This window comes from Salvelinus namaycush, chromosome 3, assembly GCF_016432855.1.
Source record: "Salvelinus namaycush isolate Seneca chromosome 3, SaNama_1.0, whole genome shotgun sequence".
NCBI classification, from domain to species: Eukaryota; Metazoa; Chordata; class Actinopteri; order Salmoniformes; family Salmonidae; genus Salvelinus; species Salvelinus namaycush.
In genome coordinates, this window is record NC_052309.1 from 78,858,850 (window position 1) to 79,089,062 (window position 230,213).

At 44.3% G+C, this 230,213-nt stretch overlaps 14 protein-coding genes and 1 pseudogene across 36 annotated transcripts; 10 read left to right on the forward strand and 5 right to left on the reverse strand.

Annotated features, from left to right (window-relative positions):
• Window positions 1-19,561: 19,561 nt before the first annotated feature.
• On the forward strand, window positions 19,562-24,767 carry LOC120039534 (RNA polymerase I-specific transcription initiation factor RRN3-like). Of its 2 annotated transcripts, XM_038984948.1 has the most exons (17): window positions 19,562-19,978; window positions 20,103-20,159; window positions 20,258-20,347; window positions 20,446-20,575; window positions 20,660-20,719; window positions 21,247-21,310; window positions 21,439-21,508; window positions 21,597-21,695; window positions 21,803-21,898; window positions 22,009-22,138; window positions 22,262-22,392; window positions 22,499-22,629; window positions 22,793-22,977; window positions 23,153-23,261; window positions 23,402-23,554; window positions 23,695-23,773; window positions 23,884-24,767. In XM_038984948.1, exons 1-17 carry the CDS (start codon window positions 19,883-19,885, stop codon window positions 24,034-24,036), a joined length of 1,833 nt encoding a protein of 610 aa, XP_038840876.1. In that variant the 5' UTR covers window positions 19,562-19,882; the 3' UTR covers window positions 24,037-24,767. The 2 variants fall into 2 exon arrangements, with proteins under 2 accessions (XP_038840876.1, XP_038840882.1); XM_038984954.1 differs by lacking the exon at window positions 20,103-20,159.
• Window positions 24,337-27,761, reverse strand: LOC120039552 (tripartite motif-containing protein 35-like). The gene is made up of 6 exons (XM_038984966.1): window positions 27,711-27,761; window positions 27,111-27,546; window positions 25,848-26,081; window positions 25,708-25,730; window positions 25,486-25,604; window positions 24,337-25,346 (listed from the first exon to the last, which is right to left on the reverse strand). Exons 2-6 carry the CDS (start codon window positions 27,513-27,515, stop codon window positions 25,291-25,293), a joined length of 837 nt encoding a protein of 278 aa, XP_038840894.1. The 5' UTR covers window positions 27,516-27,546; window positions 27,711-27,761; the 3' UTR covers window positions 24,337-25,290.
• A 2,353-nt stretch (window positions 27,762-30,114) lies between these two features.
• Window positions 30,115-33,047, forward strand: LOC120039561 (tubulin beta-4B chain-like). The gene is made up of 4 exons (XM_038984978.1): window positions 30,115-30,278; window positions 30,974-31,082; window positions 31,469-31,579; window positions 31,680-33,047. Exons 1-4 carry the CDS (start codon window positions 30,222-30,224, stop codon window positions 32,735-32,737), a joined length of 1,335 nt encoding a protein of 444 aa, XP_038840906.1. The 5' UTR covers window positions 30,115-30,221; the 3' UTR covers window positions 32,738-33,047.
• A 4,199-nt stretch (window positions 33,048-37,246) lies between these two features.
• LOC120039569 (tubulin beta-4B chain-like) lies at window positions 37,247-39,901 on the forward strand. 9 transcript variants are annotated; one of them, XM_038985002.1, is made up of 5 exons: window positions 37,247-37,318; window positions 38,010-38,118; window positions 38,315-38,425; window positions 38,534-39,142; window positions 39,488-39,901. In XM_038985002.1, the coding sequence occupies exons 1-5, from the start codon at window positions 37,262-37,264 to the stop codon at window positions 39,589-39,591; spliced, it is 990 nt and encodes a 329-aa protein (XP_038840930.1). In that variant the 5' UTR covers window positions 37,247-37,261; the 3' UTR covers window positions 39,592-39,901. The 9 variants fall into 9 exon arrangements, with proteins under 9 accessions (XP_038840930.1, XP_038840942.1, XP_038840952.1 ...); XM_038985014.1 differs by having other exon boundaries at window positions 38,534-38,882; window positions 39,357-39,901; XM_038985024.1 differs by having other exon boundaries at window positions 38,534-38,850; window positions 39,352-39,901.
• Window positions 39,902-44,195: 4,294 nt separating this feature from the next.
• Window positions 44,196-46,601, forward strand: LOC120039631 (tubulin beta-4B chain-like). Of its 9 annotated transcripts, none has more exons than XM_038985059.1 (5): window positions 44,196-44,252; window positions 44,944-45,052; window positions 45,249-45,359; window positions 45,468-46,076; window positions 46,422-46,601. In XM_038985059.1, exons 1-5 carry the CDS (start codon window positions 44,196-44,198, stop codon window positions 46,523-46,525), a joined length of 990 nt encoding a protein of 329 aa, XP_038840987.1. In that variant the 3' UTR covers window positions 46,526-46,601. The 9 variants fall into 9 exon arrangements, with proteins under 9 accessions (XP_038840987.1, XP_038841000.1, XP_038841020.1 ...); XM_038985072.1 differs by having other exon boundaries at window positions 45,468-45,816; window positions 46,291-46,601; XM_038985092.1 differs by having other exon boundaries at window positions 45,468-45,608; window positions 46,308-46,601.
• Window positions 46,602-47,583: 982 nt separating this feature from the next.
• On the reverse strand, window positions 47,584-52,231 carry LOC120039690 (protein crumbs homolog 3-like). Its single transcript, XM_038985105.1, has 4 exons — window positions 51,888-52,231; window positions 50,876-51,102; window positions 49,082-49,125; window positions 47,584-48,967 (listed from the first exon to the last, which is right to left on the reverse strand). The coding sequence occupies exons 2-4, from the start codon at window positions 50,973-50,975 to the stop codon at window positions 48,758-48,760; spliced, it is 354 nt and encodes a 117-aa protein (XP_038841033.1). The 5' UTR covers window positions 50,976-51,102; window positions 51,888-52,231; the 3' UTR covers window positions 47,584-48,757.
• A 1,181-nt stretch (window positions 52,232-53,412) lies between these two features.
• Window positions 53,413-56,733, forward strand: LOC120039702 (histone chaperone asf1b-B-like). The gene is made up of 4 exons (XM_038985114.1): window positions 53,413-53,924; window positions 54,691-54,806; window positions 55,236-55,412; window positions 55,907-56,733. The coding sequence occupies exons 1-4, from the start codon at window positions 53,816-53,818 to the stop codon at window positions 56,096-56,098; spliced, it is 594 nt and encodes a 197-aa protein (XP_038841042.1). The 5' UTR covers window positions 53,413-53,815; the 3' UTR covers window positions 56,099-56,733.
• A 1,220-nt stretch (window positions 56,734-57,953) lies between these two features.
• Window positions 57,954-77,405, forward strand: LOC120039714 (cAMP-dependent protein kinase catalytic subunit alpha). Of its 2 annotated transcripts, none has more exons than XM_038985131.1 (10): window positions 57,954-58,583; window positions 67,832-67,893; window positions 68,433-68,561; window positions 68,847-68,945; window positions 70,336-70,418; window positions 70,580-70,706; window positions 71,762-71,857; window positions 72,138-72,260; window positions 73,678-73,842; window positions 74,166-77,405. In XM_038985131.1, the coding sequence occupies exons 1-10, from the start codon at window positions 58,538-58,540 to the stop codon at window positions 74,289-74,291; spliced, it is 1,056 nt and encodes a 351-aa protein (XP_038841059.1). In that variant the 5' UTR covers window positions 57,954-58,537; the 3' UTR covers window positions 74,292-77,405. The 2 variants fall into 2 exon arrangements, with proteins under 2 accessions (XP_038841059.1, XP_038841053.1); XM_038985125.1 differs by lacking the exon at window positions 57,954-58,583 and adding an exon at window positions 65,662-66,049.
• A 644-nt stretch (window positions 77,406-78,049) lies between these two features.
• LOC120039732 (atherin-like) lies at window positions 78,050-84,937 on the forward strand. The gene is made up of 6 exons (XM_038985136.1): window positions 78,050-78,487; window positions 80,592-80,943; window positions 81,540-81,731; window positions 81,863-81,947; window positions 82,547-82,661; window positions 83,298-84,937. The coding sequence occupies exons 1-6, from the start codon at window positions 78,134-78,136 to the stop codon at window positions 83,445-83,447; spliced, it is 1,248 nt and encodes a 415-aa protein (XP_038841064.1). The 5' UTR covers window positions 78,050-78,133; the 3' UTR covers window positions 83,448-84,937.
• Window positions 84,938-85,048: 111 nt separating this feature from the next.
• LOC120044634 (very-long-chain enoyl-CoA reductase-like) lies at window positions 85,049-91,257 on the reverse strand. Its single transcript, XM_038989307.1, has 11 exons — window positions 91,054-91,257; window positions 90,118-90,169; window positions 89,273-89,317; window positions 89,008-89,111; window positions 87,990-88,105; window positions 87,609-87,714; window positions 87,310-87,382; window positions 86,887-86,930; window positions 86,429-86,486; window positions 86,033-86,121; window positions 85,049-85,610 (listed from the first exon to the last, which is right to left on the reverse strand). Exons 1-11 carry the CDS (start codon window positions 91,213-91,215, stop codon window positions 85,437-85,439), a joined length of 1,023 nt encoding a protein of 340 aa, XP_038845235.1. The 5' UTR covers window positions 91,216-91,257; the 3' UTR covers window positions 85,049-85,436.
• Window positions 91,258-95,464: 4,207 nt separating this feature from the next.
• On the forward strand, window positions 95,465-101,699 carry LOC120039746 (dnaJ homolog subfamily B member 1-like). Of its 3 annotated transcripts, none has more exons than XM_038985140.1 (3): window positions 95,465-96,023; window positions 96,643-97,250; window positions 101,120-101,699. In XM_038985140.1, the coding sequence occupies exons 1-3, from the start codon at window positions 95,813-95,815 to the stop codon at window positions 101,348-101,350; spliced, it is 1,050 nt and encodes a 349-aa protein (XP_038841068.1). In that variant the 5' UTR covers window positions 95,465-95,812; the 3' UTR covers window positions 101,351-101,699. The 3 variants fall into 3 exon arrangements, with proteins under 3 accessions (XP_038841068.1, XP_038841074.1, XP_038841078.1); XM_038985146.1 differs by lacking the exon at window positions 95,465-96,023 and adding an exon at window positions 96,336-96,464; XM_038985150.1 differs by lacking the exon at window positions 95,465-96,023 and adding an exon at window positions 96,495-96,519.
• Window positions 101,700-104,859: 3,160 nt separating this feature from the next.
• Window positions 104,860-111,962, forward strand: LOC120039773 (PDZ domain-containing protein GIPC1-like). 3 transcript variants are annotated; one of them, XM_038985170.1, is made up of 7 exons: window positions 104,860-106,938; window positions 108,013-108,334; window positions 108,420-108,605; window positions 108,895-109,075; window positions 109,297-109,409; window positions 109,498-109,579; window positions 110,062-111,962. In XM_038985170.1, exons 2-7 carry the CDS (start codon window positions 108,035-108,037, stop codon window positions 110,211-110,213), a joined length of 1,014 nt encoding a protein of 337 aa, XP_038841098.1. In that variant the 5' UTR covers window positions 104,860-106,938; window positions 108,013-108,034; the 3' UTR covers window positions 110,214-111,962. The 3 variants fall into 3 exon arrangements, with proteins under 3 accessions (XP_038841098.1, XP_038841091.1, XP_038841086.1); XM_038985163.1 differs by lacking the exon at window positions 104,860-106,938 and adding an exon at window positions 107,002-107,574 and having other exon boundaries at window positions 107,933-108,334; XM_038985158.1 differs by lacking the exon at window positions 104,860-106,938 and adding an exon at window positions 107,002-107,574.
• A 12,546-nt stretch (window positions 111,963-124,508) lies between these two features.
• On the forward strand, window positions 124,509-127,962 carry LOC120044635 (tripartite motif-containing protein 35-like). The gene is made up of 6 exons (XM_038989308.1): window positions 124,509-125,042; window positions 125,784-125,879; window positions 126,341-126,571; window positions 126,654-126,676; window positions 126,765-126,883; window positions 127,080-127,962. The coding sequence occupies exons 1-6, from the start codon at window positions 124,509-124,511 to the stop codon at window positions 127,637-127,639; spliced, it is 1,563 nt and encodes a 520-aa protein (XP_038845236.1). The 3' UTR covers window positions 127,640-127,962.
• A 164-nt stretch (window positions 127,963-128,126) lies between these two features.
• Window positions 128,127-131,538, reverse strand: LOC120044051 (annotated as a pseudogene).
• A 3,433-nt stretch (window positions 131,539-134,971) lies between these two features.
• LOC120044052 (potassium channel subfamily T member 2) lies at window positions 134,972-227,012 on the reverse strand. Its single transcript, XM_038988642.1, has 29 exons — window positions 226,924-227,012; window positions 195,741-195,820; window positions 195,158-195,260; window positions 193,751-193,807; window positions 192,186-192,234; window positions 191,799-191,858; window positions 185,348-185,422; window positions 184,940-185,023; window positions 184,319-184,413; window positions 183,210-183,390; window positions 167,197-167,361; window positions 166,432-166,568; window positions 165,638-165,701; window positions 165,204-165,312; window positions 147,653-147,761; window positions 146,670-146,822; window positions 146,173-146,429; window positions 144,831-145,164; window positions 144,574-144,679; window positions 144,257-144,429; window positions 141,299-141,370; window positions 140,005-140,139; window positions 139,738-139,849; window positions 136,917-137,018; window positions 136,716-136,799; window positions 136,193-136,321; window positions 135,653-135,998; window positions 135,351-135,435; window positions 134,972-135,089 (listed from the first exon to the last, which is right to left on the reverse strand). Exons 1-29 carry the CDS (start codon window positions 227,010-227,012, stop codon window positions 134,972-134,974), a joined length of 3,663 nt encoding a protein of 1,220 aa, XP_038844570.1.
• Between the last annotated feature and the right edge of the window lie 3,201 nt (window positions 227,013-230,213).

Sequence of the window (230,213 nt, forward strand, 5' to 3'; positions counted from 1 at the left end):
TCGGTTTCGACTCTCCGCCTTTGTTCATAGCCATGTGAATTAGGGGTTCTGAGGGTGCTGCAACACCCCCTGAAAATCTGAAGAAAAAAATTACAACAATAATGTAGTGCACTAGGCCTTTAATAGTCCTGTATTAGCAGACCGATATATCCATCTGCAGCGCCAGCAATGACAAAAATATTTGTCTAGCCCCCCCCCACGTCGACAAAAACTACTTACCGCAGCTATACCTTTGTTTGAATGTGCCTATTCCAAATTGTCAATAGAGCATCATCCCAGGCCATAGAGCATCTATCTCTCTGCTACTGCACGGCAAGCGGTACCAGTGCACCAAGTCTGGAACCAACAGGACCCTGAACAGCTTCTACCCCCAAGCCATAAGACTGCTAAACAGCTAATCAAATGGCTACCCGGACTACCTCCCGAGTGGGGCAGCGGTCTAAGGCACTGCATCTCAGTGCTAGAGGTGTCACCACAGACTCTGGTTCGATCCCGGGCTGTATCACAATTGGCCGTGATCGGAAGTCTCATAGGGCGGCACACAATTGGCCCAGCGTCATCCGGGTTAGGGGAGGGTTTGGTAGGCCATCATTGTTAAATTTTACTGACTTGCCTAGTTAAATAAAAAAAAGACCTGTTTTGACTCTTTTTTGCACTAACTCTCCTGCACTGACTCTATGCACACACACTGGACTCTACCCATAAAATTATACTGACACCCCAACACACACATACACCCACACACTTTCACACTCACCACATATGCTGCTGTTACTGTCTATTATCTATCCTGTTGCCTAGTCACTTTACACCTACTGTACCTATATGTACATACTGTAGCTACCTCAGTTACCTTGTACCCCTGCACATTGACTCAGTACTGGTACTTCTTGTATATAGCCAAGTTATTGTTACTCGTTATTGTTATTATTAATTCACTGTATTCATTCCTTGTGTCATTATTTCTATTTGCGTTGTTGGAAAATGACCCGTAGGTAAGCATTTCAATGTTGTTTATGAAGAATGTGTCAAATAAACTTTGATTTGATGGGAGTGGCAAACAGCTTGGATACACTCCACCTTCTTTCAGCCTCTTACTGACAAGAAGTTCCACAGGATTTATTACCGAAGGGGAGGTGAAAGCGTGGTAGGGACTAATAATAAAAGGTACTATCTTGTCCCTTAAGGTGAACTATTGGCTGTTGAGGTCACACTGCAAACTCACAATTATGTAGGGGAGAGTTGGGTAAGTTGAGCCATTTTTTACATTCAGCATCACTATGTCAAGAGAAATATACTATTCTTTCTAACAAAGACACTGTATCTACATTAATTTTTGATGTTGTGTATCCCTGGAAATAAGAGCAATTCATGTAAACATAACAGTTTTGAAAACATAGCTTGTCAAAAGTAGTCTCTTGAAAAAAAATGACCCCAGGTATGGGGTAAGTTGAGCATAGAGAAAGGGTAAGTTGAGCCACCTTGGGGTAAGTGGGTGATGGTGTTCTGTGACAGTGGGTGATGGTGCTGGTCGGTCAAAGTTTAACTAATGGATTGGGGGTGTGATATATTTTATATCTTAAATGCATGCCTACATTCATATGTAGATCTCTGTTCAATATCACTTATCCTTCCATTTCTTGACCAGTTGTCCGGGACAGGGATGTTGTTTTGATGTGCCAATTTGTAGGCAAGTTCTCTCCATAAAACTGGTCTGCGACATTCTTGACATGTTTAGCAAGCTCAGACTCCATGTCATCAGATAAGACCGTGTGTGCCTCTGCTACTCTATCATAGCCCTCCTTCACACAGGTACGTGGTCCTTTTCTTTTTTGTCAATGTACCATTCAGTCTATTTTTTTCCATCTCTTGCTGCTGCTGAATGGACTTCTTCTCTTCTCTCAATTCCTTGGGGGGCTAAACGCACTGGTTTTGCATTTGTATACACTAGGCATGACGATGTCTGCTCTTTAACAATAGTTTAAATGCATGATACATTGCATAAAACTGACAATTTTATAATTTGTATGGTCTATGGTGGCCATTGGCTGAACTTACCCAATGGATATTGGCTCAACTTACGCCAAGGCAAACATATTGAATATATTAGCCCATACATGATAGGTTTAGGATCTCACTTTGTAGCTTATAGACCCCAACTGATTTACAAAAAAAAATCTACTTTGGTTTAGATACAAGCATCATTAAACCTTTAACACAATGAATTTATTTAACTATGAAAATCAGTTTTTTGGACCCAACTTGCTCACAAATTTTCCCATGTTGTTTCTTCCTTCACAGACTCCATGGAATGATTTCATATTTGGTGTATGGACGGTTTCCCAGAAACAAGGGGTGGCTCAACTAACTATTTGTGTCAACTTACCCCACTCTCTCCTATAACTAATGGTACAGTGGGCATACCTTACAGGGTACCACTACAGTGACAAGCATTTGTACCCCTTTAAGTACAATGCCCAACCTTTTTTTCTGAGACTGTGGGATACTGTAAGTGTTAAGTAAACAAACTGTAGACTAATCTAACTGGTAGAACATGACTAGCAATAGCTGCTGAAAGGGGATTGGCATTCAATTCAGAACTCATATCCCATTAACACACACCCTAGTACCTGTCATAGCATGCTCAGTGCATATAGAAGTTATACTGTACCGGAAGTGCATTAAGATGGCTAGTCTCTCTCTCTCAAACTTTTAGATCTTGTTATGATGAGAAATCAGGCCTGGGCTAGAAAAACGGACTCTGGCTGATTGGCAGCTTTTCATGCAATTGAGAAAGAGATGTACTACCTCAATCAAGAAAGCTAAATCTAGCTTCTTCCTAAATTCTATCTCCGACTCCACTGGTGGTCTGTTAGAATTTGGGAAACAGTAAATGCACTGAAGCGTGGAAATTCCTCTCCTTCCCTTCTTAAGCAAGTTTTGTCAAACTCTAGCATCATAACTGAGAAAAATAAATAAGAATTGATGTTTTTAATCAGTTCCGTCAACTTCTAGTTAATCTTTGCTTTCGTTACAACAGCTTTGGACTTGTGATGTGCTAGACACCTTGTGCAAGATTGATGTAAAAAATAAACATGTAAAAGCCACAGCGCCTGATTTGCTTGATCCTTTTTTGCTGCAGCTTTCTGCTGATGTGATTGCAGAATCTTTAACACTCCATTTTAACCTAACAATTATTTCTGGTATCACCAGGGTCTGGATTATCACCCCATTTCAAATTATCTTGCCTAGCAGCAAAACTTATAGAATCCTTTGTAAATATTCAACTTAGATCCTTTTTAACTACGAAATACAGTACCTTCGGAAAGTATCAGACTCCTTGACTTTTTCCACATTGTTACGTTAGCCTTATTCTAAAATTGATTGCATTTAAAAAAATCCCCAGCAGTCTACACAATACCCCATTATGACAGTGAAAACAAGCTTTTAGAAAAAATGTGCTAATTTATTAAAAATAAAAAAACAAATACCTTATTTACATAGGTATTCAGACCCTTTGCTATGACACTCGAAATTGAGCTCAGGTGCATCCCGTTTCCATTGATCATCCTTGAGATGTTTCAATAACTCGATTGGACACGACTTGGAAAGACACACACCTATCTATATAAGGTCCCACATTTGACAGTGCATGTTAGGACAAAAACCAAACCATGAGGTCGAAGGAATTGTCTGTAGAGTGTCGAGATAGGATTGTGTCGAGGCACAGATCTGGGGAAGGGTACCAATAAAATTCTGCAGCATTGAAATCCGCAAGAACACAGTGGCCTCCATCTTTCTTAAATAGAAGAAGTTTAGAACCACCAAGACTCTTCCTAGAACTGCCCCCCGGCCAAACTGAGCAATCGGGGGAGAAGGGCCTTGGTCAAGGAGGTAACCAAGAACCTAATGGTTACCCTGACAGAGCTCCAAAATGTTCTCTGTGGAGATGGGAGAACCTTCCAGAAGGACAACCATCTCTGCAGCACTCCACCAATAAAGGCCTTTATGGTAGAGTGGCCAGACGGAAGCCACTCCTCAGTAAAAGGCACATGACAGCCCGCTTGGAGTTTGCCAAAAGCCACCTAAGGATTCTCAGACCATGATAAACAAGATTCTCTGGTCTGATGAAACCAATATTGAACTCTTTGGCCTGAATGCCAAGTGTCACATCTGGAGGAAACCTGGCACCATCCATACGGTTAAGCATGGTGGTGGCAGCATCATGCTGTGGGTATGTTTTTCAGCGGCAGGGACTGGGGTACTAGTCAGGATCGAGGCAAAAATGAATGGAGCAAAGTACAGAGAAATCCTTGATGAAAACCTGCTCCAGAGTGCTCAGGACCTCAGACTGGGGCGAAGGTTCACCTTCCAACAGGACAATGTCCCTAAGCACACAGCCAAGACAATGCAGGAGTGGCTTCGGGACAAATCTCTGAATGTCTTTGAGCGGCCCAGCCAGAGCCCGGACTTGAACCCGATCGAACATCTCTGGAGAGACCTGAAAATAGCTGTGCAACGATGCTCCCCATCCAACCTGTGTTCTTAATGGTTTGGATAATAAGAAACACTGTGTCCATGTTTATTGACCTGTCTAATGATGGCTTCAACACTGTGGATCACTCATTACTTATTCAGAGGCTTTCATCAATTGGACTTGACCAGTAGCTGGTTTGAAAATAATTTAAAAGGACAGAATACAGTGTATATTTACTGATGGAGTTAAATCAGGTTGTTTAGACATAACAAAGGGTGTCCACAGTATCCTTGGTACAAATATTTTCATTATTTGTTTAAAAAAAATAAAAATAAAAATACTTTCACCTGTATGCATATTGACACTGTGGTATATAATATTGTCACCACAGCTGACAAGGCTCTGTCAGAGCTTAAATCTGCCTTTATCGCCTGTAGAAAGCCTTGGTTGAACTGAAATGAATTCTTAATGCTGGTTAAACCATGTATATGTTATTTTCCAAATCACGTAAAAATGTATCTGATGATTTATGTATATGTTTTTGGATGGAGCCCTCATTGTGTCCCCGCTTATAAATGTCTGCCACTGGATTGAAGCCATTGGATGCAGTTTATCAAAGTGCATTGCGTTTTATTAAGGGCGATAGGTTCAGTACACATCATTGCATTTTGTATCAGAAAGTAGGCTGACCCTCCTTGAAGTCTCAGAGCGAAGCATTGCGCTCTTTTTGTCTATAAAGCCCTCTTGCATATGCTTCCGCCATACCTTACCTCATTGCTAACCTTCAGACTTATAAGTTACCAAACCCGGACTCAGGAATGGCTAAACCTTGAGATTCCTTCAATATCCTTCACTCTCCTTCCAGACTGTACGTTTGTTTATCCCATGTGTAACTCTGTGTTGTTGTTTGTGTCGCACTGCTTTGCTTTATCCTGGCCAGGTCGCAGTTGTAAATGAGAACTTGTTCTCAACTGGCCTACCTGGTTAAATAAAGGTGGAATAAAAATTAATTTAAAAAATCCACAAATGTAGGTTAATCTGCTTTTACTTTTCTTGCGCCTCTCATGTGGAATGATCTCCAAACATCCTTAAAGTTAGTCCTTCTAGTGCAATTCAGGCGGATGTTACAGGGGGGTTTTACTGAAGAATGTGTTTGTTTCATGATTGTATTTAGGTTTTCGTGTTTTGAGTTTGCTTTTCCATGTGTATATACTGTAGATATGTACAGTATAGTGTAATCGTTTGATGTTTTCATGCTGGGCTCATCTGGGAAAGAGAGCGCAGTTTCAGCATGACTCCCTGCTTAAATAAAGGTCAAATAAAATGAACACACACACCCTCTCTCTATACAAATATTGACTGTCCACTCAAGCACCACTATTCAACAGAGTACATAAGAGAGAGGAAAATGAGTGGACAAGATTAAAGGTATCACTAGACAAGAGAAATACCTTCCTCTCTCAATAGGCAGGTTTCCAATGACCCAGGTTTATTCAACAAAAGCAATGTCGCAAAAATAACTTGTGACACGTGTAATTGAAAGGGAAACGTGTAATGGAAAGGGAAACTAAATAGGAGAAAGGTCCACAAAATGTTTATTTGTTTGACAGGAACTTTCTTTGTAGCGACAAATGATGGAAAAGTGTTTCTCTAATAAATAACGAATTATATAACACACTTATGTTTAAAATGCTCATAAAAGTGCAGTAAATGTGTGTACACAAAACAAGCTGCTCAGTTACTACTCTAACCAGCAGGAGCTCCGGGTGCCCAGGCTGTGCGCCCAGTGCTTCGATTGTTTTGTCAGCTATAGACTATGAGGGGGGACTGAAAAGTAAATGGACATCCTGGGGTGCTGAAATGTGCGCTCAGTTCTTCTGGATCTGCCATGTCAGGTAGTCAACTAATAGCGCTAGAGAAAATTGTACTTTAATTTTTATTTTAAAAATCATAAAAAGTAATTGGGAGCCTGCTGGATGGGATCTGGGACTTGATAAACTGGACAGCCACATCCAACAACAGTCGAATAACAGTCAGAGGGATACACTAGCTAGAATCTTCTCACGGACCAGGTAAGACAAAAATGCATGGCTCTGTGAATTCCCAATTCGCAACACCGTATTTTGTTTCAGATGCTAGGTAGTGGACAGGGTGTGTTCACTAAATCATTGTAATTGACATAGGCTACATTTCCATTTTTCATATTTTAGGTGTTTTGTTAGTTCTCCTCGAAATGGTCAAATAATTTAAGCATAGATTCTTAACTTTTTTCTAATTTGGCAAACAGAAACTAGGGGACATAGTAACTTGGCCAAAAATAATGGCACCGATTGGCCTACAGGGGTCGCTGTTATAAGTGGTCTCACAAACCCTCATATCTGTTGCCCCGTTTGACCTAGAGGCTTTAAACTTTGTATGTAGGCTGTTTCCGCATGCTGAATACATTTGTCACAAGGACCCATAAGGTCCGTCAGGATAGATTTTCCTCCATCTTGGACATTTTGGAAAACGTATTCTGAACCAAATAATATCAAATTTGACAGTTTGATAAAAGCTAAAGGGATTGGTCAAATCTATCAGTCCCAAGACCCAAGCAAAGAAAATATTATAATTCTGACCTTCATTTACCTGCATATCCAGACCTTATATTTTGCCTCAAAATGAACTGGACTGTTTTACATTTTCTTTTCAGGACAACCAGGGCTACACATAGAACACAAAACAATTTGACAAACAGTTGCAATCATGAGTTTTATTGACAAATGTAAAAAAATAAAAATAAAATAAAAAAAAAAGGTCCACCAAAGCAAAAACCTGATAAAAATGAATTTATTTGAATGCTGTAGTACAAAAATTGTTTCTTCAGTGAGAAATGAATATCCAACTAGTCAGTGACAACTGTGTGGAGGTTGTGACAGCAACTACGTGAGTTTATTAATGTATTATAGACACTATGTCCTGGGATTTCCTATGATAGTCTATGTCGAAGAACCCCTTACCTTCTAACAACTATTGTGTAGCTTGTGAGCGTCATAGAAAAAAACATGTTACACGTGTTCATGAGAGCCTCAGAGCAAAACATGTTACACGTGTTCATGAAAGCCTCAGAGCAAAACATGTTACACGTGTTCATGAGAGCCTCAGAGCAAAACATGTTACACGTGTTCATGAGAGCCTCAGAGCAAAACATGTTACACATGTTCATGAGAGCCTCAGAGCAAAACATGTTACACATGTTCATGAGAGCCTCAGAGCAAAACATGTTACACGTGTTCATGAGAGCCTCAGAGTAAAACATGTTACACGTGTTCATGAGAGCCTCAGCTTTTTCATAGATAGCTACAAACTATTAAAAGCGCAAACCATTCTTACTCTACAGGCGTTTTTGTAAAAAAAGACCCGGCTCAGGGCCCCTTCTGGGTCCGCCCTTGTCTCACAATAACTGCTCTAGCTCAGCCCCTTTCAATAACACATAATGGTTGTTACCAACTGATGTAGAATAAATAGACAAATCCAAATGGTACAACCCAGAAATATGTAGCTTAAACACACAATGTTTAAAAGGGGTTAGAAGCCCAAAATCACGCAGGCCTTAAGAGATGGCTGAGTTATCGATAAATCAGGAAGTCCAATTTTACAATTTTATATGCTTGGCATTGATATCATAAAAAAGGAGGAAGCTTAAGAATTCACTTTTTTGACTACGAAACACTAATGTTTAAAATAATCATAAAAAATCTTCTTCTCTTGGACTAAGAGTCAGATTCACTCCAAATGTGTTAGACTCATCACAATAGTTCCTTAAGAGTTTGAAAAAATAACATTGATGCATTCAAAGATGACCACACTATACCAGTAGATGCTTATTAGCACATATGCTAATATGCAAAAAATACTTCTCATGAACTATAGGACTAAATGGCACCAAATTTGGAATGTAGTCCCTTGGTACGTCTTAACTTAGTTTGAGAAAAGCTAAGGGATTGTCCATTTTAAACCACTGTAAATCCACTCCACAGTGGCCTATCAACTTGTGTTATCACTATTATGGCCAGTACCTAAGATGAGCCACACTGAATTTGCTATTGACATAAAAAGAAACTAGTAACTACTAAATCATTATATATGTAACGCTAATACTCAAAATCATCTGCAATCATCATCTTCTCATGAACCATATGTCAGATTCACTCCAGATTTTGTATTTAGACTATTACATCAGTCTAATGGTTTTGAGAAGAAAAAGGTGTTGCTCCATTCAAATATGGCCACATTGTACCTATCTGCATGTTAGCACATATGCTAATGCAAAAAAAACATACATTTTCTTCTCATGAATGATAAATCATATTAACTCCCGATTTGGTATATAGACTCAATGAATTTGAGAATGATTAGTTGCTGCATTTAAAGTGGGCCACGCTACACCACTAGATGACACCATATGACACCAGGGATATAAGAACTGAACCGAACGACATGGGGCCATATGGTGTCATCTAGTGGTGTAGCGTGGCCCACTTTAAATGCAAACTGTGGATGGAAACGTGGTCTTTGTCTCTATTTGCTCGCTCTTGAACAGAGTTTTGTCCAGTCTTATCTCTCCCTTGTTTCTATTTCTCGGGAACAATGAATGGAATGCATAGTACTACCATACCAGCATGTGGGCTATCATGCCTCATCTTTTGTGACTGACACAAATTGTGTAATTTAAATTCTCAAGTTTAGTTTATGAGAGGCTGCATACATATACAGAACTTATGGGCCAATTGTCACACAGAGTTTTGCTTTTTCACTCCTTTCAAATAGGGTTAGAAAAACCTTTCAGCTTTTGTATGTCAAGAGACCAGAGGGCACTAAAAGTCATGTTTTTTTAATAAACTACTTTGTTTGTGAGACAGTTGGCAGCAGCTGTACAACTTAAATTAGTCGTATGTCCAACCTCTCGTCCTATCAGTTCATGCATGAAAAAGATGGACTAGCCTGCCCTGGTGATTCGAGACGCGCGTGTCACAACAACGCAGACATTATCCCGTCATTGCCACTCAAAAAACGGTTAAACGTCGACAAAGAAATGCAATAAAGTCATACAGAACCTTGTTAGAAGGTATGAACAAAACAGCAAGCCTACAGTAGTATGCCTTGCCTACATTGATGAGTAAGTAACTGTCACAAGGATTGAGAATTCAGCTATTCTTGTCTCCCTGTCACCACATAAGAGTAATGTGCCATTTACGATCAATTTGCGGTTGTGCAGATTTATTTAAAAAATATTTGCCAATAGCTTTATACTATAGAGCCTTGAGGTGGTAGATTTTTGCCAATGAATGTAAAGCTACTGACATTGATGAATGTAGAGCTACTGGCATTGATGAATGTAGAGCTACTGGCATTGATGAATGTAGGCTATATCAAGAATAGGGTACAACAGGTTAGGTGGAACTGTAAGATTAAGTTACAAGTTTCCTGGTTCTGTAAGCACTTTAGCCTACTGAATTTCAGCAACAGAAAAGAGAGCAATTAGTTAAATAAAGAAAAAACACGAAACGGAGAGGAATGACATAGGCTACCTCAATTTTACATCTAAATTCCATCTAAATTGATTTTTCTTTTGCGATAAACATTATTTATTCTATAATAAAAGTCAGTTAATACTATACTTTCTACATTCAGTGAAATATTTAACACAGAAACAGAAAACACTTTCTGCATATGCTGTAGTAGGCTACCATTCACACACGATTTTGGCTTGCCAATACCCAAAGAAGAAGAAAAAGAACACCTTATGGCACAACCGGGACTGAAGACAGACATTTTTATGCATTTTGTATTATATTTCGCATTTGTATTACATAGCCTATGTGATATGTGGTTGGGATACAACTGTGATATGTGGTTGTCTCACCTAGCTATCTTAAGAAGAATGCACTAGCTGTTGGTCGCTCTGGATGGGAGCGTCTGCTGAATGACTAAATTATAAATGTACACATCATGACCAAAAGTATGTGGACACCTGCTCGTCAAACGTCTCATTCCAAAGGCATGTACTTTCATTTAACTAGGCAAGTCAGTTAAGTACAAATTCTAATTTACAATGATGGCCTACCAAAAGGTCTCCTGTGGGACAGTTGGCAGCAGCTGTACAACTTAAATTAGTCGTATGTCCAACGAAAAAGATGGACTAGCCTGCCCTGGTGATTCGGACGCGCGTGTCACAACAACGCAGACATTATCCCGTCATTGCCACTCAAAAAACGGTTAAACGGCGACAAAGAAATGCAATAAAGTCATACAGAACCTTGTTAGAAGGTATGAACAAAACAGCAAGCCTACAGTAGTATGCCTTGCCTACATTGATGAGTAAGTAACTGTCACAATAATTGAGAATTCAGCTATTCTTGTCTCCCTGTCACCACATAAGAATAATGTGCCATTTACGATCAATTTGCGGTTGTGCAGATTTATTTAAAAAATAATAAAAAATAATAATAAAAAATGAATACAATATAAATATAGGACAAAACACACATCACAACAAGAGAGACAACACAACATTACGTAAAGAGAAACCTAAGACAGCAACATAGCAAGGCAGCAACACATGACAACACAACATGGTACAAACATTATTGGGCTTGTGTGGCCTACCACTTCGTAGCTGAGCAGTTGTTACCCCTAGACATTTCCACTTCACAATAACAGCAATTACAGTTAAACTGGGCAGCTCTGGCAAGGCAGACATTTTACGAACTGACTTGTTGGAAAGGTGCAGCATTGACAGTCACCGAGCTCTTCAGTAAAGCCATTCTACTGCCAATGTGTCTAGGGAGATTTTATACACCTGGCTGAAATAGCCGAATCCACTCATTTGAAGAGGTGTCCACATACTGTTGTATATATAGTGTATATTTATGTATATTTTGTATTTGATATGTTGTTTTGTTCACTTTTTGGACCCCAGGAAGAGTACCGCTGCCTCAAACGCAGCTAATTGGGGATAAAATAATGCTAAAAAGACACGGGCTATTTAATGTACGAAATTGCGTGACACGTGTTAGAATAGTAAACCAAACCTGATCTTTGTCGGCTCTTCTTCTTCCCGTTCTCCCTTCATGCTCTTTATCCGTCATTGCGCACTCTTGCCCCCTCCCTCTCGCCTCTTCTCCGGTCATGTCTAGATGGATTACAGTTTTTGTCAAATTGACGTCAAAAGTAGTTTTTTGTGCATTTTAGCTAAACCTAACCCTTCTCCTAAATGCTATGAAAAGTCAATTTTTACAAAAGCTGTATCCCTCCTAGACAAAACCCTCTTCTCCGGCAAGGGGCTAAAACAAATCTCGAATAGGTCCGACGCCAGGACAGTAACAGTTAAAACCTAATTTTTTAATTTGAAGTTGACTGCTGGAATTGCACGGCATATAGAGCTAGCGCTGCGCTCCCCCACAACCACGGAGCTTCCTAAATAAATTTACAGAGCTCGATGTAGCTGTGTGCATGTAGGCCTATATAGCCAAGCCCACGACAGGTATGTTACAGACACGGTGTAGAGATGGGATGATATAGAGCAGGGGAGTGGGAGGAGACCAAATGGTAAATTAATATTTAGGAAGGCCACCATTCTAAAACCAACTGAATCACTCTACAAACAAACCACAGGAGGCTGCAGAGGGGAGAACGGCTCATAATAATGACCAGAATGGAGCAAATGGAATGGCATCATACACCTGGAAATCATGTGTTTGACGTATTTGATAGCATTCCACTATCACCGCTCCAGTCATTAACACGAGCCAGTGCCACCAACCTCCTGTGGCAAAATATGTTGATAATGAAGTTTCACATGACCCTCCCCTTGTACTGTACAATAAATTGCACCCCCCCCCCCCCCCCCCCCACACATATAATATGTTTACGATCACAAATAACAATAACTAGCGACCCTGCTTATAAACGTGCATTTCGACTTTGCCACTTCAGCATGCTTTTGTGGCACAGTCGATGTCACGCAGGGCTACCGGCCAGAAGGTGGAGGTTTCGCCGACCTCCATGGGCGAGCTCACTGTCGCTGCCTGTTTCATTACACTACGATGTATTACACCACGACACTACGGCTGCAGACAATGATCAGCTAGGGGGACGACACTACGGCTGCAGACAATGATCAGCTAGGGGGAAATCAGATTTTCAACATTTTGATGCCATATTATTGTAATTTTTTTATTTAAACTTTTTTTAACTAGGCAAGTCAGTTAAGAACAAATTCTTATTTACAATGACGGCCTATTTTTTTATTATATAAAATATATGCAACACATTTTCCCCCAACAACTTTCTGTGACAATGCACCACACAACCAATAAACAAAGCATACAGACTTCGGCCACTTCAGTATCGTGGTTTGCTTTTTCAACACCACAATAAATAGACAATGTCAATTTCGACAAACAGAAAGTACTTCCTCCCCTACCTTGTAGGCCTACGCAGTATCGAATCCTTGCCTTGGCAATCTTTGAATGTTATTACACTTTTTGTTTTGTTTGTCTCTTTCCATTGGATTGATTGATAATTGTGTCAGGTAAAAAAAAAATACTGTATACAGTATACACAAAGTACAAAGATTGTTGTGACGGGGATTGCACAATAAAGTCGGGAACGTATTTCCATTGTGGTCCCGGCTTTTTTTGTACATAAATACATATATAATTACATAGATACAGACAAATTACATCGGTACAGACAAAATTGTCTGGCATGTAGTTTATTCTTGACATATTTGGGGCTGCTGGTGAACCATAATCTTCAGGCATAATCAAAGTGACACTGGACCAACACATTAGCCAGTCTTTACCTACCAGGAAGAATGATGATCTGCAACAGACAGCGCGTCTCAGTATCAAAAGTAAAAATACATCCAGACTGGCCTGCTACGGTGCCTTTCGAGACCTTATAAACGGTCTAGAGTAGACAGACAACTGATCCAAATGGAATGAAACATTCAAACCACAGGCCTTTGTCACCGTTGCAGCCTAGACTAGAATCTTGTACTCGCTTGAAAACAATAATGCAATTACAGGTAACCTGAAACTGGGCGAAACAGGTAACCCTAATCGAGTCTTGTATTATTCCACGTCCTTGTTCAAGGCATAGACCAAATTGCACAGTTCTAATCAATCTTGTATCTATACAATTTCAAGCCAACCCCATGGCCATTTCATATAGAGGGTTACCTACTGATCATAGCATGTTTGTGTTAGACTCTCTGAATTCCCACAGCTGTGGTCTTGGACTGATTCATGTAAATGTCAGAAGTTTGATTTCGAAAATGGATCTTATTGAAATTCTGGCTTCTCAAACTAACTCTGACATTTTGTTAATTACTGAGACTTGGTTAAAAAAGTATGTGCCAGGCTCTGATATGTCTCTAAATGGATATAATGTTTAAAGATCTGACAGTGCTGGCAGAAGTGGAGGTGTCTCCAAATTCATGAAGAACAACTTGAATGTTGCTATGTGTATTACCACCTCTGTCCCCAAGCAATTTGAATGGATTGTCCTAAATGTGAGCCTTTGTAATAATGCCCAACTAATGTTAGTGGGAGTTTATTGCCCTCCCTTGGCCCTCCCAATTGCTCTTAGCAAATTATCTGACTTGCTAACTATTCTCATTCTGAATTCTGAATTTTGCGTGATCTTAACCTGGGTTGCTTGATGTCAGTATCAGATTGACTGACATATATTTGTACTGACCTAAATTTAACTCAACTGGTAACTAAATCAGCTTGCCCCAACTTAAAACACCCTGAGAAATCTACTATTTTGGATATCATTCTGAAAGTATAGAGCTAATGGAATCTTTGCTAACAAGCTCAGTGACCATTGTCCCATTGCCTGCATTAGCGATACTAAGCTACCTAAATTATGTAGACGCATTATTACAAAGAGACATTTTAGAACTTTCAATTAACAACATTTCCTGTATGACTTGGGGTAGCATGATTGGGAGAGTGTGTCCTCTATCTCTGACTCGGATCAGGCCCTTAAACGTTTTACCTCTCTGTTTAACTCTGTTGTAGATAAGAATCCCCCACATAAGAGATGAAGGGTAAAGGACATATGTAACCCATAGTTCACGCATGAATTGTCAGAAATATTTAATGAAAGTCAATCTAAGGCTAGATTGACTGATTCTTCCTGTGACTGGCAGTCCTTCAGACATTTGAGAAATAGATGTCTTACTCTGGTTAGATAAGCAAAGTCAATATACTTTTTGAATTGTGTATCTGAGTGTGGTGGAAATCCAGGTAAATTCTGGAAAGTGGTCAAATCTTTGAGAAAAAAATCCACCCCCTCATTACCCCAGCAGGTTATGACAGCCTCTGGAGCCATTTGGAAAGAAGTAGAGGGTGCTCAACCAATGTGAGTTGAGGTGCAACCTAAAAATGTGTAATTGGAAAGGAAAAGGCGCAAGGCTCACACCATTAAAAATTCCTACTTTTATTAAGCAAGTTTAAAAGATTTACGTTTTCGGCCTTCAATGGCATTTTTCAGAATAATCACAAAGGGAATGGACAAGTTTATATGGGGCAGACAATTAGGGAGAAAACTTTTAAACTGGTGGCGTTAATGAGAGATGGTGTGGTAGACCGTACAGGTTGATACTCAGGGTGTGGGGTACTGTGGTCAATGTCTCCACCTAGTGATGGACTACAGAAGTGGAACCAGTAAAAAAACTATTGGAAAACTGGGCAAGCTTTTTTTCAACTGCAGTAGGTGTAATTGATATACAACCTTTACTATATAATACATGTTCAATATGTTGGGTATTGGAATATAAACAGGGCTAAGCAAAACTAGGGATAGTACAAATAGGGGGGGGGGGGGGGGGGGGTGTTGTCACTTGACAAACAAAAACTAAACCTATGATCCATCTCCAGGTTAAGACCTCTGGGGACTAAAGTATCTAAGGAATGGATCCAGAACATCTCTCTGGAACTTTGGTGTTTGTCAACATCGCACTGCATTTGTTTTTGCTGACTTGTTCAATTCCAAAGTAAAAGAACTCACTAAGTGTCCTCACTCTTTGAAATGGAGGGCCACTGGGCTGTTGGGGTCAGCAGTCAAAAGGCACTTCAGTGCTCATACATTCTAGTGCAGGGATCATCAACTAGATTCAGCCGCTTGCTGTTTTTTCTTGAGCGGAAGGTCGGTGGGCCGGAACAAAATCACAAATAATTTGTGGATTGAAAATTGCCTGCAAGACGCCCAAACAGATATAATGTTTGACTAGAACATAATAATTTTAAACCTTGTTTACATTTGAGAATACTTGGGAACAGATTTCTTAAATTAAAATCACTTGGAGCTGATTTCCTGGTGTTGCCCCCCAAAATAAGAGTTATGTGATTTGATATAATTTTTTCTGTGGCCAATGACCTTGAGCCTTCTTGGATGGGCACTTCGAATGTAACTTTATGGCAGGACCCAAGGGGCTTGAATTTTCTATCTTTACCCGTAGATTTGGCGGTGACGTAGTGTCCCCATGAGTGACAAAACACTGAGCCAATCACAGAGCAACTAGAGAACACTACCAACCCCTACGCTCAGTATTTTTTGCTGGCTGCCCCACCACAGAAAGCACTGAGCTAGGATGAAACACCTGCATTTTGGAGTTGCTTTACTCAAGAAAGCAAAAAAGAGACCAAGTGTAACCAAGAGGAGACCAAAACGCAGCGTGGTAAGTGTTCATTTTAATATAATAAATAAACTGAACACTGAAACAACAAAAAACAACAAAGAGAGTGAACGAAAGCGAAACAGTCCTGTCTGGTGTAGACACAAAACAGCAAACAACTACCCACAAACACAGGTGGGAAAAAAGGCTACCTAAGTATGATTCTCAATCAGAGACAACGATAGACAACTGCCTCTGATTGAGAACCACACCCGGCCAAACACAAAGAAATAGAAAACATAGAAATAAAGAAACTAGAATGCCCACCCTAGTCACACCCTGGCCAAACCAAAATAGAGAATAAAAGCCTCTCTATGGCCAGGGCGTGACAGACTGATCATGTCATCATCAGACTTTTAAAATCTTAGCTAGCAAGCTAGGAGTCATCATCATGAATCAAGTCGACAATCTACTGGCAAATCCTTTTCAATCCTTATCATATGAAATTGTAGATAAACCGTATCTGTGCTCATCGGCCATTGGACATGTAAATTACACAAAAAATTGGAAATCACAAATTCAACAATGAGTGGTTTGGAAGGAATCAGTGGCGAACTGCAAGCATTGCAAATAAATCACTAGCCTGCTATTCAGTGGAGTGGGTGTGTGGTCCAAGTTTTCCCAGCTTAAAACACTCAACATTGGCCATGCTCTCAATCCAGCATGACTTCTGCTGCGCTCAAAACAACTGGAAACTTGGAACTGGAAAATCTCAAATTTCAGTGAGTTCAAGACAACTGTGAACTCGGAAAAAAGGACCTCCGACTGGGAAAATAAGTTTTGAACAATCATCCAACTCGGAATTGCAAGTCGGGAACTGGGGCCTCTTTCTAGAGCGCTGACCTGAAGATCACTGATGTCAACGTGATTCAACCTTGTTTTTTCAGAGTTCCCAGTTGTCTTGAAAGAACCATAAATCCAAAGAATGCCGGACTTTGATGACAAAGTTTGCCCAAGAAGGACCGCCGTGAGCACAGCACAACAAGGTGAGTCCAAAAACGTCTTGTATGCTGCTGCATAAATGATGTAATATGCTAGGGAGATATGTATACTGTAGCTAAGAAAGTAATACTAAGTGTATGTTGTGTAGTAAGCTGTTAATAGCCCATGTGCCTCACCCTAATAATTTGGTCCCTTTTCCCCTCATAATTTAGCCTACTGTTCTGACTTGGTGTACATGTAGCCTATAGCCTGTTTTAGCAAAATGTCGTAATTGAATATTGTAAGAGTTTTCGTTGTCTGCTTATATGCCCCCTTTATTTATCCTACAGTTCTGACTTGGTGTACAGGGAGAATACTGTAAGAAAGGTCCATGTTCTGAATTCTGTTGCTGTACATTTCAAAAGTGCTGAGCAAATAGTTATATTGTCTACGTCCATCCTACCTCGTTCATGAATGTCTTAATCAAATTACGGATTGCCTCTTATTCGCTCGTCATCCACTTATGCCATAGTTTGTACATCTAAATTGTCAGTAGAAACCACATTTGTTTAAGCAAGTCAGCCATATCAGCTATGTTGTTTTTAAAAGGCAGTAAATTAGGCTGAATTAACTGTTTTGCTGCCAGACAAGGCTCCGCTGATAGCCAGGTGTAGCAGTGGTAAGGTGTTGGGACTGCTTTTGGGACAGCTTTATGTAGGCCCTAACAGTTTGTGGGCACCATTTGTAACCGTTATAGTGCAATTCATGTATTGTTTATTGTTGTGTTGTGTAGTGGCTTTGCTGGGATGGATCTAAAAATATATATGTTTAGTTTGCCCCACCAACATTTACATGCTAAAATCGCCACTGCACTGGACACAAACTGGTTGAATCACTGTTGATTCAAAGTCATCACATTGCATTTTTTGTTGTTGAAATTATTCAACCAGTTTGTGCCTAATGGGCACAACATTTTCAATGACCGAAATGCAATACTGCGTGTACAGGTATGTCTGAGTGGATGTGTAGGGCTTTGAGTGGATGAGTAGTGTTGAGATATAGCGACTGATAGTATTGAGTAGATATTTAGTAAATCAGTGGGAATAAATGTGCCTAAAGCCAATGCGTTGCATTGTAGATCTATTTTGTTTTATTTAACTAGGCAAGTCAGTTAAGAACAAATTCTTATTTACAATGACGGCCTACACCGTCCAAACCTGGACGAAGCTGGGCCAATTGTGCACCAATCACTGTTACTGCTGCTTCAGCTCAGCCAGCATCTGGTTTGGTCTCATGCCCCAACTTGGTCTCAGGGCATTTCGTAATATTCTGTATGTAAATCTGAAACACTCCATTTAGTATGATATGTTTAATATGGTATGTATTCATTTGTGGATGTCCATGTTATGTTATATGTTTATTTGTTATGAATTTGCAAAACACACTGTATGTTACGAATTTGCAAAACGCAGTATATGTTACAAATTCTAGCTAGGTGGCTAACCTTATGGTTAGGGAAGGGTTCGCTAAAAGAGTTAAGGTTAGGGTTAGGGGAAGAATTAGTTAACATGCTAAGCAGTTGCATAGCTAAAAAGTAGTAAGTAGTTGAAAATTTGCTCATTTAGCTAAAATGCTCAAGTTATCCCTAATGAGATTTGAACTGGTAGACTTTCATGTTATATGCCTACCCATCCACCCCGACCAACACCCTAATTTTATAACCATAATAATAACCATCTGTCTTATGTAACCATACCAAATAAAACACATAATTATACTTTGATAGTTCCCGAATTTACGTTTACTATGTTATGTCTGGTCTATGAGACCAGGCTACATGCCCGGGTTGAACCCATGCGCCATGTGGGGAGCCTGCTGGATGAACTGTTGGAAGAGACACACACTCAGAGCAGGACAAGTACATCATGAATGTTCATGATTTCACCACGTCTTGAATTGAGGTAAGCGCTGTCAATTATTGCATTACTGCTTGAAAAAACATTCCCTGCAATTTTATGTAACATTTATTTAACTAGGCAAGTCAGTTAAGAACAAATTCTTATTTACAATGACGGCCTACCCCAGGCCAATTGGGCGCAGCCCTATGGGACTCCCAATCACGGCCGGATGTGATTCAGCCTGGATTCGAACCAGGGACTGTAGTGACGCCTTAGACAGCTGCGCCACTCGGGAGCCCAAATGCAGTGCCCAATGTTATAATCCCTCCCCATGAATTTAGAGTGCAGTATTAGAGTCGGATTGATAACGCTCAATCCAGATAGGCAGCGACATGTTCTGATGGAACTGTTCTATCAAATATGCCTATGCTCCGCCACGGTAGGTAGCAGTAATGCACCATAGAAGACCATGGCGCTAGTACAGGAAGAAGAATCTACCATTCATTTCCGTAAATAAAATCGGTCACCATTTTCTCTTCCTGTTGTGAAGTTAGCGGCATGGCGAAGGCACGTTTCATTGTATCACGATCGAAACAGTATTTTGCGTTACAAATAGAATTGTAGCTATCTGAACACTTTAATTTGATTGGTAAGACTGAAGCCGTTCAAATACGTTTCTGTAAACGCATTACCATCAAACTAATGGTAGCTAGCACATTTATAGCAAGCTGTTCTAACTGTATTGTGTTGTCATGCTTTATGGTTCACAATACTTGCTTACCACTCTGTATCTCAATCAATTGACTCGCGCGCTATTGTTGCCATCATTCCCTCCCCCGCGCTTGTGTGTAAAGCATGGAGATTGAGGGGAGAGATTTCATGAACACTCCCCCCTTGAAGACGGTGCGGTTTGGAGGCAATGTTGTTGCCACGTTAGCGAAATTCAAACAGGTGAGATTTCCAATCCAGTGAAGCCAAACATGGATGCCTTAGACACTTATGTAATTCATCTGGAATGTAGTTATAACCTGGTATACATATGACAGTATTTGCTGCTGGTTGGTTGTTTTTCAAGGGAGACACCAGTGACTATGAGTTGTTGAAACATCAGCTGGCAGATCCAGATATCAAGGTAAATGAGCACGACTAGCAGTTATGCTACATGCACAGTGTAACAAGGACGTTTCCAGAGGTCTTAATGATAATAGAATGTCTTCCTTTTTTTGACAGGATGCCCAAATCATCAACTGGCTGCAGGAGTTCCGGAATTGTGTGACACAACTCAGCAAAGACCATGAGCAGCTGATCTATGTGGCTCTGGTGAGGATGGAACACTTGAATCAAGAGATGGACAGTACTGCCCAGGCCAGGAACAGTTTTCTAATGCTGTATCTACCCCTTGTGTCTCTGTGTACCAGAGGCTGCCGTGGCTGGGTCGAAGCCCTGCCGTAGTGGAGGAGTATCTGGCCTTCCTCAGTAACCTGGTATCTGCTCAGACGGTCTACCTCCGGGCCTGCCTCAAGATGGTGGTCTCCAACTTCATACCCAGTGAGTTCCTGTCTGTTTGCGTGGACATTCTGATAACTCAATATGGCTACTTTGAAGACGTATTGTTTTTGCCTTCCTTTCCAGAGAGAGTGAAGATCTGTGAGGGAGGAGTGGACATCTCTGACTCGGATGATGATGATGAAAGTAGGTGTTACTGTTTCATTATGGTTTGCAATGGAAAACCAAGATTGTTCAACGGACGGTCCCTGAAATGTTTCATTGAAATACACACTGCAGTAAATTCATAGTGACCTGAGAATGCGGTTGGTAAAAGGCTGCTCCAATCGTTCTTTTAGGGAAACTAGGCACACTTCTAAAGTCCTTGAAGAGTGAGGATGATAAGGGAGGTGAGGTGTAGATAAGATAATGCATGGAGACTCTAGCACTGGTGACCTTCACTGCAGGAGTCCCACCCCTTATGGTTCCTGATTTGTCAGGCTGACAGACCTCTTCATAAATCTGTTTTACTTCAATGTTACAATTTGTTTTTACTTCAAATGTTACAGAATCAACGTTCCATTACAATATAAAGGTTCCATTACAATATAAAGGGTATAATGACACCCAGTTCACAAATCCAACTTGTTCAACGTTGATGTTAGTTCAAAACGGCAAGTCGTTTTTTCATTTATGCACAGTTTTAACCCTTTCTCTTCTTTCTTGATTTGAAGACCTTCCAAGAAGTTTTGACCAGTGTCATCAGGCCCTGCAGCTGATTGGCAGATATGTCCCATCGTAAGTAGCCATAAGACAATCCTACAACATGTTGCTGGGTCATTTTCAGACCCAGGTCTGACCTTGGGAATTGTTGACCCCCAATGCAAACTGGTAACAAAATGTTTTTTTCGTCCTTCTCATTTCAGCACCAGCCGTTTCCTGGTGCCCATTCTGATTGAAAACTTTCCCTTTGTGCAGAAATCTTCCAGAACCCTGGTAAGCAGTGGCTACGGTGGATAGCCTCATGTTTGTTTTTTTAATTGTCAGATTGTTGTACAGTATGGTTGTCTTTCTCTCTTCCCAGGAGTGTTATGTCCATAACCTTCTGCGGGTGGCGGTGTACATCCCCTCTCTACGACGAGACGTCCTGGAACTCATCATCAGTAGGATGCTCAAACTGGACGTAAGTGTGTTTGTTAAGCCACAGTTGCTCCTGTGTGTGTGTTTTGGCTTTCCAGTTCTTCACTGAGAAATGTGTTTTTTGTGTGCTAACACTGTGTTGTGTTCCAGGTGAGTGCTCCTCGGGGAGAGATAGAGGAGGTGGAGGAGAACGCTGTGCAGCAGGAGATGAAAGGAGAGCAGGAAGAGGAGGGCCTCTTTGACATGGTGACTGACTAGATCTGCTATGTTTTACATACAACAGTCACTGATGTGATAGTTCTCCATTTTGCGACTAATGTGGTGTGACGTTTCCCTCATCTCTCTCTATCACACAGGATGAGGATGTGTGTTCAGTGAAGTCCAGTCCAGCAGGGACCAATGTGATGGTCCACCCTGTCGCTGAGAGACTGGACACTCTCATGGTTGTGCTGCTGGCCTTCATCAAGGACATGTGCCACGTCAACGGTGAGCACAGGGTCTTCACACACACACTCACTAGACATATGACAAGAAAGTGCTTACTCTACTCCCTTTCTCTCTCATCTTCCACCCCTCCATCTCTCTCCCCCTCTACTCTCTCTCTGGCAGGTTGTCTGGATGTGGAGCGGACTAAGGATCTATACAAGGACCTGGTGTGTGTGTTTGATAAACTTATCCTACCTACACACGCCTCCTGTCACGTCCAATACGCCCTCTTCTACCTCTGCAGCTTCAGACTGGTCAGTACTCGCAACAGTGTGCATCCGTGCGGCTTTATAGGAGTGGCATTTTATAGAACGGTTGAGTGGGTAACTCGATTGATTGGCTGTGTGTTTGACCACTCAGGCTCTGGCAGAGGCGTTTCTGGAACACCTGTGGAGGTTACTGCAGAGCCTGTCTCACCCGGCAGTACTGCGCCAATCTGCCGCTGGCTATATGGGTAGCTTCCTGGCCCGTGCCAACTTCCTGCCCGTCGCGTGAGTCACACCCTCTGTCCTCTTTAAATATTCAAAAGTGTACTTTTGCTCTTCAGAAAGGGCTCCTTAGAGCATGTCGGGGTGTGGTTGGTTCTACGCAGCATACTCTTTGGTCCCTCCTAACTCCCTAACTAAGATTCTCTGACTGTTCTCCGTCCTGCAGTACGGTGCGTGCGTGTCTGGACCTGCTGGTCCCCTGGCTCCACCTATACATAGCCAGCCAGGACTCCGGCTCCCGGGCCTACTGTGACATCACGCTACACGGGCCCTTCTACAACGCCTGCCAGGCTGTCTTCTACACACTCATCTTCAGACACAGGAGCATCCTGGAGGGCGACATGAAGAAAGGTAGGGGATTACACATGCGTGTAAAACGCACACTTACACAGATACAATAAAAAAAAATATCAGTTGGTTTGTGTGTATATATATCTCTTTATCTCACTGGGCTGGCAATCTGTGTGGGGGGGGGCTCTCTACCAGTTTCCAGTATTATATAACTGTATGTCTGTTTTCCTCCCAGGGCTGGCGTACCTGCAGGGTCTGAACCTAGAGAGGATAGTGATGTGTCAGCTCAACCCTCTGAAGGTCTGCCTGCCTGCCGTCACCAACATGTTTGCTGCCATCACCAGGTACAGTGGTACACCAACCAACCACCCTTTTAGCCAGTCACACATCAATTACACTCTGCTACAGCACTGTGTTAGTTTCTGTCTGCTTCTAAAAATGTGAAGTGGTTGTTTGACCCAGACCTGTATCCATCCATCCACAGAAAGTACCAGTTGGTGTTCTGCTACACCATCATCGAGAGGAACAACCGCCATGTTCTCCCCGTGGTCCGCAGCTCCGTGGGGGGCGACTGTGTGTCCACCAACACCAACCCCCTGGACAGTTTCTTCCCCTTCGACCCCTACATGCTCAAGAGGTAACCCATGAACCCTTCCCAGGGACCACTTATCAGTAGGCACAAAACAGGAGAAATTGGTTGGAAATGGCAATAGTACAACCTGAACTCTAAGAAGAGAGTTAATTTTCCATTTCTGATCATGTTTTTCTTCTCTCCAGGTCAAGTAAACTCATCGAGCCCCTCTACCAGGTGTGGGAGGAGCCAGCAGACACCATCACCACCAAGAGAGTCAGACAGGTAAAACACAGACAGTCTTGTATTCTCTCAGGCACACACATGATTGGATGCTGTGTGTCTCCCTATTGGTTGTTTTTGTGGTTTGATTGGCTGTTTTCTCTCTGTCTCAGTGCTCGGATGCAGATGAGGATGACTTCCTGCGAGGGGAGACGCCGGAGACAAAGGGGGTGATGGGTATGACCCCTGGCTCGTATGAGTCACACCTCCACAGCCCCAGCAGTGTGGGCTCACCGCCCATCTCCTTCCTACAGAGACCCTTCTGACACCCCTGTATTTAACATGGACTCATACACAACCCCCTGAAAAAATTGACTATTCCACAGCCCTGAGCGCCTTCATACAGACACCCAGCTTTAACATTTTCAAATGGAATATTAAATGATCTTACCATAGACCGTTCTGATTTTGACCCCCTGCTGTTTAAAATGGACGGGTCCATCCTTCCCTTTCATCACTGAAGAGAAGTATCAGTCGGAACCATCTACAATCACCACCCCATCAAGAACCTACTCCAGGACGCAAAAGATTATGAACACGTAGTGTACAATGCGTGGCTAGAGCTAATCATTTTATAATGTTATAGCAGTTAACATGTTATAACTGGTTAATAGTGAATAAGTTCATTTAACTCTACTATGGAAAGAAAATGTATTTGTTTTATCTAGGATGGGAAAAAATCGTAAGATTGTTCTCGGCGAAGGTAACTGTATTTACAAAAACATTCTGGCACTTTCAATAGTGCATTGATTTTGGTTGTCTCTGATCTACAATTTGTGTCAAGGTCTGAACACATTTTTATGATTTATGTAATTTTACAGATTGTAAACATGTTTCCTTATTGAAATTCTTCTTAACCAGAACAGATACTATTAAGGAAGGTCACCTGCAGTAGATGAAAAAGGAAACATTTCTGTAAACTTGTATGTATGGAGTATCAATTACATAGTTGACATACACTACCCTGTAAATAAAAGTGAAACTATTTGTGAGTTGACAGAAATTAGTCAGGAACTGTACAAGGATGTCCTGCCCCACTCTGTTGCCCTGTAACACACGTCCTCTCAGGTAGGATTCTCAGTGGGTGTTTGCTTTGCGTATAAAAATACAGAAACACTTTCTCTGTGAACTTGTGTGAGAAAGAGTAAAGGGGTGTATCGTCATCAGCAGGGTCAAAGAAAGACACTTGGCCCTTGTCCCAGTCCAGCTGCACTCTGACCCTCTTGAGTTTCTCTGTGACTGTCATGGCTGTTGGTGGTGAGGTCATTGCTCTGTACTCCCTGTCTCGCAGACACATGGTCCAAAACACGTTCTCCGGCCGGGCCTGGACCTCCACATTCCTGGTGACAGACGTACAGGCCACGCCCAGAATCCAGTCATTGTTACATCCTGTATCCACTACCCAGCAGTGGCTTCCTGAGCTAAGCCCGGTCATGCCCAGGACCTCTGCACTCATGTGGAAGCGCTCAGGGTTGTCAGGGAGACGGTGGGGCTGGCTGGTGTACTGAAGGGACGTGAGGTCATGTGACCAGGAAGAGGCAGGGGTGGGCTGTGTTTGGGTCCAAGGTCACAGGAGCTGAAGAGGAGGAAATGGGCCAGAGACAGGAAAATGGTTTGGGTCATTCACCACTGTTTTAGCTTCTCTCCGCCAGGTTAAAATGCTGTGGGAGTTAACCTTATCTCCTCATCTCTGTTAACCATTGAAATTGACTTACTGTTTTCAACATGCAGAAGCATTTTCTTCCAGACTCTGTACTTGAGGTTACAGAGGTGCTTGGCCACATCAATCAGCGCCCCTGAAATCCTCTCTGGACCCTGCCCTGTGCACTGGGCTCTGAAATGACAAAATAATACAATTGTCCTGTTCATTATTCCAAAGCAGAGAGGGAGGAAAAAATAGAATGTTAGACAGAGAGAGGTGGGGGATTTCAACATACCTCTCTATAGTGGCTTTAAAATTCTGAAAAACAAAGAAAGTGTAATATTGTGGCTGAATAAAAAAATGTATCCCATCCTCTCCTCAAAAATGATTATTCTGGCTTTATTTAATTTGTGTGTAAATTGTGCCAGTACAAACCCGGAGCAATGTCATGTCTTCAGCATCTGTTATCTCCTGTGTTATGACTGTTATAGTCTCTTTGAGGTATAGCATCCCTGCTGCAGCCTTTGTCACCGTACTGTTCATCAGCCCTATCTTCTCCTCTTCCTCCTCCTTCAGAGCAGCTAGCCTCGCTGCCTCTTCATCATACAGGAACTGGTGGAGTTCCACAAACAGATCCTTTATCTGCCTCTCTGTCTCCAGGGCCTGATTCTGAGGGGCAGTTAGAGCACAACTTGATGTTCATTTTAATGAAAAGGAAACTGAGATGACATCTGTGGAGATTACCTTAATGGGCTCGAGCATCTCTTCAGAGGTTCCCTTCAGTCTAATGAGGGAGTCCAGAGTATCCTGTAAGGTTTTCAGTGCTACGTTGAGCTCATCCTAGAAGTCAGAGGGTCTTCTAACATGAGGTTTTTTATGAAAGCAGCAAGCTGTAACTCGATTAAATGTCTAGATTTAATTATGTCAAATAAATTAACAATAGGTTCAATGCCAGGTGTGTCGCTTGACTAAAATAACCCTTTCAATACCTGAGATAATTTACTATGTTTAAAGATGTTTTACTCTGCAAACACACTGTATGTCCATCAACACCACTCACTGATGTAACGTTCGTCGTCTGGAGGAGAAGAAGAGGAACAAGATGCAGCGTGGTAAGTGTCCATAATGTTTTAATAATAAAACTGAACACTGAAACAAAACAATAAACCGACAAACAAACAGTCCTGAAAGGTGAAACACAAAAACACTAAACAGGAAATAACCACCCACAAAACACAACAGAAAACAGGCTACCTAAATATGGTTCCCAATCAGAGACAATGACTAACACCTGCCTCTGATTGAGAACCATATCAGGCCAAACGAGAAAACCAACATAGAAACACAAAACATAGATAACCCACCCAACTCACGTCCTGACCAACTAAAACAAAGAAATAACACAAGAACTAGGGTCAGAACATGACAACTGATATACAACCAGCAGATCAGATATTATCCCATAGGAATGCAGATATAATACTTTACACACTTTGGAATTTCTCTGCTATATTTCTCTGCTAATACTGTACATTCGCATATACTGTCAGGATAGACCTGATTAACAGCATTCTACTGCCAGGGGCCACAGGCTCCTTACATGAGAAAATGGCAACGTTAACTATGAAAAAAGACATTGCCAAATTATTTCATGCATATACATACTAGAGTCATTTCAATTATTATTCAGTCTCTCACCTTGCAATCCTGTGCTGCCTTCTCTGTGGGTACGCAGTCATGGTTCTTGTGTATTTTCGAGGCTTGGCACACTACACAGACAGGCTGCTTGTCCACCAGACAGAAGAATCTGAGTCTCTCTCCATGTAGACTACAAAGCACACTGTTCCCCTCCGCTGAGCTCTGAATCCTGCCCTGTTGCAAAGCTTCACAGAGGTTCTTCAGAGCCAGGTTGGAGGGAGGGGTGCGCTTGGAAGCTCTTCTCCTGCAGACAGGGCACTGTCTGAGGGCTGAGGTGTTCCAGTAGCATTGTAGGCAGGTCTTACAAAAGCTGTGGCTACATGGTAGGAGGACAGGGTCCCTGAAGATCTCACAGCACACAGGACAGGAGAGATCCTCCTCTGGGAGACAGACACTGGATGACATGTATGTCTTCACCTGATCAGGTACCGGGAGTCTGTGAAGAAGATATCCTCTGGGTTAAACAATACTACATTCCCATGTCAAGCATATAAACGTGGAGATTATTTACTTTGTCTTTCAGAAATCACCTCCCTTTTGATTTTCAAAACAGATAGTCAAAGTGCCTATTCTTCTATTGTTCTTGTTGTAATGCCAGACCTTAAAAGTGCAGGCTGTTTTCTTGTCTGTTGAGTTGTGTTTGTGTGTGACTCCAGAGACACACAGTACTGCGTGACAGACAGCAACGTGAAACAGGAAGTCGAGCCCTATTGGTCACATGTGGAATAGCTGCAAACTGGTTTAGCCTAGAACCTGTTACATGTTTTGAATAGCAACATTGTTAAAGGTTGTGGATAGAGATACACAATCAATAACTTTAAAAGCCTTTAAAAGACTGAAAAGTGAAAGATGACTGTCAAGATATATCTCATGAAGCAGGAAGAAAATATGATCAACCAAAATTATTGGTAAAATCATCATAAATAAAATTGGCCTCACATTACATTGTGTTCCTAAAACATATGTATTTACATGGTTAAAACAAAGGCAGGTACAATGTAGGCCTAACGTAAATGCCATACACATCATTACACATTGTATACAACTGTTATACCTGTTTGTACCTTGCACTATATTAATAATTTGCAAATAAAACTTACAATGGGGATAACTGTGTAATCTAAAGCAATAATTATATGCCAGTGCTTTTGACACCAATGAATGCTCATATAGAGCAAAGCTTCAAAAGGTATTCCGTAGGCCTAATCTTCCCCTTCCACAACCTCAATGGCAAACCAAGTTTCTTCCCCAAAAGCCTGTGCAGTTTCATTGCATTTACCAAGGGGATGAAGAGGGGTTCACAGGGGGAGAAAGGGGTTTGGAGGGGCTAGCCTGTGTTTCCCTTGAAAACTCAAGGTTTCAGCATATTGGTTAAAAACAAATCAACCTTTGCAACAAATCCACCTCCAGTGTGGTATTTTAAATATTTGTTATTGTTGCTTGGTGTCAATATCAAATCAAATCAAACTTGATTTGTCACATGCGCCGAATACAACAAGTGTAGACCTTACCGTGAAATGCTTACTTACAAGCCCTTAACCAACAGTGCAGTTCAAGAAGAGTTAAGAAAATATTTACCAAGTAGACTAAAATAAAAAGTAATAATAAAAAGTAACACAAGTGACTATGCATAGATAATAAACAGTGAGTAGCAGCAGTGTAAAAAAGGGAGGGGGGGGGGGGGGGGGGTCAATGTAAATTGTCCGGTGGCGATTTTATTAATTGTTCAGCAGTCTTATGGCTTGGGGGTAGAAGCTGTTGCGGAGCCTTTTGGTCCTAGACTTGGCACTTCGGGACCGCTTGCTGTGCGGTATCAGAGAAAACATTCTATAACTTGGGTGACTGGAGTCTCTGACAATTTTATGGGCTTTCCTCTGACCGCCTATTATATACAGTAGGTCCTGGAAGTTTGGCCCCAGTGATGTACTGGGCCATTCGCACTACCCTCTGTAGCGCCTTACGGTCAGATGCCGAGCAGTTGACATACCAGGCGGTGATGCAACCGGTCAGGATGCTCTTGATGGTGCAGCTGTAGAACCTTTTGAGGATCTGGGGACCCATGCCAAATCTTTCTAGTCTCCTGAGGGGGAAAAGGTTTTGTCGTGCCCTCTTCACGACTGTCTTGGTATGTTTGGACCATGATAGTTTGTTGGTGATGTGGACACCAAGGAAATTGAAACTCTCAACATCAGTCCACAGTGTGTGGTTTGTAGCTTGTGTATCACTACATGTGATTGTGACCACTTTATATTATTGGGGAAAATCTATGAACATTCATTAGTGGCTTGATGACAATGATAATTTCAGGCTACTCACAAGAGATTTTATTGTAGGATGCATGCAGCTATCACTACACCACTCAGGGACTATAGTCGTGTAACTACGCATCTCTGGAACACTCATTCATCTCTGGAACAATCTCTTCATTCAAAGACTCAATCATGGACACTCTTACTGACAGTTGTGGCTGCTTTGTGTGATGTATTGTTGTCTCTACCTTCTTGACTTTTGTGCTGTTGACTGTGTCCAATAATGTTTCTACCATGTTGTTGTTATGTTGTGTTGCTATCATGCTGTTTTGTCATGAGTCGCTGCCTTGCTATGTTGTTGTCTTAGGTCTCACTTTATGTAGTGTTGTGTTGTCTCTCTTGTTGTGATGTGTGTTTTGCCCTGTATTTATATTGTATTTATTATTATTATTTATTATTATGACTGTTATTATTATTTATTTTTTATCCCAGGCCCCGTCCTCGCAGGAGGCCTTTTGCCTTTTGGTAGATCGTCATTGTAAACAATAATTTGTTCTTAACTGACTTGCCTAGTTAAATAAAGGTTAAATAAAATAAAATAAATAAAATGGCGAAATCCAAATCACAGCATCCTATCCGCTCTCTCCACGAGCCTAGGATGATGTATCCCCCTTTTTACTCCCGTCTTTCGTTACCATGGGGATGACGTCAGGTTGCACCACCGATTCGGCCCAGTAGTAGCAGAAGAGGCGGGTCCATGAGACAGTTAGCTGGGTAAGAAGACAAAGAGAGTCCTCCAAGCTCAGTACCTTCTCGTTCAACCGTCGAAATCTCACAGCTAACGCCCTTCCTTCCATCCAAAATGCGCGAAATAGTGCATCTGCAAGCCGGACAGTGCGGAAACCAGATTGGAGCCAAGGTATTACTCTTCTCTTGTTTGTATATCAATAAAATAGATTGCTTCATTTGGGGATTGCATGCGACCTAGATAAACCTCTCGTTCTCTCTGCGTAGTGCGTAGCTAAATTAAGAATGGCCGCTTGTAATCCACCCATAAGACTGCATCCTCGATAGGCTAAAATAAGCCTATAGGCTACCATGGACGAAAAATGCATGATCATTCCATGCACAAGATAAACTACATTTTAATCGATGTTGCATACGATATGACATGTCCTGATTTTTTTAATAGATTTTTTTTCTTTTTCCGCTGAATCATTCTCAATGGTTGTTTGGGGTCCTTGTAATATGGGCGTTGAAGGGAAAGATATGGTAGCCTACTAGAATAACTCCGTCCTCCCTCTTATGACATTACATATTCAACCTGATTTAATATTTCGGTCTAAATGGCATTTTAATGCTTAATTTGAAGCATTTAGACGATAACATAATTATGTAAAGGGAATATTTAATGCAAGTCATGCTATTTGTGTTGCTCTTGAAAAGGTAAATGTCCATGCAACAGAAAATACACATTGCATTATCTATTTATTTATATTCTAACTTGCGTTTTAAATGGATGCTTCTGTGTATTGCTATTGACTTGCATCTCATCCCCCTGTACGCTCGCTCGCTCGCTCTCTCTCATTCTCTCTCTTTCTCTCACTGTCTCAGTTCTGGGAGGTGATCAGTGATGAGCATGGCATCGACCCAACTGGCACCTACCATGGAGACAGCGACCTGCAGCTAGACAGGATCAATGTGTACTACAATGAGGCCTCAGGTACAGTATGCACATTATATAGCATTGCATACATAAACCACAATGTCTCCAATTATTTAAACATGCACAATTAAATAAACTGCTGTTTTAATTAGGAAAAATGAACTGACTACACTTAAACAAACAAATAATACATACATAAAACATGTACAGCAATAATAGTTTCAGTATGCCCAACATTTCCCTATTCTTATTTTATGTACATGTTCTTATTCATTCCTTTACACTTGTGTAGTTGTTGTGAAATTGTTAGATTGCTTGTTAGATATTACTACATGGTCGGAACTAGAAGCACAAGCATTTCGCTACACTCGCATTAACATCTGCTAACCATGTGTATGTGACAAATAACATTTGATTTCATTTTGATTCATTTCATTTTTCAGGTGGGAAGTATGTCCCCCGTGCCATTCTGGTGGATCTGGAGCCGGGCACCATGGACTCTGTCAGGTCTGGCCCCTTCGGACAGATCTTCAGGCCAGACAACTTTGTCTTTGGTGAGTGGTTGGTGTGTTGAGTGCAGATATGAGATTTGGTGGTAGGCTACTTCTAAAATCTTGTCCAGGAAATAAAGGGTTATGACACTTCTGTCTGCAGGCCAGAGTGGAGCTGGAAACAACTGGGCCAAGGGCCACTACACAGAGGGAGCAGAGCTGGTAGACTCTGTCATGGATGTAGTGAGGAAGGAGGCAGAGAGCTGTGACTGCCTCCAGGGCTTCCAGCTCACCCACTCCCTGGGTGGGGGTACTGGCTCTGGCATGGGCACCCTGCTCATCAGCAAGATCCGCGAGGAGTACCCTGACCGCATCATGAACACCTTCAGCGTGGTGCCCTCTCCTAAAGTGTCCGACACAGTGGTGGAGCCCTACAACGCCACCCTCTCTGTGCATCAGCTGGTGGAGAACACAGATGAGACCTTCTGCATCGACAACGAAGCCCTCTACGACATCTGCTTCCGCACTCTCAAGCTCACCACACCCACCTATGGAGACCTCAACCATCTGGTGTCAGCCACCATGAGTGGAGTGACCACCTGCCTTCGTTTCCCTGGCCAGCTCAACGCCGACCTCCGCAAACTGGCTGTCAACATGGTGCCCTTCCCCCGCCTGCACTTCTTCATGCCCGGCTTCGCCCCCCTCACCAGCAGGGGGAGCCAGCAGTACCGCGCCCTGTCCGTGCCTGAGCTCACCCAGCAGATGTTCGACTCCAAGAACATGATGGCGGCCTGTGACCCTCGTCACGGCCGTTACCTCACCGTGGCCGCCATCTTCCGTGGCCGCATGTCCATGAAGGAGGTGGACGAGCAGATGCTCAACGTCCAGAACAAGAACAGCAGCTACTTTGTGGAATGGATCCCCAACAACGTGAAGACAGCTGTCTGCGACATCCCACCCCGTGGCCTCAAGATGTCTGCCACCTTCATCGGCAACAGCACAGCCATCCAGGAGCTGTTCAAGCGTATCTCTGAGCAGTTCACTGCCATGTTCCGTCGTAAGGCCTTCCTTCACTGGTACACCGGAGAGGGTATGGATGAGATGGAGTTCACTGAGGCTGAGAGCAACATGAATGACCTGGTGTCTGAGTACCAGCAGTACCAAGATGCCACCGCTGAGGAGGGCGAGTTTGAAGAGGAGGGAGAAGAGGAAGCCGCCTAAACCATTCAGTCACTCAACTACCAAACAGTCTATCACTCCCCTCCGTCCTGTCCCCAAAACACAATTTGATTGATTTAAGTTAATGTTAAAGAAAAGGAAACTCAGATTTGTGATAATTAAATTAATGTGCTCAAGCATCTCTTCAGCAGTTCCCTTCAGTCTAATTAGTATCCTGTAAGGTTTTCAGTGCTCATCCTAGAAGTCAGGATATTCTAACATGAGGTTTCTTATGAAAGCAGTAAGCTGTAACTCGATCACTGGATGTCTAAATTGAATTATGTGAATAAATTAATGATGTGTTCCAATGCTAGGTGTGTTGCTTTACTTAAATAACCCTTTCAATACCTGAGATAATTTTCTATGTTTACAAATATTTTTTTTCTTTCTGTAAAAACATTCTCAGTCCATCATTTGACCTGCTGGTTGTACATCAGTAAGTGGCACTGACGTACAACCAGCAGGTCAGATATCCCATAGGAATGCAGATAGAATACTTTGGACCATGGTAGGTAAATTATGGTGCATTGGGGAAATGTTGTGTGTGGGTAAAGAACTGCTGTATTTCGAATGGTGCTGTAATTCCTTTCCACAGAATACAGTACCATACTGTATTTTTGGAGGTCCAAAAACGTTTTGTTTATGGCTCATTAATATATTTTGAGGCGTACCTTGTAAGAGACTATTTTTTTCACCTGTTCGTGAGAATGCTGTACCAATCTAACTCCTATGTGGTTACAGTGCCACATCAATTAAAAATATATAGGGGATAGATAAGTGGTAGCAAGTCTTTAACCTTTAATGTTTGAGCATTTTGCCATTTCCCTTTGGCCTGTTTTGCCCTGTAGTCGCTGCCGGTTTGGAAGCCTTTGTTGAGGCCTCTAAAAGTGCAAGTGATACAAAACACCAAATATTCATTGATATGCTGTAATGTATTTTACATTTTTTTAATTTCACCTTTATTTAACCAGGTAGGCCAGTTGAGAACAAGTTCTCATTTACAACTGCGACCTGGCCAAGATAAATCAAAGCAGTGCGACACAAACAACAACACAGAGTTACACACGGAATAAACAAACATACAGTCAATAATACAATAGAAAAAGTCTATATACAGTGTGTGCAAATGAGGTAAGATTAGGGAGGTAAGGCAATAAATAGGCCGTAGTGGCGAAATAATTACAATTTAGCAAATAAACACTGGAATGGTAGGGTGTGCAGAATATGAATGTGCAAGTAGAAATACTGGGGTGCAAAGGAGCAAAATAACAATATGGGGATGAGGTAGTTGGATGGGCTATGTACAGGTGCAATGATCTGTAAGCTGATGCTTAAAGTTGGTGAGGGAGATATGTGTGGGGGTGACCAGTGAAATATACCTGCTGGCGCGCGTGCTACGGGTGGGTGCTGCTATGGTGACAAGTGAGCTGATATAAGGCGGGGCTTTACCTAGCAAAGACTTAGATGACCTGGAGCCAGTGGGTTTGGCGACGAATATGAAGGGAGGGCCAGCCAACAAGGGCATACAGGTCGCAGTGGTGGGTAGTATATGGGGCTTTGATAGACTGCATCCAATTTGCTGAGTAGAGTGTTGGAGGCTATTTTGTAAATGACATCTCCAAAGTCAAGGGTCGGTAGGATAGTCAGTTTTACGAGGGTATGTTTGGCAGCATGAGTGAAGGATGCTTTGTTGCGAAATAGGAAGCCGATTCTAGATTTCATTTTGGATTGAAGATGCTTAATATGAGTCTGGAAGGAGAGTTTACAGTCTAACCAGACACCTAGGTATTTGTAGTTGTCCACATATTCTAAGTCAGAACCGTCCAGAGTAGTGATGCTAGGCGGGCGGGCAGCGATCGGTTGAAGAGCATGCATTTAGTTTTACTTGCATTTAAGAGCAGTTGGAGGCCACGGAAGGAGAGTTGTATTGCATTGAAGCTCGTCTGGAGGTTAGTTAACAGTGTCCAAAGAAGGGCCAGAAGTATACAGAATGGTGTCGTCTGGGTAGAGGTGGATCAGAGAATCACCAGCCGCAAGAGCGACATCATTGATGTATACACAAAAAAGAGCCTTCCCGAGAATTGAACCCTGTGGCACCCCCATAGAGACTGCCAGAGGTCCGAACAACAGGCCCTCCGATTTGACACACTGAACTCTATCTGAGAAGTAGTTGGTGAACCAGGCGAGGCAGTCATTTGAGAAACCAAGGCTGTTGAGTCTGCCGATAAAAATGCGGTGATTGACAGAGTCGAAAGCCTTGGCCAGGTCGATGAATACGGCTGCACAGTATTGTCTTTTGTCGATGGCGGTTATGATATCGTTTAGAACCTTGAGCGTGGCTGAGGTGCACCCATGACCAGCTCGGAAACCAGATTGCATAGCAGAGAACGTACGATGGGATTCGAAATGGTCGGTGATCTGTTTGTTAACTTGGCTTCGAAGACCTTAGAAAGGCAGGGTAGGATAGATATAGGTCTGTAACAGTTTGGGTCTAGAGTGTCCCCCTTTGAAGAGGGGGATGACCGCGGAAGCTTTCCAATCTTTGGGGATCTCAGACGATACAAAAGAAAGGTATTACCTAGCAGCCAACCTGCTTGCACCAATCTCATGTAATTACAGTAAAATACTGTGAAATACAAACACAATCTCCCCTCAGTAAATGTCATTAATGAATTATGATTACAGTAGCATTTACTTTTTTAGAGTATAATACACTAAATTCTATGGTGTTGTACCATGTGTCAATACACAGTACTTATTTTGACACTGTATTTAAATTGCAGTAGTTCTACTACAATATGAAATACATTAACTTACCCCTAGCTGCCTGTAAATTACTGTGAATGTTACAGCAACACCTTTACAGTGTACACAACATCAATGCCAAACCAGGTTTCTTCCTGTGAAGCCTGTGTAAATTGTTGGATTTACATAATGGGAGGGGGCTTCACAGGAGGGACTACCTGTTTGATCACACCGGCAGGGTGTTTCTCTTGACCACAGTCGGTTTCAGAATATTGATTTAATAATAGCCTACTACCATCCGCCTCAATCTACAGTATGGTATTTTAAATATGTATTTTTTTGGTTGGTGCCAATATATCTGTCACGTTCCTGACCTGTTTTCTCTTGTTTTGTATGTGTTTAGTTGGTCAGGGCGTGAGTTGGGATGGGCAGTCTGTGTTGTTTGTTCTATGTGGGAGTGTGTTGGTTAATTAGCCTTATATGGTTCTCAATCAGGGACAGGTGTTATTCATTTCCTCTGATTGAGAATCATATATAGGTAGGCTGTTTTACACTGTTAGTTTGTGGGTGATTGTCTTCCGTGTCTGTGTATGTTGCGCCACACGGGACTGTTTTCGGTATGTTTGTTCGTTCGGTTTTTGTGTAGTCTGTTTTCCCGGTTCGTGCGTTCTTCGTGTTACATGTAAGTTCTTACGTTCAGGTCAGTCTACATCGTTTATTGTTTTGTTAGTTAGTCAAGTATAGTTTGTTTTCGTCTTGTTTAAATAAATATCATGTCATATCACAACGCTGCGCCTTGGTCGAATCACTACTCTCCTCTTCGTATGAAGAGGAGGAGGAACACCGTTACAATATCATTAGTCCACAGTGTGTGGTTTGTATCTTGTGCTTCACCACTCGTGATTGTGACCACTGTGTTACTGGGGAAAATCTCTTGTGTACATCATTAGTGGGTTGATGACAATGATACCTTCAGCTCACTTACGAGAGTCTATTTTACTGTAGGATGCCTGCAGCTATCACTACACCACTCAGTCAGTAGGGTCGGGTGACTGCGCATCACTACACCACTCAGTCAGTAGGGTCGGGTGACTGCACATCACTACACCACTCAGTCAGTAGGGTCGGGTGACTGCGCATCACTACACCACTCAGTCAGTAGGGTCGGGTGACTGCGCATCACTACACCACTCAGTCAGTAGGGTCGGGTGACTGCCCATCACTACACCACTCAGTCAGTAGGGTCGGGTGACTGCGCATCACTACACCACTCGGTTAGTAGGGTCGGGTGACTGCGCATCTCTACACCACTCGGTTAGTAGGGTCGGGTGACTGCGCATCTCTACACCACTCGGTTAGTAGGGTCGGGTGACTGCGCATCTCTACACCACTCGGTTAGTAGGGTCGGGTGACTGCGCATCTCTACACCACTCAGTCAGTAGGGTCGGGTGACTGCGCATCTCTACACCACTCAGTCAGTAGGGTCGGGTGACTGCGCATCTCTACACCACTCAGTCAGTAGGGTCGGGTGACTGGCATCACTGGAACACTCATTGATGAATACTTCCAAATAACAGCATCCTATCCGCTCTCTCCACGAGCTTAGGATCCCTCTCCTCCGGTCTTTGGTTACCATGGGGATGACGCCCACCGATTCGGCCCAGTAGTTGAAGGAGAGGCGGGCCCATCAAGCAGTCAGTTGAGGAAGAAGAGAAGAAGCGTCCTCCGGGCCAAATCTCGACTGCGGTCTCCTCACTGCCAACGCCCGTCCATCCATCCATAATGCGAGAAATAGTGCATCTGCAAGCCGGCCAGTGCGGGAACCAGATCGGAGCCAAGGTATCATTGTTGACTCCTTTGTATTTTACCAAGAAAATAGATTGCTTCATGTGAATGATTGCAGGCGAGCTAGATAAGCCTCTTTTTGAAGAAATGAAGAAAGACCGCTGATAATCCACCCATAAGACTTGTAGAGAAAGCTGGTGCAGGACTGTGTGCATTATCGATTGGCTATAATATAACATGCATGAATAATGCATGGTCATTCCGTGCACAAAATAAATATGTGTATAAGAGAAATAGGCTAAACAATAGCTATATCCGATTAATATCAGTTTGAATCACTGTTGCATATGAAATGGGCAGATTTGTTATTGTTGCTGCTGACTCATTCCCAATGGTTATTTGGGGTCCCTAAATGGACCTGCGGTGGAAGGGAGAGAGAACGGTACGAGAATACCTTCCTCTCCTCTCTTTTATGACACAATATATTCAACCTGATTAATATTTAGATCGAAATGGAATTTTAATGCTTAATTTAAATCATTTAGAGGCTTACATAATTATGTAAAGGGAATATTTAATGCAAGTCATGCTATTTGTGTTTCTCACAAAAAGGTAAATGTCCATTCAACAGAAAAGACATTGAATTATATCTATTTATATTGTATATTCTAACTTGCATTTTAAATGGATGCTTCTGTGTATTGCTATTGACGTGCATCTCAACTCCTCTCTCTCGCTGTCTCAGTTCTGGGAGGTGATCAGTGATGAGCATGGCATCGACCCGACTGGCACCTACCATGGAGACAGCGACCTGCAGCTAGACAGGATCAATGTGTACTACAATGAGGCCTCAGGTACAGTATGCACATTATATAGCATTGCATACATAAACCACAATGTCTCCAATTATTTAAACATGCACAATTAAATAAACTGCTGTTTTAATTAGGAAAAATGAACTGACTACACTTATACAAACAAATAATACATACATAAAACATGTACAGCAATAATAGTTTCAGTATGCCCAGTATTTATTTTCTTTTTCAGGTGGGAAGTATGTCCCCCGTGCTATCCTGGTGGATCTGGAGCCGGGCACCATGGACTCTGTCAGGTCTGGCCCCTTTGGACAGATTTTCAGGCCAGACAACTTTGTCTTCGGTGAGTGGTTGGTTTGATAGTCAGTGGAAATATGAGATTTGGTGGTAGACTACTAATGTAATCTTGTCCCGTCAGTGAAGTAGTGGTTTATGATACTCTTGTCTGCAGGCCAGAGTGGAGCTGGAAACAACTGGGCCAAGGGCCACTACACAGAGGGAGCAGAGCTGGTAGACTCTGTCATGGATGTAGTGAGGAAGGAGGCAGAGAGCTGTGACTGCCTCCAGGGCTTCCAGCTCACCCACTCCCTGGGTGGGGGTACTGGCTCTGGCATGGGCACCCTGCTCATCAGCAAGATCCGCGAGGAGTACCCTGACCGCATCATGAACACCTTCAGCGTGGTGCCCTCTCCTAAAGTGTCCGACACAGTGGTGGAGCCCTACAACGCCACCCTCTCTGTGCATCAGCTGGTGGAGAACACAGATGAGACCTTCTGCATCGACAACGAAGCCCTCTACGACATCTGCTTCCGCACTCTCAAGCTCACCACACCCACCTATGGAGACCTCAACCATCTGGTGTCAGCCACCATGAGTGGAGTGACCACCTGCCTTCGTTTCCCTGGCCAGCTCAACGCCGACCTCCGCAAACTGGCTGTCAACATGGTGCCCTTCCCCCGCCTGCACTTCTTCATGCCTGGCTTCGCCCCCCTCACCAGCAGGGGGAGCCAGCAGTACCGCGCCCTGTCCGTGCCTGAGCTCACCCAGCAGATGTTCGACTCCAAGAACATGATGGCGGCCTGTGACCCTCGTCACGGCCGTTACCTCACCGTGGCCGCCATCTTCCGTGGCCGCATGTCCATGAAGGAGGTGGACGAGCAGATGCTCAACGTCCAGAACAAGAACAGCAGCTACTTTGTGGAATGGATCCCCAACAACGTGAAGACAGCTGTCTGCGACATCCCACCCCGTGGCCTCAAGATGTCTGCCACCTTCATCGGCAACAGCACAGCCATCCAGGAGCTGTTCAAGCGTATCTCTGAGCAGTTCACTGCCATGTTCCGTCGTAAGGCCTTCCTTCACTGGTACACCGGAGAGGGTATGGATGAGATGGAGTTCACTGAGGCTGAGAGCAACATGAATGACCTGGTGTCTGAGTACCAGCAGTACCAAGATGCCACCGCTGAGGAGGGCGAGTTTGAAGAGGAGGGAGAAGAGGAAGCCGCCTAAACCATTCAGTCACTCAACTACCAAACAGTCTATCACTCCCCTCCGTCCTGTCCCCAAAACACAATTTGATTGATTTAAGTTAATGTTAAAGAAAAGGAAACTCAGATTTGTGATAATTAAATTAATGTGCTCAAGCATCTCTTCAGCAGTTCCCTTCAGTCTAATTAGTATCCTGTAAGGTTTTCAGTGCTCATCCTAGAAGTCAGGATATTCTAACATGAGGTTTCTTATGAAAGCAGTAAGCTGTAACTCGATCACTGGATGTCTAAATTGAATTATGTGAATAAATTAATGATGTGTTCCAATGCTAGGTGTGTTGCTTTACTTAAATAACCCTTTCAATACCTGAGATAATTTTCTATGTTTACAAATATTTTTTTTCTTTCTGTAAAAACATTCTCAGTCCATCATTTGACCTGCTGGTTGTACATCAGTAAGTGGCACTGACGTACAACCAGCAGGTCAGATATCCCATAGGAATGCAGATAGAATACTTTGGACCATGGTAGGTAAATTATGGTGCATTGGGGAAATGTTGTGTGTGGGTAAAGAACTGCTGTATTTCGAATGGTGCTGTAATTCCTTTCCACAGAATACAGTACCATACTGTATTTTTGGAGGTCCAAAAACGTTTTGTTTATGGCTCATTAATATATTTTGAGGCGTACCTTGTAAGAGACTATTTTTTTCACCTGTTCGTGAGAATGCTGTACCAATCTAACTCCTATGTGGTTACAGTGCCACATCAATTAAAAATATATAGGGGATAGATAAGTGGTAGCAAGTCTTTAACCTTTAATGTTTGAGCATTTTGCCATTTCCCTTTGGCCTGTTTTGCCCTGTAGTCGCTGCCGGTTTGGAAGCCTTTGTTGAGGCCTCTAAAAGTGCAAGTGATACAAAACACCAAATATTCATTGATATGCTGTAATGTATTTTACATTTTTTTAATTTCACCTTTATTTAACCAGGTAGGCCAGTTGAGAACAAGTTCTCATTTACAACTGCGACCTGGCCAAGATAAATCAAAGCAGTGCGACACAAACAACAACACAGAGTTACACACGGAATAAACAAACATACAGTCAATAATACAATAGAAAAAGTCTATATACAGTGTGTGCAAATGAGGTAAGATTAGGGAGGTAAGGCAATAAATAGGCCGTAGTGGCGAAATAATTACAATTTAGCAAATAAACACTGGAATGGTAGGGTGTGCAGAATATGAATGTGCAAGTAGAAATACTGGGGTGCAAAGGAGCAAAATAACAATATGGGGATGAGGTAGTTGGATGGGCTATGTACAGGTGCAATGATCTGTAAGCTGATGCTTAAAGTTGGTGAGGGAGATATGTGTGGGGGTGACCAGTGAAATATACCTGCTGGCGCGCGTGCTACGGGTGGGTGCTGCTATGGTGACAAGTGAGCTGATATAAGGCGGGGCTTTACCTAGCAAAGACTTAGATGACCTGGAGCCAGTGGGTTTGGCGACGAATATGAAGGGAGGGCCAGCCAACAAGGGCATACAGGTCGCAGTGGTGGGTAGTATATGGGGCTTTGATAGACTGCATCCAATTTGCTGAGTAGAGTGTTGGAGGCTATTTTGTAAATGACATCTCCAAAGTCAAGGGTCGGTAGGATAGTCAGTTTTACGAGGGTATGTTTGGCAGCATGAGTGAAGGATGCTTTGTTGCGAAATAGGAAGCCGATTCTAGATTTCATTTTGGATTGAAGATGCTTAATATGAGTCTGGAAGGAGAGTTTACAGTCTAACCAGACACCTAGGTATTTGTAGTTGTCCACATATTCTAAGTCAGAACCGTCCAGAGTAGTGATGCTAGGCGGGCGGGCAGCGATCGGTTGAAGAGCATGCATTTAGTTTTACTTGCATTTAAGAGCAGTTGGAGGCCACGGAAGGAGAGTTGTATTGCATTGAAGCTCGTCTGGAGGTTAGTTAACAGTGTCCAAAGAAGGGCCAGAAGTATACAGAATGGTGTCGTCTGGGTAGAGGTGGATCAGAGAATCACCAGCCGCAAGAGCGACATCATTGATGTATACACAAAAAAGAGCCTTCCCGAGAATTGAACCCTGTGGCACCCCCATAGAGACTGCCAGAGGTCCGAACAACAGGCCCTCCGATTTGACACACTGAACTCTATCTGAGAAGTAGTTGGTGAACCAGGCGAGGCAGTCATTTGAGAAACCAAGGCTGTTGAGTCTGCCGATAAAAATGCGGTGATTGACAGAGTCGAAAGCCTTGGCCAGGTCGATGAATACGGCTGCACAGTATTGTCTTTTGTCGATGGCGGTTATGATATCGTTTAGAACCTTGAGCGTGGCTGAGGTGCACCCATGACCAGCTCGGAAACCAGATTGCATAGCAGAGAACGTACGATGGGATTCGAAATGGTCGGTGATCTGTTTGTTAACTTGGCTTCGAAGACCTTAGAAAGGCAGGGTAGGATAGATATAGGTCTGTAACAGTTTGGGTCTAGAGTGTCCCCCTTTGAAGAGGGGGATGACCGCGGAAGCTTTCCAATCTTTGGGGATCTCAGACGATACAAAAGAAAGGTATTACCTAGCAGCCAACCTGCTTGCACCAATCTCATGTAATTACAGTAAAATACTGTGAAATACAAACACAATCTCCCCTCAGTAAATGTCATTAATGAATTATGATTACAGTAGCATTTACTTTTTTAGAGTATAATACACTAAATTCTATGGTGTTGTACCATGTGTCAATACACAGTACTTATTTTGACACTGTATTTAAATTGCAGTAGTTCTACTACAATATGAAATACATTAACTTACCCCTAGCTGCCTGTAAATTACTGTGAATGTTACAGCAACACCTTTACAGTGTACACAACATCAATGCCAAACCAGGTTTCTTCCTGTGAAGCCTGTGTAAATTGTTGGATTTACATAATGGGAGGGGGCTTCACAGGAGGGACTACCTGTTTGATCACACCGGCAGGGTGTTTCTCTTGACCACAGTCGGTTTCAGAATATTGATTTAATAATAGCCTACTACCATCCGCCTCAATCTACAGTATGGTATTTTAAATATGTATTTTTTTGGTTGGTGCCAATATATCTGTCACGTTCCTGACCTGTTTTCTCTTGTTTTGTATGTGTTTAGTTGGTCAGGGCGTGAGTTGGGATGGGCAGTCTGTGTTGTTTGTTCTATGTGGGAGTGTGTTGGTTAATTAGCCTTATATGGTTCTCAATCAGGGACAGGTGTTATTCATTTCCTCTGATTGAGAATCATATATAGGTAGGCTGTTTTACACTGTTAGTTTGTGGGTGATTGTCTTCCGTGTCTGTGTATGTTGCGCCACACGGGACTGTTTTCGGTATGTTTGTTCGTTCGGTTTTTGTGTAGTCTGTTTTCCCGGTTCGTGCGTTCTTCGTGTTACATGTAAGTTCTTACGTTCAGGTCAGTCTACATCGTTTATTGTTTTGTTAGTTAGTCAAGTATAGTTTGTTTTCGTCTTGTTTAAATAAATATCATGTCATATCACAACGCTGCGCCTTGGTCGAATCACTACTCTCCTCTTCGTATGAAGAGGAGGAGGAACACCGTTACAATATCATTAGTCCACAGTGTGTGGTTTGTATCTTGTGCTTCACCACTCGTGATTGTGACCACTGTGTTACTGGGGAAAATCTCTTGTGTACATCATTAGTGGGTTGATGACAATGATACCTTCAGCTCACTTACGAGAGTCTATTTTACTGTAGGATGCCTGCAGCTATCACTACACCACTCAGTCAGTAGGGTCGGGTGACTGCGCATCACTACACCACTCAGTCAGTAGGGTCGGGTGACTGCACATCACTACACCACTCAGTCAGTAGGGTCGGGTGACTGCGCATCACTACACCACTCAGTCAGTAGGGTCGGGTGACTGCGCATCACTACACCACTCAGTCAGTAGGGTCGGGTGACTGCGCATCACTACACCACTCAGTCAGTAGGGTCGGGTGACTGCCCATCACTACACCACTCAGTCAGTAGGGTCGGGTGACTGCGCATCACTACACCACTCGGTTAGTAGGGTCGGGTGACTGCGCATCACTACACCACTCGGTTAGTAGGGTCGGGTGACTGCGCATCTCTACACCACTCGGTTAGTAGGGTCGGGTGACTGCGCATCTCTACACCACTCGGTTAGTAGGGTCGGGTGACTGCGCATCTCTACACCACTCAGTTAGTAGGGTCGGGTGACTGCGCATCACTACACCACTCAGTTAGTAGGGTCGGGTGACTGCGCATCTCTACACCACTCAGTCAGTAGGGTCGGGTGACTGCGCATCTCTACACCACTCAGTCAGTAGGGTCGGGTGACTGGCATCACTGGAACACTCATTGATGAATACTTCCAAATAACAGCATCCTATCCGCTCTCTCCACGAGCTTAGGATCCCTCTCCTCCGGTCTTTGGTTACCATGGGGATGACGCCCACCGATTCGGCCCAGTAGTTGAAGGAGAGGCGGGCCCATCAAGCAGTCAGTTGAGGAAGAAGAGGAGAAGCGTCCTCCGGGCCAAATCTCGACTGCGGTCTCCTCACTGCCAACGCCCGTCCATCCATCCATAATGCGAGAAATAGTGCATCTGCAAGCCGGCCAGTGCGGGAACCAGATCGGAGCCAAGGTATCATTGTTGACTCCTTTGTATTTTACCAAGAAAATAGATTGCTTCATGTGAATGATTGCAGGCGAGCTAGATAAGCCTCTTTTTGAAGAAATGAAGAAAGACCGCTGATAATCCACCCATAAGACTTGTAGAGAAAGCTGGTGCAGGACTGTGTGCATTATCGATTGGCTATAATATAACATGCATGAATAATGCATGGTCATTCCGTGCACAAAATAAATATGTGTATAAGAGAAATAGGCTAAACAATAGCTATATCCGATTAATATCAGTTTGAATCACTGTTGCATATGAAATGGGCAGATTTGTTATTGTTGCTGCTGACTCATTCCCAATGGTTATTTGGGGTCCCTAAATGGACCTGCGGTGGAAGGGAGAGAGAACGGTACGAGAATACCTTCCTCTCCTCTCTTTTATGACACAATATATTCAACCTGATTAATATTTAGATCGAAATGGAATTTTAATGCTTAATTTAAATCATTTAGAGGCTTACATAATTATGTAAAGGGAATATTTAATGCAAGTCATGCTATTTGTGTTTCTCACAAAAAGGTAAATGTCCATTCAACAGAAAAGACATTGAATTATATCTATTTATATTGTATATTCTAACTTGCATTTTAAATGGATGCTTCTGTGTATTGCTATTGACGTGCATCTCAACTCCTCTCTCTCGCTGTCTCAGTTCTGGGAGGTGATCAGTGATGAGCATGGCATCGACCCGACTGGCACCTACCATGGAGACAGCGACCTGCAGCTAGACAGGATCAATGTGTACTACAATGAGGCCTCAGGTACAGTATGCACATTATATAGCATTGCATACATAAACCACAATGTCTCCAATTATTTAAACATGCACAATTAAATAAACTGCTGTTTTAATTAGGAAAAATGAACTGACTACACTTATACAAACAAATAATACATACATAAAACATGTACAGCAATAATAGTTTCAGTATGCCCAGTATTTATTTTCTTTTTCAGGTGGGAAGTATGTCCCCCGTGCTATCCTGGTGGATCTGGAGCCGGGCACCATGGACTCTGTCAGGTCTGGCCCCTTTGGACAGATTTTCAGGCCAGACAACTTTGTCTTCGGTGAGTGGTTGGTTTGATAGTCAGTGGAAATATGAGATTTGGTGGTAGACTACTAATGTAATCTTGTCCCGTCAGTGAAGTAGTGGTTTATGATACTCTTGTCTGCAGGCCAGAGTGGAGCTGGAAACAACTGGGCCAAGGGCCACTACACAGAGGGAGCAGAGCTGGTAGACTCTGTCATGGATGTAGTGAGGAAGGAGGCAGAGAGCTGTGACTGCCTCCAGGGCTTCCAGCTCACCCACTCCCTGGGTGGGGGTACTGGCTCTGGCATGGGCACCCTGCTCATCAGCAAGATCCGCGAGGAGTACCCTGACCGCATCATGAACACCTTCAGCGTGGTGCCCTCTCCTAAAGTGTCCGACACAGTGGTGGAGCCCTACAACGCCACCCTCTCTGTGCATCAGCTGGTGGAGAACACAGATGAGACCTTCTGCATCGACAACGAAGCCCTCTACGACATCTGCTTCCGCACTCTCAAGCTCACCACACCCACCTATGGAGACCTCAACCATCTGGTGTCAGCCACCATGAGTGGAGTGACCACCTGCCTTCGTTTCCCTGGCCAGCTCAACGCCGACCTCCGCAAACTGGCTGTCAACATGGTGCCCTTCCCCCGCCTGCACTTCTTCATGCCTGGCTTCGCCCCCCTCACCAGCAGGGGGAGCCAGCAGTACCGCGCCCTGTCCGTGCCTGAGCTCACCCAGCAGATGTTCGACTCCAAGAACATGATGGCGGCCTGTGACCCTCGTCACGGCCGTTACCTCACCGTGGCCGCCATCTTCCGTGGCCGCATGTCCATGAAGGAGGTGGACGAGCAGATGCTCAACGTCCAGAACAAGAACAGCAGCTACTTTGTGGAATGGATCCCCAACAACGTGAAGACAGCTGTCTGCGACATCCCACCCCGTGGCCTCAAGATGTCTGCCACCTTCATCGGCAACAGCACAGCCATCCAGGAGCTGTTCAAGCGTATCTCTGAGCAGTTCACTGCCATGTTCCGTCGTAAGGCCTTCCTTCACTGGTACACCGGAGAGGGTATGGATGAGATGGAGTTCACTGAGGCTGAGAGCAACATGAATGACCTGGTGTCTGAGTACCAGCAGTACCAAGATGCCACCGCTGAGGAGGGCGAGTTTGAAGAGGAGGGAGAAGAGGAAGCCGCCTAAACCATTCAGTCACTCAACTACCAAACAGTCTATCACTCCCCTCCGTCCTGTCCCCAACTCCATCCCTTCATCCTTACCATCTGCTTTCTCTCAAGAAGGCAGATGTTCCTAAATGAATTTAATGTTTTTCCACATTAGACAGTGATCTTACCAGATCGTAGTAAACTTTTGACATTATTTTGTTGTTGTATGTTGGAAATCCACTGAATTGTTTCCATTTTCCTACATTCATCTCATCATTGCTTTGCGGAATTAAAAGCAAGTGATTTTAAAGTTCAAATTAAATTGGTACTTACTCTTATGTTTTTATTGTTTTTATTTGATGGGTGTTACAAATAATTAATATGGTCTTATATAGACTTGATTACTGTACAACATGACATTTAAATGACACACTGGGTTGAAGTCAGCATGTACAATTACAGTATGTTCACATACTGTAAGTTATCTGAATTTGAAGCCATGAGCCCAAAATGTCAAAGGTAAAAGCAGATTTACAAACCAGAAAAAGCCAACCACAGTTGGAAACTGGGTTTGTGAGGGAGCATTAACTATAGGCTGAAGACAAACTGCACTGCCCACTATGGGTTCATGCCAATGAGTTAGTAGCAATAAACTCTTTATTGGAATGCATTCCTAGAACGTAACAACAGGCAAAATGAGACTGACGTATAGTGACTGTTAAAGACAGAAAGACTTGGCCGCATTGTTTTCAGCAGTCATCACTTCCCAGCTCCTGCAGTCAGTTGCCGCTGGCTAATAATTCTGACTGAAGCTATTTTGTCAATCACAGCTTCACCGAAAGCTGACTAGTAAGGTCTGCATGCTGAGCAAGTGCGTTATTTCTCATACACTTCACACTCACCATTTTAGGGATGTCTGATACATGATGTCAGCTGATACGATGCTCTGTCTTCTGCTTTTCCCCTCTCGTTAATTCCTCATAGAAGTCTGGTTGTGTTTTCACAAGAGAGAGAGAGACAGAAGCAAGTCTTGACATCATCTGATCAAAGTCCAGCACTGATTATGCAAAGAAAATCTACTGAGGTGGCCAATTCTAAAAATGACTATTAGTATTTATTTAACATGTAGGCTACAATAGATAAATATGTCATGACATTGTGTAACAACTCAACATGATGAGAATTGAATCCCATCATAGGCTTTGCAACATACAAACAGCGTACTGGTAAGAACACACATAGAATATATGATCTAATGTAGTATCACATTTCAGCCAATGTTAAATTAATGTAACAATTCTGAAATACTACAATACAATTATTCAAATGTAAACAATCATTCATTTTGTGCTTAAATATGATTAATAATGACATAATTATTTGTTCTGCACACAGTATCCGCAAACAGCGAATATCCCACTGGGAGAAATGTTTTCTAGATAATATTAGCTTACAGTGTCAATATCTGTAAAGCTGGATACAGGACTGATTCAGTAGTGAGACATGTATTGAGGTAAGTAATCAGTGTAAAAATCTAGACAATGAAATGCTTTTCTGACAATCAATAGTGGTTAAACAAATATTATTGCACGCTATACATTTAAGTAATCTATAAGGAATTTATACAAACATTTACATTACATTACAATATCATTTTTTGCATGTATCAAGGTAGCACAGGTAACAGCAGTCTGCTTACGATTTTAGCAGATAGACTGTATCCAGTCTTTTAGTAGCTGTTGAGAGTGCCAAATTGCCTAGACAGAGGACTGAAATACTCAGACTGAAATGTATTTACCAAAGACGAGTATGAGCGGGGACTGAATACTGGTCTTCTTCCATCTAGTGCAGGTGATGGTTTGTTTCCTCTTCCAGTATGACCATTTGAATGATTGTGTACATGTCTATCCCATTCAAATATGCCAGTGCTATTAAATAACACATCATAGAGAAAGCAGTCAGAGCCTCATGGACCTCAGTTCTAGTTACAGGCTGTGGTATTTGTAGTAGCTATCCCTACGTCTGTGTCCGGGTTCTGTACTAGCACTAGTCCATGTGCTTGCAGTACGTACAGTACACAGTGCCTGGGCCCTCCTCTTCCAGGGCTAGGTGCTGTGTACCTCTCGTCCCATCCTGTATCTGTCAACGTTGTGTCATGACCCTCTAATATCTAGGTAATCATCAGCTCTTTAGGTGGAGCTTCTACAGTCATCAGGATTTTGCTGTTGCTTGGATGTACAGGACAGGTGTTGAGAGACTTCTGAGAGGCTCAGATGAGTCTCTCCTCCTTGGGCAGTTTGAGTGCGTCTGGTGTCTCAACACTGCTGGCCCCCGTCTGCTCCTCAGCACTGGGCCGGTACGTCCCCTCCGTCTGCCTCTTCTTCCTCACCACGCAGAAAAGCCACACTAGCACAGCAGATGCTATGGCCAGCAGCCCCAGTATAACAGTCGGGGCCACAATAGCTGCAATGTTGGGTCCCTAGATGCAGAACAACACAGGGGTAAAAGTCATTCTCACAAATAAAGCTCTGGATACTTCTGGTTTAAGTACCTCTAACAAAAACAGAGATAAAGATAGCAGCAGTTTACTCACTGTGGCAGTTGTGTTAGAGGGTAGACTATTAGTTGTGTTGTCCCCTGTAGAAAACATTAAAGATTACCACTCAGGTCATTGTAATAGTTTGCTACAAGAATACAAATAGACCCTCTCTTTGATCAATGTAGCATAACACAATAGGTTTGAACAATGTGTAAAAACAGGTCATTTTAAAATGACACAATGTATACCAAGTGCAGGTGATAGAAATGACACGTGTGGTGCTCTGAGGCAACAACCTACATGTCCACACATGACCACATACCAGAACAACATGCAAATGTAAAAGCATGTATATGAGTATTGTTTGTATTATTTTTTAGTTGTCTTGTTTGTATATTGTTGTATTTTCAATTTGTGACTATCAGTGTTTTGTTACTTTTCATGTTTTGTGTTTTTTGTGGACCCCAGGAAGAGTAGCTGCAGCTTCTGCAAAAGCTAATGGGGATCATAATAAACAAATAAGCAAAAGTTTTAACACATCAAGTTACTTAAATACAGTTAAGAGTAATTTATTTACAGCCTAGGGGGAGGGGGAAACAAAACAGAAAGGTGGAAGTTGATGTCATTTTTAGATTGATAGATTGACAACATAATAGCCTATTGCAATGCGATGGGATTACTGAGTTCCTCAAGTCCAGTGCTTTTTTTCAGGCACTTTCTCCATGACAAGCCATGTGATTACTCTGTGACATCCCGCACAGTAACTACTTGAATGTAGGAGAGGGGGAGGAGAGGACTTGGAATGCGGCCTTTGCCCGTGGTCAGTGAAGCTCAGCCCCTGAACAGTTTTACTAGTTGAAGTATCCGGAAAAGCACTATTATATTTTGGTTACCATGTCAGTGCGGTGTCAAAGTGATTATTGACTATTAATTCACAGTAGATGTCTTGCTTAGAAAACTTCAACGCCCATTTAGGGATGTCAAACTAAGTTAATGATTGGCTAATGCAAATAGTAAAACAGTAAACTTCCCCAGGGGCAAAAGTACACCTTGATAACAAAATACAAGGGTAGGTTATTTGGGGGAGGGGCACAACTTTTGCTCAAAATGAGACACCGAAAAACCTCCTGTAGCAGTGACAGCCTGATACGTTTATTGTAGCAAACTAACTACAGTTGACATTACAGCTTGGAGGTGTCTGCATTGGAGTGCAGCCATTGTTCAGTGTTGTCCCATTACCAGAAAAGCAGAAGAGCACTCAGAACAACCAATAAGGGCTGCTTCATCTATTGTTTCTTGCTGGGTAATATACAGCTATAATGCATTGTGAAAACGTTCTATAAGTACATACAACCCCCTTATAACGTCTTACTATCATCTGATAATGATCCTGACTAACAGTTCAGTGCACTGACGAATAGCAGTGTAAAATATAACATATAAGGGCTCATACGTACTTTATAACAAGTAATAAAGCATTATAAATACGAGCATTATGTATTACCATACGTCTATCAGAGAAATCACATGTCCGCATTAAGAAAAGTGGGTGTACCAGAGCTTTTCATTCCAATGGTTCCTACCCAAATCTCTCACGCATTACGAAATATTTGTATAACCTGTTGGCATGTTACTGCATGCTTTAGTTTTTATTGAGTAATGCCTAGAATTGTGTGCAACCTGCTTTTGTGCATATCGTTCAGTCGTACAAGCAGTCGTACAGTAGATTGTTTGTCTGTGGTCAGAGACAATCCTGTGTGGTGGGGATGGGGTTATTTCACAAGAAGGATGGGGGGGGGGGGGGGGGGGGGGGGGGGGGGGGATTGTAGAGGCAGTGACATGACTCACCCACAACCCTGGAAGGATTACTCCCCAAGACCAGGAGTAGGACACTCCCAGCCAGGAGACCAGGCCAGACCGCGATGTCTGGGAGCAGTGTCATCTCCATTCAAACCAATGGGTTCTAAAGAGGGTAGACCATCAGCAAGGGGACACCTGGACATCAGGTCGGGGTCATTTAATCAGGAGTAGTGCTCAGCAGCACAAGCACACCGGCGTCAGTCTCCAGGGCCGCTCTAGAGAGATGAAGGTGGTGTTAAAGAAAAAAAGAACAGTTCATAAGGAGCTACACTGAGCCTGAGTCTCTATTGATACCCCAATGTTATTGAGTCTGGTTCATAAAGTGACAAAATGTAAGAGAAGATGAAATCATAACAGCTTTCTATACTTCATTCTGCATAGAATCATTGTAAGTATCAGGAGAAACAATTATCCCATAACATGACAATACAATAGAACATAATGAATCAAGTTATTATAAACATTTCAGACTGTCAGAAACTGTCCAAGCGGAAATTGATAGGGCTGCAGGTAGTCTAGCGGTTACGAGTGTTGGGCCAGTAACTGAAAGGTCGCTGGTTAGAATCCCTGAGCCGACTAGATAAAAAATCTGACAATGTCCCCTTAAGCAAGGTACTTAACCCTAATGGCTCCTGGAAGGTCGAAACATGACCACCCCTGTTTAAGGTTGGCTGATTTAGTAAAACTAGTGGTATATGTGAACAATTGCACCTGTTCAGGGAGGTGGGGAGGGAGGGCATTGAGATAACAAATTACAATTCATAAATCATATTCTTAGTAAATGTTGTGAAAGGAGCATCCTATCGAAATAAAAGTAAAGCCTTATAAAAGTATTGTAAAGTATAGGATTTATAGTGCCCCATAATTCATTTACAATACTTCCAAGCCATTTTATGTAAAGAGAAACAGCACTCCTGCTCCACAACAAATTAGTCGATCTAACAATACAAGAAGTATAGAATTGTATTATAGACAGACCTGTATAGAACATTATACACACCTTTTCACCGAATAATGTTGATATCCGTTTTAGGCAACCGGGATCAATCCAAATCCTTGCGGAAAAAAAACAACGTCTCGTTTCCGCCGCCTCACCTAAACGAGTGAGTGGGTGAACCGAAACTGGATCATATGTCAGGACGTGTTTATGATTAAACTTCTCCCAAAAATGTCTGAAAAATAATCTGCAAACTAAACCCGATCGCACAGCCGTTTTACTGTCTGAATGGGTTTATTTTGATATATATCACCGTAGACTACCTGTATAGGTTTAACTATGTAAAACTGTTTTTTAATTCCCTCTTCACGTCGCCCCTATGGTCACATGGTTCACTTCAGTCTCGTGTTACAGTACCTGAGCCCAGTATCAACCTGTGGCACAGGAGACAGATACCCTTTGTATGATGAGGCACCAGACTAGTGGACAAAAATCCACCTGCTCAATGGAGCCTACTTCCTCCCATTGCTTATGCTCTCTCACTCATTATGGATCCTTTACTATTAGAGTTCTATGGGACCCTTTCTCAAGTTCTACACTGTTCTATTGATGTGTGTCTGAAGCCTTGAAAGTGTTCATCTACCTTTTTTTCCATCTGCAAAATAAATATAAAAGGCTGTGGAATATGTTCAGGCCCAATGAGTAAACACTGAACATTTTGAGAAACTTTGGGCTGCATTTTTTTAATCCTGTAATTTAAGGGACACATGTTTCATGTGAGTGCATGGTGAGAATTTGTTTGCAGTTTTAGGACCTCTAGTGGAGAGCAATTATATTTTTCTAGCTGACCCTATCCTCAAAGCAAGATAAAAAAAATCCTGAAATACCATAAACACAGCTAATCATGGTCCCTTAATCCTTGCCTAATCGCAGTTTCATCTAGGCCTATGCCAGAATGTGACTGAAGACTGGCATAGAAAACACAATCTGATCAATGTATGATTCTATTTCCATGTTTGTATTTGGTGTGGTTGATTGTCAACCCATAACCACCCCAATATTGTATGTTATGTAGGCCTACATTCTGCAGTCTGCAAAAAGCACTGATTAGTCACATCATTATGTGTGCAGAAAGTATTTCTGCCACATAGGTCCTTCGGTTAATGGTCTCCCATGTATTGACGCACACAACATAAACTTGAAGTATGCATCATCAATTGCTAGAGCCCTACACATATACACAAATCCACTGAAACACACACAAATGTGGTGTAGACATTATGGGACCAAAAATGAAAGTCTTGGGACTTTCCTCTTCACTCCAGACTGGAATGTAGACATGTTTCCATCTAAAAGAGTGGCTGAATTTGGTACAGTGGTTGTGTTTGTTTGCTTTGGCCAAAGCAGTGGGGTACATGGGGGGGGGGGTCGTGTCAATTGAATTTCTACCTGAAACGTTTGTAATTGCACGCGTCTTGTGGCGTTGTTCGAGCACTACGTACTTGTTGCTTGCCAATCATAGCTTTACTGTTGTTCTACCCAGCGAATCATCGTTTAGAACAGAAAAACCACCCGCCCCATTTCCTTCGACATTTTGGTGGCTTTGTGAAATTTACTGGCGGGTGGTTTTTGAAATAGTTGTTTTGAACAAAACTAGTCAGAGGAATATTCCAGATAACAGTAAATACTTAAAAATTAATGGCACTCTCTTTAAAAAATACAATTTCTGTTGAAATGATTGGCTCATATAGCAGGCTATCATAACAATAAGATATGACCTAGTCATTTCAAAATTACACTAAAGCGTAGCTGTCAACCTGCGAAATCAGATGCAACAACCGAATTTCTTCAGTGATATAATTTATCTTTGTGTACGCTGCGTGAGAACATTGCTTGCTAGTTGCTACATTGTTGAGGCCTGAAACCTTCCCCGGGAAAATTTGCTAGCCACTCAGCCAGCGTGTCTGTCACTCGCAGCAGGAACCGCAATAATGGCGAAGGTTCAAGTACTAAATGTCGCTGTCCTCGATAACCCGAGTCGATTCGGAAACCCATTTCAATTCGAAATAACATTTGAGTGCATGGAAGACTTGCCAGAAGGTAAGTGTTGTGCTCACCTGTCGAATAATTACTTTGTTTATTCTCATCTGACGATTTATGGCTAGCTTGCGTTAGCTCGCTAGCTAAATCTCAGACGATATATGGCAAATTTGCTAACGTTACCTCGCTAGCTAAATTGCCAGTTTGAACATGACGTAGTTAGCCTAGTTTTAGAATCTCGCTAGTTAGCTAGCTCTGAGATTATCAACTAGGCTAGCTACTTCATGTTCAAACTGGCAATTTAGCTAGCGAGGTAACGTTAGCAAACTTGCCATAAATCGTCAGATGAGAATGAACAAAGTAATTATTCGACAGGTGGCAAACAATGGTTAATGAATCCCTTATGTCTACTGAACAAAGAGGTGGCTCTTTAAAACATATATATATATAAAACACATTGTACTTTGTGATATTGCTTAGCTACACGATGGCGTTAGTTGATATTGCTAGTTAGTTGGCTACTTTGCCTATAGCTGGCAAGCTTAGCCAGAATGGTGTCCAACTTTTGTTTGTATTTGGTTGGCGGCGGCGGGGAATTCTGACGGAGGTAACTAACGTTAACTTATAGAACACGCATTGACATGTCCACTTGCCTTTTGCGTTATCTACCCAAACAATCAAATCGTTTGACATGTGTCATTGATAACAGCATTCTGACCAAAGCAGTCTTCACAGTCCAGCGATTTCCTTGTTTTCTCCAAAGTTTCGAACTGAGTTTGTGGGTCCGGAAGAAAGTGATTTGATTTTATACTTTTTTGTGTTGCAGATCTTGAGTGGAAGATCATATATGTGGGTTCAGCAGAGAGTGAAGAGTATGACCAGACCCTTGACTCTGTTCTGGTTGGCCCAGTACCAGCCGGGAGGCACATGTTTGTGTTCCAGGTGAGTTTTTTTTAATTTATAGATGGCGGTAACTAACAATGTTATTTCAGCAGTACTCTGGCTGCAGCTTTCCTTGCCCCTCTTCATTTCTCTTTCTCTCCCAGTGGACCTGCTCTGACTTGGCCAAGGCCAGGCCACTGGTACTTTTAAGATATAATTTACATAACAATGGCCAACTGTGAACATGGGTTAACACCTTCACAAAGCAACTGATTTGATGATGCAGAGGTTGTTGATTCTGTCCTTAGTGACTGACCTAGCGATGGAAACCGTTCCCAAAAAATAACACTGATCTTATAACATAATCACTAGTGACACACTGGTGCTGTATTGGAGAAACCAGATATAGAAACTACACCCTCCCTCTTACCCCGCTCTTCTCCTGCCTTCCTCCTTGCACCTCATCTACTGTATGTTCTCCGTCAACAGGCGGATGCCCCAAACACGGGTCTGATTCCAGAAAGTGATGCTGTCGGTGTAACTGTGGCGCTAATCACCTGTACATACCGCGGACAGGAGTTCATTCGTATCGGGTACTACGTCAACAACGAATACACCGACCCTGAGCTGCGGGAAAACCCACCCATAAAACCTGACTATGGACAGGTAAAGGAGGACACTCAATGGGTGTGCTTGACTGTTTCCTTCCAGGAAGATGTTCAAGTTTTATTAGTCGTATGTACAGGAAACATAAGGTATACACTGTCCAACGAAATGCTTACTTGCACTCTACTTGTTCCCTCCCATTTGCCCTTGTTCACTACCATTCACAGATCTGACAGGACTGTTACATTAATATTGAGTAAACTAGGTGGAGCTATTGCTTACACCTACCAATTTTTATCAGATCTATGAAGGGGAATGAATGATGGCAGAGGAGAGGGGACAACTTTTTGGAATTAAATTAAACCTTTGTGTTGTGGAAGGGCGAAATATCCATTATTACATTGGTCTTAAAGTGCAAACTCGGCTCACTCATCAGGGGCACGTGTGCCACAGTACTGCTCAGGCTTTAGTATAATGTAAAAATGGAACATGTCTTATTGCCAATATAAGTACATTACTGGATCATTTCCCCCTTAATGCTGTTTGTCTTCCAGCTCCAGAGAAATATTTTGGCTTCAAACCCACGTGTAACAAGATTCCATATCAACTGGGAAGGGTGTGCAGAAAGGATGGAAGACTCAGAGAATGTGGATCCTGCCCCCAACTCTATGCTGCCCCCATCTTGCCTCCCGGGCAAGGCCCCACCCATAGGGTTGCTACCTGACAACTCTATGGACTGCTTGTAGAGGGAAACATACATATACACATAATTTTTGATCAACCCAGGCACTATAAGCAGAAGAATGGACATGGACATTCTGACTTGGATGTACAGCCAGCTTTGCCTTACAGCTCCCTTATTTCCCAGAAACTGTCAACAACACACTCCCACCTTGGACTACAGTGTCTTGCAACCAAGACAATCTTTCTGGAGTAATCTTTATTATCTATTGGAAGTTTTTCACTTTCATGTTTATAACATGGTGAAAAAAAGTTGTAAAACTAATTCATCCCTTCATTTTTAATACTATCAACAGGGCGACAGCTGAAGTATCCAAGTTTCCATAGATGGTTAGCAGCTAATTGGCAGAAATACTGATTCACACCAACTAGTCAGCTGTTAATTATGTGATGTAAATACCAACAGAGGCTATGACACTAGTGAAGCAAAATGGAGGAAGAAATGACTCAAGTTGCAGGAAGGAAAATAATGGTGGTATTTTATTGTACTTTCTGAGCCATTGTGTTTCAGTGGTTATGGTCCTTATAGCATTTGAGTTACACTTTTCCCTGTTGGTGTTTTGGGATACTTTTGGATGGGTGGGGTGGGGTGGTGGGGGGTGCTAATAATGGTATGTACATATGTTTATTTTCCTGTGTGCCATTTTGTTTTTGAAATAAATATCTTTTTGTTATGTGATGCGTGTGATTGTCCCTGACGAGCTTTGAGACGTGATGAAAATGGCAGATGTTGGAACTCTAGGAGAATCACCTTTTTTCAACTATGAAGGGTTTTTCATTGAAAATAATGGGTGGGGCTTCCTCGACTTTTTGTTACATTCATAAGTATCTGTAGTGTGCTCACCTATAGTGCACATTTTGAAATTGATAGCCTGGCTTGCTTGTTGCAATGCAATTTGAATTACAGCTGTGTTCAAGACAAAATTGTGAAAATGTTAACATGCAAATCTCCCCTTTTCACTGAATCATGTTCTCTTGTCATTAACTTCAGAGTTCACTGAATGTAATTGTAACCTTTAGTGAACGGTTTGCTGAAAAAACATACATGTATGGACGCTTGCAATTATTGACAGCTATGAAATGTATGACTCATTTTCTGCATAGGAGATAATGGCAAAAGCGGTATGTGAATGTGGGCTGTCTGGTGGTAAAATCTGATATCTAGGACGATTCGTGCAATATGAAATATTAGAACTAAATGACACTGGTTTCCTTACAAGTCATACTAACAACATTTACATTTTTGTCAAATTTAGCTGTTTTAAGATGCATGTAATTCGCTCTGGATAAAAGCGTCGATCTGCTAAATTACTCATTATAAATGTACATTTACCGATATAACTTGGAATGTATCAAGTGGTTTACTCCGAGATAATCCATATTTATTTTAGATATTCTGAAAATGTAGTCTCCGCGTGCGTTACATTCTAACCAACTTTCTAAAAATAGCCCGTCTTGACGTCACACAGCCAATCACGGATTATTCGGGCGGGAGGGGTCGGTATAGGGCCAGTTTGCTACAGGCCTTGCATTTCGATAATACTTTATTATGCACGAATAAGACGAACTTTTGGAAGAGGTGAATCATACCTGTATTTCTCGACCATTGAGTTAACCAAAATCAGCAAGGAAAAACTAACCATTTGGCAAACTAGAGGAAAATAATAGATGCCGTTATTAGCTGGTCTGAGAAGGCGGGCTAAAAAAAGACAATTTGACAGATACCAATAGACAAATCACAACATCACAACGATTAGATTTACTGATGCATATCCAATCAACAGTTGTCTCGTACTGTCTGTCACATAAGTATTGGCCAATGAGATATATTCAGGGGGTGGATCTCTGAAGCAAGAGTTCGTCTCTGTAGTCTGAGGATTAATGGAGGGCTGTTGATTTTGGCAAGTAAGCCACAGCTGATCGGATCTGAAACCTGAGAAATCATCGGAACTGAGCTCAAGGAAAGGGAGGGGCTGCTATCGATTTGCAATAATAATTACTTGGAAAAGTGAATATATAAGGTTTTTGTGTCGGAATACATTGGAAAGTCAAGGGCCTTTAGTGGGGTCTGCAAGTGACATAGATAGATAGGAAGGTGACGATAGCTAGCGAGCCAGCAAGGCGCGCCGAACCGGTTCGACGTTCTTGATTGTACCAGGGAGAACTAGGCAACATTCGCTACCGAAATAGAGGAAAACCGGCTAGCTAGCTAGGTCGTTGGCTAGCCATTGGCTGGCCAGCTAGCTAGCCTGTGCAGCTAGCTAGTTTACCCCCAACCCCAGATAAAGGGAAAGTAGTAGCGGAGTACAATTGACACCTCGCTGTTGGCTAGTTAGCCATGATAACAGCCAGCTAGTAGCCAGCTTCCTCAAATACAGAACTCAAAAGGCTCGTGAAAACTCAAAAGTAACCCAGATCCAAGGGATCCCTATCGGCCTGCAATCATGGGCAACGCGCCCACCGCCAAGAAGGGCAACGAGATGGAAAGTGGTGAGTTTACTTTGCTTCCTACTAGTGACTTAGTAGTACTAGCTGCTTGACAACTAATAGTAACTAAGGTTTGTTACATGTCTGCATTTCTACACAGGAGGGATGAAAGTAATATACAATATGCATTCAAGATCCTCTTGTGACCTAGTCATTACATGTATGTATTCTTTCCAATCTCCAGCCTTGTAAGCTTGTATGGTAAATTGTACGCGCCCCAGACCCTCCTCTTCACTTTGGCCTCTTGTTGATAAGATTGTGCGCTTATATGATTATATAGCTATTGACAAAGGTAAAGCCTTTATCTTGAATTTCCAAAAGGTTAGTCTGGTTGTAGCCAGGAAACCCCCCAAAACCAGACGGGCAACTTGACACACGCCCATGTCAGCCAATTACCACTACACATATCTACCTACTGCACCCTATTTTCACAACAAATGCTAGGCCTAGGCTTCCACCTGTCATACCTGGGGGTCATGTACAACAGTTGATAGTTATCTGCAGGACTGTCAATACTGAGTTTGATGTGAAACTCCAACTGAATTGACTACTACACTGCTTTTTCACCTGTATGTTTGGTAGTACTGCATCTTTATCTAGGCCAGGGATGGGAAACTTTGATGGGGGTGGGGGCCACAACAAATTTGAACTCATTTGGGGCCGCAGTTGCTTGAGGGTCTGCGTAACTACATCGATACCCACACTTGCAGTCAGAGGCCTAGGCTCCAAAGAATGCCTTTTGGGGGCCCTAAGCTAAAGCCTTTTGGGGCCCTAAGCTAAATTTAAGTTATAAGAGTTAATTTCCTGGAGTTCTACACATTTTGTCATGGGACGTATAGAAACTGTTGCAGGTTTACAGGTAATTTCCAACAGTACTACACATTTTGCCATAAGGTCGAGAGAAATGTTTTTAATGTATGACTGAGTGACTAACAAAATCGATGGGGCCACTCCGGTCGGTAATTCAACCTTGATTACAACAAGTTTAGATAGTTTACCGCTAACTTACCAACCTAAAAAATGTTAGCTGACATAAGAAAAACTGCTGATGAACAACCACATTTTGCAATTGCACCTTGTGTATTCTACTATTGTGCTAAAGGCTAGAGTTGCGGCTTTCAAGGAGCGGGACACTAATCCGGACGTTTATGCGATATCCCGCTATGACCTCTGACGAGGTATCAAACAGGCAAAGCGTCAATACAGGACTAAGATCAAATAATACTATGCCAGCTCTGATGCTCGTCGGATGTGGCAGGGCTTGCAAACTATCACAGATTACAAAGGGTAACTCAGCCACAAGTTGCCCAGTGACACGAGCCTACCAGACCAGCTAAATGCTTCGAGGCAAACACCATTGAAACATGCATGAGAGCACCAGCAGTTCTGGATGACTGTGTGATCTCGCTCTCTGTAATACCGTCTGTAATACCGTCATAGTCTCTGTGCCCGAGAACGCCAAGGTAATCTGTCTAAATGACTATCGCCCCGTAGCACTCACATCTGTAGCCATGAAATGCTTTGAATGGCTTGGCGCACAGCAACACCATCATCCCAGACACCCTGGACCCACTCCAGTTCGCATACTTCCCCAACAGATCCACAGATAACGCAATCTCTATTGCTCTTCACACTGCCCTTTCCCGCCTGGACAAGAGGAACACACCTATGCTTTTCATTGACTACAGCTCATTGTTGAACATCATAGTGCCTTCCAAGCTCATCACTAAGCGCTGGAACCTGGAACTGAACAAGTCCATCGTCAACTGGATCCTGGACTTCCTGATAGACCGCTCCCAGATGGTGAGGTTAGGCAACAACACAGCCACCACACAAACCCTCTACATGGGGGCCCCTCGGTGGTGCGTGCTTACTCCCATCCCGTACTCCCTGTTCACCCACGACTGCGTGGCCGTGCATGACTCCCAACATCTTCATTACGTTTTCTGATGAGACAATGGTGGTAGGCCTGATCGCAGTCAACGATGAGACCGCCTTTAGCGAGGTCAGTGGCCTGGCAGTGTGGTTCCAGGACAACAGCCTCTTCCTTAGCGCCAGAAAAACAAAGGAGCTGATTGTGGACCACAGGAAACGAAGGGCCGAACACTTCCACATCGACCTGGCTGTAGTGGAGCAGGCCAAGCGCTTCAAGTTCCTGGTGTCCACGTCACTAAGGAATTAACATGGTCCACACACACCAACACTGTTAAGAACGCACAACAAAGCCTCTTCCCCCTACAGGAGGCAGAAAAGGTTTGGCATGCGCCCTCAGATCCTAAAAAAGGAGTGGGTTAAATGCCTTGTTCAGGGGCAGAACGACAGATTTTTACCTTGTCAGCTCGAGGATTCGATCTAGCAACCTTTCGGTTACTGGCCCAGCACTCTAACCACAAGGCTACCTGGCTACTTTACCCCTACCTATACATTGACTCGGCTATATACACGGGGTACCAATACCGAGTTATCCTTACTCACTGTATTTATTCTTTGTTATTATTTTATCTATATTTTTCACTGCATTGTTGGGAAGGGCCTGTAAGTAAGCGTTTCACTGTTAAGGCACCAGCACGCTTCTGTTCGGCTGGCGCCTAGCCGAACGAGGATGCTTGCATATTCCCTGAAGACCTTTGCTTGAAAAATGAGAAATGTGGCAATAGTACTATTTGTCCTTTTTGAGACGCCGTAGCCAATATACACTTTCTCAATTATAATTATCTAAGATAATTTCAAGAATTCTGTCAAATGTTGATGTTTTTGCAGAAGATCTTAGTCATCTAACTAAGATGTTTGGTGCAGTGTTTTTGTAATAAAAAAAATTGCATGAAAAAGGAGTTCTTTCGTTGAATGAAAAATACTGTATTGAAGAGTCCTTACTGTTGATTAATCACCGATGGACGGGGCTCTGAACTCTGCTTGCTTCCAGAAAAAATGTTGTGGGCCCGAACAGCCGGGAAAAACCTTCTCCGAAGTCCAAAAACAATGTCGTCATAATATATGCACAAACTCTTCCGAACTGTTTCAGCTGGGAAGCATGCAGACACCTTTAGTCTACACCGTTTGTTTACGAAGCATGTGACAAATAACATTTTGATTCTAACGCTCAAAAGTAAGTTCAGACCCTGTCTGAGTCCCCCCTCCCCAAAATATTATATATTATTAAAAAATTGTTTGGGGGAAATTGATCACAGGCTGCCAGTTGCCCTTCCCTGATCTAGGCCAATCGGTGCCAATACAGAGGCACACCTGTCAGGTAGCAGGGGGAAGATCCTCTACTTTCAGTGTAAATCGCTATGAATAGGACTTAAACACACTGCAGATGTCCGTTTTGGATGCAGGTTTTCAGGAGAAATAGTCAGCCTAGTTTGGAATAGAGGACAGAATAGTCCTTGTTATGGTCTTCTTTTTTGGGATTTCAGTGTTTATCCCTGCCCCAGCCTATACAACTTTAAGAAGCCAAACTTTGCCAGATGTCTGACTGTTTATATAATGGATGTTACTCGGGGGAACCCCAATGTAAACACAGTAGTGGTCATCAGCCTTGAATCCCACACTGTACTTGACTGAAGGAGAGAGGAGGGTGTGGTGGGACACTGAAGGCACAGGGGCGGGGTCATATGATGCGGGTGGTGTGATCCTCTCCAGGCTGAACCGTGATGCTGAGGAGTCTCTTGAACATCATGTGATGAACAGCATTTAGAACAAGAACACTCTGTGTGCTGTCCTGCCCATCTCTGGGTCGCGACTCCCTCTCAAGCTGCTCTGCGCAGCTTTTAGTCGGTGCCATCCATTTGTTTCCCCGCTGCTTCCCTTTTCCTCCCTGGCTAGGGTCTTATCTGTTCCACTGTCTCTCTGCTTCTCTATAAGTGGTGACTGTCTCCCCCCTCATTGATATCCTGGTCTTTTAATCCTCTGTAAATTAAATGTTCAGTATCGCTATGGAAATGAACCACCTTCTCTAATAGAGCTTTTCCATGGAGGGTGAATGCAATGCAGCATCCCATCCAAACTCCATTAAATGTATTTCTGTTTACAAGTAGAGGAGTGGCAGTCCCGGAGCAGGTTTGGAAAAACAGTGTTGTGTAGGCAATGCATCCATAACACTAGCTGTTACATTGGCAGGCACTTGGTTGGAACGGGTATCTGTGAAATGAGCCTCGGCTGCTTGTAGAGCATACATGTGAAGAGTGGACCAGCCTGGTAGCATTAACTCTTGTCTTTGGGTCTGTGTCCCACTGAAACGAGGCCGCCCAGAGATCACAGCTTCACCGCCTCTCAGTTGTCTAAGCACACAGCGTTGTTTTTAAATGGTATTGATGTAGTATTAATGGAGGGATTAGCGGAGAGCTGCACACTGCTAAGATCTGACCCCTGGGCGGGGGCAGAGGAGGTCCCAGGGCCGTCAGAGGTTTGTCCACATGCCACGCTTGACATCCTTATCTGCCTGGATGGCCTCGCTATTGGCCCGCCCTGATCCCCAGAGACAGGTGCAGACCGGGGGTTCAGACGCTTGCGCCCACCACGGCAGGGCAGCTATTTTCAACTAGACAACCAGAGGATAAGGACAACATGCAGCCCGCTCTGAGAGACGAGACTATAGAGGACAGTGAGGCTTAAGGTCCGGTTCAGGTGGACCCTGTCTCTCAGCCCGGCCTGCCCTCTCTTCCCTGATAGACGGACAGAGCGGAGGCGTTGCTGTGGAGAGCTGTGCCAGGGCCCACAGGAAGGAGCAGGGTGGACAGTGTATGAGGTCAGGCAGGAAGTGGAGGAGCCTTTGGACTCATTGCTGCACAGTGTCAGGCTTTGTCTCTACCTTCATAACATGGCAGGACAGCTTCAAGTCTAGTCAGATATCCAACCTCCTATACAGAATCCTCCAAGGGTCGGTGGTGCTCCACTTGTCTCGAAGTTCAGGGCTCCTCTCTGAAGGACACCTTTTCCTTGCTAGTTGCTACAGGTCCTAGGCCGGTGCCATGTCGGTGCTGCACAGGCTGGCGGGGAGGCTGTTCCAGCGCGCTGGGCCCTGTCTGGGAAACACCAGCGGTGGGGAGGGCAGACACTGCCAGCCACAGGAGGAGCCAGAGGCCCACTGCTGGAGTGAGTGACTGACTGAACTGAACTGACTTGACTGGAGCAAGGGGGCGGAGCCTGTTCCCACGACACCCACAAGGGAGGGGAGTGATTGGTTGGTGTGGCTTGAGGGGGGCAGGTTCTCACAAAAATGCTAAACCAACTCAAATTCAGAAGTGTGGACATTTTGCTGATTCTCACTTGTAAAAAGGCAATTTTGGGGTTAGAATTAGGTTTAGGGAAAATAGTATTTTGAATGGGAATCTATTTTTTTTGTCCCCAAAAAGTCATCACATGTATAGTAAGACATAGCTGTGTGTGTTGGGCAGGATGACTATGCTTTGGTCCAGGTTTTATGAAAGTAGACTTGATTTGATTAGCTTTGGTTTTTGGCTAGGTTTGTTGTTTTGGACTGATGTTGTGTGGCCCACACACACACAAAGCTCTTTTTGATTCAGCACCTCATGTTTGTTCTGTTGCCTGGTGTCGGCTGCGTCACAAAGTTACAGGGAAGCCTTTGTCTGTCTCCCAGGAAACCTGTCAGTGTGTCTGTCCAGCGGGGTTCCCTCTATATGGGCTCTGGGCCACGTGTCTGTCTCGGGGACAAGATGTCTGACTCTCACCCTAGCTTCCTTCAATCTGGGTTTGCATATCTGAACATGTCATTCCATCGTTGTCTACAGTCCCTCTGTGTGGGTACTGCTCAGTAATTAGTCCCTCTCTATATGACATGCATTTGGCCCTGTGACGCTACACTGTCAATGTGGAGCTTTCACTGTGGCTATAAATGTGTGTGGCTGGCGGGGTGGTTTACACTGGCTTGCATAACAGGGCCAGGCTGATATTTGTATAGCACAGCACTTCTTGACTCTCTTTTTAAAGGCACTTTGTTCTTCTGGGCATGCTCAGATACTCTTGTAAGAATGCCCAGTCACTCTCACCTCTAGTAACTCCAAGTGCTGACTGAACCTAAGTACCTGACAGTACAGTGGCCAGAGAAGCAAACCACGAGGACTGTAAGGACTGAGGTCTGAAGTGGCTGGGTTGTGGACCTATCACTTATTTCCTCTGGACTCTCTCACACCCAACAGATGTCTCTCTGCATCCTCGCTCTCTTTCGCTTCCTCTCTCTCACTATATATATATATTCCCCCCCCCCCCCCCCCCCAACAGTGTGGCTTTCTGTATCACCCCCCTCCCCCACGTCTATGTGCAGCTCCACTCGTCCACTGTCTCTAATGCGTTGCCTGCGGGCTGTGTGCTCTATAAATGAGGTCTGATGTGGTTTGGCGGGCTCCAGAGTGAAATATCGGTCAGCGCGCCCCAATCTAACCCCCTGTGCCTGCGTCACAGGGTCCCAGCCAAGCCCAGGGGAGAGATGGGATTGATCGGGACATCGATCCTGGACGCAGGGGCACAGTGGTGTGTGAGTTGCATTGGGCACTAGAGGGGATGTGTTTTAGCTGTGGTTGGTTTGTGACTGCTGTGGTTGGTTTGTGACTGCTGTGGTTGGTTTGTGACTGCTGTGGTTGGTTTGTGACTGCTGTGGTTTTTCTTTAGAAAAGCTCCTCTTTGGAAACATCTGAAATGGTTTCACACTGTCCTGCTGTGGCATCTCACCTGGGTACTTAGGAGGTTTTCCTGATCACATGATCTGAGCAGGGAAAACCCTTGGTCTACTGATGGGTTGTGTTGATGAGAGTAATATTGATGGGGCCAGGAATTCAGGTTGATCTCCTGGTTTGATAGAGCAGAGGACTGTCATGACTTTTTTTTTTCCATAGGAGAATTCCCCTCTGGGCTTCATAAATATAACCCCTGGCTGTGGTGATGCCCCTCCCCCTGGTGACCAGGCCCCTCTGTTGATCTGTGTGTTTACAGGATAAGGAGCAGGAGGTAGAACTGTGTGTGTTTACAGGATAGGGAGCAGGAGGTAGAACTGTGTGCAGAATAAATATAGATACAAACGGAGCACAGGTCCAATTGATCTATGTGAGTTGTTGTAACGAGAGCACAGCACTGTGGGCTTTGTTTGGCTCTGGACTTCCAGGGGCTCTGGCTGCTGAGTGAGCTCTGCTCTATGCCAGGACACGACAGACAGATGAAACTGGAAAGTGAATGTAGAAGGTGAGAGAAGAAACCAAGGAGGTTGAAGGTTGTCTGGGTTTCTGGACGTGAACGTAGTGGGAGAAGGAGCGATGAGCCAACCACTGTGAGGAGGAACGAGGAAGAAGAGGCACGTCGCGGCGTAGAAGTGACAGGGCTGATGTCAGGCTCAGACAGCCACAGGAAGAGCTCCAGGAGGCATGGTAGCAGGAAGAGGGAGTCTGGGTCCACCTCTGTCTCCGGGGCTGCAGAGGCTGCGGTTGCAGCACCAGAGATGCCCATAGGGATCCCTGATGGTAAGGGAGGGTGGCAGTGGAGAGGCAGTCTAGGACTAGGAATCATCTTCCACCCATCAGATGGTATTCGTGGCAGCCAAGCCTCGCAAACAAAAAGGCTGGACTAGATCAAGTCACACCAACAATGGCCCAAGTGGAATTGACTGTTGAGCTGTTTGATAGCTAGATGTAACTTCCCTCCTTAGTTCTGGCTGTAGGCCTACAGTATGGAAGGGGTGTCTTCTATGGTAGACTCTGTTGGGGTTTACTTAGCTGGGAATAAAGGAACAAAGTGACTGGGTAATGTATTCTCCCAGGAGACTAGTCTGCTTTTCTTCTCAATGGCTCTGGCATGGGAGCAACATGGTTGTAGTGATGTTTATATGAACTTTGGTCAGTGCTGCTCTCTGGCCTTCCTCTTCTGTTGGAGTTGTTCTCCAGAGAGAGCTGTTATAGAGCTGCTAGAGGGGTGGGGAGGTGTGTGTTTATAGCCCCTTTGTGAATGGAGAAAAGCAGAACCACTGAGGAGATATTAGTGTTGATCACAAGGGTTTGTATGGCTTTGAGGTTTTGACTTAGTGATGCTACCGAGGTTTTGTATAATTTCATCCAGTAGTTTTGAAAGTTGTTCTCACGAGCCAAAATGGTTCCCCAACAATTGTGTACAATGTCATCCATTTTGTATGATATGTTACGAATTCCATTTCTTACAATATATTACAAATTAAGTGTTTTTACTATGAAAGGGACAAGCACGTAGCTCACCAGAACAAAAATGTTTATGGAATGTAAGGATTGCGTGGCTTTCTCCAGATGAGATGGTGTATTAGGCTATCCAAGTATGAGCCATAAATTGACACAGAAGATTTGAGATCTGTTTAATCTTTTAATTTAAAGGGAATTGCATACTGGTTTAAGAGGGTGACAGATGTAAATGTTCAGCTTTCCTCTGACAAACCCATCGATTTACTGTAGTGTACATATTCTCCTCCCCTCCCCTCAGCCCTCTGTCTCCTATAGTAGTATTAATAGTACTGCTTACTAGTAGCAGCCTGCCAGCCATTGTCCCCAGTGTTGAGTGGTACTGGTGCTAACTTAATAGTAGCAGCAAGCCAGTGTCCTCAGTGTTGAGGCATAGATAGATATGAGCAGGGATTAATGAGGAAGGGCTGGTATCTACATGTTCCCACAAAGCACACAGTGATCAGCCCAATAAAGATGAGAAGAGATGTGCTGCACTTCTGCATGTGATGCCGTGTCTGTGTGCATGCGTGCGTTAGAGCTAGAGTGTGCGACTGTATAAAGGTTATGATAAGTCACTTTGGAGTGGATAAAATCTCACCCACATACACTGGCACAGAGACAGTAATGCGTTCACACAGAATACATTCACATAGACTGCCTGTATTGATTGGCTCTCTGCTCCCGTTCTGACATGGCTGGAGGAGGAAGTATTAGATAACATGAGCTCAGTCAATTTGGCTTCAACATCAGTGGAAATAAGCCCTGTCTGTGTGGCCAGAGTGAGGGAGATGGACAGCCTTGGGCTAGGCTACACGTAGGATGTACTTGTGCCACAGGTAAGGTACACACAAGACTCATTCTAACACGCTCAAGTTCATCTCCTAAATATCACAATTTAGCCTTACAGAGAAGTCTTATTATTATAGCGCTGGTCAGTGGTTCTAGACGTGAACCTCTGCTGAACTCTCTCACAACATCCTCGTTCTCATCTAAATGTGTCTGGAATCAGTGTGTCATGAAGTAGGGTAGGTGCTAAACCATCTGTTTGCTCTGTTACAGTGAAGGAGTTTCTTGCCAAAGCCAAAGAGGATTTCCTCAAGAAATGGGAGAATCCAGCACAGGTGAGTTAGGGAAGTGTGGGAATGAATGACAGGCCTGCACACGCTCAGAAAGACCCCAGCATACCAGCCCAGTGTCAGTCACGCCTGGATGAGAGAAGGGAAGTGGGCCCTCTGCTGGCTCTAACTAGAATCACATTTGTTGGAACGTTTCATTTTTTTTAATGCTTTGGGGCATACACAATAAATGAGCCTGGTCTACATAGAATGACATCTTTACTGATTATGTGCAGCATTTAGCATAACACTTTCCCTCCTTTTTCTTTTAGCTTAACACAAGTTTAATTTGCTATTGTAAGAATGACTCATACCTTTGCTGCAATATGTGTGGCACTGGCAGGACTAACAGTTGCCTGACGCATTGCACTTTTTGAATGCCTCAGAATCCGTATCATATCCTGCTTTTGCTGTTTTTGACAGGACAGTTTGATGGGTAGTTTGAGTCCAGTGTTGCTACTCGACCTGACTCTGGCACCCTGATAGGCATTCTGGCGGGTGTTGGGCTTGTTTCCCTGTTCTAACTGACATGCTCTCCTCTCCAGAACACTGCGGCCTTGGATGGCTTTGACCGTCTGAAGACCCTGGGCACGGGCTCGTTTGGTCGAGTCATGCTGGTCAAGCACAAAGAGTCGGGCCAGCATTTTGCCATGAAGATACTTGACAAACAGAAGGTATGGTAATGTGGTCTAGGGAGTCAGTTGTACATTGTATGGTTTTCAGAGCTGGGTTTGATTTCATTCAAATTCAGTTAGTGAATTGACTCCAAGTCCTCTTTTACAGTGCATGTAGATATTTTTCTATTAATAAATACACATTTATATTAATCTCATGAGTTGATTTATGTGAAATGGAATTGACCCCCTCAACCCTGGTGCTGTTACTGTCTCTCAGCCCATTAGTCAGAGATGTAGGGGGCTCTCCTTGCTTAACAAGGTGTCCTGCTTTGTTCCCCTCAGGTGGTGAAGCTGAAGCAGATAGAACACACGCTGAATGAGAAACGCATCCTGCAGGCCGTCAGCTTCCCCTTCCTGGTGCGGTTGGAGCACTCTTTCAAGGTACTGCTGGACGCGTGTGTGGGTGCATGCGTTCGTGTGTGTCAGGGTTTCCGTTAGCCGGTAATAGCCAGCTTTTGGATGTATTTTATTTTTTATATATTAAAGGTGAGAAAAAATATTGGCACTGTTTAATGGCCTGTGAGGAAAAAAATACCTTTTGCAAATGATTTTTTTTCTTAGCCTATTCAATGATGGATGTACCAGTTGATGTGAATACGTTTGACCGATGATTATCGGTATGTGTTAATTTGCATCATTTTGTGGAATTAAATTGGCACGTGTGTGTGTATATTCATTATGTCTCATCACACACCGATACAGAACCTTTGAGAGGAAAATCTGTCAGACAGCGCTTTTATAAGCCCAATCATTGCGCAATAATTCTAAATTGTGTGTTAAAAATAGTTAATGGGCCATGATTAAAAATAGCTAATATTTTTGTTCCTCAACTGGTAATTGAAGTGTGCTTCCTGTTCACCATTCAAATGCATGGAAGGCAGGCTTCATCAGCGTGTTTAAATTGTAGTTTGCATTTTGAGAACCTGTAGCTATTTTAATATTTGAAATGTTTTAATACATATTATGAGGCATGATTCTGTCTATAGAGAAATAAATTAATACAATCATTCAAATGAGGCTACTAAAGCATGAATTGGCCACAGAGGAACATTAGCTTCCCCTAGCTTTAAAAACATAAAATAAGTTGTGGATTGTTTTAAATTGAATTGCCCATAGTCGGAAGGAAAGGCAGCGTGTGCAATTTGGGTTGCCACTGTCATTGAAAAGCCATGCATCCACAGCCATGCATCCACAGCCATGCATCCAACTGTCTTTTTTTGTGAACATTTGACTGTTATATTATTAGCCTAAATTATGACTATCCAATATGCTCATCACATTACAAATAGTAGGCTATCTTACATAAGTCTGCAAATGCGAAGATGCATGGAATGCTTTATTATAAAGGTGCAATTTTTTATGGTGAATATGTGCTTCCCCAAAGTTTAAACTCACGCTCCGCCTGTGCATAGGCTAGTGATTTTACTATTTGTTACTGGTCTTGTTGGCAGAGGAAAATTACATGTGGACAGTTAATTTAACATCTTCAAAGTGTGCGTAAGGACACCTCATTGCATCCTGGACTTGCATGTTCTGTTATGATTCATTACCATAATCTAAATGTGATTTCTGTCATTCTGAGCACTGTGGGTGGACCCCCTGATCAGGTTATGCTCCCAATGCAAATGTGTCTGGTCAATTTTAAATGCGGTCAAATGTCCGGCGCCACATTTTCATAACGGGAACCCTGGTGTGTGTGAACATACTTCCAAGTTTGTGTGTGAAGGTGAGGTTCACAACTCAACTGTGTGAAATATTTCTCTCTCTCTAGGACAACACTAACCTGTATATGGTGATGGAGTATGTCCCTGGTGGTGAGATGTTCTCACATTTAAGGAGAATTGGCAGGTTCAGGTGAGTCTGTTTACCTGTCTCCCACTGTTGGAAATATAACCAAATAGCTACAGTAGTTAACCCTCCCCATTTTCCATAGACCATGACTCCATAACAGCCTCCTAGTTAATATATTGTTGTGTCCACGTTACCCTCTGACCTCTCGCTCTCTCTGCCTGCAGTGAGCCCCACGCCCGCTTCTACGCCGCCCAAATTGTTCTGACCTTTGAATACCTTCACTCACTGGACCTTATCTACCGAGACCTGAAACCAGAGAACCTGCTCATTGACAACCAGGGATACATACAGGTGAGAACACACATGTAGTCAAATGGCTAGCTAGCTATACAGGTAGGACTGATGCAGGACAAGCATGGGTGGTACATACTCACATGAAATGCATTATACATGCCCTGATTTTGTAAATGCTCTTAAGTAAATAAACCGTAGTACACAATGTAATTTAAATTAGGCCAAACTGAATGATAAGGAGGTTGATTTAATTTAAAAAGACAATAGTTTTATGATGAGTTGATGCCTATTTATCAGAAGCAAATCATTTAACTGCGCGCCTTGCTGGTTGATACCATTCTCTTTTACGTTTTACTTTGTAAAAGATGCCGTTATGGGACTGATTTATTTACTAGAACTCTATTACTAATGTATTTTAAGGGAAACGAAAACACGCTACGTGTTGCACTAGGCCTTTAGAAAAATGCCAAACAAATCCTTGACTCTATCCAAGGAAGCAAACGATGCCAACCCACTGAATGAATGACAAATCAATGGAATGGGTGAGAATTGTGCAAGTTACTTCACAATCTAATTTAAATGAGGCCTAACTGAATGATAAGGGTGAAGAAGTTGATTTTAATCTAGAACAACAATAGTGTAATGAGTTTGTTAAGCTTATTTATCAGCATTGACGCCCATGTTAATAATTTGACTGTGCCTTGCAGGTTGATACAATTCTCTTACATTTTATTTTGTGCTTATTGTTTGCTACACCTTGTGGGTTGATATGCATCTAATACATATGCTAAAGGGAACGCACGGCAACGTTCTCTAGCGGCTGCTGGTAGGCTGAAAGGCCAGGCGGTTCAAGTGTTAAAGGGATCACATGCTAGCTGATACCATAGACTTCCAGTGATTATGCTAAAGCTAGTTAGGATTGGCTCGCAAAACTACCTCTAACTTCCTTCATACTGGACACAGAAACATAAAAATGGTATCCACAAGTTCATCTGAATCTGGGAAAGTAGATAAAGGGCATCATTGCCAAAATCCTGGAATTATAACTTTAAGCGAATGTCAGAACTGAACTGTTGATTGTCATTGCTGAGACACCTCTGTGTTCCTCCCAGGTAACAGATTTTGGTTTTGCAAAGCGAGTGAAGGGCCGGACCTGGACGCTGTGTGGCACTCCGGAGTACCTGGCCCCCGAAATCATCCTTAGCAAAGTGAGTGGTCACCACCAAACCCCCAGCCTGCCGTCACACCTCGTATCCATAACAACACTGGGGTTTTTACCACAACATAGGGATCATCACCATGACGCAGCAAAGATTGTCACTACAGCCACTCACAAACAACTCTGACCATGATTACAACCGCTGACTAGAGAAGAGCCTATGTATGACATGTTCCATTCTTCCTTTTTGTGCTTAGTTGTGCCTCTTTCCCTGGGACTCTAACACTCCTCTTTCTCTCTACCCCCCCCCCCCCCCCCCCCCACTTCAGGGTTATAATAAGGCGGTGGACTGGTGGGCTCTGGGCGTGCTGATTTATGAGATGGCTGCTGGCTATCCTCCCTTCTTCGCTGACCAGCCCATTCAGATCTATGAGAAGATTGTATCGGGGAAGGTGAGTACAGAGTACATCGGACAGAAACCCAGATTACACTCTTCCTTTAAGGTCTGCTTTCAGTACCAGTCAGATAATGCAGTTCATTGTCACTTACCTCCAAACTAATTAGCTGTCTGTAGCTAGGTTTCCATCCAATTTGAAACAGATTTTCATGTGAGTATTCTAAAATATGCATAAAACAATATGCACATTTTCCCACCAGAGATGTTTCTATCAAATAGACTTGTGGTGAATAAAAGGCTGTGTGTGATGACGTACTGCACATAGTAACTTTTGAGGTCAATTCCCATGTACCGAAATGGAAAAAAACATGTTAAATGGGTTTCCATCAAAATGATCAACTCTACTGATGGTTTTGTCACAAACTGTTGTGTTTATATAGCGAATGTGTCCACTCTGGTCTGGGCATGTGCGATCTAGACAACAGGTCGCAGATACAGTGCAGGTAGGCTACCTACATTATGAGATTATTATGGATAAGGGCAATATTATTTGGGGGTCAAACGGCAGCCAAGCATCGATCATCATGTCACCAGAATAAGACCCTCAATATTTTATAGGAAAGGAGCATCAAGCTCATCACCTTCTACTTTCACCACCCTGTGAAGTTCATAACTTATTTAATCTTCAGCTTAATAACCTGCATGCTTTTCCGAGTCGAAGTGAGAGGACCACAACATATCATTGCGTGACTCCAAGTTTACTTCAGTATGATGGTCATTATATCAATATTTGCGCATAAAGGCGTTTCCACTGCCATTTCACATTCATTTTAGAGACCCAAAAAGATCCCACCATGTCGAACGAACAAATTGTCTGTTTGCATCTATAAAATTGTACCAGCATTTCCTGTTTCCATCATCCCGGTTGTGACTTTTATTTTTCATGTGTCAGGTAATTAATCTGCATTAAATGGTTGGATGGAAACCGTGTTATTGTCCTCCTGTGCCTTTCCTGCTTTTGTTGCTATATTCACATTAGCATTACTCTCTTCTGACCCCTGACCTTGGTGTCTTCATACATACACAACACTTTGTTAGACTGAGTTCTAGCTCACTTCTCCTGACCTGTGTTCCATGCCCCTCTACATAGATCATCATGACTCCACAGCCCCACTGTAAATATATTGTGGTGTCCACATGACCCACTGACCTCTCTCTGCAGTGAGCCACATACCTGTTCAAGAAGTTTCTCATAAGCTGTTCCTAGATCTGAGCCTATCTAGCCCCAATCTTAACCTTAATCATTAGGGGGGAAAGGCTAAACAGGCCCTGTCAGAGTCTATGGGCAATCTCTGATCTTCTGTAACTGAGTCATATTTGTTAGGGGAAATTAACATTTCTGTAACGGATTACTTTAGATAGTTCCTTTCTGTTTTCTACTGAACACAACCTTGACGTGTCTCTGTCCCCAGGTGCGCTTTCCCTCCCACTTCAGCTCGGACCTGAAGGACCTGCTGAGGAACCTGCTCCAGGTGGACCTGACCAAGCGCTTCGGCAACCTGCGCAACGGAGTCAACGACATCAAGGGCCACAAGTGGTTCGCCACCACTGACTGGATTGCCATTTACCAGAGGAAGGTGAGAAGGCCTGCTTCCATGGCTCTTCTATTGTTCTCTGTATAGCCACTGGAGAGAGGCAGGTTTGGTTGCGACAGATTGGTTTGGTGAAAGGGAGGGATGGCTTAAGGGGTATGATTCAGAGCTAATGCCATTTGGCTTGGTCTTGATTGGAGACATGTTACACATGAATTACTCACATAGTCTTACAGAGTTGGAATGTGGTCCACTTGACTAATAACATGTCTGTGACCAGTGACTGTCAAACTGCATATGTCAGAAACTGAGGAGGAATGACACTGAAAGCTACAGAAGCAAGAATCTGAGTATTCTCTCTGTTTCAGGTGGAGGCACCGTTTATTCCCAAGTGCAAAGGCCCCGGTGACACCAGCAACTTTGACGACTATGAGGAAGAGGAAATCCGAGTCTCCTTCACAGAGAAATGTGGCAAGGAGTTTGCCGAGTTCTAGGCCCAACCAGGAGTAGCGGAAAGAGCCAGGGATGTAGAGCGAAAAGGCGGGAACAGAAGGAAATGGGAGGAGAGGTGATAAGCTGGACTGCTAACTTGCATTTTGTAATTACGACATCAACAATGTAACAACCCCACCCCCCAAATGAAGAGCGAGTGAAAAAGAACGAGAGAAAAGACCTGAAAGAGCCAGCAGTGTTGCCTTTTCTGATTGTTTCTCACCTTGTTACTTATCCATGTCCTGTTTTCCCTCTTGTGTTTATGGCAAGGGTAGAAGGGGCAGGGGCTAACCACCTCTCTTCAGTTGGTTTGTCTCTTGGCAGAGGTGTAGCGACACATTTTGAGTCATTGCAGGCAGGTTGAGGCATTGATGTTCTGGTACTGAATCTAGGCTCCTCCTGAGTGGGTCCTCTTTACAAGCTTCTCAATGAATGAGGGCATCTCATTGTTGTTTTGTAATTGTCCACCCACTCCTATCTTGTTACCCCAATCCCCCCCCCCCCCCCCCCCCCCCCCCCCTCTGTCTCTCCATCCTGACTCTGTCCAAGCAATACCAAGTCCAACAGACGTGCCTATCATAATGCCAACTGGTTGCAAAACCGTGTCGAAAGCATTGGTGCAGAGCTTTGGCTATTGGTGGCATCAGCCCTTGTGCCCTTTCTAGTTGAAAGCTTGACACTCTCTGCACACGCCTTCTGTCCGCTCGTTGTGGCATGATTATTGGTTTCAGAGGATGCTCTCATCGCTTGCAGTTCAAGCAGTGCTGACCACTTTTTGATCAGAGAAACAATGATTTATCTCTTTTCATTTAGGTCTTACTACCTTTTTTTTCGGGACCTGTGAAATTGTGTACATGAGCATTTCTAATGTTAATTAAGTCTGTCTTTTCCTCTTCAACTGAATTTATTAGAGCATTTTAAAACCCTTTGAGGATCATTGTGTCCTCAAGTCAATCTGTGCTTGTGTGTTAGTATTGCAGGGTGGGTTAAAAAGCAGTGACTAACATAATGATCACACACTCTTCTCTGACTAGTGTTTATTTAACTCATAGCACATTTATACATGTATGTTGATATATTATAGAAAAACGTGAATATCCATCTTTTTTCCAAAATTCTCTTAGCTGTGAAACCGAAATGAAGATTTCAGAAATAAACAAACAAGTATGAATTCTGCCAAATTCGCAAAAGTAAGGACATTGCTTACGCAGACATGTTTGTCAGTTAACTATGAAGGTGGTGGTTTTTAATGCGCAGGAAAAAGTAGCAAAATGATGCATGTTATTTTTGTACAATATCACTTTTAAAAGAAAAGATGTGAAAGGACGTAAAGCTCTGGTCGTGGTGAGGTATCTGAAATTGTTCAAACTGACTCTCACCTGCCCCTTTTGTAGGATGGATCAAGGCCTGCTTTTTATCTGCCAGAAATCATGTTGTCATTTCGTTCAGTTAGATGTGAACGGTTAATGCTGATTTAATCATGTTAATTCACCAGCTCTGTTCAACCTGCTGCTGGCCTGTTTACTTCTACATCCCCTGAAATCATCATCTTCAAATGGACACTCACAATGTATGACTGTTGGAAGTCAGGATGTAAATTTGTCAAATTGTTATAAATTTCTCATGAAAAGGAAAATAATCTGATTTATGGATTTTGAAAAGCTATCCTGTGATTATTTTATTTGCAATGTCATATTTTTAGATGCAAGACAATCGCAGCCCAAATCTCACCAATGGCTGGTTTGTAGACAGGTGTGATGATGCAACACATTGACATGGTTTAGTTGATTTTCAACAAGGTTTTGTTTTCCCACAAGCTTTTATTTAGGGTAATAAGGTTATATTAATTTCCTATGTAAACACTAAATGTTGTGATTCGGACCCCCACCAGCCTTCATTAGGCACCACACCTTGTGCACCTCTTGCAAATGCATTTCTTGTGTTGAATAATATACAGTATTTATCCTTCAATCAGTTTTGTCATTAAGTCTATTGTAGTATGGCTTATTTCTACCGAATGTTCACAATCAAATTTTTGAAAATGATTCTTTGGCCGTCCTAGAGGTTGCAGCTGAATGTCTGGAGCGGTCTGGTAAGAAGGCTACTTTACAGAAGAAAATAAACGTATCGAGTGGAGATACAGACTTCCAAACTTGTGCTCTATGAAGAAATGTTATGTATTTTAAATCACGGTTCTTGCATGTGACGAAAAACAACAAATGCAAGATGTCCAAGACCTATGACATGTTTTAATGACTATTTGAGATTTGCATCCATTCATATACCACAACCAACTGATACTTTCATTGTTTTGCATCCCTCTGGTCTTTCTAAGCATCATTAGTAGTAAGGGAGGGTCAGTGCCAGCTACAGGTATTCAGTCAACTTCCACTGCCTTGCTAGGACCCTTTGAAGCACACACCACTTCTCGAATCATGTCTATATTTAAAATGTTTTTTTTTATTTTTTTTAAGAAATGTGATAATGAAAGCCTAAGTTGTGACTAAAGTTGGTCAATTGGTGTTCAGAAAAAGATTTTTAACATTTGGTCCTGCAAACATTTAAGGTTTTGTGCTGGAAAAGTCACTCAGTAATTAGAGGCGGGATAAGCTCCATGAACCACTGATGTGACAGCTTTTAAAAATGTAATTTGGCTTTCCTGACCCATGACCTCATGTCTATGAAATGTTTGTTCCTGTTTCTACTGACCGCCTCCCACTCCCCCGGCATCATTATAACCCTATCATCAGCTTTTCTGTGTTCATCTTTTCACTCTGTTTGATTGCCTTTGTTAGCATTCTAGTTTTACATACTCTTCATATTGAACGTCTCCATTTTTTTACATCATGGAGAAAACGTTGCTTTAATTTTCATATTTTCTAAGTGTATTTTCAACAAACATTTGAATCTTTTTCCTTCCCGATTTGGGTACGGTGATGGTGTAGTCTATTGTACCCCCCGGGAAACAATACTGTATATCTGCCTTTGACAGTCTTATCTTACCTTCTGGAGAACTTGACGGATACCCTTAGGACACAAAGAGTATGTTTAAAAAAATAAAGTAATATTTTGCAACATGTATCATTCCAATAAAGTTTTACTTGTTAAAATGAAAATTGTATGAGTACATTTTGTAGATTATACAGACTGTGTGTGTATGTTGGCAGAAAATGTATTGCTGTTTGTACAGTACATCTGGTTGTTTGTAGGAACATCTTGGTGGAGGGGATGCCATGATGAACAAATAATGCAAGGAGCTGATTTCAACCTGTGTGTGTGCCTACACCTCCTATACAAATATGTATGTCAATCTGTCTATTCCTCAGGGGCCTTCCAGATGAGTGTTCAGCCTCTGGCCATCTATCCAGAAAATGTCAGATGGGATGAGGATGAAGCAGAATAGCTTCACTGATAAGATGGCTCCTGGCTATGTGTCTGGACTGGAGCCAGCTACCGCCATGGTAATAACAGCAGGTCCTCATCCATCTGCATCGTGTAGGCCTACAGTGCTATCACACCCTGGGGAAAATGTGGGCTTATCCTTCCAGACTCACCCATTGTATATTATATGAAACGTATATATTTATTATAAGTATTAAATGTTTTGTTTTTAAAGTGATGATAAATGAACACTTTGGCGCCTCGTTAGGACTAACTTCGAAATACCACCTTAAATATCTCCTGTAGAATCAAGCTCTATCTCCAGTGGGTCACCTTAAAAGCGCACAACAACGCAAGCGTACAGCGAGGTTTCAATTTTTTCTCTAAAGCCGGACTCGGGCCGTGGATCGCAACAAGGTTGACGCACTGAGGCAAAAACGAACGAACGACCCCAACCAGGAGAATGTCTGAACCCATGTACCGCGATTGGATTTTGGACACTATTGACTCACTGCGGTCGCGAAAAGCCAGACCAGACCTTGAAAGAATTTGTCGAATGGTCCGGAGACGACATGGATCAGCGCCAGAACAAACCAGCGAGGAACTCGAGAAACTGATCCAAGAGCAAACAGTCTTGAAAGTTAACTACAAGGGCTCGATTTCCTATCGAAATGCAGCCAAAGTAGTCAGAAGAAGCAGGAAAAAGGATGATCACACGACCAAAAGAACTGCGGTGGAAGAAGCTAACCACTCCGATTTGAGCAACGGGGACAGCGCACTCGGTCCCATTGACCAGGATGAGACGGAGCATTTGGAGGTAACGCAAGGCAGCCTGTTTCAGTGACCCCGTGCCGTGACACACCGTCCATCTTCCCCAGAGAAGATAACAGACCCACGTCCTCACTATTATAATGAGTAGGCAGGCATATGGTGTAGCTGGGGAAATGGTGTTGTAGAGCGGGATTCTCTATTCAGGGAGGGGTGGCGTGATGAATGCAAGTGCACCGAAACAAACTGCCGCAGACGGGGAGCGGCTGTAGCTACCTCGCGCGACCGAGGTGGAAAAAATAGCCTACCAATAACAATGGAAGCTGCGCTTGCAATAATACAAAAAAGAGGTTGTGCGTAGAAGTGAGTTTGTCCGGGCGCTGTTTGCTCTACAGCTTTAATCGACAAAAAAAACTTGCACGATTGCCAGAATTGGCAACAACCACAGCCTAAAGCCGAAGGCTCTTTTCAAGCCCAAACTCAGCTTTTCAGTGAAGGGGGGGCCGAAGCTAAAGTCATACCTCGGATGTGCGTGACCGAATGGGGGACAGTGTGCTCGGGTTATTTCACTAAGGGGGTGACGGTCGATGTATTCATAAGTAACACGCCGCTAGATATGAAGCCACGTTATTTAATGGGTTTCACGAGCGTCTGTCGCAGGGAAAAATGACCCAAAGTCAAAGTAGCCCCACTGAAGGTATTGCTGCTATAGAGGGAGCTTCGTGGTTTGAATTGGTCACATCCGACTAGATTCGGGAGCGCTCTATCTGACTGAAGTGGGAAGTCTTTCGTGCGACTCCTCCATTGCGCACTTTTGTATTAAAATGGGAGAAAAGGGTGACGTTGTCCACGCTCTGTTCTTGTAGCGTATTATATATCCACAAGAAAAAGTAGCAGATTGCGTCAAGTATTATCCTTTGTGCCAATATATCTAATTTAAACTATTATTGACATCCAAATAGCATATTCTGCATATCCCAATAATGGATCTCATGATTAACCGTCAAAATATTTGTATGGTAGTTAGGCCTATTCTTCAATAAAATAACTTTAATGTCTGACTCAAGCGCCTCTGAGGTGCGGGGCGGGCTCTGCTGAGTTGAGCGCTCGTACTCGCGCCTCCGCTAGTTGTAGCTTTAGACACGCACACAGGCTGAAGAAGCTAATTTCTGCGTTTATATACAGTCATCGACGACAAAGCGAGTGCCACAAACCGTGTGCATATGTGAATAACACTTATAAACTTATATATGGCCCATATTAAGCTATATTGTAATGAATAAATGTGGTTGGAATACCGAACACAATGTGGGCGAATAGCGCAGCTGTAGTTCCGAACAGAGTGAACATCCTGTGTGCTCTACGGGGACAAGGCCTCCAATGGCAATTATTGTCGACAGCGGTCATATGAAGACTGGTTATTGCGACATCTGTATGAGCGTGGGTTTATGTCATGTCTCCTATAATCAGGAGTCGACTCGCGCTAATGCACACTATGTGCGCTGAAACACATTTTCAACCCGCTGATTACAGTTTATGGCACGCTCGTGAGTTTCTCCTTTCAGGTGTAGGCCTAGTTGTGTTCAAAATCGGCCAATGAATGAATGTTTGTCTGACTGCTGCTCTAGCGAAAGGTCAGAAGAAAATGTGTAGGTATCATGGCTCAGTTTACATGATATTCAGTTTAAATGAAATAATTTCTCTCTCTCCAATAGTTCCCTTCCCCCTCCCTTGCCTGAGTAGGCTCTGTTGCTTCTTCTGCTGTACTTCTCACTACCAGCAGAGCTGTTGTTGTCCTAGTTGATCTAAACGGGTCAATAATTAAGGATGTAGACTAGCCTATAGCTATTGTGCTGTCAATCAGATTGACACTCCCACTGTATTGTTAATTTATGAAAAATGATCTGAATTAATATTCTCTGTGGGTATTGAGAATATCAATTGTCCTTCTGTTACTCTCAAGCATGTTATTAGTACATTAGGCACCTGACTAATGTCACTGATGTAGTAACCAACTGATCTTTCTTTTTCACAATATAAAGTGGGGTGGATCATTTTGGGGGAGTATGATTAGAATGTTTTCACACACACACAAAAAGCTCAACAGATGGGGAATCTTTTCAAATTCTTATGTTGCAATGCTTGTGTTCCAGAATGAGGTGCCAGTGTCAATGGAGACAGACAGCACCATGGAAGAGGAGGAAGAACAGGAGGGGGCTGATGAAGATGGCCATGAGGGCTCCTCTCCCTCTCCTGGGGGTGAGGATGCTGTGCAGGGGGGGTCTGGTGCTGCCCACCCCTACTCTGCCCCCTGCTCCCCCAGCAGCTCTCGCCCTGGCCACAGCCCTGTGTCTGACCGCCCCTCTACCTGCAAGACCAGTAAGAGGTCCAGCCCTCTGTCCCCCTCTAGTCCCCTGGCCCTCAGGCAGAATGACTGTGTGTGTGACTCTGCCTTCTGCCCTGCTGACCATGGACCCTCAGGGATGCAGAGAAACACAGGAACTGGTTAGTATGCTGTGTTAACAGATCATACTATGTGTATAAGTGTAGCCGATGTGGAATGGCTAGCTAGTTAGCTGTACAGCCCAGTGGTGACATCACCCGCTCTGAGACCTAGAAGTAGCCTAGTTGTTTCCTTTGCTCTGCACTGACCATGGTGTCTGTGGAGCAATGGGTAACAGCTTTGTGAGTGCGTTGTGGTGTTGGGAACAGAAGATTGCTGGTTCAAGCTCAGTGAGGGACAGACATAATCTATCATGTTACACATGTTTTGGAGAAAACATTAACATATAATTGTGCTTGCCGTAGTATCTTAATGGTGGGTAGAGACCGTGTTTTAGGAGTAGGTTTGCATTGTATTGACTAGCAATGAGTTACAGTATAGTGAGTGAGTAAGCATCCAATGCCAGGAGACAGTTTCAAGCTGATGTGTGTGTTTATGCCTATGTATGACTGGGCATCTCTCGCTCTCTCTCCCCCCTCTCCCCTGCCCCTCTCTTTCTTTCTTTCTTTCTTTCTCTCTCCCCCTCTTTTTCTTTCTCTCCTCTTTCTCTCGCCCCCTCTTTCTCTCCCCTCCCCCCCCTTCTCTTTCTCTCCTTCAGGGGCTTTAAAGACGATAGTACAGCCATCGGGGACCTGTCCATGGGTTCAGAAGAGCTTGGTGAAGAGAGAGGATGGGGTGAGGATGGAGGAGAGTGGCCTCACTTCAGACCAACTGGTTCCTGACTGTGTGGATGAGACCATGAAGGGTTCTGACAGACAGCCCAAGACGTTGTCTTTTCCCTCTGACGACTGTGGGTTTTCTCCTTTATTCTATGTCCGTCTCTCATATTAGTTTCTCATATTTCTATTTGCATCGTGTTCCCAGTGAGGATGTTTAGGATATCAGAGACACTGTGTTTACCGGCCACTGTATCTATTACAGGTGTTAAATACAAGAAGGGGATGGACGTTGCCTCTTACGTGATGGCTCAAGACGATGTCAAGAACGATGTGAAAAACAGAGAAATGTGAGTCTCTTAATGTATTTGACACCAGCTTGTACCCAGGGGACACTCACTGCATCCTTGATAGAGCTTTGGTGCACTAAGTTCCTTATTACATGTTAGTTACACTGTTGTTAGCCCTCACACCCCAAAATACACCCCCCACCCAGCTACATACATTTTTTTCTATTTAACCTTTGTTTAACTAGGCATGTCAGTTAAGAACAAATTCTTATTTACAATGACGGCCTAGGAACAGTGGGTTAAATGCCTTGTTCAGGGACAGAATGACAGATTTTTACCTTGTCAGCTCGGGGATTCGATCAAGCAACCTTTCGGTTACTGGCCCAATGCTCTTAACCACTAGGCTACCTGCCGCCCCATATACCTATCCCTTATCCCTCAACCACCACACCTTAAGTATACCTTTTCCTCCCCTCCTCCGCCATTAACTCACTTCAATGTAGACATCATACAGACATAACCAATGTGCATCCATATCTCCAAGGGACACAAACAGCCTCAAATAGCACCTTCAAACGAAACAGCGTCAACAAAAGGACACATTTCTTATATTTTGTCTGCAGTGTCTCACGCTATCTCCCCCATCCTCTACCCCACAGCTCTGTGAAGAAGGAGACGCTGAGGCAGAACTTATTACTGTGGAGCGTGGCGGAAGTGGCCACCTACATCTCTGCTGCAGGCTTTCCAGAGCAGGCTGTAGCTTTCAGAACACAGGTCAGTGCAGTCCCTCAAACTGCCACATGGGGGTGGTATCTGTAAACTCAGAAAACCGCTCAGACAGAGTCCCTGTCCAGAGACGGCCTCTAGCTAGCCAGAGACAGCCCCCAGGCACTCCTGGAGATGTGAAAGTGTTGGGTATATTATAATCAATATGGTGAACAGTCCATGTAGCCTATCAGTAGGCAAGGTGAAGATTTGACCTTATTACATTACAGTGCCACCTATCCAATTCTTCTGTTTGACGTGAAGTTCCTATGGGCTAGTGCAGTGACACTAATGGCAGCCTGTGGGATGTCCACACAGACCCGTGGCCCCCGACCTCCTGTTGATTTCTAAAAGTGTCCATCTTGTAAAATTTATTTGAGTATCCCTGGGCTGGTGGTTGTTTCTTGACCTGGGTAAATGGCTTGGGCAAATAATAAGTTAAATGATATGAAAGCATACATGAAATATATACATGACATGTGCATTGCTTTCATTAAAATATATGAAAGTGCTCATCCATAAACCAAAGCAACAGATCCTGTACCCCCTAGACTAGGAGGCATTTGCTTTGATGTAACTAGTTCACACCCCAATCCACATGTAGATGTTAGTTCAATCACTCCATCTGTTCTCCGCCCGCAACAGGAAATTGATGGAAAGTCCCTGCTCCTGATGCAGCGCAGTGACGTGTTAACTGGCCTGTCCATCAGACTTGGGCCCGCCCTAAAGATCTACGAGCGCCATGTGAAGGTGCTGCAGAGGACCCACTTCCTGGATGAGGAGGATGATCTCTGACCACGGTTGGGGGGAACAGAACAACACACTCCTCTGAGGAGCAGATGTATTCATACAGTATACACACATACTGTGTTCACTGGATCTCTAGAACCTTCTGTAACCGTTCAAGGAGGTGTGGGGAAAAGGACACTGTGGTCGTGACTTGGGCCTTGACAGTGATTATCAACATGTGTACGTGGGCTTCCATTCCACCTCTCTGTGGTACTGCTGTCACCTGACCCATTCTGGTGGTATTGCTTTTATAGGATCCCTCTCTAAACTCATACAGGAATGTTAGGATCCTGCCTAAGGACGCTATAGAAGTCAAGTGGAGGTCTGCCTGTTCTGTAAGTGGAGGTCTGCCTGTTCTGTAAGGGGAGGGCTGCCTGTTCTGTAAGGGGAGGGCTGCCTGTTCTGTAAGGGGAGGGCTGCCTGTTCTGTAATGGGCGGGTCAGTGAGTGCAGCCAGTGAGAAAGACCTTCTCTGGATTCCTCACACTCTACACTTGGCTACCACTGGAGCCTACTTTAAAAGACTGGTTTCTGTGCTCCCTGAGTCAGTTCCACAACAAAATAATAACATGTATACTTGGAATATCTGTTCCAGCAAATATGGTTCTTGCATTTCTTCATTGTTTACTCAGACAGTATTTTTTTTTAAAGACGTCATATGATACCCTCCATTTATCTAGAAACTCAACTTTGTTTTTCTTTTATGATGACAATGTGAACTGATTTAATTTGAGAATGTACAATATGAATTTGTTGATTCATCAAGGTCAGTGATGTTGTCAATCTCTCATTATACCAGCAAAGGAAATGGAGCTTAGTCTCCAGATGTTCTCATGGCTTCACCAGTACTGACCTAGGTTTTATTACTGTTGTTATCTGTTTCACAAACATTTTGAAATAGCAATATGTAGTACCTGCTAAACTAAGGCAACATAATATGTTATTTGTATGGTTGTCCTCTGCATTCCTCTTCCCTTCATTTATGTTCACGTCATTTCTAAACATTTTAGATTAATCTAATTTAATCTACTGTGGATGAACCTAGATTTCATCTACAAAATGAAAACCGTATGAAGCAGAATTCTAGATGAAATGGGCTGGCAGACCAGATGTGACCAATGTTTCTGCCTGCTTCAGCTTGAGGAGAGAGAAACAACTGAATTCTGTTCTTCTTCTTTTAAAGGGAAAATTAACCAACCCAAAAATTAACTTCTAGAACTTTAGGAAGTGTCATTGTAGCACTAATACGTTTTCTTTGTTTACAACCTCAACACAGCAACATACAATTCCCCACGACATGGTAGACATCTTGATCAAATTCAACATTGTTGTTATCTGAGAGGATTACAATGAGGTCTCTTAATTTTGCCTTGTGGCTTCTGCTTTTGAAACAACGTCACATTCCATATTTCCATCTGTTACGTGTTTGATGTCACACTGTTAATTGCTATGTTGGCCCTGTTTCCAGTGGGGAAAATAAAGTTATTGTCTTTTCCACTCTCTTGTAGTGTGATATTTATTATCTCTTTGTATATAATAAGCGGTAAGACGAATATGTCAATGGGTTAGTGTTACTGGCTGAAACCCAACCATCACACAGTGTGAATGCTGTTAGATTAAATTTACTTGAAACAATGACACGTTCAATCTTGACTCAAACGACAAGCTATAACATGCAACAAATAATACAAAACCAAACAGAACAGTTTAGTCGACAGTTAAGTCACCACTTTAGTAAAACACGTGTATTTTTTTCCATTAATTTGTGCCTCCACACATTGACATGTACAGTAGATACCGGTAGTACACATTACATCAGATTAAGACTCCTCTGCATTTAAGTCATCAAAAGGGGTTTTCAACTCCCCAAAACCAGTCACAGTGTAGTTGAACTATTCCAACGACTCCTTCCAACCTACCCAGTCAGAAGCACCAGCTGTATACTGCAGTGGGGCTGAAAGGGGTGAAGTTATGTGTGGAACCAGCCCCTCTCTGACTAAAGGATGAAGGGCAGTATAGGGGAGCGCAGGGTGGGGTAGTCACGGAACTCCTTGCGGTAGTTTCGGTGCTTTCCCCTGGCCCACACCGTCATCAGGACAAAGCCTACGATGGTGAAGAAAGCCACCGGCAAGCACTGGGTCATCACTGTGAAGCCCATCCACGACCCCAGCTGCAGAGGACCAGACACACTGTTACACACTCCTACATATTATACATGTAGTACCACAGGAGGCTGGTGAGAGGAGGACGGATTAAAATAATGTCTGGAATGGACTAAATTGAATGGTATCAAACACAAGGAAACCATGTGTTGATCTGTTTGATACGTTCCATTTATTCCGTTCCAGCCATTACTATGAGCATGTCCTCCCCAATTAAGGTGGCACCAGCCACCTGTGTGCAGTACACACCAACTCATCACTGTAGTACTGTTACATCTCTTGATACGTATTGGCCAGAAGGTGGCAGCATCACTATATCTCCAAACCCCAGGAGGGGAAGTGAAACACTGCATTTCAAAGTGTTTCCAGTCTAAAACGTGCAAATACAAATATTTCAATCAACTCACCATTCTTTACTAGAAAGCCTCACCTCGTATGTATAGTTTGGACAAGACACCAACGCGAAGATCCAGGTGAATGGATTCTTAGTTGGGTGTGGGATCTTCTTGACCTTCGAACCTGGGATAATATGAGAAAGAATGTAGAAAAAGAGGGTAACATGGGGGCTCCTGTAAAGCAGTGCTCGTCAATTAATCAGTCAATCAAATGTATTTATTAAAGCTCCTTTCACATCATCAGTTGTCACAAAGTATACAAATACCTAGCCTAAAACCCCAAAGAGCAAGCAATGCAGAAGCACAGTGGCTAGGAAAAACTCCCTAGAAAGGAAGGAACCTAGGAACCTTGTGTGCTAACTTTCAAAGTACATATCTGATAATGGACTGCACTGCATGAATAAGATAAGCAAGAGCCTATAGGAGCTCACCTGGACATTTGAGGTTGCGTAGAGTGATGTTGATGGAGAAGTTGCCGACCTGACAGAACTGTGAGGATGAGGAAAACGTAATAATATGACAAAGGGCTCAATCAGCCACAACTCTAACCAAAAACAAAAGAAAACCTGGTGACATTTCCTGGTGAAACTTTACATTAAGTTGCTCTTATACTTACTTAATAACAATGTGATAACTCTAGTAACGCCATTAAGATATTATTGTTACTCTGCTGGGAATTCCGATCTAAATTGCACTGATGTTAATGACGTTATTATTGTGTAACCTCATCCCCAGACTGAACGTGTCAGGTGGTGAGACTATTATTTGTGCCTAATGGGCCTACTGTGTAGCCTCAACTCCACTACAAAGAAACAACTCAATTACTATATTACAACATTAGGTATTAAACTAAATATATTCTTCATTACACTAACTAAAGCATACTTACTAAGAATATAATGAGTGCTGTCTTCACTTGCTGTTGCCCATAGTCTGTAAACACACAAGCAGGTGTGATGTATCATGGGAAAGGACATTGAAAGTCATTAGGGATTATGGAACGATCCATCTGCATTCTGTAACATTCTGGCAACCAGCAGACAGAGTAGAGATGACCATCTGTATTCTGTAACATCCTGGTAACCAGCAGACAGAGTAGAGATAACCATCTGTATTCTGTAACATTCTGGCAACCAGCAGACAGAGTAGAGATAACCATCTGTATTCTGTAACATCCTGGCTACCAGCAGACAGAGTAGAGATGACCATCTGTATTCTGTAACTTCCTGGCAACCAGCAGACAGAGTAGAGATGAGTGTGCATTAGATGGGTTAAATGTGAGTGACATCACCTCAGGGTAGACAGGACTTACAGGGCGGTGTATAGAGGGGGTGGTTGATGTAGTAGGCCATCCATGCTGCGAAACACCAGTAATAACTGCAGTTCTGGAAAAGAAGCAAGACCAGTTTTTGTACAAGTCATCAGAATAATAACACATTAATTAGAAAATCTGTTTACCCCTGAGAATAAGTTTAAAAACTATGTCACATGAAAGTAAACCATTAAATAAAAGGGAATAAAGTACTGCTATTATCAGATATCATTGGATCAAACTGGATCACAGATCCTCTTTAGAATCAGATTGGAGATTCCCTTATTCAATCTTCTCACCTTGAAGATGTTTCTCAGTGGCATGGTACCATGGGAGATTCGGTGGATGAACAGCGTCTCAAGGATTCTCTTCACATAGTGGAAGGAGTGACACATGCAGGCCAAACTGCAGCAGGAGGGGAAAAGTGATCATAGTATAGATTACGTCTTATTATCATCACATATTTGGCTTTGATTACTACATCATTCACTCACTGGTCTCTATGACAGTCCGAGATGGCTGTCATGCTTCTCTGATGCAGCACACACATTATCTTCACTGTCAACACCATCACCGGTCAACCAGACCTAATTATGTCACTGTAATCATCACTTAGAGAGTGTGAGGTACAGTGACAGAGATAGAATAGATCCTTGAAAATGCAGTAATTTGACACTCACTGTACAACCCAGTGCTTGCTGCTGCTAAAGTCATACTTTGGGGCATAGATGAAAGGCAGGCGGAAGTAGAACATCAAGTAGATGAGCAGTGGTCCGTAACACTCTGATAGGAAGACCTGAGAAGGGGGGAAGACATAAAGGTGAGACATGTAGGTGCTGATTGGCTCGGTAGGTTGTACTAGCTTCATATTGCGTTCTGATTGACTGGATGGAAGTTTTATTATATTGCTTTTACCTATCCGATCATGTCAGATCTACCGGAGTGCCAAGGGAGGAGGGAAAGTAGATGATTTGTAATTGAGCATTAGAGAAAACAAGTGAGCATGTAACACAAGCATTCCCCTAGAGATATGGCAGCTTAGCTGACAGTCAGTTTGTGATGAAACAGATCTCTGAATCAACACCTCTGGCATGGGTCCAGGCCCAGCACGAGTGACTGATCGCTACTGTTGATCTCAGGCTGCAAGGAGTACACTGGACCCCGCTACCCCCCAACACTGGCATCACCCTATTCCACTGGGGGTTCAGAGACAGGTGGATGAGGGGTGAGAGGATTGAGGATATGGAGCGTGGTTAAAGCATGTGGTTGGTTGTGGAGAATGGTTGAGGAGGCTGTGGCAATGGAGGGTGAAAAGGAGGTCAGGTGGATAAACACCTGTGGGGGAAATAGGGCCATGAGATTATGTGTCCTAGGACAGAGGATACAGGAGCTAGGAGGTGATAGAAAACCGAACCAGAGGACAGTGAATCTATCTGTCAGTGTGGGTGTATATTTATATGCAAGGCTATAGTTGATTAATTGAGGGAGTGTGGCTGTGTATATTTAAATGCAGTATAGACATGCCAAGATATGCAGTATAATGTGTGTGTGTGTGCGTGCGTTTGTGTGTGTGTGACTGTGCGCATGAGTGCATTCGTGTGTGTGTGCACTTGTGGGTGATTGAGTGTGTGTGTTTGTGGGCATGCAAATGTGCGTGCGTGCATTAACACGTGTGTGTGTGTGTTTGCATGTGCTTACAGTGCCCCAGGCGATCTGGGCCCCCAGGTCAGAGAAGTAGAAGCTGGCCGTGGTTCCAACAGGAAGTGTCTGCAAGACGTCCTCATCCTTCAGACACTTACCCTCTGTGGAGCAAGACAGAGCACAATGCTGTAGTCAGCCATGACATTGTGGACCATTTCACAGAAGATAAGACCTTTATACGGTTTTGGTATAGCAATTTCTAGCACTCATTTGAGTCTGTGTAGGTAGTTGAGGCATCATGCATGGGAGGTGTGGGGCTTACTAGGATCCAGGCGTAAGGACTGTCTGGCTGGGTACCACTGGGGATCTGACAAGAAGACAGAAGTTAATTAAGCTTATAATAGCCTCCATTTCAAGGCTTCCTTCCAGTAGCCGAATGATTAACGAGACTTGGAAAGATGGCATTGCGAGACTAACCTCATAATTATCATGACATATTGTATATGGATCATACATATCTACACTCTTAGAAAAAAGCATTCCAGAAGGGTTCTTCGGCTGTCCCCATAGGAGAAACCTTTTGGGTTTCATCCATGTAGAACCCTCTGTGGAAAGGGTTCTACATGGAACCAAAACGGTTCTACTTGGAACCAAAAGAGTTCTACCTGGAACTAACCGGGGTTCTTCAAATAGGTTCTAGAAAGCACCTTTTGTTCTAAGAGTGCAGAGCAGGGATGGACAACTGTCCCCCCCTTTTGAAGGCCCTCGGGAACAATTTTCCTCTCTGCCCCATGACAAAATGAGTAGAATTGCATGAAATGAATTATTCAATTGCAAAATCTTCTCTCTGCCACATGAAAAAATGTGTATAATACTTGCTTTAAAACTGCAACATTTCCATTACGCCCCATGGCAAATTGTGTAGAATTGTACAAAATGATCTCTAAAACTTAAATATATTCTCTCCGCTGTCAAGAGCAACCTCTTGATGAGTTCAGATTCTTTGTGGCACCCACCCCCCTCAAAGTTGCCCATCCCCGGTGTAGAGTAGATCATGTTACAAAAATGTTTTACATTTCATGTTGTTACATCACTGACTGAAAGTTGATCTGGATAAGAGCGTCCGCTAAATGACTACATTTTAACTGGACTTTGTCATATACTCACTTGATTTGTGGAACAAAGCCTTAATATCCAAAATAGTAGAAGTTGGCTCAACCTGTTCAGAAAGACAATCAATCATAGGCAAACATACTGCTAGTGCTACTGCCATGGGTCTAATAAATGTATCCCAGATAGATTTATTGACTAAAGTTTGATATTTGTTTTCAAGTTGTGAAATTAGTACCATACCACATACTGTACATATGTTATAACACGAACATATTTATTCCCACTGCTAAGACAGCCAAGGCAAATTAAAGAAGCCTACAGTTACAGGAAACTATATCTGTTTTCATAATAAATATCTTGAAGAAATTGTGAGACTATGATGCAGCATTTCAACTGTAATTAATTATCATTGCAACACAAATGTTCACATTCATAAAAGCCACTAAACACATGGTGCTTGCTGTTGGCTTCAAGACACCCACTGGCTTCAGGACACTGAGCTGACACATAACTCATAACTCGCCCAGAAGATTCCTATAAGATCAGGGGGAATTTTCACCTCCTAACTGCAACACAACCTCTGTAGAATCAGCCATAGCGTCTGTGAACTGTAAATTAGCCGGCTGTCCGGTCAAAGGGATGACTCTGTAACTTCTTGAGCTAAAGCAAACAAGTGTCCTCTGACTTCAGACAGTACTATTGATTTTACTAGAACTGTAATTAGACCTCAACTGATGATTTCAAACTTTGAAATGTAATTTTGCTCAGTGTACCGTATCAAATACAATACTGAACGTGCACAGTGACTGATGAGACACAGTGACACAGCCAGCCACACACGCGCTCGCGCGCATGCACACACACACACACACACACACACACACACACACACACACACACACACACACACACACACACACACACACACACACACACACACACACACACACACACACACACACACACACACACACACACACACACACTCACTTTGTCCAAGAGTAGTAGCTTCTCCTTTGTCTTGGCATCCACGATTTCTACCTCAAAGTAAACAATCCTTTTGGCCTTTTTGGGTGGTTTAGGTCTTGGTCTTGGGGCTGAACTTTTCTTTTCTTGCCCAGTTGCCTTCGCCTCTAAAGCCAGTGTATCCATGACCCCTTTTGAACTATGACCTCAATGTGCCTCCACACTAAAATGAGGTCCCTCCAATGGTTTGCAAAAACCTAGTTAGTGTTCTCTACTTGTATCAGATTAGAAGCTGTAGTCTAAGACTGCTATGTCCTCTGCGACGGTTTTTCTTACTATCTGTACCCTCCAAATAGCCTTCCAGAATGGGAAACGACTATGTCACCGTAAACAGCCTTTTCCTGTGTGAGGGTGTGAGAAAGAGGTAAAGAAATCAAGAGGGTGGGAGAGAGAGAGAGAGAGAGAGAGAGAGAGAGAGAGAGGTTGCCTGTGAGATGTTCGTAAAATGAGAGGGGGTTAAATGTCAGTAACCCACCACCTCCTCACCTGAAGAGAGGCCTTCCACCAGTTACCGGACCCCCTCCACACCCACAAACGTACTGAAGGCGAAACCCGAGACGCCCAAGACATAATCCGTAGCGCGCACGTCGCAAGGCTAAATATAAGAAGCCCGATTTGCTCTGCTCTGTTCTGCAGTAGCTCAGTAACCTTGGTCAGCCACACACAACCCTACTCAGAAACAGATCCCTCTCTGCTCTCAGAAGAGACACATCTCTGCTGAGCTCTGCTCCTCACTCCGTCACACTGTCTCACACCGACCCTCCTATAGGCCTTATCCATGTGGATGAGGGACAGCCAGGCCTCTGCATACCGACACTTACCCCTCCCCCAGGCCACCTGTGCCATTTTTTTTCTACCACTCTGACCTCGAGAACAAACAAAAACAAACACATGTTTATTTTAGAGTGTGTGTATTCTCCCAATACCATGAACAAACATTAAGGCCTAATACTGTCCTGTCATTTTCCAATGGAGTGAGAGCTTTCAGCTGTAGTGCTCTCAGAGCTGTGAGGTGCTAGCTGTCAGTTGGGGGGCTTGGAGATGTTGCCCAAGATATCCTTCAGACAGGGATCATGTCCTTCATATTTGACTAAAAGGAGCATCTCAACACACACAGGCAGCAGATCTGTGTTCTATATTTACAATCAGGTTAGACCACCCAGCAACGCACGTCAGACAGGAGCACAAAGTGGTACAAGAACACAGTAAGCTTTTCTGATGTATATGCATGAATTAAGATGTTGTAACATATTAGCTGAGTAGCTCAGCAGTCTAAGGAACTGCATCTCAGTGCTAGAGGCATCACTACAGACCCTGGTTCGATTCCAGGCTGTATCACAACCGGCCATGATTGTGAGTCCCATAGTGTGGCGCACAATTGGCTCAGCATTGTCCGGGTTAGGGTTTGGCCGTGGTAGGCTGTAAATAAGAATTTGTTCTTAACTGACTTGCTTAGTTAAATAAAGGTTTAAAATATACACTGCTCAAAAAAATAAAGGGAACACTTAAACAACACAATGTAACTCCAAGTCAATCACACTTCTGTGAAATCCAACTGTCCACTTAGGAAGCAACACTGATTGACAATAAATTTCACATGCTGTTGTGCAAATGGAATAAACAAAAGGTGGAAATTATAGGCAATTAGCAAGACACCCCCAATAAAGGAGTGGTTCTGCAGGTGGTGACCACAGACCACTTATCAGTTCCTATGCTTCCTGGCTGATGTTTTGGTCACTTTTGAATGCTGGCGGTGCTTTCACTCTAGTGGTAGCATGAGACGGAGTCTACAACCCACACAAGTGGCTCAGGTAGTGCAGCTCATCCAGGATGGCACATCAATGCGAGCTGTGGCAAGAAGGTTTGCTGTGTCTGTCAGCGTAGTGTCCAGAGCATGGAGGCGCTACCAGGAGACAGGCCAGTACATCAGGAGACGTGGAGGAGGCCGTAGGAGGGCAACAACCCAGCAGCAGGACCGCTACCTCTGCCTTTGTGCAAGGAGGTGCACTGCCAGAGCCCTGCAAAATGACCTCCAGCAGGTCACAAATGTGCATGTGTCTGCTCAAACGGTCAGAAACAGACTCCATGAGGGTGGTATGAGGGCCCGACGTCCACAGGTGGGGGTTGTGCTTACAGCCCAACACCGTGCAGGACGTTTGGCATTTGCCAGAGAACACCAAGATTGGCAAATTCGCCACTGGCGCCCTGTGCTCTTCACAGATGAAAGCAGGTTCACACTGAGCACATGAGCACATGTGACAGACGTGACAGAGTCTGGAGACGCCGTGGAGAACGTTCTGCTGCCTGCAACATCCTCCAGCATGACCGGTTTGGCGGTGGGTCAGTCATGGTGTGGGGTGGCATTTCTTTGGGGGGCCGCACAGCCCTCCATGTGCTCGCCAGAGGTAGCCTGACTGCCATTAGGTACCGAGATGAGATCCTCAGACCCCTTGTGAGACCATATGCTGGTGCGGTTGGCCCTGGGTTCCTCCTAATGCAAGACAATGCTAGACCTCATGTGGCTGGAGTGTGTCAGCAGTTCCTGCAAGAGGAAGGCATTGATGCTATGGACTGGCCCGCCCGTTCCCCAGACCTGAATCCTATTGAGCACATCTGGGACATCATGTCTCGCTCCATCCACCAACGCCACGTTGCACCACAGACTGTCCAGGAGTTGGCGGATGCTTTAGTCCAGGTCTGGGAGGAGATCCCTCAGGAGACCATCCGCCACCTCATCAGGAGCATGCCCAGGCGTTGTAGGGAGGTCATACAGGCACGTGGAGGCCAGACACACTACTGAGCCTCATTTTGACTTGTTTTAAGGCCATACATCAAAGTTGGATCAGCCTGTAGTGTGGTTTTCCACTTTAATTTTGAGTGTGACTCCAAATCCAGACCTCCATGGGTTGATAAATTTGATTTCCATTGATCATTTTTGTGTGATTTTGTTGTCAGCACATTCAACTATGTAAAGAAAAAAGTATTTAATAAGAATATTTCATTAATTCAGATCTAGAATGTGTTATTTTAGTGTTCTAAAATAATTTTTGAGCAGTGTATATATTTTTTAAATCTGCTGTCATGTTAACAATGATTTGTTCAAAGGAGATTGCTGATTTTGTTGATTATGTGCAGAAAAGCAGTCTCTGTGTTGGAGTGGACAGGAGTTGGAAAACCTGGACAGGAGTTGGAAAAGTTGTCCTATCATGTTGCCGCCAGCAAATTCAATTTATTTAAACAAATGGCTCTCTCATAATCTCAATTTAACATCATGTTCAAGTTTTTTTTTTTGGACGTTGTGATTAGCAACAGATGTTATTGTACGGTGGGCTCGTATTATTAGCCTGGAATCCAAACTGATACTGGAGCATATCAGGTTATCATGCTATGGGACTCTCCAGTGAAGCGTGAGAATAATGTTACAGTTTCCGTGATTTAAGAAGCTGCAATGCTGCCCCTCTGTGGTAGTCAGCATTATTATCACTTTACTTTGCAAGTTATCTCTTCTTTATTTTTCAAGAAGTCCTGACATGTAGTAATTTTAAAGCCAATATCTTTCCATATCATGAGAGATATGTAGGATATGTAAGATAAGTAATTAGGCGTAGCAAGAGGAACACTATTATATGATTCTACCGTGTGGCCATTTGATATGCAACATATCAATAGTCTTGTCACAATATGCATTCATATTATTTTAGCTAATTAAATAATTTATAAAGCTTTGGCACAGATACCCACAATGTGATGAAATGATTATCTACATCAGTGATGGGCAACTTTAATTGGGGTGGGGTCCACAAAAAATATGAACTCATCATGAGGGTCTGCAGTGGCTCGCGGGTCTGTGTACCTACATCGTAACCCACACATGCAGTCAGAGTCGGCCCTACCCTTTTACACGATACAATTGCAATCAGTGGGTCAGGCGGCGCCCTATTGTCCGATTCATATCGCGTGATTTCTGATGATTGTTCTCGTTTATATCGACTGATTGGTTCTGTATGGGGTGACCCTTTTGGGGGCACTAAGCAAAATTTGGTTGGGCCGCTAGTTGTCCATCCCTGAACATGCAGTTTATCCCTTCTTATATGTGCAAGCAACTGCTGCCAGGGAGTGGGGCGTAAATCGTAGTTCTTGATTTTGACAGGGTTAGTGATATTCGGAATCCTTGGGACGTTCCTACCCTAAACCCCAACGCCAAGCATAACCCGTTGTCACGCCTGGTTCTCGACGAGGCTACCCTAACCCGAATTTTAATCATTCATACATGTCAACTTCAATGGGATAGGGACGTCCCAAAGATCTTGAAAGCACAGACCATTTTGAAAGCATGACGTAGAAAGGGGCGGAGATTTCAGTCAATGTGGAAATGCGATAGTCACAGCAGTATCAGCACCAGTAGTTCTGGAAGTTTCTTACATGGTGGCTAGCTAGCGACATGGTGAAAAGCGTATTTTGAGTAGCCACGATATCTCAGCTCATAAATTGGTTTATTCAGCAGAGAGTGGGATATATTTATGTAACTCCATAGTTTAATAGCTCAAACAAAATCGTGGAGGGTCGGATTTGTAACTAGCTTGCAGCTGTCAACCGGTTAAGTAGCTAGCCAGCTTCAAACACTAAATTTCAGTGTGGTTGGTTGACAGCCTTTGATATAAGATTAACTGGTGAATTGACGATGCTTTTTTGAATATCAAGCGTTACTTGACAGATACTTGTAATGGGTAAAGACTATTATAAAGTGTTGGGTATACAGAAAGGCGCCTCTGAGGACGAGATAAAGAAGGCGTATCGAAAGCAGGCCCTGCGATATCACCCTGATAAAAACAAGTCCACTGGAGCTGAGGATAAATTCAAAGAGATCGCCGAGGCCTATGATGTCCTCAGCGACGCAAAGAAAAAGGATATATATGACCGATATGGAGAAGAAGGTAACGCATCAACTTTTGGTTCCACACAGTGTGGTGCACCATTGTAATCTAAACTGTTTTGCGCAATCGACGTTGTCAGGTTTGCCAACTATGTAACGTTACTAGCTGTATCAGCCGTGGCCGTTGTTTTTGACAACTTCTAGCTAACGTTATTATTTAAATGTTACTGTTTGTGTTTTTCTTTGAGTGTAGCCCTAGAAACTATTGTAGTTATTACATTGTAAGCAACTGAGCGCCGGAAACAGTCAGAGGCACTACAATTCTCTCGAGAACTTGCTGGAACTTTCCTGCTTATTCTGAGTTCAAACTGTCAGTGGGGCTAGTTTGTTAACATCACAACGTTAATTCCTTCCTTCTGTCACGTCCGCTCATGGTCTGTAACACATTGCAGAACACCTTTTCAGAAACACTGCTCTGTCACAGTGACCCCTGAAAACACAGGTGGAAATGTAACATGCTTAATCATTAGCTTTAGCATTATTTATTTAGAGAGATGGTATGTCTGGAAGTGTTGAAAGTGTGTTGTGAATAAGTGATTCAAAGGGATTTAAAATAAACATTTTGATGTTTGTTCTTGTGTTCTAAAATAGCAATTTTGATGTTGTGTTCACTCTTACAGGCCTGAAGGGGCACACAGCCAGCGGGGGTGGTGGTCCCAATGGCCCCAACAACTACAACTACACCTTCCATGGAGATCCTCACGCCATGTTTACAGAGTTTTTTGGTGGCCGCAGCCCATTCGACCAGTTCTTCGCACGCAACGGGGACGATGACATGGACACTGATGACCCCTTTGCTGCATTTGGTATGGGAGGGATGGGGGGTATGCCGGGTGGAATGGGAGGGTTCCACCAACACCAGAGGTCCTTCAAATCCCGACCAGGGGGTCCCCACGGGGGCCGTGAGAAGAAGAAAGATTCTCCGGTGGTGCACGAGCTGAAGGTGAGCCTGGAGGAGGTGTTCTCCGGCTGCACCAAGAAGATGAAGATCTCCAGGAAGCGGCTGAACCCGGACGGCTGCAGCATGCGCAGTGAGGACAAGATCCTGACAGTGGACATCAAGCGAGGCTGGAAGGAAGGGACCAAGATCACCTTCCCCAGGGAGGGAGATGAGACGCCCACTAACATTCCTGCTGACGTGGTGTTTGTGGTCAAAGACAAACCCCATCCTGTGTTCCGCCGGGATGGCTCCGATATCATCTACCCTGCTAGAGTGTCCCTCAGAGATGTGAGTGCTTGGTCTTTGTGATTTCTTAAACATTGTGTCAGTCATAAACGTAACCCACTAAACTCTTTCACTTGTATTCTCTGTAATCATGGTAATGATATTTCTCTGCTGCTCTCAGGTAGGGTTGGGCGAAATGACCTAAAAATCATATGTCGATTTGTTTTGTAACTTATGGGCGATTCACAATATATATTAAAAATATATTTTTCTCTAAATAAGCTTTGTTGCACCATGTAAAGGTCAGTACACTGCATTTCAAACATTTTAAACAGTCATGAATAATCTAATGAATTCATGGCTTGTAAGATTATACCAAGGCTAAATGTAAGCCTTCCACAACCCACTAATAATTATATTATAGCAGTTTAACTTGCTTTTTTGCAATAATCACTGATCTGGCTTTTAAGTCTGTCTGTATGAAAATGCCCTTTTTGTAATTTTTTTTTACCAGAACCATACACAATGCACATCCACTAATAATGAGTAGTTAGCTAATCTTTATATTTAAAGTCTAGCCATCTTGAATCTATTTGCTTGCTAACAAGTTCGAACAGTTTAACTGTTATGAACACACTCTCCTACTGTTTGAACAAAATGCTAGCCTGTCCACTTTGTGGCCAACCTACATGGATAAGAAGATGCTTATTTCTCAGAATGAGAACAAGTTGCCAATACGGTATGAAAGTACTAGTATTTACTACCTCCTGTTGCAAGTCCCGTACTGTGTTTTGAATGGGCGTATGTGTGAGAGAGAGAGAGAAAACAGGCCATGTCTGACACCCCACAGTCCTATTGGGGTGATTTTCCCCCCTTCTCAGCTGTCTGTCACAGCCTCTTGGTTTACACCAATTAGAGTGCCCGAATGCAAATTTGGACTCTGACCCAACCCACTCCAGGTCAGAGTGGCTATCGTTGTTGGCAGATGAAGATGCACGTTTGGCTGCCGACCAAGTTATGTGTGTTTATTTTAGTAAAATTGTGGGTACAATGCATCCAAGAAAACCACAAGTCCATCCTCTGTAAACTGAAGATTTCTCTGTGTGTTTGTGAATACTATAGTGTGTGGTGGTGAAGATAAAAGTCGTAGACTAAGAAGCATTCGTACTGTTCTTGCTGGACAGCCTGTAGCGAGTCAGAACCAATTATCAGCATTATATACTAGCGGGTAAGGGTGTTCATAGCCAACCGCTCAGACGGCTCCAGCTAGTTGTTTTTACAATATACACTACCGTTCAAAAGTTTGGGGTCACTTAGAAATTTCTTTGTTTTTGAAAGAAAAGCAAACAATTTGGTCCATTAAAATAACATCAAATTGATGAGAAATATAGTGTAGACATTGTTGTAAATGACTATTGTAGCTGGAAACGGTTGATTTTTAATGGAATATCTACATAGCTGTACAGAGGCCCATTATCAGCAAGCATCACTCCTGTGTTCCAATGGCATGTTGTGTTAGCTAATCCAAGTTTATCATTTTAGAAGGCTAATTTATCATTAGTAAACCCTTTTGCAGTTATGTTAGCACAGCTGAAAACTGTTGTTATGATTAAAGAAGCAATAAAACTGGCGTTCTTTAGACTAGTTGAGTATCTAGAGCATCAGCATGTGTGTGTTCGATTACAGGCTCATAATGGCCAGAAACAAAGAACTTTCTTCTGAAACTCTTTAGTCTATTCTTGTTCTAAGAAATGAAAGCTATTCCATGTGAGAAATTGCCAAGAAATTGAAGATCTTGTACAACGCTGTGTGTACTACTCCCTTCACAGAACAGCGCAAACTGGCTCTAACCAGAATAGGCCCCGGTGCACAACTGAGCAAGAGGACAAGTACATTAGTGTCTAGTTTGAGAAACATGATAAATTAACCTTTTAAAATTATAAACTTTGATTAGCTAACATAACATTGGAACACAGGAGTGATGGTGGCTGATAATGGGCCTATGTGGATATTCCATAAAAAAATAGGCCGTTTCCAACTACAATAGTCATTTACAACATAAACAATGTCTACACTGTATTTCTGATCAATTTTGTTATTTTAATGGACAAAAAAATTGCTTTTCTTTCAAAAACAATGACATTTCTAAGTAAACCCTAACTTTTGAACGGTAGTATATATCATTATATTCGTGTATTGATTTACTCATACCCGATGCCTTTTATCTCACTCAAGAAAATAAGATGCATAGCCGAAAGTTAGAGAAGTCTCATTTGAACTATAACTCCTGCAGCGTTGTTAGCATGCCTGCTCGAGTTGACTCACAGGACAGTAAAAACCTGTTAGTTACAGGCTGTTTGATATTTTATATGTAATTGCGCTGTTTTTTTTTTTTTTTACTGAACGTGGCCAGCCAGTAGGCCTACTTTTTGAAAATGATAAGTTTGTTTGTTGACCGGCAAGGTGTCGAAAGGGGAGATGTAGTTCTAACGAAACGGTGGTAACTTTTCGGCTGTGTGCTTCTTTTTGGCCGTCAAATATGTTAAACTGTGTTGATGTCACAAGTTTACTGGAGAACTGAGACGAAGTAGAGACTCTGGACAGGGTGGATATTCGTATAATAAAAAGCAGTTTTATTCAGAGGTAAAGATATCTGATACAAGCGTGCATGGACTCGTTCATTCAGCTCGTAAGGAACCTGCAGAAAAAGCCCAGATAACAGAATACATAGACATTTTATACAGCACAGAAAGTAGGTTGAGTCTGGTAGATCTGGTTTTCTGGTTGGTCCTGATGAGTTGGGCGAGGTCCACTTCAGGCTAATATCACTGTCCCATTGGCTCTAAGTGGAGTTCTTTGTCTTCAGAAATGTTCAGCTAAAACAGGAGATTAGGTGTGTGCGTAGATGTTCCTATTTTGACATATCTGTGTGTCTCTGAAATGTTCAGCTAAAACAGGAGATTTTGTGTGTGCGTAGATGTTCCTGTCTTTATCAGTGTTTATGAAAGGTTTACGTCAGCCCTCTGTCCTTGGGTGTGTGTGTGTCTCATTATTTCGTGAACTGCAGACCCAAGCACCCTTTTGATCAAGGCCTTTCCGGCCTTATCAGTGTTTATGAAAGGTCTGTGCCAGCCCTCTGTCCTTGGGTGTGTGTGTGGGTCTCTGTATCTGTTTATGAGTTTGTGAGAAACCCTGTTTCGAAAGAAGTTAGTTATAACAATGTAATAGCAATATGCTTGTGTTATTTTAAATGGTATTTATTACAAATGGCATATGATATGGTAAGTTAATTCACATGGAAACATATACATTTTAATATATCATATGACTGCGTTTTCATGAATTTGACAATGCAAATTTGAAGCACATTCTTAGCCTACAAAACGTTTATAAAACACCGACTAGACAGCTAGCACAGTCAGTGGCTAAAATGCACCGCTAGCACCAAACTGAGCATAGATTTTCCACAATCATGTCCCGTTTTAGAAGGGTCTGCTCTGTGCTAAATTTTGGGAGTTGAGACATAAAAAGGGTATCGTTAGAAAGGTTAAGTTCTCTTACAATAAAATGTCCCAATGTGTTTCAGGGTCCATCTCACCCATTCTGTTCGACCAAACCTCAAATGCAAGTATCGAGTTGAAACTGCTTGTTGTCAGAGGAAGAAGTGATCTTTCGTCTTTGTTGTTGTGAGAGGGAGAGCGGGTAGATGCACAGACGGTGCGAAGGAGACGAGACCGAAAAGACAACGTCATGCGAACATAAACGCTCATAAAAACAAAAAATCTTACGATACAGGCATTTGGAACATCGCGCTAAAACATAATTTCTAATTAATTCGAAATATTGCCCAGCCCAACTCCCAGGCCTTGTACTCTTTAACTAAAAATATAACACACCTAATTGCGACAATCTGTATTTCTCTCTCCCATCAGGCACTGTGTGGATGCACGGTCAGCGCTCCCACTCTGGACGGTAGGACTGTGACTGTGACCTCCAGAGACGTGGTCAAACCTGGGATGAAGAAGCGTATCGTGGGAGAGGGACTACCCCTGTCCAAGTGCCCAGAGAAGAGGGGGGACATGGTGCTTGAGTTTGTAGTGAAATTCCCTGAGAATTTGGGGCAGAGTGCCCGCGATGCACTGACTCAGATTCTTCCTCCTTGAATGACTAAGTAGCTTTTGAAGACACCTAACAAACACGAAGACAGCCAGTCGTCTTTCTCCATTACAGTTGTCCTTACCCTAGGCCAAAGAACAGAATAGTTGTTTGGGAATTATACCTGTTTATTTTGATTCAACCTTTGATCCAAATGATAATTCAGTTATGTATTTAACCACCATGAGATATTGACAGAGTAACATGTTGGTCTCTGTTCTGATGTTAGCTGTTCTGTTTGGTTCATAATTTTTTCCTGTTTAATATTATTAAAACATTTAGATTTTATTACCTACATGTCCTATTGACAGTATTCCATTTCCCATTGGAAGGGAAAATAAAGACACTTCTGGGGGACCCAGTGCTAGACATTGGATAATAATGTTTGAGCATAGGGCAAGGGTTGGTCTGGCCCTGTAGAGATGACTGGAGCTGGTTGTTATAAGGTCCGAGGGATAGGTAGAGTTGAAGATGCCTGTGGCAAACAGAGCACTGACGTGGAATTTGTGTGGTATCCAGTTTTGATAGTGCTTCCAGAATATTTGTTGCAGGCAACTTATCAACTATATCTCTCAGGAGCAGTGACACACACCTGAATGTAGATATACTTATAAATACAATGCATACAGTGCCATCGGAAAATATTCAGACCCCTCGACTTTTCCCACATTTTGTTACGTTACAGCCTAATTCTAAAATTGATTAAAGTCGTTTTTTTTCTTATCAATCTACACATAATACACCATAATGACAAAGCAAAAACAGGTTTTTAGAAATGTTTTAGAATAAAAAAACAAAAACATCACATTTACATAAGTATTGTGACCCTTTACTCAGTACTTTGTTGAAGCACATTTGGCAGCGACTACAGCCTCGAGTCTTCTTGGGTATGATGCTACAAGCTTGGCACACCTGTATTTGGGCAGTTTCTCCCATTCTTCTCTGCAGATCCTCTCAGGCTCTATCAGGTTGGATGGGGAGCGTTGCTGCACAGCTTTTTTCAGGTCTCTCCAGAGATGTTTGATCGGGTTCAAATCCGGGCTCTGGCTGGGCCACTCAAGGACATTCAGAGACTTGTCCCGAAGCCACTCCTACGTTGTCTTGGCTGTGTGCTTAGGGTCGTTGTCCTGTTAGAAGGTAAACCTTTGTCCCAGTCTGAGCGCTCTGGAGCAGGTTTTCATCAAGGATCTCTCTGTACTTTGCTCTGTTCATCTGTGCCTCGATCCTGACTAGTCTCCCAGTCCCTGCCGCTGAAAAACATCCCCACAGCATGATGATGCTGCCACCACCATGCTTCACCGAAGGGATGGTGTTAGGTTTCCTCCAGACGTGGCGCTTGGCATTCAGGCCAAAGAGTTCAATTTTGGTTTCATCAGACCAGAGAATCTTGTTTCTCATGGTCTGCGAGTCTTTAGGTGCCTTTTGGCAAACTCCAAGCGGGCTGTCATGTGCCTTTTATTGAGGAGTGGCTTCCGTCTGGCCACTCTACCATAAAGGCCTGATTTGGTGGAGTGCTGCAGAGATGGTTGTCCTTCTGGAAGGTTCTCCCATCTCCACTTAGGAACTCTAGAGCTCTGTCAATGACCATCTGGTTCTTGGTCACCTCCCTGACCAAGGCCCTTTTCCCCCGATTGCTCAGTTTGGCCGGGCGGCCAGCTCTAGGAAGAGTCTCCGTGGTTCCAAACTTCTTCCATTTAAGAATGATGGAGGGCAATGTGTTCTTGGGGACCATTTTTGGTACCCTTCCCCAGATCTGTGCCTTGACACAATCCTGTCTCGGAGCTCTACGGACAATTCCTTCAACCTCATGGCTTGGTTTTTGCTGTGACATGCACTGCCAACTGTGCAACCTTTGTATAGACAGTTATGTGTCTTTCCAAATCTAATCAATTGAATTTACCACAGGTGGACTCCCGAGTTGTAGAAACATCTCAAGGATGATAAATGGAAACAAGATGCACCTGAGCTCAATTTCGAGTCTCATAAAAGGGTCTGAATACTTATGTAAATTAGGTATTTCTGTTTTCTAGGTTTAATACATTTGGTTTAAAAAATTGTTTTAACTGTTTTTGCTTTGTCATTATGGGGTATTGTGTGTAAATTGCTGAGGATTTTTTATTTAATCCATTTTAGAATAATACTGTGACATAACAAAATTTGAAAAAAGTCCAGGGGTCTGAATATATCTTTGGTGTTACCGGTATTATTTTGCAGTGAGGTATGCGAGAGATTCTGAAACTGCGTTATGTTGGGGAACTAGAGCAAATAGAATTCAGAAAATTCTTTCAGCTTAAAATGGGAGTGGCAAAACTGGGGATTCTTGAGCACAACTTCAAATCATGTTCAAACTAACCCAGAGAATGAGGTATGAATAAACATTTTTAAGAATTCACTCCAGGCAACTCCCTACAGATTCCACATACTTGATACACTACATGTCCAAAAGTGAGTGGACAACCCTTCAAATGAGTGGATTTGGCTATTTCAGCCCCACTCATTGCTGACGGGTGTATAAAATCGAGCACACAGCTATGCAGTCTCAATAGACAAACATTGGCAGTAGAATGGCCTTACTGAAGAGCTCAGTGACTTTCAATGTGGCACCGTCATAGGATGCCAACTTTCCAACAAGTCAGTTCGTCAAATTTCTGCCCTGCTAGAGCTGCCCCAGTCAACTGTAAGTGCTGTTATTGTAAAGTGGAAACATCTAGGAGCAACAACAGCTCAGCCCCGAAGTGGTAGGCCACACAAACTCACAGAACAGGGCCACTGAAGCAGGTACAAATCGTCTGTCCTTGGTTGCGACACTCACTACCGAGTTTCAAACGGCCTCTGGAAGCAAAGTCAGTACAATAACTGTTCCTTGAGAGCTTCATGAAATTGGTTTCCATGGCTGAGCAGCCACACAAGATCACCATGCGCAATGCCAAGCATCGGCTGGAGTGGTGTAAAGCTCACCGCCATTGGACTCTGGAGCAGTGGAAACACGTTCTCTGGAGTGATGAAACACGCTTCACCTGGCAGTCCGATGGACAATCTGGGTTTGGCGGATGCCAAGAGAACGCTACCTGCCCGACTGCATAGTGCCAACTGTAAACTTTGGTCGAGGAGGAATAATGGTCTGGGGCTGTTTTTCATGGTTCGGGCTAGGCCCCTTAGTTCCAGTGAAGGGAAATCTTAATGCTACAGCAGACAATGACATTCTAGACGATTCTGTGCTTTCAATTTTGTGGCAGCAGTTTGGGCAAGGCCTTTCCTGTTTCAGCATGACAATGCCCCAGTGCACAAAGCAAGGTCCATACAGAAATGGTTTGTTGAGATCAGTGTGGAAGAACTTGACTGGCCTCCATAGAGCCCTGTCCTCAACTCTATTGAACATCTTTGGTATGAATTGGCACGCCGACCCAGGTCTAATCGCCCAACATCGGTGGCCGACCTCACTAATGCTCTTGTGGCTGAATGCTGCGGGGACTTGCTTCCAATGTTCCAACATCTGGTGGAAAGCCTTCCCAGAAGAGTGGAGGCAGTTATAGCAGCAAAGGGAGGGACCAAGTCCATATTAATGCCCATGATTTTGGAATAAGAGCAGGTGTCCACATACTTTTGGCCATGTAGTGTAGCTTCTCCAGTTGTATAGATTTTAGTTATTCAAGGGCGCGTTATCTATTTTGTGCCAAATGTCAAGTCACAGATGTGAGATTGACCTCATTTGTGTGTGTGTGTGTATAGACAAACGTGCACCATCTTATTTTGAAATACTATAAGAAGATGGTGTGATATGTTTTGACCTCTGTAGGACCCCTTACATTTAGCTTGAGGATCACTATTGTTGTAAGTATGATGAACTTGTATGCCCATTCTCCAGTGAAACTTGTAGGTGTGTTTACTCTGCAGTGACTCTTTAGAAGCTGTTCAAAACGGCAGTGCATTTTAGCTGTTTAAATTCTCTCTAACTCTGTTAAAGCTGTGAAACTAATATCTACTGCTACTTCGGAACCTCTATGCAAACCATTTCTGTTAGGATAATCTTCATCCTTTTTATTTTGTCATATCCTGTACTTCTTACACACTGCAGAGCAAACAATGACTTGTCTAATATGGCTGCTTTTAGACGGCCCCAATTCTGAGCTTTTTTTCCCACTAAATTGTATTTTGACCAATCAGATCAGCTCTGAAAAAGATCTGCTGCGAAAAGATCTGATGTGATTGGTCAAAACACCAAATTAGTGTAAAAAGGATCAGAATTGAGCTGCCTGTGTGAACGCAGCCTACAGTAAGTAGTGAACTGATTTTTGAAGCACATTGTTTGAGTTAAAGCAAGCCTAAGCATCTGTGGTAAATAAGAAAATCATTCCAAAAATGACAGTTGACAAACTGTAAAATAGCCAAGTAGTGAGTCAGTTGTATTGTTAAAATATGTCTGAATTATTTGAATAATGTTACATTTTCAAGTACTTGAAATATATATTTTAACCTGGGGTGCATTCATTACGCCGATTCTGTTGCAAAACGTTTAATCTGTTGCACGAAAGGTTTACGCCAAACGGAAAATGTTTTGTAACAAATTATTTTTATTGGACAAATTCAGGTAGGTCCCGCACCGTTTCGTGCTGTTTGGTTCTCAAACGGTTCCCGTTGCAAGATGTAATGAATTTGATTGTCATTGAGGTTGTAATGATCAGTCAACACTTACCCATTTATCATTCCACTCCAAGTGGAGTTCCACTCTTATTTAATTTTAACAGATACATGTGGTTTAACATGAATGTAGAGATGTGTAATCTCGGTTGAACTTTTTTGTAAAAAAAAGATTTGCTTTATTTGCAAATGTTTTCCTTTGATGGAAAAGTTTAAATAGTTTTTATAAAATTTGCAGACATCCTGTATTATTATTATTATTATTATTATTATTAGGCACCCAGAATTTTATTTGACAAATAGGTGTTAGCAATCTGCTTTTAATTTGTATGAAACTGAATTTATTTTATTTTATTTGTCCTATCCTTTGAACAAATGAGGTCCCCTTGGCATTTTGTGGTATTTTAGTTGTTGCAAAGACTGGCAAACTTGTAAATATCAAATAAAATTGTACAAAATTATGTAGTTCTATCTTATTTAGGCCCATGTCAAACTATTAAAGTAACCGAGTGGATTTAGTTCTGCCGCACGTGGGGCGCGAACCAGCTACTTTTTGCTTTCCTGCACACTGACTCGGTATCAAATTGTATTGGTCACCCCCTGTATATAGCCTCGTTATTGTGTTTTTATTTTATTTTTTACTTTAGTGTATTTGCGCTGTTGGTTAAGGGTTTGTAAGTAAGCAGTTCACGGTAAGGTCCACACTTGTGGTATTCGGCGCATGTGAAAGTTTGATTTGATTTAACAACACAATTATTTTACACATGCACAATTTTTGCCAACTAGGGCCTAGCTAACTGGATTATGGTCAAAGCACCATTTTAACAGATTGCATTTTGTTCTACCTGGAGCAGATTGTCAAACAAGCAATCTTCTGAAAAACACACATCCACATCCAGGGGTTAAACGGAGTGAGAGACATATGGGAACTGAATCTGTTACAAGTTAGAATCAAAAGGTGAGCATTTTTAGTAAAAGCCTGTCTGCCATCTATACTAGATAGATTATAAAATGCATTACAGGCAGTGTAGATTAATTATTCATGCCAGGAGGACTATTGGAATTCCTAGGACAGAGAGTTGAAAAAAACTGCTTTACAGTAGGGGGCATCGAAGAGCTAGAGACGAGGAGAGGAATCCTATAGTGGAGGAGGCCATTATACAGTGCTGAAGTCCCACCCCTGCAGTCGTCAATTGTTACCACAGTCGCAAAGTAAACCCCGCCTGTTTCTACTATTGCTCTTCTTAAAATCTGATTTTAAACCTATTTTTAACCTCACTGCTAACCGTATTCCTAACCCCAAACATAAATAAAACCCAAAAAGCACTTCTTTTTTTTTCTCGACATAGCCAATTTGGACTTTGTGGCTGTGCTATCTAATGAAACCACCCCTGCTGAACAACATACATACCATCAGATCATCCTTTCCTCTCATTAGCTTGTTAGCCTATCTCACAAGACAAGCGATTCAAATGCGATGTAACTTTACTTTCACAACCTTTGGATCAAGAATTAACCTAGTGTTTTGATGTTCAATTCCACGTCTGGTTTGAATAAATCACATCGTACAGCGAGTTAGCTAGCTAAAGCTCTGGTAAGATGCTTACCTTGACTGCTATATTCCTTCATTCTCAGCTAGCTAGCAGCTAATATTGTGTTAGCCAACAAGCTAACTAGCTAACAAGTTAGCTTCCTAGCTGACAATCTTTTTTTTTTTTTTTTTTAAATAGGTGTATCAAATTGAGTGCAATCTCTGATTTAAGTTGCGATGTTTATCATCTTATCAAATGCCATGTAACTTGATGGCAAGACAAGTAGCCAGAAGTGTTTTAAGGGTGAGCTAGCTAGCTGCTGGCCGTTTTGGTACTCGTTTTTGAAAGCTATCTTCCAGTGTATTGTGATGTGATGCACCAGCTACGGGGTTTGGTAGTAATGTTTAACTAACCTGTCAGGTGGAAGAAGACTTGAGAGAGTCCTATGCTGGACAGGACCTTTGGCTACCTACCAAAGCAGCATCTGTTCACTTCCACAGACAGACACACAGAAGGATAAAAATGCCTCTTGGATTGGGTAGAAGGAAGAAAGCGTCTCCACTAGTGGAGAACGAGGAAGCCGAGCCGATCCGAGCGGGCCTTAATGTCCCAGGAATGGACGGCCTGGGTGGAGGTGGTGTGGGGCTCGGGGAGGGTACTACCCAGGAGGGTCTGCCACCCCCACCCACCAGCCTGAGACCTCGTCTGATCTTCCACACCCAGCTAGCACACGGTAGCCCCACGGGACGCATCGAGGGGTTCAGCAACGTGCGAGAGCTCTACACCAAGATCGGAGAGGCCTTTGGGATCGCACCACCAGAGGTGAACAATATGACGATTGACGTGTGTGTGAGAGAGAGATTTGCTTCAGTTTATCCCTTTACTGACTCACTTTCTAACTCTTCAGGTGATGTTCTGCACTCTGAACACTCACAAGGTGGACATGGATAAGTTACTGGGGGGTCAGATTGGGCTGGAGGACTTTATTTTCGCCCATATCAAAGGCCAGAGGAAGGAGGTGGAGGTGTTCAAGGGGGAGGACGCCCTGGGGTTGACCATCACTGATAATGGAGCTGGATACGCCTTCATCAAGGTGGGCATGGTTACTGGCTAGGAAAGAGTCGTCTGTGTCTGTCACCTCTGATAAGTCTGGCAGTGGAAGGAAATGCATCACACACAGAGGACTAAAAATAGAACAGAATGGGAGCGTTTGAAACGCAGAGCCTCAATTGCAGCGACAGTGTGGAATGTACAGTAGACTGAATATAAGATGTTAGTTAGTTGCCTATGCACATTATAGAGTTGTTTATGTTTGCCACTGCCAAATTGGCTGATTGTGTGAAATTGAGGATTTTTACATTGTCTCATCCTGTCCCTTCCAGAGAATAAGGGAGGGTAGCGTGGTCCATCAGATCCAGGTCATCAACGTGGGAGACATGATTGAGTCCATCAACGGCCACAGTCTCATTGGCTGTCGACACTACGAGGTGGCCAAGATGCTCAAGGAGCTGCCCAAGGGGAAGGACTTTGTTCTCAAGATGGTGGAGCCCTTGAAAGCCTTCGGTGTGTATGTGTGTATGTGAGAGATTGTGTGTGCTGACAAAATAATTATGAATCATATTATGGTGTGACAGATTATATTTAGGAATGAGTCAGCAGTTATCAAACTTTGTGATGCCTTTAACTAATTGCTCTTATATTATCATTGACTAGCTAGATATAGAATTAGGAGGTCAGAAACCTGATGCTCCTTTGACATGTTATGTTGTCTCCCTTACCTGTAGACATGATCAGCCAGAGGTCAGGAGGGGCCCGGGCTGGCTCAGGAACCCAGCTGGGGACAGGGAAGGGCACCCTGCGTTTACGCTCCAAAGGCCCAGCCACTGTGGAGGAGCTGGTGAGTGTGTGTGTTGGTTCTTCTATTACCGTTAATAAGGTAAACATGGTTTCAGGTCATGACTATGTTTGTGGTATTTGTTTGTCAGCCCTCTGCGTTTGAGGAGAAGGCCATAGAGAAAGTGGATGACCTCCTGGAGAGTTACATGGGCATCAGAGACAGTGAGCTGGGTAAGGGAGACGACGTGTGTATACGTGTGAATGTGATTCACACATGCAGCTCCTGTTAGCAAAGTGGTGACTTGTGTGTTGCCACTTCAAATCAAATTTGATTTGTTACATGCTTCGTAAACAACAGGTGTAGACTAACGGTGAAATGCTTACTCACGGACCCTTCCCAACAATGCAGAGCGAAATAAATTGAGAAATAATAGAAAAGTAAAACATGTAATAATAGATACACAATGAGTAACGATAACTTGGCAATATACACGGGTACCATTACTGAGTCGATTTGCAGGGTACGAGGTATATATGTACATTTGACTTGGAATAAAGAGGTCAGATAATATTACATGTATGTGATGAGGCAACGTTAGTGCAAAAAGGGTCAATGCAAATAGTCTCGGTAGCTATTTGGTTAACTATTTAACGTCCTATTACTTTGTTGTGCTGTGGTTGACTCCTGTCTGACCCCTCTCCCTCACTGTCAGCTGCTACAATGGTGGAGCTGGGGAAGGACAAAAAGAACCCAGATGAGTTTGCCGAGGCGTTGGACGAGACTCTTGGTGACTTCGCCTTCCCGGATGAATTTGTTTTTGACGTCTGGGGTGCCATCGGGGACGCCAAGGTCGGCCGGCTGTAACCGGAGGGAGCAGGGCAACAACCTGTGTGTGGTTTTGAATGCTGAGGCACCAACCTGCAACAAACAGAACTGCTAGGAAACACCACACTACCATCATGTGATTTACTTATTGTTTTCTGTGTACTTATTATTTTTTACGTGGAGTTTACTACTCTTGTTGGGATACTTTTGGGAGAGACTCTTTGGGAGGATAGAGACAGTGTATGGGAGAGGATAGAGGACTCTGATCACTAGCTCTGATCACTCGATCAGGCTGAAAATACTCTCATCAGACTCAAGACTATTGAATGCAATACGTGGAGGTTATTGTTTTCAAACAGCAAGTGCTTTTCAATTTTCTTCCAGGTCTTGTGGTTGTGGACACACCTCCTGACCTTGAACACGTCACATGTTAACTCCCAGGTCTTTGTTCCACTAGTCCTCTGAGGAACAATCCCGAGAACAACAAGTGGGAGAAGTGAGGGACCACGGCTTACATACACCTACCTTTTGAAGTTTGAGTTCAAACAAACTGTGATGTTTTCCCCCCACTTTGCACTGTTGCACTGCGCTGTAGAAAATTATAAGAAAAGTGCATTGTACTTCACTGGAGCAGTCACTCACTACATAGCACTGGTGCATAGAACTGGACTACAGAATGTGTGTTCAGAGAGGGGCGTATTGAGACGCTCAGGCCCAGAATGTTCTGGTCAAATTGCATGGTCAGAAAAGACATCTTATTAGCACGTGCTATTATTGTTTGTTTCCTCGTTGTGAGTTCTTTTGGTTTTATGTGCCGTTGAGTGTCACTATTGAAGGAGTGTTTTGGCTGCTGAAGGTTTACAATGCGTAGGCTGTCACTACAAAATTAGCTGCAGCTTTTTCTATGGTTCAAACTACAATCACTATCAGTTTTTCTGAAGTGAATAAGGTATAGAAACAAGCTACACTTTACATGCAGCACATCCCAGTCTGGTAACAAAGATAGTCCGATTGGTTAATACTTAAATGGTCCCCTTTGCCAGGGAAACTCCAGTATTAAGAAAAGCAGTGTTATATTACAGTATTACAAGAATACTCAAGAATTTGAAGTACTTGTTTAAAAACTATTGTCTTATTGGTAGACTGAGCCTTTAATTATTATTTTTTAAGAATGTTTTTGCAGGATTTTTTCAAGGAGTGGTGTTTTAAATGAAAAATGGAGTTGTGTAACTGATGAGGAATTTCCTCTGTTTTAATTGAGTTGGTAAAAATGAAAACTGATATCCATGCCAAAAGCGTTGGCATTTCCAATAGACAGCATTTTTTTAGGGACCAGACAGTCTCAACATGAAGGAGCCAAATAGTTATGCACATAAGTCATGGAGCGGTCAAGTAATGAAAGAAAAATGCACCATTATGCAATTCTGCAATGAAATGAAGGACCAAGTCCAACACTGTTACTTTAGGAAAGAACCTGGACACTACCATAGGAACAGAATGATGTCGTTATCAAACCAAACTACTTTCTGCAAAGTCATCTTGGCTTTTAGTGACTTCTTAATAGATGAATAAAAAAAAAAAACATGCAATATGGGTCAAAGTTCCAAGATATAGAAAATAATTACTCAACATAGAAAATATCTCTTTTCATAACTTTATGGGGTTGTATCTTTTCCATAGTCTATCTCTGAATGAACAACATATTTTTGTAGTAAGTTGTTTTTCTGTCTTTCAATGCTGTTGAAGTATATCTAGATGGTTACTGTCATAAAATACTGATAATAGCCACTGTAATCCTGAGGACATTGTTTTGTTATGGCTTTCTATTACAAGGTCTGATTTAAATGGCAATAATAATGACAAAGATGATGAAATACAATGTCTTCCATGTCTTTCCCTCAGTTGAATACACAAATATTGTCTTGGACTCTTCAATAGGAAATATTTCCCTAGATGTAATTCATATTACTATATTATGTCAGATTGTTTAGCAGAAAAAAGCGCAAAATCTTATTTTTTAAAAGTATGTTTGTCATTTTCCTTACTGGGGCAAGAAAATGAACTAACGTCAGGTCGTAGTCAAGCTGATATTTTGCGCTGGCTGAGTTGTTCACCTGCTAATGGTAACATGTTCTTCTTAGAGAGACAAACACATCACCCCCTGGTGTGTGTGTGTGTGTGTAATCAGGTCACGTTCTCACCTCAAAAAATACATGCATCAAATCACTCCCTTCAGCCCTCAATAGTAGGACAGTTTGGGAATGCAATACACAATGGGAATTTGATATGGCGTATCAATGTTTGAGAGTCACATCTAAGCTTTCATTTGTAATTGCACTGACACTAATCTTAGTCCTGGGACGGAATATATACAGCCTCTTCTATATGCTTGGCTCAGCATCCCACGTTCTAGAAGTTTTTGCCATGGTCAGCCTTTAACGGCCTGAATCCCCAAAACAACCATGTTTACTGCATACAGTTCACTGGACACAGCACGTCCTTTCAGCGAGGAAATGTGGGTAATATTTGGTTGAGATGTTGGTCAATGTGATTTCAACCTTTATTCACCCACTCAAAGACAGCCAGAAGTTTGTTGAATTCCCAATGTGTTATCACTATGCTTTCAACCATCTAAAAGCACAACCAAATTCCAAAGGAAAAACTATGTCAGATTAATGGTTTAGTTGTCATCTAAATGTGTTATCTGCGCTTTCAACCATTTAAATGCACAACAAAGTTGAAATAGGAATACAATGTACCGTTTTGTATTTATACAACCTAATGTGTTATCACTGTGCTTCATTTAATAGCACAACCAAATTAAATTACCTGCAGTTGAGATTACATTAAAAGTGCATGGTGCAATTAAGTTATTGATGCTGTTCAAGATTCTGTGTAGATGATTACAGCAATTGTGAAGATTGTCACAAACCTGCAACCTTTGCATGCAATCTTGAACATGCAGGCTTTCTATGATTAAATAAGACATTTACAGTGCATTTGGAAAGTATTCAGACCCCTTGACTTTTTCAACATTTTGTTAAGTTACAGCTGTATTCTAAAATTGATTAAATTATATTTTTTCCTCATCAATCTGCTCACAATACCCCATAAGGACAAAGAGAATCCAGGTTTTAGCAAATGTATTAAAAATACAAAACAAATACCCTATTTACATAAGTATTCATACACTTGGCTATGAGACCTGAAATTGAGCTCAAGTGCATCCTGTTTCCATTGATCATCGTTTAGAAGTTTCTACAACTTGATTGGAGTCCACCTGTGGTAAATTCAATTGATTGGACATGATTTGGAAAGGCACACACCTGTTGATATAATGTCCTACAGTTAACAGTGCATGTCAGAGCAAAAACCAAACCATGAGGTCGAAGGAATTGTCCGTAGACCGCTGAGACAGGATTGTGTCGAGGCACAGATAGGGTACCAAAACATTTCTTCAGCATTGAAGGTGCACTGTAAGATACAGTGGCCTCCATCATTCTTAAGTTAGGAACCACCAAGACTCTTCCTAGAGCTGGAAACCAAACCAAACTGAGCAATCGGGGAAGAAGAGCCTTGGTCTTGACCAAGAACCTGATGGTCACTATGAATGAGCTCCAGAGTTCTTCTGTGGAGATGGGAGAACTTTCCAGAAGGACAACCATCTCTGCAGCACTCCACCAATCAGGTCTTTGTGGTAGAGTGGCCAGACTGAAGCCACTCCTCAGTAAAATGCACATGGCAGCAAGCTTGGAGTTTGCTAAAAGGCACCTAATGGACTGACCATGAGAAACAATATTCTCTGGTCTGATGAAACCAAGATTGAACTCAACGTCAACAAAACAAAGGAGATGATTGTGGACTTCAGGAAACAGCAGAGGAAGCTCCCCCCCCTATCCACATCGACGGGACAGTAGTGGAGAAGGTGTAAAGTTTTAAGTTCCTCAGTGTACACATCACGGACAAACTGAAATGGTCCACCCACACAGACCGTGGTGAAGAAGGAGGCTGAAGAAATGTGGCTTGTCACCTAAAACCCTCACAAACCTTTACAGGTGCACAATTGAGAGCATTCTGTCGGGCTGTATCACTGCCTGGTACGGCAACTGCACCGCCCTCAACCGCAAGGTTCTCCAGAGGGTGGTGCGGTCTGCACAACACATCACCGGGGGCAAACTACCTGTCCTCCAGGACACCTACAGCACCTGACGTCACAGGAAGGCCAAAAAGATCATCAAGGACAAAAACCAGCAGAGCCACTGCCTGTTTACCATCCAGAAGGCGAGGTCAGTACAGGTGCATGAAAGCCGGAACCAATAGAAGCTGTTTTTCAATCTCAAGGCCATCAGACTGTTAAACAGCCATCACTAACACAGAGAGGCTGCTGCCTACATACAGACTCAAATCATTGGCCACTTTAATAAATGGATCACTAGTCACTTTAAATAATGCCACTTTAATAATGTTTACATATCTTACATTACTCATCTCATATGTATATACTGTATTTTATACCATCTATTGCATCTTGCCTGTGCCGCTCGGCCATCGCTCATCCATATATTTATATGTACATATTCTTATTCCATCCCTTTACATTTGTGTGTATAAGGTCGTTGTTATGGAATTGTTAGATTACTTGTTAGATATTACTGCACTGTCTGAACTAGAAGCACAAGCATTTCGCTATACTCATATTAACATCTGCTAACCATGTGCATGTGACTTTGATTTGATTTTGATTTGATTTGAACTCTTTGGCTTGAATGCCAAGCACACATTTGGAGGAAACCTGGCACCATCCCTATGGTGGTGGTGGCAGCATCATGCTGTGGGGAAGTTTTTCAGCGGCAGGGACTGGGAGACTAGTCAGGATTGAGGGAAAGATGAACGGAGCAAAGTACAGAGAGATCCTTGATGAAAACCTGCTCAGGACCTCAGACTGGGGCGACGGTTCACCTTCAAACAGGACAATGACCCTAAGCACACAGCCAAGACAACGCAGGAGTGGCATCGGGACAAGTCTCTAAATGTCCTTGAGTGGCCCAGCCAGAACCCGGACTTGAACTCGGTCTAACATCTCTGGAGACACCTCAAAATAGATGTGCAGCGACGCTCCCCAGCCAACCTGACAGAGCTTGAGAGGATCTGCAGAGAATGGAAGAAACTCCCCAAATACAGGTGTGCCAAGCTTGTAGTGTCATAACCAAGTAGACTCGAGGCTGTCATCGCTGCCAAAGGTGCTTCAACAAAGTACTAAGTAAAGGGTCTGAATACTTCTGTAAATATTACATATATTTTTTATAAATGTGAAAACATTTATGACAATTGGTTTTTGCTTTGTCATTATGGAATACCGTGTGTAGATTGATGAAGAACAAAAAAAATATTTTGAATAAATGTTAGAATTAGGCTGTAACGTAACAAAGTCAAGAGATCTGAATTCTTTCTGAATGCACTGTATAGTTACAGTAGTCTAACCTCAAAATGTGGCCATGGATGTGTTACTCATTTCAAGGTTGAATAAATACTAGTTTGTAAGATAGCCTAACTTTAGGTTATTGAATTGTGTTTGGTTGACAATGCCAGATAGTTTCATCTGAGCCACTAGCTTAATCCTATTCTTTTAACTTTTATTTTTGGTTTAGTTGGAGACTTGAATCCAACATATCATTTTGTTAACTTGTTGACAAGTTAATAGGCTATTTACTTTATTGCAAAAGGGATATTGAATTGTGTTTGGTTGTCAACAAATTCCAGTTTGTCTACAAATATAAAATGTATATGTTGGATTCACAAATCTAACAATCTAAGTTAAAGAATAGGAGGAAATCTAATCAAACTTTAAATGCATTTTGAATAAAGTTTGATTTGATTCAGTCCTATCTTTTAACTTTGATTTTTGGTTGACATGGAGACTTAAATCCAATATATCAATGATTATTTTGAAGATTGCATTTGAAATCAACCAAAGCTTAAAATCCTTGGCCAATATTTATTGTCTATTTAAGCAATAACCCCCGAGGAGGTGTGGTGTATGGCCACTATACCACGGCTAACGGTTGTTCTTATGCACGACGCAACGCAAAGTGCCTGGACACAGCCCTTAGCCGTGGTGTATTGGCCATATATCACAAACCCCAGAGGAGCCTTATTGCTATTATAAACTGGTTACCAACATAATTAGAGCAGTAAAACTAAATGTTTTGTCAAACCCGTGGTATACGGTCTGATATAACATGGCTTTCAGTCAATCAGAATTCAGGGCTCAAACTACACAGTTTATCATTTTAGTTGACCCCTGGGTTGAATTGAAACAATAGCTGACTTAAATGCTATATATGTCTAAATAGAATCATTGATGATATATGACCTTTAAAGTATGGTTACATTTAATTTGCTCTGTTAAATCTATCCTTTGGAATGACTTAGGTAGCAACAGTGCATATATTTAGTTATTAATAGGTCTCTTAATAATCATTCTCACGATAGCACATTGGTAGTAGTCAGTGACAAATAGAAAAGCTGAGTTTGGTTAAAACCCTGGATGGGAGACCAAATTAATAGCTGTAGATCAACTCGCCAGTAGGAGGTGCTGCCCAGCCTATAGTTTTTTGTTGTTGATAGTGGATATAATGTTGACAATATAATGCTGAAGATTTAGCCTACTGTTCTGACTTGGTGGTGCACATGTACCCTATAACCTGTTTTAGAGGAATGTAATCATTGAATATTGTAAGAGCTTTCATTTTCTGCTTATATGCCCCCTTTATTTATCCTATGGTTCTGACTTGGTGTACAGGGAGAAAACTGTAAAAATGGCCCATGTTCTGAATTCTGTCGCTTTACATTTCAAAAGTACTGAACAAATAGTTATATCTACTATGTCCGTCCTAGCTCATTAATGTCTAAATTGAAATTACGGATTGCCTCTTATCCGCTTGTCGTCCCCTTATGCAATAGTTTGTACATCTCAATTGTCAGTAGAAACCACATTTGTTTAAGCAAGTCAGCCATATCAGCTATGTTTTTTAAAAGGCAGTAAATGAGGCTGAATGAACTGTTTCGCTGCCAGACAAGGCTCCGCTGATAGCCAGGTGTAGCAGTGGTAAGGATTCACTCCATGGTGCTGAAAAGAAAGCTCTGCTGTTGGGACAGCTTTATGTAGGCCCTAACAGTTTATGGGCACTGTTTGTCACCGTTATAGTGCAATTCATGTATTGTTCAGTGTTGTGTAGTGGCTTTGCTGGCATGTATCTAACATTTTTGTTTTGTTTGCCCCACCAAGATGTACATTCTAAAATCGCCACTGGCACAGAGACATGTTTTTTTTGTCCTACCAGATCCGCAAGAAGGTTATAGCAAGTGTATCCCTCTGTCCTTCGACTGATGATGAATGTCCGGTTCAGGTTATTTAATTGCAATTTGCTCTATCTGTTCAGTACCTCAACACCCCAGGAAGGTCCATTTACTTTGGGCTGGGAAAATCATGTGATGAAATCTTGCTTTCTCATTGCTGAAGTCCCCCCAGCCCCCCAACAATAGCAAACAATGTAATAGCTGGCAATGCAATCCAAGCCGTGGGCGGCAGGCCAATAGCCCAGAGCTGCTGATGGTGCACTAGGTAATTGAACAGCTTGTTTTGAACAATATCTTTTTGAAACAGTAAAATGTACACACATTCACCTAACTTTTTGGGACATTTTAAAAGTTAACCTTAAATCCTATAATATGAAATCAGCAAAAAAAATAAGCATCCCTTTTTCAGGACCCTGTCTTTCAAAGATAATTAGTACAAATCCAAATAACACAGCTCTTCATTGTAAAGGGTTAAAACACTGTTTCCCATGCTTGTTCAATGAACCATAAACAATTAATGAACATGCACCTGTGGAACGGTCGTTAAGACACTAACAGCTGCACAGGACCGGTACATCCAAACATCACACCTGCGGGACAGGTACAGGATGGCAACAACAACAACTTCCCGAGTTACACCAGGAATGCACAATCCCTCCATCAGTGCTCAGACTGTCCGCAATAGGCTGAGAGGCTGGACTGAGGGCTTGTAGGCCTGTTGTAAGGCAGGTCCTCACCAGACATCACCAGCAACAACGTCGCCTATGGGCAAAAACCCACCGTTGCTGGACCAGACAGGACTGGCAAAAAGTGCTCTTCACTGACGAGTCGCGGTTTGTCTCAACAGGGGTGATGGTCGGATTTGCGTTTATCGTCGAAGGAATGAGCGTTACACCGAGGCCTGTACTCTGGAGCGGGATCGATTTGGAGGTGAAGGGTCCATCATGGTCTGGGGCAGTGTGTCACAGCATCATCGGACTGAGCTTGTTGTCATTGCAGGCAATCTCAATGCTGTGTGTTACAGGGAAAACATCCTCCTCCCTCATGTGGTACCCTTCCTGCAGGCTCATCCTGACATGACCCTCCAGCATGACAATGCCACCAGCCATACTGCTCGTTCTGTGCGTGATTTCCTGCAAGACAGAAATGTCAGTGTTCTGCCATGGCCAGCAAAGAGCCTGGATCTCAATCCCATTGAGCACGTCTGGGACCTGTTGGATCGGAGGGTGAGGGCTAGGGTCAGTCCCCCCAGAAATGTCCGGGAACTTGCAGGTGCCTTGGTAGAAGTAGGGTAACATCTCACAGCAAGAACATGCAAATCTGATGCAGTCCATGAGGAGGAGATGCACTGCAGTACTTAATGTAGCTGGTGGCCACACCAGATACTGACTGTTACTTTTGATTTTGACCCCCCCCCTTCCTTCAGGGACACATTATTCCATTTCTGATAGTCACATGTTTGTGGAACAGGTTCAGTTTATGTCTGAGTTGTTGAATCTTGTTATGTTCATACTAATATTTACACATGTTAAGTTTGCTGAAAATAAACGCAGTTGACATTGAGAGGACGTTTCTTTTTTTGCTGAGTTTATATATTTACAGTACCAGTCAAAAGTTTGGACATACCTACTCATTCAAGGGTTTTTCTTTATTTTTACAATTTTCTACATTGTAGAATAATAGTGAAGACATCAAAACTATGAAATAAAACATTTAGAATCATGTAGTAACCAAAAAAGTGATTGTGGAGGCCAGGTCATCTGATGCAGCACTCCATCACTCTCCTTGGTCAAATAGCCCTTACACAGCTTGGAGGTGTGTTTTGGGGTCATTGTCCTGTTGAAAAACAAATGATAATCGAACTAAGTGCAAACCAGATGGGATGGAGTGTCGCTGCAGAATGCTGTGGTAGCCATGCTGGTTAAGTGTGCCTTGAATTCTAAATAAATCAGACAGTGTCAACAGCAAAGCACCATCTCACCTCCTGCTTCATGGTGGGAACCACACATGCGGAGATCATCCGTTCACGTACTCTGCTTTTCACAAAGACACAGTGTTTGGAACCAAAAATCTAAAATTTGGACTCATCAGACCCAAGCACAGATTTCCAGTGGTCTAATGACCATTGCTCATGTTTCTTGGCCCAAGCACGTCCTTCTTATTAGTGTCCTTTAATAGGGGTTTCTTTGCAGCAATTCGACCATTCACACAGCTATTACTAGCTTGTTCAACCTCTCTTTCGCATCGTCTGAGATCCCTAAAGATTGGAAAGCTGCCGCGGTCATCCCCCTCTTCAAAGGGGGAGACACTCTAGACCCAAACTGCTACAGACCTATATCTATCCTACCCTGCCTTTCTAAAGTCTTCAAAAGCCAAGTTAACAAACAGATCACCGACCATTTTGAATCCCACCGTACCTTCTCCGCTATGCAATCTGGTTTCCGAGCTGGTCATGGGTGCACCTCAGCCACGCTCAAGGTCCTAAACGATATCATAATCTCTATCGATAACAGACAATACTATGCAGCTGTATTCATCGACCTAGCCAAGGCTTTCGACTCTGTCAATCACCACATTCTTATCAGCAGACTCAACAGCCTTGGTTTCTCAATGACTGCCTCGCCTGGTTCACCAACTACTTCTCTGACAGAGTTCAGTGTGTCAAATCATAGGGCCTGTTGTCCGGACCTCTGGAAGTCTCTATGGGGGTGCCACAGGGTTCAATCCTCGGGCCGACTCTTTTCTCTGTATACATCAATGAGGTTGTTCTTGCTGCTGGTGATTCTCTGATCCACCTCTACGCAGACGACACCATTCTGTATACTTCTGGCCCTTTTTTGGACACTGTGTTAACTAACCTCCAGACGAGCTTCAATGCCATACAACTCTCCTTCTGTGGCCTCCAACTGCAAAACTAAATGCATGCTCTTCAACCGATCGCTGCCCACACCTACCCACCCGTCCAGCATCACTACTCTGGACGGTTCTGACTTAGAATATGTGGACAACTACAAATACCTAGGTGTCTGGTTAGACTGTGAACTCTCCTTCCAGACTCACATTAAGCATCTCCAATCCAAAATTAAATCTAGAATCGGCTTCCTATTTCGCAACAAAGCATCCTTCACTCATGCTGCCAAACATACCCTAGTAAAACTGACTATCCTACCGATCCTTGATTTCGGCGATGTCATTTACAAAATAGCCTCCAACACTCTACTCAGCAAATTGGATGCAGTCTATCACAGTGCCATCCATTTTGTCACCAAAGCCCCATATACTACCCACCACTGCGACTTGTATGCTCTCGTTAGCTTGCCCTCGCTTCATATCCGTCGCCAAACCCACTGGCTCCAGGTCATCTATAAGTCGTTGCTAGGTAAAGCCCCGCCTTATCTCAGCTCACTGGTCACCATAGCAGCACCCACCCGCAGCACGCGCTCCAAGCAGGTATATTTGGTCACCCCCAAAGCCAATTCCTCCTTCGGCCGCCTTTCCTTCCAGTTCTCTGCTGACAATGACTTGAACGAACTGCAAAAATCACTGAAGCTGGAGACTCATATCTCCCTCACTGGCTTTAAGCACCAGCTGTCAGAGCAGCTTACAGATCATTGCACCTGTACATAGCCCATCTGTAAATAGCCCATCCAACTACCTCATCACCATATTGTTATTTATTTTCTTTATTTTTCTTCTTTGCAACCCAGTACCGCTACTTGCACACTCATCTTCTGCAAATCTATCACCCCAGTGTTTAATTTGCCATACTGTAATAATTTTGCCACTATGGCCTATTTATTGCCTCACCCCCCTTATCCTACCTCATTTGCACACACTGTATATAGACTTTCTCTGTTGTATTATTGACTGTATGTTTGTTTATTCCATGTGTAACTCTGTGTTGTTGTTTGTGTCACACTGCTTTGCTTTATCTTAACCAGGTCGCAGTTGTAAATGAGAACTTGTTCTCAACTAGCCTACCTGGTTAAATAAAGGTGAAATTTAAAAAAATTGATGTTGAGATGTTTCTGTTACTTGAACTCTGTGAAGCATTTATTTGGGCTGCAATCTGAGGTGCAGTTATCTCTGGGTCTTCCTTTCCTGTGGCGGTCCTCATGAGATCCAGTTTCGTCATAGTGCTTTATGGTTTTTGTGACTCCACTTGAAAAAACTTTAAAAGTTCTTGAAATGTTTCGGATTGACTGACCTTCATGTCTTAAAGTAAGGATGGTCTGTCATTTCTCTTTGCTTTTTTGAGCTGTTCTTGTCATAATATGGACGTGGTCTTTTACCAAATAGGGCTATCTTCTGTATACCACCCCTACCTTGTCACAACACAACTGATTGGCTCAAACGCATTAAGAAGGAAAGAAATTCCACAAATGGACTTTTAACAAGGCACACCTGTTAACTGAAATGCATTCCAGGTGACGACCTCATGAAGCTGTCAGAGAGAAGGCTAAGAACTTGCAAAGCTGTCATCAAGGCAAAGGGTGGCTACTTTGAAGAATCCCAAATATAAAACATATTTTGATTTGTTTAACACTTTTTGGGTTATTTCATGATTCCATATGTGTTATTTCATACAGTTGAAGTCGGAAGTTTACATACACCTTAGCCAAATACATTTAAACTCAGTTTTTCACAATTCCTGACATTTAATCCTAGTAAAAATTGTCTTAGGTGAGTTAGGATCACCACTTTACTTTAAGAATGTGAAATGTCAGAATAATAGAAGAGAGAATTATTTCTTTCAGCTTTTATTTCTTTCATCACATTCCCAGTGGGTCAGAAGTTTACATACACTTAATTAGTATTTGCCTTTAAATTGTTTAACTTGGGTCAAACATTTCAGGTAGCCTTCCGCAAGCTTCCCATAAGTTGGGTGAATTTTGGCCCATTCCTCCTGACAGAGCTGGTGTAACTGAGTCAGGTTTGTAGGCCTCCTTGCTCGCACACGCTTTTTCAGTTCTGCCCACAAATTTTCTATGGGATTGAGGTCAGGGCTATGTGATGGCCACTCCAATACCTTGACTTTGTTGTCCTTAAGCCATTTTGCCACAACTTTGGAAGTATGCTTGGGGTCATTGTCCATTTGGAAGACCCATTTGCGACCAAGCATTAACTTCCTGACTGATGTCTTGAGATGTTGCTTCAATATATCCACATAACTTTCCTACCTCATGATGCCATCTATTTTGTGAAGTGCACCAGTCCTCCTGCAGCAAAGCACCCCCACAACATGATGCTGCCAACCCCGTGCTTCACGGTTGGGATGGTGTTCTTCGGCTTGCAAGCCTCTCCCCTTTTCCACATTCATCTCTAGGAGACAGAACGCGTCTCTTTCCTGAGCGGTATGACGGCTGCGTGGTCCCATGGTGTTTATACTTGCGTACTAATGTTTGTACAGATGAACGTGGTACCTTCAGGCATTTGGAAATTGCTCCCAAGGATGAACCGGACTTGTGGAGGTCTACAATTTTTTGTCTGAGGTCTTGGCTGATTTCTTTTGATTTTCCCATGATGTCAAGCAAAGAGGCACTGAGTTTGAAGGTAGGCCTTGAAATACATCTACAGGTACACCTCCAATTGACTCAAATGATGTCAATTAGCCTATCAGAAGCTTCTAAAGCCATGAAATAATTTTCTGGAATTTTCCAAGCTGTTTAAAGGCACAATCAACTTAGTGTATGTAAGCTAGTTTTAATGACTCCAACCTAAGTGTATGTAAATGTCTGACTTCAACTGTAATTTTGATGTCTTCACTATTATTCTGCTCACTATTATTACTGCTGCTCCGGAGTTGCGCAGCGGTCTAAGTCACTGCATCTCAGTGCAAGAGGGCGTCACTATAGTCCCTAGTTTGAATCCAGGCTGTATCTCATCCGGCCGTGATTGGGAGTCCCATAGGGAGGCACTCAATTGGCCCAGCGTATTCTGGGTTTGGCCGGGGTAGGCCGTCATTGTAAATAAGAATGAGTTCTTAACTGACTTGCCTAGTTAAACAAAGGCTGTAGAAAATAGTAAAATAAATAAAAACCCTAGAATGAGTAGGTGTGTCCAAACTTTTGACTGGTACTGTATATATATAATATATATGTAGATTTTGTGTTGTTGTTGACCTATCACAAGTGGGGCACCGCCCCTAACACCCTAATGGATGGGCAGCCACTGCATCTGACTTCATTTCAAAGATACAAATTCAACATATTTTATACAACGCACTGGGCACACACTGGTTGACTCAACGTTTTTTCCACGTAATTTCAATTAAATTACAGTGAACCAACGTGGAATAGACGTTGAATTGACATCTGTGCCCAGTGGGAAGATTTGTCTACGTTAAAAATGTGTTACAATGATGACATAATCCTGTGGTTGAAATTTCACCCTCAAAACAACAGTTTACTTTTTTCAAATCCAATGTATTTTCCACGTAGATTCCACGTCACAATACGCTGACAAATTGCGTTGGAACAAAGTTGATTCAACCAGTTTGTGCCCAGTCTGAGGCCTCCTAACCCTACTCCTACCGCAGCACCTGTTGCTCCAGGCTTTACCCACACATGACACTACCGCCTCTCGTTTCTCAGAAACAGGCAGACTGACTCTGACTGGGAGGTCAGTTGGGCATAATAACTAGTGACTAGTTTCTTAGAATCCTGTTGTGGGCAGGTACAGTAGGTAGGAGGCCAGGGGACGTGATTTGGCTTTTAAAGACATTTTTCCCTTGGGGGGCGGAGCAGGACCTGTTCTACAAGTCCAGGTCACCCATAGGATGTGATCTCATGTCCCTCATTTACTATGTTGTGTGTCCTTAGCTGTCAGTCCAGTGTCTGTTCCTGGATGTGAGATAGAGCTGGCAGAGAGCTTTCCTCAGGAAAGAGTAGATGCTGCAGCACTGCTGAAAGATATTTCCTCCACTGAAAAGGGAATACACCACAGTAGTCTCTAGCTACAGTGCAGGAGCCAGTCATGGCGCTGCGTCCACGGGCTTCCTCCCAGCCTGGGAAACCTTCGTTCTTACAGAGCCCCAAGGTGGTCATGGCTCTGCGGCCCAGGGCCGTGTCCTCTCACTCAAGCTCCATGCTGGAGGATGAGCTAACCTGCTCTGTGTGCTGCGAGATCTTCAGGGACCCTGTGGTGCTCAAGTGCACCCACAGCTTCTGCCGGGCCTGCCTGCAGCAGTTCTGGAACCAGAAGAAGGCGAGGCGCGAGTGTCCCGTGTGCCGCAGGAAGTGTTCCCTGACGGAGCCCACAGTGAGCCTGGCTCTGAAGAACGTGGCCGATACCTTCTTCAGGGAGCAGAGGAGCCAGGGCGAGGCGGGCGGAGGGCCGGACAGAGGGGGCATCCCAGTGAAGTCTGAGGCGAAGTGCCACACACACGGGGAGGTGCTGAAGCTGTTCTGCCAGGACGATGCCGAGGTGCTCTGCTGTGTGTGTCACACGTCTAAGAGGCACCAGGGCCACTGTGTGATCCCACTGGAGGAGGGGGCCCAGGAGCTCAAGGTTAGAATGGCTTGTCTCGTATCATTCACTTTTGGATGGTTGTGTAACCCTCTCTTTTATGGTGATGCAAATATTGTATTCTGTCAGATAATCTTTTAATTTCACAGTTTTTATTCAGATATACTACTTTATATTGACCATACTACCTTGAAAATGTGTTCTTAATCCAGCTCGTTTTAGCAACAGTATAAAACTTGAAGCAGTACAGTCAGCAATCAAACATAACTATTGTGAAACATGATTGTTATTGATGCGACACATTTCACAACAGTGACATTTCGATACTGTATCTGCTAGTTGGATTAAAAAAAACTAAAAAAACTACACAATGTAAGGTGATACGTGAATGCTTCTTTACACGGTTACACCGTATGCTAGTGCAATGCACTGGCAGCAATTTTTCAACTAACCCTTACCTGGTGATACTTTCTTAATTCTCGATTCAGATTAAACTTTTCTATTGTAAACATCTGTGTGCAGTTGCAGACGGCACTCAAAAAACCATAGAATATGGTGTCACCAAAAAAAGTATCACCAAAATATCCTGATTACGGTTAAACAGCAACCTATGCACGACCTCAGATGAGCTTTAGCTTTGCCGTTGACATTCGTGTTTACATGGCTAGATTTGCTTGAGCTAAGCTTCCACTTTACTGCTTTTCCACTTTACAGTTTTATCTCTAAAAACGTTCTCTCTCTCTCCCCCTATCTCTCTCTCTCCCCCTCCTCTCTCTCCCTCAGGAAGAAATGAAGAAAGAATTGATCCCTCTAAAGAAGAGCCTCCGTGGCCTCTATGAAGCCAAGCAGGAGTGTGATGACACAACTGTGCACATGAAGGTATCAACAAATAGGGCGTCCGAAACCGTGGGACATCAGCAGATCCCAACACAACACTGACTTATGTTTAGTTTACACACTGTTAGTCTGTCAACAGTTGGAGGAATGCCTTTGAAAAAACAAACCCTTGAAAATATGGTCTTATAACTTGTGTACATTATATCCTCATGTGGACAAAGCAGTCAATATGCTTTGTGCCTTGTATTTGAGCAAGCAGTACAAGTGCCTGGTGTTTGACCAGGCAATTCCCCCTTGAGGGATAATAAAGTTATTTTAAATTGATTTAATCTATCACACAAATCAGAAATCAGACATGTCTAGGTTGTAAGAGACTTTGTTGTCAATGGCTTGCCTACCAAAACAACGTTTTGACAAATGTCTGCAATTGTGTGCCACTGTTCTAGAGTTACATATATATAAGATTGTATCTCTCCTATGACCCGTTTCTCCTGTTTGTCCAGAGCCAGACCCAGCAGACAGAGAATCATATCAGAGAGGAGTTTGAGCAGCTCAGGCAGTTCCTTCAGAATGAGGAGGAAGCCAGGATAGCTATCCTACAGGAGGAAGATGAGCAGAAGAGACATCTGGTGAGGAAGAAGGCAGAGGGCATCACGGCAGACATCCTCACCCTCTCTCATGCCATCATCGCTATTGATAATGACATAGCCTCCAGTGATGCTCTTTTCCTCCAGGTAAGAAGAATATAAACTTTTATAAACCGGCAGTATTAACAGTACAAACAGTTACAAAACATTTGTCTTGTTCCCTTTTCAGAACTACAGAAACACAAAGAAGAGGTAAGTGTTTTGACTTGAGTACCTAATACCCTTATAATGTAATGTACCAAACTCCAACTAGAACTAACTGGCTGTTATATTGTTGCAGAGCTGTGATACCTCAGAAGGGTCCAGAGGAGATCTCAGGTGCTATGATCAACGTGGCGAAGCATGTCAGCTCCCTCAAGTACAAGGTCTGGGAGAAGATGGTGGGGCTGGTGGAGTACAGTATGTATAGCAAGACTACAGTAGTCTGTTTATGCTCCAGTCTTTGGCTTGTTGGGTATCTAGCTAGCTATAACTGCATTAACTAATGTTCTAGTGAACTTCTACTAACTCGTATAGATGTACGATAATTAATTTTTTACTAGATCCACAACTTGTAAATGTTTCCATCACTGAAGCCCTTTTCTCCATCTCCCAGCTCCTGTGACTCTGGATCCTAACACGGCCTACTCCTGGCTCTCTCTGAACAAGGACCTGACCAGTGTGACCAACAGTGGTCATGTGCAGGTGCTCCCAGACAATCCAGAGCGTTTTGACCACTTCGTGTTCGTCCTGGGCTCTGAGGGCTTCACCACCGGCTGCCACGCCTGGGAGGTAGAGGTGGGGGACAAGGACGACTGGATGCTGGGTGTGGTCAAGGAGTCCATCAACAGGAAGGGCCGGATCTCAGGCTGCCCTGAGGGCGGCTTGTGGATGATCTCCCACTGCGAGGGTGAGTATATGGCCATGACCCGGCCACGCACCCCTCTCAAACTGACAGGGGAGCTGAAGAGGGTCAGGGTGCAGCTGGACTACGACTCTGGGGAGGTGACCTTCTCCAACCCTGTTAATATGACGTCCATCTACACCTTCAAGGATTTCTTCACTGAGAGGATGTTCCCCTTTTTCTGCCCTGGAGCCAACATCAACGGCAACAACCCCGGCCCGCTGAAGATCTGCCCGGTCAAAGTGGCTGTGTGGAACAGCGCCACCTGGTGATGAGGAGGGGTTCTGATAGCACCATTCAAAGAGAGTGGTAGCTGTACATCCAAGGCACATATCCAGCCTCAAGACACATAGGTAATGACGTAGTGAAATGTTTGGCACGGTGTGTGTGGAAAACATTTTGTAAGATCTTTTAGAGATTTTTTTGATTGCCTTTTGACTTTATCGATAGAAGAAATTAGATACTGATTATTACCGAAAGACTCCATTTGACATTGGCTTTTTTGCCATGTTATGGAATGTGTAGTAAAGAGCATGTGTGAGATGAATGAAGATATTCGATACGACACAATGAATATTACAATTCCTGTATATAAAAGCCCCAAAATGTTTTTGTTTTTTTTCTCAATTGAATAAACTTTGGGGGGGATACCACTTGATTGTACTCATGTTTATTTGATGCATATTTATAGAAGGTTTATAGAACGATTATAAAAGATTGTGTTCAGAGTTCTCCAGTGTTCAGTACAATCCAGTGAGTTTACCAAGGCATGACTTTGCCCTCATAGTCCAGGAAGGCCCCAATCTGTTTCTCAGTAAGGAAGACCATCACACACAGCAGTCCTTCCACACTCTCTGGAGCATCGATCGCCGCCTGGTGGTCATAGTAAACACATACGTGGAATTAGACTTTATTGGGCCATGACTAATCAAAGCCTTTCAAATTTTGTCTTGACGCCTCCAGATAATCAAAACAGAACATCAGACCAAAGCCCGGTTTTAGGCTTATGCCACGACCCACTATTGGGTTCTGACGCATGCTCCTGATGGACTATTGGGACAACACTGCTCTAAGGTGCTTAAACATAGTTCATTACATCCTTTCCCACCCCCTGAGGTCAATAGAAGCACCCTGCCAGTCAGACTCACCCCTTTTCCACCCATGTCAGTGCGGACCCAGCCCGGGTGCAGGACCGCAAACAGGATCTCATCCTTCCTGAACTCCTCTGTAGAGCTGAACGTCAGCATGTTCAGACCAGCCTGAGAGGAGAGGAAAGGAGGAGCAGGAAGAGAGAAGGGAGGGAGGCTGTTAAAGAGGAGAGGATACAGGACAATAGATTGGATGTAGAACCATGACTACGGAATGAATGAAAAGGTTTCAAACTCATCAGACACATGACATGTATTCCATTCCAGCCATTACAAAGAGCCCGTCCGCCGATTTAAATTGACACCAGCCTCCACTGACATGGCTGGGCTAACCTGACAGGGAATATAATGTGATGGAAGAGGATGTGTTATGACAGGCAGGGTAACAGAGGTCTGTTTACTTTGCTGATGCCATAGGGAAGAAAGAATACATCTCCTTGACGGTTGCCATGGAGCCCACCGTGCTGGAAATGCTAACCACAGCTGGCTTACTGCAGGACATTTCTGGTTTCCCGCTGGCTGTGGCTGCTGCCTGCAGATCGGGCAGAAACTCCTAATGAGGACCACAGGGACAGAGAGGGAGACAGAGAAAACAAAAATGATTAATCATTCTTCAGTATTTTGCACCTTTTGTTTGCAGACATTAGGAAAAACAAATACATTTTGAATGTCCTCTAAAACGTATTTGTATGTGTGTTTTTCTGGCTCTCTGCTCTCACCTTAATGACGTCCATGGGGCCCATGATGTTGGTGTTGAATGCAGCCGGCATTTCCTGGGTACTTGTGGTCTGCATGGTGTCGTGAGTCAGCACCCCCGTGTTGTTTACCAGCAGGTTGAGATCTGGGGCTAGTCACCCCCAGTATCCAGTCTAACATCCCAGCTGGCCAGCTCAGAGTAACCTGGCACTCTGCCATGTGATTCATACAGTACAGGCAATACAAGTGCATGCTGTGACTGGTGAGATTGACAACAGTGCCATTAATAGGCTCAATAATCCTAGTGCTAGAGCGTGAAGAAACAGAAGAATGGAACAGAGCGAGTACTCACCAAGACGGATGACAGTGATGACATCGGGGTGCTTCTTTGCCAGGTCTCGCAGACCCTTAAACACAAAGGACACATTGTTGGTTAGACACAGAAAATACATCTCCAGGAAGGCTTTATTTTCTGTCTTTGCTCAGTAGAGTTTTCCTTATTCAGTGGAGTTTGCCTTCAAGCAGAGTCATGTATTTAGAGAGTTGGGGCATTGAGGTTTGTGCATTATGATGCATTTACGTGACACTATTTCAACATTCTAAGGCAGCCGTGTGAGCGCCCTATTAACATTATATGGGGAATATTTAATCACCATCACACTGCACACTGCCCTATCCCATCTGGACAAGAGGAATACCTACCTAAGAATGCTGTTCATTGACTATAGCTCAGCATTCAACATAGTACCCTCCAAGCTCATCATTAAGCTGGTCTGCACCCCGCCCTGTGCCACTGGGTCCTGGACTTCCTGATGGGCCGCCCCCAGGTGGGGAAGATGGGAAACAACATCTTCACTTCGCTGATTTTCAACACAGGGGCCCCACAAGGGTGCGTGCTCAGCTCCCTCCTGTACTCCCTGTTCACCCATTACTGCGTGGCCAATCACACCTCCAACTCAATCATGAAGTTTGCAGACCACACAACAGTAGTAGGCCTGATTACCAACATGGAGGAGGTGAGGGCCCTGGCGGAGTGGTGTCAGGAAAATAATCTCTCCCTCAACGTCAACAAAACGAAGAAGCTGATTGTGGACTTCAGGAAACAGCAGAGGGAGCACGCCCCTATCCACATCGATGGGACCGCAGTGGAGAAGGTGGAAAGCTTCAAGTTCCTCGCCATACACATCACTGACAATCTGAAATGGTCCACCCACACAGACAGTGTGGTGAAGAAAGCGCAACAGAACCTCTTCAACCTCAGGAGGCTGAATAAATTAATCTTGGCCCCTGAGACCCTCACAAACTAAAGATGCATAATTGTCGGGCTGTTTCACCGCCTGGTATGGCAACTGCACCGCCCGCAACCGCAGGGCTCTCCAGAGGGTGGTGCGGTCTGCACAATTCATCACAGGGGGCACACTGCCTGCCCTCCAGGACACCTACAGCATCCGATGTCACAGAAAGGCCATAAAGATCATCAAGGACAACAACCACATGAGCCATGGCCTGTTCACCCCGCTATCATCCAGAAGGAGAAGTCAGTACAGGTGCATCAAATCCGGGACCGAGAGACTGAAAAACAGCTTCTATCTCAAGGCAATTAGACTGTTAAATAGCCATCACTAGCCGGCTACCACCCGGTTACTCAACCCTGCACCTTAGAGGCTGCTGCCCTATATACATAGACATGGAATTCCATAATAATAATTCCATAATAATGGAACACTAGTCACTTTAATAATGTTTACATACTGCTTTACTTATCTCATATATATACTTTATTCTATTCTACTGTATTCTAGTTAATGCCACTACGACATTGCTCGTCCTGATATTTATATATTTCTTAATTCCATTCTTTTACTTTTAGATTTGTGTGTATTGTTGTGAATTGTTAGATACTACTGCACTGTTGGAGCTAGGAACACAAGCATTTTGCTACACCCGCAATAACATCTGCTAAATATACTGTATGTATGTGACCAATAACATTTGATTTGATTTAAATAAGGCTATGTAACTGAATGTCTAGAATTAAAACAAAATACAACATTCTAAAAGTTGACCCAACTCTCTAAATACATGGCTCTGCCCTCAAGGACATAGCTGCCCTAAGAACAACATGGAATAAGGAACACTCCTATCTCCTCTCTCTGCTCCAGCAGCAGCAGCTCTGCTCTCACCTCAGCTCTGAGCCCGTCTAGGTCTCGGCAGCAGGCTAATAACTGTCAGACCGGCTGGGGAAACTCCACCATCTGTTCAACCATCTCCAAACCCAGGCCTCGGTTGGTCCCCGTGATCAGGACGCTGCATGCTTTAGCTGCCATTTCTTCTCCTTTCAGTCTCTGCCTCGACCTGGATTGTGTGACTGTTCTCTCCTTCTCACCCCATTTATAACCTCAATTATTTTCATTGAGTGTTTATTCTGTAGCCTCACCACACCCAGTCCACATTAGATTGTGTATATGAGGTAGTATGCTGAGTCGTGTGTGTGTGTGTGTGCGTGCCATGGGCAGAAGGGGTTGTGTATGGGAAATTAAGGATGTTAATACCATACCTGATGGTTGCAAATGAAAAAGAACCCACTGGGCACTCACTGGTTGAATCAACATGCTTTCCACGTCATTTCAATGAAATTACGTTGAACCAACGTGAAATAGACATTGAATTGAGTCTGTGCCCAGTGGGAAGTTACATAATGTAAACTGTGATGAGAGCTAAGCCAACAGTAGCCATGGGGACGCAGCCTGGACTGCAGCTAAAAGCTGTGTGTCCATTTGTTAAAATATTTGATCAAGGTTTAAGATAAATTATTAAATAATTCTACCCGGAAACTTAACCATTAGGATTAGAGGTTATGTAGCATGGACAAGGGGTAATTAAAAATGATAACCATTGGGGAAGAAAGGGATGTATGTGTGTGCCGAAAGAAAGCAAAGAGACTCCTTAACCTATGTTTGAACCGACCCAGCTATAACTCTGTGGAGATAAGATAGGACAGGGAGAGCCCCTCCAGGTTTCCCGTATCTGGGGGGGACTGGAACTGTCAGCTGAGTGGTAATAAACTGTGGTGAGACTTCAGGGGAAAATCCCATATATTAGTGTGTATGTATGTGTGTAGGTTAAGAGCAAAGTATAAAAGGAAGGTTTTTATATATGCACGGGAGAGATCTCGCAAATAAAATTGTATCTGACTAATTGTGAGATGGGAATTCTGTCTGTTTCATTTAAACCAGAACTTTACAACCTCTGGGTTTCAGACCTAGAAAGATAATTGCAATTTATGAACATTAATTACTAAATTACATAACACCATTGAACAATGGAAGATGAATGAGGTAATGTAAACAACTCAGCTTTGGGAGCAGAAAGTAGATCAGATTCAGAGAGCTGATGAGAGGACGCTTCCCACGGCCTGGAAAAACCGGCCCCTGAGTGGCGCAGCGGTCTAAGGTACTGCATCTCAGTGCTAGAGGCGTTACTACAGACCCTGGTTTGATCCCGGGCTATATCACAACTGGCCGTGATCGGGAGTCCCAAAGGGCAGCGCACAATTGGCCCAGTGTCGTCCAGGTTAGGGGAGGGTTTGGCCGGGGTAGGCTGTCATTGTAAATAAGAATGTGTTCTTAACTGACTTGCCTAGATAAATAAAGGTTAAATAAAAAGAAGTGGAAAGCACTTGGGCCAGCACTGTGGTTCTTAGAGTGAGGTAAACGACTCATGATGACGCTGCTCATGGGAGGTGATATGGCTGATTTCCCTCTCAGTGACACCCTTAATCATCCTACTACTGCCACACTCACAATGACAGGGATTTATTGTGTCAGAGGGTAGTGTGTGTTTCCTTGCAGGAGTAATCTAATCTATTGAGTCATTAATAACGACTGTATATTTGTTTGTGAGTGTGTGAGTAGGTTAGAGTATAATAATAGAGGCAGTGGGTTTCTGTGAGAGTAGGACTGAATGTGAACCAGTGTGATAAATGGAAAGTGAAGGAACCCTAATACATAAAATTGTGGTCATAATGGTGGTTTATTTAAGCAATAAGGCCCGAGGAGGTGTGGTATATGGCCAATATACCACGGCTAAGAGTTGTTCTTATGCACGACGCAAAGAGAAGTGCCTGGACACAGCCCTTAGCCATGGCATATTGGCCATATACCACAAACCTCCGAGGTGCCTTATTGCTATTATAAACTGGTTACCAACGTAATTAGAGCAGTAAAAATAAATGTTTTGTCATATCCATGCTATACGGTCTGATATACCATGGCTGTCAGCCAATCAGCATTCAGGGCCCGAGCCACCCAGTTTATAATTATATATATGTTCTGTATGTTTATAAAACGCATAGGGCCGTATTCAATCTGTATCGCTGAAGTTCAGCGTTACAGCACGGTTAAAATGTAAAGGCAATGTTCCCTCGTTATCGGAGACTGCATTCAGACCATTAGGGGATTCATAAGGATAGGAAAACACCTCTATTGATAAGCATAACCTTCAGAGCAGACGGGCACCAATACAAACATATGATCACAGCAAGCGATAACTGGGGGAACAAGATAGACTGGCACGGCAGCCAAGCTTGGTTACAGTGTGAGAGTATAATGACAGCTTTGAAAATGAACTGGAAATCAAACTGAGCCATTGAAAGATTAGATGTATAGCAACTTTAATATATACATATTTCCATATCTGTTGAAACAGCACTGAATGAGGGCACTGTAGTGCAGAGATGCTGAGCAGCATTCTGACCACACGGTGGCGCCACCATCTCTGCTAAACCTCTGCTGGGTTTTAGACAAAGATTCACACGGCTTTCAAGTCCTTGGTCTCCACATGCATGACTCTCCAACATGCATGACAATAATAGAATAGCGAGCTGGTTGAGGAGATGTGGGGAAGGGTAAACACTAACTAAACAACTAACTAACAGAGACAGAAAGGCTGGCCTTGGCCACTTAGAACTATCCGTAAAGTTACATGAATCAGTAAACGAATATTAGCTTTATTCAAGAGATACTCATCGACTGGGTCACTCCTTCAAGGCTTTTCCCTTTCTTTCTGAAGACAGTAAATGGTGTTATAGATTATCCAGCATTAGTGTATGCCTGCTAGCTCTCTAATTGTGGAAATTGACAGGTGATCACTGCTCTTTGGCTTCCTCTGCTGCTGGTGAGCTAAAAGATGAACTGGGAACTGACTGAGAGTTAAAGTAACAGTACGATCAGATAAAAAGGTACAAAAAATATTTATGAAACCCCAGATCAGCATACTGTTGGCTCGGCTGCAATCACCTCGACACACACAACCACATAGAGACAGAAAAATAACAGTCATTTGGAAATGTGTTCCTTTGGCTGTCCAGATATAAATGGCAGTGTCTGGCTCATAACACACATACAGTACATGCACATACATAAATACAAGTTCATTGAATGCACTTCTGTGTCCCCAGCTCTCCACTTCAAAAATGAAACGGTGCATAAATTAAACAAATCAGCTTGTAGAAAAGGTCCATGCATTTGAGAGTTTCAGAATAGAAAACTAAGTGACAGCTGTGACTGTCTGTTCAGAGTAGATGTGGAACATGTGTCCTTCCCTATAGTATATCTCCCCCCTCTCTCTCTTTCTCTGTTTCTCTCTCTCTCTTTCTCTCCCTCACTCTCTCTCTATCTCTCTCGCGCACTCTCTCTGTCTCTCTTTGTCTCTCATTTCTCTCTCCACTCCCACTATGCTGCTGAGTTCTGTTGTCTATGCTCACAAATGGGTGCTGTTCTGTGTGTCGAACCTGTGGCCCTCGGAGCGGCTGTTGCTGACCTTTCTACTGCCCCCCTGGTTAGGCAACAGAGACAGAGGGTCTGGTCTGATCAAGTACCTGGACATGGGACACACACACCAAGACACACTTAGATGAATAATACATTTAACAAATGCTCATACATTCTTATAACAAGTTATAAACCATTATACCTGCTGGCTTTTTTATGAAGGGTTACCCACTTAACTTTAGTGATTTCTTCTTGAGTGAATGTGCACGACTTAATTTAAGTTGGACCAGTATATTGAGGGAAACTGTGTGAAATTGTCTTCTGATGATGTATGATTTGACTGAGCCATCGGGATATTGTGTACTCACACCACATCGTGCAGCTCCAGCCTGGTGTCAGGAGAGGGGTTGATGAGGATGTAAGACAACCTGTTGCCCTGGTCCGTCATCCCATCTGACACAGGAAGTACACACCACAAGACAGGAAATAAACATGACATGTCACAGGAACTCAAATGATACCAATTAAGTTGTTCCTTAGTAATGTTGATAAAAAAATTGTGGAGGAAAACACAAAGCTATGAACAAATGCTTCTATTCCATTAGGCAGGCACAGTGCAGTGCTACATGACCACACATCCACCCCTCAGAACATATCCAACAGCACTCACTGAATCCGGTGGCTGAGAGGCCCAGGTGTTTCATGCGCGTGCGGACCAGAGCGTTGAGCTCCTGTCTCTCAGAGCGTCTGAACAGGGTCAGTCTCTGCTGGCTGATCCTCTCCGCAGCACTTCCTGTGGCCCCCTTCGATCCGCTGGGCCCCCGCCCCCCCTTCCTGCTCAGCCTTCTGGCCCACTGCATGCTCTTCCGCCGGAGGAGGGGGTGGTCCGAGGAGTGGGAGGAAGAGGAGGGGGGCTCGGAAGAGGTGGAGTTGCGGTGGGGACCCCTCCGGGACAGCAGAGGTTCTCTGGGCTCTCTGGTGTCCTCATAGTCCTCCACTGTGATGGACACCTGGGACTGAGAGAGACACACACCCACACACACACAGCTCAGACCAATATCAAGCAGCAGCTGTTTCTATTGTGAGTTGTTATTGAGTGAGTTGAGTTTTTATTCTGGGTGTTGATGTTTTATCACTAAAACATCATGATGATGTACAGCTTGGTGTCATTGACTCCTGTAAATGATGATCTTTCTTTCCAGACAGGTACCTCAGAGACGGGTAACTTTTGGGCTTCAGTGCGGTAGATGCCGATGGGGATGTCACCGGTGGAGGAGCACAGTTTCTGGTAGAGTCGACCATAGGTGCGGATCCACAGGTCCTCCTCAGTGATCTTCATCTATGAGACCCCAAACACCCCACCTTCATCATCCTCAGTTCCAGGTAGATACATTAATACCCCTTCAACCTCAGTACCAGGCAGCTACACTAATGTTCCTTCAACCTCAGTACCAGGCAGCCACACTAACGTCCCTTCAACCTCAGTACCAGGCAGCCACACTAACGTCCCTTCAACCTCAGTACCAGGCAGCCACACTAACGTCCCTTCAACCTCAGTACCAGGCAGCCACACTAACGTCCCTTCAACCTCAGTGCCAGGCAGCCACACTAACGTCCCTTCAACCTTAGTAAAATCTAAGCAGGGCTGTATACTATACATTATATTGTTGATCATCACATTTCATAGCTTTCTGATGATAACTATTGAGGACATGAGTAGATGAGTTACTCACAGCACAGAGGAAGCCTGAGCCAGGCATGGAGTCTAGTCCCAGCAACAGTCTGGTGATGGAAATCATGTAGTCCTTCACAAAGGACTGGTGGGAACACACAACAAACAACAGAGGGTCATTGAGCAATAAAGGGGCAATACAAATATTGTAGACTGAGTTTTGAAATATGGAGCGTTGCTGTGCTGGGGAGTTCAGACTAACCTGATACAGTAGAGTATCCAGCATGCTGACACTGAACACCTTCCCAGCAGCGAAGGGTAGACGAAACATGAAGACCAGGTTGGAGCCCCTCTCTCTCTCTTTCTATCAGATCACCATACACAGGAATAAGAAAACAGGGAGAGAGAGACAGGGAGAGAGAGAGACGGAGAGAGAAAGACAGGGAGAGGGTGACAGGGAGAGAGAAAGACAGGGAGAGAGAGAGAAAAGAGACGTTAAATTCTACAACCACCTAAAAGGAAGCGATTCCCAAACCATCCATAACAAAGCCATCACCTACAGAGAGATTAACCTGGAGAAGACTCTGTTCACAAACACATACAGACCCCACATAGTCCCAGGACAGCAACACAATTAGAGCCAACCAAATCATGAGAAAACAAAAAGATAATTACTTGACACATTGGAAAGAATTAACAAAAGAAACAGAGCAAACTAGAATGCTATTTGGCTCTAAACAGAGAGTACACAGTGGCAGAATACCTGACCATTCTGACTGACCCAAACTTAAGGAAAGCTTTGACTATGTACAGACTCAGTGAGCATAGCCTTGCTATTGAGAAAGGCCGCTGTAGGCAAACCTGGCTCTCAAGAGAAGACAGGCTATGTGCACACTGCCCACAAAATGAGGTGGAAACTGAGCTGCACTTCCTAACCTCCTGCCAAATGTATGACCATATTAGAGAGACATATTTCCCTCAGATTACACAGACCCACAAATAATTCCAAAACAAACCCAATTTTGATAAACAGTGTGTCATTACAGCAGCAGGATTTATGACCCGTTGCCACAAGAAAAGGGTAACTATTGAAGAACAAACACCATTGTAAATACAACCCATATTTCTGTTTATTTAGTTTCCCTTTTGTACTTTAACTATTTGCACATTATTACAACACTGTATATAGACATAATATGACTTAAAATTATTTGAAATGTCTTTATTGAAGACTTATCTCTTCAGTAGGTCATATGATTGAGTGTAGTCTGGCCCAGGAGTGTGAAGGTGAACGGAAAGGCTCTGGAGCAACGAACCGCCCTTGCTGTCTCTGCCTGGCCGGTTCCCCTCTCTCCACTGGGATTCTCTACCTCTAACCCTATTACAGGGGCTGAGTCACTGGCTTACTGGTGCTCTTTCATGCCGTCCCTAGGAGGGGTGCGTCACTTGAGTGGGTTGAGTTACTGACGTGATCTTCCTGTCTGGGTTGGCGCCCCCCCTTGGTTTGTGCTGTGGTGGAGATCTTTGTGGGCTATACTCGGCCTTGTCTCAGGATTGTAAGTTGGTGGTTGAAGATATCCCTCTAGTGGTGCAGGGGCTGTGCTTTGGCAAAGTGGGTGGGGTTATATCCTTCCTGTTTGGCCCTGTCCGGGGGTATCATCGGATGGGGCCACAGTGTCTCCTGACCCCTCCTGTCTCAGCCTCCAGTATTTATGCTGCAGTAGTTTATGTGTCGGGGGGCTAGGGTCAGTTGGTTATATCTGGAGTACTTCTCCTGTCTTATCCAGTGTCCTGTGTGAATTTAAGTATGCTCTCTCTAATTCTCTCCTTCTCTCTTTCTTTCTCACTCTCGGAGGACCTGAGCCCTAGGACCATACGTCAGGACTACCGGGCATGATGACTCCTTGCTGTCCCCAGTCCACCTGGCCTTGCTGCTGTTCCAGTTTCAACTGTTCTGCCTGCGGTTATGGAACCCCTACCTGTCCCAGACCTGCTGTTTTCAACTCTTAATGATCGGCTATGAAAAGCCAACTGACATTTATTTCTGATTATTATTTGACCATGCTTGTCATTTATGAACATTTTGAACATCTTGGCTCTCTCTAATTCTCTCCTTCTCTCTTTCTTTCTCTCTCTCGGAGGACCTGAGCCCTAGGACCATACGTCAGGACTACCGGGCATGATGACTCCTTGCTGTCCCCAGTCCACCTGGCCTTGCTGCTGTTCCAGTTTCAACTGCTCTGCCTGCGGTTATGGAACACCTACCTGTCCCAGACCTGCTGTTTTCAACTCTTAATGATCGGCTATGAAAAGCCAACTGACATTTATTCCTGATTATTATTTGACCATGCTTGTCATTTATGAACATTTTGAACATCTTGGCCATGTTCTGTTATAATCTCCACCCGGCACAGCCAGAAGAGGACTGGCCACCCCTCATAGCCTGGTTCCTCTCTAGGTTTCTTCCTAGGTATTGGCCTTTCTAGGGAGTTTTTCCTAGCCACCGTGCTTCTACACCTGCATTACTTGCTGTTTGGGGTTTTAGGCTCGGTTTCTGTACAGCACTTCGAGATATTAGCTGATGTACGAAGGGCTATATAAAATAAACTTGATTGAACTTGATTGATTTATTCTTTTGGAGCTTCTGTGAGTGTAATGTTTACTGTACATTTGTATTGTTTATTTCACTTTTGTTTATTATCTACTTCACTTGCTTTGGCAATGTTAACATATGTTTCCCATGCCAATAAAGCCCTTAAATTGAAATTTAATTTAATTGAATTGACAGGGAGAGACAGAGACAGGAAGAGAGAGACAGGAAGAGAGAGAGAGTGAGGAAGAGAGAGAGAGACAGGAAGAGAGAGAGAGAGACAGGGAGAGAGAGAGAGACAAGGAGAGAGAGAGAGAGAGAGGAAGAGAGAGACAGGAAGAGAGAGCGACAGGAAGAGAGAGAGACAGGGAAATGGAAAAGCATTACAGTAATGGAGTACCACTTCCTTTTGACATTCCCACATGACCCATCATTAGATGATCTGACTAGGATGGTCCGACTCACCACAGAGAGTACCATAATACAATGTTACCTTCTCCAGCTTGGAGAGAGCCAGGGAGTAGTGGTCTTTGACTTTGAACTGCATGAAGCGCATGTTGGCTGGGTGGGTGAGCTCAGTGATGATGCTGAGGGCTGGGAACAGTCTGGGAGGACAGAGGAAAGAGACACAATCAAATTCTTAGACATAGAGTGCTTCCTGAATGCAGATATCTATGAATGCACACAAACAACTGTTGGATTCTGCAGGATGGTATGGTGTGATGGATGTGTAATGGTTGTGTATGGCTGAGCAGCCCACCTAAAGAGGGTCTGGACGTTGACTATGGTCTTAGCGTCGGCCATGTAGTCCTCCTCAGCGATCATGGAGCTCTCCTTGTCAACCACCACCATGGTGTCAGCAAACGTCACCCCACAACGCAGCAGACTGTCCAGGCTAGAAGGAGAAAGAGAGAGGGAGGGAGAAAGAGAGAGGGAGGGAGAAAGAGAGAGGAAGGGGGAAAGAGAGAGGGAGGGGAAAAGAGAGAGGGAGGGAGAAAGAGAGAGGGAGGGGGAAAGAAAGAGGGAGGGGGTAAGAGAGAGGGAGGGAGAAAGAGAGAGGGAGGGGGAAAGAGAGAGGGAGGGGGAAAGAGAGAGGGAGGGAGAAAGAGAGAGGGAGGGGGAAAGAGAGATGGAGGGGGAAAGAGAGAGGGAGGGGGAAAGAGAGAGGGAGGGAGAAAGAGAGAGGGAGGGGGAAAGAGAGAGGGAGGGGGAAAGAGAGAGGGAGGGAGAAAGAGAGAGGGAGGGGGAGAGAGGGAGGGGGAAAGAGAGAGAGAGGGGGAAAGAGAGAGGGAGGGGGAAAGAGAGAGGGAGGGGGAAAGAGAGAGGGAGGGGGAAAGAGAGAGGGAGGGGGAAAGAGAGAGGGAGGGGGAAAGAGAGAGGGAGGGGGAAAGAGAGAGGGAGGGGGAAAGAGAGAGGGAGGGGGAAAGAGAGAGGGAGGGAGAAAGAGAGAGAGAGGGAGGGAGAAAGAGAGAGGGAGGGAGAAAGAGAGAGGGAGGGGGAAAGAGAGAGAGAGGGGGAAAGAGAGAGGGAGGGGGAAAGAGAGGGGGAGGGGGAAAGAGAGAGGGAGGGGGAAAGAGAGAGGGAGGGAGAAAGAGAGAGGGAGGGAGAAAGAGAGAGGGAGGGAGAAAGAGAGAGGGAGGGGGAAAGAGAGAGGGAGGGAGAAAGAGAGAGGGAGGGAGAAAGAGAGAGGGAGGGAGAAAGAGAGAGGGAGGGGGAAAGAGAGAGGGAGGGAGAAAGAGAGAGGGAGGGGGAAAGAGAGAGGGAGGGGGAAAGAGAGAGGGAGGGGGAAAGAGAGAGGGGCTTGGGATTATAGGACTTATGTCTTGAGACAGAAAGATTGGAACAGAACTGACACTGTCCATATACAGAGAAATAGGAGTGAGCAGAGAGCAGGAATGACTAACTGATATGATGTACAGTACAGAACAAAGTCAATCCATATACAGCTTCGGGGGGTGTAGCTGCTACAGTATGAATTAGCAGTAGAGGAAAACAAGTAGAGTAGGAGTGAAAAGCAGATGATGCCACCAGGGTACCGAGGAGGATTATCTTACTTGTCAATGGAGCCCACTGTGTAGAACACCATGGGGAACCAGCAGATAGCCTCCAGGAAGTCTGGCTCGGGTCTGAATCAATCACAACACATATGGATTACCGGGAGACCCATACAACACAAACATATACCTACCACAATAAATAAACAGGCTCCCTGCAGTGGTAGAGATAGAGAAGTAGCATGAGTCCAAGATCTGTTTGTGTTGTCTTGCCAACTCCTGTAACTCTCATTATCTCTTATTATTGTCATGCGTCAATCACCATAGGAGTTGGCAAGACAGCACAAACAGATCTGGGAACCAGGCTACTAGAGAACCCCCAATCAAATCAAATCAAATGTTATTTGTCACATTCACCGAATACAACAGGGACCTAGACTTGGACCTAGACTTGGCGTCCCGGTACCGCTTGCCGTGCGGTAGCAGAGAGAACAGTCTATGACTTGGGTGGCTGGACCTTACAGTGAAATGATGACTTACAAGCCCTTAACCAACAATGCAGTTTGAAGAAAAATAAGTGTTAGAAAGTATTTAATAAATAAACTGAAGTACAAAATAATAAAAGAGCAACAATAAAATAACAGTAACAAGGCTGTTTACAAGGGGTACCGGTACAGAGTCAATGTGTGGGGGTACAGGTTAGTCAACGTAATTGAGATAATTAGTACATGTAGGTAGAGGTAAAGTGACTGTGTATAGATAATACATTGAGAGTAGCAGCAGCGTAAAAACAAAGGGAGGTGGGAGGGACTATTTCAATGGAAATAGTCCGGGTGGCCATTTGATGAATTGTTCAGCAGTCTTACGGCTTGGGGGTAGAAGCTGCTGTTAAGTAACCTTTTGGACCTAAACTTGGCGCTCCGGTACCGCTTGCCGAGCTGTAGCAGAGAGAACAGTCTATGACCTGTGTGGCTGGAGTCTTTGGCAATTTTTAGGGCCTTCCTCTGACACCGCCTGGTATAGAGGTCCTGGATGGCAGGAAGCTTGGCCCCATTGATGTACCGGGCTGTACACACTACCCTCTGTAGTGCCTTGCGGTCAGAGGCCGAGCAGTTGCCGACAACGAGGAGACAGCCAATAGGGAGGAGGTCAGAAACATGGCAGTGTGGTGACAGGACAACAACCTCTACCTCAACGTGAGCAAGACAAATGAGCTGACTACAGTGGACTACAGGAAAAGGAGGGCCAAACACGCCCCCATTCACATCGACGGGGCTGTAGTGGAGCAGGTCGAGCATTTCAAGTTCCTTGGTGTCCACATCACCAACAAACTATCATGGTCTAAACACACCAAGACAGTCGTGAAGAGGGCACAACAACACCTTTTCCCCCTCAGGAGACTGAAAAGTCTTGGCATGTGTCCCAATATCCTCATAAGGTTCTAAAGCTGCACCATCGAGAGCATCCCGACCGGTTGCATCACCGCCTGGTGTGGCAACTGCTTGGCATCTGACCGTAAGGCGCTACAGAGGGTAGTGCGTACGGCCCAGTACATCACTGGGACCAAGCTTCCTGCCATCCAGTACCTATATACTAGGTGGTGTCAGAGGAAGGCCCAAAAAATTGTCAAAGACTCCAGCCACACAAGTCATAGATTCTGTTATCTATGTATAGTCGCTTCACCCCTACCTACATGTACAAATTACCTCAACTAGCCTGTACCCCCGCACATTGACTCGGTACCGGTACCCCCTGTATATAGCCTCATTATTGTTATTTTATTGTGTTACTTTTTATTAAATGTTTGAATTTAGTTTATTTAGTAACTATTTTCTTAACTCTATTTCTTGAACTGCATTGTTGGCTAAGGGCTTGTAAGTAAGCATTTCACCTGTGACAAATAAAATGTGATTTGATTTTTGATTTTGATTTGAAATATAAAGTCCTGGCTGCTGTGTGCAGAGAATAGTGGGATAGCAAAGCGCTACACGGCCATGACTTAGCTTTTTATTGGCCTTTTATTGGATTCCACTTTAATATGCCCATATTGGGGTTTTGCACAAGAAGAAACCACAGTAATATTTCATATTATGTGCACAGTGCACTGCAGAGTGCCCATAAACTCTTGAAACACAGACATTTTCATACAGTAAATTCTGTTAATGGAACTCTTAAAATGAGACCATCCCTTCTTCCCTGACAGTGTGTTTAAAGAGGGCCTCTCCAGGACAAGTTTCTCTATGCTCCACCCGCAGTGTGGTTACACCATAGAGATTTACAATGTTCCATATCTATGTAATTCTATAGTTTCCTGCAGTGTGGTTACACCATAGAGATTTACAATGTTCCATATCTATGTAATTCTATAGTTTCCTGCAGTGTGGTTACACCATAGAGATTTACAATGTTCCATATCTATGTAATTCTATAGTTTCCTGCAGTGTGGTTACACCATAGAGATTTACAATGTTCCATATCTATGTAATTCTATAGTTTCCTGCAGTGTGGTTACACCATAGAGATTTACAATGTTCCATATCTATGTAATTCTATAGTTTCCTGCAGTGTGGTTACACCATAGAGATTTACAATGTTCCATATCTATGTAATTCTATAGTTTCCTGCAGTGTGGTTACACCATAGAGATTTACAGTGTTCCATATCTATGTAATTCTATAGTTTCCTGCAGTGTGGTTACACCATAGAGATTTACAGTGTTCTATATCTATGTAATTCTATGGTTTCCTGCAGTGTGGTTACACCATAGAGATTTACAGTGTTCCATATCTATGTAATTCTATAGTTTCCTGCAGTGTGGTTACACCATAGAGATTTACAGTGTTCTATATCTATGTAATTCTATGGTTTCCTGCAGTGTGGTTACACCATAGAGATTTACAGTGTTCTATATCTATGTAATTCTATAGTTTCCTGCAGTGTGGTTACACCATAGAGATTTACAGTGTTCCATATCTATGTAATTCTATGGTTTCCTGCAATGTGTCTGTTTCCGCTCACATGTTCTCCAGTAGCAGCACGATGGGGTTGAGCTCTTTCTTGGGGCGGTAGTAAGCCCTCAGAGGCGCAATAAAGTTGTACAGGCCGTTTCCTGCACTCTCCGCCGACACGATGATCAGCTTGTTCTTAAAGCCGTAGGACCGAGCGTCCTCCAACGGGATGTGGTGGCAGGCCTGTAGGAGGGAGATGACACAGGAACGACACAGGAAATACATTGCATTACATGAAGGTCATCATCATCATCAAAGAGGGGTCAGGTAGGGAGGTAGGATGGTTCTAGTTGAGGGTAAGTAAGGCAGAAGTAGTGTGATTCCCACCTTGTCCAGGCGCAGGCAGCAGAAGGGCATCTTTTCCTGCAGCAGATGACACAAGGCAGGGGAACTGCCAATGTACGGGGAGTTCAGCGGGTACCCCTTCACCCACCTGCCACACACACATGCGCGCACACGCACACATACACAAAGACAGACAGAAACACACAAACACATTTACACCTGGGTCTGAGGACACAACATGGCAGGACTCAAACTAATTCAAACACACATTAGACCTCAGGCAACTCCTAAACACTTACTCGCAGAGTCCACCCCACCACTGGCCATTCTCGTCTCCGTCCCCCTCATCCTTCCCCTCGTCCCCGCCCTCGTCCTCTGATTGGTCCCCCAGCGGGTCGAAGGTTGCTGAGTTGACCCCGTCCACCAGCTCCAGGACAGGGGCGATGCTGTGGCGTCTCTCCTCGGCAGAGTCTGCTGTGGCTGGAAGGGCCAGGGTGTTAGCGCCCCCCAACCCCCCCTCTGTCCGGCTGGCCCTGCCACCTCCACCTCCCCCACTGCCCATGGTCATGCCCCCTGGGCCCTGGCCCTCTGGGCTGCTGTCACTGGAGTCCTGCAGGTCAATGGCCACCGTGCCTACGGGGGACAGAGGACACATACAATCACTCATACAATCTATGACCAGTCCACACCCTTAGTAGAAAACAGTTATAGCACTGTCCTGTCCATACAAGCACAGGCTAAAGGAAAAATGTGCCCTAGAACAAACACAGATACAGATGCAAACATAGCACACATGGCAGGCACAGATCCAGAATCAGTACAATTTGGCTTTGTGAGAGTACCAATGTGCTGTGACTGGGAGTACCATTGTTCTCTCACAAAGCCAAATAGTACTGATTGTGGATCTGTGCTTGCCCTGTGTGCTATGTTTGCATCAGTGTCTGTGATTGTTCTGGGGCACATTTTCACATTCAAACTTTGAGAACCAGAAGTCCCAGAGTTCTCCACCAGGGGGTGTGGTTGTAAAACGTCTCTAAAACAAAAGGAAACCTACATGCCAGATACATTTCACTCAGTTGGCAGATGCTCTTATCACCAGAGACTTACATTCAGATACAGTTTTATTCCTCATACAACTGTTAGGCTTCTTACATCTGCCTATTGTGGATCAACATGTAAAACATGTCCTAATCTGTGCCATGTACATTGTAAAACATGTCCTAATCTGTGCCATGTACATTGTAAAACATGTCCTAATCTGTGCCATGTACATTGTAAAACATGTCCTAATCTGTGCCATGTACATTGTAAAACATGTCCTAATCTGTGCCATGTACATTGTAAAACATGCCCTAATCTGTGCCATGTACATTGTAAAACGTCCTAATTTGTGCCATGTACATTGGAAAACATGTCCTAATCTGTGCCATGTACATTGTAAAACATGTCATAATCTGTGCCATGTAAATTGTAAAACATGTCCTAATCTGTGCCATGTAAATTGTAAAACATGTCCTAATCTGTGCCATGTACATGGATCAGGAAAGTCACAATTGTATAATAAGAAACATTATGCTAAGTGCACATGGACAAAGGATCTGAATGTAACTGTGTCACTGTGAGTCAGTGAGACTGACTGACCCATGCTGGCGATGATGCTGTGGACAGGCAGTCTGGTGAGTCCATGGTAGATGGTCTGGGGCCCCACCCCCCTGTCACTGCCCTTGGGCCCCCCCCGCGTGGGCTCTCTGTGGCCCCTGACGAAAGCTGAGTTCTCCTCCTTGGAAATGTTGATGTAGAAGCAGGTGTCTGAGCCGCCCATGATGTGGCCGGGACCTGGGTTCAGCAGGATGTTGGCATTTTCCAGCCTCCGCACTCCGATCAGACACACACCATACCTGACCGAGGAGGAGAGGATCAGATACAGGAAGTGTGTGTGTTTGTGGTTAATAGCATCTGCTAAATGACTAAAATGTAAAATGTGTGTGGTGTGTGGGTGTGTGTGTGGTTAATAGCATCTGCTAAATGACTAAAATGTCAAATGTGTGTGGTGTGTGGGTGTGTGTGTGGTTAAGAGTGTCTGCTAAATGACTAAAATGTCAAATGTAAACTTTGTGTATGTCTGCTTATTGACTCACTTCTTGTGTGCGTGGAAGGAGGCGAAGGTGAAACTCTTCCCCTGGTACTCCCCAAAGAACTTGCTCTCCTCCAGACAAATGTGATGCACCTCATTGGCTGAGCAGCGGCGGTAGGTGCGCTGCCACTGGTCAGCTGAGCATGCGCCGCCCTCCCTGAGACACGATCAGGGAATGGATTGGTCATTAGGGGACAGAGTTGACCTTTTAAACAGTGTTGCACGCAGCTTCCCTTTCAGCATCAACCACACATCAAAGACACTTCCCCTCAAGGCTGCAGTGTTAACACTTTACAACTGTGTCAGAAACCAATCAATAACTCAATCAGCACAGAGACACACACAGGGACACAGACACTATCAGAGCAATACAGCTGCCAAGATAGACGCTGCTGAACGCTACACATTGAGAGAGCTTCACACATGGGTTGTGTTTACTTTGTCAGCCTTTAGAAAGGATGAGTTGAGAGACAGGAGGTGAGAAAGGAAGGGTGCGGGGCGGAGAGTGTGGCTGTGGGTGGCGGTGATGTGAGAAGGACTGCATTACAGAAACAACTGTCGTCTGTAAATAATAAATGGGGACAGCATGCCTGGCCGAGTTAATGTCACCGCACATCAGGGATACGGAAGGAGGGGGAGGGAGTTGTCGGTGGTTTAGGAGGACAGTGACACACACTGACCTGTTGAGGGGCTGGAAGGCTCCTGCACGTTGCCTGAAGGCCTCTGGGGGTGCTGTTCTGAAAGTAGAGGGGTGGAGGGGGCAGCAGATAGAGGATCATGACTGGTCTGGGTTTAAGAGGATTATGACTGGTCTGGGTTTACTTTAGGTCAGTAGTCTATCTACCATAATTGATCTGCTGTGTACAGCTCAATGTACACAGCATCTGTTAGGCCAAAGGACATACTTCACTGCCTCTGTCTGGTACCACCCACACCCATTGGAAAAAGAGTGTGTGTGTGTGTGTGGGTTTGAGTGTGTGCACTCACTGTCCTCTAGAGGAGTGGATCAACAGGGTGATGAGGGTGGAGGTAGCAGGACACACACAGTTCAGGGCCAGCATGGCATACTTAAACTCCTCTTCACACACCACATGATCTGCAGACAAAGGCAGCAGGGGAGACAAACCAGTAACACTCAGTATACTGTAATCAAATCAAATTCAACTTTATTAGTCACATGCGCCGAACACAACAAGTGTAGACCTTAACGTGAAATGCTTACTTACAAGCCCTTAACCAAGAGCGCAGTTCAAGAAAGAGTTAAGAAAATATTTACCAACTAAACTAAAGTAAAAAATAACAAAAAGTAATACAATAAAATAACAACAACGAGGCTATACACAGGGTGTACCGGTACCGAGTCTACACTAAAGTTTGGGGTCACTTAGAAATGTCCTTATGAAAGAAAAGTACATTTTTGTCCATTAAAATAGCATCAAATTGATCAGAAATACACTGTAGACATTGTTAATGTTGTAAATGACTTTTGTAGCTGGAAACGGCTGATTTTTTATGGAATATCTACGTAGGCGAACAGAGGCCCATTATCAGCAACCATCACTCCTGTGTTCCAATGGCATGTAGTGTTAGCTAATCCAAGTTTATCATTTTAAAAGGCTAATTGATCATTAGAAAACCCTTTTGCAATTATGTTAGCACAGCTGAAAACTGTTGTTCTGATTAAAGAAGCAACAAAACTGGCCTTCTTTAGCCTAGTTGAGTATCTGGAGCATCAGCGTTTGTGGGTTCGATTACAGGCTCAAAATGGCCAGAAACAAACTTTCTTCTGAAACTCATCAGTCTATTCTTGTTCTGAGAAATTAAGGCTATTCCATGCGAGAAATTGCTCTAACCAGAATATAAAGAGGAGTGTGAGGCCCCGGTGCACAACTGAGCAAGAGGACAAGTACATTAGAGTGTCTAGTTTGAGAAACAGATGCCTCACAAGTCCTCAACTGGCAGCTTCATAAAATAGTACCTGCAAAACACCAGTCTCAACGTCAACAGTGAAGAGGCGACTCTGGAATGTTGGCCTTCTAGGCAGAGTTGCAAAGAAAAAGCCATATCTCTGTCCAGCGTCTGTGTCATTTTGCCCATCTTAATCTTTTCGTTTTATTGGCCAGTCTGAGATATGGCTTTGTCCTGGTAATCCGTCTGGCCCTGCGGCTTTGTGAATGTTGACCTGTTTAAAGGTCTTGCTCACATCGGCTACGAGAGCGTTATCACACAGTCATCCAGAACAGCTGGTGCTCTCGTGCATGCTTCAGTGTTGCTTGCCTCGAAGCGAGCATAAAAGGCATTTAGCTCGTCTGGTAGGCTCACGTCACTGGGCAGCTTGTGTCTCGGTTTCCCTTTGTAGTCCGTAATAGTTTTCAAGCCCTGTCACATCCAACGAGCGTCAAAGCCGGTGTAGTAGGATTCAATCTTAATCCTGTATTGACGCTTTGCTTGTTTGATGGTTCGTCTGAGGGCATACCGGGATTTCTTATAAGCGTCCAGATTAGTGTCCCACTCCTTGAAAGCGGCAGCTCTAGCCTTTAGCTCGATGCGGATGTTGCCTGTAATCCATGGCTTCTGGTTGGGATATGTACGTATGGTCACTGTGGGGATGACGTCGTTGGTGCATTTATTGATGAACCCGATGACTGAGGTGGTATACTCCTCAATGCCATTGGATGAATCCCGGAACATATTCTTGTCTGTGCTAGCAAAACAGTCCTGTAGCGTAGCATCTGCATCATCTGACCACTTCCGTATTGAGCGAGTCACTGGTACTTCCTGCTTTAGTTTTTGCTTGTAAGCAGGAATCAGGAGGATAGAATTATGATCAGATTTGCCAAATGGAGGGCGAGGGAGAGCTTTATAAGCATCTGTGTGTGTGGAGTAAAGGTGGTCTAGTGGATGTGTCTTCACAGGTAGATAGTGGGTCAAACATGCTCTGTCCCCTCTGCTGTACCTGTGTGCAAGAGTGAGTACATTTCTTTGTCTGTCTGATCATTCATCTGTGTGTGTGCCTTTGTGTGTGTCTGTGAGAATATAGGTGTGTGTGTGTGTGTGTGTGTGTGTGTGTGTGTGTGTGTGTGTGTGTGTGTGTGTGTGTGTGTGTGTGTGTGTGTGTGTGTGTGTGTGTGTGTGGCATCTAGAATGTGTGTGCATGGATTTTTGTCAGCCCCTAAAGCCACCTTATTAGTGCAGGTGCATCCCAAAGGCTGTGGTAATTGATATCTCAGTCAGAGGCTGAGATGAGATCTGGCCTGTTAGCTAAGTGTAAACGCTGTGGTTTATGCAGAACACTAATTAAATCTGATGGAATTAAAACCTCTTCATTAATCTCAACATAATTTACCCAGATGCTCCCTCCCTCCATCAAGTAGGCTGCATCAAGTGAATTTACACTATGCTTTAATCTATTATTAACTCAATGGCACTTACTTGACAACACAACAGGATGCAATTAGCAGAGATAAATAAATATACATTCGTCAAATAGACAGTCAACTCCCTGTCATGTCAGATTATTTTCTCTTCTCCTCCTTAGGGCATTGTCTCTTTTTATCCCTTCAGTTTATATTCTGGGTTGTTTTTACCCCTTCAGTTTATATTCTGGGTTGTTTTTACCCCTTCAGATTATATTCTGGGTTGTTTTTACCCCTTCAGTTTATATTCTGGGTTGTTTTTACCCCTTCAGTTTATATTCTGGGTTGTTTTTACCCCTTCAGTTTATATTCTGGGTTGTTTTTACCCCTTCAGTTTATATTCTGGGTTGTTTTTACCCCTTCAGTTTATATTCTGGGTTGTTTTTACCCCTTCAGTTTATATTCTGGGTTGTTTTTACCCCTTCAGTTTATATTCTGGGTTGTTTTTACCCCTTCAGTTTATATTCTGGGTTGTTTTTACCCCTTCAGTTTATATTCTGGGTTGTTTTTACCACTTCAGTTTACATTCTGGGTTGTTTTTACCCCTTCAGTTTATATTCTGGGTTGTTTTTTCCCCTTCAGTTTATATTCTGGGTTGTTTTTACCCCTTCAGTTTATATTCTGGGTTGTTTTTACCCCTTCAGTTTATATTCTGGGTTGTTTTTACCCCTTCAGTTTATATTCTGGGTTGTTTTTACCACTTCAGTTTATATTCTGGGTTGTTTTTACCACTTCAGTTTATATTCTGGGTTGTTTTAACCCCTTCAATTTATATTCTGGGTTGTTTTTACCACATCAGTTTATATTCTGGGTTGTTTTTACCACTTCAGTTCATATTCTGGGTTGTTTTTACCCCTTCAGTTTATATTCTGGGTTGTTTTAACCCCTTCAATTTATATTCTGGGTTGTTTTTCCCGCTTCAGTTTATATTCTGGGTTGTTTTTTCCCCTTCAGTTTATATTCTGGGTTGTTTTTACCCCTTCAGTTTAGATTCTGGGTTGTTTTTACCCCTTCAGTTTATATTCTGGGTTGTTTTTACCTCTTCAGTTTATATTCTGGGTTGTTTTTACCACTTCAGTTTATATTCTGGGTTGTTTTTACCCCTTCAGTTTATATTCTGGGTTGTTTTAACCCATTCAGTTTATATTCTGGGTTGTTTTTTCCCCTTCAGTTTATATTCTGGGTTGTTTTTATATCTTCAGTTTACATTCTGGGTTGTTTTTACCCCTTCAGTTTATATTCTGGGTTGTTTTTACCCCTTCAGTTTATATTCTGGGTTGTTTTTACCCCTTCAGTTTATATTCTGGGTTGTTTTTACCACTTCAGTTTATATTCTGGGTTGTTTTTACACCTTCAGTTTATATTCTGTGTTGTTTTTACCCCTTCAGTTTACATTCTGGGTTGTTTTAACCCATTCAATTTATATTCTGTGTTGTTTTTACCTCTTCAGTTTACATTCTGGGTTGTTTTTTCCCCTTCAGTTTATATTCTGTGTTGTTTTTACCTCTTCAGTTTATATTCTGGGTTGTTTTTACCTCTTCAGTTTACATTCTGGGTTGTTTTTTCCCCTTCAGTTTATATTCTGTGTTGTTTTTACCTCTTCAGTTTATATTCTGTGTTGTTTTTACCTCTTCAGTTTATATTCTGTGTTGTTTTTACCTCTTCAGTTTATATTCTGGGTTGTTTTTTCCCCTTCAGTTTATATTCTGGGTTGTTTGTACCACTTCAGTTTATATTCTGTGTTGTTTTTACCTCTTCAGTTTATATTCTGGGTTGTTTTTACCCCTTCAGTTTATATTCTGGGTTGTTTGTACCACTTCAGTTTATATTCTGTGTTGTTTTTACCTCTTCAGTTTATATTCTGGGTTGTTTTTACCTCTTCAGTTTACATTCTGGGTTGTTTTTTCCCCTTCAGTTTATATTCTGTGTTGTTTTTACCTCTTCAGTTTATATTCTGGGTTGTTTTTACCCCTTCAGTTTATATTCTGGGTTGTTTTTTCCCCTTCAGTTTATATTCTGTGTTGTTTTTACCTCTTCAGTTTATATTCTGGGTTGTTTTTACCCCTTCAGTTTATATTCTGGGTTGTTTGTACCACTTCAGTTTATATTCTGGGTTGTTTTTACCCCTTCAATTTATATTCTGGGTTGTTTTTACCACTTCAGTTTATATTCTGTGTTGTTTTTACCCCTTCAATTTATATTCTGGGTTGTTTTTACCCCTTCAGTTTACATTCTGGGTTGTTTTTACCCCTTCAGTTTTTTTTCTGGGTTGTTTTTACCCCTTCAGTTTATATTCTGGGTTGTTTTTGTATTTCTTTGCTATATATTTTATTTTGGGGTTAAGGGGACCTGGCAACACCCATGCAGTGCAGTGTCTTATTAAAGGACCTTTCACACTCTCACACACTTAGCAAAGGCCTGGGAAGGAGGGAGAAAGTGGAACCAGCCTGAACAAACATAGATAACACCCATCACTCCACCTTCACTGCTCCTGCCTTGTCTGTTTCTCTTGTTTTTCTGCTACCTCTTTCATCTCTTTGTGACAAAAAAACAATATAGAGTTATGACCAATAAAATGAGGCTCAGGGAACAGTCATTTTCCCTGCTGTGTAATTCTTGATTACATTATATGCTGTAATCAGTGGACAAATATTATTAGGGGTCAGTGTTTGGTACAAATGAGATCTTGGCCTTAAATGCCCAGATGTGCTTTGCATATTGATTGTCGACAGAAACGTTGGTAGCTAGAATTGTCCAGCCCCGCCTGTGCCTCAGGAGTAGGTTAGTAGCTAGTAAACACATAAAAGCAATGAGACACAGATCGTTTCTGTCAAGCAGCTTTACTTCCATTAGACTCACCAACAGAGAGGAAAATGTTGTTGATGATGATAATATTTGTATAAATTACAGACATAGTGGGATAGAAAGACTGTTTGAATCATAATATGTACCCAAATGAAAAAATAAATAGTATTCACTGTAGTGTTTTTGCAGACTTTACTGTTGTCACGTTCTGGCCTTAGTTCCTTTTTTATGTCTTTATTTTAGTTTGGTCAGGGCGTGAGTTGGGGTGGGCATTCTATGTTGTTTTTCTATGTGTTGTTCTGTATGTTATATTTCTATGTGTTTGGCCTAGTATGGTTCTCAATCAGAGGCAGGTGTCAGTCGTTGTCTCTGATTGGGAGCCATATTTAGGTAGCCTGTTTTCTATTGTGTTTTGTGGGTGATTGTTTGCACCATACGGGACTGTTTCGGTAGTTTGTTTGTACTTTTGTTATTTTGTTCAGTGTTCTGTTGATTTATTAAATATCTCATTATGGACACTTACCACGCTGCACATTGGTCCGATCCTTGCTACTCCTCCTCAGACGAAGAGGAAATCCGTTACAGAATCACCCACCAACCAAGGACCAAGCAGCGTGGTAAACAGGAGCAGAGGATTCTGGACTCATGGACATGGGAGGAGATACTAGACGGTAAGGGACCCTGGGCACAGGCTGGGGAATATCGATATGAGGAGGCAGCACGGCAGCGCGACAGGCACGAGAGGCAGCCCCATTTTTGGGGGGGGGAACACGGGGAGTGTGGCAAAGTCAGGTTGGAGACCTGAGCCCACTCCTCGTGCTTATCGTAAGCAGCGCGTTACTGGTCAGGCACCGTGTTATGCGGTTAAGCGCACGGTGTCGCCAGTACGCGTTCATAGCCCGGAGCGCTATAGGCCAGCAAGTGCCATGCGAAAGTGGGCATCCAGCCAGGGCATGTTGTGCCGGCTCAACGTGTCTGGTCTCCGGTACGCCGTTTCGGCCCAGGGTATCCTGCGCCGGCTCTACGTGGTGTGTCTCCGGGGCGCTGGGAGGGTGCAGTGTGTCCTATGCCTGCGCTCCGCTCGTGCCGGGCGAATGTGGGCATTGAGCCTATGGGAGAGGTGCGAGTGGTATGCACCAGATCTCCAGTGCTCACTCACAGCCCGGTTCAACCTGTGCCTGCACTCTGGAGGGTCCGGGCTAAAATGGACATCCAGCCTGGAGGAGTGGTGCCAAGGCTGCGCACCAGAGCTCCAGTGCTCCCCCACAGCCCGGTCCATCCGGTGCCTCCTCTAAGCACCAGGCCTCCTGTAGGTCTCCCCAGCCTGGTGGGTCCTGTGGCAGCCCCACGCACCAGGCAGTCTCTCCGTCTCCTCCCTCCAGGTTCTCTCTCCAGGCCAGAGCCGCCCGCCAGTCCGGAGCTGCCAGAGCCGCCCGCCAGTCCGGAGCTGCAAGAGCCGCCCGCCAGTCCGGAGCTGCCAGAGCCGCAGCCCCTCAGTCCAGAAGCGCCCCTCAGTCCAGAGGCGCCCCTCAGTCCAGAAGCGCCCCTCAGTCCAGAGGCGCCCCTCAGTCCAGAAGCGCCCCTCAGTCCAGAGGCGCCCCTCAGTCCAGAAGCGCCCCTCAGTCCAGAAGCGCCCCTCAGTCCAGAGGCGCCCCTCAGTCCAGTGGTGCCCCTCAGTCCAGAGGCGCCCCTCAGTCCAGAGGCGCCCCTCAGTCCAGTGGTGCCCCTCAGTCCAGAGGCGCCCCTCAGTCCAGAGGCGCCCCTCAGTCCAGTGGTGCCCTCTACTAGGGTCTCCAATCCGGGGTCGGTGGCGAGGGTCGCCGCTCCTAAGGTGACACAGAAGTGGGCCGAGACTATGGTTGAGATTGCCTGCAATGACAACAAGCTCAGTCCGATGATGCTGTGACACACTGCCCCAGACCATGACGGACCCTCCACCTCCAAATCGATCCCGCTCCAGAGTACAGGCCTCGGTGTAATGCTCATTGCTTCGACGATAAACGCGAATCCGACCATCACCCCTGGTGAGACAAACCGCGACTCGTCAGTGAAGAGCACTTTTTGCCAGTCCTGTCTGGTCCAGCGATGGTGGGTTTGTGCCCATAGGCGATGTTGTTGCTGAGTGTCTGGTGAGGACCTGCCTTACAACAGGTCTACAAGCCCTCAGTCCAGCCCCTCAGTCCAGCCTATTGTGGACAGTTTGAGCACTGGTGGAGGGATTGTGCGTTGCTGGTGTAACTCGGGCAGTTGTTATTGCCATCCTGTACCTGTCCCGCAGGTGTGATGTTCGGATGTACCAATCCTGTGCAGGTGTTGTTACACGTGGTCTGCCACTGCGAGGACGATCAGCTGTCCGTACTGTCTCCCTGTAGTGCAGTCTTAGGCGTCTCACAGTACGGACATTGCAATTTATTGCCCTGGCCACATCTGCAGTCCTCAAGCCTCCTTGCAGCATGCCTAAGGCACATTCACACAGATGAGCAGGGACCCTGGGCATCTTTTTTTTGGTGTTTTTCAGAGTCAGTAGAAAGGCCTCTTTAGTGTAATAAGTTTTCATAACTGTGACCTTAATTGCCTAACGTCTGTAAGCTGTTAGTGTCTTAACGACCGATCCACAGGTGCATGTTCATTTATTGTTTATGGTTCATTGAACAAGCATGGGAAACAGTGTTTAAACCTTTTACAATGAAGATCTGTGAAGTTATTTGGATTTTTACGAATTATCTTTGAAAGACAGGGTCATGAAAAAGGGACATTTCTTTTTTTGCTGAGTTTAGTTCACCTGACACGAGACTGAATGAATCCAAACTTTACACTGTTGATTTTATGTGCATTTTACGTTAACTATACTTTTCACAGCATTTGTCAATAATGAAATCGAAAAATACTCTGGATACATTCAGTAACATGATAAGAATATTTCTGGAAAATGTGGGGTAGGTGCAACATAACACAAAAATATGACAAGGGTTTGAGTGAGAGGACTAGCTGTTGTCTTCAAGTGGCCACACACCCCACCAGTGTGGGCACAGTTCCTAAGTCATTTCAATGCACTCAAAGAGTCTTCAACTATAAGGTGTTTTTTTTAGCTCTCCTGGCAGTGCCGTTGAGGAAATAGAGCACGTCGGAACACAGCTCGGCATCCCTGCTTTTACACAATTACTGTTGTTGTTTACGCAACCAAAAACACTCCATTATAAATCGCAATCTGGGTCAGGTGGGCATGATTTGAAAGCTTGTTCTATTACCAACATGACTAGCTAAATGATAAAATACAATCGTACAGTGTTAGGCTTTCACAATGCAATTCAGAAAAGCAGGTTGTACGGTGTGCATAGAATGGAGTCATGAGTTCATTCAGATGCGGAAAATGTTCATCATAATACAACAAACAGGTTCATTGTGTTCAGGACAACCAGGGTAGAACACCATCTCATCTTGTAACTGTACATCAAACATAGTGATCAGAAACATTGACACTGTATATGACATGAGTTTTTTTGGAGTGCAAATTTGGACTCACGAGTCTTTGGCTTGCTTCGATGACATCAAAGTGGTATTTATTATAATCCTCAACGTCTCATCTTTCAAAATACATTGAGTCATCGTAATTTACAGAATTAATCGTAATTTACAGAATGGCTGTCAGTCAAAACCCATACAGAGCTGTGAAGCGCAGAGCCAAAGCTCTGGAGTCATGTATAGCATGTTACTGTGCATCCACTATGTTCCAGTTTAAGCACAGACAATCTTAAATACATGTGGTATGGAGAGTTGGTCAGTGTGTGTGTGAGAGGTGTGTGTGTGAAGGACGTGTGTGTGTCTCTGTGTGTGATAAACGTGTATGTTTGTGTCTCTGTGTGTGTCTCTGTGCGAAGTGAACTCCCACGCTGGCAGCAGATAGTAATTACTGCAGGTCTGCCCAAACAGCAACCCTAATTAAATCAGCATGCAGTTATTGTGTGATGGTATGTGTAAGTGACCAGGATATTGACCAGGCTAATATAGCTCAGCCCACCAGAAACACACCAGGTCATTGTTGTTCAACATTTGGTCAGGGAAAATCCATGCAACCCAGTCAAACCACAAGCTAATTCTGATTCATATAAACCCCCTTTGATCCTTCCCACACAGAGAAAGAACTTGAGTGGCAGTCTGCTCTCTCTGCCTCTCTGCATAGAGCCATCCCGACATACACTGGAGTGTAAAAAAACATTAGGAACACCTGCTCTTTCCATGACATCGACGGACCAGGTGAATCCAGGTGAAAGCTACGATCCCTTATTGATGTCACTTGTTAAATTCACTTCAATCAGTGTAGATGAAGGGGAGGAGACAGGTTAAAGAAGGATTTTTAAGCCTTGAGATATGTATTGTGTACGTGGGCCATTCAGAGGGTGAATGGGCAAGACAAAATATTTAAGTGCCTTTGAACGGGGAATGGTAGGAGGCACCATGCACACCGGTTTGAGTCAAAAACTGCAATGCTTCTAGATTTTTTCACACTCAACAGTTTCCCATGTGTATCAAGAATGGTCCACCATCCAAAGGACATCCAGCCAACTTGACACAACTGTGGGAAGCATTGGAGTTAACATGGGCCAGCATCACCATGGACTGAGTTCATGCCCCAATGAATTGAGGCTGTTCTGAGGTCTAAAGGCTCAATATTAGGAAGGTGTTCCTAATGTTTTGTACACTCAGTGTATATGATCTAATATAATAGACATTAGGCAGTTGTTAAGCTATTTGTGGGGATCAAATCAAGTCTCCACTGCGTCTCATTAGTGCCACCCACACTGGCACTTAACGAGGGAATTCAGCACCCTGTCACAACGTGCTTGTCCACGCCACTAAAAGCCCATTGCTGCACCAATTGGTTCCTCCAGTTTGCTCCACTCTGGTTACTTGACCACTGACAGGAAGAACACTGTATTAAGTAGTGGCTTTATTGTGTTCATATGAAGAGATTGGCTGTGTCTGTTAAATTGACTCACATGCATTAATTTATTTATTTTGGGGGTAAATTGAAATGTTGCAAAACCATTCCTCTCTGTGATGTTGTCTTCATTGTGATTCAGGTAGCATTTCAGCTCTATTCAATGTAGCTACTATCCCGTATGCAAGCTAACTGTAGAAGCACAAGTAGGTTTTCTATCTCTGACACATTCCTCCACTTAATACTAAGAGAGCCAGACTGGAACACATTCAACATTTCTTTTCACAACTTAATTTATTTATCTGAAAAGAAAACGTACGAAGAAACACGATGAAAGGAATCAAAACCTTGCACAACATTTTTTGATTTAGTTCCTACAGTACTGCACATGCAGTCCTTCCCCAATCACATCAAATATATGCAAATTAGACATTTCAAGTACCCCTCAAACATTCGCATTTGCCTTGGACCAGGTCATTTTGGCTAGCCGATACCATAACATTCAGCATTCTGCCCTGCAGCACCAATCAGAAATCACCTCGCCACAGAGCTCTCCTCAGACCTCCAGGACTGGTATGTGACTGAGAGAAGCAGCACAGTAGAGGAGATAGGCAGACATAGGAGAATAGAAAAAGCAGCTTCATGCTATTCCATCTCCTTGGTAACGCCCCAGCCTAAACTAATAACAAACCAATGCATTCAGATGGAATTCAGACTGTTAAAAGGTAAGGCAGTGCCGATAGATGACTCCCTGCCTACAGGAAGCATATTAGGTAGGCAGAAACTGGATTTCCTTGACTAATGTAATGGGATAAAATATGAATCATTAATTGAGACAGCTTGGGTGAATGCAGGGAAATAGGACGTTCCCGAGGATGAAGTTAGAGAAGTGCGATATTGGTGAGAGAGACAGAGACAGAGTTAGAGAGAGCTACAATGAACTACAGGACAAAATACAAACCCTCCGACCCAAAAAGGCCTGTGGTGTTGACCTAAATTAAATGATAAAATATTCAGACCACAAATTTCAATTAGTTTTCTTAAACTCTTTAACATCATCCTTAGCAATGGCATCTTCTGCAATATCACCCCAATTCACAAAAGTAAAGGAAAATTTGACCCCAATAACTACCGTGGGATATGCGTCAACAGCAACCTTGGGAAAATCCTCTGCATTATCATTAACAGCAGACTTGTACATTTCCTCAGTGAAAACAATGTACTGAGCAAATGTCAAATTGGCTTTTTACCAAATTACCGTACGACAGACCACGTATTCACCCTGTACACCCTAATTGACAAACAAACAAAACAAAACGCAAAGTCTTCTCATGCTTTGTTGATTTCAAAAAAGCTTCTGACTCAATTTGGCATGAGGGTCTTCTATACAAATTGGGGGAAAAACATACCACATTATAAAATCCATGTGCACAAACAACAAGTGTGCAGTTAAAATTGTAAATAACACACACATTTCTTTCCACAGGGCCGTGGGGTGAGACAGGGATGCAGCTTGAGCCCCACCCTCTTCAACATATATATCAATGAATTAGCAAGGGCACTAGAACAGTCTGCAGCACCCGGCCTCACCCTACTAAAATCTGAAGTCAAATGTCTACTGTTTGCTGATGATCTGGTGCTTCTGTCACCAACCAAGGAGAGCCTACAGCAGCACCTAGACCTTCTGCACAGATTCTGTCAGATCTGGGCCCTCAGTAAATCTCAGTAAGACAAAAATAATGCTGTTCCAAAAAAGGCCAGGACCACAAATACAAATTCCATCTAGACACCGTTAACCTAGAGCACACAAAAAACAATACCTACCTCGGCCTAAACATCAACATCACAGGTTACTTCTACAAAGCTGTGAACATTCTGAGAGACAAGGCAAGAAGGGCATTCTATGCCATCAAAAGGAACATCAAATTTGACATACCAAAAAATACTTGAATCAGTTGTAGAACCCATTGCCCTTTATGGTTGTGAGGTCTGGGGTCCGCTCACCAACCAAGAATTCACAAAATGGGACAAACACCAAATTGAGACTCTGCATGCAGATTTCTGCAAAAAATATCCTCTGTGTACAACATAAAACACAAAATAATGCATGCAGAGCAGAATTAGGCCGATACCCGCTAATGATCAAAATCCAGAAAAGAGCCGCTCAATTCTACAACCATCTAAAAGGAAGCGATTCCCAAACCTTCCATAACAAAGCCATCGCCTACAGAGAGATTAACCTGGAGAAGAATCCCTTAAGCAAGCTGGTTCTGGGGATCTGTTCACAAACACAAACAGACCCCACAGAGCCCCAGGACAGCAACACAATTAAAGACCCAACCAAATCATGAGAAAACAAAAAGATAATTACTTGACACATTGGAAAAATTTACCAAAAAAGAGCAAACTGGAATGCTATTTGGCCCTAAACAGAGAGTGCACAGTGGCAGAATACCTGACCACTGTGACTGACCCCAAATTAAGGAAAACTTTGACTATGTACAGACTCAGTGAGCATGGCCTTGCTATTGAGAGAGGCCGCCCTAGGCAGACCTGGCTCAAGAGAAGACAGGCTATGTGCACACTGCCCACAAAATGAGGTGGAATCTGAGCTACACATATTAGAGACACATATTTCCCTCAGATTATAGAGCCCCACAAAGAATTCCAAAACAAATCAAATTTTGATAAACTCCCATATCTATTTGGTGAAATACCACAGTGTGCCATCACAGCAGCAAGATTTGTGGCCTGTAGCCACAAGAAAGAACAAACATCATTGTAAATACAACCCATATTTATGTTCATTAATTTTCCCTTTTGTGATTTAACTATTTGCACATCATTATAACACTGTACATAGCCATGATATGACATTTGGAATGTGTATATTCCTTTGAAACTTGTGTGTAATTTTTACTGTTAATTTTTGATTGATTATTTCACTTTTGTTTATTATATATTTCACTTGCTTTGGCAATGTAAACATATGTTTTCCATGCCAATAATGCCCTTTGAATTGAATTGAGAGCGAGAGAGATAGAGAGATAGAGAGAGAGAGAGAGAGAGAGAGAGAGAGATATACTATACTGTGCAATCCGGGCAGCAAGATTTGTGGCCCGTTGTCATGAGAAAAGGGAAACCAGTGGCGCACAAACAACATTGTAAATAACACCAATATTTATATGTTTATTTATCTTCCCCTACTACTCGTACTATAATTGGTAAAACATTGTACATAATATAACACTTGAAATGCCTTTATATTTTTTAAACCTTTGTGAGTGCAATGTTTACTGTTAAATTGTGATATTTTTTGGTTGATGTTGTTTTTGTTTCCTCTCACTTTTATTTATTGCTTATTTCACTTGCTTTGGTCATGTAAACATGTTTCCCATCCCAATAAAGCCACTTTGAATTGAATTGAGAGAGATACAGAATGAGAAGGTGAAGTCTGCCTTCTCATCTTTCTCTCTCCTATTCCTAACAAGTGCTGCTTGATTGGTGCTTTATGACGGTTTGCTGAACAGGAAAAGGCTTTGTTTCCCAGGAGGCAAAGTGTCCATTCTAATAAAATTACTCCTCCCAGACACGCTGTCAACACAATCTGTCCATCACGGGAGAGCCGGAGAGAATGGAATGGCTATACTGCTTTATACTATCTTGTCTGATAGGAAATGCATAGAATACACCTGCAAAGACTGTCACAAATCACAGGAGGTGCTCAGGTGGAAAATGAGACAGGCCCTTAATCAAGCAGACCAGAAACTCTGGGGAAATCAAATCAAATCAAATCAAATTTTATTTGTCACATACACATGGTTAGCAGATGTTAATGCGAGTGTAGCGAAATGCTTGTGCTTCTAGTTCCGACAATGCAGTAATAACCAACAAGTAATCTAACCTAACAATTCCACAACTACTACCTTATACACACAAGTGTAAAGGGATAAAGAATATGTACATAAAGATATATGAATGAGTGATGGTACAGAACGGCATAGGCAAGATGCAGTAGATGGTATAGAGTACAGTATATACATATGAGATGAGTAATGTAGGGTATGTAACCATAAAGTGGCATAGTTTAAAGTGGCTAGTGATACATGTATTACATAAAGATGGCAAGATGCAGTAGATGATATAGAGTACAGTATATACATATACATATGAGATGAGTAATGTAGGGTATGTAAACATTATATTAAGTGGCATTGTTTAAAGTGGCTAGTGGTACATTTTTACATAATTTCCATCAATTCCCATTATTAAAGTGGCTGGAGTTGAGTCAGTATGTTGGCAGCGGCCACTAAATGTTAGTGGTGGCTGTTTAACAGTCTGATGGCCTTGAGATAGAAGCTGTTTTTCAGTCTCTCGGTCCCTGCTGATGCACCTGTACTGACCTCGCCTTCTGGATGATAGCGGGGTGAACAGGCAGTGGCTTGGGTGGTTGTTGTCCTTGATGATCTTTATGGCCTTCCTGTGACATCGGGTGGTGTAGGTGTCCTGGAGGGCAGGTAGTTTGCCCCCGGTGATGCGTTGTGCAGACCTCACTACCCTCTGGAGAGCCTTACGGTTGTGGGCGGAGCAGTTGCCGTACCAGGCGGTGATACAGCCCGACAGGATGCTCTCGATTGTGCATCTGTAGAAGTTTATGAGTGCTTTTGGTGACAAGCCGAATTTCTTCAGCCTCCTGAGGTTGAAGAGGCGCTGCTGCGCCTTCTTCACAACGCTGTCTGTGTGGGTGGACCAATTCAGTTTGTCCGTGATGTGTACACCGAGGAACTTTCCACCTTCTCCAATACTGTCCCGTCGATGTGGATAGGGGGGGTGCTCCCTCTGCTGTTTCCTGAAGTCCACAATCATCTCCTTTGTTTTGTTGACGTTGAGTGTGAGGTTATTTTCCTGACACCACACTCCGAGGGCCCTCACCTCCTCCCTGTAGGCCGTCTCGTCGTTGTTGGTAATCAAGCCTACCACTGTAGTGTCGTCCGCAAACTTGATGATTGAGTTGGAGGCGTGCATGGCCACGCAGTCGTGGGTGAACAGGGAGTACAGGAGAGGGCTCAGAACGCACCCTTGTGGGGCCCCGGTGTTGAGGATCAGCGGGGTGGAGATGTTGTTACCTACCCTCACCACCTGGGGGCGGCCCGTCAGGAAGTCCAGGACCCAGTTGCACAGGGCGGGGTCGAGACCCAGGGTCTCGAGCTTGATGATGAGTTTGGAGGGTACTATGGTGTTAAATGCTGAGCTGTAGTCGATGAACAGCATTCTCACATAGGTATTCCTCTTGTCCAGATGGGTTAGGGCAGTGTGCAGTGTGGTTGCGATTGCGTCGTCTGTGGACCTATTGGGTCGGTAAGCAAATTGGAGTGGGTCTAGGGTGTCAGGTAGGGTGGAGGTGATATGGTCCTTGACTAGTCTCTCAAAGCACTTCATGATGACGGAAGTGAGTGCTACGGGGCGGTAGTCGTTTAGCTCAGTTACTGGCTGTCAGTTCATAGTATGCTGGAACAGAGAAAGACACATATGGGTCTTTCTCTAAACTAGGGTACCAGTGAGGATTTCCTACACTTGACAACTTGTTACAGCTGTTGATAAATCATTGATAATAATCTGTCAATTTTTTTCAAGTCATTACATTAAGATATAAGGGGGATCCCAGCTATACTCAATAAAATTCACCAGTTGATTTAAAACTTATGTTTAACCCTTTATCATGGTTGGTGTCTTGACGGATTTGTCCGAAATCGTGTGACATAAAACATTACTTTTCTGTCCTTGCATTTATGGAAGTGTAAGATATCGTTATATTATATATTAAGCATTAATCAGTTAAACATTGAACTTGAACCCTGTAAGAATCCTGGATCTGGCTGTCGGACAGTTATTGTATAGAGATCTCAGAAATGCAGTGTAACTACATAACATTTTGTGTCTCCTTATGTCAGGGGGTGAACACAGTTTTCATGGGCACACAAATCCCAAATGATGTGATTGCTAACCGAAAGAGTATTACCTTGATACTGTCGTTAACGTGGTTCTTCAATAATTATGAATAACACTTGTTGGATGCACATTTGGTGTCCAGCTGATTAGTTATGCTGCTTTATTTTCACACATCATCATCTGATCCAGGAAGGAATTTTCTGAATGAGAGTCAAGTGATGAACAGCTGTTGTGATCGTGCATGCGATGCAGCAACAGCCCAAGTGCTGGAGAAAATGTGTTTTGGTGTCTCATTCCTTATGCCGGTGAAGGCAGTTGTTCCTGGATTCATGTTGGATCTAATATCCCTAGTGAATTGATGTTGATCATCTGTTGTTGTCTGCCTGATTCACAGCAGGGTCTCCTTAGATTTAACAGAGAAAACATCAAGGTAATGAGTTCATGTTTTCTGATGGTTTTTGAAAATCTGACATTTCCTCAGTTCTGTGCTTGAAAAGTCCTTGTAATTATTGTAGACAATTTCTAAGTTCTCTTGCTCCCTCATAATTCATTATCTGTGATTTCATTTTTGATCAGTTTTTGTGAGAGATGTGGTCACTTTCGTTTGTTTCCCGCCACTTCAATTGAAGGGTGTTGCATTGCACTACTCTGTTGCTGTAAAACCATGTGTGGTTATTATGATGACGACAACATCTAATGTTCTCTTCAACTTGACCATACATACAAATCCTTCCAGTAAAAAAGGAACCTGGTTATTGGTTACTTTGTCAGTATATAAAAAGCGGTGGTGAGATTGTAATGCTACCGCTATTCATGGATGTATTGTGTGTGCATGCATCCAATTTATTTAGTCAGGCAATGTCCACATTATTCTCACATATTTTATAATGTAATAATAATTTGAATATCAATGCATTTGCAAGGCCTAAAAAATGCATTATTTTTAGTGGTAATGGTCTACTTTATTGACACTTTTTGCTAGCTTTTTGAGGGGAGGGAGGGTTCTATAGTAGGCCCTATAAGTACAATTATATAACATATACAATTGTATAACATTGAGGTCCATGAAAATTACAATTAAGTACTTGAAAAAGTCCCTGAAAGTCCTTGAATTTGACTTGCCAATGTGTGTATGAACCCTGCTTAAAGGAGGTATAGTCCTAGGTCTATGTTGTTGTGTAGGTGGAGTTATGGGCCAAGTTGCATATATTACCTTTTATTCCTCTAAGTACAAATGTGAAACTACATTATTATTGTTTTTAAACCATTTGAAAATATTTATCCCAATGTCACACATTGGCCCCATTTATGTATAAAAAGACCCATAGGCACACAATTGCACACACATAGGCGTACGGACGCACACATGCGCATACTATGCATGCACACGCTCAGCCATCCCAACGAATCCCACACTCAATGCTCTGACCTGCAAACTTGACGTGGAACTTGTTCTCAGGTTTGAGGATCTGGACATACAGGGGGCAGTTTGGGGCAAAGTCTTTCACCGCCCAGGCTCTTAGAATGGTCTGGTGATCCTGGTAGAGAAAAAGAGAGAGTGAGGGAGAAAGTGAGAGAAAGAAAGAGAGAGCGAGAGAGAGAAAGAGAGGGAGGAAGGGAGGATGGGATAGAGTAGCAAGAAAGAGACTCAAATCATTAGCAGCACCAGTAGCTCCACCACAGTCACAGATTGTATCTCCTCTATATATAATCCCCCTGATAAGCCTCTTCAACTAGGGCACGGAGCTTTCAACAGAACTAACCGCCTATAGCCACACCAGAAAGTGAAATTCCCTCAAATTCCCGTAAAGAAGGAGGGTGGCGTGGAGATTAAAAGTATTAAAAGGAGATTGAGGAACGTACAGCAGCGAAGCGGTCCACCTCGAATCGGTTACTGAGGATAAAACAGGCCTCAGCATCGTCCATCCTACAGCCAGTTAGTAGAGCAGCAGGAGGGGTCAGGCCAAGACAGGACACAGGTCAGAGAGAGGCAGGAGGAGGAGAGAGGAACAGGAGATGAAAGGATGAGAGGAGAGAGAGAGGGGGTGGATGTTGTTGTTGTCATGTTTTTGAGAGAGAACAAAGGAGGAACAGGACAATAGAACACTACATTTATCCTTCAAACACACACTACTTCACTGCGAGTTAATACCAGGGGAGCAGAAGAGACAAGGAGGAGAAAATACAATCATTTTATTTGCTGTCTTTATTTAACAGAGCCAGTGTACTGTAACTGCTATCTGCCCTGATAACTGTCAAACATAGCCTATGAGATATGCCCCTGTTGCATGTCTTGGTTTGGGGCCCCTGGAGGGGCGGCAGGTAGCCTAGTGGTTAGCGCGTTGGGCCAGTAACTGAAGGTTGCTGAATCGAATCCCCGAGCTGACAAAAATCAGTCGTTCTGCCCCCTGAGCAAGGCAGGTAACCTGTTACCCGGCCGCCAAAGACGTGGATGTTGATTATGGAAACCCCCCGCACCTCTCTGATTCAGAGGGGTTGGGTTAAATGCAGAAGACACATTTCAGTTGAATGCATTCAGTTATACAACTGACTAGGTATCCCCCTTCCTTTCACTGTAACATAGCTGTGATTTGGGGCCCCTGTAGCATGGCTGTGATTTGGGGCGCCTGAGTGGGGGCCCGATGCAGGGGACTCACTTGGCCCTCATGAGGTCTTGGTCCTTGAGAGCGGAGCCCTGCAGGTAGATGACCCTCTGAGCCCACAGGGGCACGTGGAGGACCCTCCGCACCTGGACATCCATCTCTGCTGGGCACAGGATCACCACGTAGTAGTCCTATAGACGCGCACACACACACACACACACACACACACACACACACACACACACACACACACACACACACACACACACACACACACACACACACACACACACACACACACACACACACACACACACACACACACACACACACTGGGATTAATGGGAGGGCAGAGAGGGTCTCACACAAATATTCTCTCACACACTCAGTCAATTATGAAGACACGTACACACCCTCACCCAGCTGCTCCTGAAAATAAAACATGCTGTTTGATCTATGCTAATGCTGATTGAATCCCCTGTTTTAACCTCAGCTGCTTCAGCTCCTGGAGAGGATTACAGGGATGTACACACACGCACACACACATGAATACACGCACACACACATTAGTCACATCTCATCTTCCCAATGGAAAAATGTGTAGAATTGCAGGAAATTAACTCTAAAATGTAGCTTTTTTTTCTCTGCTGTCAAGAGGGGAGGGTAGCTAAAGGGGGGACCAACATTTTGCTTACGGCCCCCATAAGGCTAGGGTCGGCTCTGACTGCATGACTGCATGTGTGGATATAGATGTGGGTACGCAGACCACCCCCATCAAAGTTGCCCATCCCTGCCCTAGTTAATGTTTTTTGGAGAGACCTGCAGTCTGGGGTGAGCGAAGAACTCGTTGAGGAAGTCCATGAGGAGGTCTATCTTGAGGCAGCTGACACACAGCACCACATGCTTCTCCGTCTGGGCCCGGTATCGGCTATAGTTCCCCCCAGACTTCTGGCGCTCCATCCACAGGAAGGCCAGCTGCTCAAACTACAGATGGGAAGAATTATATTAGTGCAATTAGTGATGGACAGACAGTAGATGGGTTGAGGTAGTGATAGGGACAGACAGTAGGTGGTTTGAGGCAGTGATAGATAGATAGTAGGTGGGTTGAGGTAGTGATAGTGAAAGACAGTAGGTGGGTTGAGGTAGTGATAGTGAAAGACAGTAGGTGGGTTGAGGTAGTGATACTGAAAGAGAGTAGGTGGGTTGAGGCAGTGATAGATAGACAGTAGGTGTGTTGAGGTAGTGATAGTGAAAGACAGTAGGTGGGTTGAGGTAGTGATACTGAAAGAGAGTAGGTGGGTTGAGGCAGTGATAGATAGACAGTAGGTGGTTTGAGGTAGTGATAGTGAAAGACAGTAGGTGGGTTGAGGCAGTGATAGATAGACAGTAGGTGGGTTGAGGTAATGATAGATAGATAGTAGGTGTGTTGAGGTAGTGATAGTGAAAGACAGTAGGTGGGTTGAGGTAGTGATAGATAGATAGTAGGTGGGTTGAGGTAGTGATAGTGAAAGACAGTAGGTGGGTTGAGGTAGTGATACTGAAAGAGAGTAGGTGGGTTGAGGCAGTGATAGATAGACAGTAGGTGGTTTGAGGTAGTGATAGTGAAAGACAGTAGGTGGGTTGAGGCAGTGATAGATAGACAGTAGGTGGGTTGAGGTAATGATAGATAGATAGTAGGTGTGTTGAGGTAGTGATAGTGAAAGACAGTAGGTGGGTTGAGGCAGTGATAGATAGACAGTAGGTGGTTTGAAGCAGTGATAGTGAAAGACAGTAGGTGGGTTGAGGCAGTGATAGATAGACAGTAGGTGGGTTGAGGCAGTGATAGATAGACAGTAGGTGGTTTGAGGTAGTGATAGTGAAAGACAGTAGGTGGGTTGAGGCAGTGATAGATAGACAGTAGGTGGGTTGAGGCAGTGATAGATAGACAGTAGGTGGGTTGAGGCAGTGATAGATAGATAGTAGGTGGGATGAGGCAGTGATAGTGACAAACAGTAGGTGGTTTGAGGTAGTGATAGTGAAAGACAGTAGGTGGGTTGAGGTAGTGATAGTGAAAGACAGTAGGTGGTTTGAGGTAGTGATAGTGAAAGACAGTAGGTGGGTTGAGGCAGTGATAGATAGACAGTAGGTGGGTTGAGGCAGTGATAGATAGACAGTAGGTGGGTTGAGGCAGTGATAGTGACAAACAGTAGGTGGGTTGAGGTAGTGATAGTGAAAGACAGTAGGTGGGTTGAGGCAGTGATAGATAGACAGTAGGTGGGTTGAGGCAGTGATAGTGACAAACAGTAGGTGGGTTGAGGTAGTGATAGTGAAAGACAGTAGGTGGGTTGAGGCAGTGATAGATAGACAGTAGGTGGTTTGAGGTGGTGATAGTGACAGACAGTAGGTGGGTTGAGGCAGTGATAGTGACAGACAGTAGGTGGTTTGAGGCAGTGATAGATAGACAGTAGGTGGTTTGAGGCAGTGATAGTGACAGACAGTAGGTGGGTTGAGGTAGTGATAGTGAAAGACAGTAGGTGGGTTGAGGCAGTGATAGATAGACAGTAGGTGGTTTGAGGCAGTGATACTGAAAGACAGTAGGTGGTTTGAGGCAGTGATAGACAGACAGTAGGTGGGTTGAGGCAGTGATAGTGAAAGACAGTAGGTGGGTTGAGGCAGTGATAGTGACAGACAGTAGGTGGGTTGAGGCAGTGATAGATAGACAGTAGGTTGTTTGAGGTAGTGATAGACAGTAGGTGGTTTGAGGCAGTGATAGATAGACAGTAGGTGGTTTGAGGCAGTGATACTGAAAGACAGTAGGTGGTTTGAGGCAGTGATAGACAGACAGTAGGTGGGTTGAGGTAGTGATAGATAGACAGTAGGTGGGTTGAGGTAGTGATAGACAGACAGTAGGTGGGTTGAGGTAGTGATAGACAGACAGTAGGTGGGTTGAGGCAGTGATAGATAGACAGTAGGTGGGTTGAGGTAATGATAGATAGATAGTAGGTGTGTTGAGGTAGTGATAGTGACAGACAGTAGGTGGGTTGAGGTAGTGATACTGAAAGAGAGTAGGTGGGTTGAGGCAGTGATAGATAGACAGTAGGTGGGTTGAGGTGGTGATAGTGAAAGACAGTAGGTGGTTTGAGGTAGTGATACTGAAAGAGAGTAGGTGGGTTGAGGCAGTGATAGATAGACAGTAGGTGGTTTGAGGCAGTGATACTGAAAGACAGTAGGTGGGTTGAGGCAGTAATAGATAGACAGTAGGTGGGTTGAGGCATTGATAGTGACAGACAGTAGGTGGGTTGAGGCAGTGATAGATAGACAGTAGGTTGTTTGAGGTAGTGATAGACAGTAGGTGGGTTGAGGTAGTGATAGACAGACAGTAGGTGGTTTGAGGCAGTGATAGTGACAGACAGTAGGTGGATTGAGGTAGTGATATATAGACAGTAGGTGGGTTGAGGTAGTGATAGACAGACAGTAGGTGGGTTGAGGTAGTGATAGATAGACAGTAGGTGGGTTGAGGTAGTGATAGACAGACAGTAGGTGGGTTGAGGTAGTGATAGATAGACAGTATGTGGGTTGAGGTAGTGATAGACAGTAAGTGGTTTGAGGTAGTGATAGGGACAGACAGTAGGTGGTTTGAGGCAGTGATAGATAGATAGTAGGTGGGTTGAGGTAGTGATAGTGAAAGACAGTAGGTGGGTTGAGGTAGTGATAGTGAAAGACAGTAGGTGGTTTGAGGCAGTGATAGATAGATAGTAGGTGGGTTGAGGTAGTGATAGTGAAAGACAGTAGGTGGTTTGAGGCAGTGATAGATAGACAGTAGGTTGTTTGAGGTAGTGACAGACAGTAGGTGGTTTGAGGCAGTGATAGTGACAGACAGTAGGTGGGTTGAGGTAGTGATAGTGAAAGACAGTAGGTGGGTTGAGGTAGTGATAGTGAAAGACAGTAGGTGGGTTGAGGCAGTGATAGATAGACAGTAGGTGGGTTGAGGTAATGATAGATAGATAGTAGGTGTGTTGAGGTAGTGATAGTGAAAGACAGTAGGTGGGTTGAGGTAGTGATAGATAGATAGTAGGTGGGTTGAGGTAGTGATAGTGAAAGACAGTAGGTGGGTTGAGGTAGTGATACTGAAAGAGAGTAGGTGGGTTGAGGCAGTGATAGATAGACAGTAGGTGGTTTGAGGTAGTGATAGTGAAAGACAGTAGGTGGGTTGAGGCAGTGATAGATAGACAGTAGGTGGGTTGAGGTAATGATAGATAGATAGTAGGTGTGTTGAGGTAGTGATAGTGAAAGACAGTAGGTGGGTTGAGGCAGTGATAGATAGACAGTAGGTGGTTTGAAGCAGTGATGGTGAAAGACAGTAGGTGGGTTGAGGCAGTGATAGATAGACAGTAGGTGGGTTGAGGCAGTGATAGATAGACAGTAGGTGGGTTGAGGCAGTGATAGATAGATAGTAGGTGGGATGAGGCAGTGATAGTGACAAACAGTAGGTGGGTTGAGGTAGTGATAGTGAAAGACAGTAGGTGGGTTGAGTGATAGTGAAAGACAGTAGGTGGGTTGAGGCAGTGATAGATAGACAGTAGGTGGTTTGAGGCAGTGATAGATAGACAGTAGGTGGGTTGAGGCAGTGATAGATAGATAGTAGGTGGGTTGAGGCAGTGATAGTGACAAACAGTAGGTGGGTTGAGGTAGTGATAGGGACAGACAGTAGGTGGTTTGAGGCAGTGATAGATAGATAGTAGGTGGGTTGAGGTAGTGATAGTGAAAGACAGTAGGTGGGTTGAGGTAGTGATAGTGAAAGACAGTAGGTGGGTTGAGGTAGTGATACTGAAAGAGAGTAGGTGGGTTGAGGCAGTGATAGATAGACAGTAGGTGTGTTGAGGTAGTGATAGTGAAAGACAGTAGGTGGGTTGAGGTAGTGATACTGAAAGAGAGTAGGTGGGTTGAGGCAGTGATAGATAGACAGTAGGTGGTTTGAGGTAGTGATAGTGAAAGACAGTAGGTGGGTTGAGGCAGTGATAGATAGACAGTAGGTGGGTTGAGGTAATGATAGATAGATAGTAGGTGTGTTGAGGTAGTGATAGTGAAAGACAGTAGGTGGGTTGCGGTAGTGATAGATAGATAGTAGGTGGGTTGAGGTAGTGATAGTGAAAGACAGTAGGTGGGTTGAGGTAGTGATACTGAAAGAGAGTAGGTGGGTTGAGGCAGTGATAGATAGACAGTAGGTGGTTTGAGGTAGTGATAGTGAAAGACAGTAGGTGGGTTGAGGCAGTGATAGATAGACAGTAGGTGGGTTGAGGTAATGATAGATAGATAGTAGGTGTGTTGAGGTAGTGATAGTGAAAGACAGTAGGTGGGTTGAGGCAGTGATAGATAGACAGTAGGTGGTTTGAAGCAGTGATAGTGAAAGACAGTAGGTGGGTTGAGGCAGTGATAGATAGACAGTAGGTGGGTTGAGGCAGTGATAGATAGACAGTAGGTGGTTTGAGGTAGTGATAGTGAAAGACAGTAGGTGGGTTGAGGCAGTGATAGATAGACAGTAGGTGGGTTGAGGCAGTGATAGATAGACAGTAGGTGGGTTGAGGCAGTGATAGATAGATAGTAGGTGGGATGAGGCAGTGATAGTGACAAACAGTAGGTGGGTTGAGGTAGTGATAGTGAAAGACAGTAGGTGGGTTGAGGTAGTGATAGTGAAAGACAGTAGGTGGTTTGAGGTAGTGATAGTGAAAGACAGTAGGTGGGTTGAGGCAGTGATAGATAGACAGTAGGTGGGTTGAGGCAGTGATAGATAGACAGTAGGTGGGTTGAGGCAGTGATAGTGACAAACAGTAGGTGGGTTGAGGTAGTGATAGTGAAAGACAGTAGGTGGGTTGAGGCAGTGATAGATAGACAGTAGGTGGGTTGAGGCAGTGATAGTGACAAACAGTAGGTGGGTTGAGGTAGTGATAGTGAAAGACAGTAGGTGGGTTGAGGCAGTGATAGATAGACAGTAGGTGGTTTGAGGTGGTGATAGTGACAGACAGTAGGTGGGTTGAGGCAGTGATAGTGACAGACAGTAGGTGGTTTGAGGCAGTGATAGATAGACAGTAGGTGGTTTGAGGCAGTGATAGTGACAGACAGTAGGTGGGTTGAGGTAGTGATAGTGAAAGACAGTAGGTGGGTTGAGGCAGTGATAGATAGACAGTAGGTGGTTTGAGGCAGTGATACTGAAAGACAGTAGGTGGTTTGAGGCAGTGATAGACAGACAGTAGGTGGGTTGAGGCAGTGATAGTGAAAGACAGTAGGTGGGTTGAGGCAGTGATAGTGACAGACAGTAGGTGGGTTGAGGCAGTGATAGATAGACAGTAGGTTGTTTGAGGTAGTGATAGACAGTAGGTGGTTTGAGGCAGTGATAGATAGACAGTAGGTGGTTTGAGGCAGTGATACTGAAAGACAGTAGGTGGTTTGAGGCAGTGATAGACAGACAGTAGGTGGGTTGAGGTAGTGATAGATAGACAGTAGGTGGGTTGAGGTAGTGATAGACAGACAGTAGGTGGGTTGAGGTAGTGATAGACAGACAGTAGGTGGGTTGAGGCAGTGATAGATAGACAGTAGGTGGGTTGAGGTAATGATAGATAGATAGTAGGTGTGTTGAGGTAGTGATAGTGACAGACAGTAGGTGGGTTGAGGTAGTGATACTGAAAGAGAGTAGGTGGGTTGAGGCAGTGATAGATAGACAGTAGGTGGGTTGAGGTGGTGATAGTGAAAGACAGTAGGTGGTTTGAGGTAGTGATACTGAAAGAGAGTAGGTGGGTTGAGGCAGTGATAGATAGACAGTAGGTGGTTTGAGGCAGTGATACTGAAAGACAGTAGGTGGGTTGAGGCAGTGATAGATAGACATTAGGTGGGTTGAGGCAGTGATAGTGAAAGACAGTAGGTGGGTTGAGGCATTGATAGTGACAGACAGTAGGTGGGTTGAGGCAGTGATAGATAGACAGTAGGTTGTTTGAGGTAGTGATAGACAGTAGGTGGGTTGAGGTAGTGATAGACAGACAGTAGGTGGTTTGAGGCAGTGATAGTGACAGACAGTAGGTGGATTGAGGTAGTGATATATAGACAGTAGGTGGGTTGAGGTAGTGATAGACAGACGGTAGGTGGGTTGAGGTAGTGATAGATAGACAGTAGGTGGGTTGAGGTAGTGATAGACAGACAGTAGGTGGGTTGAGGTAGTGATAGATAGACAGTATGTGGGTTGAGGTAGTGATAGACAGTAAGTGGTTTGAGGTAGTGATAGGGACAGACAGTAGGTGGTTTGAGGCAGTGATAGATAGATAGTAGGTGGGTTGAGGTAGTGATAGTGAAAGACAGTAGGTGGGTTGAGGTAGTGATAGTGAAAGACAGTAGGTGGTTTGAGGCAGTGATAGATAGATAGTAGGTGGGTTGAGGTAGTGATAGTGAAAGACAGTAGGTGGTTTGAGGCAGTGATAGATAGACAGTAGGTTGTTTGAGGTAGTGACAGACAGTAGGTGGTTTGAGGCAGTGATAGTGACAGACAGTAGGTGGGTTGAGGTAGTGATAGTGAAAGACAGTAGGTGGGTTGAGGTAGTGATAGTGAAAGACAGTAGGTGGGTTGAGGCAGTGATAGATAGACAGTAGGTGGGTTGAGGTAATGATAGATAGATAGTAGGTGTGTTGAGGTAGTGATAGTGAAAGACAGTAGGTGGGTTGAGGTAGTGATAGATAGATAGTAGGTGGGTTGAGGTAGTGATAGTGAAAGACAGTAGGTGGGTTGAGGTAGTGATACTGAAAGAGAGTAGGTGGGTTGAGGCAGTGATAGATAGACAGTAGGTGGTTTGAGGTAGTGATAGTGAAAGACAGTAGGTGGGTTGAGGCAGTGATAGATAGACAGTAGGTGGGTTGAGGTAATGATAGATAGATAGTAGGTGTGTTGAGGTAGTGATAGTGAAAGACAGTAGGTGGGTTGAGGCAGTGATAGATAGACAGTAGGTGGTTTGAAGCAGTGATGGTGAAAGACAGTAGGTGGGTTGAGGCAGTGATAGATAGACAGTAGGTGGGTTGAGGCAGTGATAGATAGACAGTAGGTGGGTTGAGGCAGTGATAGATAGATAGTAGGTGGGATGAGGCAGTGATAGTGACAAACAGTAGGTGGGTTGAGGTAGTGATAGTGAAAGACAGTAGGTGGGTTGAGTGATAGTGAAAGACAGTAGGTGGGTTGAGGCAGTGATAGATAGACAGTAGGTGGTTTGAGGCAGTGATAGATAGACAGTAGGTGGGTTGAGGCAGTGATAGATAGATAGTAGGTGGGTTGAGGCAGTGATAGTGACAAACAGTAGGTGGGTTGAGGTAGTGATAGTGAAAGACAGTAGGTGGGTTGAGGTAGTGATAGTGAAAGACAGTAGGTGGGTTGAGTGATAGTGAAAGACAGTAGGTGGGTTGAGGCAGTGATAGATAGACAGTAGGTGGGTTGAGGCAGTGATAGTGACAAACAGTAGGTGGGTTGAGGCAGTGATAGATAGACAGTAGGTGGGTTGAGGCAGTGATAGATAGACAGTAGGTGGGTTGAGGCAGTGATAGTGACAAACAGTAGGTGTGTTGAGGTAGTGATAGTGAAAGACAGTAGGTGGGTTGAGGCAGTGATAGATAGACAGTAGGTGGGTTGAGGCAGTGATAGTGACAAACAGTAGGTGGGTTGAGGTAGTGATAGTGAAAGACAGTAGGTGGGTTGAGGCAGTGATAGATAGACAGTAGGTGGGTTGAGGCAGTGATAGTGACAAACAGTAGGTGGGTTGAGGTAGTGATAGTGAAAGACAGTAGGTGGGTTGAGGCAGTGATAGATAGACAGTAGGTGGGTTGAGGTGGTGATAGTGACAGACAGTAGGTGGGTTGAGGCAGTGATAGTGACAGACAGTAGGTGGTTTGAGGCAGTGATAGATAGACAGTAGGTGGTTTGAGGCAGTGATAGTGACAGACAGTAGGTGGGTTGAGGTAGTGATAGTGAAAGACAGTAGGTGGGTTGAGGCAGTGATAGATAGACAGTAGGTGGTTTGAGGCAGTGATACTGAAAGACAGTAGGTGGTTTGAGGCAGTGATAGACAGACAGTAGGTGGGTTGAGGCAGTGATAGTGAAAGACAGTAGGTGGGTTGAGGCAGTGATAGTGACAGACAGTAGGTGGGTTGAGGCAGTGATAGATAGACAGTAGGTTGTTTGAGGTAGTGATAGACAGTAGGTGGTTTGAGGCAGTGATAGATAGACAGTAGGTGGTTTGAGGCAGTGATACTGAAAGACAGTAGGTGGTTTGAGGCAGTGATAGACAGACAGTAGGTGGGTTGAGGTAGTGATAGATAGACAGTAGGTGGGTTGAGGTAGTGATAGACAGACAGTAGGTGGGTTGAGGTAGTGATAGACAGACAGTAGGTGGGTTGAGGCAGTGATAGATAGACAGTAGGTGGGTTGAGGTAATGATAGATAGATAGTAGGTGTGTTGAGGTAGTGATAGTGACAGACAGTAGGTGGGTTGAGGTAGTGATACTGAAAGAGAGTAGGTGGGTTGAGGCAGTGATAGATAGACAGTAGGTGGGCTGAGGTGGTGATAGTGAAAGACAGTAGGTGGTTTGAGGTAGTGATACTGAAAGAGAGTAGGTGGGTTGAGGCAGTGATAGATAGACAGTAGGTGGTTTGAGGCAGTGATACTGAAAGACAGTAGGTGGGTTGAGGCAGTGATAGATAGACATTAGGTGGGTTGAGGCAGTGATAGTGAAAGACAGTAGGTGGGTTGAGGCATTGATAGTGACAGACAGTAGGTGGGTTGAGGCAGTGATAGATAGACAGTAGGTTGTTTGAGGTAGTGATAGACAGTAGGTGGGTTGAGGTAGTGATAGACAGACAGTAGGTGGTTTGAGGCAGTGATAGTGACAGACAGTAGGTGGATTGAGGTAGTGATATATAGACAGTAGGTGGGTTGAGGTAGTGATAGACAGACAGTAGGTGGGTTGAGGTAGTGATAGATAGACAGTAGGTGGGTTGAGGTAGTGATAGACAGACAGTAGGTGGGTTGAGGTAGTGATAGAGAGACAGTATGTGGGTTGAGGTAGTGATAGACAGTAAGTGGTTTGAGGTAGTGATAGGGACAGACAGTAGGTGGTTTGAGGCAGTGATAGATAGATAGTAGGTGGGTTGAGGTAGTGATAGTGAAAGACAGTAGGTGGGTTGAGGTAGTGATAGTGAAAGACAGTAGGTGGTTTGAGGCAGTGATAGATAGATAGTAGGTGGGTTGAGGTAGTGATAGTGAAAGACAGTAGGTGGTTTGAGGCAGTGATAGATAGACAGTAGGTTGTTTGAGGTAGTGACAGACAGTAGGTGGTTTGAGGCAGTGATAGTGACAGACAGTAGGTGGGTTGAGGTAGTGATAGTGAAAGACAGTAGGTGGGTTGAGGTAGTGATAGTGAAAGACAGTAGGTGGGTTGAGGCAGTGATAGATAGACAGTAGGTGGGTTGAGGTAATGATAGATAGATAGTAGGTGTGTTGAGGTAGTGATAGTGAAAGACAGTAGGTGGGTTGAGGTAGTGATAGATAGATAGTAGGTGGGTTGAGGTAGTGATAGTGAAAGACAGTAGGTGGGTTGAGGTAGTGATACTGAAAGAGAGTAGGTGGGTTGAGGCAGTGATAGATAGACAGTAGGTGGTTTGAGGTAGTGATAGTGAAAGACAGTAGGTGGGTTGAGGCAGTGATAGATAGACAGTAGGTGGGTTGAGGTAATGATAGATAGATAGTAGGTGTGTTGAGGTAGTGATAGTGAAAGACAGTAGGTGGGTTGAGGCAGTGATAGATAGACAGTAGGTGGTTTGAAGCAGTGATGGTGAAAGACAGTAGGTGGGTTGAGGTAGTGATAGTGAAAGACAGTAGGTGGGTTGAGGCAGTGATAGATAGACAGTAGGTGGGTTGAGGCAGTGATAGATAGACAGTAGGGGGTTTGAGGTAGTGATAGTGAAAGACAGTAGGTGGGTTGAGGCAGTGATAGATAGACAGTAGGTGGGTTGAGGCAGTGATAGATAGACAGTAGGTGGGTTGAGGCAGTGATAGATAGATAGTAGGTGGGATGAGGCAGTGATAGTGACAAACAGTAGGTGGGTTGAGGTAGTGATAGTGAAAGACAGTAGGTGGGTTGAGTGATAGTGAAAGACAGTAGGTGGGTTGAGGCAGTGATAGATAGACAGTAGGTGGTTTGAGGCAGTGATAGATAGACAGTAGGTGGGTTGAGGCAGTGATAGATAGATAGTAGGTGGGTTGAGGCAGTGATAGTGACAAACAGTAGGTGGGTTGAGGTAGTGATAGTGAAAGACAGTAGGTGGGTTGAGGTAGTGATAGTGAAAGACAGTAGGTGGGTTGAGTGATAGTGAAAGACAGTAGGTGGGTTGAGGCAGTGATAGATAGACAGTAGGTGGGTTGAGGCAGTGATAGTGACAAACAGTAGGTGGGTTGAGGCAGTGATAGATAGACAGTAGGTGGGTTGAGGCAGTGATAGATAGACAGTAGGTGGGTTGAGGCAGTGATAGTGACAAACAGTAGGTGTGTTGAGGTAGTGATAGTGAAAGACAGTAGGTGGGTTGAGGCAGTGATAGATAGACAGTAGGTGGGTTGAGGCAGTGATAGTGACAAACAGTAGGTGGGTTGAGGTAGTGATAGTGAAAGACAGTAGGTGGGTTGAGGCAGTGATAGATAGACAGTAGGTGGGTTGAGGCAGTGATAGTGACAAACAGTAGGTGGGTTGAGGTAGTGATAGTGAAAGACAGTAGGTGGGTTGAGGCAGTGATAGATAGACAGTAGGTGGGTTGAGGTGGTGATAGTGACAGACAGTAGGTGGGTTGAGGCAGTGATAGTGACAGACAGTAGGTGGTTTGAGGCAGTGATAGATAGACAGTAGGTGGTTTGAGGCAGTGATAGTGACAGACAGTAGGTGGGTTGAGGTAGTGATAGTGAAAGACAGTAGGTGGGTTGAGGCAGTGATAGATAGACAGTAGGTGGTTTGAGGCAGTGATACTGAAAGACAGTAGGTGGTTTGAGGCAGTGATAGACAGACAGTAGGTGGGTTGAGGCAGTGATAGTGAAAGACAGTAGGTGGGTTGAGGCAGTGATAGTGACAGACAGTAGGTGGGTTGAGGCAGTGATAGATAGACAGTAGGTTGTTTGAGGTAGTGATAGACAGTAGGTGGTTTGAGGCAGTGATAGATAGACAGTAGGTGGTTTGAGGCAGTGATACTGAAAGACAGTAGGTGGTTTGAGGCAGTGATAGACAGACAGTAGGTGGGTTGAGGTAGTGATAGATAGACAGTAGGTGGGTTGAGGTAGTGATAGACAGACAGTAGGTGGGTTGAGGTAGTGATAGACAGACAGTAGGTGGGTTGAGGCAGTGATAGATAGACAGTAGGTGGGTTGAGGTAATGATAGATAGGGACAGTAGGGGGTGTTTCCCGGTAGTGATAGACAGTAAGTGGTTTGAGGTAGTGATAGATAGACAGTAGGTGGGTTGAGGTAGTGATAGATAGACAGTAGGTGGGTTGAGGTAGTGATAGACAGACAGTAGGTGGGTTGAGGTAGTGATAGATAGACAGTAGGTGGGTTGAGGTAGTGATAGATAGACAGTAGGTGGGTTGAGGTAGTGATAGACGGAAATAGGTGGGTTGAGGTAGTGATAGACAGACAGTAGGTAGGTTGAGGGTAGTGGTAGATAGACAGTAGATGGGTTGAGGTAGTGATGACAGGACAGTAGGTGGGTTGAGGTAGTGAAAGACAGTAGGTGGGTTGAGGTAGTGATAGACAGACAGTAGGTGGGTTGAGGTAGTGATAGACAGACAGTAGGGGGTTGAGGTAGTGATATGAAGACAGTAGGTGGGTTGAGGTAGTGATAGATAGACAGTAGGTGGGTTGAGGTAGTGATAGACAGACAGTAGGTGGGTTGAGGTAGTGATAGATAGACAGTAGATGGGTTGAGGTAGTGATAGACAGTAGGTGGGTTGAGGTAGTGATAGACAGACAGTAGGTGGGTTGAGGTAGTGATAGACACTAGGTGGGTTGAGGTAGTGATAGATAGACAGTAGGTGGTTGAGGTAGTGATAGAGACAGTAGGTGGGTTGAGGTATAGGATAGAAGACAGTAGGTGGGTTGAGGTAGTGATAGACAGACAGTAGGTAGGTTGAGGTAGTGATAGATAGACAGTAGATGGGTTGAGGTAGTGATAGACAGACAGTAGGTGGGTTGAGGTAGTGAAAGACAGTAGGTGGGTTGAGGTAGTGATAGACAGACAGTAGGTGGGTTGAGGTAGTGATAGACAGACAGTAGGTGGGTTTGAGGTAGTGATAGACAGACAGTAGGTGGGTTGAGGTAGTGATAGATAGACAGTAGGTGGGTTGAGGTAGTGATAGACAGACAGTAGGTGGGTTGAGGTAGTGATAGGATAGACAGTAGTGGGTTGAGGATAGGATAGACAGTAGGTGGGTTGAGGTAGTGATAGACAGTAGGTGGGTTGAGGTAGTGATAGACAGTAGGTGGGTTGAGGTAGTGATAGATAGACAGTAGGTGGGTTGAGGTAGTGATAGACGGACAGTAGGTGGGTTGAGGTAGTGATAGACGGACAGTAGGTGGGTTGAGGTAGTGATAGACAGACAGTAGGTAGGTAGTGATAATAGTGATAAACAGTTGGTCATATAAATTCCTGCCCTGCTCGCAAATCTAGGCCTATAAAAGTTCCTATTTGGTAATGTCTAATAGTATTTCTGATTATCTTAACTCACCACCACTGATGAGCTGTGGAGATTCTCAAAGTATTTTTTTCGTCACCAAAATCAACAGAGTGTTTTACATCCATTGCGAATGACAATAGTTTCTCACTGTATTTGAAAAATCTTTCCAACACTCTCCTTCTCGATAGCCCTAAGTAACCACAGCGCCTCGGTGTGAAATAGATGTTGCTGATCCATGATCTCCAGTGGAAACATCATAAAATAGGCTACCTGCACACTTCTCCCTTGCGCAAATACAGCTGGTCTGTTCGAGCTCATTGGCAGCAGGAAACAGTGAGGGCCAGTTGAAACATGTTTAAGCCAGACAGAGAGAGAAGCAGACAGACAGAGGAGAGAGATTAATGCTTTTGACTGAACCAACTGCCATGTGTAGCAAATGTGATTTATTGAGGATATTTATTTTTATCAGGATATTTTTATTTAATTATATAATTTTGTATTTGGTCGGTATTTCACATATTTTCAGACAGATCCGAGGTCTGTGTCCACCGAGCGTGATCTGACCGGGGATCCGAGGGTCAACTACAGAATTTTGGATCCGACCTGTTACCTGTCGGATCTCGGGTAGATCAGGTTAGGGTATATCCGTAAAGACCTCTAGTTGAGGTAGTGATAGACAGACAGTAGATGGGTTGAGGTAGTGATAGACAGACAGTAGATGGGTTGAGGTAGTGATAGACAGACAGTAGGTGGGTTGAGGTAGTAATAGACAGTAGGTGGTTTGAGGCAGTGATAGATAGACAGTAGGTAGGTTGAGGTAGTGATAGACAGACAGTAGATGGGTTGAGGTAGTGATAGACAGACAGTAGGTGGGTTGAGGTAGTAATAGACAGCAGGTGTGTTGAGGTAGTAATAGTGAAACACAGTAGGTGGGTTGAGGTAGTGATAGACAGACAGTAGGTGGGTTGAGGTAGTGATAGACAGACAGTAGGTGGGTTGAGGTAGTGATAGACGGACAGTAGGTGGGTTGAGGTAGTGATAGATAGACAGTAGGTGGGTTGAGGTAGTGATAGACAGACAGTAGGTGGGTTGAGGTAGTGATAGACGGACAGTAGGTGGGTTGAGGTAGTGATAGACAGACAGTAGATGGGTTGAGGTAGTGATAGACAGACAGTAGGTGGGTTGAGGTTGTGATAGACAGACAGTAGGTGGGTTGAGGTAGTAATAGACAGTAGGTGGGTTGAGGTAGTGATAGATAGACAGTAGGTGGGTTGAGGTTGTGATAGACAGACAGTAGGTGGGTTGAGGTAGTAATAGACAGTAGGTGGGTTGAGGTAGTGATAGACAGACAGTAGGTGGGTTGAGGTAGTAATAGACAGTAGGTGGGTTGAGGTAGTGATAGATAGACAGTAGGTGGTTGGAGGCAGTGATAGATAGACAGTAGGTGGGTTGAGGCAGTGATAGATAGACAGTAGGTGGGTTGAGGTAGTGATAGACAGACAGTAGGTGGGTTGAGGTAGTAATAGACAGTAGGTGGGTTGAGGTAGTGATAGATAGACAGTAGATGGGTTGAGGTAGTGATAGACAGACAGTAGGTGGGTTGAGGTAGTAATAGACAGTAGGTGGGTTGAGGTAGTGATAGATAGACAGTAGATGGGTTGAGGTAGTGATAGACAGACAGTAGGTGGGTTGAGGTTGTGATAGACAGACAGTAGGTGGGTTGAGGTAGTGATAGACAGACAGTAGGTGGGTTGAGGTAGTGATAGACAGACAGTAGGTGGGTTGAGGCAGTGATAGACAGACAGTAGGTGGGTTGAGGTAGTGATATGTAGACAGTAGGTGGGTTGAGGTGGTGATAGTGAAAGACAGTAGGTGGGTTGAGGTAGTGATAGATAGACAGTAGGTGGGTTGAGGTATTGATAGTGAAAGACAGTAGGTGGGTTGAGGTAGTGATAGACGGACAGTAGGTGGGTTGAGGTAGTGATAGACAGTAGGTGGGTTGAGGTAGTGATAGACAGTAGGTGGGTTGAGGTAGTGATAGACGGACAGTAGGTGGGTTGAGGTAGTGATAGACAGACAGTAGGTGGGTTGAGGTAGTGATAGACAGACAGTAGGTGGGTTGAGGTAGTGATAGACAGACAGTAGTTGGGTTGAGGTAGTGATAGACAGACAGTAGTTGGGTTGAGGTAGTGATAGACAGACAGTAGGTGGGTTGAGGTAGTGATAGACAGACAGTAGATGGGTTGAGGTAGTGATAGACAGACAGTAGTTGGGTTGAGGTAGTGATAGACAGACAGTAGTTGGGTTGAGGTAGTGATAGACAGACAGTAGTTGGGTTGAGGTAGTGATAGACAGACAGTAGTTGGGTTGAGGTAGTGATAGACAGACAGTAGGTAGGTAGTGATAATAGTGATAAACAGTTGGTTATATTTGAACCAGGAGGCTGACTGCATGTTAATAATGTGCTCTGTGGCATCCCCATGCATCAGACAGGCTGGGTGGCAGGGAGCGAGACTGGAGGCTCTCCTCTCCCTGTCAGCAGACATGGCTGAAACCCACACACTCAGAGGGGGTGAGGAGGTGTTGGGCAGCCAGTAAATGTCAGGGGGTATTTATGGATGAAAGACAGGGAGAGGGAGTGAGAGGGCTACATGGCTCTGTGTGCCATTTCCTGTCCTGCTCAAACATGCCTCCCAAAGCACAACAGTACAGCGGCTCAGACCACACACACGCACACACACACGCACACGCACACACACACACACACACACACACACACACACACACACACACACACACACACACACACACACACACACACACACACATAAAAGGTTCCTATTATCACAACTGAAATGACAGTAATGGGACATGGGGAGAGGAGAAGGATACTACTATGGGCAGGAAATGACAGATTCACTGAAACAGTGACACTATGCTCTTCTGTGTAATTTGAATATCTGATGTACAATATTATTGTTCAGTCGGATTCTCCCCTCAGCCCTATGTGCGGGGAATACATCAGGGAGAAATACTGGAAAATAGCACAAGCTAAATGATCCATAAACATACAATGAAAACAACAACAACAGCAGCATTGTGATTATCGCCTCACCTGTATGGGAAGCACGATGAGCGCCACACAGATCATGATGACCACTAGCAGCTGAGAAGGCCATATCTGGGGCGTGACATCACCGAAGCCCACAGTAGAGAAGGTGACCACGCAGAAGTAGAGCGAGTCAAACAGAGTCAGGTTGTTTCCTGCTCGCTCTAGGTGCTGGATCCCACATATACTGAGGAGAGGTGGAGGTGGTGGAGGAAGAGGAGGAGGAGGTGGAGGTGGAGGAGGAGGAAGAAGCGGAGGAGGAGGAGGAAGAGGTGTAGGAGGAGGTGGAGATGGAGGAGGAGGATGTGGAGGAGGAGGTGGAGGATGGAGAGGATGAGGACAGAGGTGGTGGAGGTGGAGGAGGAAGGAGAAGAGGAGGAGGAGGTGGAGGAGGAGGGGAAGAGGGAGAAGAGGGACAGTGGAAAGGAGAGTTGTTGAAGAGAGAAGAAGAGAAGGATGGAGGTGATGGAGAGGTGAAGAGAGATTGACGTAGAAGGGGAAGAGATTAAGGAGAAAGCCAATTATGATGGGGATTGAGAGGTGAGTCAGAGGGGGAGGGGAGGAACAGGAGGAGAGAGAGATGGACAGGTGGGAAGGAGGAAGTAAGCATGAGAAGACCAGAGGGAACTACTGTGTGTGTGTGTGTGTGTGTGTGTGTGTGTGTGTGTGTGTGTGTGTGTGTGTGTGTGTGTGTGTGTGTGTGTGTGTGTGTGTGTGTGTGTGTGTGTGTGTGTGTGTGTGTGTGTGTGTGTGTGTGTGTGTGTGCATGTGCGTGTGCATGTGTGTGCGTGTGTGTAGTGTGTGCGGGCATGCACATCTGTCGACAGTGTGTGCGCAAAGTGTTTGTGCACTGTGTGTATATGACTAGTGTGTGTTTACCCAGAGCTGAAGGGCCGGCTGAGTCAACATTGTGCTGTCAGTAGTGATAAGGTCAGCCAGTCTCATCCAGGAAGCTTTTCAGACCTCCAGGACCTAATATTACGCTATTACTCAAAGCTAGCCTCTACCAACCTCTCAATACTGCTACACCACTCCTATACCTGCCATTGGGCTCAAGTAGAGGAAAACCCCCCTCTTCCTCCCAGTGATTGCTAGCAGTGATTGTGGTGACTCACCAGGTGAACATGAGGCAGACCAGGGTGCAGATGAGGATGAGGACCTGGTTGAACATAGCTGAGTGAGTACGCTGGATGGCCCGGTGCAGATCATTCTGAAACACAGCGAGCGAGCGAGCGAGAGAGAGAGAGAGAGAGAGAGAGAGAGAGAGAGAGAGAGAGAGAGAGAGAGAGAGAGAGAGAGAGAGAGAGAGAGAGAGAGAGAGAGAGAGAGAGAGAGAGAGAGAGAGAGAGAGAGAAACATGGGCAAAGAGCGAGAGAGTAGGGTGATAAGAAAAAGATAGTGTTGTGATGTGGGGAGGATAAGTGCAAAGCCATTGCATCTTCATAATGTCCCAAAAACCAGAGAAGAAAACAAAGATAATTGAGGGACAAGGACAAAAGGAATATGATGTGTATAATACAAGAAAATAATAGAGAATACATGCACTTACATCTGTAAAAATGAGTGGGAGTCAAAACTTGTGGTATAAAGAGGAAGAGAGAACAGTGCAATGTTTTTAAGAGGTGCAGAGATTTAATCTGAAAGAAACAATGGAAGAGATGAGATAAAGAGACACCTGAGAGAACAGTTGTGAGATGGAGTGACATAAACTGAGCAATAAATATGTATTTTCTCACTATCATGTTCTCCAAGGCATGTTTCGCCAGCCAGCAGTTGAGAAACACAGGGATGAACAGATTTCTGAGGGAAGGCAAAATCACCTGAAGGAGAAATTAGATTTAGACAGATTTAGTCTGTGTTTTGGTGAGTGCTAACAGCATTTATTCATCATCATGCCTCATCAAAGGTCCATATCTTTTGTAAGTTTGGTGAGATATTGAAGGGAAAAATAGCCAGTGGGGGAAGGAGCATTTTGCAGCAACAACATAGGGCAGAGAATCTTACTGAGCACAGTCATGCAACATCCTATATATTGTATGAAATGTATTCTCTGTACGGGGTTGAAACTACTGTACAACACGATCAAAGAACAAATTGCTCACTAGGCATAATGTTCCATAATGCATGCGTTTGATTGAACTCACAGTGATCACAAAGGGAACCGCACTGATCATCTCCAGGATGAAGGGAACACGCAACACTTGCTCCCAAACGTTGCCCTGGAAACACAACACACAGAGGTCAGAGAAACTCCATTGTCATGGCAACTTCGGGGATTACCAGATAAAGTGTTCCTTTGACTGGATTTGTGAATGAGATGGCCACGTTTACCCTGTTGAACACGGACACGGACAAGGGTGCCTCTCCTTTGCTACCTGTTCACTTACACTTACAACGGAGGCATTACTCAGGTTTCAGTCTGTAAGCTTCTTGTACAATTAAGATGTCAAATATCATGTCGCTTTTTTATGTGTTCAGCCACAGCTTGCTTATAGCTAACCGGAGACCTGGTTTGTGTGGGTGGACAGCCAGAGCCAGGCCTTGTGTATGTCCACAGAGATATCGATGAGGTTAAGCATTAAAACCTCCACCTCCTCCTCGCCCCCTGACTGACACTGTAGCAGGCTAGGCAGTGTGAGCCATGGTGTGACAGCTCCACAGACCAATAGATACACCGCCAGTTTGCTACGTACATCAAAGAGCAGGGATGCTGGGTAACCCTCCATGGGAAGGGATCAGATCACACGCTGCCTCTCTCTGGGGGGGGATTCCTTTATCCCAGTCACTCTCATGCATCATTCAATAGGGAGAGCCTGTTGAGGCTCCATAAATACAGGGTCGGCCCGAGCCTTTTGGGGGTCTGAAGCGCGATTTGGTTGCCCCCCCCTCCCCCACCACCTCGTGGGCATTTTAGTGGCCCCCCTCTTGACAGCCCCCCCTCTTGAATTTAAGTTTTAAAGTTAATTTCCTACAATTAAACACATTTTGACAGGGTGAGTAGATAAAATTGTGCAGTTTTAAAGCAAGCTTTCTGCAATTCTACATATTTTGCCATGGCGCGGAGAGAAGTTTAACAATTTTTATAACACATTTCATGCAATTCTATACATGTCAATGATATCTGAGTGAAAGTGACCAACAAAATCAATGGGGGCCTCTTGGAGGTCAGGGCCACTGGGCACATGCCCTGCGTGCTTGGTCGGTATTCGGCCATGATTATGCCTACTACAAGTTTAGATAGCTGGCTAGACTAACTTACCAATCTAACAATCGTTAGCTGACCTGGTGAATTGAGTGACAGTCAGTGACTGACATAACAATAGAAAAACTGCTGATACACAACCACATTTTAATATTGAACCTTGGTTATTCTACTATTCTAACTCTCAACAGTAATTTGAGACCCCGACTGAGTCCCACCCCCCCAAAACAAATGTGGGTACCGGGGGCCCTAAGCAACCGCTTACGTCACTTATGCCTGGAGACGGCCCTGCTCAGATATATGCTTAATCTAGACTGTATATCAAAGGATATATCAAAGGATCAAATGATGAGATATAAAGTACATTCCCCCAGGACATGTCACATGTAGCTACATAGACATACACAGACTGAGGCTTGTTGTTTTGTGGGGCACCAAAATAGCTATCCATCTCCAGCAGTGTCTGTGAAGGGACTCAGTTTCTGTAATCTCAACACTAAAACACTGTAGAACTCCCATTAAAATACAGTACATGTGTTTTACAGCATTAATGCTGTAGATAGCACTGTATTATGGTAAAATGCTGAAAAAGAATCAATCAATCAATCAAGTTTATTTAAAAAGCCCTTTTTACATCAGCCGATGTCACAAAGTGCTATACAGAAACCTAGTCTAAAACCCCAAACAGCAAGCAATGCAGATGTAGAAGCAAGGTGGCTAGGGAAGAAACCTAGAGAGGAACCAGGCTATGAGGGGTGGCCAGTGGTCTTCTGGCTGTGCCGGGTGGAGATTATAACAGTACATGGCCAAGATGTTCAAACGTTCATAGATGACCAGCAGGGTCAAATAATAATAATCACAGTGGTTTGTAGAGGGTGCAACAGATCAGCACCTCAGGAGTGAATGTCAGTTGGCTTTTCATAGCCGATCATTCAGAGTTAGAGACAGCAGGTGCGGTAGAGAGAGAGAGTCGAAAACAGCAGGTCCGGGACAAGGTAGCACGTCCGGTGAACAGGTAAAAAATGCTGTTATTGACTGTAATTGGAAGCTTCCTGTAAAAATTACTCTAACATATTGTATTTTTTTACACTAATAGCTTATGCCTACTGTAGATTCAAATTATCAGTTTCAGGCGCCAACCTGTCGGGTGAGACACATGACTATTTTAGTAAATATCTTCTTGAAGCGGCTGTGAAGTGGAAGAATATTTTCAGCACCTTCTAGGTAGGTACCTTGACTTGTTAATAAGTATTTTTATTGATAGCCGAAGTTGAATTACTGCAATTTTCCTTAGCTAACCTAGCTAACGTTTGCTATCTATCTATCTAGCCAGCTAGTTAGCTAGCTCAAGTTGACACAACCCAGATAATAATTGTTGTGATTATAGGCTTTTAGGTACACCACAGCCTCTGAGTGCCATAGAGAATAAACTGAGCACAGATTAGTGACTGTTATGTTTTCACCGTTACTACAGAGATAATGGTTTGTTTCTAGCAGTTCAAAAGATATTACCCATATTATTACCTGCGCAACGTTTATTATTCCTGATTGACAGGCTGAATTTTGCACATAAACCACGTCGTGGGCCGTTACACCAGTCGCCAGCCACCAAAGCGGATTCGAATGAGCACTGCACCTGTATTGTATCGAGGTGTTTGCCACTGAGCAGCTGTAACAGTGTTGCCGGCGGTAGCTAGTAAAGTGGCCAATTTATTCTGTCCCAGGATTATATTTCAAGTGGGATAGCAGCCTACACAATAAATAACTTGTAACGATCGTCGTAATATTCTTCCTCCTCCTCGGACAAGGAGAGGCGAGACGGGTCGGACCAATAAGCAGAGTGATTCGTGTCCATGATATTTTAATGAATCGAACTGAACACGTAACATACAAAAAACAACAAAACCGAAAACAGTCCCGTGTGGCACGAACACTGACACGAGATTCAACCACCCACAAAACACACGTGAAACCCCGGCTGCCTTAGTATGATTCTCAATCAGGGACAAACGATCTACAGCTGCCTCTGATTGAGAATCATACCAGGCCGAACACAAAAACCCCAACATAGAAAAACACACATAGACCAACCCACCCAACTCACGCCCTGACCAACTAAATAAATACAAGAAAAAGGAAAACAGGTCAGGAACGTGACATAACCCCCCCCTTAAGGTGCGAACTCCGGGCGCACCCGCATAAACTCTAGGGGAGGGTCTGGGTGGGCGTCTGTCCACGGTGGCGGCTCTGGCGCTGGTCGTGGTCCCCAACCCACCATAGTCAAACCCCGCTTCCGTGGTCTCCTCCCAATGGCCACCCTCCATGTCAAACCCACTATACCAAAAGGCAGCACCGGACTGAGGGGCAGCACCGGACTGAGGGGCAGCACCGGACTGAGGGGCAGCACCGGACTGAGGGACAGCACCGGACTGAGGGGCGGATCCTGGCTGGCTGGCTCTGGCGGATCCTGGCTGGCTGGCTCTGGCGGATCCTGGCTGGCTGGCTCTGGCGGATCCTGGCTGGTCGGCTCTGGCGGATCCTGGCTGGACGGCTCTGGCGGATCCTGGCTGGACGGCTCTGGCGGATCCTGGCTGGACGGCTCTGGCGGATCCTGGCTGACTGGCTCTGGCGGGTCCTGGCTGACTGGCTCTGGCGGGTCCTGGCTGACTGGCTCTGGCGGATCCTGGCTGGCTGGCTCTGGCGGATCCTGGCTGGCTGGCTCTGGCGGATCCTGGCTGGCCGGCTCTGGCGGATCCTGGCTGGACGGCTCTGGCGGATCCTGGCTGGACGGCTCTGGCGGATCCTGGCTGGACGGCTCTGGCGGATCCTGGCTGGACGGCTCTGGCGGATCCTGGCTGACTGGCTCTGGCGGGTCCTGGCTGACTGGCTCTGGCGGGTCCTGGCTGACTGGCTCTGGCGGGTCCTGGCTGACTGGCTCTGGCGGGTCCTGGCTGGACGGCTCTGGCGGGTCCTGGCTGGACGGCTCTGGCGGGTCCTGGCTGGACGGCTATAGCGGGTCCTGGCTGGACGGCTCTGGCGGGTCCTGGCTGGACGGCTCTGGCAGGTCCTGGCTGGACGGCTCTGGCAGGTCCTGGCTGGATGGCTCTGGCAGGTCCTGGCTGGACGGCTCTGGCAGGTCCTGGCTGGACGGCTCTGAAAGCTCAGTACCGACGGACAGCGCTGGGCAGGCAGACAGTTCAGGCGCCGCTGGGCAGACGGCAGACTCTGGCCGGCTGAGACGCACTGTAGACCTGGTGCGTGGTATAGGCACTGGCTGCGCTGGAGAGGAGGAAGGCTCTGACAGCGCTGGACAGGTGGGAGCAGCTGGAGAGAGAACCCGGAGAGACAGCCTGGTGCGGGGGGCTGCCACCGGAGGACTGGTACATGGAGGTGGCACCGGGTATACCGGACCGTGAAGGAGGACACGTGCTCTTGAGCACCGAGCCTGCCCAACCTTACCAGGTTGAATGGTGCCCGTAGCCCTGCCAGTGCGGCGAGGTGGAATAGCCCGCACTGGGCTATGCTGGCGAACCGGGGACACCATTCGTAAGGCTGGTGCCATGTATGCCGGCCCGAGGAGACGCACTGGAGGCCAGATGCGTTGGGCCGGCTTCATGACATCCGGCTCGATGCCCAACTTAGCCCTACCAGTGCGGCGAGGTGGAATAGCCCGCACTGGGCTAAGCACGCGTACTGGGAACACCGTGCGCTTTACCGCATAACACGGTGTCTGACCAGTACGACGCCCTCTCACTCCACGGTAAGCACGGGGAGTTGGCTCAGGTATCCTACCCGGCTTTGCCACACTCCTCGTGTGCCCTCCCCCAAGAAATTTTTGGGTCTGACTCTCGGGCTCCCAACCGCGTCGCCGCGCTGCCTCCTCATACCAGCGCCTCTCTGCCTTCGCTGCCTCCAGCTCCGCCTTGGGACGGCGATATTCCCCTGGCTGAGCCCAGGGTCCTTTGCCGTCCAGGATCTCCTCCCAAGTCCAGGAGTCCTGGGTTTTTTCCCACTGCTGTCGCTGCCCGTTTGCACTCCGCTTGATCCTAGATTGGTGGGTGGTTCTGTAACGATCGTCGTAATATTCTTCCTCCTCCTCGGACGAGGAGAGGCGAGACGGGTCGGACCAATAAGCAGAGTGATTCGTGTCCATGATATTTTAATGAATCGAACTGAACACTTAACATACAAAAAACAACAAAACGTGACAAAACCGAAAACAGTCCCGTGTGGCACGAACACTGACACGAGATACAACCACCCACAAAACACACGTGAAACCCCGGCTGCCTTAGTATGATTCTCAATCAGGGACAAACGATCTACAGCTGCCTCTGATTGAGAATCATACCAGGCCGAACACAAAAACCCCAACATAGAAAAACACACATAGACCAACCCACCCAACTCACGCCCTGACCAACTAAATAAATACAAGAAAAAGGAAAACAGGTCAGGAACGTGACATAACTAATATTGGTAGCCATCTAGATGTCACCTTGATACAGTCTACTCAATGGGGAGAGCATGAACGGCAACAACACAGGGACACAGTGTTCTCAGATGTCACAACCCTGTGTGATTGGGTTCACTGGGCTCTCAGTTTGAATGACCTCTAGTGAGGTAAGTACACACACACACAACACCAGCTTGATATGTCCCTTGTCACCTATCTTGTTACCCACAGGGTACCATCCCTGGTGCTCTCTGTCTCTCTGTCTCTCATTCTATGATGTATTGTTCTATGCTTGTCCTAAGGGTGAGAAGAGCTGACAAATCAGAACTGAGGAGGATTGTTACGGAGCCCCATGATGAACACCTGATTCTGCGCTGACTTCTCTCTCCTGGATGCTCTACTGTCCAAACTGTCCCGTTGTGTGTTTCACCGCCTCTGAACACCCTTACCCCGAATAGATTCGCCCCTGATCATAGGTCTAGGATTGTACCCAATCCCAATTTGAACTTCCTCTCTCTCTTAGTCTCTGTCTCCCCACAGACCCCACACACAGGCAAACAATATTGTTTAAAAATTAGTGTTGTAGTGTTGCTCTTATTTGGGTACATATGTGTTAACTGTTGTTACTTCTATAGTCAATTATTTTGTGTAATTTGTTGTTAATATTGTTACCAATTTAAATATATTTATTTTACGTACAAATTAATAGTTTTTCTTACATTTAGATTTCACTGAGAATTTCACTGTATATTTACAGCATTGACCTGGCACCAGAGTTACCAGCGCAATGCTGTAATTTTGGGATGCTGTAATCTGTTTTACAGTAAGGGAAATAATACTGTAAAATATATTACAGCAAAATTACAGTATTAAGTTGGCAACTCTGGTGCCAGTATAATTCTGTACATTTACAGGGAACAGATTTACAGTCACTCACCTTGTAGCTGAGGTACACAAGCAACATGGTCTCGAAAAAGCTGATGAAAGCTACAAGCACCTGGCGAGAGATGAAAGGAGAGAGAGAGAGAGAAAGAGAGAGAGAAAGATTGGAGTAGTAACAGCAATAGAGAGTGAGAGAGACAGAGAGTGGGTGGAATCATCATTTTGATGATTGAACTCCATCAACAAGAAGTTAAAGTGAAGCAATAAACCAGAGAGAGTGTGTGTGTGTCTGTGTGTGTGTGTGTGTGTGTGTGCTCGCATGTCTGTGTGTGTGTGTGTGTGCGTGCGTGCGTGCGTGCGTGCGTGCGTGCGTGCGTGCGTGCGTGTGTGTGTGTGTGTGCAGACAGCCTTGTTAATATGACAGTTCAACATTGTGTCTGACCTGTAGAGCCCACAGAGGCAGAGGCCTATTCACCCAGATGATAAGAGACCTGCAGACACAGAACAAAGAGAGCACATCATACATGACACAGAGGGAGGAGAGGAAAGAAGGGAGAGGAAAAAGGAAAGGAAGAGGGAGAAGAAAAGAAAATGGAGATGTAACTGGGGCAAATATTAAAAGGACTCCCTTTCAAATATGATCAATACAACAACATAACGCCTCTTGTAATTATGTTGTTCACAAGCGAGTGGTTGTGAACTACAGCTGCCAGACTTCCTCTGTGAAAATGCATCACAATCAATTTTCGCAGATAACACAAATGCAGATTTACAGCTTTGTTGTGAGAAAGAGGCTCTATCCAGAGGCCTCTCGGGGCTTATCATGGCTGCCTGAGTGCTGCCTTCTGAGTCTGCTGCCTGGAGTGTGTGTGTGTCCTCTTAGTGTGCTGCCTGGAGTGTGTGTGTGTCCTCTTAGTGTGCTGTCTGGAGTGTGTGTGTGTCCTCTTAGTGTGCTGTCTGGAGTGTGTGTGTGTCCTCTTAGTGTGCTGTCTGGAGCAACGGCCAGCCAAAGTCAGTATTAAGCACACTCTGTCATACTCCTTATCCATGTATAGCCAGAGTTTACACAGTGTCACCAGCCGCCAATTAAATAAATGTCCCTGAGCAGGACTGGAGGCAGAGCCCAAGGACCCAGTCACATCTGGGACATACTCAGTCAGTTGGACGGTCGGTTTGTTGGTCACTTACTCACTCACTCGCTCACTCACTCACCCGTGCCTTTGAATCTCAGTCCACACCGCTGGACATTCCACTCCTAGTAAGTACATTTTGGATGAGTGCAAACTAAGTTCACTTTTAAGTGCAAATCATCAGTCCCAAGACTCCTAATTCAAATAGTTTCTGTTTACTTCCCCTTCAGGCTCTCTAGTGCACACACTCACAGCAGCCCCTAGACATTTCCTGTATCAGTCTTTGACTGGTTTACAGACAGCAGCTGCTAATTAGGTTATATGGACACTACATACAGTACATATTATGTTGGCATGAAATCAATACAGGTAACATTGTGACAAACGAATGTGCTACTGCAATAATGTAATGTTTGCAGGTTGGCATTTATTGTCATGAATCTTGCCCTGGAGGCAGAATGGTCACTAGCTGGCACAGCCACAAAGTCATCAAAACCTAACCCTAAACTTAACCACACTGCTAACCCTAATGCCTAACCATAACTTTAAATTAAGACCAAAAGCACATTTTTGTTTTCATACATTTTTAGGATATAGCCTATTTTTTCTGTGCAGTTGACCCATCTAGCGGAAATAGCTCAGTTCTGCCTCCAGGGCAAGAGTCATGACAATAAACGTCAACCTGCATAATGTACCATGTCTACATCTCCAACCTCTCTATTACTCACAGTGTCATTAACTGTCTGTTGTACATGGTCTCATTACAGTGCTCTGTAGTGGACACAGGATGAACATCTCTGTGACCCTCTGTATTAGACTCCCAGACCAGTCTTGGCTCCTCATTAAAGATGAATAGGACATAAACATGTAAACTTACCAGTCAAACTGGGTCCTGCTGGGGTGGACCGATGCATTCTGTTTGGAACAGTCCAGACTACAGGGGGAAACATGCACAACAAGACGACTGAAACGTGTCATGTTTGGAACAGTCCAGACTACAGGGGGAAACATGCACAACAAGAGGACTGAAACGTGTCATGTTTGGAACAGTCCAGACTACAGGGGGAAACATGCACAACAAGAGGACTGAAAAGTGTCATGTTTGGAACAGTCCAGACTACAGGGGGAAACATGCACAACAAGAGGAATGAAACGTGTCATGTTTGGAACAGTCCAGACTACAGGGGGAAACATGCACAACAAGAGGACTGAAACGTGTCATGTTTGGAACAGTCCAGACTACAGGGGGAAACATGCACAACAAGAGGACTGAAACGTGTCATGTTTGGAACAGTCCAGACTACAGGGGGAAACATGCACAACAAGAGGACTGAAACGCGTCATGTTTGGAACAGTCCAGACTACAGCGGGAAACATGCACAACAAGAGGACTGAAACGTGTCATGTTTGGAACAGTCCAGACTACAGGGGGAAACATGCACAACAAGAGGACTGAAACGTGTCATGTTTGGAACAGTCCAGACTACAGGGGGAAACATGCACAACAAGAGGACTGAAACGTGTCATGTTTGGAACAGTCCAGACTACAGGGGGAAACAACACCTGTGTTCCTCAACCCCATCCTATATGACCTCAAATTTCTCTCTCTCTGTTTCCTCCAGAATTGTAACACCGGTGTTCTCAACATTACCCATTTCTCTAGCCCCTACTCTTTCCCTTTCCACTGTCCTTCCCTACATCTGGTCTCAATCTCCCAGCCCCTGGCCAAGCGAAACTACCTTAAACCTAACCCTTACATCTCATCTTTACATATCCCTCTTGCTCCATGGTAAGTACTGACTGACCACTCTCCACCAATACTCCTCACTTCCTCTCCACCAATACTCCTCACTTCCTCTCCACCAATACTCCTCACTTCCTCTCCACCAATACTCCTCACTTCCTCTCCACCAATACTCCTCACTCCCTCTCCACCAATACTCCTCACTCCCTCTCCACCAATACTCCTAACTCCCTCTCCACCAATACTCCTAACTCCCTCTCCACTGATACTCCTCACTCCCTCTCCACTGATACTCCTCACTCCCTCTCCACTGATACTCTTCACTCACTCTCCACCAATACTCCTCACTCCCTCTCCACCAATACTCCTCACTCCCTCTCCACTGATACTCCTCACTCCCTCTCCACCAATACTCCTCACTCCCTCTCCACCAATACTCCTCACTCCCTCTCCACCAATACTCCCCACTCCCTCTCCACCAATACTCCTCACTCCCTCTCCAATACTAAAGCCACTCTTATTTACCCCCCCCTTCCTCACCAGTCATGTCTCTCCTCCTGTGGGTCGTCCAGTAGGACTCTGACCATGTAGAGGAGACAGCTCAATACTTTCAGAGAGAAGTTGAACAGCCTCACCCTCAGACCTGCAGCACATAAACCAACCACAGCAAGTAAAGGACTAAATCAATAAAGTCAATGAATTAATCAATTAAACATAATACATTATCATCAATCAATGCCTGTGTTTACACATGCAGCCCAATTCTGATCTTTTGCCACTAATTGGTCTTTTGAACAATCCGATCAGATCTTTTGCCAATAATTGGGTAAAAGATCAGAATTGGGCTGCCAGTGTAAACACAGCCATTAGGTTATTGAGAACATTAATGGGACACAGTGGACATTGATAGGACATACAGAGCATATAGACATACAGGAATATACCTAGAGCAAGAGGACAACACGTCACACACAGTCAAAACCACTTAGGGAACACCACCGACAAAGCACTTAACGAAGCAACCAATCATGTGAAGGAACACCCAAACAGAAAGGATTATGTAATGACAGCCAGTCTATAGGACAATAAGTAGGAACTCCCTGTCTGAACATTAACAACTCACTGGATCTTTGGTTTTTGATGAAGAACAGCTTGAGGCGCTCCTTGAAAGTGTTTTCATTCACATAGAATTCTACCTGCACCCTGAGAGAGGGAGGGATGGAGAGAGGGAGGGATGGAGAGAGGGAGGGATGGAGAGAGGGAGGGATGGAGAGAGGGAGGGATAGAGAGACAGAGACGGAGGGGTAGAGAGAGGGAGGGATAGAGAGAGACGGAGGGATGGAGAGAGGGAGGGATGGAGAGAGGGAGGGATGGAGAGAGGGAGGGATGGAGAGAGGGAGGGATAGAGAGAGGGAGGGATAGAGAGAGGGAGGGATAGAGAGAGGGAGAGATGGATGGAGAATGACCAGTGAAGAGGAAGATGGGTAACAGGTGAATACCAAAGTAAAGGGAGGGGGAGTAGTGGAGATTGAGGGAGAGGTAGATAGATATGGGAAAATAAAAGGAAAGAAATGAGACAACAGAGAGCGAGAATGGAAAAGAGGAGAGTGGAGTGAGAGAATAGAGGTGGAGAGAGAGACACACAGAGAGAGGTGATAATGGTTATAGGAACAGCAGAAATAAGTTGGGAAATAAATAACAGTGTGGTTAGGTTATATTAAAGACGGGAGGAAATGATGTCGCTGTGTGTCTTCCCCAGTCAGTCAGCCTGCCATGGCAGCTGCAGTCAGCCTCATTATCTCTGCTGATTAAATATAGAGCAACAAATGACTTCCCTCTGTTCTGCTGAATATGAAGAGTCCATAATTACTGCTCTCTCCTCCCTCACCCCCCTCAGTCCCTACTGCCAGACAGACCACATAGTACACACACAGCCAACGCCTGAAATGCACACCTCCATATGCCATTAAGATCCTATATCGGTATATGGACACATACAGTTCACACATGCACACAGGAAGGAACTCAGTCACATGGGATAACATGCAAAACAAACACAAGAGTAGTGAGTGCACTCCATGGAAGCATGCATATGAACACACACACACACACACACAAATTTGCGCACGCACGCAGTCTGGCATGCACGCACACATACACACTGTCATCAAGAAATCTAATTTCCTGGTAGACCCCCTCATGAGAGATTGGCCACATCTTCTGTTCTTCCATCGTACAGAAAGTGGCGTAGAGGAAGGCAGCGCTGGATGACCCAGACACAGGATGAAAACAGAAGCCCAGCACACACAGGTGCTCTGCCACATGTACACAGATGAAACTGAAAGGTCACAATACAAATCTCCTTACTGGTGGGAGTCTTCACAGGGTTTTAATACTGTAGATGAAAACCAGGACCCCACATAGTGGTCCCTCAGTCAGTCAGTCAGTCAGTCAGTCAGTCAGTCAGTCAGTCAGTCAGTCAGTCAGTCAGTCAGTCAGTCAGTCAGTCAGTCAGTCAGTCAGACACACACACACACACACACACACACACACACACACACACACACACACACACACACACACACACACACACACACACACACACACACACACACACACACACACACCCCCCGTTAGCAACCATACACTCTTAGCACATAGGAAACGTTGCTCTTTGTTGCTATGGTGATGGAGCATCTTTCTCTCTGTTGATATTTCTCTCAGACACGCGCGTTTGCACACACACACTGTAGATCTGTCAGCCAACTCTTTGTATACATGAACATGCTGGATAAAATGCAAAAAAAACACCAAGGAGAGTAAAATGCACCATTGGGTAAGAAACGTATTTGCAACCGAATGCAGTGAGAAAACTTTACACAATGCACTTCCCATTAAAGTGGCAGTAGGGAGGCTAAAGAGATTGATTACTCCTATCTGCAGACAACCATTACCATTAAACACCCATGTCCCATAACATATTTACTGTAGGCTCTACCCTTCATTAACATCTGGCTTTAAAGTACACATAATTGCCTGCTATACCACAATATCTGTAAATAAGTAACAGAGTCAATAACAGTTAAAGAATACGGCTGATCTGGGAACAGTGTGTGCCGCACTTTAAATGATTGTATGACCCTCATTATCACTAGATACAGAGCTAAAGCCATGGAACATTAGGCAGGCTGGGGTATAGATGGTATGGTATTGTGGCAGTGTATTTGAACTGGGTCCGTACTAATTCCTACATTTGCACTGATAAGATCAAAGCATTAGCTCTAGAAAATGTTCCACTTTGTAATGGAACAGTCCTCTACACAGTCAGTACTAAGAAGCACAATCTGGAACTTTCTGTACAGCATCAGCCTCTAAATTAAATTGAGATAAACAAGGTAAAAATGGTGAGTGCTCTGCTTCCTGACACCTGTCCCTGTTTTCCACACATGAATCTGTTTTACTTACAACTAAACCCTATCAGGCTCTTCCTCCTACCTCCCCTCTCCCATCCCCCTCATACCTCCTACCTTCCCTCTCCCATCCCCCTCCTACCTTCCCTCTCCCATCCCCCTCTTCCTCCTACCTCCCCTCTCCCATCCCCCTCATCCTACCTTCCCTCTCCCATCCCCCTCCTCCTCCTACCTTCCCTCTCCCATCCCCCTCCTCCTCCTACCTTCCCTCTCCCATCCCCCTCCTACCTTCCCTCTCCCATCCCCCTCCTCCTACCTTCCCTCTCCCATCCCCCTCCTCCTCCTACCTTCCCTCTCCCATCCCCCTCCTACCTCCCCTCTCCCATCCCCCTCCTCCTCCTACATTCCCTCTTCCATCCTCCTCCTCCCACCTTCCATCTCCCATCTCCCTGCTCCTCCTACCTTCCATCTCCCATCCCCCTCCTACCTCCCCTCTCCCATCCCACTCCTCCTCCTACCTTCCCTCTCCCATCCTCCTCCTCCTACCTTCCCTCTCCCATCCCCCTCCTCCTCCTACCTTCCCTCTCCCATCCTCCTCCTCCTCCCTTCCCTCTCCCATCCCCCTGCTCCTCCTACCTTCCGTCTCCCTTCCCCCTCCCCCTCCTCCTCCTCCTACCTTCCCTCTCCCATCCCCCTGCTCCTCCTACCTTCCATCTCCCATCCCCCTCCTACCTCCCCTCTCCCATCCTCCTCCTCCCACCTTCCATCTCCCAGCTCCTCCTACCTTCCATCTCCCTTCCCCCTCCCCCTCCTCCTCCTACCTTCCCTCTCCCATCCCCCTCCTCCTCCTACCTTCCCTCTCCCATCCCCCTCCTCCTCCTACCTTCCCTCTCCCATCCCCCACCTCCTACTTTCCCTCTCCCATCCCCCTGCTCCTCCTACCTTCCATCTCCCATCCCCCTCCCCCTCCTCATACCTTCCCTTTCCCATCCCCCTCCTACTTTCCCTCTCCCATCTCCCTGCTCCTCCTACCTTCCATCTCCCATCCCCCTCCTATCTTCTCTCTCCCATCCCCCTCCTCCTCCTACCTTCAGTCTGCTGTTAATGACCCATCTCTTATTCATTACATCATCCTGCCTCTTCCCACTATTGTTATTTCCTTTCTCTACATACTAAAGGTGATCACCCTTTCAGCCATCCAACCATCCATATCTCTATTTATGAGTCTCTTTATAGTCCCTCCAACTCTGAAAGAAGCCATGGCAACTTTCCACAGCAACGAACAAATCATTTGAGAAGTCACTCTGCTCCTGATGTGCTTCTAAGAGGCAGCTTTTAGACTTGAGGGGGCCACAGAAGAGAAGAAGTAAAGTGGAAATATAGCCGTGGGATAGATTATAGTGTGATTTGTTATCGAAAGGAGGGAAACAAGAAAAAGACATTAAAAACTCATGAAGAACATTATTTCAAAGCCAAAGAAGAACAAACCCAACAATAACACATCGCTCCTAGCAATAACCCGGCTACTTCTCCCAAAAAGCTTTACTCATGATGTAAGAGTAGATAATTGCTCAAAATAATTGCTTTGGTAGATTAAATCTTTAAATTGTATTAGTGGAAAAAGGGCAAATATTGCTTCAAACAAAGAAACATGTCTGTAACGCTCGTCTTTAGGTGGAAGAGAGGAGGACCAAGGCGCAGCGTGGTGAATGTTCATGATGTTGAATTTTAATGAATTATCCAACTAAACAGAACACTGACAAAATACAAAATAACGTGAACAGACCTGAACTTGAGAACATAAACCATGAACAGGAACGAAACGAAACAGTACCGTGTGGCGAACAAACACAGACACAGCAACAATCACCCACAAACAAACAGTGAGAACAGCCTACCTTAATATGGTTCTCAATCAGAGGAAACGTAAAACACCTGCCCCTGATTGAGAACCATATCAGGCTAATACAATGAACCCAACATAGAAACACATAACATAGAATGCCCACCCAGCTCACGTCCTGACCAACTAAACAATACTTAACAAAGGAAATAAGGTCAGGAACGTGACAATGTCAGATAGAACCAGAGATAAGGTTGATTATTATTGATGATTGATTATTTTGTTCTTTAAATACACCATCTATAAGATTTAATGTGGTTCAATGGTCATTAATTAAACATATTTTTAAACAACAAAAATAATTGTTTACCGACTAAAATGACAAAAACCTACTGCAAAGAACTTAGAACAACTTGGAACAGCTGTTGTAACAACTGTTGATTTACAAATGGTTGTTGTGATAAAATGTGATGGATGGATAAACAATGGATAGAGTAATACAACCTTGGATTGTGGGTTATGATAGGGTAAAACAGACACTTGTACTACGACGGGGAATATCATTTATAACAATCAATCAAATGATGACGTTGATCTCATGGATCAAGTCCTTGCATCCATAGCTCTACGAATTTGAAAATGTTTACATTAACCGTGACCCATCCTTCAGCTTACCAAAGACAGAGGCCCAGGCTATTGAAATCCCTGATTGTGCCTTTAATGTTTTTGAGCGCTGAGTGAAACAATGGTGGTGTGTGAGGTGTGACAGTCACCAGGTGACACGCGACAGACTAACCTGCCCTCGAGAAGACAACCGTTGGGAAACAGAGGAAACAGAACAAACAGTTTGAAGCTTTTACTATCAGTTCAAGTGCAATTTATCAAACTATTTATTCCTTTCTATAATAAAGGGAGAGAGAGAGAGAGAGATGTAAGACAGAACAAGAAAGAGAGAGAGAGAGAGAAAAGAGAGAGAGAAAGAGAGAGAGAAAAAAAAAGAGAAAGAGAGAGAGAGAGAGAGAGAGAGAGAGAGAGAGAGAGAGAGAGAGAGAGAGAGAGAGAGAGAGAGAGAGAGGAGATCTCTAAGATCTTGGTCTCCTGCTAGTTTCCCTCCCTGTGTCTAATGGCACAGCACTGACCATCCCCATCACAGCACTGACCTGAGTGAGCAGCAGCGACAACAGACCTCACACTGACCATCCCCATCACAGCACTGACCTGAGTGAGCAGCAGAGAGACAACAGACCTCACACTGACCATCCCCATCACAGCACTGACCTGAGTGAGCAGCAGCGACAACAGACCTCACACTGACCATCCCCATCACAGCACTGACCCGAGTGAGCAGCAGAGAGACAACAGACCTCACACTGACCATCCCCATCACAGCACTGACCTGAGTGAGCACCAGAGAGACAACAGACCTCACACTGACCATCCCCATCACAGCACTGACCTGAGTGAGCAGCAGAGAGACAACAGACCTCACACTGACCATCCCCATCACAGCACTGACCTGAGTGAGCACCAGAGAGACAACAGACCTCACACTGACCATCCCCATCACAGCACTGACCCGAGTGAGCAGCAGAGAGACAACAGACCTCACACTGACCATCCCCATCACAGCACTGACCTGAGTGAGCACCAGAGAGACAACAGACCTCACACTGACCATCCCCATCACAGCACTGACCTGAGTGAGCACCAGAGAGACAACAGACCTCACACTGACCATCCCCATCACAGCACTGACCTGAGTGAGCACCAGAGAGACAACAGACCTCACACTGACCATCCCCATCACAGCACTGACCTGAGTGAGCACCAGAGAGACAACAGACCTCACACTGACCATCCCCATCACAGCACTGACCCGAGTGAGCACCAGAGAGACAACAGACCTCACACTGACCATCCCCATCACAGCACTGACCTGAGTGAGCACCAGAGAGACAACAGACCTCACACTGACCATCCCCATCACAGCACTGACCTGAGTGAGCACCAGAGAGACAACAGACCTCACACTGACCATCCCCATCACAGCACTGACCTGAGTGAGCACCAGAGAGACAACAGACCTCACACTGACCATCCCCATCACAGCACTGACCCGAGTGAGCAGCAGAGAGACAACAGACCTCACACTGACCATCCCCATCACAGCACTGACCCGAGTGAGCACCAGAGAGACAACAGACCTCACACTGACCATCCCCATCACAGCACTGACCTGAGTGAGCAGCAGAGAGACAACAGACCTCACACTGACCATCCCCATCACAGCACTACTGACCCATCACAACCTTTATACAGCAGTTAATACAATACATATCAAATCAAACTTTATTTGTCAAATGCGCCGAATACAAGTGTAGACCTTAGCGTGAAATGCTTACGTACAAGCCCTTAACCAACAGCGCAGTTCAAGAAGAGTTAAGAAAATATTTACCAAATAAACTAAAGCAAAAAAATAGTAAAAATAACACAATAACATAACAATAACAAGGCTATATACAGGGGGTACCGGTATCGAGTCCGTGTGTGGGGGTACAGGTTAGTTGAGGTAATTTGTACATGTAGGTAGGGGTGAAGTGACTATGCATAGATAATAAACAGCGAGTAGCAGCAGTGTACAAAACAAATGGAGGGGGGGGTCAATGTAAATAGTCTGGTGGCCATTTGATTAATTGTTCAGCAGTCTTATGGCTTGGGGGTAGAAGCTGTTAAGAAGCCTTTTGGTCCTAGACTTGGCGCTCCGGTACCACTTGCCATGCCGTAGCAGAGAAAACAGTCTATGACTTGGGTGACTGGAGTCTCTGACAATTGACTGGAGTCTCTGACACCGCCTATTATATAGGTCCTAGATGGCAGGAAGCTTGGCGCCAGTGATGTACTGGGCCGTACGCACTACCCTCTGTAGTGCCTTACGGTCAGATGCCGAGCAGTTGCCATACCAGGCCGGGATGCAACCGGTCAGGATGCTCTTGATGGTGCAGCTGTAGAACTTTCTGAGGATCTAGGGACCCATGCCAAATCTTTTCAGTCTCCTGAGGGGGAAAAGGTTTTGTTGTGCCTTCTTCACGACTGTTTTGGTGTGCTTGGACCATGTTAGTTTGTTGGTGATGTGGACGCCAACGAACTTGAAACTCTCGACCCGATCCACTACAGCCCCGTCTATGTTAATTGGGGCCTGTTCGGCCCGCCTTTTCCTGTAGTCCACGATCAGCTCCTTTGTCTTGCTCACATTGAGGGAGAGGTTGTTGTCCTGGCACCACACTGCCAGTACTCTGACCTCCTCCCTATAGGCTGTCTCATCATTGTCGGTGATCAGGCCTACCACTGTTGTGTAGTCAGCAAATGTAATGATGGTGTTGGAGTCGTGTTCGGCCACACAGTCGTGGGTGAACAGGGAGTACAGGAGGGGACTAAGTACACACCCCTGAGGGGCCCCAGTGTTGAGGATCAGCGTGGCAGACATGTTGTTGCCTACCCTTACCACCTGGGTGCGGCCTGTCAGGAAGTCCAGGATCCAGTTGCAGAGGGAGGTGTTAAGTCCCAGGGTCCTTAGCTTAGTGATGAGCTTCGTGGGCACTATGGTGTTGAACGCTGAGTTGTAGTCAATGAACAGCATTATCACATAGGTGTTTCTTTTGTCCAGGTGGGAAAAGGCAGTGTTGAGTGCGATTGAGATTGCGTCATCTGTGGATCTGTTGGGGCGGTATGCAAGTTGGAGTGGTTCTAGGGTATCCGGGACGATGCTGTTGATGTGAGCCATGACCAGCCTTTCATGGCTACCGATGTGAGTGCTACGGGGCGGTAATCATTTAGGCAGATTCCCTTTGATTCCTTGGGCACAGAGACTACGGTGGTCTGCTTGAAACATGTAGGTATTACAGACTCGGTCAGGTAGAGGTTGAAAATGTCAGTGAAGACACTTGGCTCCTGGTAATCCGTCTGGCCCCGCGGCTTTGTGAATGTTGACGTGTTTAAAGGTCTTGCTGACATCGGCTACCGAGAGCATAATCACACAGTCATCCAGAACAGCTGGTGCTCTCGTGCATGCTTCAGTGTTGCTTGCCTCGAAGCGAGCATAAAAGGCCTTTAGCTCATCTGGTAGGCTCGCGTCACTGGGCAGCTTGTGTCTCGGTTTCCCTTTGTAGTCCGTAATAGTTTTCAAGCCCTGCCACATCCGACGAGTGTCAGAGCAGGTGTAATAGGATTCAATCTTAATCCTGTATTGACGCTTTGCTTGTTTGATGGTTCGTCTGAGGGCATAGCGGGATTTATTATAAACATCCGGATTTCGGTCCCGGAAAGCAGCAGCTCTAGCCTTTAGCTCAATGCGGATATTGCCTGTAATCCATGGCTTCTGGTTGGGATATGTACGTATGGTCACTGTGGGGATGACATGGTCGGTGCGCTTAATGATGAAGCCGATGACTGAGGTGGTATACTCCTCAATGCCATTGCATGAATCCCGGAACATTTCTAAAAAATGCTAGCAAAACAGTCCTGTAGTGTAGCATCCGCGTCATCTGACCACTTCCGTATTGAGCAAGTCACTGGTACTTCCTGCTTTAGTTTTTGCTTGTAAGCAGGAATCTCAAGGCCATCAGACTGTTAAACAGCCACCACTAACATTTAGTGGCCGCTGCCAACATACTGACTCAACTCCAGCCACTTTAATAATGGGAATTGATGGAAATTATGTAAAAATTTACCACTAGCCACTTTAAACAATGCCACTTAATATAATGTTTACATACCCTACATTACTCATCTCATATGTATATGTATATACTGTACTCTATATCATCTACTGCATCTTGCCATCTTTATGTAATACATGTATCACTAGCCACTTTAAACTATGCCACTTTATGTTTACATACCCTACATTACTCATCTCATATGTATATACTGTACTCTATACCATCTACTGCATCTTGCCTATGCCGTTCTGTACCATCACTCATTCATATATCTTTATGTACATATTCTTTATCCCTTTACACTTGTGTGTATAAGGTAGTAGTTGTGGAATTGTTATGTTAGATTACTTGTTGGTTATTACTGCATTGTCGGAACTAGAAGCACAAGCATTTCGCTACACTCGCATTAACATCTGCTAACCATGTGTATGTGACAAATAAAATTTGATTTGATTTGATTTGATTTAGAATTATGGTCAGATTTGACAAATGGAGGGCGGGGGAGAGCTGTGTATGCGTCTCTGTGTGTGGCGTAAAGGTGGTCTAGAGTTTATTTTTCCTCTGGTTGCACATGTGACATGCTGGTAGAAATTTGGTAAAACTGATTTAAGTTTGCCTGCATTAAAGTCCCTGGCCACTAGGAGCGCCGCTTCTGGATGAGCATTTTCTTGTTTGCTTATGGCCTTATAGGGTTGGTTGAGTGCGGTCTTAGTGCCAGCATCGGTCTGTGGTGCTAAATAGACGGCTACGAATAATATGGATGAGAACTCTCTTGGTAGATAGTGTGGTATACAGCTTATCATAAGATACTCTACCACAGGCGAGCAATACCTCGAGACTTCTTTAATATTAGACATTGTGCACAATACAATGGTAGAAAGAGGTAAAAAGGTAGATTCAACTTCCATTTTCAACTTCCATTTGACTAACTTTGTGTCCTTCCTTGCTTTGCATAACTCCTTTTGAAATGTTCAAGGGCCTTCTTTTGATAGTAAGTATGTCGGTTCAAAAGTACATTGAAAAGAGAAAATGAAAAAAAGAGGACCCTCTCTCAAAAGATAAGGCCTTTAAAAAGCTCCTACAAATCACACTGATAGTGTGCATTGACAATGACGTACATTTGAATTCTTTAATTGAGCGATTTCATTTGTCACCTTGCTCCCAATAAACATTCTGTGAGCGGAGATACGCCTGGTGTGTCCCAAGACCCACAATGCATGTATTTAGAAGAACAAAGGTGATAGATAAAGGATTAATGAGTGACTGTTTAAATCAGAGTGGGGAAGTTGAAGAGCAGTCAGAGATGACTTGGAGACACAGGAACAGACAGACAAAGAGTGCGGCAACAATGCCAATCACACAGCCTACAAATAAGGAGAGGGGAATTCAATGGGGTGACAGGAGGCAGGGAAATTGCACACCACTATGGCAGCCTAGTCTCACAGTGTTAGGTGTGCTCCACTCTGCTTCCACCATTGAAGGAGAGCCAGGCAGGGGCAACGCGACCCTGACCCAGATACACACTGGGTATTGATAAAGGAAAGTTCAAGAAGAGGAAAAGGAGGGTTTTACATTTCTTTGCTAAAGGAAAAACCTGTTCCCCTTCCCCATAAGCTGAGAACATGTTTTTTTTCTTTATACTATTTTTATACAGAACTGAGAATGTACAGTATGTATTCACTGTAAAGAGACAGAGAACATAATTCATTGTGTTTATCAACACATTCACCAGCTGAACACAGACATGGTTATATCAACACACCACTGTAGACACAGATTCGTCATATACCCATACAATAGGTTTTATCAGAGTCTCAAGGCTCTGGCTATAACACCTCAAGATTCCCTCTCTCTTCCGCTCTCTCTCTCTCTCTCTCTCTCTCTCTCTCTCTCTCTCTCTCTCTCTCTCTCTCTCTCTCTCTTCCGCTCTCTCTCTCTTCCGCTCTCTCTCTCTCTCTAGGATGCGGATGTATACAGTTAGTATGCTATTGGGGAAAATAACACCAGTCATCTTCTGCACTGTGACTGATATGAATGTATATCCTTGCTTGAGCCTCCGATGCTCACCTTTCTCCTGCCCCAGCAATCCCTTCACACACTGCACACAACAGCCTTTCACTACAACCCATTTCCAGCCAAGCTCTAATGTTAGATCTTTATTGATTAAGCCACGCCATACATCATCAGTGCAGCTGTCCTCCATGCTACCTTCCCTTCATCCCCCCATCTCAGTGAATCCTCCTCCGTCCCTGGCTGTCTCCATCACTCTCTTCTCTCACTCCGGGAACCTGTGTTTACTCACACACGGGCTCGTCTCTCTTTATCCTACTTGAATGGGGGGTTAAAAGGCTTTGAGTGATAGAACGGGATTCCAATATGTCTGCAGAAAGAATTGGGTGTCAGCTATGATAGGACACATTGGGTTTGAACTACAGTAAGTGAAGTAGGATTTACTTGGGACGATCGATTCCTATTGTAGCTAAGACCTCTATTCAGTAAAGACCCTTATTTTACCCCACCACTACCAATCACAGCAGATAAACCACTGCTACTCAACTAAATACTGTAGATGTTTTCTTATTCCAGCTACTCAGAAAGACAATGACAATCCGACCATCTGTGGCATTTCTTCTACCAATCTCCCCATTCTACATGATGTATTGTACTCCGATGTGTACAGCTATTTAACATTTGATCAAATGAGAATGAATTTTATTCTATTTCATAGCCCATTTCATATTACCTCCGAGGGGACACATGCAAAGGAAAACGGGTGAAATATGAGCTGATTCATCTCTGTGCCCTCTTCTCAGTGTCTCATGGGCTGCTTGGAGCACAATACAATTCCTGCAGCGTATTACACTAATATGATTTGGTACCGGGAGAGAAGCGATCAGATGGACATGTGTTTGTGATCCCTCCACACGTGCACACACACACACAGAGAGAAGTGATAAGATATTTTTGTGATCCCTCCACACTATAGTGGATAATTGCATTTTCCAAAATACACTTATGCAACCATACCCCATGTATTGCCTTTTTAGAAAAGCAGAACTTAATATTTGGTACAGAAACCTTTGTTTGCAATTACAGAGATCATACGTTTCCTGTAGTTCTTGACCAGGTTTGCACACACTGCAGCAGGGATTTTGGCCCACTCCTCCATACAGACCTTCTCCAGATCCTTCAGGTTTCGGGGCTGTCGCTGGGCAATACGGACTTTCAGCTCCCTCCAAAGATTTTCTATTGGGTTCAGGTCTGGAGACTGGCTAGGCCACTCCAGGACCTTGAGATGCTTCTTACGGAGCCACTCCTTAGTTGCCCTGGCTGTGTGTTTCGGGTCGTTGTCATGCTGGAAGACCCAGCCACGACCCATCTTCAATGCTCTTACTGAGGGAAGGAGGTTGTTGGCCAAGATCTCGCGATACATGGCCCCATCCATCCTCCCCTCAATACGGTGCAGTAGTCCTGTCCCCTTTGCAGAAAAGCATCCCCAAAGAATGATGTTTCCACCTCCATGCTTCACGGTTGGGATGGTGTTCTTGGGGTTGTACTCATCCCTCTTCTTCCTCCAAACACGGCGAGTGGAGTTTAGACCAAAAAGCTCTATTTTTGTCTCATCCGACCACATGACCTTCTCCCATTCCTCCTCTGGATCATCCAGATGGTCATTGGCAAACTTCAGACGGGTCTGGACATGCGCTGGCTTGAGCAGGGGGACCTTGCGTGCGCTGCAGGATTTTAATTCATGACGGCGTAGTGTGTTACTAATGGTTTTCTTTGAGACTGTGGTCCCAGCTCTCTTCAGGTCATTGACCAGGTCCTGCCGTGTAGTTCTGGGCTGATCCCTCACCTTCATCATGATCATTGATGCCCCATGAGGTGAGATCTTGCATGGAGCCCCAGACCGAGGGTGATTGACCGTCATCTTGAACTTCTTCCATTTTCTAATAATTGTGCCAACAGTTGTTGCCTTCTCACCAAGCTGCTTGCCTATTGTCCTGTAGCCCATCCCAGCCTTGTGCAGGTCTACAATTTTATCCCTGATGTCCTTACACAGCTCTCTGGTCTTGGCCATTGTGGAGAGGTTGGAGTCTGTTTGATTGAGTGTGTGTACAGGTGTCTTTTATACAGGTAACGAATTCAAAAAGGTGCAGTTAATACAGGTAATGAGTGGAGAACAGGAGGGCTTCTTAAAGAAAAACTAACAGGTCTGTGAGAGCTGGAATTCTTACTGGTTGGTAGGTGATCAAATACTTATGTCATGCAATAAAATGCAAATTAATTACTTAAAAATCATACAATGTGATTTTCTGGATTTTTGTTTTAGATTCCATCTCTCAGAGTTGAAGTGTACCTATGATAAAAAATACAGACCTCTACATGCTTTGTAAGTAGGAAAACCTGTAAAATCGGCAGTGTATCAAATACTTGTTTAGGTCAGATAGGGTAAAGGCTGTGAGGTATTGTTTTATTCGTTTTTTAAAGCTGTGTAACGGCAGTCTAGCTCTTCCTCCTCCTCGGACGAGGAGAGGAGAGAAGGATCGGAGGACCAATGTGCAGCGTGGTAATTTTCCATGAATTTAATAAACACAAAGACAAGATACTGACAAACTAATACAAAACACCAAACGACCGTGAAGCTACAAACGAAAGTGCAATACACAAGCTACTAACGTTAGACATAGACACGATACAAAATAACAAACGAACTAACCGTCACAGTCCTGTGTGGCACAAACACTGACACAGGAAACAACCACCCACAATCCCCAACACAAAACAAGCCACCTATATATGATTCTCAATCAGGGACAATGATTGACAGCTGTCTCTGATTGAGAACCATATTAGGCTGAACACAGAAACAGACGAACTAGACACACAACATAGAATTCCCACCCAGCTCACGTCCTGACCAACACTAAACAAGCAAAACACATAAGAACTCTGGTCAGGACCCCCCTGAGGTGCGGACTCCGAACGCACCCCTAAAACTCAAGGGGAGGGTCTGGGTGGGCATCTGTCCGCGGTGGCGGCTCCGGCGGTGGACGAGGACACCACTCCACCACTGTCTTTGTCCCCCTCCTTAGCGTCCTTTGAGTGGCGACCCTCGCCCACGACCTTGGCCTAAGAATCCTCCCCAAGGCCCCCACATGATTTAGGAGGTAGCTCAGGACAGAGAGGTAGCTCAGGACAGAGAGGTAGCTCAGGACAGAGAGGTAGCTCAGGACAGAGAGGTAGCTCAGGACAGAGGGGCAACTCCGGACAGAGAGGCAGCTCCGGACTGAGTGGCAGCTCCGGACTGAGTGGCAGCTCTGGACTGGAGGGCAGCTCATGACTGGAGGGCAGCTCATGACTGGAGGGCAGCTCTGGCAGCTCCTGATTGGCTGGCGGCTCTGGCAGCTCCTGACTGGCTGGCGGCTCTGGCAGCTCCTGACTGGCTGGCGGCTCTGGCAGCTCCTGACTGGCTGGCGGCTCTGGCTGCTCCTGACTGGCTGGCGGCTCTGGCAGCTCCTGACTGGCTGGCGGCTCTGGCAGCTCCTGACTGGCTGGCGGCTCTGGCGGCTCCTGACTGGCTGGCGGCTCTGGCGGCTCCTGACTGGCTGGCGGCTCTGGCAGCTCCTGACTGGCTGGCGGCTCTGGCAGCTCCTGACTGGCTGGCGGCTCTGGCGGCTCATGACTGGCTGGCGGCTCTGGCGGCTCCTGACTGACGGACGGCTCTAGCGGCTCCTGACTGACGGACGGCTCTAATGGCTCGGGACAGACGGGTGGCTCTAATGGCTCGTGGCAGACGGATGGCTCAGATGGCGCTGTGCAGACAGATGGCTCAGACGGCGCTGGGCAGACAGATGGCTCAGACGGCGCTGGGCAGACAGATGGCTCAGACGGCGCTGGGCAGACAGATGGCTCAGACGGCGCTGGGCAGACGAGCAGTGCAGGCGGCGTTGAGCAGACAAGCAGTGCAGGCGGCATTGGGCAGACGGCCGACTCTGACCTGCTGAGGCGCACAGTAGGCCTGGTGCGTGGTGCCGGAACTGGTGGTACCGGACTGGAGACACGCACCTCAAGGCTAGTGCGGGGAGCAGGAACAGGGCACACTGGTTTCTCAAAACGCACTATAGGCCTGGTGCGTGGTGCCGGAACTGGTGGTACCGGACTGAGGGCACGCACCTCAAGGCTAGTGCGGGGAGAAGGAACAGTGCGTACAGGGCTCTGGAGACGCACAGGAGGCTTGATGCGTGGTTCCGGAACTGGAGGCACTGGGCTGGAGACATGCACCACAGGGAGAGTGCGTGGAGGAGGAACAGGGCTCTGGAGACGCACTAGAAGCCTGGTGCGTGGTGTAGGCACTGGTGGTACTGGGCTGGGGCGGGAAAGTGGCGCCGGATATACCGGACCGTGCAGGCGTACTGGCTCCCTTGAGCACCGAGCCTGCCCAACCTTACCTGGTTGAATGCTCCCCGTAGCCCGTCCAGTGCGGGGAGGTGGAATAACCCGCACTGGGCTGTGTTGGCGAACCGGGGACACCATACGTAAGGCTGGTGCCATGTACACCGGCCCGAGGAGACGTACTGGAGGCCAGATATGTTGAGCCGGCTTCATGGCACTTGGCTCAATGCTCAATCTAGCCCACCCAGTGCGGGGAGGTGGAATAACCCGCACCGGGCTATGCACACGTACAGGAGACACCGTGCGCTCTTCCGCATAACACGGTGTCTGCCCGTACTCCCGCTCTCCACGGTAAGCATGGGAAGTGGGCGCAGGTCTCCTACCTGACTTCGCCACACTACCCTTTAGCCCCCCCCCCCCCCCCCCCCCCCAAGACATTTTTGGGATTTCCTCTCGGGTTTCCAGCCTCGCTTACGTGCTGCCTCCTCATACCACCGCTCCTGGGCTTTAGCTGCCTCCATCTCTTCCCGAGAGCGGCGATATTCTCCAATGTGAGCCCAGTGTCCTTTACCCTCCAGAATTTCCTCCCATGTCCAGGATTCCTGTGTAGTGGGCCGCTGCTGCTCGTACTCACGCTGCTTGGTCCGAGTTAGGTGGGTGGTTCTGTAACGGCAGTCTAGCTCTTCCTCCTCCTCGGACGAGGAGAGGAGAGAAGGATCGGAGGACCAATGTGCAGCGTGGTAATTTTCCATGAATTTAATAAACACAAAGACAAGATACTGACAAACTAATACAAAACACCAAACGACCGTGAAGCTACAAACGAAAGTGCAATACACAAGCTACTAACGTTAGACATAGACACGATACAAAATAACAAACGAACTAACCGTCACAGTCCTGTGTGGCACAAACACTGACACAGGAAACAACCACCCACAATCCCCAACACAAAACAAGCCACCTATATATGATTCTCAATCAGGGACAACAATTGACAGCTGTCTCTGATTGAGAACCATATTAGGCTGAACACAGAAACAGACGAACTAGACACACAACATAGAATTCCCACCCAGCTCACGTCCTGACCAACACTAAACAAGCAAAACACATAAGAACTCTGGTCAGGACGTTACAAGCTGATTTTGTTGTTTGCTTTCGTAATTTGAGACGAAAGGGTGTTTCATGTAACCATAGCTCTATACAATACTATGCGTTGCCTTCAATTTGTTTTGGACTTGGGGACTGTGAAGAGACCACTGCTGGCATGTCTGGTGGGATACGTACTGTATGTCTGTCAGAACTGTATGCTTTTTGTTTATACAGACATTTTGGAATTTTTATCACAGTAACATTTCTCATAAAAAAACAAGAAGTGATGCTGTGCTGCGGGGACTAGCTTCCATTTAGCAACCAAAACATTAGTGAGGTTGGACACTGATGTTGGGCGATTAGGCCTGGCTTGCAGTCGGTGTTCCAATTCATCCCAAAGGTGTTTGATGGGGTTGAGGTCAGGGCTCTGTGCAGGCCAGTCAAGTTCTTCGACACCGATCTCGACAAACCATGTCTGTGTGGACCACGCTTTGTGCACAGGGGCATTGTCATGCTGAAACAGGTAAGGGCCTTTTCCAAACTGTTGCCACAATTTTGGTAGCACAGAATCGTATAAAATGTTGTTGTATGATTAAGATTTCCCTTCACTGAAAACAGCCCCAGACCTTTATTTCGCCTCCACCAAACTTTCCAGTTGGACTTCACACTATGCATTGGGGCAGGTAGTGTTCTCCTGGCATCCGCCAAACCCAGATTCGTCAGTGTGATTCATCACTCCAGAGAACGCGTTTCCAATGCTCCAATGGTGGCAAGCTTTACACCACTCCAGCCGAAGTTTGGCATTGTGCATGGTGATCTTAGGCTTGTGTGCGGCTGCTCGGCCATGGAAACCCATTTCATGAAGCTCCCAATGAAAAGTTATTGTGTTAACGTTGCTTCCAGGGGCAGTTTGGAACTCGGTAGTGAGTGTTGCAACCGAGGACAGACGGTCTGTTCTGTGAGCTCGTATGGCCTACGACTTCGCGGCTGAACCATTGTTGCTCCTAGACATTTCCACTTCACAATAACAGCACTTACAGTTGACCGGGACAGCTCTAGTAGGGCAGACATTTTATGAACTGACATGTTGGAAAGGTGGCATCCTATGATGGTGCCACGTAGAAAGTCACTGAGCTCGTCAATAAGGCCATTCTACTGCCAATGTTTGTCTATGGACATTGCATGGCTGTGTGTTCGGCAGAATCCACTCATTTAAAGGGGTGTCCACATCCTTTTGTATATATAGTGTATATATATTTTGTATTTATTATTGTATTATACAGGGCACATTTGGAAAAGAGACCTAGGTCTCAATCTTCCCAGTCAAAATAAAGGTAAAATAAAAATGTAAAAAGGACATACCGTAGGGTCTATCACACTGTGGATTCAACAAGTTCTTATCAAATCATCCCTCATATAAGAACTACTGTATCTCTTAGCAGTCAATTATCATACTTAACACTCTTAAGGCTAGGAGAGGAACACTCCACAAAGGGAGGTTTTATACATTACACTGTGACCAGAGGTGAGGTACACAATGTTCCGATACATAGCATTCTTACTTAGACCACGAGAGGGGAGATAGCAATATTGTACACAGTAGGGAGGCAGACGCAGCATTATACAATATTATAAACCAGGTGGTTCGAGCCCTGAATGCTGATTAGCTTAAAGCCGTGGTATATCAGCCTGCATAACATGGGTATGACAAAACCTTTACTTTCTCTGTTCTAATTCCGTTAGTAACCAGTTTATAATAGCAAGAAGGCACCTCAGGGGTATATGATATACTCCGGTTTGCGCGGGCAAAATAATAAATAAATACAGTATTATTATGATACAGAGTATGGAGGCAGCCCCAACATTATACAGTATTATTATGATACAGAGTATGGAGGCAGCCCCAACATTATACAGTATTATTATAATACAGAGTATGGAGGCAGCCCCAACATTATACAGTATTATTATGATACAGAGTATGGAGGCAGCCCCAACATTATACAGTATTATTATAATACAGAGTATGGAGGCAGCCCCAGCATTATACAGTATTATTATGATACAGAGTATGGAGGCAGCCCCAGCATTATACAGTATTATTATGATACAGAGTATGGAGGCAGCCCCAACATTATACAGTATTATTATAATACAGAGTATGGAGGCAGACCCAACATTATACAGTATTATTATAATACAGAGTATGGAGGCAGCCCCAGTACCATACAGTATTATTATGATACAGAGTATGGAGGCAGCCCCAACATTATACAGTATTATTATAATACAGAGTATGGAGGCAGCCCCAACATTATACAGTATTATTATAATACAGAGTATGGAGGCAGCCCCAACATTATACAGTATTATTATGATACAGAGTATGGAGGCAGCCCCAACATTATACAGTATTATTATAATACAGAGTATGGAGGCAGCCCCAACATTATACAGTATTATTATAATACAGAGTATGGAGGCAGCCCCAACATTATACAGTATTACTATGATACAGAGTATGGAGGCAGCCCCAGCATTATACAGTATTATTATAATACAGAGTATGGAGGCAGCCCCAACATTATACAGTATTATTATGATACAGAGTATGGAGGCAGCCCCAGCATTATACAGTATTATTATAATACAGAGTATGGAGGCAGCCCCAACATTATACAGTATTACTATGATACAGAGTATGGAGGCAGCCCCAGCATTATACAGTATTATTATAATACAGAGTATGGAGGCAGCCCCAACATTATACAGTATTATTATGATACAGAGTATGGAGGCAACCCCAGTACTATACAGTATTATTATGATACAGAGTATGGAGGCAGCCCCAACATTATACAGTATTATTATAATACAGAGTATGGAGGCAGCCCCAGCATTATACAGTATTATTATAATACAGAGTATGGAGGCAGCCCCAACATTATACAGTATTATTATGATACAGAGTATGGAGGCAACCCCAACATTATACAGTATTATTATAATACAGAGTATGGAGGCAGCCCCAACATTATACAGTATTATTATAATACAGAGTATGGAGGCAGCCCCAGTACTATACAGTATAGCCTCTGTACTATACAGTACTATACTCTGTACTATACTGCCTCTGTACTATACAGTACAGAGGCAGCCCCAACATTATACAGTATTATTATGATACAGAGTATAGAGGCAGCCCCAACATTATACAGTATTATTATGATACAGAGTATAGAGGCAGCCCCAACATTATACAGTATTATTATAATACAGAGTATGGAGGCAGCCCCAGCATTATACAGTATTATTATGATACAGAGTATGGAGGCAGCCCCAACATTATACAGTATTATTATGATACAGAGTATGGAGGCAGCCCCAACATTATACAGTATTATTATAATACAGAGTATGGAGGCAGCCCCAACATTATACAGTATTATTATGATACAGAGTATGGAGGCAGCCCCAACATTATACAGTATTATTATAATACAGAGTATGGAGGCAGCCCCAGCATTATACAGTATTATTATGATACAGAGTATGGAGGCAGCCCCAGCATTATACAGTATTATTATGATACAGAGTATGGAGGCAGCCCCAACATTATACAGTATTATTATAATACAGAGTATGGAGGCAGCCCCAACATTATACAGTATTATTATAATACAGAGTATGGAGGCAGCCCCAGTACCATACAGTATTATTATGATACAGAGTATGGAGGCAGCCCCAACATTATACAGTATTATTATAATACAGAGTATGGAGGCAGCCCCAACATTATACAGTATTATTATGATACAGAGTATGGAGGCAGCCCCAACATTATACAGTATTATTATAATACAGAGTATGGAGGCAGCCCCAGCATTATACAGTATTATTATGATACAGAGTATGGAGGCAGCCCCAGCATTATACAGTATTATTATGATACAGAGTATGGAGGCAGCCCCAACATTATACAGTATTATTATAATACAGAGTATGGAGGCAGCCCCAACATTATACAGTATTATTATAATACAGAGTATGGAGGCAGCCCCTGTACCATACAGTATTATTATGATACAGAGTATGGAGGCAGCCCCAACATTATACAGTATTATTATAATACAGAGTATGGAGGCAGCCCCAACATTATACAGTATTATTATAATACAGAGTATGGAGGCAGCCCCAACATTATACAGTATTATTATAATACAGAGTATGGAGGCAGCCCCAACATTATACAGTATTATTATGATACAGAGTATGGAGGCAGCCCCAGCATTATACAGTATTATTATAATACAGAGTATGGAGGCAGCCCCAACATTATACAGTATTATTATAATACAGAGTATGGAGGCAGCCCCAACATTATACAGTATTACTATGATACAGAGTATGGAGGCAGCCCCAGCATTATACAGTATTATTATAATACAGAGTATGGAGGCAGCCCCAACATTATACAGTATTATTATGATACAGAGTATGGAGGCAACCCCAGTACTATACAGTATTATTATGATACAGAGTATGGAGGCAGCCCCAACATTATACAGTATTATTATAATACAGAGTATGGAGGCAGCCCCAGCATTATACAGTATTATTATAATACAGAGTATGGAGGCAGCCCCAACATTATACAGTATTATTATGATACAGAGTATGGAGGCAACCCCAACATTATACAGTATTATTATAATACAGAGTATGGAGGCAGCCCCAACATTATACAGTATTATTATGATACAGAGTATGGAGGCAGCCCCAACATTATACAGTATTATTATAATACAGAGTATGGAGGCAGCCCCAGTACTATACAGTATAGCCTCTGTACTATACAGTACTATACTCTGTACTATACTGCCTCTGTACTATACAGTACAGAGGCAGCCCCAACATTATACAGTATTATTATGATACAGAGTATAGAGGCAGCCCCAACATTATACAGTATTATTATAATACAGAGTATGGAGGCAGCCCCAGCATTATACAGTATTATTATGATACAGAGTATGGAGGCAGCCCCAACATTATACAGTATTATTATGATACAGAGTATGGAGGCAGCCCCAACATTATACAGTATTATTATAATACAGAGTATGGAGGCAGCCCCAACATTATACAGTATTATTATGAATCAGAGTACTCCCCACTGGATGTTGAGAGGAGAACACATAAACATATTTCATACATTAAACTGAGACCAGGTGAGGTACAATACACACTGTTCTGATACACAGCATTCCTACTAAGAGAGGGGATATGGCTACAGTATCTTGTACCTAGCAGAGAGGGAGACCCAACATTACACAATATGAACCAGAGTATTCCCCACTGCATGGTGAGAGAAGAACACACCAACCAACAAGACAGGCCAGGAGTCTGCCTAGGCTCTCTAGCTCACTGCTAATTTGTTTTCTGAATGAAGGCCTGCCTCCTCCGTTCAGCCCAGGCGCCCGCCCGCCCGCCCTCTCCTCTTTGGTCTTATTAATTAGCTTGTTGGAGTTTATTTTTATCATTAAAAGTCAGGAACTGTTTAATTTGTCAAGGCTGAGCTGCCGCCAGTATCTGCCCACCGTGCCTCAGCTTCAGAGCTAAACATTGTGGATGATTCTGCCTGCCAATTAAAAACCTCAACCAAATTAATTCACATTAAAACTGTTTTTTTTGTTTACTTTGATGCTAATGTTTACCTACTGGGTGTGTTGGAGGGTTACCCAAAACCCTTCACATCAATCAGGAAGCTCATGAGAGCTTTGTGGACTACGACACCCACAATGCCCCTCTCACTTCCACCACCTCCTCTCTCCCTGCCTCAGATCTGATCACAGACTCCATCTGTATCTCTGTATCACTCTCTTTGTACTATTCTCTCCCTCGTATCAACCATTGTGCTGCATAATTCTCTGTAATGCTGGATTCCTTATCGGAGAATCACATTAGATTAGTTAATTTACAAGATGTAAAACCCATCACAGATCTAGATACTGAGCAGCAACAGATCACTACCTCAAAGTGATCAGGGAGAAGCACACTATGAATATTAGCAGTTTCAATGGCTACTAATCATGTTCCGGTTCTTTCATCCTTGCCAAATTGAGCCTTGGAGAGAGGGCCAGAAGGAGCTGGAGCATTGGAAGAGAAAATAGCAGAGATGTGGGTGAGATTGAATGAGGGATGATGGGGGAAGAAGACAGTCAAAAAGAGATTTTGTCTTCAAGACAAAAAGCTCTCATTTGTATGATAATACCAGACTTTGCTCCAAGCCCCACTGAGACTGGCTGCTGTGATGAGACTGTCTCATTCCACTCTAAACAATTCAGCCAAACAAGTCATACTGTGGGGGGGGGATTCCTTTCCCTCTGTGTGTGTCATAAACTGTGTGTGTCTGTGTGTGTGTGTGTCATCCAACCTCAGACTGACAAGTGGGTGTTGGAGCGAAACATTGGCACTTGTATAGATTGCCATGCCATAGTGAGCGCCAAGTATGAAGGCTGCACAGACATTATTCTTGTTGTGTATAGACAACCATCAAACAAACACTTGATGAAGTATTAAGCTCTGGATTGTGTACAAATGGTCCATCAAGTGCTTGATTCAAGATCATCACTGCTTTACGAATGAAAGGAAAATATCCTTGTCACTAGACAACTCCATAACCGCTCACATGGAACAACCAATGAGGGAGCAAGTCCAGCTCCCTTCACCTGACCTATACGATGATGATAGGTCAAACAAACGAGGGAAGCAATTGTAAAGGTTCACTCTGAGCTGAAAGGCAATAATCGGCAGAAAATAACAAGAGTTTACAGCTGTACTTCAAGCTGTAAACCCTTGTCTTTTGTGGTGATCATTGCATTTCAGCTCAGGATTGTCACGTTTGTTTAGAGAAGGATTGGACTAAGGTGCAGCGTGGTAAGCGTACATCATTTTATTAGATGAACACGAAACAAAAATAACAAACTACAACCGAATGTGAAGCTATATGCAGTGCAGAACGCAACTACACACAAATAAGATCCCACAAAATAAAGGTGGAAAAAAGGCTGCCTAAGTATAATCCCCAATGAGAGACAACGATAGACAGCTGCCTCTGATTGGGAACCATACCCGGCCAACAAAGAAATAGAAAAACTAGAATGCCCACCCAAATCACACCCCGACCTAACCAAATAGAGAAATAAAAAGGCTCTCTATGGTCAGGGCGTGACAGTACCCCCCCCCCCCCAAAGGTGCGGACTCCGACCGCAAAACCTGACTCTATGGGGGAGGGTCCGGGTGGGCATCTAGCCTCGGTGGCGGCTCCGGTTTGGGACGTAGACCCCGCTCCGCTCGCTGATCCATCCGCTTCCGTGGAACCTAACCATGTATCGTAGCCGGAGGCTCCGGACCGTGGCTCGTTGCTGGAGGAACCAGACCGTAGATCGTCGCCGGAGGAACCAGACCGTGGATCATTGCCGGAGGAACAGGACCGTGGATCGTCGCCGGATGCTCCGGACCGTGGATCGTCGCCGGAGGCTCCTGACCATAGATCGTCGCCGGGGACTCCGGACCGTAGATCGTCGCCGGGGACTCCGGGCCGTAGATCGTCGCCGGGGACTCCGGACCGTAGATCGTCGTCGGGGACTCCGGACCGTAGATCGTCGTCGGGGACTCCGGACCGTAGATCGTCGCCGGAGGCTCCGGACTGGGAACCCTTGCAGGAGGCTCCGGACTGGGAACCCCCGCTGGAGGCTCTAGGCTGCAGACTGTCGCTGAAGATTCTGGACCGCAGACTGTCGCTGGAGGCTTCGGGCTATGGATCATCACTTCGGAGGCTTCGTGCCATGGATCATCACTGGAGGCTTCGTGCCATGGATCATCACTGCAGGCTCCGGGCCATGGATCATCACTGCAGGCATTTAAGTCATTTAGCAGACGCTCTTATCCAGAGCGACTTACAAATTGGTGCATTCACCTTATGATATCCAGTGGAACAGCCACTTTACAATAGTGCATCTAAATCTTTTAAGGGGGGGGGGGGGTTAGAAGGATTACTTTATCCTATCCTAGGTATTCCTTAAAGAGGTGGGGTTTCAGGTGTCTCCGGAAGGTGGTGATTGACTCCGCTGTCCTGGCGTCGTGAGGGAGTTTGTTCCACCATTGGGGTGCCAGAGCAGCGAACAGTTTTGACTGGGCTGAGCGGGAACTGTACTTCCTCAGAGGTAGGGAGGCGAGCAGGCCAGAGGTGGATGAACGCAGTGCCCTTGTTTGGGTGTAGGGCCTGATCAGAGCCTGAAGGTACGGAGGTGCCGTTCCCCTCACAGCTCCGTAAGCAAGCACCATGGTCTTGTAGCGGATGCGAGCTTCAACTGGAAGCCAGTGGAGAGAGCGGAGGAGCGGGGTGACGTGAGAGAACTTGGGAAGGTTGAACACCAGACGGGCTGCGGCGTTCTGGATGAGTTGTAGGGGTTTAATGGCACAGGCAGGGAGCCCAGCCAACAGCGAGTTGCAGTAATCCAGACGGGAGATGACAAGTGCCTGGATTAGGACCTGCGCCGCTTCCTGTGTGAGGCAGGGTCGTACTCTGCGGATGTTGTAGAGCATGAACCTACAGGAACGGGCCACCGCCTTGATGTTAGTTGAGAACGACAGGGTGTTGTCCAGGATCACGCCAAGGTTCTTAGCGCTCTGGGAGGAGGACACAATGGAGTTGTCAACCGTGATGGCGAGATCATGGAACGGGCAGTCCTTCCCCGGGAGGAAGAGCAGCTCCGTCTTGCCGAGGTTCAGCTTGAGGTGGTGATCCGTCATCCACACTGATATGTCTGCCAGACATGCAGAGATGCGATTCGCCACCTGGTTATCAGAAGGGGGAAAGGAGAAGATTAATTGTGTGTCGTCTGCATAGCAATGATAGGAGAGACCATGTGAGGTTATGACAGAGCCAAGTGACTTGGTGTATAGCGAGAATAGGAGAGGGCCTAGAACAGAGCCCTGGGGGACACCAGTGGTGAGAGCACGTGGTGAGGAGACAGATTCTCGCCACGCCACCTGGTAGGAGCGACCTGTCAGGTAGGACGCAATCCAAGCGTGGGCCGCGCCGGAGATGCCCAACTCGGAGAGGGTGGAGAGGAGGATCTGATGGTTCACAGTATCAAAGGCAGCCGATAGGTCTAGAAGGATGAGAGCAGAGGAGAGAGAGTTAGCTTTAGCAGTGCGGAGCGCCTCCGTGACACAGAGAAGAGCAGTCTCAGTTGAATGACTAGTCTTGAAACCTGACTGATTTGGATCAAGAAGGTCATTCTGAGAGAGATAGCAGGAGAGCTGGCCAAGGACGGCACGTTCAAGAGTTTTGGAGAGAAAAGAAAGAAGGGATACTGGTCTGTAGTTGTTGACATCGGAGGGATCGAGTGTAGGTTTTTTCAGAAGGTTTTTCAGGCTTCGGGCCATGGATCATCACTGGAGGCTTCGTGCCATGGATCATCACTGGAGGCTTCGGGCCATGGATCACCACTGGAGGCTTCGGGCCATGGATCATCACTGGAGGTTCCGGACCGTGGACCGTCTCAGGAGGCTCCGGACTGTGGACCGTCTCAGGAGGTTCCGGACTGTGGACCGTCTCAGGAGGTTCCGGACTGTGGACCGTCGTTGGAGGTTCCGGACTGTGGACCGTCGTTGGAGGTTCCGGACTGTGAAACGTCGCCGGAAGCTCTGGACTGGGAACTGTTGCCGGAAGCTTGGTGCGTGGGGCCGGCACTGGTGGTACCGGGCTGGTGACACGCACCTCAGGACGAGCGCGAGGAGCAGGCACAGGACGTACTGGATCGGGGAGGCGCACTGGAGGCCTGATGCATGGGGCCGGTACAGGTGGCACCGGGCTGGTGACACGCACCTCAGGGTGAGTGCGGGGAGGTAGCACAGGACGTACTGGGCTGTGGAGGCGAACATCAGGGCGAGTGCGGGGAGCAGCTACAGGACGTACCGGACTGGGGACACGTACTTCAGGGCGAGTACGGACTGGTGACACGCTCCTCTAAACGCCTACGTTGCCGCATACTCCTCGCCAACTCCATTCTCCGGTATCCCTCCTCGCACTGTTCTATTGAATCCCAGGCGGGCTCTGGCACTCTCCCTGGGTCGACCGAGCACCTCTCTACCTCCTCCCAGGTTGTCTCTGGATCACACCTCGACACCGCCAACCATCCCGTGTTGCTCCCCCCAAAAACTTTCCGGCTCTCCTTTGGGCTGTCTTTCTGGCCGCGAACCCCGTCGTCGTCGCTGTTGCTCCTTCGCTGCCTCCGCCTGCTTCCATGGCAGGCTTCTGTCTCCTGCCATGATTTCGTCCCACGTCCAGGATGTCCTCCACTCCTCCTGGGCACGCTGCTTGGTCCGTGGGTGGTGGGATCTTCTGTCACGTTCGTTTAGAGAAGGATTGGACCAAGGTGCAGCGTGGTAAGCGTACATCATTTTATTAGATGAATACGAAACAAAAATAACAAACTACAACCAAACGTGAAGCTATATGCAGTGCAGAACGCAACTACACACAAACAAGATCCCACAAACTAAAGCTGGAAAAAAGGCTGCCTAAGTATGATCCCCAATAAGAGACAACGATAGACAGCTGCCTCTGATTGGGAACCATACCCGGCCAACAAAGAAATAGAAAAACTAGAATGCCCACCCAAATCACACCTCGACCTAACCAAATAGAGAAATAAAAAGGCTCTCTAAGGTCAGGGTCGTGACAAGGATGAACGTTTACAATACTTGTGTCATATCTGCTAACAGAAGGTACTGTCTGTAACAATAATGTTCGCTGATAGTTGACAAATTAATATTTTTAGCATATCACAGCATAAACCATACAATAACACCACTGCAGTAGTTAAATTCAGAATTCAGAATCCAGACGAGAAGCCTTGAGCGGTAGCCTTGTAAGCCGCCTGATCTCGCGAGCTTACAGGAATGTTTGCCATGAGGCTACTTCAGTGGAGGTCTGAGCAGAGTATTTGTGGTGTGTGAAGACAAGAGGCACTCCAGCAATCAAAACAAACATGGAAAGGGGAGGAGGGAGTTCAAGGAGGGTAAAGTAACGACATGGTACTATGTGTTGAGGAAATAGTGGAGGGGGAAGAGGGTCCATGGGCGACGGAGTGGAGAGGGAGTTAAAGGGCTCAGTAATGTGTGTTTTCCCAGAGCACAATGTGTGTGTATATGAAAAAAGATAACTTATGCGTGCAAGCGTGTGTGTGTCTGGATGTGTGAACATGTGTGACTATGTACGTAGATGTGTGAACATTCTCTGGTTGTGTGTGTGTGTGTGAGTATGTGATATGTACGTGTGTGTGTGAGCATATGTAAGCATGTGTGTGAGGATCCTTGTGTGAGTATGTACGTGTTTGTTTGTTTGCGTGTTTGTGTGTGTAAGTGTGTGTGTGTCTGTGTGTGTGTGTGTGTGTGTGTGTGTGTGTGTGTGTGTGTGTGTGTGTGTGTGTGTGTGTGTGTGTGTGTGTGTGTGTGTGTGTGTGTGTGTGTAAGTGGGAGAGTGTTGAAGCGTTGATTAATAGAGCAAACATTGTGACATGCGGGACAAACTGTCTGATTCAGCTTGGGAATTAAGCTGTCTGTCACCATTAATCAGCCGACTCTCTTCTGCACCGAGTCCATTTTTTACCTGGTAATACTCCCACAGCCATTGGGATCAACACCATGAATCAGGATAGGATAAAATGCCCTGCATCCCTCCTTCTCGCTTTCATCATGTCTGTCTTTCTCTCACTCTTTTCTCACTAACTCTCTCTCACACGACCTCACACGACCTCACACGACCTCACACACACACACACACACACACACACACACACACACACACACACACACACACACACACACACACACACACACACACACACACACACACACACACACACACACACACACACACACACACACACACAAACCCTTACATTCCCATCACCACACCAGCTTCAAACATCATTTAGTCACTTTTCTCTTATTGAAACCCAGTCCCATTGAAGAGGAGTGGCACTCAGTTCCAACTGCTGGGTGTGTGGTTAGAGGAGGTGTGTGTGTGTGTGTGTGTGTGTGTGTGTGTGTGTGTGTGTGTGTGTGTGTGTGTGTGTGTGTGTGTGTGTGTGTGTGTGTGTGTGTGTGTGTGTGTGTGTGTGTGTGTGTGTGTGTGAGAGAGAGAGAGAGAGTGTGTCTGCTGCCACATTCAACAAAGAGGAGTGCAGAGTGAACATGAAGAGATCCCACAGTGTCGCTCGGAGCAGCACTGTGCCTGCTGAAGCCTTTGGAGTGATGAGCACCCTGCCATCTCCAAAACACTACAGCAGGGAATACATTATACATAAGTAGTACAACAATGTGCTCTCTCTGGGAGCAGCAGTTGAAGCACATCTGCTCAGTGTTCCTGGAAGCTCTCAGCCATGCAGACAATGGGGACAGTCCTGATGTTTATGGCCCCCATGTTCCCCACTTTATGTCCACTTTGTTTCTGTCACATGCATTTTCCATCCTCCTCCTCAGACATTTGGCTACGGTGTTTTAGTTAATACCAAGAAGACTGATCTTCTATTCTTTCTAGGGGTTGGATGGACATATATCTATGTAGATCACATTCTATCCGCATTCCGAAGAAAGGAAAGTGTCTCACTGTGCTAAAGACAACCTTGGCTTTCACCACTGAACTGTAACCAGGATGGATCTTTCTCCCCATCTGAGTGAGGTTACACATTACAAGAGGCTACTGGTGAGAGGATGACCATGCACAGACCACAAGGCCTATACTTCACACTTAACAATAAGACCTTTGGGAGTTCATGGGAAATAATAGTATTGTAAGTGAAGCTAGGGTCTTTTTCAGCTCTGAGAGACAAATACGATTATAACACCCCATTTGTGACATATCTCAGATATTGTTTCAGTAATGTTATAGCATTACTGTTTTTTTTTGCGACCAAGGCCATTCAACCGTAGTATTACTGTCTCTGTAGTATTGGATAACGTTGATTAAATGGAAGCCTTCTTCAACCCTTTTTATACTGAACAAAAATATAAATGCAACATGCAACAATTTCAAAGATTTTACTGAGTTACAGTTCATAGGAGGAAATCAGTCAATTGAAATACATTAATTTGGCCCTAATCTATGGATTTCACATGACTGGGCAGGAGCGCAGCCATGAGTGGGTCTGGGAGGGCATAGGCCCACCCACATGGGAGCCAGGTCCACCCACTGGGGAGTCAGGCCCAGCCAATCAGAATTAGTTTTCCACACAAAGGGGCTTTATTACAGACAGAAATACTCCTCAGCCGGATGTGGAGGTCCTGGGCTGGCGTGGTTACACTGAGGTTGAGGCCAGTTGGATGGTCTGCCAAATTCTCTAAAATGACGTTGTCGGCCACTGATGATCGAGATATGAACATTCAATTCTCTGGCAACAGCTCTGTTGGGCATTCCTGCAGTCAGCATGCCAATTGCACACTCCCTCAACACTTGAGACATCTGTGGCATTGTGTTGTCTGACAAAACTGCACATTTTAGAGTGGCATTTTATTTTTCCAACACAAGGTGCACCTGTGTAATAATCATGCTGTTTAATCAGCTTCTTGATATGCCACACGTCTGGTGGATGGATTATCTTGGCAAAGGAGAAATGCTCACCAAGAGGCATGTAAACAAATTTGTGCACCAAATTTGAGAGAAATAAGCTTTTTGTACATATGGAACATTTCTGGGATCTTTTATTTCAGCTCATGAAAAATGGGACCAACACTTTACATGTGCGTTTATATTTTTGTTCAGTACATATAGTCTTCTTAAATTATGTGATTTTAAACAACCACTCAGGAGGAAGACCACAAGCAAGTGTGTTGGTGCAGGTTAGTGTTTTTCGTCATGAATTTTGACTTCGCAGCTGGCCTATCTATCGGAAATCGCTCAGTTATGCCTCCAGGACAAAACTCATCCCAATAAAAACGTGAACCTGCTCTTTTGGTCCTCATTTCTCACCTACCAACCAGGGGTCCAGTTGTGAAATGGTGGTTCAGTATTGCATTAGTCCCTATAATTAAATATCCACACCAAGTGTAGCAAGCATACCCATATTAATAAATATGCATGGGGAAACCATAACAAATACATTATCCTGAAAATGGATGGTTAAGTACAGGGTAATAGACACTCTTGGTAGGGCCATATGTTCTGCTTTTGGAACAGCCCTGACCATACCTAGCCAGGGTAAAGAAAGGGAGCATGATAAGTCAACCCAATCTAAGGCTTGATAAATAATAGATAGGTGGTATAATGACTAAATTAATGGCTGCCAGAGGCTCACATTACTACCTAATTATTAACACTTTCCCAAATGTACGTTCATAATTATTCATATCAAAATGGATTTGCCATGCCTGACTTCCACGCATGGACAAGATGCATAGCTGAAAAAACGTAATGCATATGCAAACACACGCATGCACACACACACAAGCATTAACATAGAGTCTGTGCATTTAGTTCAGTCTTTTCCATTATGAAACCTGTTGCTGCTGCACAGTGGCTCGTTGTAGCCTATCCTCTTTCACAGCGCCATCAACAGAGCCAGATCAATAAAAATGACATTATTACCGTAGCCTACGTTCTCTTTTTTTGGTTGCGATGGCAACGCAAAGATGAATTTCTTAGTTTAGTGAGGGACTGCAAATTACGATTAATTTAATTTGTGAGCAATTACAGGGTACCATGGGTAGGCTAGATTGTTGTGCGCCAACACAGGTTTCTTCAGAATAAACAAGTTGGAATAGATTTCATACCTGTCATCAGCCTGCCAGTCACCCAGCAACAGGTCTCGGAACCGGTACCGTGGAGGCAGCGGGAGCACCTCCTTCTCCAGCTCTACCATGGTCCCCTCCTGAGCGCCGAACACACCAGCGCACGCCAGAGATTGAGACGCGAACAAACAGAGACGCCTCTAGAGGGTCTTATCAAAATGAACTATTCTTTTGTTATTCAACTTCCAAATAACACATACCTGTATGAGCACCTTAAAATGTTGTTAATTTATTACTGACACAATGTAATATCTTTCTTCTTCCAATGCAACAGGTCGAGGATGCTCCGCCGTGACATGCACGTGAGTACTTTTTGCTTGACAGGATGCGGAGCAACTGGTTGTCTCTTTGAACACCCGCTGGCTCCTTATGGACGCTGCGAAAGCAGACCCATTTGCTCGAACAATTACATACTCTGAGTCTACGAGCAGTAGGTTACGAGCCCAAATCCCTGCAGGGCACATTTTAAATACTGCACAAGCTAATCATATTTGCATGAGCTTTATAGTGATGTGTTGTCGTTTTATTGAAGATGCCTTGTTTATTTTTTTCATTTATTCAGGATATGCTCTAATTCTTGTTAATGTAAACTCAATAAACCATGTATGAGTCATATGCGATATTAAATTAATCCATTTAAGGACCTAATTTCTCTATATACTTTCAAATGACTAAAACCAAATCAAAACTGTGTAGAAATGATAATGGACTTATATTCATACAGTTTATTGGCTGTCCCGCTCGCTAATCCTCACTTTGCAGTCAATGGACCTACAGTTGAAGACGCAAGTTTACTTACACCTTAGCCAAATACATTTAAACTCAGTTTTTCACAATTCCTGGCATTTAATCCTAGTAAAAATTCCCTGTCTTAAATCAGTTAGGATCACCACTTTATTTGAAGAATGTGAAATGTCAGAATAATAGTAGAGAATGATTTATTTGACCTTTTATTTCTTTCATCACATTCCCAGTGGGTCATTAATTTACATACACTCAATTAGTATTTGGTAACATTGTCTTTAAATTGTTTAACTTGGGTCAAACGTTTCGGGTAGCCTTCCACAAGCTTCCCACAATAAATTGGGTGAATTTTGGCCCATTCCTCCTGACAGAGCTGGTGTAACTAAGTCAGGTTTGCAGGCCTCCTTGCTCACACACGCTTTTTCAGTTCTACCCACACATTTTCAATAGGATTGAAGCCAGGGCTTTGTGATGGCCACTCCAATACCTTGACTTTGTTGTCCTTAAGCCATTTTGCCACAACTTTGGAAGTATGCTTGGGGTCATTGTCCATTTGGAAGACCCATTTGCGACCAAGCTTTAACTTCATGACTGATATCTTGAGATGTTGCTTCAATATATCCACATAATTTTCCTACCTCATGATGCCATCTATTTTGTGAAGTGCACCAGTCCTGTGTGACCGATGGTCATTATGGCCAAACAGTTCTAGTTTTGTTTCATCAGAAAAGAAGTAGGATCTTTGTCCCCATGTGCAGTTGCAAACCGTAGTCTGTCTTTTTTATTGCGGTTTTGGAGCAGTGGCTTCTTCCTTGCTGAGCGGCCTTTGAGGTTATGTCGATATAGGACTCGTTTTACTGTGGATATAGATACTTCTGTACCTGTTTCCTCCAGCATCTTCACAATGTCCTTTGCTGTTGTTCTAGGATTGATCTGCACTTTTCGCACCAAAGTACGTTCATCTCTAGGAGACAGAACGCGTCTCCTTCCTGAGCGGTATGACGGCTGCGTGGTCCCATGATGTTTATACTTGCGTACTATTGTTTGTACAGATGAACGTGGTACCTTCAGGTGTTTGGAAATTGCTCCCAAGGATGAACCAGACCTGTGGAGGTCTACAATTTGTTTTCTGAGGTCTTGGCTGATTTCTTTTGATTGTCCCATAATGTCAAGCAAAGAGTTTGAAGGTAGGACTTGAAATATATCCACAGGTACACCTCCAATTGACTCAAATTATGTAAATTAGCCTATCAGACGCTTCTAAAGCCATGACATGATTTCATTGAATTTTCCAAGCTGTTTAAAGGCACAGTCAACTTAGTGTATGCAAACTTCTGACCCACTGGAATTGTGATACAGTGAATTATAAGTGAAATAATCTGTCTGAAAATAATTGTTGTAAAAATAACTTGTGTCATGCACAAAGTAGATGTCACACCCTGGCCTTAGTTATCTTTGTTTTCTTTATTATTTTAGTTAGGTCAGGGTGTGACATGGGGGATGTATGTGTTTTTGTATTGTCTAAGGTTTTTGTATGTTTATGGGGTAGTGTTCAGTCTAGGTGTTTGTATGTCTATGGTTGCCTAGATTGGTTCTCAATTAGAGACAGCTGTCTATCGTTGTCTCTGATTGGGAGCCATATTTAGGCAGCCATAGTCATTAGGTAGGTTGTGGGTGATTGTCTATGTCTTTACGTTAGTTGCTTGTGTCTGCACTTTCGTTTTATAGCTTCACGGTCGTTTGTTGTTTTTGTATAGTTTGTCAGTGTTCGTTTCGTGTTCGTCTTCGGTAAATAAAGAAGATGTACTGTTATCACGCTGCGCCTTGGTCCTCCTCTCTTCATTGTTACGACGATCGTGACAGTAGATGTCTTAACTGACAAGAAATTTGTGGAGTGGTTGTAAAACGAGTTTTAATGACTCCAACCTAAGTGTATGTACATTTCCGACTTCAACTGTACATTCATACCATTTCTTGACTGTCCAGCTCGATAATAGGCTAATCCCCAAACATTCAGAGAGCACAGAACATTCCCAAAACGATGGATAGTCAAATATGTTTTGCAAAATTTGTCTACAAGGAAATATAACACATTTTCAATGGGGCAAAATGAGTTAGACCCCCCTGGTCGTTGGTTTTTACCAAAGTGCATTAAGAAACAGTTAAGTTGTATTTCTTCACACTTGGTCGATTCTGCATGGCGTGCCAATTGTTATGCAGGCAACTGTGCAAAATAAATAACTGTGCAGCTGTGTATAGTCGTGTCCAAAAGTTTTGAGAATGACACAAATATTAATTTCCACAAAGTTTGCTGCTTCAGTGTCTTTAGATATTTTAGACAGATGTTACTATGGAATGCTGAAGTATAATTACAAGCATTTAACAAGTGTCAAAGGCTTTTATTGACAATTACATTAAGTTGTTGCAAAGAGTCAATATTTGCAGTGTTGACCCTTCATATTTTTTCAAGACCTCTGCAATCCGCCCTGGCATGCTGTCAATTAACTTCTGGGCCACATCCTGACTGA

Bases quoted from the DNA above. Each gene is read 5' to 3' on its own strand.
- LOC120039534 (XM_038984948.1), top strand. From the start codon at position 19,883: ATGGAGATTGAGGGGAGAGATTTCATGAACACTCCCCCCTTGAAGACG. The intron at 19,979-20,102 runs GTGAGATTTCCA...TTGTTTTTCAAG, and splicing joins CGTTAGCGAAATTCAAACAG to GGAGACACCAGTGACTATGA. The intron at 21,696-21,802 runs GTAAGTGTGTTT...GTTGTGTTCCAG, and splicing joins GTAGGATGCTCAAACTGGAC to GTGAGTGCTCCTCGGGGAGA.
- LOC120039552 (XM_038984966.1), bottom strand. From the start codon at position 27,515: ATGTCATCCAGTGTCTGTCTCCCAGAGGAGGATCTCTCCTGTCCTGTG. The intron at 26,082-27,110 runs GTGAGAGACTGA...ACTGCCCCTCAG, and splicing joins AGGCAGCACAGGATTGCAAG to AATCAGGCCCTGGAGACAGA. The intron at 25,731-25,847 runs GTTTGTACTGGC...TTTGTTTTTCAG, and splicing joins AAGACATGACATTGCTCCGG to AATTTTAAAGCCACTATAGA.
- LOC120039561 (XM_038984978.1), top strand. From the start codon at position 30,222: ATGCGCGAAATAGTGCATCTGCAAGCCGGACAGTGCGGAAACCAGATT. The intron at 31,083-31,468 runs GTACAGTATGCA...TTCATTTTTCAG, and splicing joins GTACTACAATGAGGCCTCAG to GTGGGAAGTATGTCCCCCGT. The intron at 31,580-31,679 runs GTGAGTGGTTGG...TTCTGTCTGCAG, and splicing joins GCCAGACAACTTTGTCTTTG to GCCAGAGTGGAGCTGGAAAC.
- LOC120039569 (XM_038984991.1), top strand. From the start codon at position 37,262: ATGCGAGAAATAGTGCATCTGCAAGCCGGCCAGTGCGGGAACCAGATC. The intron at 37,319-38,009 runs GTATCATTGTTG...TCGCTGTCTCAG, and splicing joins GGAACCAGATCGGAGCCAAG to TTCTGGGAGGTGATCAGTGA. The intron at 38,426-38,533 runs GTGAGTGGTTGG...TCTTGTCTGCAG, and splicing joins GCCAGACAACTTTGTCTTCG to GCCAGAGTGGAGCTGGAAAC.
- LOC120039631 (XM_038985048.1), top strand. From the start codon at position 44,196: ATGCGAGAAATAGTGCATCTGCAAGCCGGCCAGTGCGGGAACCAGATC. The intron at 44,253-44,943 runs GTATCATTGTTG...TCGCTGTCTCAG, and splicing joins GGAACCAGATCGGAGCCAAG to TTCTGGGAGGTGATCAGTGA. The intron at 45,053-45,248 runs GTACAGTATGCA...TTTCTTTTTCAG, and splicing joins GTACTACAATGAGGCCTCAG to GTGGGAAGTATGTCCCCCGT.
- LOC120039690 (XM_038985105.1), bottom strand. From the start codon at position 50,975: ATGGAGATGACACTGCTCCCAGACATCGCGGTCTGGCCTGGTCTCCTG. The intron at 49,126-50,875 runs GTGAGTCATGTC...TGTTTTCTACAG, and splicing joins TAATCCTTCCAGGGTTGTGG to GGGACAACACAACTAATAGT. The intron at 48,968-49,081 runs GTGAGTAAACTG...TTCTGCATCTAG, and splicing joins CCTCTAACACAACTGCCACA to GGACCCAACATTGCAGCTAT.
- LOC120039702 (XM_038985114.1), top strand. From the start codon at position 53,816: ATGGCGAAGGTTCAAGTACTAAATGTCGCTGTCCTCGATAACCCGAGT. The intron at 53,925-54,690 runs GTAAGTGTTGTG...TTTGTGTTGCAG, and splicing joins CATGGAAGACTTGCCAGAAG to ATCTTGAGTGGAAGATCATA. The intron at 54,807-55,235 runs GTGAGTTTTTTT...CTCCGTCAACAG, and splicing joins GGCACATGTTTGTGTTCCAG to GCGGATGCCCCAAACACGGG.
- LOC120039714 (XM_038985125.1), top strand. From the start codon at position 65,914: ATGTCAGGCTCAGACAGCCACAGGAAGAGCTCCAGGAGGCATGGTAGC. The intron at 66,050-67,831 runs GTAAGGGAGGGT...GCTCTGTTACAG, and splicing joins GCCCATAGGGATCCCTGATG to TGAAGGAGTTTCTTGCCAAA. The intron at 68,946-70,335 runs GTACTGCTGGAC...CTCTCTCTCTAG, and splicing joins GGTTGGAGCACTCTTTCAAG to GACAACACTAACCTGTATAT.
- LOC120039732 (XM_038985136.1), top strand. From the start codon at position 78,134: ATGTCTGAACCCATGTACCGCGATTGGATTTTGGACACTATTGACTCA. The intron at 78,488-80,591 runs GTAACGCAAGGC...CTTGTGTTCCAG, and splicing joins ATGAGACGGAGCATTTGGAG to AATGAGGTGCCAGTGTCAAT. The intron at 81,732-81,862 runs GTGGGTTTTCTC...TATCTATTACAG, and splicing joins GTCTTTTCCCTCTGACGACT to GTGTTAAATACAAGAAGGGG.
- LOC120044634 (XM_038989307.1), bottom strand. From the start codon at position 91,215: ATGGATACACTGGCTTTAGAGGCGAAGGCAACTGGGCAAGAAAAGAAA. The intron at 90,170-91,053 runs GTGAGTGTGTGT...CTTTCTGAACAG, and splicing joins AGCTACTACTCTTGGACAAA to GTTGAGCCAACTTCTACTAT. The intron at 87,715-87,989 runs GTGAGTGTCAAA...CTCCTGCTGCAG, and splicing joins AGCAAGCACTGGGTTGTACA to TTTGGCCTGCATGTGTCACT.
- LOC120039746 (XM_038985140.1), top strand. From the start codon at position 95,813: ATGGGTAAAGACTATTATAAAGTGTTGGGTATACAGAAAGGCGCCTCT. The intron at 96,024-96,642 runs GTAACGCATCAA...TCACTCTTACAG, and splicing joins TGACCGATATGGAGAAGAAG to GCCTGAAGGGGCACACAGCC. The intron at 97,251-101,119 runs GTGAGTGCTTGG...CTCTCCCATCAG, and splicing joins CTAGAGTGTCCCTCAGAGAT to GCACTGTGTGGATGCACGGT.
- LOC120039773 (XM_038985170.1), top strand. From the start codon at position 108,035: ATGCCTCTTGGATTGGGTAGAAGGAAGAAAGCGTCTCCACTAGTGGAG. The intron at 108,335-108,419 runs GTGAACAATATG...CTAACTCTTCAG, and splicing joins TTGGGATCGCACCACCAGAG to GTGATGTTCTGCACTCTGAA. The intron at 108,606-108,894 runs GTGGGCATGGTT...TGTCCCTTCCAG, and splicing joins CTGGATACGCCTTCATCAAG to AGAATAAGGGAGGGTAGCGT.
- LOC120044635 (XM_038989308.1), top strand. From the start codon at position 124,509: ATGGCGCTGCGTCCACGGGCTTCCTCCCAGCCTGGGAAACCTTCGTTC. The intron at 125,043-125,783 runs GTTAGAATGGCT...TCTCTCCCTCAG, and splicing joins AGGGGGCCCAGGAGCTCAAG to GAAGAAATGAAGAAAGAATT. The intron at 126,572-126,653 runs GTAAGAAGAATA...TTCCCTTTTCAG, and splicing joins GTGATGCTCTTTTCCTCCAG to AACTACAGAAACACAAAGAA.
- LOC120044052 (XM_038988642.1), bottom strand. From the start codon at position 227,012: ATGGTAGAGCTGGAGAAGGAGGTGCTCCCGCTGCCTCCACGGTACCGG. The intron at 167,362-183,209 runs GTGAGGCGATAA...TCCCATCTGTAG, and splicing joins TCATCGTGCTTCCCATACAG to TTTGAGCAGCTGGCCTTCCT. The intron at 146,823-147,652 runs GTGAGTGCACAC...ATCGTGTCTCAG, and splicing joins ATCCACTCCTCTAGAGGACA to GGAGGGCGGCGCATGCTCAG.